The sequence below is a fragment of the Sorex araneus genome, chromosome 4, assembly GCF_027595985.1.
Source record: "Sorex araneus isolate mSorAra2 chromosome 4, mSorAra2.pri, whole genome shotgun sequence".
NCBI lineage: Eukaryota > Metazoa > Chordata > Mammalia > Eulipotyphla > Soricidae > Sorex > Sorex araneus.
In genome coordinates, this window is record NC_073305.1 from 40,404,299 (window position 1) to 40,684,725 (window position 280,427).

Genomic DNA, 280,427 nt, shown 5'->3' on the forward strand with positions numbered 1-280,427 from the left:
CCGCTGGACTAGTGTCCCGGCCTCGAAATCTGCTTTCTTGAAGTGAAACAGACAGCGCCCTCCAAATTGTCCCCGGGCTTCCTACTGCCCCGAGACGCCCCAGTGCCCTCCCCCAGCGGGGCACAGCATCGCCCAGTTTGGGAAACACTGTCTAGAGGAAAGGCTGCTCTTTGCTAGTTGGGGGTCATCCTGGGAGGCTCCCCCAGAGGGGTGACCGTGGCACAGGATCCAGCCTCCCCCCTGCCCCACCGCCAGAGGGTTTTAAACCACAGAGCTGGCGCTCAGAGACCATGAAGTCCAGTCAGGGCGGCCGGACCCTTCTGGGGTCCTCCTCTCCCCAGGAACCGGGGCCCACTGCTGCCGAGTGAGCAGGACTGGGCGAGCCCGCACTCTCGGCTCTCTGCGGCCGCGGCCACGGGGGCCATCTGGGGCACAGGGACCGAGAGGTCCCCGTTGGCCTAATGTTCTTGGTGCCGAGTGACGGAGAACAGGCAGCTCTCAAAAAGACTAATATTTACTCTTCAAATGGGGGCTGGCACCGGCTATTTCCTGCTACTGGCGTCCACCTCAGCCCAGGGGACAGCCACCACAGAGGCACCGCGGGGAGAGACGCAGATGGGCCCCGGGGGGCAGCGGCATCCAGAACAAGACAATGTCTTGAGAGGGGCCCAGCGTGTCCCCGGTGGGCGTGGTGCCCACACAGCTCGCTCGTACCTTCCCAGGCGCCACTGGTCACTCTGTGAGAAAGTTCTCTGTGACCCAGGCCTGTGTCCCTGCTCTCCTTCCGCCCGCCCCTCCCTAGGGCCTCGGGACCTGTGCCGCAGACAAGCCCTCAGGGCAGTGCCCCCGACCCCCGCCACCTCCAGCCCTCCCACTGCCAGCCCCTCTGGCTTCCCTCTCCTCCCCATGGCCAGCGCGAGCTATTTCTGGGGTGAGAGAGAGGCCTGGCCTTGGGGCCCCTCTGTCCCCCGCAGCTGTGTGTCCTGAGAGCCAGTGAGCCCAGCGCCTCATATGGGAAAGCGGCGCCGCCAGGAAACTGCTGGTCAGAGCGTCTGGATCTGGGAAGGAGAGTCCCCAGTGGCCCAGCTGCCTCATTCCCACCCCCTCTCCCCTCCAGGGTCCCCTCCTGGCTCGCTCTCTGCTCCCCCAGCCCCCAAGGGGTCCACGAGCCCTCCCTGACCCACACAGCCCCTTACGTCTGCAGGAGCCCTCCCACACCTGCCAGAGCACTAGGACCCCCAAGGGGAGGCCTTGGCAGCCCCACTGGGTCCCGTCGGGCCCGGGAGGCCCCAGGACAGTGTCAGGGCCTCTATATGTACATCCCCTTTCTCCCAGGGCTCTCAGGCCCCCGTGCTGAACCTAGCAAGGCCTCCCCCACTTTGGGGAGGGGGAGGCTCCACCCATCTTAGCTACATGCTTCAGAGATCGCTCCTGACGGGGCTCAGGGGACCCTGTGTGGTACCAGGTTGGCCACGTGCATGGCAAGCGCCTTAATCCCGTGACTGTCTCTCCAGCCCAAAGTCTCTTTAAAGGCCTTTCTCCAGTTAAGGCCACATTCGGAGGTACTGGGGGTTCCGTCCTATGAGTTTCGGCGGGGCAGAGCTCAGCCCGGGATCCTCAAATTGCCCCCGAAGGTGGCCGCATTTCCACACACTCCTGCGAACACATGGGCGGGCAGGATCCAGCTGAGATTGGCCAGATCCAGCTAAGTTTGCTATCCCATAAGCCGGTGACACTTCAACATTCTTTGTCAATGCATTCTCATGTGTTTAATAATTTTAAACATCTTCTCATACTAGTTTGGGTGGTGAGGGTGGCTTCCTCTTCCACAAACGTCTCCCTTTTCCGACGTCAGCAGCTGGCTGGCCGGCTCACATATCCATCCTTCATTGGTTCCAGATGTTGTATCTTCCCTCCATTTTGTATTGTATTGGGGCCACCACCCCCCAGCCATGCTCAGGGCCTGGCTCTGTGCTCAGGGATCACTCCTGCCCATGCTCGGGGGCCATATGCAGTGCCAGGGATCGGACCCAGGTCAGTCGCGTGCAAGACTAGAGAGAGCCTTGCCCGCTGTCCTCTCTGAGGCCCCTCTTCTACCATTCTTTATTCTTCCCCCTCTGATTTGAACGCTGCTGGATTCACCAGGGACCCAGGGGGAGCTGAGTGGCTCACAGCCCCTGCCGGGCTAGTGCCAGACCGTGAGCAACGAACGTTCCTGCTGGGGCTGTATGTACTGAGCACCCGCCCGTCAGCTCTGCCGTCTGCGACCCCCAGGAGTAAGCCGCAAGCCCATCACAGCAACCTCAACAGAGGGCATGGGCTGGAGGGGCACGTGCATTTCATCAGTCATTTTGCCTTAAGGATTATTCTGGGACTTTTTTTTTTTTTTTAGATTCCCATGTGTTTTGTTTTGTTTATTTAACTTTTTCCCTTCCCTTTTATAATTGTTGCAATGATGGGAGTTGACGGGGTCATTCAGTTGTGCTGCTCACATATGCTTGGTTTGGGGCATGCTGAAAAATCATATACACGGTTCTAACGTCAGAATAGTCAATGTTAAATGTTAATATTAAATATTAAATCACCACGAGAGCACTTGGTCTATGGGTTGCAACCAGGAATCCAACTCACGGTCTTACGCCTGCAAGGGAGATGTTCTACCTTGAAGCTATCCCTCGGTCACTGCAGGGACAATATCGTTTTTATTTGGGGGCCACACACAGAGGTGTTCAGGTATCACCCCTGGTTCTGTACTCTGGATTCACTCCTGGTAGGGCTCAGGGGACCATGCCCTGGGCTCAGGGGTGCCAGGGATCGAACCCCGGGCAGTACATGCCAGGCAACCATCCTATGAGCAACACCATCTTGCTGGCCCATGGGAGTTTCATTTTCCAGCCCAGCCTAAAGGGCACTAGCAATGAATCATTCCGTTTGTGCCTTGCACCAGCCCTTGCTCAACTTCCCAGGGGGGTCCTGGCTCCGTCACCAGCCCTGCTCACCAAGCCTCGGAGTTCTCATCTGCCCCGGGGACCCTTTAGGGGGTAGGAGTCAAAAAAGAAAGGTAGCGATTCTTTGCAGGGAGTATAGGTAAGCACCGTCCCCAGCACAGAGACGGGGCCTGAGCTCCCATCACTGGCTCCCGGGGACTCACTTGCACACCTGAGCTCAAGCAAGGGGTCGGAACAAGAGGGTGTGGGAAGACTCCTCGAGTCCGCGTCAACAAACTCACTTGTTTATTTTGGAAGTCTCGGCCCTCCTCCAAACGGTTTCCACTCAGAGCGGGGGACGGAGAGAAGCCCGCAGTGTGTATTCCCCAATGTGCTCCGAGAGAGCCCCAGTGGGGAAAGGCTGGGCCTTCTGCTTCCTTTCTGGGAATTGTATCAGCTGTGAGAGGAACGGCTTCTTCTAAAGGGCACAGTCCCTGGGCTGGGAACCCAAAGCCATGAGTGGCAGCGGCGTGCCTCCTGGTGGCTGTGTCATTACAGGCTGGTCCTTCGAAATGAAGACTCCTGCGAGACAGTGTCTGTGCTGGGGCCCTTTGTGTGGGACATGAGAGAGATGTGCCCCGCTGGATTACTGCTGGATTTCTCCGGGGTCCTTCCTTCCCTGCCGAGTCTGAGGACCTGCACCCAACTCTAGCCGAGCTCTTCTCTGTCCAGAGCTTTCTGTGTCGGAGGCCCCAAATCTCATCTCCCTCAACTCCCACATCGTGCCAGGCCCACGTCACCCCGCAAAGGAAGGGGACTCCTCACTGCTCATTCCCCTACAGACACAAACACACGCGGAGTCATAAAGACCTTAGATTTATTCCCCTCTTCCACAGCCACCTGGTTTCAACTGCATATACACAGTATATAAACAGCTATACAACATTCTTCATAACAGACGTTATTAACAGACAGTTTTGCTTTTACTACTGGTGTGAAAGTTTGTTAAAACCTTACTCAAAATAGATCTTTGTGAGTACATGAAAATGGTAAAAAGTTTGTGTGACACAGACAAGCAAACTTCCAAAATGAAGAGGTGATGTTAAGTGGTTCAACCCTGGCTAAACACACCTCATCTTTTACACTTGGTAGAAAATTAAATCCTTAAGTCCATTACACAAAAATAGAATCCTGGGGTAGGGTGGGGTGGGGGGGGCTGGAGGGGGCATCAATGGTATGAATCGTTTATTAAATCATATTTCTGAAGCAACCCCAGAATCATATGCAGGTTAAAGAAGATCCCATGTTTCAAGCACAGGTCGGGGGAGCAGAACAGATTCAATCATTTTACCCTAAATAAAAGGCGCTTGTGGGTGACAGCTCGGCCCTCAGGACACACAGACAGGTATTCCCGTGCCCCCCCTCCCCCAGCACCCCTCCATTCTCAGGTTTTTACCAGGGAGCTCTTGTCCGCAGGTTCCCTACCAATGAGGTTCCCTGGCAGCCGAATCTGACAACATTCACCCCAACCAGAAGAGGGTTCCCTCCTCTGGGTCAGGGACAGACCTTGAAGGTTGGTGACAGTTGCGAAAGCAAATTCCCTGCTCCTGCTTGGGGGAGCCTCGGGGTGCCAGGGCTCTGTGCTGGGCTGGGCAGGAGCAGCCCCGGGGAGGGAGCCAGGAGGCTTCACCTGTCTGGAGCGCAGAAAGGGACAGTTTACCGGTCAGGATCAGAAAATGCCCTCTGCTTGCTGGCCAGGTATCTGATGCATGCCGAACCCCCAGCAAAGTCCTCCTTTCGCACCAAGCCACAGGGTGTGCCCAGGACTCAGGCTCCCCCAACAGCTTCAGGGGGTGGAGGGAGTTGATGGTCATCCCTTCCCAAATAAGGATACTCGAGACTAGCTGGGCAGAGGCTGGCCCGATCTGGAGGGGACTCCTGCCCCGCTGCCCAGTGTGCCTCGTTCTCGCCTGATCTCAGCACCTCCTCGGGGAACGGCACGGGAGTCCAAAGGTCTGCAAGGGTGCAGCAGACCCAGGCCCAGCCCGCAGCCCAGCTTCCCCCGCCCCAGAACAGCAGCTGTGCGCAGCCCCACGGGCCTGTCGTGGCATCACTGTGACCCTAAGCAGGGCTGTCGACCAACCTGCTGCAGTCATGTCATCTGCCCCCTCAGAAGCTCCTGCACCTGCACCTCCTGGGAGTGACTCCAGAGATGAAGAGTGGGGGGCCCTCGAAGAACGGGGAGCTTGGGGCGGGGATGACCAAGGGTCTTCAATGCAGCCTTCACCCTCGTCTTCACAGAACTCTGAAGGGCTGAGTCTTGATGTGGGATGCCTGTCACCAGAGCCCCCTACAACAGGGGTCTGTGTCTGCTACGAAACCCCAGGTGAGTTCACTGAGTATGTGTGTGGGGGGAGGCGGGGGGTATGCAGACAGCAGCTAACAACAGTGCTGGCACACGGGGAGCCCCCAGGGGAGGGAGGTGTCACCAGCGGCAAGGGAACAGCTTTAGGGCCTCCTGGACAACAGCGGGGAGCTAAACCCAGGCCTGACCCCTGTCAGCAACCTGAGCCTGGACAGAAATCTGGCACCAACTCTCCAGAAGGTTCTGCCCATCGTTCGGGGAGCTGAGGCCTCCCTCAGCAGGATCCTGGTTCGACGGCGTCTACATGGGCTTCTCTTGCACGGTTTGTCTACAGCATCTCTTCCCTTTGGTTTGCCAGGGAAAATCTCAAACCCTGTGCCGCTCTCAACACACGAAAAGACCATGCTGGGCCAAGTGTGGGGAATATCTCCACGCGAGGCTCGGCATCAGGGAAACATTCCCAGGAATGCTTCCGGGATTGTTCCTCACTGTGTGCAGAACGTGGGTGGCCGGTGCAGACCCACAGAGGGGGGACCGGGAGCTACGTGGTGACACCGGGAAGAACATGATTCTCCTGTAGGGGCTCCCCATAAATTACTACACTCTTGTGCTTCTGACTTAGGAAGATCTGCCTCCACTTTTTGACTTCCCGTTGTCTTTTACCAACTATTCAAAATGATCCCCTTTAGAAAGCCTGAACACGCACTGGCTGGGTATCCAGGAAAGGATGACACTGAAAAATCCACAGGCAGACACCTGTGAAATGCAGTGGGCGGTGTCCTTCGGCCTTTTCACACCAGAGGACCCGCACCGCTCCACGGCCCAGCAGTTACAACCAAGGTGGCAGACACCAGTGGTCTTCAGCCTTCTGACACCCACGGGCGAGCAGTGGTGTGCAGACCAGGGGCTGAAGAACACTGCCACGGAGGACAGCGCTGCTGATAAAACTTACAAAGCCAGATATTGTGCTTGGCTAAAAATAGAAAAATCTATTGTATGAAAATAAAATTACCATGGCAACATTTTTCCAACACAGCACTCAGTCACATGAACTTGTCTGTTTTTTTTCCAAAGTGATACCAAGGTAGCAAGATGACAGACAAAACCCCAGCAGTAGTAATCAAGCATGAATGAACTCCCTAAAATGCAATTATATGATATACTTTTTCCTAACTACTCGAGAGCTCTTGCAATGGTTTTCAACTTTCAAACATGATCGAGGGAGCATCCTTTTGATTAAAATCAAATAATGCGACTCAAAGTATCCCATGCAGTTGTGGTCAAACTATCCAAATTCCAGACGTCTACCAAGAATGAGCAGAAGAGCAAACTCCTGAAATGGCCTCCTTCGAGGTCCTGGAAAATCAGGGCCAAAGCCTAGTGGAGACCTCCAGGACCTTATTCAGATCTGCAGCTTAGAAAGTTGGGATCAATCAACATTTTGACAATGAGAAATGGTAAAGTAACTTTTGTGGGTATGTGGCTAATTATATCTTCATAAAACTTTAAAAAAGTTAACACCTACTTAACTCTCATTAAAAAAAAATGAGACTCCTGATCTCATTAAGATAACTGGGAATGCTATAAAGGCGAAGTTAATTTGGACTCTCTTCTGGGAATAGGTTCACAGGGTCAAGTGCTCATCAGTGAAACCACAGGCATTTGGCTCCAGGCACCCTGGAGCTTCCGGGAGCGCCTCACAGTGAGTCTACACCATTTGCCCATGGATTCACCCACGCCAGCTTGCAGCCACCTGCAATTCTCATGTCTGCTCATGCCTCAGCCTCCAATTCTCCAGCCATGGCAATTTGGTTCCCTTTTAAAATAGTCAAAGGTACCCTGCAAATAAATATGAAACATTTCTGTGCCACAGAGTTCCTGCCACCATGACATACAAATTAAATACTCGGCTCTCTTACCCTGTATCTCATCATAAGTTTGTCCTTTCCCTAAACGAAGGAAAGGCCAATCGATATCCAAAATACATTGCAATCTTTTGCCAAAGGTTATCATACAGGACCCAAGTTATCAAAAAAGTGTAAACAATGTAAACAAAACTTACCTAGCTCCTATTTACGAACCGTATTCTTATGTTTTGGATTTACCCTGAACTGGCCCTCTAAAAACACTGAGTCACATTACAGATTGCAAAGCGGCTACAAGATTTCAAAGAGGCTTCCTGGAAACAACTGCCAGTGACTAAAACTAGGCTTCTTGAATCTAGTGGTTTATTGCGTCATTGGATGTCAAAGACCAGAATAATTCCATTCTGGTCTCTCAACAGTGCTCCTTCTGATCGAGCCCCTACATTCGGCTGTCCAAAGTGAACGTGCTGAGCCAGAGAGTCAGGTTCTGCAGCAACGGCTCGGCACAAAACTGGGACAGGGTATCTGGCAGCCCCCAGTTCTTCCCCTGAGCCTGGCTCCACACCCCAATTCTCCGTTCCTCCGTTTGGGCCGGTCAAAAAGAACTTCAAGATGGAAAGGGCGAGATGATGCCGTGGCTCAGGCGGGACATCCCAGGCAATCCTTATGGGGACACAGAAGGGCCCACCAGGCCCACGCCGCCCGCCTCACACACCACAGTCGGACTGCTTCTCCTGAAGCTGCCTGGTCAGTATCTGGTAGGAGGACAGGAAGGCCACGCCCACGTGGAAGAGGATCTGCCAGATGTTCCGCAGCCCGTGCAGGTACATGTTGCCCAGGCAAATGGAGAGCAGCAGCAGAAGCACCTTCTGAGTCCTTGCGGGACTGTAGAAGAGGTACAGGTAACACTGAAATGACACGAGAGATGCACGTGCAATCAGAGACGGTGACAGGGCCCCCCGGTCAGCGTCAGGAGTCACCGCCCACCCTGGCCGCTGCTGTGCGGGGAAGGTCCTTTCCCACCCATTCGTTCCTCACACTGGAGTCTTACAGTGACGCTCGGATGCCCGGGGCCCACGGCTGGGACTCCCAGGATAATCACCGGGCAAGGACGAAGAGTGGTAAACAGAGAAGGAAAGCAAAAGGCAAGTCCCGAGAGGAGTTGGCACCCCACGCTCCTGGAAGAAGTCGAAGAGACAGAGATGGAGATGTCAAAGCTGTGGGCGACAGAGGAGGAAAGGATGTGGGTGGGCGTGAGGAGCCAGACGGGGCGAGCCTAACTAGACTGACCGCCCTCAGTGGGACTTCCTCCTGCTGCAGCCTCAGCAGGCCAGCAAGCTCTCGTGAGAGGCGGCGCTTGCACCCGTTGGGGTTTTTGTCCTGAGTTACAACAACATAAGGGCTGTCTCCCAGACATCTACCTTCAAAACACGGCTGTGTCGGGGAAGGGTTGCGCTGCAGGGAGGGAGAGTGGGCTTTATTTTGAGGGGGCCACTCTGGAGTGACAGAAGGTACAAAAAGCTTTTCAATTTGGTGTTTGAAAAACAATGCACTGGGCTGGAAAGAAGGTTTGGGCACACTTTGCCTCGTAGGCGGCCAACTCTGATTCAATCTCTGGCACGGCATATGGTTCTCCAAGGACTGCCAGCAGTGACCCCTGAGCACAGACTCAGGAGTAAGCACTGAGCATTGCCCAAAGGTGGCTCTAACTCACACACCAAGACAGAAAAACAAACAAAAACCCACATTTTCTTTTTTTTTTTTTTGAAGTAAACAGATTTTATTTGGAGTTTTTTTGGGAAGGAGGAAGGGATAAGTGGGAGAGAGGAGAGTAAGAGTAACGCGCTCAAGAGAGAACTCGGGCTTCTCCAAGGGTGGAGAGAGCCCCTACACACATCCTAGCACTAGACACGAAAGCATGAAAGTACACATCTCAAGAGGGGAGACGCAGGCGACACATGTGCTCGGCCATGTGGGCACAAGCAGCACATGGGCTCAGGCAGCATATGGGCAAAACCCCCCATTTCCCAAGCACAGAGCACACCAGCAAGGCCTGGGCCCCTGCTGGAAGGAGAGAGTTCTCCGTCAAAGGCGTGCACGAACCAAGTCAAAACGCGGCCGGGGGGAATGGAGGTGGGACCCCGGGAACACTAGAGCCCTGAAATGCCACAGGGATTACTGGCCAGCACCCAAAGGCAACACCCAAGGTTGTGGAGACTTGTTGTCTGAGAAAGAAATACATTTCCAGTCTAGAGTTATCAAATGATTTTTACACAGCCATGGAACTCCTCAAAGAATATGCCATTCTGGAATGTATACGAGAGAGACAGGAGGTGCCCTCAGAACAGAATTTTTAATTAAAAGAAACAATTGGAGGGGGCGGAGAGACAGTACAGGGGTCAGGGAGCTTGCCTGGCATGTGGCCTATGCCCATTCCATCCCTGACACAGCAAGTGGTCCCCTGGGCACTGCTAGGAGTAACCTAATGAGCACAGAGCCAGGAGTAGCCCGCGCTACTGCAGGGTAGAAATCAAAACACGCTCCCCCTCAGAAAGGAAAAGAAGAAAGTACTGAGACCCTAGCTTATGTGGAATACCAGGAAAGAGAACTTGAATCAGGTTTTTACTCAAATTAACTGTCTTTAGAAAATCTGAAAGTTCCTTCTGTAATCCTGCCTCTTAAATAGAAGGTTTACTTAAAAATAACTAAATTATAATAATTGGGGTCCCAGGTTAAATCTTACAACTTTTTCCCTTTTCTTTTCTTGTTTTTGCTTTTTGGGTCACACCTGGTAATGCACAGGGGTTACTCCTGGGTCTGCACTCAGGAATCACCCCTGGCGGTGCTCAGGGGACCATATGGGATGCTGGAAATCGAACCTGGGTCGGCCGCGTGCAAGGCAAATGCCCTACCCACTGTGCTACTGCTCCAGCCCCCAAATCTTACAACTTTTATTTCATTTCCTAAAGGCAGAATTGAATCCAGTGATAATTTAAGACAAAATTTTAGGGACTGGGGATGAGGCTCAGTGATATGAGTGCATGCCTCACGTGTGTGAAGCCCTGAGCTCAACCACCCTACACATGTACCCAGGACATATCCAGTCCCGTGTTTTAAAACAAAATAGTTGCAGGTGTGATTTCTGCAGGACATTTCTGTACCTGAACCGCCCTGATGACAGGAGACAGACTATACACTGCCAGGCCCATCTGCAATCTCACATTCTCATTCCTGACTCCTGCTCTGAATGCAGCAGAGGCCCCGGGACCCTGAGCAAGCGCTTCCCCACTTTTCAAGCCCAAGTCTGTCCTCTGTAAAGGAGAGGACTGGGCAGGACAGACCTTGCACTGGGATCTGGTGTTGCCTGTGATTTGTTTTTTAAATTTTGTTGTTGTTATTTGCTTTGTCTATTGCCTTGAGATTTTAAACCAAGGTCCTCCTAGAATAGAAATAAGACTTAGAAAGTTATTGATGACTCTAAATGAAAAATAAATAAAGCCACAGATTTGAGTGATTTCCTCCAAAATATCAACAGAGGTGGGGGGAGGGAGAGAGAGAGAGAGAGAGAGAGAGAGAGAGAGGGAGAGGGAGAGGAAGAGAGGGGGAGGGAGAGAGGGAGAGAGGAGGGAGGGAAAGGGAGAGAGAGGCCCCTGTAGTGCTTGTCATAGAGGCAGTGTGGGTGGGCAGGAGGAAGGGCCACTGGTGACACTGGTGGTAGGAAATGTACACTGGTGAAGGGATGGGTGTTGGAACAGTATATGACTAAAACCCAATCATGAACAATCTTGTACAACTGTATAACTCACTGTGATTCAATTAAAAAAAAAATTTTTTTTTTAAAGAAAATCAACATTTCACCCACCTGGAAAATGCAGGCTACAAAGGGAATGAAAAAGGCCAGAATATTTTTAATTTCCTCCTGGGCAACCTAAAGCAAAGAGGAGAAAAAAAAAAAAAAAGAGGATGAAGGGAGATACTATGACACAGAGAAATTTATTCCTCATTCAGTCTGGTGTGGCTGAGAGCAAAATCCCCCGGGGTAAGACACGTGGGCCACAAAAGTCCCCGGCACACAAGGGCCAGAGGAAGTATTGGCTCACAGCCACTTTCAATGTTCTGGAGACCTGTGAGCCCTCGTGTCCCCACACATCTGTGCTAACTCCTCAACCCAGGATGTGGGCCCACCCACGCCCACCCAACGCGACAAGCCTATCAAAACCCTCCCCACCTGCAGATTTTCCTAATCCCTCCTATCTGTCGGTGCTTCAAACTCCTAAACAATGTCACCACACCACACTCTCTGGGGGCTTCATTACCCCAAGACATTTAATTAACCATCATGAGAGCTGGACACCTGTTCCAGCAGACAAACTCACAAGCTAAGTACCTGCATAGGAGTAACCAGGAGGTAGAAGGCACAGCAGACAGCGGCCAGGAGGCAGAGAGGCCTCTGACCTCTGACCCCTGACCTCTCATGCCCTCTCACTGCTCTGACAGCACAAGTGAAAAGCAATATCTGGGCTGGGCATGTGATTCAGCGGGAGAGCACTTGCCTTCCATGTGAGTCCTGGGACTCAGTCCACGGCACCACAAAAACAAACAAAAAAACAATCTGTTTATGCTTATACTGATGCTATGCTCTTAGAAAGATGTTTTAAATGTTTTTTTTTTTTTCTTATAGGGAAGCAGCCATTTCATTTATTTATTTATTGCTTTTTGGGTCACACCCAGCAATGCACAGGGATTACTCCTGGCCCTGCACTCAGGAATTACTCCTGGCAGTGCTCAGAGGACCATATGGGATGCTGGGAATCAAACCCAGGTCGGCCGCGTGCAAGGCAAACGCCCTACCCGCTGTGCTATCGCTCCAGCCCCCTGTTTTAAATGTTTTTAAAAAATTAAAAAACAGGTTTTATGGGACCAGAGAGATAGCACAGCGGGTAGGCCGCTTGCCTTGCACGCAGCTGACTCCGATTCAATCCCTGGCATCCTATATGGTCCCCCGAGGACCACCAGGGATAATTTCTGAGAGCGGATCGAGGAATGAACCCTAAGCACTGAAACAGAAATCTGCTTTGAGATGAAGAGTGTGGCAAGCCAGTTGCTGGTGATACAGCTCTTTGACAAAGACAAAGGTGCGACACACATGTAAGAACCAGGGACTAGAACACAACCATCCCTGGGAAAAAGAGTCTGATCCTTGAGGCAAGGAGATAGTACAGGAATTGAGTCTCCCTTGCATATGGCTGACCTCTCATCAATATCCCTGGTACCACACATGGTCCCCAGTGTACAGAGCCAGAAGTAAGCCCTGAGCACTGCTGGATGTGACTCAAACCCTCCACCTTCCCAACTCCCCCTGCCTGACCCTCCCCAAAACAGAAGAGAGAAATTAAAAAAAAAAAAAAAGAAAAGAAAAGAAAAAAAGAATCTGATCCTTAAAGTCTGAGATGAAACTTTGGTTCTGAATGATCAACCTGCCCTGGAGTGACTCCTGGGGTCCTAAGGGGTGAGCTGATGTCCTTAGAACAAGCCATTGGCTCCTTATCAACATCTCAGCAGGCCCTTATGGGTTCTTAGAACCACAGGTACAAATGAGTAAGTTTCATATTTTTTCAACTTAAAACAAAGAATAAAAATCGAAAATAAAATTTTAATTTAAGAATCTATTTTGGGGGCTGGAGTGGTAGGGCATAGTGGGTAGGGCGTTTGCCTTGCACGCGGCCGACCCGGGTTCGATTCTCAGCATCCCATATGGTCTCCCAGCACCACCAGGAATAATTCCTGAGTGCAGAGCCAGGAGTGACCTAAAAAGCAAAAAAAAAAAAAAAAAAAAAAAAAGAACCTCTATTTTGGTGGGGCGGAGGAGCATGGTGCCTCCAGCAGTCCTGAGGGGACCACGTGGCAGTAGGAACCAAACCCTGGCCTCACAGGCGAGTATGCTCTCCAGCCCTTCACTTCATCTCCTGGGTCCTTGCTTTTCTTTTTTCTATTTCATTTGGCGGCTACACCTGGCTGTGCTCAGGGCTTACTCCTGGCTCTGTGCTCAGGGATCAGTCTTGGTGGACTCAGGAGACCAGGAATGCCTGAGATGGAATCCAGGTCAGACACGTGCAAGGCAAGCATCCTCCCTGCTGTACTCTCTCCGGCCCCTCCCTATGTATTTTTTAAAGTGTAAAATCTTAGTACCCAGAAAAAAGCCTTAGAAAAAAAATAGATCATCATCAGTTTCTTCCAGCATGGGTCCCTCCACTGTAACCGAAGGAAAAAAAGTATGTATGGCGGAGCTGGGGGGAGGGGGGTTGGGGCGAGTAGGACCGGGGTACCTGTACAGAATGTTCCGCAAGGTGAATTCCACGAACAAGATTCAGAGCCGCACACATGATGTTGAGGACCAAGGAAAGGATGCCCAGGGCGGTCACGGGTTCCAGTCGGAAGTTAGGAGCTTCCCAGTGAAAAAAAGAAAGAAGTGTCTAGTGGAAGTGATTTCTCTCTGAGAGAAATGAAGTAGAGATAGGAACTAGACCCCACTAATGACAGGCTCATTACATGAAGCACAACAACTACAAACATTAATTTACAAAAGCCACTGTGGTTAGGGGGGGCCGGGGAGGACAGGCGAGAAATCAAGGACAGAAACGGATCTGGGAACCGAGGCGGACCTCTCGCCCAGCACAGCCCCTTCCTTCCCAGAGCGAGGCTGGGTTTCCACGGCCTTCGTTTCCTTTCTCCCAGAGCTTCTCAGCCAGGGGCACCGAGGCTCCCCGGCAGACATCTGGGACTATCTAGGGACAATCTGCGTCGTCACAGCTGGAGACAGGGTGCTACTGTCATCTAGTGGGTAAAGGCCATGAATGCATCTAAACATTCTACAGAGCTCAACAGAGCCCGGACCCCCCAACCCAACCCGCCCCCCCAAAGTATACAGCCAAATGCAAATGTCAACAGGGCTTAGGCTGAGAAATCTGATTGAAAGCAAGTTATGTTTCCTCTGTAAAGTGGCTGTCAGGTTCCAAAGATATTCCTGTTACACACTTCAACCCTCTGCTAGCAAATGCTCTCCCCTTCTCCCCCCTCCTTTTTTTTTCAGAGGAGGGGGCTTCAAAGCGATGCTCAGGGGGCCCAGGGAACACTCCTGTTAATTCTTGGTCGGCAACATGCAGGAGGCCAGGGGGTGCCAGGGAGCACACCAGGGTCAGCACTGCCCTAACCTTGCACTTATCTTCCGGGACCCTCTACTTTTTTTTTTTTCTGACAAGGAGATTGCTCATGGTGACATGTGCTTCTAAAGCAATTTGCAGCAAATGCGACTGTTTTGTTCTGAACCAATTAGGAAGGGGAGGGACACACTGACTAAGCTATGGCGACCTCTGGAACTCTAGTTAGAGCAGTGATCATTCTCTCCCTGCAGATAACTGCTGGACTTGACTTTGCTTCCATGCAGCTAAATGGCCTCCCTTCCATTTCATTCTCTTGCTAGACTTTTAAAAATCTTATTTCATTTTTCAGTGTGGGGAACTGAACCTGGGTCCTTGGCACGCCAGGTGAGCGTGCCCTATAGCTAGGTCACATCCCCGGCCCCTGTATAAATTTTTTTTTAATCATCCTTTCTCGTCCTTACAATTTCTCACACACACATGCACACACACATACACAGGATATCTAGTCACTACACAACTGAGGACTATTATTAGTGTGTTAGAGTCTCCAGTGAGAGATTCAGGCTCCTGTTAGAACAGAACATGCTACCTGTCAAAATTCTAGTGTCAGGGTTACAGGGTGAGTCAAATGGTAAAATGTCCTAGAAAGATGGGCAAGTTGACAGTTTCTGGATGTGCTTCTCTTTGTCTAAGTGTTTAAGAAAACAAAACATAACATAGCAAAGTTACCCTTGTCTTCAGATATGGCAAAGGAGAAGTTTGGGGTTCAATTTCCCAGTCTTCCATCTACAAAAGTTAAGTTTATTCCCAGCATAAATTACAACAACTTGCTGGCACAGAAACAAATCCAAGAATTTTCTCATTGAAACAGATAAAAACAAAAGGAAAAATAAAAATAAAAAAAAGTTAATGTTTTTCACACTTCTAAGGAAAAATTTTGGGATTATTTTTAGCAGATTATACATAACACAAAATACAAAATAAATTATATAAAATCTGCCTTTGGGGCAGGCTTGGGTAGTGGTGGGAAAATTCAAAATAATGGTGGTGGGAAGGCGTAATGGTTGTGGCATTGGTGTTGAAATATTGAATGTAATAAATTATTGTGAACAACTTTATAAAAATAAAAAACAATTTTTAAAATGTGAACATTTTTAATACACCTGTTTTTAATTCAAGCAATGAGTTTAGTAAATAAGGGAACAAAATAATTAGATGGTTACAGTGTAAATAGCTCTTTCAGGAAGGACTCAAAGTTTACACCATTACAGAATTTTGAGCATATAAATATTCACTGTAATTAAAAACTGGTTTAGTTGTAGGTAGTTGTAAACAAGCAAAACAAACAAACAAAAAATCATGCTTGGTTATGGACACTGAGCGGCTGGTGGCACTACGGCCAGTCTAACTCTCGGAGTGCCGAGGCACTGTGGACACTTCTCTTTCCAAAAACCCACAGAGAGAGAAGGATGCCCTCAGGCCAGAAATCAAGGCTGCAGAGGCCCCTTCCACTCCCCATCGCCCACCTCTCCCTCCCTCAACAGGACAGGGGGCCCTCGGCGGAGATGTGCAATGCTTCCCCAAGTTGATAGGAAGAGATAAAAATTTGATCTCAAAGAAGCAGACAAATTTAATTTTAGAGATAATATATAAATAAAACAAAAAAAAACACAAAAATAAAAAAAACGAGAGATAAGACGGCTAGACAGGAGAGAAGAACATATACGCAACAGTACTGTTCCACAAGGGCCCTCCAGCAAAAGAGAATGAATCTCCTTTTCAAAATTTAAATTTGCCGACTTCACCCTGGTTAAGAAAACAATCTGCCAAGTCACTCTTGTCCTGAATTTCATCATAAGTGTCACCGTCCCTCTGATAACGTGCTATCATTAGGATTAAAGATTTTACAACCACCGCTGGCAACAGTGTCAGTTTCTAGGCAGACATCCTCACATCTCCCACAGATCGGCCTCTCTCCCACCCCACCGACAAACACCTTCCTAGTAGACATAAACGGCATAAACAACCATAAACAGGAGGGACCTGCAGGCCACTTACCAGGCTCCAAGTGCACCTTTGTGTGGCCGTTCATCATCCCATTGGGGACAGCTGTGTCCTCCAGCATGAGACGTGCCGGTGGCTGGCACCTGAGCTCCTCCTGGATCTGCTCTAAGCTGCTCCCTAGCTGAGTGAGACTGATGTAGTTAAAATGCTTCTTCACTCTCTGAATGATGCTGTCTGCCAAGGAAAAAAAAAAAAAAGCAGGGAGAGAAAGAGAGAGAAAGTCAAGATGAGTGCTCCACCAGGATGGGTACCCTAAGACGTTATGATGAGCAAAGTGCCTTTCCCATCTCTGGGCAAGCTAAATGGCAGCCGGACCCTGAAAGGTGTCAAGCTGCACACAAGGTCAAAGGATCGCAACACAACCACTACTAGTTTCTCTTCAAAGCAGAGTAATTAAAATGTGATGGTTCTCAGGGATTGGGATGTGGCTCAAGTGGTAGAGCATCTGCTTTGCATGTGTGAGGCTCTGGGTGAGATCTGCAGCACTGGGGGGCTGTGGGGGCTGTGGGGGCTGGGGAGATGCGAGGGGTTGGAGTCAGAGAGATAGGACGAGACATAAGACACTAACGCACTAGTGCACCAGCTCTTGCCTGGCATGTGCCCACTTCAGCTGACTCAGGTTCCATCTCCAACACAATATATGGTCCCTTGAGTGTTGCCAGGGTTCACTCCTGAGCACAGGGCTATGAATAGCTCCAGAGTACCGGATCCAGAAAAAAGAAAAACAAAAAGGCAAGTGGGCCAGGGATGCAGCTCAGTGATAGAGCACTTGCCTTGCATGTGTGAGGCAAATTTTAATCATTGGCACCTTAAACAAAAGAAAGAAAATGAAGGGCAGGGGTGGGGAGGAGAGAAGAGGGGAGAAGGAAGGAGAGAAGGAAGGAAGGAAGGAAGGAAGGAAGGAAGGAAGGAAGGAAGGAAGGAAGGAAGGAAGGAAGGAAGGAAGGAAGGAAGGAAGGGAGGGAGGGAGGGAGGGAGGGAGGGAGGGAGAGAGAAAAATGGAGCTGAAGAGAAAGGTAAAATGCTTGCCTTGCATGCAGCCGATGGGGGTTCGATCCCTGGTGCTCTCTATGGTTGCCGCAGCCCACGAGGTGTGATCCCTGAGCACAGAGTCAGGAGCAAGCCCTGAGCAGTGCTGGGTGTTATACACACACACACAAAGGAAGACAAAAGAAAAGAAAAGGCAAGAAAAAAAAAACAGGCAAAAAGAGAAAAAGGAACAAAGAACAGGAAGGAAGGGAGCAGTTACACAGGAGCAGGCATTCACCAACAGGGAAATGATGCCATAACGTCACCATTTCTGCGGCCACAGCACTCTGGACCTTGTCAGAACCTCAGTGATAAGGTAGTCAGAGAACAGGGACTTGAGACTGAAACCCTGAGTAACTCATAGCCTTTCTTTGACCTTCCAATTTAATTGAGAAATCAGTGACATGCAGCAGTGTGTATGCATAAAGTACACAGCATGCTAGTAATGACCATCATTCTTTGGGAAACGTTTACCACTCCAACATTCATCACCTCAAGGGGCAGGGAAAACATGCTCTTTTCTTTGCAATGAGGACTTTCAGGATTCATTCTCTCAGTGGCTCTCAACAAAGCACACAGCAGTGACAACTACAGTTACCAGGTTGCCCGGTATGTCCCCGGGCTTCTGTCTTATGACTGAGAGTCAGTGCCCCTGACCACAGATGATTTCTCAGCTTGCAACTATTATTCTTTTAATTACTTTTTGTTTTGTTTAATTTAGGGCCACATCCAGTAAAATGCTCAGGGTGTGTTACTCCTGGTTATGAGCTGAGGAATTACTCCTACTGGTGCTCAGGGGGTCATATGGGATGCTGGGGATTGAACCCAAGTCAGCTGCGTGCAAGGTAAGCACCCTAACCACCGAACTATCTCCCCAGACCCAGAACAATTATTCTTAAATAGATCATTGCAAAAAAAAAAAAAAAAACTAGCTTGCGAGGGGAAGAAGTACAAATATGAATGCACTACATCAGCTTGAACTAAGTTTTAAAGTTATTAACCTTAATGATTTGACCTGTGTGGGTATTAATCTATTCCTGAGTTGGAGCAAGTGTTCTTTTGTTCCGTTTTGTTTTCAGGCCACACCCAGGGGTGCAGGGGGACCATACACTGCCAGGATTCAAATCAGCACCACAGCTGCAGCAGCCTGCCAGGCAAGTGCCTGAGCCTGGGCACCATGTCTCTGGCCCTTGAAAAAGTCTTCCAAGTGGAGTTTTGTGCACGGTGGTAAGACACAATCCTGGAGAAGGCTCTGATTGGTGGGATTTTAGTTCCACTCTCTTCTCAGCAGTCAGCAGAAGTGATGCTCAAGGGTGGGGAAGGGCTTCCTATCAGGTAGGGCTGCCCGCGTCAGAAGGAAGGCCCAGAGAGCAGACAGGAGGAGCAGGAAGACTGCCTGTCCATCAGCTCCAAAGCCACTGGTGGCCCCCTGAGGCCACACCCGCTGAGACAGGCTGAGAGCAGGACTGGCTAAGGGCCTCGCAGGGTGACTGCAGGAAACTCTAGGCAACAGAGGAGCTAGAGCCATAATCTAAGACAAGTTTGGGTGACACTCTGTTTCTGAAGCTAGAATTTTGATTTATGATTATGTATCCCTAGAAAGTTCCAGTAATTGGAGAGAACAAATTTAAGCAGTTATTAAACGCGATTTCAATAATGTAACACAAATAGCATTGAGTTGTGACCTTATACAATAATATCAAGATCTGTAAACTTCTACTACAATTCAAATAAAAGCATTTCTATTAAGAAGAAGAAAATAGGGGTTCAAGACCATGATCCCAGAGGCCCACTAACTACTTTCAGAACCCAGCAGCTTCTTGCAGAAATGCCTCTAGACTGTGAACTAAGCTATGGCACCATGTTGCCCTGGGAGGGGAAAGGTTCTCTCTCTGGGCCTTTCCTTTCGGTGGTGCCGTGGTGACCACCATCTTTTAGAGCCCAGGAAACAGAGGTACGAGCTTGCCATGACTTCTGACAGAAATTTCTCTGAACTTAATTACTAAAATACCAGAAATCCAAAACTGCATGGTCTCCTATGCTCTTCATACTCAGGAATGGAAGACAAATTATCAAATGATGCCTTTTCAGCAGGTCTGATTGTTGGGGGAAAATTCCAAATAATAATACTGAGTTTTCCCTATGGCTGGTGGACTGCTTCATGAGCAGAGGGGGGAAGGCAGATGGAATAGAGAAGGGATCACTAAGAAAATGATGGCTGGAGGAACCAGTTGGGATGGGAGATGCATGCTGAAAGTAGATAACGGACCAAACATGATGATCTCTCAGTGTCTCTGTTGCAAGCCATAATGCCCCAAAGTAGAGAGAGATTATGGGGAATATTGTCTGCCATGGAGGCAGGGGGAGGGTGGGAAAGTGGGGAGGTGTACCCAGGATATTGGTGGTGGGGAATGTGCACTGGTGGAGGGATGGGTGTTTGATCATCGTGTGATTGTAACCCAAACATGAAAGCTTGTAACTATCTCACGGTGATTCAATAAAATTTTTTAAATTAATTAAAAAAAAATAGAAAATGGGGGCTCAAGACCTACTAGGCTCAGGCAGTGCACCAAAGGAAACCCCAGTACCACAGGCTAAAGAGGGTGCTGAGCCCATACCAGTGGGCCAGCTGCAAGGCCACGAGGGGTGGGAGGGCATGAGTAGGTGCGGCCAGAAAGCCTACGTGACCTCCAGACGCCACCTTGTGCCTGCCCCTCCCTCATTCAGGAGCATGGCAGGGGGGCTGGAGGCTCTCACAGAGGCCCAGAGAATGCACCCCACCCCCGCACCATCTCTACTCTCCTTCTCCCACGGGCTCTAAACGAATCCCATGTGAGAATGCAGTATGCAGTCCAGCTGTGAGGCTGTGCTCTGCAACCCCTGGGCCTTCATCAGGCATCCCCGCAGCACCCCAGAAAGGACCCCCCCCTTCCAGAGCCAGGCTTCTCAAGCCTCAGAGTGAAGGACCCCTCGTCTTCCCTTACTTCCCAACTGTAGCAGGCTGGTAGCACTGACAAAATGGAATATAAAACAAGTATAAGAATGTACAAATTGTGCAAATTTCTGGGGTCGGAGAGATGGTATAGTAGGTAGCACTTGCCTTGCATGTGGTGGATAGGGTTTGATCCATGGTATCCCATAGGGTCCCCTGAGAACAGAGCTAGGAGTGACCCCTGAGCATTGCCAACTGCTGCTCCAAAAAAGACTTTAAAAATAATAATAAAAATAATAACAATAACCTTGGGGGATGAGAGGGTAAGTGGGGGTGTTTCCTTCATTAAATAGACATACTACATTTAAAAAAAAAATGGGGCCGGAGCAATAGTAGAGGGGGTAGTGCATTCGCCTTGCACATGGCTGACCCAGGTTCAATTCCCGGCATCCCATACGGTCCCCCGAGCACCACCAGGAGTAACTCCTGAGTGCAGAGCCAGAAAGAACCCCAAGCATTGCCAGGTGTGACTCAAAAAGAAAAAAGAAATGAATATATACATCTCATTGACAGTAAGAATTTCTATTCATTTGTTCTCCTGGGGGTTTTGTTTTTTACTTACCTCATGACGGAAAAATTAGTTCAAGTGTTAACCTTCGAGCAGCGCCAGAGAGGGGCGGCAAAACGTCCTTAAAGTGACTAAGGGTAAATATTCGAGGCTCAGAGGCCTCAGAGTCCCTGCAGGCACAGAGTGGCCACAGACACCACGGAGAGCAGTGTGTGACTGCTCCACACTCTCTCCACAAAAACAGGAGCCACTATTAAGCTCGAGCTTCCCGGGCCATTTCAATGGCTGTGAAATCTGACAGTTCCAGACTGTCACACATTACACCTCCTCCTCTGGGTTTTCCCTGATGGTCAGAGCCAAACCTAAACTGTTAGTTCCACGCACACGGGAGGGAGAGAGGGAAAGAGGGAGAGAAGGAGAGAGGAAGAGGGGAGAGAGAGAGAGAGAGGGAGGGAGAGAGAAATAAACAAGAGAGAGGGCTTACCAAACTCGAGAAAGGCGTATGGCCTGGTGGCCAGGCCGATGCGGGCACGGTCGTAGGAAGTCGTGAATTCGCACCACAAGGTCTCCAGGAAGCAGAAAGCCATGGCTGCCGGGCACTGGCGGGAGCAGATAGCCATGCAGGCCACATCCCCCAGAGAAGAGACACTGGAACGAAAGAACGACACTCCCATGACCAGGGAGGACACCCACACGGCCTCCCCCACACCCACACAGAGCCCGGGCTCCGCTGCACGCTGGCTAGGCTGGGACCGCCCTGGGAGCTGTCATCTGCGCACAGGCCCTCTGCCTGGGATGGGGTCTTCCTGCGGCTCCTCTGAAACAGACAGCAGGGTCTGCCCCGAGAGCGTGGGCTCCCTCTGATTCACGCACGAGGGATGCACGCGCCATCGGGGACATACATGGAGCCGCCACCTCTCTTCCTCCTCAGAAGAAGATTTTCTTCTGTTGCCGACATCAGTAGATTTTCTAAAGTTAAATCATTCTGGCATCCTGAAATAAAACCCTTCCGGGTTGTGAGATGATACATATTCAAATGCACAGCAGTGCTCCATTCCGTTTCCTAATGTTTTATTTAGGACTTTTGTGGCTGTGCAAAAAATAAAAAAGGCTGGCCTGTGATTTCCCTATTGGCAGGGCCTCCGCCTGCTTTGGGGACTGGGATTATTCTGGTTTCATAAAACAAATGTGGGGCTTTTCATCCTCTGCAGCTCCTTTTTTAGAGCATCGCGCTAGTATTTTAAGTCCTGAGGGCTCTGGTTCCACCATGCCTCCTGAGTCCCACTGTCAGTTTTTGCTGAGGACCCAGCAGTGGCAGGGGGCTCCTTTACTTCAGGGCTCCCTCGGTGCCGAAGATGCAGCGGACCAATGTGCAGGGTGGTTCTGCCTGTCCTTCGGCCACTACCACAGAAGGGTCACCAGTCTGGAACCAATATTGATATGTAAACCTCAGCCTGGCAATTCCAGGTTGGGGGAAATCTAAATTCAAACTCTGGCCCCATAGGAGGCACAGGAGAAAGGTTTCAACATCCTGACAAAAGCTTGTTTTCCTCTCATCCTAAGCCAAGAAAATATGAGTTATCCCTCTATACCGGGAAGACTGTTTCTCACTCATCACTCAGGCTGTCACCTTACAGGACGGACTCATTCCCTTGGGACCAGAGAGACAGAATAGTGGGAAGGGTGTCTGCCTTGCAAGCAGCTGACCTGGGTTTAATACCCAGCTCCATACAGTTCCCCAAGCCCACCAAGAGTGATCCAGAGCCAAGGATAAAACCCTGAACACCACTGGGCGTGACTCCTCCCTCTCAAAAGAAAAAAAAAATGATATGTGAGCAGAGCTTAGGGACTGGCTGCCTGCATTCAAATCCTGGTCTACTCCTTACTAACAATATAATCCTTAAGTAAGTGAACCTTGCTTCCTACTCTGCAAAGCAGGTAAAACTATTATTTCCGACCTCAGAGGCCACCTAGCATTTAATTTTTTTTTTTCTTTTTGGGTCCCACCCGGTGATGCACAGGGGTTACTCCTGGCTCTGCACTCAGGAATTACTCCTGGCAGTGCTCAGGAGACCACATGGGATGCTGAGAATCGAACCCGGGTCGGCCATGTGCAAGGCAAACGCCCTACCTGCACTATTGCTCCAGTCCCCCACCTGGCATTTAAAACAGTCCCCTCAGCATATAGAAGGTATTAACTATTTTAACTCTAAATTATTGTGCCTGCTTGGTTCCAAATTCCATTGGAACATTTTCTCAACATCATAGTCATTTATGGCTTTTTTTCCTTTTGGTTTTCAGATATTCCTGGCTCTGTGCACAGGGATCACTCCTGGTGATGCTCAGGGAAACACAGGTGGTATTAGGGTCATATGTGTGCACAGCAAGAGCCTTACTTGCTAAACTATCTCTGACTCCTGTGTATTTTGTTCGTTCCCTCATTAGACTCTACTTCCTTGAGGAGGCTTTACTTGTGTTCATTTTTTTTCATTCTCTTGCTCTTGTCACAAAACAAAAAAATATTTTCATTCTGCTTTAAACCTTGAACGGCTACCAGAGAGGTAGTATAGGGGCTAAGGCACTTGCTTTGCACACAGCTGACCCCAGTTCAATCCCTAGCACCACATATGGTCCCGGAGTGCCAAAGGTCACTCCTGAGCACGGGGCCAAGAACAATGCCCAGCACTGCCGAATGTTACCCAACACTCCGACCCCCTCACCCCCTCAAATAAAAGCAAAAACTGAAAGCAAGAATTCTAAGTTATGGAGCTGAAGTAACAGTACAGCAGGTAAGGCACTTGCTTTACATGTGGCTGACCCAGGTTCCAACCTGAAAACCACATATGGTCAGTCCCCAGAGCACTATCAGGAGAGATCCCTGACAGAGCCAGAGGAAGCCCTGAGCACCACTGGGTACGGCCCTGAAACCAAAACAAGAAAAAAAAAAAAAAGAATTGTAAGTCAGGGGCTGGGGCTGGGACTCAAGTGCAGAGCATGTGTTTCACAGGGCAAGGCCCTGGGTTCAGTGAAGCCCTACATCCTGCATACTGCCATCGCCCCACAGGGTTTTGTCCTAGTGGTCCTGGAGCCAGTCTGAGCTCTGCCAGGAGTGGGCCCCACCACATTGGGGAAAAAAATTTTTTTTAATTATGTCTTTTTTTTTTTCACTCTCTTGGCTTCTCACCTCCTGACCTTCTCCTACATTTTCATTTATTTCCTTCCTCCTTACCCTTGTACCACCCTCATACTCCATGCAGCAAAAACTGTCAAACTAAAGGCATATAAAATACTGGTTGAGGGGCCAGAGAAACAGGACAGTGGGTAAGTGCCTTCCCGGCAGCCGGCCCAGGTTCAATCCCTGGCACCACACATACCATCCCGGGCACTGCCCGGAGTAATGCCTGAACACAGCCCGGAGTCAGTCCTGAGCACCGCCACGTGCCGGCCAGAAACAAGACAAATAAGAAAATAAAACCTGGCTGAACCGGATTTCCCGGCGCTCACGGCTCTCCAGCAGAAGGGCGGCAGTTGGGGCAGCGGTGCTTCAGCTCCTGCGAACCCACCACAGACACGCCCAGCTGTTTCACAGCCTGACCACGGGGCGACCCACGCCACGTGACCTCGATGTGCAGTCAGAGCCCCACGCTGCTCTGAGGGGCCGGCCACGCGCACGTGCCTGCTGTGCTTACTGAATGGTGAAGTGCAGGCCTTCCGCAGAGCCTCGTCCTGGGTACTGGGCCAGTCGCGCCGCTGTGATCTTGAGCCGTCTCCTGCACTCCAGGAACTCCTGGGTGTGGTAGAAGTCAGTGGAGGCGGACAGGGCCAGCCCATCTCTCACCCTGACCACACAGGCGAAAAGGATCATGGACATGGTCCGCAGGAGAAGTCATGAGGACACCTGGGGAGAGCAAGGTCAAGGTCACCGTGTCAGAGGCCAGACGCTGGAGCCACAGGCGTGCTGCTGAGGGGACCGCCTGGCCTGCCCGCACCCCACCACAACAGCACAGGCCTCTTTCATTACCGTTCCCTGCCCTCATTTCTGCCCCCCATTTTTAGAGAGACAGGACAGCAGGTAGTTACGCCTGCCTTGCACGTGGCCCACTCAGGTTGGATCCCTGGCACCCCATATGGTCTCCTGGACCCCACTAGGACTGATCCCTGAGTGCAGAGCCAGGAGTGAGCCCTGAGCACAGCCAAGGTGGGACCCAAAGACAAAAAGGAACCAAAAAAAAAAAAAACCATTTTCCTCCCTTTCCCAGACCTCCAAATCACCTTCACATGAAATCGCTTTTCCAATCCTCTCTACTGAAGGGCCGGGGCCTGGGGGTGTAGGGGGGGGCGGGGGTCAAAGGGCTGGAGAACAGGCTTTGCATACAGGAACCCCAGGCTCCATCCCCAGCACTTCACAGTGCCCTCAGCACTGCCGGGAGTGGCCCGAGAGCACTACACTGGGAGTAGCCCAGGCCCCACCAGGTGGGACCAAAACAAAATGAGATTTGGGAGGGGGAAAGGTAGAGCAGGGCCAGAAGGACTCTCAGAGCAATGGCAATCACAGTGGGTGACACGGCCCCCAAAGAGACAGGGAGGGAGGGTCGGAGTGATGCACAGAGGGTAGGGTGTTCACCTTGCATGGCTCACTGGCCGGCACCCCAAATGGTCCTCTGAGCCTACCAGGAGTGATCCCTGCTTGCAGAACCCTGACCACCGCCAAGTGTGGCCCCAAAACTAAGGAAAAAAAGGGGTGGGAGGGTTGGACACCATAGGATAGGAATAGGGGTAAATGCCAAACACCTTAGCTGCCTTTTCCTCCCCTGCCCAGGGGTAGGGAGGGAAGGCAGTGAGCAGCGTCTGAGCGTCTAACCGAAGGCTGACAGCAGAGGGAGCAGAAGACCAGATGGGACGGAGAGAAGAGTAGTATGTCCTCCTGCATTTCTGAACCGCTGACAGGGAGCCAGGCTTTGGTAGAACCGAGTGCCTACAGATGGCTGAAGGGAGTCATTCGGCAAATCACTATACAGTGCAATATTAAATATTTGACCAGGAGCGCCATTATGAGAAACTAAAGGAAATTCACAGAAGTCCCTCAGGGGGCCTTGGAGAATCTGGCAAAATGGCTTTCGGGGCAGAAAAGGCCCTGGGTCAGGGCTGTGGTTGGGCGAACGTGATAATCGCTACACTACGGAAACGGTGAGTCAGTGCTGTGGAGGAGGCTGCCAGGGTTTAACCTCAGGGCTGACAGGGAAGAGGCCACCACAGCTGAAGGGGGACTCCAGGCTCCCACCCATGGTGGTAGGCCCCCTATCCAACAGGACGCTAACATCAGTCTCTAGAGTGGACTCGCCTTCCGAGGAACCTGACAGCCGTAACCCTACTCTGGCATCTGGATGGCCGTGAGCAGCAGCAAAGGGCGCCTCCCACAATGCAAACGGCTCTTCCCTCCACGCCCTTGCACATGCTTCTCCGACATCCACCGAGCCTCAGGTCCCGGTGTCCAAATCCACAGCCAGGACTGTCCAACTGCACTGCTGGCCACGGAGCTTTCCCCGCCCCATCCAACAGAAAGTAGTTCTCTGACCTGAAACGTTCAACAAATCTGCTGCCTCTTTTTCTCTTTTAGTCTGATTTATCAGTCTAGATAAACTTAGGTTCCATAAGTTTAAGTTCTAAGAATGAAGACCTTATCTGGCATGGATAAATGAACATTCCCATTTTATGCATGTAGGAACAGCAGTGGTATATAAAACATAGGCACAGGCACACAAACACACACACACACACACACACACACACACACACGCGCGCGCGCGCGCGCGCGCCAAAAGCTAAAAACAAGTTTACTGGTCAACAGACCAGGCAAAGTGCAACTGTCCCATTTCACCACACTTTGCATTGAAGAGTGAAAATGTGAAAAATCCCAGGATAAAAACCCCTCAACAAACAAAATTTCTAGGATCTCAGGACCATTGGCATGACCAGAGTGAATGCCAGGTCTGTGGACTGTACCCCAAACTGCCTGAGACCTTTGATCTCAGAAAGGACCCAGAGGCTGAGTGTGTATCTTCTTCTTTTTTTTGTTTTTTTTTTTTCCCCTTGGAGGAGGGCTTGTAGGGTGGGGAGGTTGGATCACATCCAGAGAGAGGTACTCAAGACTTGCTCCTAGCTCACAGCTTACTCCTGGCTCTGTGCACAGGGATCACTCCTGGCAGAGGTCAGAGGACCATATGGAATGCTGAGGATCAAACTCAGGTCAGCCCCAAGCAAGTTAAGCACCTTCCCCGCTGTTCTATGACTCCAGCCCAGAATGTGTAATCTTCTATGCTCTAGAAGCCACATGAGAGTCGGCTGCTCCAGCCTGAGAAAGTCAGATGCTATCACACCATCACACCAATTTCTGCAGGAAGCTTTTATCACAGTCCAGAGTGCCATGAACTTCTATCATATATATACCTTGGAAAATAGGAGGCAGTTTCAGGATAAACAGGATAAACTAACATATATCTTGGCTCAGGCCTATGGTTCTTCCGGCCATTTAGAAGGTAAAAGGCAACTGCTGCCATGATGTGGGAGACGTCTAAGAGTTTTCCTCTAGCAGTTCCTTGAGAACAAAAACAGGGGAAATATATTTACTGCGTCTGCAAGTATTTCCTGCAAGACAGAATGTAAACAGGTTGTTCCATTCTAACTGACCAGACTTACAAACGCATGTAGCCTGATGGCTTTAGGGCCCTGCTTGAACGTTTGAGAATATTGGAATTATTTAAGTTACAAACAATATTTTAAGGAGTCATAGGGCATAAGTCTGATGGGAAATAAAATAAAACTATAAAATGTCTTAGGATCTGAACAACAAATTTACTTTCTATCTTGAGGACAGTGTAATATCAGTGAATGGAAGTGATGAGCACTGTGTGTGTAGAGAAGTGTTTAAGGACACTTTTAGGGAGGCGGTGATGTAGTACAGCGAGTAAATGCGTTGCACATGGCCAACCTGGGTTCTACCCCCAAGACCATATATAGTCCCCTAGACTCACCAGGAGTGATCCCTGAGGCAGGAGTAAGCCCAGAGCACAATCAGATTTAATCCCAAAACCAAAAGAAACCCTAAAATTTAATAAAAAGGAAAAAAGGAATACTTAAAGAGCTGGAGAATTGCGGAGAGACAGTACAGCCAGTAAGGTGCTTGCCTTGCAAGTGGCTGACCCTGGTTTGAAACCTAGCACTAAGGATGGTCCCCTGAGCATAGCCAGATGGGGCCCAAAAAACCAAACCAGGTAACACAATAAAGATGTGTCTAACAACACTGTTACGAAATTAAAAAAAAAAAAAAGAATTAAAGAACTTCAACAAGAGCCATAATCAACATATAAAGACATAGCTGTGGTTGCAGGGATGGGAGGGAGTCGGGGAGAGACAAGGAACCAGTGAGAATGAAACAGATACCATGGGAGTCAGAGACAGGACAGAAATCTCTCAGGGGAACCAAAACCCACTTCCATTTCAGGGTGCTGAGGAAACCGTACCCTCTTTTCAGGGCTAGAAGTTTGCATTTATCCACCAGTCACCCCCACCATCACCCCCTCGCCCCTTATTGCTGACTTCAGGGACCTTTAACTAGGTGCCAGGTATTGTGTTAAACCAACGGAAAGCAGTGACCTTTCCAGGTGATGGCACTGCTAAGAACCAGTTCTGCTGCTCTAAGGGACTGAAGTCCCTCCGGGCTCTCGACTCCAGCTGCTTCATTCTTCTGTGATCAAGCCTCCCTCTCCTCAAATAGCATGCAAGACAGATAAAGCCTCGTTGGGTTGTTGTTGCCGTCGCTGTTTTCCCCAGTTCTGCCCATGCAGTTACTAGTGCTACAGAACAGTGCAAGCCGGACGCATTTTTAGGTATATTCATGCCCAAATGGAGGTGCCACCGTGATGACCTTGTTCGAGGCGGTGCGTGTGAAGCGCAGCAGCTGGCTGAGGGCTCCAGCAGCTGTGGACGAGTCTGAGCGGCCACAACACCCTCGCGCATTGTTTCCATGGGACGTTTCTGTTCCTAAGTTTTAATACGAACAGAAGAGGCTCATCTTTGTCTGCTCAGGCAGCCTGGGAAGGGCTCTGTGCACTGTAGGCGTTTAACGACGGTGAAGTCAGGTCTTACACAATTATCAGAGGGTGGAACCCAGCAAGAGATCGGACTGATCCTCAAAGAGGAATACACTGGGGACTTTTTCTGGAAAAGTGGATTTAGGCACTTTTCTTCCTACAACAACTACTACAACTGACACTAAGGCGGCAAGTATGAACTAAGCAAACTATCCGGAGAGGTGGAGGGGAGGCGGCAGCAAGCTGGCTAGGGACCCTGGGGTCAGAGGTCCAACAAGGCCGTGTTTGTTCCATTTTCTTCTTACCTCCCATATCCAGTGTTGGTGCTGGAGAAGCTGGCAAGCCAAAAACACCAACAGGGACACCACCACCACCACAAGAACCGGGCCCTCTCCAGACAAAGAACCGGGAACAGGTGAGCCGGCACACCATAGTAAGAAAATAAAAACAAACGCCAGATAGCACCCTCTGCTAGGGGAAAGGAAGTGCTTCCCCAACTCCCCACCCAGTGGCGTAGTACATGAAAGGGCCCGCAGAGAGCGACAGGTGCCAAGTGGCATCCACCAGTGAGCCCCTCCAAGTGAGTTGTGGGGAGCCAGAAGTCCCATCTCTGCCCAACTAGAACCAGCAACCCTGACACCACAAGTCACACAAAAAACCTGAAGCCCCACCTGACGGGGGAAGGTTCAAAAAGGGCAACTAGAAATTCATGTAAAGCCCCCCTGCAAAAATTAACACGATCCAGAACTCCACAAGAAAATGCCCCAAACATCCAGATTTTAATCAGAAATCACCTGTCGTGCTAAAACTGACAAAAACCTCAACTTGCATGAGAGACAATCATGCAAGACAATCATGATAGTAACACCAGCATGACAGAGATGTCAGGATTCTCTGACACACTTTAACACAGTCATCGTAAAAAGGTTCCAATGACCAACTACACACTTCAAACAAATAAAAAGAGTCTCAACAAAAAAAAATTTAATGAAAATATAGTTCCCCATGGGCTGAAGCGATAGCACAGCGGTTGGGCTTTCGCCTTTCATGCGGCCAACCCGTGTTCGATTCTTCCGCCCCTCTCGGAGAGCCCAGCAAGCTATCGAGAGTATGGAGCCCGCACGGCAGAGCCTGGCAAGCTACCCGTGCGTATTGGATATGCCAAAAACAGTAACAATAAGTCTCTCAATGAGAGACGTTACTGGTGCCCGCTCGAACAAATCGATGAGCAACAGGATGACAGTGACAGTGGCAGTGATAGTTCCCCATGCGGGCGAGATACTCTCAGTAGCTTGCCAGGCTCTCCGAGAGGGGTGGAGGAATCGAACCCGGGTCAGCGCATGCAAGGCAAACGCCCTACCCGCTGCGCTATCACTCCAGTCCGCACGGCAGAGCCCGGCAAGCTACCTGTGGTGTATTCGATATGCCAAAAATAGTAACAACAAGTCTCACGATGGAGACATTACTGGTGCCTGCTAGAGCAAATCGATGAGCAAAGGGATGACAGTGACAGTGATACTTCCCCAAAACCCTCCAAGAACCTAATTTCACAGCATAAGCAAGTGGGACTCATTCCAGGATTCAAGGATGGCATAGGGCATTTGCCTTGCATGAAGCTGACCCAGATTCCATCCTTGGCATCCCATATGGTCTCCTGAGCATTGCCAGGAGTGATCCTGAGTGCAGATCTAAGAGTAACCCCTGAGCATTATTGGGTATGGTCAAAAAAAAACAATTAAAAAAGAAAAAGGCATGTTGATCAGAAATAAAGAAATAAAACCTATTTTCAGATGATGTCATTATCTACATGGGGAATCCTTACATATCTTAAAAAAAAAATCAAAAACAGGTCCCAGAACTAAGGATTTCAACAAAGTTGCAGAACATAAAACAGACATCACTGTCACTGTCACTGTCATTCCGTTGCTCATCAATTTGCTCAAGCGGGCACCAGTAATGTCTCCATCGTGAGACTTGTTACTGTTTTTTGGCATATCAAATACGCCATGGGTAGCTTGCCAGGCTCTGCCGTGCAAGCGGAATACTCTCAGTAGCTTGCTGGGCTCTCCGAGAGGGGCAGAAGGAATAGAACCTGGGTCGGCCACATGCAAGGTGAACACCCTATCTGCTGTGCTATTGCTTCAGCCCAAAATAGACAAATAGAAATTAATTGTAGGATTTGGAGAAATAAAGCAATGGCTTACAGCACCTGCCTTGAAAGCATATGGTCATGAATCCAAACCCCTGTGTCCCATGTGCACCAAGAATAATCCTGGCATCGCTATGATTTTGACCCCTAGTACCACAAGCAATTTCTGGCTGTGGCTCAGTCACAAGTGTGCAAGCACCACATGGTCCCTTGAGTACCACCACAAGCAACCTCTGAGTACCACCTGGTATGGCCCCAAACCCAAAAATAAAAATATGAGTCAGAGAGATAGTTCAGTGGATTAGAGTGCATGCTTCACCTGTAGAGACCTAGATTCAATTTCCAGCACTATATGGTCCCCTGAGCATGGCCACAAGTGACGCCTGTGACTATATTTGTTTTAAAATAACAGTGGAGGGGAAAGCATTAACCTAAGGTCTTTTTACAACACTTACATTATGCGCTCATACTTGCTTTTTGTGTTTAAATGTCATTTTGAAATATCTCCACTAATAAAACCATCTTTTTTTTGCTAATTAAGCACAGTTCTGCTGATTTATGCATGAATGGTGAAGGACATATTTTATAAATGCCGCCTCACAATTACATGACATTTCTAAAATGAAAGGTCTGGAATAAATTTGGAATGAACTCAATGAATCTCAATATTCATTAGAAATGAAAGCTGTCTGTAGATAACTAGTGTTAAACTTAAGCAGGAAAGCAATGGTATGAATTTGGAAGATCGTGCCACCAAGAGAGAGCAGTATTGGTTACACAGACACTAAGATCGTCTCAGAGTGCTCACACCGAGTACTCCTGTGAGTCTGCCTTCCAGGCCTTACCAGCAACTTCCACAGTCCAGGGGACCAAAACCTTGTTCCATGCCAGGCACATTATAAAGTACTCACTAAAAACTAAGCAGCGAAATGAATGAACCTTATTTTTGCTTCCAGAAACAAGTAATACAGTTCCCAATATCCCCAATATCCTTTGCCGTTGTCATTGTCTTCTGTTGTTTTGGTTTGGGGATCATACCCGGTAATGCTCAGGGGTTACTCCTGGCTCTGTGCTCATTTCTGGCGGTACTTGGGGGACAACATGGGGTGCCAGAGATCCAACCTGGGTCAGCCATGTGCAAGGCAAGCACCTACCCATTGTTGCTCCATTGTCTATGTTCTGAATATTTTTTTGGAATGCAATAAATCTTGGAAAGGGAAAAAGTTATATAGATGGTATTTAGTTTCTAGTAAGTAGAAATTAAAGGTAGTAATTGCATGAAAAAAAACCTTAGTAACTACTAGATTTCATTAAAACCATACTTTAATCCCTGTTTCCCAAATCCTCTTCTCAGATCTATAAACTGCTCATCTATTTATAAACTGCTCATGTCATAGATTATCCCTGTGCTACCAACTAAAGGCCAATGTGTCTAGCTAAAGGCCACTGTTTTGTGATTTTCTTCTCTCCCTTTTACCTTAAACCATATCCCAAAACCCCACCATAGGAGCTGGGGAGATAGCACAGCAGTTAAGGCATTTACCTTGTATGGACCCTGACTTGGTTCGATTCCCAGCACCGAATATGGTCCGCTACATCCTGGCATGAGTAATCCCTGAACACAGAGACAGAAGTACGCCCTGAACATCACCAGGTATGATCCAAAAAACAAAACAAAACAAAACCCTACCACATATAACCCTCCTCTTCCTTCAAAAGAGAAGGAAAGAAAACAAACAAGATTAAATTGCCAAATCTTGCAAAAGAGTAATTTAAACAGGCAAAATAAGTTGCTTTTGACAGACAAACATTCAAACACGTGTCATAAGACATGCTGCTCACTCAAATACAGAAGACAAAAACGGATGATGTCATCTTTACTGGATTCACCTTCAGCCACAGGACGTAAGAGCTGGCTCCTAAGGTTCCCTTGGGGATGGGGTGGGGAAGAGGGCAGAATTCAACTCTGTCACTTGTTAGGAACTAAGAAGAACAGAAGCTGAAATTCATTAACAACTAATATTACAGGCTAGGCACAGTAGTGATATTTTAACATTTGTTAATAATTAATATTCCTATTTATAAGGTAGGCACAATCTACAATTAACAGGTGGAAAATTAGCTTAAGGCTCAAGTGGTAGAACCAGGACTCAAACCCAAACTTCTATACTTCAAATATTCAAAAGCCTTTGATCTTTCCATTATTCTCTCAATCCTTGTTATAACAATTACCAACTTAAATAATTCTTTTGTTTCTCTTAAACAATTCTTCCTCCTAGAGGACTAATACTCAAAACTAATCAGAGGCAGGTAAACAGAAGCAGCCCTGACCCAGAGCCACACTTGAACATCTGCTTCTTTCTCACAGAATTACTTTGAATAAGCCAGTTTTCCTCCCTGACATCATTTGTATTTACCTCTTTGGTCGCTTAAAAGGACAAAACATATCCAGACCATATCCAAAATATCCCCTACATAGTAAGCACAAACGTTAAGAACTGTAACAACACTGCCCAAAACGTCTTTTCCAGAGCTATATCTTAGTATGTCAATTTAACTCATTAAGCAACATTAAGCCACTTTCGCTTTGCTTTACTAAAAAGTATCCTTCTCATGACTAACTCCTTTCTTCTAAAATTCAATGAGGATTTATCTACCCATCATCCTTTGAACCCTAGGTTTTGATTTCGTTTTTGTACTTTTCCTGATTACGATATAAGTCTCACCGACTACTTTTCAAAGTTGGGAATATTCTATTGTGGTTTTGAGTTTCACACTCCTAATTTTTTTTTTAACCCTCCGGCTCTGGAAGTCCCGGCGTAAAACTAGAATACAGACTAAAAAAATGTGCACCCGCTGCTACCCCCGGGTTGTTCAGAAAAGCTGGTCCCGTGCACTATTGGGTGAACCAAGTCCATCAAAGCGGCAGGCTACGGAGAGTTCGCTATTAGAACTGAGTAACAGTTTGACGTGGTCCTTAAAACAAACGCCCCCTCTTAGGCTGGGCCACACCCCGTCTCCTCCCACCGGGGGAGCCCGCGGGGCGCGCAGCTGTCAGCCGGAGGTTCCCGCGGCACGCGCGCCCCGCGCCCGGGGCGCAGCCACGGAGGAGGGGGGCACCCAGGACGCCGGCCAAGCCCACCGAGCTCCGTGGGACCCGGCCGGGACTGAGGGCGGAGCGGACCCGGAGCCTCCACCCCCAGGCCCGCCCTGCGCCACACCCAGCCCCTCGAGCGCTCAGCTAACGGACGGCGCAGCGCCCGGCCCGGCCCGCCCTCACCTGGCCCCGACGGCGGCTCCGGGGAATCGCCGCCCGCCCGCCGCGCCACCGAGCCACGGGCACCCCCCGCCGCCGCCGTAACCTGAGCCCACCCGGCTCGGGGGGCAGCCGGCCCTGGCCTCGCGGCAGCCGGGTGCAGGTAGGCGACGGTGCGCACGCGCGAACCTCGGGGTTTCATTGGCTGCTGCTAAGCAACACCCGCACCCAAACCGACCAATCCTGGCGTGCTCCCGCCGCCGGGTCCCCGGCCCAGTGGCGAAAGGGACGATTCTTAAAGGTAAGCGGCGCGGGCGCTCGGGTGTCCCAAGTACGCGCGTCCCAGCTTTCTCCCCCACCTCCCGGCTCTCACCCGCGTAGCTCTGAGGTCCGAGTCTGTATATTCCCACGCCCGGGAGTACGAGGAGTGCGTCGCACGTCTCAGCTCGATGCCAGCCAGTGTTGAGACGGGACTGACTGACGTGCGGAGACGGGGAGGCTCCTCGTGACGGCGCGACACACCCGGGGCGTGTGTGGTCCGGTCCGCGCGGCTGGGCGGGAGACCCGAGATAGGCAAACCAAAGAGCAAAGCCTCCTGCCAGCCTGGATGAGGTGGCAAAGTCCGACCCTGAACGGAAGCACCCCGGGCCGGGGGAGATGGTGGGGGGGAAAGGAAGGGAGGACGATGTGGGGGGGAGTGCCGAGGCGCCCCGCAGATTTTGAGCATCAACTGTGTGCCAGGCACTGGGAGTTAAAGAGATTTAACTCCCTTTAAAAATGGTTAGAGGGAGGAGGGGATGTAGTACAAAGGGCTAGTGTGCATACTACGCATTTGGGAGGTCTGAGGTTCAGTCTTCAGCAACACATGGTCCCTTGAGCACCGTACAGAGCACCCCGGCCCCTCCATCCCAAAGGGCTAAACAAAACAACAGGAAGAAAACCCAAGTAAAGAGGAGTCAGAGTCGAAGAGCACCCATCCAACTAATGGCCCTGTGTGCTTTTTCTGAGAGGTGCAAGATTTGTGAGGGAATTTTCGGGAACGGGGTTGACGCTCCCTAGAGGAGGAATCCATGAGAAATTCTGACACTAGCTGGGAAGTTGCTAAGCAAAGGAGGAAAGAAAGGTGCTTCAGAGGACCGGGATTACAACAGGTACTAGAATAATGTGGGGCTAAAGTCCCTTTATCAGCACAGCACACTTTAGTTTTAAGGGGGGGGGGGGGGGGAATCCAGACTGACAAATGAACAAAAGGGTGTTATTTGAGGGCTTTTTTTTTTTGTAGTCATTTTGCTTTAAATCCTAGTTTCCAAGATCCATTCTACATTAAATGAGAACTTACCATATAAACAACTGGAGGTAGGAAAGAGAGGATGGAGGGTATAAAAAAAAATAATAAAAAAAGAGTTCCTCACCTGAGAGAGTGGACCTCAAAAGACTTAAAGGGAAAAAGCGAACAAACAAAACAAAATTCTCTGTGGAAGGGCTGCTGGACTTTGTGGTTGATGATGGGGCCATAAGGCTATGCTCAAAGCTTACTCCTGACTCTGCACTCAAGGGTCACTCCTGGTGAGGCTCAGGTGACCACTGAACTCCATGCATGCAAGGCAAGTGCTTTACCTGCTGTATTATCTCTCTGACCCCATAGCAGGGCTTCTTTAAAGGAATGCAAAAACAAAACCCAGGCAAAGAGCGATGAGGATTTAGTGCTTTTGTGTTTTGCTGTTGTTGCCATTTTGGAGACATATAGCAGTGCTCGGGGGATATTTCTTGTTCTGTGCTCAGGGGACCATATGTGGTGCTGGAGATTTGAATCAGAATTAGCCACATGCAAGGCAAGTGCCTTAGTTCCTGTAATATCTGTGTGGTCTGGGATTTAAAGTTTTAAAGGTGCAATATATCCATTGGACAAGATCACTAAATTCTGGAAGTAGATGGTGGTAAGGGTTGCACAACAATGTGAATGGACTAAATACCACAAAATGACACAATTACAATTGATCAAAGGGTTAGAGAGGGGCTGGAGCAATAGCTCAGCGGGGAGGGCGTTTGCCTTGCATGCAGCCAACCCGGGTTCGATTCCCAGCATCCCATATGGTCCCCCTCGCACCGCCAGGGGTGATTCCTGAGTGAAGAGCCAGGAGTGACCCCTGTGCATCGCCGAGTGTGACCCAAAAAAGCAAAAAAAAAAAAAAAAAGGGTTAGAGAGATAGTACAGGGGTAAGGCACTGGGGTAACCCACTTGCCTTGCTTCCAGCTGACCCTAGTTTGATCCCTGGCACCAAAAATGACCCCTCAGCATCATCATGAGCTGATGCCTGAGCACAGCTAAGAGTAAGCCTTGTGTCTCCCCAAATTATCAAAATCGAAAACTTTTCATATGTATATATACATATATATGTGCATATATATGTACATATATATAAAACAAAGGATATTGCTCAAATGGTAGAGTAGCTTTGAGACTTAGTCTGGCATGTGAGTGCACACAGCATTAAATATACAGCTGCAGTTCAGTATAAAGGTCTGCACTGGACTTAGACTCTTGAAATTTGTCATTACTTAGAGGAAAAGTAAACCAGTTTTACAAAGCTAAGCAGAGGAAAATGACAAAAGGAAAACAAAAGAGATTTGTATTGAGTCCAGTGGCCTCTGGGGATCCAGGCATTCCCTCCCACACTAATGTCTAATCCTTCCTACGCTCACTCAGAGTTGGACTAAATGACAAGAACTCATGAGGCTGGGTCATATAAGGCACAAAGAAGAGAAGGGAAGAAACAGGAGGTTGGGTTGGTCATGGATATTAAAACCCATGCAGCGTGTGTGCCAGTGAAGGGGCTAGGATTCCTTCTTGGTGCATTCACACAGGTAAATGAAAGCCTGATCCCACCCCAGTGACAAAATACAAAGCTCTGACCTAGACAGAGTTGGGGGATTCAGGAATTGGCACTAGTTCCACAGGACCCCAAAGCTTTCAGATGAGGAGCCTTGGGGGTTTGGAACATACAATGTGAATGCTTTAAAACAGATAGGGTCTCGGGGCTGGAGCAATAGCACAGCGGGTAGGGCATTTGCCTTGCACGTGGCCGACCCGGGTTCGATTCCCAGCATCCAATATGGTCCCCTGAGCACCGCCAGGGGTGATTCCTGAGTGCAGAGCCAGGAGTAACCTCTGTGCATCGCTGGGTGTGACCCAAAAAGCAAAAAAAAAAAAAAAGACAGATAGGGTCTAAACAGGATCTCACTGGTATAAGGGCATCACAGTGGACTGGACAGCAGTGAGGGAGATGCAGTCCCCAGAGCTTTCCTCTCCAGCCAGTGTACTACAGAAGCCTGTCCCAGACTAATATTTCCTAAAGTAGACAGTTTGGCCACTGGAATGATCCAGGTGAGGGCTATAGTCAGGTGTAATTGGAGGGAGTTGGTACTTTCTGTTTGTTTGCTTATAGATTTCCAGAGAGGTATCCATGATTCTGTCTTGGTTTTGTTTTTTGTTTTTTGCCCACATCTGACTGTACTTAGGACCTACTCTTGGCTCTGTGCTCAGTGATCACTCCTAGCCAACTTCGGAAGGGTCCTGATGCAGCACAGACATGTTGTCCTACTTCTCTCACTCTGGAGACCCCCCTGGGAAATGGATGAACATTGTCTCCTTACAAAGTTGCATTGAGAGGTGTGAAAGGAGAGTGCCACAAGACAGATGACCCTGACCAGTATCACAGTCACTGGTCAGGGAAATGAAGCTCAAGGAGGAAGAATTGCCCCCAAGCCCATTTTGAATGATAAAGCTGTAAGATCACCCACCTAAGTGAAGTGATCACTGTTCACTCCGTGTTTCATGGAAAACTAACCTGTTCCCACATCCATTGTGGATGGGCTGCACAAGGAGGAAGACAACCAGCAGTCACTATGTAACCCAGGTTAGGAAGCCAGGCTTCCCTTCTGGCAGCAAACTGTCTCTGCAGGATGATGCAGTGTGGGCTAATAGTAGAGAGTTCTAAAACCAGACTGCCTGTGTTCAGGTACTGGTTTTGCCCTTAGTAGCTATTGGGCGGGTTACTTAGTTTGTTTGTTTGTTTCAGGGTGGGAGGGGGGTGGGTCTGGCCACACCTAGCTCAGGGGTTACTCCTGACTCTGCATTCATAGATCTCTCCTGGAGGCCTCCGGGACCAAATGGGGTGCCAGGATCTGAAGTGGGGCCAGCTGCTACAAACAAGGCAAGCGCTGTCCCACTGTTCTCGTGTTCTCTCTCTCTCTCTCTCTCTCTCTCTCTCTCTCTCTCTCTCTCTCTCTCTCTCTCTCTCTCTCTCTCTCTCTCTGTGGCCCTCGTTTGTTTAACTGTAAAATAGAGAATGGTGACTTTTAGGATTGTAAACCTCATAAACAGTATTATTCCCTAAAGGACAAATAGGTAATATGTGAGTTTTTTCCCTAAGCAAAACTGATTATCTGTCTTCCTTGGTCCTGCAGGATTTGGCTTGGCAATGCCCAGGGTTCCGACCCCACACACGGGCATGGACACACCCGAGTGCTGTCAAAGGAGACCTGAAGCCAGATATCTGGGCTCCAGTTTCGATTACCGCTTTACGCAGGGCCACGAGCCCCAGCAGGAATACCATACCCACGGCCTGAAAAGGCGGGACCGTCCTGGCGCCAGCCACGCCCCCAAGGTTACGTTCCGGGTTGCGCAAGCGCAAAGGGTCCCCTGCATCCTAGAGGCGGGGCCGGTAAAGGACGCCGAGTTTAGCGCTTGCGCGCCCAATCGCAAAGGACGTTCCTCCTGTGCCCCGCCCTATAGGCTGAGGATCCAATCAGCGCCGAGCATGTAGGCACCACCTACCGTGGGTTGCCGAGGCGGGGGTGCGTCTCGCTGCAGCTGCTGGGCTCCGGACGTGGCGCCCTGGGGCCCAAGGGGACAGAGGCTGGGCTCTTTCCTGGCTTCCCGGGATGTCGGTGGCCTTCGTACCGGACTGGATGAGAGGCAAAGCGGAAGTCAACCAGGAGACTATCCAGCGGGTGAGTGCCAGCGCGGGCGGAGAGGCGACCCTTGGTCGATATCCCGGAGGACTGGCAGGGTGCAGGAAGCCTCCTGGCACGAACAGCAACCTAGCTTAGAGCCAGATGAGTGCAGGTGTTGACTGGTGTGAGTTTGTAGAGTGACGGGCGGGAAGTCTGCAAAGACGCTGGAACTGGGTAGCCTGACTGTCTTGCTGTGCTCCCTGTCGCCTAGACATCGCAGTGCATTGACCCTTTGTTTGATCTTGCAGCTCCTGGAAGAGAATGACCAGCTGATCCGCTGTATTGTGGAGTATCAGAACAAGGGACGGGCGAATGAGTGCGTTCAGTAAGTTCCTTCCCCTGACGAGTGAGAGGAAGCCAGTATGGTGATGCAGCTGTCTGGATCTAAGAGTGATGGATCCCAGTGGAGGCTCAGAGGGTTTACTTACCTGCCTTTCCCATGCCTGCCAATGCGTTGTGAAACCTCGTTAAACACTTAAATTCTGTGTAGTATAAAAGACTGAACCGAGTATCTCTGGGAGTAGCCCAAGGCCCCTGAGCAGGGTTTTGGGAGAGCGAAAAAACAGTTCAACTACGCCATTGCCAAGCCATGTCAGCTTATACTGGGATGGATTAAACTAGTATCTAGTAACTAGTGGTTAAACTAGGATGGGAGAACAGTGATTGCTCTCGTTATAAGCCCTGAAAGGTCTTATAAGTAAAGGGATCAGGTTATCTGTCTGAGTACCCTCCCATGTATAGTTTGTAGTCAGTCTGTAACACAAAGACCAATAGAAGATTTCCAAGTTAAGTCAACCATAGATACCGCACAGTAAATTAATATGCTTTCTAGCCATATGCAAAAATAGAGAATGAGACATTCCCTTTTCTATATGTGGTCCAGGAATTATGCTCCCTTTATTATAGAAGAATATTTATTTTATTGTACCAAAGACTTGTTTAAGGAGTGGAGAGCTAGCTCACAGGGCTGAATTGCATGCCTTCTATGGACTAGGCTCTGGGTTGGGGTCCTCACACCTCATGCCTCACCCTCAGCACCCCTGGGATGACCAGGCTGACCCTCACCACTGTTGGTATGGGAGAACCCTCTTGCCAGTCACTGGAGTAGTCCCTTGTCCCCTGAACTTGGTTGAGAACCTCCCCACCAAGGTTTTTGGCTTTTTTAAAATCAGTTTACCGATAATCTTTCTCCTCGGTAGAATAGAGATAGCCATCTTTTAGCCCTGATATTTGGTAATTTGACTTGAACATTTAAAAATTTTTATTCCAGAGGCTGGAGCAATAGCACAGCAGGTAGGGCATTTGCCTTGCACGTGGCCGACCCGGGTTTGATTCCTAGCATCCCATATGGTTCCCTGAGCACCGCCAGGAGTAATTCCTGAGTGCATGAGCCAGGAGTAACCCCTGTGCATTGCCAGGTGTAACCCAAAAAGGAAAAAAAAAATTTTTATTCCAGTTTATCATAAGCATCATCATTTTTCCACATGGAAAATATTTGTAACATTTGGTGCAATTTAACTGTGAGCTAGTGGGGCTTCTCTCACAGATCATGGTTCTGAATCCCTACTCCAGTTCACCTTCCTGAGTTCGAATCCCTGTTCTATCAGGACAGACTCTGGACTTCCACACGCAGACTAGGCACTCCAGCCCTTTGAGTCCTCTTCCTCGTTCTCATCTTTTTTTAAAGTTTGTTCAGCAATTAGTAAAGAACAGATTCTAACAGATTCTGGAGAGATAGTACAGAGATAAGGCACTGGGGTCAGAGAGATCATATGGCAGGCAGGGTGCTTATCTTGCATATAGCAGATCTGGGTTCCATCCCCATTACTTCATATGGTCTCCTGAACCCCACCAGGAGTGATCCTTGAGCACAGAGCCCGGAGTAAACCCGGAGCACCACCAGGTGTGGCCCAAAAACAAACACACAAAAGGGATAAGGCACTTGCCCTGCAAGTGGTAGCAGTAATCCAGACTTGGTTCAAAGGGAGAACCACATACAGTTCCCTGAGCACTGTCAGAGATTAGTCCAGAACACAAGGCCAAAAACAGCCCCTGGGCACCACCGAGTATGGCCCAAAAACAAACAAACAAAAGTCTGCTCAACAAATATGAGTAATACTAAGTACCAGACGGTTTCAACTATTGGAAAAGCATTACCCAAGTAGGTAAAGCTTTGTTCTCACTGAGCTTACTATATAAACTAGAATTTAGAGCAGTAGTTTCCACGTTCATTTGGCCTCTTAACTCCTTTGGGGGGAATTGGAGGGGAAGGCTAGGGTGTATATAAAAATAAGAATTTTTAAAAAATAATTGTGCTAGTCCTCCCCACCCTCCAACAGAGCATGCCAGATTGCACCCGAGGCTTCTTTCACCCCAGTGGGGACAGTGTCACCCACTCTGGGAAAGAATGACCTAGAGGGGGAATCCTACAATTAGACACACAAGTGCTTGTGATAAAAATAAACCTGGATAAGAGGACAGAGAGTTTCTGTTTTATGCAACATTATCTCTAGTGTGAGTTCTGAGTAATGCCTGTGAGTGATGTCTGAGGTGAAGGGGAGAGAGACAGAGAATTGGGCACTACAAGTGTTAGTGGGAAAGCTCCCAACAGTCACTACAAGGAGACCAGTGTGGCCATAATTCACTGGGTGAAGAGAAACTGTTAAGAGATGAAATCAGGTGACCAGAGGCACTGATCATGAGAAAGGCTCAGCTTTATTCATGAGATGGAAGACCAGAGGGTTTGAAATAGAAGTAAGGCATGGTCTTGACTTACATTGTACAGTCTTCACTCAAACTGCTTTACAGGGGTGCTGGGAAACCATTTAGAACGCTACTTCTTTTTTTGTTTTTATTTTTCTTTTGGGCTGGAGCGATAGCACAGCGGTTGGGCTTTTGCCTTTCATGAAGCCGACCCGAGTTCGATTCTTCCGCCCCTCTCGGAGAGCCCAGCAAGCTACCGAGAGTATCAAGCCCTCGGAGAGTATCGAGCCCTCGAGGCAGAGCCTGGCAAGCTACCCGTGCATATTGGATTTGCCAAAAACTGTAACAATAAGTCTCTCAATGAGAGACGTTACTGGTGCCTGCTCGAACAAATCGATGAGCAACGGGATGACAGTGACAGTGATTTTTCTTTGTGAGTTACACCTGGAGATGCACAGAGGTTACTCCTGGCTCTGCACTAAGGAATTACTCCTGGTGGTGCTCAGGGGACCTTATGGGATGCTGGCGATCGAACCCAGGTTGGCTGAGTGCAAAGCAAATGCCCTACCCATTGTACTATCACTCCAGCCCCAGAACACTATTTCAATATAGTTGGCCCAGTCAGAAGTGTTGACTTGACTTCAAGAGATATCTCTGGAAGTAATTAGTAGGGAACAGATTCTATTCTAGACTTATTGACCTCAAGTGTTCTTTATCTATTTTTTTGGGGGGGTCACACCTGGCGATGCTCAGGTGTCACTCCTGGCTCTGCACTCAGGAATTACTCCTGGCGTTGCTCAGGGGACCATATGGGATGCTGGGAATCGAACCTGGGTCGGCCGCATGCAAGGCAAATGCCCTACCCGCTGTGCTTTCGCTCCAGCCCCAACCTCAAGTGTTAAACAAGAAGGTTGATGGCTCTGAACCAAGCTCCTATTATCAGTTGATAGCACTGAACCAACCATTCCTCTAGAATGAATCTTTTTCCTCTAGTTCACCATACCTGTTCACTAAAAATCAATTTTGCCTATTTTCTCACCATTAGGTACCAGCACGTGTTACATAGAAACCTCATTTATTTGGCTACCATTGCAGATGCCAGCCCAGCCAGCACAGCAAAAGCTATGGAATAATGTTCCAGTTGACAGCTGTGAGAAGTCATGGAATGCAATCCAGTTCCTATGAAGTGGAGATAGGATCTTTACCAATCAGCTGTGTCAGATACACATGAAACCTCTGTGGCTCGTTTTAAAATGTGAAGAACGCTACATATTGTTAACATAAATATTTATTTTAACAACTAAGCATATTCTGTCCCAAGTTGACTCTGGGTGTCCTCTTTCCTGAAATGGGGTGTTTGAATAATGGATGTCAAGAGCATCTTTAAGAACACCTATTTTTTGTTTCCCCCTGAAGAGGAGACTGACAGGGATTGGGTACCCAGCAGAAAGTGACAGGACTCGGCTAAGACTTCAGAGCCTTGTGACCATGCCTCTGCCAGCCAGCTGTAGTGCCTGACCCCCGACGTCTCTTGCGGGTTGCTTTCAAATAAAGTTTGTCTTCCCACAAAACATTGCTAATGAGATACAGAACTGTTCATTATTAGTATTTGTGACATGTTTATTTAAATAACTTATGGGTTGGAAAAACTACATAGGGCTGGATAGATAGTTCAGAAGGCTAGAGTGCGTGCTTTGTATGTGGGAGATTTGATCCCTGACACGCATTTCAAGGTCCCCTGAACACTGTAGGGTGTGGCCCAAAAACTCATAATGGTGTGTGAGAGATAAACCAAAATACTGGAACCCATGCTCTGTGTGCAGGAGGCCAGGATTGATCTCTAGTATCTTATGGCCCCCTGAGCAACTGTCAAGAGTGAACAAAAATATATATAATAGTTGTATTTCACTGCACAATTGTTGAAGATTTTATGCCAGACGTTTTTGCAGAAAAAGTGCGGTGCTGGGTCCAAAGAGATAGTACAGGGTTAAGGCTCTTGCCTTGCATACACTTGGCCAATTCCCAGCAGCAGAGAGGGGTCCCCTGAGCACTTCTAGGAGTTAGCTTTGAGGATAGAAACATAAGCTATTGAGAACTGCCAGGTGTGACAAAAAAAAAAAAATATATATATATATATAGTGAAGTGCAATCATTATGTGAGACTTTTAAAAAGTTCTGGTAGTTAATTATTTTTGGCAGGGAGACCGCACCTAGTGATGCTCAAGGGTTACTCCTGGCTCTGGGCTCAAAGGTCACTCCTGGCAGTGCTCTGGGGACCATATGGGATACTATGGATTGAAGGTCAGCAATGTGCAAGATAAGTGCCCTACCCACTGTGCCGGTATTTAAAGCAAAGTGGGTTGATATGCAGGGAAACATGGTAAAATGAAAATTATAGATCAGAGAGATAGTATAGGGTTAAAGTGCTTGCCTTGTACAATGCAGACCCTGTTTCAATTCCTGGCACTGTGCATGGTTTAAGCACTACCAGGCGTAAGCCCTGAACACAGCTGGGTGTGACCACAAGAACAAAATAAGGAACAAGACCAGGGAAATGCTTCAAAAAAGACATCCAATAACCCCACTTTTGATCCATATACTGCATGTTCTTCCCAACCACCACAAAAATGAGACCCAAAAAAATCAACGGAAAAGATATAGAGGTCCTACTGGTGCCAGAGAGTATAGAAGGTAAAATACTTAAGCACTTGGATGCAACCAGCCCTAGCTCAGGCCCTAGTACAGCTTATGGTCCCCTGAGCACCACCAGGGGCTACTCTGAGTATCTCAGGTGTTGACCACTGTCCCAAATGTTCTTGGGACCATTTCCTGGCAAACTAGTATATCATAGAGGATACTTCAGCCTCCAGATCATATGTACATACTGAGAATAACCACCGAAAGCAGAGCCGGAGGCAAGGCCTTGGGTTTAGGTAACATCTTCAAGATGTTCTCCCCAAACTGGATAAAAGTGGGAGTGAGAGTGACAGGTGTGTACTGAAGTCACTGGGCAATGACATTGCAGGGATCTCAGAACTGTGCAGGTTTCAGAAGTGGTCACCTGAGAGATACTGGTTAGGGGTTATCTGCAAGGGAATCAGGTTCCCCTGATTAGCAATAAAGTTTGTGGCTGGCTGGGCTCCCAGATGTGAAAGGTGGAAGGAAACAGAGGTGCAGAACAGACCCCTGGGTCAAGCCTCTGCCACACCATGTGAGTCTAGACTTGTTCATATCGTCTACTGCTCCTATCTGAGGGTCAAGGGTCAGTGGCAGCCCCTGAGACTGCAGTCCTGAGAAGTCTGCTCCCTAAGCAAAACCCGTGACTTATGACAGTGCAATGCTACTTCTTGGCCTAGAGGATAAAGCCTAGCTCACTCCCAGTGAGGCGTTTGTGACCTACTATGCCCCCCTCGCTTTGCCTCTTAGGAGAGTGTGTTTCCTTCTGCTTTCAGGGGCCTCTGAGAAAAAGAGAGGCTTAAGTCAGAGTCTAACTGTGGAGAAGCACAGGCAGGCCAGCCAGCTGAACCCCGGGGACCCCCAGCCACCTCTTCTTAGCTGACTCAGAGACAACCTAAAGCACAAATAGCTGCCCACCACCCTCTTAAATGACCTAGAATTCTAGTGGTAAAAGGTGATCTTACAAAGGCATAGACCAAGACTCAATCTACCACACTTCCTTCACAATGGATCTCTGGCTTCCATACCAAGGTTCCAAGCAGTCGGTAAGTTCTCCCATTCAGGGTCTATTTAGATTCCCTCAGCTACACAGGGTCTTAGCCTCCTCGTGGTTTTCCAAGCCTGCTTCTCAAGATTTGCAACTGTGGTCACTTGTCATCATAGTCTCCGGGGATGAGGCTATGGCAGCTAAAACAAAGAAACCAGACAGCTAAAATATTAAGCTATTTTCTCACTTCCTAGTTGAGGATTTGTGACAGTTGAGGCTGACTTTTGGAAACTCCATGTGGCAGTATTGCTAAGGAGGAAATAAGGTCATGTGACCTTGATCTGCAATAAATTTATATTACTGAAGATAAGTTGAATGTATCCCCTATACTGGATCCATATCTCATTTGATTGTTCCTCTCTGCCTCACACATCCTTTTTTTCCACTCAATTATCTTAACAAATACTACCTTAAGAAGAGGGGCTGCTTGGGGGGCTGGATCAGTAGCACAGCCGGTAGGGCATTTCCCTTGGATGCGGCCAACCCGGGTTCAATTCCCAGCATCCCATATGGTCCCCGAGCACCGCCAGGAGTAATTCCTGAGTGAAGAGTCAGGAGTAGCCCCTGTGTATCGCCAGATGTGATCCAAAAAGTGAAAAAAAAAAAAAAAAGAAGAGGGGCTGCTTGGGCCAGAGTGATAGAATAGTGAGTAGAGCGTTTTCCTTGCATACCAGCCAACCCATCACAGGGCGTGACCCAAAAATCAAAAACACAAACAAACAAAAAGAGGGGTTGGAGGCAAATAGAGTGCCTATCTTGCATGTAGCCAACCCAGATTTGGTCCTCAGCTATCCACATGATCCTCTGAGCCCACCAGGAATGATTCCTGAAAGCAGAACCAAGAGTGAGTCTTGAGCATTGGCCCAAAAAAAGGCCTGGCCTAAAAAAAGAGGTTAATGTGTCACCTATGTTTCCAATGCAAATTTCATAGATTCCTTTGAAATCTAGATGCTCTCTTCAGATGCTAGTGTTGTGGGTGGGAAATTAGGAGTAGGGTCCCTGGGTGGGTGGCTTATGTGAAGTGGGGAAAAGAGAGACAGCCCCGCTTGAGAAGGGGGTTTATTGCTTCCCTCTCTACCCACTGATGAGGGTCTTCTCTGAGCACTTGCACAGTATCCCGATGAGATGTTAAACTACACCTGGATTCCACTTGTGCTGCAGGCTGTGGGAAATTATCCCTGCCTCCTGATTTCTCAGGGAGCTGCAGAACCAGACTGCAAGGAGAAACTGCTCTTTGCAGGAAAGAAAGTCCTAAATCCTAACCAGACTTTGCAGGTCAGTAATTTACCTTCCCTCACACATAAGAATTTCAGGAGGAGACAAAGAATAGAGAAGTAAAATAACTTTATTTGGGAAGTAAAGGAGAGAAAGAGACATGTGTGCTCAAGAGAGAACACACATATTTCTACAGAGTAGAAAGCACACAAAAGTACACACCCCAAGCAGAGTTGCGGGCAGATGTGGGCCAAAGAGGCTGAGAGTAAACAAGTCCACATCTCAGGGGGAAATACAGACAGATGCACACATTTTCCTCTGCCAAGTTGATGTACAGAGGGAAAGGTGCATGCTTGCCCTTTCTGGGAAAGATGCCCACCTCTTCGCCTGAAACATGGGCTTTCTTACTTTGTGTGCATTCCCCATCTTGCAACTCACTACAGCTCTATTTAGGATGTGTTCTTGACTCTTTCCGCTCTGGAGAAGTCCACACTCTCTCTTCAGTGAAAAACTCTTTCTCTCCCCTCATTTCCCAAATAAGTGTACTTTACTATTTGTCTCCTTGCTGAAGTTGCTTTCTGTGAGAGGAAAGTGATATTCCTGGAAAACCCGAGCAGAGTTTAGAATTGATTTTCCTTTCCCACAAAGAGCAATTCCTGGAGCTGGAGTGATAGCACAGCAGGTAGGGCATTTGCCATGCACATGGTCGACCCCGGTTCGATTCCCAGCATCCCATATGGTCCCCTGAGTACCGCCAAGAGTAATTCCTGAGTGCTTGAGCCAGGAGTGTGACCCACCCAAAAAGAAAAAAAAAAGAGCAATTCCTTATTCCAGCCTGAGTCCACAGCTACCTAAGAACATGGGTGCTGGGGACCAGTTCCCATGCAGAGCACGGGAACTTGAGACACAATTTGACAGCTGCCTCGAGGGGCTAGTGAGACACTGACTCCTAGCAGACTCTCATCAGTCTGAAACTTCCTCAGGCACTTCCACAGGTCCCTGAGTAGCCAAGGTGGGTAGAGAGGGCAGCCTCCCTTTTCAGTCTGCCACATCTCGCCTCCCCACTTCACATAAGTCACATGCAACAATTTGTTATGTAATTGTTGATTTAAAAAAATCTCAATCTTCTGTGGGGGCTGAGGATAGTAGTACAGCGGGTAAGGCACTTGCCTTGCACACAGTCAACCCAGGTTTGATTCCCAGAATCCCATACAGTCTTCCAGACCTGCTAGGAGTGATCTCCAAGTACAGAGCCAGAAGTAACCCCTGAGCATCGCTGAGTCTGGCCAAAAACACAAACAAAAAATATCTACTAGCATGTTCTGACCTCCCCAACAGCTACAATGAAAAAGACAAATAATGTCCCTACTCTTAGGAAAACTTTATTTTTGTGTCAGCATAATCTGCCTTTATGGGAGACAGATAATAAAATATGTAATCAAGAAATGTTCATGTGATAATAAGTGCTCTGCTGAGAATTACAATGGGGCGATGTACTAAAGTGTGTCTGTGTGAAGAATTTAGATTACGGGGAGTAAGGGATGACCTACCTGAGGAGGTAGCACTCCAACTAAGAAAGGGACATCAAGAAACCAGATGTGCACACTAAGGAAACTAGAAGTACAGACAGAAGCAAGAACTCTTATGCAAAGACCCCTCATTCCAGCTGCTATTTTTTTTAACTCTAGAGTTCATTAATAGAGCTGTAGTCACCTATGTGGTCATCAATTGAGTTAAAAACTTAGTATTTATGGGCCAGGGAGATGATTCAACAGGCTGAGCACAGGCTGTGCATGTGGGAGACCCAGGTTCAATTCCTGCCACCACATGGTCTCCCAAGCACTGCCAGGTATGGTCCACAAATAGAAACAAAAACAAATACAAAAAGCAGCTGCTTTAAGTTTTTTTTCTTTTCGGGTTACACCCAGCGATGCTCAGGGGTCACTCCTGGCTCTGCACTCAGGAATTACCCCTGGCCATGCTCAGGGGACCATATGGGATGCTGGCAATCAAACCTGGGTCAGCTGCGTGCAAGGCAAACGCCCTACCCGCTGTGCTACCACTCCAGCCCCTTTTTTTTTTAATTTTAAGGAGGCCTTTACTCTTCCTTGGTTCAGTCCCTGTACTTGGATGCACAGAGAGGAGGAGGGACACTAGGTCATGCTTTCAGGAAGCTTCTAGTCTAGCAAAAAAAAAAAAAAGGTCATTCTCAGGTGTGTCTAAGGGATGGAACGCACCAGAGTTGCCTGAAAAATTGTCCTGTTACAGTAGATAGAAGGTTCAGGAAGATTGCTCTGTAGTTGAAAACCTGCCTCACAAGCAGGCGGGGAGAGGATAGCTGGAATAAAGAAGGGATCACTAAGAAAATGATAGTTGGAGGAATTGGTCAGGATGGGAGATGTGTGCCAAAAGTAAATAAAGGACCAAACATGATAACCTCTCAGTATCTGCATTACAAACCATAATTCCCAAAAGTAAAGAGACAGTATGGGGAATATTGTCTGCCATGGAGGCAGGGGGAGGGTGGGAAAGGTGGGGGATATTGGGGATATTGGTGGTGAGGAATATGCACTGGTGGAGGGATGGGTGTTTGGTTATCGTGTGATTGTAATTCAGACGTGAAAACTTGTAACTATATCTCAGGGTGAATCAATAAAATTAAAAAATGTAAGAAAAAAAGAAAAATTGTCCTGTTATTGAGGCTGCAGAGATTCTATGTCAAAATGATCAAGTCCCACTTAGATTTCATAGAAAAAGTCTCTGCTTTTCAATTTCAGGAATTCAAGAGCATTCAGGACTCTCTTTTTTGTCTAAAACAAAAATAAAAGTGACCAATTGTAGCAGATGCTATCCACATCTAGCTCTCATTCATTAAACTTTGGTCCAGTTATCACAGGTTTAGGTTTTTATGGTCCAACCAACTCCCAATACTCCATACCAGTATCCCTAATCTTTGTTTTAGAGCCACACCAGGCAGTGCACAGGGATTACTCCTGGTTTTGCGCTCAGGGATCACTCCTGGTGGGGCGCAGGGGACCACATAAGGTGTGATGGATCAAACCTGGATTGACCACATGCAAACCAAATGTTCTACCTGCTGCACAATCTCTCCAGCCCTTCTCATTTTTTATTCCCTCTCTTCTGGCGACTATTCATTGTTGTTACAATAAGTGGAAGTTGCACACCTCCCTGGCAGTGATGCTCACGTGGTGATTTTTATTTATTGTTGGCTGTGGTGCTTCTAGGGGTTGCACATCAGCTTACAGTGTTCACACATTTGGCTGCAGTGCTCAAGAAGCTTTGAACACCTTTACATGTGGTGCTTGCACACGTGCTGGCCAGGGTCCACACTTTTAGTTAATATGCAGTTATAACTATAGTGCTTGCCCAGGGGTGACAGGATTGGGGGGCTTCCGAGGTACTCAGGTGTGCCTGCAGAAGTCATACTACCTGGATGAGGTGCTCACACATCTTTTCAGTTGTGCTTACACACATCTGGTTGTAGTGATGCCAGAAATTGTTTGCAGCACCGGGAATCAGACAGCAGAAATCTGCTTAGCCCCTACAGAGCAGATCAGAAAAATCTAGGGCTTACCATCCTGGAAATAGCTCCTACCCAATAATGATTCAGGACTTGTATTAATATCTCCGTTCCCTCACCCCTGCATGGGGACAATTCTGAGCTGTTTTTTCCACACACGTTGCCAGAGTTTCTCGGAAAGATTAAGCCTCAATCATCCACTGTGTAAACTAGTTTAACAGCATCCTTCATTGACTACCTTCCTTGTTTTCTTTCCCATTCTTGAATGAAGTTTTTGGGGACCACTTCCAAAATAAGCAGTTTGCACCCAAATCATTGTCTCAGCATCTTGTGAGGGAAAGTGAAACAGGATAATACCAGTTGTCTAATGCATTACCCTTGGCAGGTAGACCGGGATGAATTGACTCAGTCAATATAAATGCTATCAGCAACAGGCAGAAGAAAAAAAAAATTTAACCATTAAATTATTTTTATCTTTTTAAAAAATTATTTTTATTTTTATTTTTTTGCCACCTGCAAAAACTAGTATCCAGAGGATTAGGAATGCATCTGAACACAAGGGTTCAAACTCTCAGTCTTTCACCTGCAATATAGACTCTTTGCCCTGTCCCCCTTCTTGCCCCATTTCACTCTTTCGTTTTTGTTTTGGGGCCACTCTCAGCAGTGCTCAGGGTTTACTCCTGGTTCTACTGAGCAGTAATTCCTGGCAGGCTTGAGGGATTTTATGGAGTGCCAGGGATCGAACTCATTTTGGTAGTGTGCAAATGCCCTACACTCTGTCTCCTCATTTCACTTCTTTCAAACCTGTAAATGTTTACTGTCATACTGTGAACAAAATAAGACCCAAGAACATTGGAGCTTCTAGATTTAGTCTCTGTTGATATGAAACTCGGCAGATTGTTTTTTTTTTTTTTTTTTGCTTTTTGGGTCACACCCGGCGATGCACAGGGGTCACTCCTGGCTCATGCACTCAGGAATCACCCCTGGCGGTGCTCAGGGGACCATATGGGATGCTGGGATTCGAACCCGGGTCGGCCGCGTGCAAGGCAAACGCCCTACCCGCTGTGCTATCACTCCAGCCCCGAAACTCGGCAGATTGTTGCTCTGAATGAGATACTGTACTTTCAGGGAGTTAAAACTGGCCATTTCTCTAGGACTACCATATCTCTAATGGCATGGAAATGCCAATGGAAAATTGCCCTTTACACATGTGGCTCAGTGGCACACAGTCTAGAAACTAAATAATCCTGATTTTTAAATGTATTATAAAGCTTCAAGAGTCAAAACACTGTGCCAACTGATGTCCATTAGGATGATGGATTATGAAAAACAATAAGAAGCAAAAACTAGCACGTGTTAGCAAAGTATGGAGAAAGGGGAATGATTATGTACATTTGGTGAGAATATAAAATAGTGTAATCACTTGGAATAAGCAAAGAGGCAGCTCCTCAAAAATATATATATATATAATAAGTACATATCCCAGTAATTCCACTTCTACTCTACATCCAAAAGAACAGATATAAGGTCTCAGAAAAGTAGGTACACTTGGATTCATAATAGCTTTACTTGCACAGCAGGTAGGGCATTTGCCTTGCACGTGGCTGACCCAGGTTCAATTCCTCTGTCCCTCTCAGAGAGCCTGGCAAGCTACCAAAAGTATCCCACCCACAGGGCAGAGTCTGACAAGCTACCCGTGGCATATTCGATATGCCAAAAACAGTAACAACAAGTCTCACAATGGAGACATTACTGGTGCCCGCTCAAGCAAATCGATGAACAACGGGAAGACAGTGTTACAGTGATAAGGTGCACAGTAACCAAAAATAGAAAGTCTAAGTGAATATAAAGTGATCACTGTCACTGTCACTGTCATCTCATTGCTCATCGATTTGCTCAAGTAAGAAGAGGAAGGAATGATTGACATGGCAACTTTCATGTTCTGTATATTTGTTCACAATTTAAAAAAAATAATTTTTTGGCCACACCCAGTGGTGCTCAGGCTTTACTCCTGGCTGGCTCAGGGACCATTTGGGGTGCCTGGGACTGATCCCTGCAAGACAAGCATCCTACCTGCTGTACTATCTCTAACCGCTGTACTGCCAAGAACTATTTCAAAAATAAACTGGTGTGGCATTGGAATAAGAGATACATAGACTGGAGCTGGAGGGATAGCACAGCGGGTCGGGCCTTTGCCTTGCACACAGCCGACCTGGGTTCATTCCCAGCATCCCATATGGTCCCCCAGCACAGCCAGGAGTAATTCCTGAGTGCATGAGCCAGTAGTAACCCTTGTGCATCGCCGGGTGTGACCCAAAAAGAAAAAAAAAAAGATATGTAGATTAATGGAACAAAATAGAGTTCAGAAATAGACCTACACAAAGCCAAAGTAATTCAATGGATTGCTTTGAGTAATCCATTGAGTCTTTCAACAAATGATGGTGCAACTACTGCATATCCCTTCAAGGTTTAGGGGCTCAGGAGGTGGGGGTGGAGAATGAACCTCAAGTTCTGACACCATCAAGAAAAAATCCAATCACTCTTAAATTTACACGTAAATGGCAAGACCACAAACTTCTAGAAAAATCAAGAAAATCTCCATGATGATGGGCAGGTAGCAGTGGGGGTAAGAGGATGTTAGCAACACCTGGTGGTGCTGGCGGGGGAAGCGGCGGGGGGCGGGACCGAGTGTGGTGCTGGAACTGGGTCAGCTGCGTGCACAGCACAGCGCCTAGGCAGTAGACAGCTCCCCTGCACCATCTCTTGGGTCAGCTGAATCGCGTCACTTGCACACGGCTGCGCCCCCAGCCGCAAAGAGCAAGCATCCGGGAGGACCCGGAGGTGCGCCCCGCAGCTCTCGAAGCCCGCGAGCGGAGCCGCGCGGGCTAGGGCGCAGGCGCCGGTTGACAGCCCCGGAGACGCGGCCCACGGAGGCGGGGCCCGGAGCTCCGGCTCAGGTGAGCGAGAGCCAGACTGGAGGCTCCGGCGCTCCCGGACACGCCCCCGCGGCGCCCCTGGTCTCACCCCCCCACACCCCCGCCCTCGCCGGGGCGAGGATCTCGCGGTGTTTGTCCAGGCTCTCGCGGGATTTAGCGTGGCACTGGGAGGCCGGGCGCCGAGGGGCGGCGGCGGCGGCGGCGGCGGCAGCGGTGACTGAGGGGGGCGGCGGCGGCGGGGCGGCAGCGGTGGTCCGTTAGTGGCGTTGGGCGCCGGCCGCGGTGGCCGCGCTTTCTCCTCGGCGCTCGGGGAGCTGCTCGGGCTGGAGGCCAGCCAGGTGAGGCGCTCGCCCGCCTGGGCAGCCGGGCAGGGACCCCCGGGGGCGGGTGGGCGGCCCCCCTCCCCCGGCTCTCCGTCCCGGCCTCCCTCCCGGCGCCGCCCCCGCCCCGGCTCCCGCCCTGACCGCTCTCCTCCCCCTCTCCCCCCAGCTCTTGCCGCCGCCCGGGTCGCGATGGGGGCGCAGGACCGGCCGCAGTGCCACTTCGACATCGAGATCAACCGGGAACCGGGTGAGCGGGGCCGTGGGGGGGGGCGCGCGCCGGGGGCCCGGGCGGGCCTTGGGGGGCGGGGGGCGCGCCACTCCCCCCCGGCTCGGAACCCGGGCCTGGTCCCTCCCCGAACCCCGCCTACCCCTCGGCCGCGGGATCCTCCGGTGCCTGGCCCCTGACGAAAAGAAGAGAAGAAAGCGGGGCGCAGTTCTTCCCGCGCCTCCTAGGGGTCTCGGGCCGGGGGGCGCGCACGCTGCTCAGGGCCCTGCCCCTGCGGCGTGGGCCCCCGCGTACTTATCTCCTGACGGCCCGTGGCCGGCGGGGCCCGGGCTTTGGCCGCACCGTTCCGCCCCGTCGTCCCTCCCCGGCGGGACTCGGTCGGTCCCGGGGCCGTGACTCGACGGGCCGATCCCGGGAGCGCGCGCGGCGCAGGTAGCCGCGAGGGAAGACGAGCCTTTCGTGGGTCGGGCTAGGCTGGGAATAAAAGTTGGGTTTGCGCCTTCCTTCCTTCCTTCCTTCCTTCCTTCCTTCCTTCCTTCCTTCCTTCCTTCCTTCCTTCCTTCCCCTCCCTCCCTCCCTCCCTCCCTCCCTCCCTCCCCCCCCCCCAAGTTCTGACAGAAGACAGGTGAGGGGTGTTTGTGCTGCATCTGCTTGGGCACTTCAGCGATGGAGCAGTGAAGAACACAAAGGCCTTGTCGTTTGTTGCCCTGTTGAGAGAAAACTAGCAGTAGAGGGGAAATGCAGCAGTGGTGTGCAGGAGGGGGTACTGTTTTCGTGTGTGTGTGTGTGTGTGTGTGTGTGTGAGAGAGAGAGAGAGAGAGAGGGAGAGAGAGAGAGAGAGAGAGAGAGAGAGAGAGAGAGAGAGAGAGAGAGAGAGAGAGAGAGAGAGACATCGCTGGGCTGGTGATACTCAGGGCTTTCTCCTGGTCAGAGAGAGAGAAAGAGAAAGTGTCTGTATCTGTCATTGCTGGTGGTGCTCAGGGCTTTTTCCTGGTCCTCTTGAGAGAGAGAGAGAGAGAGAGAGAGAGAGAGAGAGAGAGAGAGATCGCTGGTGGTGCTCTCCTGGTCCTCTTTAGAGATTTTGTGTGTGTGTGTGATCTCTGGTAGAGCTCAGGGCTTTCTCCTGGTCCTCTTGAGAGATTTTTTGTGTGTGTGTGTGTGTGTGTGTGTGTGTGTGTGTGTGTGTGTGATCGCTGGTGGGCTCAGGGCTTTCTCCTGGTCCTTTTGAGAGAGAGAACGTGTGTGTGTCTTTCTAGCTGTCTGTCATCGGTGGTGGTGCTTAGGACCTTCTCCTGGTTCTTTGGTCAGGGATCACTCCTGGCTGTGCACTGGGGAGCTGTGTGTGATGGAGGGAATTGAACCCGGCTAGGCCATATAGGGCTTTACTGCTAAATTCTCTCTGGTTACTAGAGGGGTCAGGAGAGGTCACTTTGAGAACGCTATAAAGCCAGTGTATGAAGGAGATAAGGTGAGAGGTTTGGATGCCTTTGAGAAGAGCATTTCTGCTCTATTTTTGTTTGTTTGTGGGTACACCTGGCAGTGCTCAGGGCTTTCTTCTGTCTTGGCACTCAGGGTTCAACCTGGCTGACTCTAGGAACCATTTGTAGTGCCTGGGATCAACACATGTGAAGCAAGTGTTGTGAAGCAACCTTATGCACTATGACTCCAGTGGAGAAGAGTGTTTCTGATAGACAGAATTAAAATAAAGGTTGTGGGGCTGGAGCGATAGCACAGCGGGTAGGGCGTTTGCCTTGCACGCGACCGACCCGGGTTCGATTCCCAGCATCCCATATGGTCCCCTGAGCACCGCCAGGGATAATTCCTGAGTGCAGAGCCAGAAGTAACCCCTGTGCAGAGCCAGGTGTGACCCAAAAAGCCAAAATAAAATAAAATAAAATAAAGGTTGTGGGAAGGGAGTCCAGGCTGCAGCCCTGGATGGCTGGGGAGGGGAGAGGCCAGCAGGCAGTGTCTTATAGGCTGTACCAGGGATGTAGGACTCAGGAAGATATTAGGTTTTGAGCAAAGCAATTATGTGATCCTACCAATTTTGTTAAAATCTTTTAATCTTTTGTAATTTAATAGATTATAATCTAGTATGTTGAATCCTTTCTTCAGACCAGCAGTTTATTATTATTATTTGTTTTTGAACTAAACTGGGCATGCTTAGCAGTTACTCCTGGCTCTGCACTCATTAATTACTCCTGGCTTGGCTTGTGGCACCATATGGGGTTGCCTGGGGATCGAATCTGGGCTGACCACCTCCAAGGTAAGAGCTGTACCTGCTGTACTATCTCTCCAGACCCTATTATTATTTTTTCCTTGCCTTGTATTGTGCCAATACGATTCAATCCTAGGCACCCCATAGGGTTTCCCTCACCCCCAGCACCACCAGGAGTAATCCTTGAGCTCAGAGCCAGGAATAAGCTCTGAGCAGTACAGACTGTAGCCCCAGCACAATCCTTCCCCCAGTAAAAATAGCAGACTTCTGAAAAGTAAAGCAAAAGAGTAAAGCAAACGAGTTACATATGTACCCAAGTAAACTACTTTTTTTCTCGTACATGTTTATCCTAGAATTCAAGTAACCTTTATTGTGAGTAGTCTCCACATGTGCTTGATAAGGGTTAAATGATTTTCAATACCCAACATACAAAGTAATTTCTTAGAAATTCTGGTATAAGTGACTAGCACTCTTGAGAACATTGAGTTATATTTAAAACAAGGAACACTTGTATTGTTCTAAGTTGGGAATTGGCAATTTCACATGATTCAATCTCTTGTAGGACTTTCAGTCTGTTTTCTAGTTGGAAAATACTTGATTTTTATATAACTTTTAAGGGCCATTGTGAGGCCCTTAAAAGTGAGGTGTGTCCTGCTTTTAGAATTTAACCTTTAGTTCGTTTATCATTGAGTATATAAACAATTATTACTCTCAACTTATATAGTTAATAATTCACTTGATTAAATGTAAGTGGTTATCTATTTACATTGATGAGCAAAAATCCCTTAAGAGGGACCATGTAGTCTATATTATGAGTGAACAGAAATATTAATAAAAATTGAGATGAATACCACACAGTATGTATTTTGTTTGTTTGGGGGCCACATCTGGTTGTACACAGGGTCTGCGCCCAGGGGTCACTCCTGGCAAAACTCAGAGGACCATATGTGTGTGGGGAGATTGAACCCAGATTGTCTGCGTGCAAGGCAAACGTCCTACGTACATTGTATGTGCATATACTGACATATATACTATCTGTCCAGCCCCATATCGCCCTACTTTTTATATGCACTAAGAAAAAAACTCATTCATTTGTAATATTCACTTTATTACAGTGGCCTTGACCTACAGTATCATGTGTGTAAGCCATGCCTGTTTAGCAATTTTTCTCTTTAGGTTTGATAAGATAGTTTCATTTGAAATAACTCCAGAACTGTTCTTTTTAAATTTTAGAAAGTTTTATCCAATATTTTTGTTTCTTTTAAGTCACATTGTTATTTATTCTGGAGTGAATTTGTGATTTTTAAGAAATTAGCTTAGCGTTTCTAATGTTAAATTTATGTGATAAGAATTTATGTAATTACTAATTTAATGTCTTTTTATTTCTGATAATGATGATTTGTTCCTTTTACCTTGTTAGGTTGTTAACTTGAAACTTTGCTGGTATGAAAATGAAATGCTGGGGCTGGAGCGATAGCACAGCGGGTGGGGCATTTGCCTTGCACGCGGCCGACCCGAGTTCGAATCCCAGCATCCCATATGGTCCCCTGAGCACCGCCAGGGGTAATTCCTGAGTGCAGAGCCAGGAGTAACCCCTGTGCATCGCCAGGTGTGACCCAAAAAACCAAAAAAAAAAAAAAAGAAAAAAAAAAAAAAAAGAAAATGAAATGCTATGTATCTCCCTGAATGTGAGGAAATCCTCAAATTGCGTGCGTCCACTGATTTTAATATTGTTCATTTTCTTTTTTTAAGTTTTTTATTTTATAAAGAAGTATATAGACCCCAGTCCCTCCCTCAAAGCTGAACCGAAATAATATATTTTGTATTGTTTGTTATGAAAAACCGCTGAAAATGCTCCAAAAAAGTTTCCTTAGAGGAAAGAGTGTGAAGATTGTTGTATTTCACCCAGAGGCCATTAAGTCCTTCTATAAGAGATCACTAACATGTTGTTAAAGGTTGAGTCTTGTGTGGATATATATACATATATATGTAAAATTCCCTCTAAGATTGGTTGCCTTTTACTTTGAACCCCATCAGATGTGGTGTGGTACTCTTGGAATATGGGTGGTGTGTGGTATGAAGCATCATTTGCGGCTATGTGGTCTAGAAATAGGTTCACTCAAGTGTGGAGAGTGGCAGTGAGTATGGTGGGGTTAAGTTCTGAAGGTTTTCTGCTACCAGGGCTGGATCTCTTGGAGCAGGGAGGGGTATCACCCTGTGGGGCACCCGGAATGAAATAGCCTGGCTCGGGGTTGGGCAGCATGGTTATGGTGTCATGTTTAAAATTCTTCTGTTGAAATCAATGTATTTTTGTTTTTTCAGTGACTACTCTAGAGAATCCAGATTATCTACTTTGATTTTTCAGTTGAGCCTGTCATTTCTTAAGGCTCATTAAGCTTGGTGATCTGTGCAACTTTCCCATCAGATTTTCTGTGATTCTATTGGGCTGACAGTACTATGTAATTTGGAAGTATGCAGCAGCTGCATGGTCCAGGAGCCATAGATCTAGAACAATTTGGTGGCTTAGCAGTTTTGATGAGGTTCAATTGTAGAGTTGGGCTCTTTCTCTGTTGGAGAGTGTCAGGGGTGACACAGGCTGCTGTGCCTTCAGGCAGAAAGAGGAATTGCTTTCCCCTCTTCTTAGACAACCCCAGAGTTCTCAGCCTCACCAGTCTATCTGGGAAGATTTGGTGGAAACCCACAGATAGTTATTAACTTCATACATTTACATAGATAATATACTTTGATTTATACTTCTATATTTTATTTTTGTCATTTGGTCAATATATATATATATATATATATATATATATATATATTTAAAAAGAGTAGCATTTTTTATTCTCCCAGTACAAAATCCAGTCTGGCATCAGGCAATACATTCAGCTCTCTAGTCTCTATGATTTTGATAACTTATTTTTTGTTTTATAATTTTGACATTTTAGAGGAATGTTGCCCCCTACCCCCCAACCACCTTTATTTCGGTGTACTGAACTTAACCACTGAGCTGTATTCAAATTCCCCAGCACAACTAGTAGTAAGACCTGAGCACCTCTGGGTGTGGTCCCTCCTTCACTCCAAAAGCAAACAGACAAAAAAATCAGCATATATGTTTACTGCTTAAGATTCACATGCATCCAAGAAATTAAAAATACACTTGTAGTAAATTAAATATTGTGATGTGTTTATATGTGATACCGAAAAATTAGTCCTGAGAGTTAGATAGTGCTTGAGTACTACTTATGGCCATGGGTAGGCTACTTGTATAAATTTGTAATGTGAAATGGAAATAATAGTTTGCAGTTATATCCTAAAGTGCTTCTAGAGGTCGCAGGTATGTAGTATGACCAGATTTGTTCAATGCTTCTTCTGTTCCAGTCTCTCACCCTGAGTTATATAAGTTCAGTGGACTGAACTATTTAAATGATATCTTTTTTATACTGACAAATGGGACTGCAGTATAATAGTGCCTACATAATAATTAGAATAATTAATATAACCACCTGTATTATAGATTGTATTTTTATAGCATGAATTTACTCTGATGTACTGGATTAATTAAATAGGACCACGATTTTAATTAGCATACTTACGGTGTTATAATACAGTCAGATAACAAGGAGGGGAACTAGTGGTGTGAGAGAAGGAAGGGCAGTTGAACCAGTACTGCTATTCAGTTTTGGTCCTTATAGTAGTTTATAGCAAAAAAAAAAAAAAAGGATTATCCTAATGATAGTGTCATTTGTCTAATGACAGTAGGTATGATCAGTTATAGGATTTGTAAATGACTTTTAGGTTAAAATGAGCTTTCTCTGCTCTTAAAGAATTATTTCTGGGCTAGAGAGATAGCACAGGGATTAAGGTTCTTACCTGGTGTGCAGCTGACCCATATTTGATTCCCCATGTCACATATAGTCCCAGAACACCACTAGGAGTGATTCCTTGAGATTCCTGAGCATAGCCAGCTGTCTGTGGTTCAAACTCCTTCAGTCTCCCCCACTGCCCCCACCCCCCAAAAAAAACACCAGAAAAGAAAAAAGAACTGTTCCTGTTGTACCCTGTAATCCTGTTTAACCACTCCATTTTCCTAGGAAAAAGACTGTTTTGTTGTGAGTGGGGGGTTGGGCAACACCCAGAATGCTGAGATTTGCTCCTGGTTCTGTGCTCACTTCAAACTCAGGGAACCATATGGGGTGCTGGAGGATCAAATCTGGGTTGGCCACATCTCTACAGCTCTGTTTTGAGGGTTTATTTTTTTTGTTCCACACCCACCAGTGCTTAGGACTCACTTTTGCTCTGCACTCAGGGATCACTTCTGGTGGTGTTCTGGGGACCTTATGTAGTGTCAGGGGTCAAATCAAATATGAATCTACCATGTGTACAGCAAGCACCTTATCTACTATACTGTTTCTCCAGCCCTAGTTCTGAATTTTTGCTTGTACTGCCTACAAGATACCCGTGTTTGTTGGTTGATGTGTTATAGGAAACTTTATTATAGGACTTACTCCTGGCTTTGCACTCAGAGATTATTCCTGGTAAGGCTTCGGGAACCTTATGGGGTGCCAGGGATCAAACTCAGGTCAGCTGTGTTCCAGAAAAAATGCCTTACCTACTGTATTATCTCTCCAGCCTTCCTGACAGACACCGTCACTGTCACTGTCATCCCATTGCTCATCGATTTGTTCAAGCAGGCACCAGTAACGGCTGCATTGTAAGACTTGTTACTGTTTTTTGGCATATTGAATATGCCACGGGTAGCTTGCCAGGCTCTGCCGTGTGGGCACTAACAGACACCAGATGTTGAAAAACTATGGTTTGGTTCATAAGCTTTATTCAAGCTACTCTTGATTGTTATGTGTCATGTGATATTTCATTTCGTAGATCCATGTTTTAAAATTTAGTTTGGTGGGAATTAAAAGTTCATCTTATAGGTAGAAATAATCTTTTCTCGTTTTTCTGGCCTTTTTTTTTTTAAGATTCTTCAGTGCATATAGACATTTTAAATTAAGAAAGCATTCTAAGCCTTTGTCATGCCTTGAAAAACTGGTTTATCTTTTTCTTTTTCTCCCACTGGTTTTAAAATTATTTCTCTAAATTTGGCAGTGTTTGAGTCTTACACGATAATATTGAGGCTGGAACAATTTGGCTTTGCTCTATTTTTTTTCTTTTGTTCTTAACATACTACTAGAGACCAGAAAAAGCCTTTGAGAATCTTTCCCCCGTAAGATTGAGAAATCAATCTTCAATAGAAGTTTTTTCTTTTTCATAGTTAGGGGTAAAAAAATTACTGATAACTATTGGTTTCTTGACGTTGCACCACTTAGAGGGCTTGCAGCTTCTGTTCATATGTATAGGAAAAACTGAAAACATTTGAAACTTCAACCAGCTTTCTTCTTACATATTTTTTTCTTTTTTTGTTTTGGTGATAGACCCAGAGCTTCACATATAGGAGGCTTGTACTCTTATCACTGAATCAACATCCCTAGGCTGCATAGATTTAAAAAATAAAAAGAATATTGAAGTTAATATAGTCCTAACTAAAAGAAAAGCCTAAGTTTTTATTTTGATTACGTCTTACATCCTAGAAAAATAACCGTCTTGGAGGAATCCAAAGACCTAAGTATGTTCATCTAAGTCTGCAAAACTTAGTGATCTTAAACTTAACCTTCACCTAATCATTTCCCAGGGTTTTATGAGAATTAATGAAAAAAACACACTGGAAAATTGTTTTTATAAAATATAAAGAGTGGTTATTTCATGTTACTGATACTAATTGTGGGTTTTGTGTGTGTGTGTGTGTTTTGGGTCACAGACGAAGCTCAGAGGTTACTCACTCCTGGCTCTGCACTCAGGGATTACTTCTGGTGGTGCTCGGGAGAACATCTGGGATGCCAGGGATTGAACCTGGGCTGGCTGTGTGCAAGGCAAACACCCTCCCTGCTATACTATTGCTTTGGCCTCACTAATTGCATTTTTAAAAATTCTGAATTGTCCCATAAATCATGCTGTTTCCCCTTTAATTTCCTTTATCTTTTTTTTTTTTCATTTGTTAGAAAGATCGACTAGAAGGATTTTTTTATTTGTTTTTGTTTTGGGAGCACAGCTGGGTTTGCTCAAGGATTACTCCTGGATCTGTGCTTAGGAATTACTCTTGGCAGTGCTCCAGGAATTGGACCTGGGTCGACTGCATGCAAGGCAAACTCCCCACCCACTGCACTTTCACTTCTGCCTAACAAGTTTTGAAATTGTTTATTAGGTTTGACTTCATTAAAACTTCACCTGAGTTCCTAACTGGGTAGTTTGAAATGTACTGATTCATGGCCTTGTAAATAAGCCTCAGTCATGCAGAACTTGGTACCACTTACCTGTATAGCACTGTCACTATAGCGCTGTCATTCATTGTTCATCGATTTGCTCAAGCGGGCACCAGAAACGTCTCCATTGTGAGACTTGTTACTGTTTTTGGCATATTGAATACACCACGGGTAGCTTGCCAGGCTCTGCCGTGAGGGCAGATACTCTCAGTAGCTTGCTGAGCTCTCTGAGGGGGACAGAAGAATCGAACCCAGGTCAGCCGAGTGCAAGGCAAACGCCCTACCTGCTGTGCTATTGCTCCAGACCATTTACCTGTATATTGTTACTTTAATTCTAATCATCATTATAGTTTGGGTAAGAGTGAGTATAAGCTGAAGCCCTATTTTTCTCTCCCACTAGTTACATCTCTCTGAATGTATATTACTTCAAATAAAAAATATCCGACTGGGGAACTTTAAAAAAAAAAATACTGTGGGCCACAGAGATAGTACAGGGACTAATGTACCTGCCTTGTAGGCAGCTGGCCCTATTCAAACAACACCTAGAACGACCCCTGTTGGTAGTCTCCCTAAAAAAAAAAAAAAAAAAAAAAGTCGAAAAAGCTACAGGTAAAAATGTTGGCACAGGAAACTCTTCTTATAGGACATCATTATTTACCTTTTGTCCCTTAAGGATGTCTGTTATGCAGTATCTTTGTTTCATCCTCAAAGGAACTGACTTACGTAGCTAGGAAGAAATTAAAATATTTTAGTGGTTACTAAATATATATATATATATATATATATTTTTTTTTTTTTTTGCTTTTTGGGTCACACCTGGCGATGCACAGGGGTTACTCCTGGCTCTGCACTCAGGAATCACCCCTGGCCGTGCTCAGGGGACCATATGGGATGCTGGGATTTGAACCCGGGTTGGCCGAGTGCAAGGCAAACGCCCTACCCGCTGTGCTATCTCTCCAGCCCCGGTTACTAAATATTTTTAAGTACTAATTTTTTTTTTTTTAGTATTTTTATTTATTTATTTATTTTAAAACTTTTTATTAAATCACCATGTGGAAAGTTACAAAGTTCTCAGGTTTATATGTCAGTTATACAATATTCAAACACCCATCCCTTCACCAGTGCCCACCACCAGAAACCCCAGTATACCCCCCGCCCCACCCCCTACCCCCTACTGTATAACTAATGAATTTCACTTCATTTTTTCTTTACCTTGATTACATTCCATAATTCAGCACAAAACTCACTATAGTTGTTGGAGTTTCCAACCAAGAGAGACAGACCTACTACATTTGATAATTAGTTTTTCATTGCTGGAAATGAAGAGATATGTAGCCCCACTGTTACAAGTACATAACTCTCTCTCTCTCTCTCTCTCTTTTTTTTTTCCTTTTTCCTTTTCCCTTTTTTTTTTCTTTTTCCCCCTCATCCCCCTTCCCGCGCCTCATAGTATGGTGTACGCCACGCCGCGTCGGCCAGCGTGGGGCTTTTGCTTAGTTCACAGTCCAGAGAGGTGGCTGCTACATTAAAAACCTTCAGTATTTCAACAAAAACTTACTGTTATTATTTGGAGTTTCCCCCCTAAGTCAGACCTGTTCAAAAGGAACCGTCTCACATTGCTGACAATTACAAATGTTAAGTCTCGCGGACGCTGCCGCGTCTGCGTGGTTTTGGATTTCTGTATAAAGTCCAGGGAAAATTCTGCCAGAAATTACATAGCCCAGCTCACAGTCCCAGTGCATTGCTGTAAGAAGTCTCTGAATTCAAAGTCTTTAGGCGCAGAGGGTCCGATTGGCGCTCAGCGGCTCCGGATTTATCTGGGCCGAGGGCGTGCCGGTTACGCCCCCTTAAGTACTAAATTTTTAAGTACTAAAATCTTTCAGTACTTAAAGTTAGTGATTAATATTTCCTAATGGTAAGTCATATCATTTGGTATCTGTACTGAATTCTTAATTCTTGGTTAGTTTTTATTTATAATTCCCTTTGGGTAAATAGAATGTTTATAATAGAAAATATTTTGTTGGGGCGGGAGCAATAGTATTGTGGGTAGGTCACTTACCTTGCACACAGCTGATCTGATTTGATCCCCAGTGTACCTTAAGGTCCTCTGAACCCACCAAAAGTGAATCCTGAGCACAGAGTCAGGAGTAAATATTCAGCACCACCAGATGTGGTCAGGAAAAAAAAAGGTTTTGTAGGAGGGAAATGTGACTCAGAAGAGTGATTTTTAAATTAAAACCTCATTTCTTTATTGAGCCTTTAAAGTCAAAACTATTTTATAATAATTTTATTTACCTTTTGCCCTCTTTCCAGATGTTACATAATATATACTATGTAATGGTGTTACTTTTTTGACAGCTGATGGAATGTGTACTTTTATATTGTTTTCAAATTTTCTGAGTTTTAGGGGCCATTAAACAGTGGATAAGGGTACATACCTATGTATATAGGATACATACAGTACTTCAGTGGGTTTGCCTTGCATGTGCCTGACCTCGGTACAATCCTTGGCATCCCATATGGTCCCCAGAAGTGAGAACCACCACATGTGAGCACTGCCAGGAGTAATTACCAGGTGCAAAGCCAAGAGTAACCCCTGAGCATTGCTGGTGTAGCCCCAAAACGAAACAATTTCTGAGTTTTAATATATGGCATAGAATAGTAGATGCAGTTCACTTTTCTCCTTTTTCTGTACTTGGGCCACAACTGGTGGAGCTGAGGGTTTACTCCTGGCTCTGTGCTCAGGGATTACTCATAGGGGACTATATGGGATGACAGGGATGGAACTGGGGTGGGTCTCATGCAAGGCAAACGCCCTGCCTGCTGTACTATTTTTCTGGTCCCACGGTTCACATTTTTAGAGTAATTATCGTTAAGTGTTTAAGGGAGTCTTCAGGCAAAAATGTGTGTGGAGCACTTCTGTGATATAGTTAAATAGAATCTCAGACTTCTTTTTCATTTACTTTGTACTGTACGGGAGGTTGGTTTTTGGGGATCATAATGTATTTTTCTACTCTCAAGTAACAAAGTGTGTTTTAGTACTGGATGCTACAAGAAGTGTAGTTGTTACTAGTTGTTCAGTTGTTACTTGGTTAAATTCTTTTCTAATGAATCTTTTCCAAAATGTAAATGAGTTATAAAGATGGACTTGGCACGGTAGGTTTATTCCGGTAACTTTATTCTGTTTTTCTAATTCTATTCTATTTATTCTGTTTATCCTATCTAAAATTGTGGCAAATGAATTGACTTGCTTATCTTTTTGTTTTTTCTGTGTTTTGTTTCAGTTGGCCGTATAATGTTTCAACTCTTCTCAGACATATGTCCAAAAACATGCAAAAACTTCCTTTGCCTATGCTCAGGTAAATGAATTTTTTCTTGTGAGAAGTCATGACATAGTCTTAATAACTTTCTTATTAATAAAGTAGGTATTCATTTCCTTAGAAGGAAACAGCCCCTAAGGGGCTGGGGATGTAGCTGAGTGGTAGAGCATTTGCCTTGCATGTTTAAATCCCTGTATTCTGTTTTAATCACAGTAGAAACAAAAAAAAAAAAAACAGTAACACTGAGATGAGTTTAGCAAATAAAATATTGCTTTCAGCACTCATGGTGGGATTAGTGCTAGAACATAGTATGTCTAAAACCCAACTATAAATAGCTTTGTAAATCCTGGGACTGTGGCTACATTTTTCTTTTAAGTTTCAAGTACGAAGAACAAGTAAAAAATTTTAGATTTATATTTAGATACATACATACATATATAATCTTTGCAACAACTCTGCATAGTTTTATTGGAATGATGATAATCATTTTCTAATCGTCTCTGATAGCACTTACAGTCTATACAACACAGTTTAACATTTATATGATGCTTTTTATTTGGGGTTATATAAGTGTGTGTAGGGGTGTGTATGTAGGAACTTGATACAGAATTAATTGGATAGTAATTTTCATAAAAGGATATGTTTCTAGCCAAACTTTGTTTTTTCCCCCTCAGGAGAGAAAGGCCTTGGGAAAACAACTGGGAAGAAGTTATGTTATAAAGGCTCTACATTCCATCGTGTGGTTAAAAACTTTATGATCCAGGGTGGGGACTTCAGTGAAGGTAGAGCTAACAGTTGTTATATTCGTATAACTCAGTTATTGGGTTTTAGTGTCTAATTGTAATTGACAATCTTACAATTAATTGTAGTATTCAATTGTAAATATTATTTCCCTTTTAGTATAATATAAGAATAATTGCTGGTTAAAAGATCGTTGTCGAACACATATTTTAAAAGCACTTAATTTTTTTTGTCTTATTTATTTTGTTTTTGGGCCACACCAAGGCTCAGGGCTTATTCCTAGCTCTGTGCTCAGGGATCTCTCCTGGTGGTGCATAAGGGAACTATGTGTGGTTTTGGGAATTGAACCGGGATCAGCTGTGTGCAAGGCAGGTGTCTTATCCTTGTGCTGTCTCTATGGCCCTTTTATATTGTTTTCATACAGCTCTCATACTACAGTTGCTTGGTGAATTTCCTTACAATGAATACCAAAACACTGATTATTTTTATTCTTACAGAATTTTGTTGTTTGCTTACTGTTTGAATCAAATGTTACAAGAGATCATTTTGAAGATAGTATTTTTTTATGGTAGGTTTTACTAAAAATGAAGATAAGGCCGGAGAAATAGTACAGGAGCTAAGTCGTTGCATGCAGGTGACCCCGGTCAATCCTCCAGCACAGCTGGGGTAGGTATAGTAATCCCCAGCACTGCAGGGCCTAAGCAGCACCACATCCTCAGACCCTGTTGGCCAAGAGTTATATGGAAGAGGCCTGTGGCCCTCCTTTGCATGACTTAGGAAGTCTCCCTCTTCTTCTCCACCTCCCAAATAAAGTGAGCTTAGATTCTTAAAATGTTAATTATCTGCAAACATTACAAGCTGTCAAGTTCCTTTAGCAAATAAATCATAAACATAATTTATATGTTAATTTTGAGTTTAATGTAGCTCATTATTTGCAGGTAATGGAAAAGGTGGAGAATCAATTTATGGTGGATATTTTAAAGGTAAGGTTTAATCTTTTGTGGTCTTTCATTTCAGTTCTGATATTAAAGCAAGAATGGTCATATACTTTTAATGAGAAGAGGTTACTTATAGTTCACTTTTGCATGAAACTAATGCTGCATGAAAATACTTTATTTGCATGAACTTGGGGATAAACTATATTGTAATGTATAACTTAATTTACAAGATTAATTAAGGCTAACTTTATGGTTAAACATGACTTTCAGCATGGAGGTTAGGCAACTATATACATGAAAACTCCTATCTTCCTGCCTAAAACTGTCAACATATTCTTTTGTTTATAGAGAATGTGGTCTTTTGCAAAATGAAAAGGTAAGAGAACAAAGCTCAGTAACACAAACTCCAATTCTGTTCCCTTGCACCCTTTCTAATAAATTTTTAGACAGTCTGGGTCAGGTTGTGGCTGGATTTCTATGTTGCTTGAAGACTTGGAAAATTCTGTATACTACTTCATACGTATTTCTGAATCTTTTTCTTTTCTCAATGGGTTATTAGTTCCATGTTAGAGAAAAGAATGTGTTGTGTTTTTTTTTCCTTAAAGCAATTTCATTGAATAAAAGTTGGTATTTCTTCCTTTCTCAAAGGTTTGTATGTTTTCTTTTGCATAATAGAATTACATGATTGTTTTTTATTCCTACATTAGTAGTATTTGCATAAATCTTAACTATTACACTTGCCCCAAAAAGCCTTAGAAAAGTCAGTTGCAGAGATTTATAATGGGATCCGATATTACTAGGTTTTAATGCCTTGATAGCTTCAGTGTTATAATAGTCTTTTATATTTCTTTTGGGGAAAATGGATTACTACTGTTTTTCAGAAGCCTGTTCCCAAGGTAATCATTTAAAAATTTTTTTTATATGTTTCTGTTTGTTCTAAAGAAAAATTTGTTTGTATCTTGTTAAAAGGAAACTTAAATTGATTTTCAAGATAATTCTTTTGGAATGAAAATTATTTCTAAGTGAGTTTTATGGCAGTTTTTGTTTTGAAGTAGTAAGCAGCAACTTTTTTGCTGTTAACAATTTGAAATTAATGCTGAGTTTACTTTATATGATTGTTTCTGGTGGCAGATACTTATGTAACTTAAAATTATATTTTGCCATTGGAATTTTTGTTTTTACAGGACTTCTTTCTTAGATAATTTTGTTATCAGACTGATGAGAAAGTCTACTTCAATTAAATTTTTTTGCTCTCAGAGTCTAGCATCAATTTAATTGAGTAATTTGCCACATAAAAATTAGGCACCGGGATTATTAAACTTCTTCCATGTATTCATTTCATTAGGGAAGATAATTGGAGATATTTGAGAAAATGAGTTTTGCTATAGGGACTTTACTAAAATTTCTGTTTTCCCTGAAAGTTAAGAAGTTTACCAGTTAGCCAAAATATGTTGCTTCTAAAAGTGACTGTTCTAAGGCTGTTTGTATAAAGGATTAAAATATATGTTCTTTTCCTCAAGGCTTTAAGTAGTATTTTGGTCTTTTTATGCTTTTGTTACTTGATTAGTTAAAAATATTTATTCTAAACATTCAGTCAAGTATCAGTACTGACCAGAAGAGGAATTTCATCTTTTACTTTCTGTTTATTACTATGAACATTACACTTTCAGAATAACTTATAATTGGAGACTGACGAGTTTGTGTTTTCTTCAAACAGATGAAAACTTTATTCTCAAACATGACAGAGCGTTCCTTTTGTCAATGGCAAATCGAGGGAAACATACCAATGGTTCCCAGTTTTTCATGTGAGTAGGCATAATTCAGAGATGAGCTTTTCTTAAACAGAGAAGCGCTGTTCATGAGAAAGATTAAACTAGTTTAATCTTAAACTAGTTTTAATACTAGAATTTCATCAACTTGAGTTTCATTATTCATTTCTTATGTTACAGTAACTGGTAAGCTTAATACCACCTCAGTGTTCAGCATATATCCTGGATTTAAAGAATGGCACTTAAAGGTTTAACTTGAAGGTGTACATTATTTTCATGTTCTGTTATCATCTTAAGAAATTAACTTTGACCAAATTTGGGGGCTTATTTTACCAAAGCTAGATTGGGACATGAGCTATTGATGAACATTAAAAAATTATTGATAGACTTAGATGAGATGTATCCTTAGCATGAACAACAGTTGATTTGAGTAAATCTTTGTGTAGTTGCTTTTTCTCTCACCGGATCTCTTTGAGCAAATTTGAGAGATTACAGTATTTTCTGGTGCTATATTAAGATAGGCAATATACTATATGGGAAACATTTTTAAAACCTTGTGAGATCTCTATGCAAAATTGAATCAACTGTTGTTGCTGTCATTTCCACCACAGCTTATAAAGATTATTACTCAGGGAAACTTCAGAATGTTAACTTTTTTAAAAAAAAATCTTTTCATGTACATTCATGCACAACAAAAATTTTTAATTCTAAAAAAAAATTTTTAAATTCTGAAAACCTTTTATTGCATATTTATTTAAAACTTCTCCAAAATCTTCATAATCCTGTGATTTTAAGATAAATAAATTAGATGAAGTTTAAGGCTTTTTGATCGGAATTAAGTCTATTGTTGTGCTATGTTGGTTGAAGTAATATTTTGTTCATGGTTTATCAAAAAAAGGTTTTTTAAAGGTCATCTTTCTGAATGGATGAGTATGAATGGCGCTTTCCTGTCTTTAAAGGAGTAACATATTCATAGAAAATCTCACGTTTTAAATTTGACTGAAAATAGATTTCCTACATGATCTGATAAAGTTCAGATAAGGGGCATTTTCTTCCTAAGGAATGTCCTAAAAATGGAAAGCTGGTAGATAATTATAATGCTTGGAGTTGTGTGGGGTAAAAAGAAGACCTAAAACAATTGTTTCTTTATCTTATTGGATTTCACAGAATATTATTATGCTTATTTATTAGAATATTTTTCTATTCTTAATCTTCTTAAAAGACTGAGAGAATTAGAGAGAGACATTTTGAATTTTTTCTTAGGAGTAATTTAATACAAAGGTTATTTACTTTTGATTCACGTTTGCCACTTCCATTTTTAAGCTTATCTGAACTATAAACATAATTATTGATTCATTGGTCAAGAAGCTACCATCTGAGGGCTCTAAAATTTCTTTCAGATTTCCTTTTTCGTATCAGTACATTTAAATTTTTATTTTATTGGAAAGCGGCAGTTTCTTCTCATTGTTGCATAATTGAACTTGTTTATAAAATGTTAGAGTTAAAAACAGATATATCAGAATATATTAATTAAAATCCAATTATTTCAGATTCTCTATTTTAAAATTTAGAGTATCTTGTTTCTGTGTTAGTCTTTGATTAAGTTTTTTCTGGGACTTGACACAAATTAAATCCATTGTTATTTTCTGTGAAGCTTTATTTTACTTTGGGACTGCTGTTTTGACAAGAAATGTCGATTTTTATTTATTTATTTATTTAAAATTTGGGGTCATGGCCATCCGTACTTAAGCCTTACTCTTGGCTCTGTGCTCAGAAATAACTTTGGCAAGGCTCCAGGAACCATGCGTGGTATCAGGGATCTAACCCTACTTGGCCGTATGTAAGCAGATGTCATAAAATCTTGGCCCTAAGATTGTTTTAGCATAAACTAATTGGGTTTAAAAAAAAAAACTTGGGAATTGTCATAATTACCTAATTCAGAGATCACACTAGAAACCAACTATGAATTTGTGATTGAAAAACAATTTTTATACTTCTGGAAAGAGGTTTTTTGCTGTTGATTTTTGTGTTTGGGGGGCTATATCTTGCGTTTCTTGGGGGCTGGCGGGGGAGTGGGGAATGTGAGGTGCCAGGGATTGAACCCAGATCAGTTGCATGCAAGATATGTAATGTATGTAATGCAACTCATGTACTGTGTAAGACTCTGGCCTCAACTTCCAGGAGTTTGTTAACAGCAATCTAGAAAGTAACTATATATTTTTGCACATTAAAAAACCCAGATTATTTTTTTCTTTAAAGCTTTTGTGCATTTGCTTTTAAGTGCTGGCCCAAAGTACCATTTCCCATTTGTTAAAGGATAAAATTAAACCAGTATCCATATTTACAAACCAGCATTTCCCTGTTTTTTTTAGGAATGATAAGCAAGATAGAAATGGAATTCATAAAAGAAAAATCTGTGAAAACTGCTTTGTAAACGTAGGGTATTTGGAATTAGGTTATTATTATTTTTCAGTGTGATGTATTATCTTCTAGTCGCATAAATGACCAGAGATAATACTGCATAAAGGTAAGGTTATGTGGTTGGGTGACTGTGCCTTTTACCCTCTTACCACATTTATATCACCTCTGAGCAATAGTCTGGAATCTGAAAAAGGGTAGTGGAAAAATGATCAAATGTCAAGAACTGGGTCCTCTTTTATAGGCTTCATGAGAACTTAAGCTATATCCCTGCAGATTTGTATTTCTAGTTTGCATTATAAATCTGTTGTCTCTGCAGTTCCTTAACAAGAAGCTTGGTGTTAATAGTGCATTTAGTGTAAATTTAGTGCTATTAGGGTATTTGTAAAAAGGGTTTTTCTAGGATTCTTATGCTTTACGTTAAGTATGGTCTTTGTTACTTTCACATTTAAAACCTCCCCTTCCTAAGGCACACATTATTATTGTTAACTAATTTTATTTATATTATACTATTTCCTTTTGGGGAGTGAGAAAATTGGGGTGCCAATCAGATTTTTTTTTCTAATCAAGCTCTTTGTAGTTTTTCCAGTAGCTTTCATGTCTGCTACTAGTCATAGTGATTTTGCTTTGGGTACCTACCTAGAAGAAAACTGATTTCTTTTTGGAATAATACTGCTCAAGAAAAGTGAAAGAAGTAATAGATGTGGCACTGTTGCTATGAATCACTGGAGAAAAGTGTTTTTTTCATGTTAAGAAATTCAGAAACCTGTGCCCTAAGTAGTAGTTAAGGTAGTTTGCCATTTTTATTATTATTATTATTATTATTATTATTATTCAAGCTAAAGACTAGGAAGAAATGGTGATAAAAGCTATTGATAGTAGGCTAGGAAGAAATGATGATAAAAGCTATTGATGGTAAATCCTAGAGAATAAAAGGATATCTAGACCAACCTTTCTGATAATAGAAGTAAGGAATAGGGGCTGGAGTGATAGCACAGCGGGTAGGGCGTTTGCCTTGCACGCGGCCAACCCGGGTTCGAATCCCATATGGTCCCCTGAGCACCGCCAGGGGTAATTCCTGAGTGCAGAGCCAGGAGTAACCCCTGTGCATCGCCAGGTGTGACCCAAAAAGCAAAAAAAAAAAAAAAAGTAAGGAATAAAATTAAAACAATATAAAGCTCAGGTTATGCTTTTTATATAACATGGAAGAAGCTAAAAGCTATATAATCTTACTATTCTTCTCAAATTTTTTTTCAGTAAGTATTAGAAGTCTCAAGCATTAATATAAAATAATGATTTTGGGGAAACTTATTTTCCCTTGACTGATAGTGATATGTACTCTATTCTGGCTCTAATTTACATTGTCCTTATATATATCAAAAAGATTAAGAAGGTATTACATCAGGTAATTTTAAAAGATTAGGTCACTAATTTAGCTTTGCATTAAATATCTTTTCTGGGTTAGAGCGTTAACTTAGATACCAGGAGCTATTACTTCTAGTTTTGTTTGCTATTCACTTTGCATTTTGTTTTTCAAACAGCTATTATTTGGGGCTGGCGCGGTAGTACAGCGGGTAGGGCATTTGCCTTGCATGCAGCCGACCCGGGTTCTACTCCCAACATCCCATATGGTCCCCTGAGCACCACCAGGAGTAATTCCTGAGTGCAAAGCCAGGAGTAACCCCTGTGCATCGCCAGGTGTGACCCAAAAAGCAAAAAAAAAAAAAAAAACCTAAAAAAACCAGCTATTATTTTCACACCAATAATTTGGAATAATTTGGTGTGAAAATGTGTATATAAAGGAAAGAAAGTGTTTGATTCCAGATTTCTTGAATTTATGGAGTGATTGCTATGAAAACATCGCTATGCCTTAAAGGAAATAGTTATAATTCCCCAGTATCAAAAGTTATGCAGAGAACCTCTGGACTTAGCGGTGGTCTTCTCATTAGCTTCTATGAGAGCATTGGTATTAGAAAAAAATATAGTGGTCACACTTTAAGCTGAATCAGCACAACTGAACTAATCCAGGAGAAAGGCCTCCAGAATTTTGGAGTACAGTTTCTGTCAGTGGTCACTGTCAGAGGATATGTTAATTAAACTTTTTTTAAAAAATCACTGTCACAGGGCTGGAGCCATAGCATAGTGGATAGGGCATTTGCCTTGCACGCGGCCGACCCGGGTTCGATTCCCAGCATCCCATATGGTCCCCTTGAGCACCGCCAGGAGTAATTCCTGAGTGCATAAGCCAGGAGTAACCCCTGTGCATTGCTGGGTGTGACCCAAAAAGCAAAAAAAAAAAAAATTGTAAAAAAATAATTACCGTGATCGTGTTGCTCATCAATTTGCTCAAGCGGGCACTAGTAACATCTCCATTGTGAGACTTGTTACTGTTTTTGGTATATTGAATACACCACGGGTAGCTTGCCAGGCTCTGCCGTGTGGGCTCGATACTCTCGATACTTGCCAGTGTCTCTGAGAGGGAGTAAAAGAGACTATACTTTTTAAAAAAAATATTGATGAAAAATAAAACTTTAACCAAAATTCTTTTTATATTTTAAGTTATAAATAGAATAATGCGAGGAACAAATAAGATGCTCTAGAGTATATAAGAATCAGACTTCTGAACCTGAGAGGAAAGAGTATCATTTCAGAGTAGTGGAGTTATAGTTGCCGCTACAAGGGACAAGGGGAGTTGATGGGAAATTTCCTTTAAAGTGGCTTATAAAAAATTTGGTAGACATTTTGGTAGTAAATGCAGATTTTGGTAGAATTGCTTATTTTCCTCCATATATTAGTGAATCTGTGTAAGAAGAACTGTTAGTGTTAGTAACCTGAGAATTTCTAGTTATTTATTCCTTTTAGATATAACTTCACATATTAATCTAAGATTTTTCACTAAGAGGTGCATGAAAATTAACCATAAACCAAGTAATTTCATTAAGTGTTATTCTTAACTTCCAGTCTTAATATTATTTAAGTGTTTATATCCCATATGTATTTGCAAGAAATCTTGTATCTAGCAGTGGTTCCTCTACATTATGTTAAACAATAGTGCTGGATTTTCAAAAGTCCTTATACTTTTGGCATTATTTTAGATAGTACAGCACTATAATATGGCTTGGTATAGTTTCCATTGTTCTCATAGACTTTGTTATTCTCCAATTTGGTACCTCTTCCATAATGGTTTAAGGGGTAACATTTTTTAAAATTTGCATGTTAGAGACCATATTAGACTGAAATAAGTTTTATTTTTTTCCTTCTTCCTTACTGTTTCTACTTAGAGTCACTTTTTCACAGCAGTAGTTGAAACTTCATATTATTTGAAACATTTTATTTTTAACTAATTCACATATGCCTTTACAAGAAATCAAACTTATTTTTAAATATCTCAAGGTTAAATATGTTTAAAATCCCTCCATAAAGAATTTTATCTGTTGTGTATAATGTAGTATCTAGACCGAGTATGCAAACTTTAATAGAATAAAATTGGTCAATGTATTTTCTTTAAAAAAAATTTTTAACAGGAAAGGAAAATCAGACTTAGAAAAAGAAAGAACACATTTTGACCAAGGTTTGACACAATAAACTGATAATTTCATCTCTCACCTTTTAAGTTTAACATTTTGCTGTATTTGCTTTAGTTCTGTCTGTCTCTCTCTCAAAAAATTTTCAACATTTTGTATTTTTTTACTTCAGATCTTTCTCACTCTGTTTATTTTTGGGTGTATGTGGTTTTGGGGATCAAGCACCCATACTTGCAAAAGCATACACTCTACCATTGAGCTATTATATGTTGCAGCCCTGGTCTTTTTGGTCTTTTTTTTTTGAAGATCTCTATGATCCTAGTTATATTGCCTTATTATTGTTTTCTATGACTTAAAAATTACAGAGTATGTGTAATAGCAACAAGCTAATTACTGTCTAGCTTTTTTCAATACTTATCTGGTGTGATATGGGATCCCAACATCCATTCCCCCAATGTTTTACAAATGTAGAGGCATGAAGTATTTATCTGAAGTTAGTGAAAAAACAAAACTAAAAAGTCCTTTCAAATTATCTTTTTAATTCTTTTAATTCATTATATTGAAACTTTTGTTTTCCGTGGGTAGCTCCTGGACATTTTATGCATGTATTCAGGATATGTTATTCTTGAGAAAGTTGATTTAGCTAGTTCCTAGGATTTATGAAAGGAAATGTAATGTTTTGTTAATAATTGTTATTCACACACTATATTAAAGATCTGAGAAGATCCCCACATCAACCACAACAAGGCTTTTCTTAAGCATAATTCATCTCTACATACATACTCTGTGTGAAAGAAAATTTAGAGCCCTCCGTTTTCAAAAGCTTTCTTGCTTTGCATAAACTTGAAAATATTTATTTTCAAAAGTTATATTGATATTAGAACATTCAGTCTTGTCTAAAAGTGTATTACAATTTATTTCTTGCCATTTTTGTGTAAAATTTACAGAAAGAGTGTTACACCGTGCGCTCCAAAGGTAATGTCTCATTACTCTAAGGCTCTCTTTTTCTTTCTTTGCCTTTATCTCTTTAATGTGTATTGAAACATTTTAAGAAAACTTTTTGCTTGATCTGTATGGCAGCAGTACATGTAAAACAAATGTGTTTTGTTGTTTGTGATTAAATCTGGGGAAGATTAATTTCAGTGGCTTGTTTCCACTAAGTTTATATATATATGTGTGTGTCTGTATATATATGTATATATATTTGGGGGTGGAGGGCCTGTATTGAATATTTAATGGTTTTAGATCTCATTTCAGCATAGAACTGTTAATTTCTGTGAAGGTAGAAAGTGTAGTAATGGTATAAAAATGTAGGTTGTGTGAATAATGATGACATTTTTCAGTTTTGAATATTTAAATAGTTTTAATGAATCTTGGCTCATACATGTTACAATAAATTGAGCAATGGGAAAAACTGGGAAATTATTGTTCGTGTGACAAGAGAAAATGAAAATCTTGGAAATATTGAATGTTTTATAATTTGAAATGTGGTTCTTCCTTTAGGTATGTGTTCATAAGCATATATAAATTTACAAATTCATTATAGTTTCTGGCTTTCTTAAGGTAATAAGTATTGGCATGGTAGTAAAACATGTCACTTGAGTGAGTTTTTAAATGACTATATAGTTCTAAAAGATCATTACAATTAGAGTTGGTGAGTAACAACCTGAGCATATCATTTACCCCTCTCCCTTTTGTAACCACATTTGGCAGTGTCTTCTCACCATGTCTGGTGTTTGTCCAGAGCTAGTGAGTCTTCTTTATATTGGGATAGGTACTGCTGGGTGAAATACTAGGTTGGGCCTCCTATATGCGGGGCATGTGCTCAGTTTGTTGAGCTATCTCTCCTTTTCATATTCTTGATATGTGGCTTAACTCAATTAAAATATAAATATTACTGCATTCTGAATTGCAGATATTAAACTTAATTTTTTTCACACCAGTTTAGGCATAATTGGACAGCTAAGATTTGTTCTTGAAAGAATTACTGTCTAAATTTGTTTTCTTCATTATTGGAATTAAGAACCAAGTGTGTTCTGCAGCTTCAACTGAAAATAAAACTTAGCTATATTTCATCTTCAGTTGAGTCTCAGCTACTATGTTGCTGCATCACTGCAGTTAACTAGAATATTATTATTATTATTTCTTTTTTTGGGCCATACCCTCAATGTTCAGGACTTTCTCCTGGCTCTGCACTCTGCAGTCACTCCTGGCAGGCTCAAGTAACCAAGTGGGATGCCGAGGATTGATTCAAGTCAACTGTGTGCAAGGCAAACGTTCTACCCACTGTGCTGTTGCCCTGGCCCCAGAATGTTGTAGTCATCATTTGCTCCAAAGGTTTGCGATCAGTTGTTTTAGCCAACGTAGCAAATAAAGCAGCCCTTTATGTTTGTTTTTTTTTTTTGCTTTTTGGGTCACACCCGGCGATGCTCAGGGGTTACTCCTGGCTCTGCACTCAGGAATTACTCCTGGCGGTGCTCGGGGGACCATATGGGATGCTGGGAATCGAACCCGGGTCGGCCGCATGCAAGGCAAATGCCCTACCCGCTTTGCTATTGCTCCAGCCCCCAGGCCTTTATGTTTTAAAGAAAAATTATGTTGGCCTTTTCTAATACCTGAAGATTTGAAAATTACAAGAAAAGAGATCAACAAAGGAAGGAGTATATCTAATCAGTAAACTTACAAGAATAGATCAACAAAGGAAGTAGTGTATCTAATCAATAAACTATTTCACTGCTGCATACATATTTTAGATCTCAACATGGCAGAATGTGTTTACTATGAAATTTTTAACCTTTTTATATCTTTACAGTGGATTATTATATAGCTTATATACTAATTTATTCTTCTTTTCTGTGCTTTGGCAAAGTTTTATAGTTATGGAAAGCACCTTTCTAAAAGCTACTGTCCAGAGTAATTTCTGATTTCTAGTTTGACTTAGTTTGCCCCACTAGTTTGCTTGTGTTTCTCTCCTCCCCACTTTTCTTTCCGTCTTCTCTTTGTATCCTCCTCCTCCCCACCTCTCCTCTCCTCTTTCCTGCCTCTTTTTGACTTTCATTATTATTACTTTGATTGAATGACCACTTCTCAGTCTTCTCCAGAAAATTTAAGACTTGTGTGTTTATTTTTGTGTTACCAACAATCAAACCTAGACCTACCACATGCAAGGAAAGAGCCCTACTACTTAGTGATAATCTCTGCCCCTGAAATTAGTGCTTTTAAAGTTCCAAATTCCTCTTGAAATTTGAAACTTTTAAAATTGATATTCAAATTATTTAAAATTAAATTTTAACCTGTATGTCTTGGTTTGGTTTTGGCGTTTTTTTTTTTTTGGGGGGGGGGTCATCAATACCTAGCAGTGCTCAGGGCTTATTCCTGGTTCTGTACTCAGAGATCACTCCTGGCAGCATCAGAGGACTATATGTAGTGCTAATGCAAGGCAAGCACCCAGCCTGCAGTACTATCTCTCCGCCCCCTAAGATTAGTTCTTCTTTGTTTGTTTTGCTTTGTTCTGGGGTCACACCTAGCGATGCTCAGCGGTTACTCCTGGCACTGCTTTGGAAACTATATGGGATGCCCGGGATTGAACCTTAGTTGGCACGTGTAAGACAAATGTCCTACCCTCTGTACTATTGTTCCGGCCCCTTAAAAATTAAATCTTAAACTCTTACAGAACTGAGTATTGTGATGTGTTACAATTCTTGTAGGATCAGGACTTTCAGCATTGTTGTAAAGATTAAAAATTGTATTTTATTGACCTACATGTCTTAGAATTGTCATAAAAAATAAGATGGGAACTTCTAATGCAATCAACTGCTTTAACATGACCTAATACCCAGTGTGACCTTTCTCTCAAATATGTGTTGCTCATCCTTAAAACTAAGATGTTGGTGGTATGTACTTCTCAGTCCGAATTGCTACTTTAGGTTTATTTTTCCACACAATTCACATAGTGCCAGAATCTGTGAAAATGCAATGGGAAAACCACCTTGGGTTATCTTGGTCAACTATGTTCCTGTAGGCTAGGTACCCAAGATTGACTCTTTGCCTATTTGTAATGTACAAGAAGCCTTGTAGGTATTTTCTGGGATATGGAATTTTAAAATATCTATAACAGTATTTCCACTTTCCACTATTATTTTGCTGTAAGTAAGTATTGGCAGATTGAAGGTTTGCTCCCTATTTCGTTCTCAGAATAGCTGCAGGAACTTTAATCTTAGATACTAAAAAGGGGCAGGAAGTTCTGAAAAAGAACTCATGAAGCCTACTTCCATCTACCTACCTTAAAGATGAATACTGACTCAGTGTGAGAAGTATCAAGTAGAAGAAATTAGTTGCTTTATGGTGTTTGTCATCCTTTTCTTTCTGTAGGGCAAATAATAGGTTCTTTTTTAATATATACTTATACTGCATACTTAAAATATGTTTGTTTCATATTGGGGAAGTTATGATTTTGTGTTATATTCTTGAGGAACTAAAATACATATAAAATAGCTATTACTCTTAAGGTTTTTAAATTTAGATATGTATCATGTTTAACTTTTCCCTATCTTTTTATCTTTACCTCTTTGTTTTCTACATGTTGTGCTTTTAAACCCTTCTGCTCTATTCACCTGAACACCTGGTTTCTGCCACCTTCTTTGTGTTGATGTTTATTGTACAGTACCACGAAACCTGCTCCGCACTTGGATGGGTAAGAGTTATCTGTTTACTACCTTGTGGGGAGGATGACTGGGTGGCTGCTCCCAAGACATGTACCATGGGTGAGCCCTCAAGGTGGCACTCTTGATTCCTGAGTTAAGCTCTCATTGTCATGCTCTTTCTAAAGGATCAAATGCAGTACTTTTTGTGTGTGTGTGCCACACCTAGTAGTGCTCAGGACTTAATCTGACTCTTCACTCAGGGATTACTCCTGCCAGGGCTGGAGAGAACCATATATGGTACCAGAGATCAAACCCAAGTCTGCCTCGTGCAGGCAGACCATACCTACCTGCTATACCATAGTTGTGGTCTTGAATACAGTACATTTCTTTGTCTCTTTTTCCTTCCTTTTTTTAGTTTTTGGGTCACACTCACACCCAGTGGGGCAGCTCTCAGTTTTGTGCTCCAGGGTCACTCCTAGCAATGCTCAGGGGCCATAAGCAATATGAGGGATTGACTGGAGTTGGCTACGTGTAAGGCAGGTCCCTTAACCCCTGTACTATCTGTCTGGCCCCAAATGTAGTAGTTTTAGCACCCCCTAGCTCTCATTTCACTAATGAGATATTTACCTAAATCCTTATATAGTCTTTTTGTTTGTTTGTTTAATTTTGGGGCCACACACATTGGTCATCAGGGCTTACTCCTAAATCTGTTTGGGGTTCGGGGAACCATATGGTGGTGCTGGTGATCAAATCCAAGTTGGCTGTGTGCAGAGCAAGTGCTCTACCTACTATCTCTCTGACCCCATCAATGGGCTTAACTGTTCAATCTTGAGTGACCCACTCTATACGGATGATTTCTTGAGTATTGAATACCATGTTACTGACTCTGCTGTAAATTACTTTCAGACTGTAATTTTAAAGACAGCAAACTAAGGCCCAGTTTGAGATATTTTTTGTCTTTTATAAAGCAGATTACCAGTTCTACTTCCCTTTTAGTTGCTTTACACATCAAGCACTGCCTTTTTCTCATGCCTGTTGATGTGTTTTTTTATAACATTTGTTTTAATTATTGCTCGCCACCTATCAGTAAGCCAATTCTTCCTTGAATTTGTATTGTGACAGGGTGCATGTTGTCTTTGGACTAGTTATTTCTGGTTTTGAAGTAATTGAACAAATTGAAAATCTGAAAACTGATGCTGCAAGTAGACCATATGCAGATGTGAGAGTTATCGACTGTGGAGTACTTGCCACAAAATCAACAAAAGATGGTAAGAGTTTTTGCGGGGTAGAGGAAATGAGGGGACTTATATGCAATGCCAGGGATTGAACTCAGGTCAGGTACTTGCAAGACTAGTGCGTTGCATGCTGTATACTATCTTCTGGCCCAGCAGCCAAAACTTTTTGCAGACTGGCAAGAAATTTCTGTGGCCTGCAACCAGTGTGCACTTGAGTGGCTGAAAACCACTGCTTTTGTATCATATGTTGTATCCATTCTGTCAGCAAATCTTACCAGACTTTAACCTTTTTTTTCTTAATTGGTCCAAATTAAGTATCTCTTACCTGGATTATAATAGTAGCCTCAAAACTATTCACTTTGCCTCTGTCCTTTCTCCTTTATTAACTTTTCTTAATACTTATTGTCTCCTAATTGATTTCTTAGCTTACATATTAACAGTCTCCTTCACAGGAACCAGAGTGATCTTTAAGGGCTGCTTCTTTTTCTGTTGTTGGGGGTTTTGGGCTGTGTCCTGTGATGTTGGGACTATTATTAACTTTGTCCTCAAGAATGACCCCTGGTGGTGCTCATAGTACCATATGTGGTGCTGGATTGAACCCAAATCATTGCATGCAAGACAAGCACTTTACCTCCTATACTTTCTCTGGCCCAAGGGCTGTCTTCTCGTGGATGCTCAGGAAACTATTCCAGTGGTTCTCCAGGGCTATGCTGTACCTGGGTTAAGGTGCCAGGGATCTAACCCAGGGCTGCATACAAAGCATAAACATTCAAGGACTTTGTGTTGGCAGTTCCTTCTGTCTAGATCACTCTTTATTCACATATCTGTATGGCCTGCTTCCTTCAGATTTCAATTTGACTTAAACTAACTCTAGCTCCTCCTTATTCCCTTTACACTGCCTTATTTTCTTTTTGTTTTAGTACTTACCATTGTCATTTTATGCATGTATCGCCTATTTTTCTTACCTCATCCAGACTTAATGAGGGAAAGGGTTTTGTTACCATTGTCTCTAGAAAATAGCATTATCAACTTGAAAAAGGCATATTTACATTGTTTTTAATTAGTTCTACATAAAGCATGTTTTACAACCATTTTTTAACTTGGAAAAGTATTCACTGAAATCCAATACCAATAATTCTGCTCATATCTATTAAAAGTGTTTGAGAAGAAAAGGAAGAAACCAACTCATTCAGAAGACTTGGACTCCTCTTCTGACTCATCATCCTCTTTGGAATCATCTTCAGAAAGTGAAATTGAGCACGAGAGAAGCAGAAAAAGGAAACATAAGAGGAGACCAAAAGTTAAATATTCTAAAAAGAGACGAAAGGAAGCAAGCAGCTCAGAGGAGCTAAGAAATAAACATACAACAAGCCCAAGGGGGTAAATACAAAGCTCCTGCATAATTGTACTTAAAAAACAAACACTGGAGGCTAGAGAGTTAGCATAGGGGTAAAGGCACTTGCCTTGTATGTGCTGACCCCAGTTCCATCCCAAGCACCTCCAGGAGTGTGCCCTGAATACAGAGCCAGGAGTAGCCACCAAGCACTGCCTGTGTGGCCCCCAAGCCAAACAAACACCAGAAAAGTAGTCCAAAAGGCTGAGCACATGGTTTGTAGGTCGAGGCCCTCGTTTGATCTCTAGTACCACATGGTCCCCCTGAGCACTAACTTCCGCGTAGCCATTCAATACTGACCAATGTGGTCCCTGAAAATTAACATGTGGGAATGAGGATTGTATGTATAAACCCAGTTTTACAACCCATTGTTGAAATTGGAAGCATTTTGGGGAATTTCATCTGGTAAATGTTATAGGGATAACACAGCCATATCAAAGATTTATGTGTTTTCAGGTAAAAATAATATGTGAAATTCTTTTTTTTTTTCTTTTTTTTGGGGGGGGGGTCATTTGGGTCACACCTGGCGATGCACAGGGGTTACTCCTGGCTCTGCACTCTGGAATTACTCCTGGCGGTGCTCAGGGGATCATATGGGATGCTGGGATTCAAACCCGGGTTGGCCGCGTGCAAGGCAAACGCCCGACCCGCTATGCTATCACTCCAGCCCCCAATATGTGAAATTCTTAAAAGATTAAAATGTAGGCTCATTTGACTATTTTTATACTGGAGTTTTATTTCATGATTTTACTTTACTTAAAACTGGATCAATATTTTGGGGCTGGAGAGATAGCACAGCGGGTAGGGCGTTTGCCTTGCACGCGGCCGACCCGGGTTCAAATCCCAGCATCCCATATGGTCCCCTGAGCATGGCCAGGGGTAATTCCTGAGTGCAGAGCCAGGAGTAACCCCTGTGCATCGCCAGGTGTGACCCAAAAAAAAAAAAAACTGGATCAATATTTTGAGAAAATTCTATAAACTTTAAAGTGAGATTTGTAAGTTATTTGAAATTTGATGGGGACAGAGATAGGGGGGCTACACCTGGAGGCAGTCAGGGCGTAGTCCTGGCTCTGAGCTCAGGGATCACTCCCAGCAGTGTTTGGGAGGTCATATGGGTGCCGGGGATTGAACCCATGTTGACCTTGTGCAAGGAAGTGCCCTACCCACTATACTATCTCTCTAGGCCCAGTAGTTGTTTTTTTTCTTTTTGGGTCACAACTGGCAATGTACAGGACTTATTCCTGGTTACTCCTGACTCTGCACTCAATAATTAGTCCTAGCGGTGCTCAGGGGACCATATGGGATGCTGAGAATTGAACTCGGGTTGGCCACGTGCAAGGCAGTGCCCTACCCGCTGTGCTGTCGCTCCAGCCCCCTAGGCCCAGTAATTTCTTGTTTTTAAAGAGGTACCAGGAGTTGAACCCAGAGCTTCACATATGCAAGGCATATTCTCTGTTCTGAACCACATCTTTACGCCCCCTATTTTGTTACTATTTTAATGTATAATTTTATATGCTTTTTGTTATGAAATGCAGACATTACAAATTATAGTTGGTTATTTGGCTTATTCTCATGTCATCCTAAAAGGAGTGATACCAATGAAAAAAAGTCAGTTGATTCAAATGCTAAACGGGAGAAGCCTGTAGTTCGCCCAGAAGAGATTCCTCCAGTGCCTGAGAACCGATTTTTACTGAGGAGAGACATGCCTCATGTCACAGTGGAGCCTGAACCGTAAGTAAGACCATTGATTTACATGTTTTCACTATTGAATGATGATCTGGCAACTCACTGCTGTTTCACACTTCTTGAGGATGAACTTAAGAGTACTTTGAAAGATACTTTTGGCAATAAATTCAAGAATGTCATGTACACTACCTTACCTTTTCAGAATTTACATTCTGTAAGTAGGGAAAGGGACTTAGGCAACTTGGTCAGGGAAACATTTTTGTGGGAGTTCTGGAAAGATACAATTCATTTCATTAAATAGTGAGATTTGGGGTGTCATAACAGACATTTAGAAGACTTGGGTTCCTAGTCTAATTCCTCACCCTCTTCAGATTCATCTTCAGAAAGTTAAATTGAATACAAGAGAAGTAAAAAAAGAAACATAAGAGGAGACCAATCAAATGATAAAACATTTCCAATTTGATTATTGCACAGTTTAATTTCCTGGTGTCTGGGAGTTTAATTTGGTATCATAAATATGTTGCATTTGGGTTGGAGAGATAGTACAGCAGGTAGGGTGCATGCCTTGCACACAGTCGATCCAGGTTTGATCCCTAGTTTCCCATGTGGTCCCCCGAGCACTGCATAGAATAAATCATAAGTGTAGAGCCAGGAATAACCCCTGAGGTGTGGCCTAAACACACACACAAAAAAAGAAATAGCTTTTGTTAACTTAGTAATACCCTCTCTACATTGGAAAAGCTAATATGGCTTTTTAAGTTTGGTATAAAGAAACTACCTATTGTTTGATGCATACTGGACAAGTTTTAAAATTATTAAAAGACATGTTGTGTGAACAGAAATATGATTAGTGTAATTGATAAGTTTCCTGTGATGAGTTTTATCAGATAAGAGTTTATGGAAATGTTGAAATCAGGTCTCTTCATAAGATTATCATTTAATTCAGCAAATGTTCTTAAAACCTGGTATTGTCTCAATTTAAAAAATATATTAATATGAAATGGTGGGCTAGGGATATCAGCGCAAGACCTTTGGTTCCAGAAACTGCTTGCAGACACTCTACTAGACTATCAACTAAGCCAGAGCCCCACTCCGGCTGATGACGGGAAATAACCATCCTCTTCGGTTTTTTTCCCTTTGTCAGACAGCGTGGCGATTACTAAACAGGCGTGAACTCGGTGGCGCGGGGCAAGGGGGAAAAAGAAAAGTTATGTAACAAACAGCAGGACTTAATATCTCTATATTCTTAGTAATGGAGAACTATCAAATGCCTCATTGGCAATAGGACTGTCTTTTTCTTTTTGGGGGGAAACCCCAGCAACGGTAGTAAGTTGTGTGTTGAAACATGGAATGTAATCGAGATAAGCGCGAATGAAGTGAAACTTATCACGTACAAGGGTGGGGACTAGGGAGGTGGGAGGGGGCGGCAGATATACTGGGGGGGGGTTGGTGATGGAAGATGGGCACTGGTGAAGGGAAGGGTGTTTGAATATTGTATAACTGACATAATCCTGAGAACTTTGTAACCCTCCACTTGGTGATTCAATAAAAAAAATAAATAAATAAATAAATAAAAGAAATGGTGGGCTAGGGAGATAAAGGTGTGGAGTACATGCTTTGCAGGGCCAGGAGTGTTCCTGCGAAGAGTAAACCTTATGCACTGCTGGGTATTTGAAAAAAACAAAACAAAACAAAAAACTATTTCCTACGTATCACATACAAAACTTAGCTTTTTTTATTTTCTAAATAGGGGCCACATTCAGCAGTGCAATGGAGTCATGCCACAGTAAGCTTTGCAGATCACTGCTAAGCATGTGCACTTCTTGGTCTTTATTCCTGGCTTTGAAGTTTTTTTGGGAGGGGGATAAGGATTGGGTCATACTCAGCTATAACTCAGAGCTTACTTCTGACTCTACTCAGGGATCATTCCTGGCAGTGCTTAAGGAATATATGGGGTGCTGGGGATCCAACCGGGGTCAGCTGTGTGAAAGGCAGGTACCTTAACTCCTTCACTATTTCCCTGGTCCCGGGTCATGAATTCTTATATTGACACCAAGAACACAAGTCACAACAAGAGACAATTCAATAATTGAGCAAAGAACTCTGTTCTCTGAGAAAGATACACAAATGATTATTAAGTACTGCATCACTGTATCACTGTCATCCTGTTGTTCATCAGTTTGCTCAAGCGGGCACCAGTAAATGTCCCTTATTGTGAGACTTGTTACTGTTTTTTGTCATATCGAATACTTGTTACTGTTTTTGGCATATTGAATATGCCACGGGTAGCTTGCCAGGCTCTGCCGTGCAGGATAAGGGAAAAATGCTTAACATCAGTAATTATTAGGGAAATGCAAGTGAAAACCCCAGTGAGATACTTGTCATCTACTATAAGTTAAAAAATAATGTGAATGAGGATGTGGAGAATTGGAATCTTTAGACATTGCTGATGTGTGAAAACTCTGTAACTATTATGGAAGAACAGTTTGGTGATTCTTCAAAAAGTTGAATATAGGTTTGCCATGTAACCCAGCAATTCAACTCCAAGTTGTATATTCAAAGGAACTGAAAATAGAAACTCAAATAGTATTTGTATATTAGTGTTCATTGCAGCATGACTCATAGTAGTAAAAAGGTGGAAACAATTCTAATGATAATAGCTGAATGATATGTTGTAGACATAGAATGGAAGGTTGTTCAGCCATAAATTAGTTTTCCTAAGACTTAGGGAATGTAGGAAGATGGGAGAGTTAACTTTAATAGAATTCTGGTTTGGAATGATAAAGTTTTCTGTGAGTATAATGCTTAATAAGTTGTATTCTGGAATAAAAAGTGAGTTCTGAACTCAAGATAGTTTAAGGAACTAGAACTTTGCATGCCAGATTCGATCCCTGGCACCATGTAGTTCCTTGAGAACTGCCAGGTGTGACTGGGTTGTATTATTTTTAAGGCCAATTTTTATTTAATTTTATTTTAAAAAAATAATATGTAAGGGGCTGGAGCGATAGCACAGTGGGTCGGGCGTTTGCCTTGCACGAGGCCAACCCGGGTTCTACTCCCAGCATCCCATAAGGTCCCCTGAGCACCGCCAGGGGTGATTCCTGAGTGCATGAGCCAGAGTGACCCCTGTGCATCTCCGGGTGTGGCCCAAAAAGCAAAAAAATAATAATAATAATAATATGTAAGTATTTTTGTTGACAGAATATATGGCAGAATAGTAAGTACTCAGCAAAAGTTTTCCTATAAGACTGTATCTGTCACAAAAACGATACTCTTAGTATTATCCAAAAAAAGAGCAGTTTTAGAACACCGAAGGAAGTGTTGCTTATAGTATAATAAGGGAGACAAAGTATATAAAATTAAAGGGGAGAATACCATGCCAGGATCCCCATGCGTCAGCATGTGCTCTGCCTCCTTGAACTATATCCTCAGCTTCCAAACCAAACATTTTTTATAAAATTGTGATTTTTATAAAATTGCGCTAGATTCAGGAATACATAAAGATTTGTTTGGCATATCACCACAGACAAGAGCCAAACAAAGGATTTTGTTAAAAATTTCTACTAGATACTTGATACTAGAATTTTGTATTTCTACCCAGTTGAGTTATGCTTTTTTCCCTCCAAGTTTTGGCGTTTAAAGGAATTACTAGGTTATGTGAAGTGTCTCATTTAGTAAAAGTATGGTATTTATTTATTCTTTTGATATATATATATATATATATAAATTTAATTATTGACTCATTGTGAGAGCAGTCACAAAGCTTTTGGGTATAAGTCTCAGTCAAACAGTGATGAAACGCCCATCCCTTCACCAGTGCACATTTTCCACCACCAATAACCCCAGCATAGCCCCCTATTCCACACCCTCCCCTACCTGTGTGGCAGATGATTTCCATATTACTCTCTTTCTACTTTGATTACATTCAATATTTTGACACCAGACCCACCATTATTATTTGGAATTTTACCCCAATACTCAGGTCTGCCAAAAAGGCAACATTAGACAATTTGTTTTCTATTGCTGATTATGTATAGCATATGATGCCATGTGGCCACAACAATGGCGAGGTGATTTTAGAATTCTGAAATTTTAATAATTAAATCTGGAGGGATTTCTGCCAGAAGCTGCTGGGTTCTGAGATTTGTTTCTGAGTCTCTGGGATCATGTCCATTAAGCAGTTTGATCAGTATAGCCTGAGGGCCCATTCGTGGGCAGTGACTCAGGGTCTCTTTTGGGTGCGGGAGGAAAGGGCTGGCTCCACACATCCCATGAGGCCCCGAATGTCTCATCATTGATGGTGCATACCTGACTGTCCATAGAAATATGATATTTAGATTAAGTGTCTTGTATTATGGGGCATAAATTCTGCATTTATACATTAAGAAAATTGCCTATGACTTGCTTATTTTTCCTTCTCCCCCCCGCCCAGGAAGATTCCTGATGCTGTACCTATCGCAAATGATCAAAAACCATCTGTATCAAAGTCTGGTCGGAAGATCAAAGGAAGGGGTACAATTGTATGTAAGACTTTCCATTTTGAGAGCCCTCTTAAGCAGTGTTCAAAAAGTACAGGAGTGCCCACGTTCCGGGGAAAGGTCAACTCAGAGAAGCGATCACCAACTACATTGTAGTCGAAGGCCATGTGGGGGAGAAGGGAGTTGCGGGCTGAATGAGGGCTAGAGACTGAGCACAGCGGCCACTCAACACCTTTATTGCAAACCACAACAGCTAATTAGAGAGAGAAAACAGAAGGGAATGCCTTGCCACAGTGGCAGGGTGGGGTGGGGGGGAGATGGGATTGGGGAGGGTGGGAGGGACACTGGGTTTACGGGTGGTGGAGAACGGGCACTGGTGAAGGGATGGGTTCCAAACTTTGTATGAGGGAAGTATAAGCACAAAAGTGTATAAATCTGTAACTGTACCCTCATGGTGATTCTCTAATTAAAAATAAATAAATTAAAAAAAAAAAAAAAAAAAAAAAAAAGTACAGGAGTGCCATCAGTGGTTCTCTGCCAGTTGGCTAGCAGTTTAATGCTTGGTTCTATGTCCCAGGGTTACCCTTGCCACCTCAGACGTACTGGAGGTCTTCAGGGCTGTAGCCAATGTTAATAGGAATGTACTCAAACCACTGTACTACCTCCCAGTCTAAGAGTTTCCTTAATTTAAATTACTCATCTAAACTGAACTGGTTTTTAACCTGTAAGCCACATCCTTTTTAATGTATAAGCAAAACCTTAACTTTAATTTTAGATATAATCCAAACTTTGTTCAAGTTGTCTTCTCCAGAGTTATGGGAAGATAAAAGTTTACCTGCTGTGTTTGAAGTGGATTAAGGATGAAATGGACTTGAGTATATTGAAAAATCTTTTGGGGGGCCTAAGGGATGTGAACCACACCTGGTGATGGTGCTCAGGGGCTACTCCTGGCTCTGTGCTCAGGGGTCACTCCTGGTGTTGCTTGAGAACCATATGCAGTGCTGGGAATCAAACCAGGGCCAGCCCACATGCAAGGCAAGTGCCTCAATAATCCCTGTACTGTCTTATCTGTTGAGAAATACTAATATGGTGAATAATGTAGATTAATGAATATAACCATTAGGATTCAAAGAGGAAACTCATGTCTAATTATAGATGGATCTCAACCTTTCCCCTATATTTTAGTCTTGTATGTTAAAAATTACTTCATACCTTTCTTATGTACCTCATTATTGCTTTTGAGTGGGGCTTGAGGTTGGGTTTTATATCGAACTGTCCTATATTAGGCCATAATGAGAAGTCTTTTTAAATACTTATTTCTATCTTTGTTTTTAAAGCGTTATCACACACCTCCAAGATCAAGATCTTGTTCTGAATCAGATGATGATGATAGCAGTGAAACTCCTCCTCACTGGAAAGAAGAAATGCAAAGATTAAGAGCATATAGACCACCTAGTGGAGAAAAGTGGAGTAAAGGAGATAAGTAAGAAAAAACATTTAAGAAAAAAAAAAGTTACTTTTTTTTTTATAATTAGGGAAAGGAGTGATTGGGGAGTTATTGGGAATCAAACCCAAGGTCTCATGTACATGACGATTTGTGCTCTGCCAACTGGGCTGTATCCGATGCTCTCATTGTCTAATACCTGACTTCAGGCAGTAACTTCTTCAGAAGTCTCATCTCATTCCCTAGTGATACCTCAGAGTGTAATAGCTTTCAGAAATGTGGCTGGCTCCAGATGAGCTAGGGGATAATATACCAGTGGGATCCTATAAAATTACATGGTTGAATTCTTTTTTTCCCTCTCTGAGTGTCCAGCAGAAAGGCTTGAAATTGGATAAAGGAGGGGAAAGGGTGCATTTGCTTTGTGAAAGTGGTTTATCCATAGTGATACAGAGAATTCTCAAATTTGAGTCATGAGATTTTAAAGCCTGAGTGAACTTTACTCTCAATTTTTATAATCATTATTTTTATCTAACTTTAGGGAAGAAGTAATGGTTACTTAATGAGGCTGAGGTTAAAAATGGTAGTCATGCTAAGTAACAAGAAAAAGAGGCTTCTTTTAAAGTTGAGTTAGTTGGTCTGTACCTGCGTAGAATCAACAGAATTGTTGAGGGATTTGACATACCTCTCAGAAATTCTTCTTGGAAATAAAGATGATCATCATAACCTGTTACCTACTTGTGATAGTTGGTTTGATTCTCAGAACCATTTCCCTGTCATTTGAAATTATTTGCCTACTGATTGTGAGTGATTCTGTTGCTGTCAGTGTGTCTTTTCTTAAAAAGAAAAGGTCAAGACCTTACTCTTTTTTTTTTTTTTTTTTTTTGCTTTTTGGGTCACACCTGGCAATGCACAGGGGTTACTCCTGGCTCTGCACTCAGGAATCACCCCTGGCGGTGTTCAGGGTACCATATGGGATGCTGGGAATCGAACCTGGGTCAGCCACGTGCAAGGCAGATGCCCTACCCGCTGTGCTATTGCCCCAGCCCCACCCTTTACTCTTTTATTTATCCTTTTTACAGAGGCTTCTGGTGCTGATGGAGTTAGTACTTTTTTTATAACTAGATTTTTTCAGTGTGTTTGTATTGATAACAAATACATTGTCTTTTTTATTGTATGTTTAAGGCATTGAAACATGCATATAAATAATTACATAATAAATTCTTCTCTTTAGATTAAGTGACCCCTGTTCAAGCCGCTGGGATGAAAGAAGTTTGTCCCAGAGATCCAGATCATGGTCTTATAATGGATATTATTCTGATCTTAGTACAGCAAGACATTCTGATGGTCACCATAAAAAACGCAGAAAAGAGAAAAAAGTTAAACATAAAAAGAAAGCTAAAAAGCAAAAACATTGCCGAAGACACAAACAGACTAAAAAGAGAAGGATTGTTGTACCCTCCGACATAGTATCCTCAAAATCATCCACCCGACGAATGAAATCTTCTTGTGATAGGGGAAGGAGATCTTGTTCTTCCTCATTATCTTCTCATCATTCATCTAAGAGGGACTGGTCTAAATCTGATAAGGATGACCAGAGCTCTTCAACCCATTCCAGCAGAGAATCCTGTAGATCAAAATCTCACTCCCAGTCTTATTCTAGAGGAAGTTCAAGATCAAGGACTCCCTCAAAATCTCCATCACATTCTCGAAGTAGATCAAAGTCCAGATCTAGTTCCAAGTCAGGGCGCCAAAGGACAGCATCAAAATCGCCAAGAAGAACAACCTCTCAGTTAAGTGAAAATAAACCAGTTAAAACAGAACCTTTAAGAGCAACAGTGCCACAAAATGAAAATGCCATAGCACAACCAGTGGTGGCAGAAAATATTCCTGTAATACCACTGAGTGATAGCCCCCCTCCTTCGAGGTGGAAGCCTGGACAAAAGCCCTGGAAACCCTCTTACGAGCGAATCCAGGAGATGAAAGCTAAAACAACCCATTTGTTGCCCATTCAAAGCAATTACAGCTTAGCAAATATTAAAGAGACTAGTAGTTCATCATCCTACCATAAAAGAGAAAAAAATTCAGAGAGTGATCGAAGTGCTTATTCAAAGTACAGTGATAGAAGTTCAGAAAGTTCAGGAAGGTCAAGAAGCAGATCTTCTAGGAATAGGTCTTACTTTAGATCTTACAGAAGGGCTCGAAGTCTGGCTAGTTCCCATTCAAGGTCTAGATCACCCTCATCCAGATCTCATTCACGAAATAAATACAGCAATCATTCACAGTGTAGCGGATCATCCTCATACTCTTCTGACAGCAGTGATGATGGAAGACGAACCAAAAGAAAGTTTAGATCCAGTGGGAAAAAAAATAGCGTATCAAATAAAAAGCATAGCAGTAGCTCTGAGAAGACACTTAGCAGAAAATACAGAGGCAGAGATAAGTCTTCAGGTCAAAGAAAGTATAGTGAGAGCAGATCATCTTTAGATTATTCTTCAGACAGTGAACAGCCAACTGTTCAGTCAACCCACAAAAAAGAGAAACATATCCAAATGGAAATGAAAAACAAAGAGAAAAAGAGGGATGAAGAGAAATGCAAGTCTGAAAGAGAACATCATTCAAAAAAGAGAAGTGTAAGAGAGAATCTTTCCGATCGCTTTAGAAATGGCAGTAAGACCAAAAAGAAGAATTATGCTGGGAGTAAATGGGACTCTGAATCAAATTCAGAACGAGATTTTACTAAGAACAGTAAAAATAATTCCCGACCATCTTCTGACAAGGAAGAAGGTGAAGCTTCAACAGATTCTGAGTCAGAGCTTCTTGAAATTCGCATCAAAACTAAGCCCACTACAAAGTCTTCAGCAAATGCGTCATTGTCTGATGGTAATTATGCTTGGAAGTCAAGCAAACAGCAGTCTTCAACTTCTGATTCTGATGGGTCCTATTCCAATTCAGAAAACAGAGGAGGAAAACCACGGAGGCACAAGCATGGGTCAAAGGAAAATCCTAAAAAGGAACACATCAAAAAAATGAAAGAGAAGTTGAAAGGGAAAAAAGACAAAAAGCATAAGGCTCCAAAAAGAAAACAGACATTTCATTGGCAGCCTCCACTAGAATTTGGTGAAGAAGAAGAGGAGGAAATTGATGAGAAGCAAGTTACTCAAGAATCAAAAGAGAAAAAACATGTTTCTGAAAACAGTGAAACCATAAAAGAAAATATTCCAAGAACAGAGGCTCCATGCGAAGACAGCAACCTTTCAGATACACACAATGCAATAGCTATTTCATCAGATACTGAGCAGCCTGTGAAAGATGATTGTAAACCCAGCATTTCTTCCACAGCTATAAACACTGAGGAAAGTGTCACCATTTGTACCCCAAACATTCAACACATTGAAGAAGGTGTCCCTAGTGGAGTGGAAGATGTGCTTCAAACAGATGACAACATGGAAATTTGTACTCCTGACAGGAGTTCCCCAGCAAAGGTAGAGGGGGCTTTCCCTCTTGGAAATTCAAGACCTGACACCATGGATGTAAGCATTGTTCTAAAGCAGGATGTACAAACAGAACATCCTGATGCAGGGCAGATAGTAGAAGAGAGCAGCAAGTCTGAAAACATAACAGCAGTTGAAGTGGAAAAACAGGACAACAGCTCTGTTAGCTTGTCCAGTGCTGGTGAGAGCACTTCGAACAAGGAGGGGACTGAGAAGAGTCAGGTCAGCCTCACGGATAACAAATGGAAGCCCCTACAGGGGGTGGGGAACTTGGTGACCCCAGCTGCCACAGCGTTCAGCACTATGGAAGTTAAGGCATTGACTACTGCGTCTGAACTGAAACCGCAGGGCTTGAGGATAGAAATTAAAAGCAAAAATAAAGTCCGCCCTGGCTCTCTGTTTGATGAAGTAAGAAAGACGGCACGTTTAAACCGGAGACCAAGAAATCAGGAAAGTTCAAGTGATGAGCAGACACCTAGTCGGGATGGTGATAGCCAGTCCCGGAGTCCAAGCAGGTCTCGGAGTAAATCTGAAACCAAATCAAGACACAGAACAAGATCTGTCTCCTATAGTCCCTCCAGGAGTCGATCTCGAAGTTCTACGTCGTCTTACCGGTGAGCAGTAATTTTCTCCTCCCAGCCCACCCCCACTTCCTACCCTGCAGGAGATTCTGTTATTGTTTAACCTGGAATAACATCAGAGTTGGAAACATCACTATTTCCAAACAACTGGAAGGGGAGTCAAAAGTCTCGTGCTTTCTGACTCAGAGAGCCAGTTGAGGACATGGGGAGTGGCAATTTCTGGGGAAGAAATTTGGGCTCAGTGCAGAAAAACTATTTCTATTGATTTCCATTCTCTGGCAGTAAAAATCAGTTGCCATAGATATCGAGTTTATTCTTAAAGGTGTGAGGCTGTTCTTCTGCCTGTTACCTATTTCCTTAGAAGAGAATCCTCAGTTTACACAGTGTAGAGGGGTTTCAGGTGAGACCTTAATCCTCTCTTTTTGAAGGTGAAGGTCACAGAGGTCCAAGACATATGTCTCATTTATACTCAGTTGAAAGATGGACCAGAGTGATAGTATAGTAAGTACGACACTTGTCCTTGCACACAGCTGACCCAGGTTCGATTCCCCTGCATCCCATATCATATCTTAAGCAGACAGAGAGCCGGGGTTAACCCTGAGCACTGTTAGGTGGGGCATTCTCGCCCCCCCCCACCCCCATCTCAAAAAACGGTGGAATATGATCATTTTCAGAAGTTTTGTTTTTCAAATTGCATCTAACTTTTATAAGAATAGACTATATTGGTGCAGAGAAGAGGAATTTTTTTTTTTAAATAACATTTTGGTGGCAGAAGGTAAGTGGGGCTGGAGAAATAGTATAGCAATCGCCTTGCAGTTGGCAAGCAAAATTGGAGCCCTAGCACCAGCGATGGTCCCCGGAGCCTGCCAGAGTGACCCCTGAGCACAGCCAGGAATAAGCCCTGCACACTGCCTGGGATGCCCTCCCTCTTCAAAAAAAGAAGTTAATAAGTAATTTGTGTAATTTTTTTTTCCATTGTAACTATTTCATGGTTATGCTGCTCACTCTGCCCTTCCTCACCTTCCTTCTTCTCTTTCCCCCTGGCCCCCACTGCCAGCCTCCTCCTCTCTTCCACTACCACCGCCCTCCTCCTTCTTCTCCTTCTCTTCCTCTCCCCTGCCCCATTCCTGAGCAATCCTGCATGCTCACCATCTGTTAGTGATGCATTCTGCTCATTTCCATTCCTACCTGCTTCCTATAAATGAAGAGTGTGCAGTATAAAGTTGGTAAGAAATTGACTTTAAGCTGTGTGACTGATAGTAGACTGAGGTGATTGATTACCTCTGCCTCCCGGTTATGGTTACACACCTGGACCTTAACTTCCCCACTAGACACACTACGAACTCTCTGAAGTCAGGGACTGGGTCTTACTCATTCATCGATTACCTCAAAGGTTCTGCTCTACAGTTGACTTTTCAGTAAATGACTGCAGTCTTCCTAGAATATAATGTATTTGCTGTCTTATAGATAAACTGGAAGTAGATAATGTCTTCTGAACTGTTGACTCCATATTGAATACAACCTACAGAGATATTACATAAATAGATTTTTTTTTACAAAAATTCTTTACATAGGAGGGGGCTGGAGCAATAGCACAGCGGGTAGGGTCTCTGCCTTGCACGAGGCCAACCTGGGTTCCATTCCCAGCATCCCATATGGTCCCCTGAGCACTGCCAGGAGTAATTCCTGAGTGCAAAGTCAGGAGTAACCCCTGTGCATTGCCAGTTGTGACCCAAAAAGAAAAAAAAAAATTCTTTACATAGATATAAAGTTGGGAGAGAAAGGTGAAGAACCAAGTGAATTCAAGGGATCAGAATTATGTTTTATAAAACACTAGTTATAAAAATAAAACATTATTAAACAAAACAAAGGGGATGATGAGAGATAGCCCAGGGGCCAGGGTGTGGTGTGTGTCTGGTGATGCTGGTGTTCTCTGAACCCCAGGGCTTGAGCAGCACTGTCCTCTTCAGGCCCTGGCACAGAACTGTCTCATCCACGTTGGCCATGTGTCACAAGAAGTTGCCTCTGGACCTCCCTTAAGCATTGCTTGGGAGATCCCCTCAATCACCCCCAAATAGAGAACTTGGGTAGCTATCATCTAGCTTGACAAGCAGCCTCCTTCACATAGCCGCTATGTGTGTTTGCAACCGGCCCTGCTTATCACAATAATATCAAAGTGAAAGAAGGAGGCGGGGATAAAAATTAAGGTAAAGTTAGTATGGGGCCAGAGCAATAGTAGGGTGCTTGACTTGCTAGAGACCAACCCAGATTCGATCCCTGGCAGTCCACATGGTCTCCTTAAAAACTGGCGGGAATGGTCCCTGAGCACCTCTGGGTTTGGCCCTAAAACCAAAATAAATAAAGTTACTATGTCAAAATAAAGTTACTAATGAGTTCTTTGTGGCATATTCAATATGCCAAATACAGTAACAATGATGGGTCTCATTCCCCTGACCCTGAAAGAGCCTCCAATGAGGCACCACTGGGAAGAAAGAGTAAAGAGAGGCTACTAAAATCTCAGGGCTAGGATGAATGGAGATGTTTCTGGCGCCCACTCGAGCAAATGATGATCAACGGGATGACAGTGACAGTGATACAGTGATATTGTTTCATAAAATCCATGCAGACAACACAGCAGAGCTTTGTTGTACCTGATAGCCTACCCTATACAACCCTGCTTTTGCTCTGGTATACTTAGCATTCTTCTTCACTTTTACTTATTTTTAAATTTTATTTAACACTGGTTTACAACGTTGTTCGTAATATGGCTGTTCGGACATTCAGTGTTGCAAAACAAATTCCACTACCAGTGTGACCTTCCCTCCACCATTGTCACTAGTTTCACACTCAACCCCGCCCAAGCCTGCCTCCATGACAGGCACAGAATAATTTATTTTATATTTCTTGTTAGGATAAAATGATAGATGGAATTATCAAAAAAGATTTTAGTAAAAGAAAGTGTGAAAATTCTTATATCTTACAATGGAGTTATTAAAATCATTGTCTGAGGATTTACTGAGCTATCTGTTGCTAGTTGAGCCCGTGTGTGTGTGTGTGTGTGTGTGTGTGTGTGTGTGTGTGTGTGTGTGTGTGTGTATGAGCGTAGTTGGCTTCTTCCCCATCTAATTCGGTATGCTCCTACTTGGCTATCGTATCGTGGAATTGGAGGTATTATATGTAACCAGGTACTCCAGGAGCTCCAGAATCTGTAGAACTGGGGTGATTCTCAGCTTGCCCCGCTCCCAGTTCCAGCTGAAGACTGTTGTACCTCTGACTTTTTTCAGTGTCTCTTCTGAGATTAATTATGAAGTTGGGCTTTTTTTTTTCCTTTTTGGGTCACACCTGGTGATGCACAGAGGTTACTCCTGGTGCTGCTCTCAGGAATTACTCCTAGCGATGCTCAGGGGACCATATGGGATGCTGGGAATCGAACTTGGGTTGGCCGCGTGCAAGGCAAATGCCCTACCCGCTGTGCTTTTGCTCCAGCCCCTGAAGTTGGGCTTTTTACATGCTAGAGACTATGGGATGTGGGTGTGGCTTCTGCAGTTTCTTTCATTACGAGAGGAGGGGTGGTATAGGTGGGTCCCCACTCTGAGAAGATCCCAGAGTTTTCATCCTGGAAACCTGTATACCTGGGTGTTACATTAGCTCACATCTCTTCAGAGATTAGTCATAAAGCAGTGAAGTTGGGCCATTTATATGTTGGGGGCTGGGGCTGCTGGGGCTGCAGCAGGGTGGGGACTCTACCCACCTTCTCTGGGTACAAGACTGGTGTACCTGTGAGTTTCATCGGGTTGGCTTGGCATCTCTTAGGAGATTAGTTCTTCACTTTTTTAAACTTACATGTTTTGCCAATGGAGCGATAGTATAGCAGAGAAGGCGTTTGCCTTGCATACGACTGACCCAGCTTCGAATGCTGGTGCCCCATATGGTCCCCCAAGCCTGACAGTAGTAATTCCTGAATACAGAGGCAGGAGTAAGCCCTAAGCACATCCGGGTGTGACCAAAAATAATAAAGTTACATGTTTTATTATTTGAAGTCCCTATCTATAAGCATATATGAGTTTATGTATCTCCTACATATAGCTCTAGATCTGATAAATATTTATGTCTCTATAACTGTTCTACATTTTATGTTCCAAAGATATACTTTTGTAGTTTATTTATTTTCCTACTTTAGAATTTAGGGGAGAGGGCAGACTTGGCCTACTCCCAGTGGTGCTGATTCCAAATGTGGTGCTAAGGACCGACAGAGTTGGTTACATGTAGTGCAGAGGCCTTAATCTCTGTACTGTCTCTCCTGCTTTAGAATATTTCAGTGTGGATCTATGCTTTTAACATTTCCCATGTCTTCCCTTTGCTGTTCCTGTCATGGTTGCAGTGCTCATACATTTTTTCATTGCTGCAGGGGCTGCACACCAGTTGGGGTCCTCGCCAGGACTTACACAATTGTGGTGTACCAGAAGTCCATGCACTTTTTTAAGAATTGAACTTGCTGCCTTCTGCCTGGAAGGGAGGCAAGCACTACCACTTAGCCATTTGTGGGCCCTTGCTTTAATTTTTATAAAATTCATTTGACTGTAAATGGACAAGGAGATGATTTTCCCTTGTATTATTACTAATAGGACTCCTTACCACTGTACCTGTACCAGCTTTTTCTGATTCTTTATTCCATTCTGTTCAATTTAAAGCCTCATTAGCTGTCACTGTTGTGCACTGTGAGGATTCCACAAAACCCTTGTAAGCCTTCTTGCGTTCTCAGTGTCCTCCCTTACCAGCACTTGATTTTAACCTCACACTAAATGAATATAATTTGATATTTACTCTATTACTCATAGATCCAGAAGCTACTCCAGGAGTCGGAGCAGAGGATGGTACAGCAGAGGCCGCACAAGAAGCCGGAGCAGCTCCTATCGCAGTTACAAAAGTCATAGGTGAGCTTGTGACTCCTGCCCTATTCTGTCCTTCCTGCTTTTCAAGCTTTGTACATGTTGAGCAGAGTAGCTGTTGAGAAGAATCCTGTTATTGATGAATATCCAACTGTTGTGATTTTCCATCTTTTTCAAAGAGCTGTTGAATTCCTTTTTTTCTGTTCCTGTTTGGTTTTGGAGTTTTTGGTGGGGACACACCTGGTGGTGCTCAAGGCTCTACACTCAGGGATCATTCCTGACGAAAATGAATAAAGATGCTGGGTTTCATTGTGTTTTCTTCTTGATGGGCAAATAAATGTCCCTGGCATGGCATCTTTTGCTCTGACCATGTGATGTTCCCTCTTTATTTTAAAATTATTTATTTATTTGACTTTTTGGATCACACCTGGCAATGCACAAGGGTAACTCCTGGCTCTGCACTTAGGAGTTACTCCCAGCGGTGCTTGGGGAACCACATGGGATGCCGGGGATCGAATCCCGGTTGGATGCTTGCAAGGCAAACGCCCTCCCCACTGGACTATCGCTCTGGCCCTGATGTTCCCTCTTATGATTAATTTTAGGACGTCCAGCAGGAGCAGATCAAGGAGCAGCTCATATGATGTCCACAGTCGATCAAGGTATGGCCAGCTATGGGGGCGGAATTGAAAGACCTTGTTTTAGGAGACCCTTAGTTTTCGTTTAAAAAAAAAAGTTCTCCTTTATTGAGTGTCTCAAATGCATTTATTTATCTCAAAACACACTTTCTAAATGAGGTCTTTCGACAGATTTGCCTGTTGGCCTTCTGTATGTCAGTGTCAAAAGTGAGTGATCTTGGGCATCAAATTATATCGCAGATGTTTTTTGAATACAGCTGCCTGTTCAAAATCATAAGACTTAGGGGCCGGACCAATAGCACAGTGGATAGGGCATTTACTGCTAACCCAGATTCGATCTCAGCACTGCCTATGGTTCCTTGAGCCCTGCTAAGAGTATAGAGCCAAGAGTAAGCCCTGAGAACTGCCAGATGTGGTCTCCACCCCCAAAAAAATAAACCATAAGATTTAGTATATGTACTGCTGAAGTGAGCATGTAAAGCTACCATAATTGGGGGTGGGGAGGTGATATCCTTGTCAGTGCTCAGGGGTTCTTCCTAGCTCTCCACTCCAGGTGGTGCTTAGGGGACCATTTTCAGTGCTGGGGATCGAACTAGGGTCAGCTGCATGCAAGTCAAATAACCTTAGCCTCTGGACAATCTTTTCAGTAGATTTAATCAAAACTAACTTGGTCTTAAATTTTGTGATGATCTTTTAATGCAAAAAATAAATGAGCTTTTGCTGTTTGATTTGGGACAGTTAAATGTTTTCAAAAAGCAGTGCTTTGCTAAGTGTATCCTCATACTGTGTCCTAAACCAGATATCCAAGATCCTAGAAAGAAATGGAATATATTTTATGGGAAATTATAGTATGTGTTGGGGATGGAGAGATAATACAGAGGGCAGGGCACTTTCCTTGCATACAGCTGACCCGGGTTTAATTCTCAGACCATATGGTCTAAGGTCTCCTGAGCTCCTCCAGAAGTGATTACTGAGTTCATAGCCAAGAGTAAATTCTGTTCTCAGCCAGGTGTAGCCCAAAAACAAAAAAGAAGAAAATTTAGTATGTGTTGTTACTGTTAAAGCAGGTCCTACACTTATGATAGCTACTACAGCAGAAGTCGGAGTCGGAGTAGAAGCCAGAGGAGTGACAGTTACCACCGAGGCAGAAGTTACAATAGGCGGTCCAGGTGGGTCTTTCTGTTTTTTGTTTGTTTGTTTGTTTGGTTGGTTTTTTTGGGGGTTTTTTTTTGGCTTTTTGGGTCACACCTGGCGATGCACAGCGGTTACTTCTGGCTCTGCACTCAGGAATTACCCCTGGCCATGCTCAGGGAACCATATGGGATGCTGGGATTTGAACCTGGGTCGGCCGCGTGCAAGGCAAACGCCCTACCCGCTGTGCTGTCTCTCCAGCCCCTGGGTCTTTCTGTTTTGGAGCACTGTAAGTTACTTTGGGTACATGACCAAATGGTGATTGGCTATTTTGGGAGGAGAAAACATAATCCAAAGACAAATATTCATGCTTCCTTGAATTTAGCAACCAACATGTAGCTGTTAGTAGTGGCTCTTGTCTTAAGAGTTGTCAGGTAAAAAAAAAAAAAAAAAAAAAAAAAAGAGTTGTCAGGTAATGTTGGTTGGTTATTAGTAATGTTTGTTTCTACAATGGAGTTTTGGGAGCTGCTTCCAGCTCTGCTTGAGAATTCACTCTGGCAGTGCTCAGGGCATTGGGCAGTGCCAGAAATGGACCCTTAGCCTCCACATACAAAGCATGCTTTGTATGCACTGAGCCCATTGAGGTATTTCCAGTTCTGAAATTAACTTTTATATACTCACATAGCCGTAGATAAACATTTCTTCGGAATGAAGTGAGGCTACCTAAACATGTAATGATCTGTAAATGGGGCTAGTTACTAGAACTAGAAAAGCCAATTTATCGGGTTTTTTTTCCACTTAATAAGAGATAATGCATATTAAAATGTCATAATAATTTGTTGCAGCAGCAGAATTGAGGTTTATGAAAGACCTTCATAGTTTAACATTAAAGAATGCTTTAACATAAACATATTTTATAGAACATATGTTGACTAGAACTTAAAAGGCTTTGGGATTTGTTTGGTTTTTGTTTGTTTGTTTGTTTTTTGGTTTGGCAGTGCTAGGGATCCAGCCCAAGGTTTCACATATGAGATGTGTTCTATTGCTAAACCACACTTGGGTCCTTGAACTGAAAAATCTCTTTCATGGCTTTGTATTATATCATCCTTTCCTAGTTGGTGCTTTATTTTTTTTTATTTTATTTTTTATTGAATCACCATATGGAGAGTTACAAAGCATTCAGGCTTAAGTCTCAGTTATACAATGGGCGAACACCCATCCCTTCACCAGTGCGTATATTCCACCACCAAGAACCCCAGTATTCCTCCCGTCCATCCCCCACCCCCCGCTGCCTGTGTAGCTGATAATTTTCACTTTGCTTTCTCTTTACTTTGATTACATTCAGTATTTCCACAAAAAACTCACTATTATTGTTTGGAGTTTCCCCCCAAAATCAGACCTGCTGTAAAGGAAGCATTTGATAATTTGTTTTCCATTGCTGAGAATGAAGAGATGTGAGGTTGCTAGCGCGGCCGCACGGTTTTGGATTTCTGTGTTTTAGTAACTAAGTCCAGGGAAATTTCTGCCAGAAATTACATCATTGCAAGCTCATACCTCTCTGTAGTGGTCCTTATGAGGTGGCGGTCACCACGCCTTTCCCCCCTGGAAAGGAAAAGCCGAGAGAGGAAAACCTTTCCCCTCCTGGGGCGGCATGAGGCCGTGGCTTAGTTCACAGTCTAGAGACATTTCTGCAAGAAGCTGCTGGTACCAAAAGTAGTTTAGCTGGCCTCTGGGATCATGGTCATCCAGAAACATGCGGCCACTCATGTGGCCACTCAGGTCACATCTCGGCAGAGAGCCTGGTTGGTGCTTTTTATGTTACACTTCTCCCATCTACTGCAACTACGAAAATCGTTATAGATGGTCAACATGATCTGGCATGACCTAGGTACTTCCTTGTTTGAAACTGGTCAAGGGATTGGAGAGATAGAACAACAGGCTGGGCATTTGCCTTGCACACAACCAACCCAGGTTCAATCCCCAGCACTCCATATGGTTCCCCGAGGACCACCAGGCATCATCTCTCTCTGAGTGCAGAGTCAGGTTTGTAAACCCTGGACATTAGCTTGGCTTGGTCCTAAAAACAAAACAGGACTCCCCACTGCCCTTAAATGTGCTAGAACCCATTATCTCAACTCTCTTGCCTCTTGTAATAGCCAATTGCCACATAGTGTCAGATTTCTTTGTACCCTTCCCCTCCAGAAGCCCTGAGATGGTGACCTAAGGTTGCTGTGCACCTCTATAGTAGCCTTTGTTTATCTGAGTCTCATATAACCCTTAACTTATTTTATCCCACCCTTCTATACGGTTCTGGAGCCCACATAAATGAGTTGAGTCTATTTTAGCTTTTGTTTTTGTTTTGTCACAAAGTGACTGGCTCAGCAGTAAAGTAATTCGCTTTGTCTGTATGAGGCTCTGGGTTCAATTTTTGGCATCACTGAAAAAACAAAAAAACAAACCCAATTTGCATTAGTGAACTTCTGTTATTGAGGACAGTAACCAGGTCCCCTTACCTCACTTACCCCAGTGGTACTGTCCATGTGTTAACCTTTCATTGGGCCCACCTTCATTTTTATTTTTATGTATGTAATGAAACTTTTTTATTTATTTACTTTTGGCTTTTTGAGTCACACCCAGCGATGCACAGGGGTTCCTCCTGGCTCTGCACTCAGAAATTACTCCTGGCAGAGCTCAGGGGACCATACTGGATGCTGGGGATCAAACCGAGGTTGGCTGCATGCAAGGCAACCAACCCTTCCCACTGTACTGTTACCCCAGCCTTTATAATGAAACTTTTTTAAACAAAACTTTGGGCCAGAGAAATAGTACACAAGGTAAGGTGCTTGCTTGCCTTGCATGCCACTATCCCTGGCTCAATCCCAGCACCGCTTATGGTTCCCCAGAGCACTGCCAGAAGGGACTCCTGAGCAGAGATGAAGGGGTTAGCCCTGAGCACAGCCAGGTATAGCCATAAAACAAAAAACATTCTGCACCTTTTCCCCTTTCTTCCTCAGTCAAGTTTTTTTTTTTTTTTAGTTTTTTATTAGAGAATCACTGTGATGTACAGTTACAAACTTACAAACTTTTGTGTTTGCATTTCACTCATACAGTGATCATTTACCCATCCCTCCACCAGTGCCCATTCATGTCAAGGTTATTATTGATGTCCATTTAGATAATATGAGGAATCATTCCACTCATTTGCATGAGTAGATTTAAAGTAATATCCCAAATTGTGATATTTCTTTATTTTATCTTAATCTTTATATTAGAACCATTTTTCACTTAAAACATCTTTGTAAAGTCTACAGTACTGCCAGTCAGCACCTCATTCATCCACTATTGAACTAAGTGCTACACTTTCAAGGCACTCAGATTAAAAAAAGAACAGTGGGACTGGAGCGATAGCACAGCGGGTAGGGCATTTGCCTTGCACTCGGCTAACCCGGGTTCGATTCCCAGCATCCCATGTGTCCCCCCCCCCCAGCACCACCAGGAGTAATTCCAGAGTACATGAGCCAGGAGTAACCCCTGAGCATCGCTGGGTGTGATCCAAAAAGCAAAAATAAATAAATATATATATATATAATATAAATACATAAAGAACAGTGTGAGTAATTAATAATTAAATGCTAAGAAGGTGTATTTGTAATTATATTCTTGTGTATTTGTAATTATGAATGCTATACAATCTCTAAGGACCTAATATTTTGTATTTTCTTATTATATAGGAGTTGTAGATCTTATGGCTCTGACAGTGAAAGTGACCGAAGTTATTCTCATCACCGGAGCCCCAGTGAAAGCAGCAGATACAGTTGAAAATGCCCCCTCTTTTTGATACAAATCATATCTTATTTGTAAATATCTGGTAACTTAAAAGTTTAAGAAATTTAATGGCAGTCTGTTGTTCTATTTCAGTATTAGATATGAACTTTAGAAATAGATGCTTAATTGTTCTTTTATATATGTGCAGAATTTAAAATACAGATGTCTCCTAGAAATATTTTTATGCCACTCTTCATTCTCATTAGCCAACTATGGAAATTAATTTCATTTTCTTGAATCAAGAAATCATGAAATTTTAAGTGTATTTTGCAGTATTGGTTTAGATATTCAACAAATTTCTTAGAAGATAGATTCTTCTGTTTTTTTTTTAATTTTCTTTCATATTTTAGTGTATATGCTGCCAAGTATAAAACCATGAAGGAGAATTGTTAAAGGTGGCCAAATGTTTATATGCCAGTTCTAAGGAGTTTTATACATAATGTGCTCTTAAAAACAAACCACCCAAAATTAGGACTGATGGAGCCCAAAGTATCGAGCAGTGGCTCTGGGGTCCTTATTCATTCTTTACTTTTTTGTTGTGCCAGAGGATCAGGAAAGTGGTTTTCGTGTAGTCTACTGACACTTCAGGCCTAGTGGGCAAGTTAAGAATAAATCAGCCTTAACTATACCTGTTCAGTCTCTTAGGACCTAACGTTTTATGATACTTTGTAATAAATACTCCCAGAAGTTTCAGTTGTAGAAAAATGATTCTATTCTAGTTCATGTTTTGGTGCTGGGTACTTTTTGGTGCCTCTTTAAGCGTTGTTCCTTTGTGCTATATATTTGAATCTCACAGGAGAGGAAGAGGATTTTTTTTTTTTTTTTTTTTTGCTTTTTGGGTCACACCTGGCGATGCACAGGGGTTACTCCTGGCTCTGCACTCAGGAATTACCCCTGGCGGTGCTCAGGGGACCATATGGGATGCTGGGATTTGAACCCGGGTCGGCCGCGTGCAAGGCAAACGCCTACCCGCTGTGCTATCTCTCCAGCCCCAGGATTTTTTTTTTTTAACCCACTGGCACTGAACATAGTATTCTAAGTTGTATTTCCTGTGACTATTCAGAGGGCTGTTCTTGAACACAAGTGTGGACTGGGTCCCCGGAGCAGCCAGTACTGGCCGGAGGGTAGGGAAGAGAGTTGTGTGGCCACTAGATCTGTTGCACAGAACCAGTGCATGTGCATCTGGAAAACTAAATGACAGACTTCAAAAGCAACACCAAAAATCTAACTGCCACCATCCTGGAGACATTTTGCAGGGCTTCCTTTTCACGTCTAGTGAGATTGCTACCACAGCAGCTGAACTGTTCTAAGCACCAGCAGCTTGTTTTTCTTGTTTCTGCTGTGATGCAATAAAGCCATGCCAAGAATCGACCCAGGATAACAGACAGAACTGGGGTGAAGGGGACTGCATAAATCACACATTGCCACAGTTGGAGGGGATTCCTTCAAAACTAATTTACCTGTAAAAACCTGTGTTATTAAAAAAAAAAAAAAACATTTCCCCCTCCCCCCAAGTGTACTTAATCACCTTAGTGCCAGTCTAACCCAGTTATGCAGAAGAAATTCCTATTGAATGTTTGATGTAGAGCTCTGTGCTACCCTCTCCCAGGCAAAAGAACACTCAACTGGAGGGAGCTGATACCCTTGATGAATGAAGGGGTGACTTTCAGTGTTTTAACCATCACCCGTAGGTTGTTCACACACAGGGTTGTTACCTAACTGATAGCAGTACATTAGACATCACAAGACTTGAATCAGAGAAACTTATTTGATAGTGAATACAAAACTGTATAATTTATATGACTAGATTTTTATAAGTTGTCACAACGGAGGATATTGCTTTAATAGAGCTTAGTTCGGAAAAACCCTACTCGGAACCCAACTGAAACTGCCAAATCTGATTAGGTTAAATAAAATTACTCTTGAGCAGTGTAGTTTTCTGATGCTGTATAACAGAGTACCCCAGACTTAACATCATAAAACAACACCCGTTTCAGGGGTCCAGAAGAAATAGTATATGGGTAGGGTACCTGCCTTGCATCAGGTTTGATCCCCAGCGCCCTAAATGTTCTCCCAAGCCCCACCAGGAGTGAGTGATCCTGAGTGCAGAGCCAGGAGTAAACCCTGACCACTGACAGATGTGGCCCCAAAACCGAGCAACAATATCCATTTCTGAAGCTCCCGGGTGGTTCTGAAGCTCATGAGTCCAGCCTGCTGAGGGAAGACTCATCTCCAGGTCCTCAGTGGAAACAAGAGTCAGCAGGGTAGCAACCCTTTGGGGAGGCTCAGGGGAAGAATTTGCTTTTGGGTTCTTTGAGGTTGGCAGAATTCAGTCCCTTGCTGACCCTCAGACACAACTCTCTCAACTCCTCCGGACTGCACACATTTTCTGTGTCCCTTCTTTCTCAAACCAGCAGTGGCCCAGGGATTCCTCATGATTCAGATATCTCTGCCTTTCTCCTGTAAGAGTTCACATAAATAGATCAAGCCCACCAAGAAAATCGCTGTTCAGATGACCCATGGCCATCTAACATATTAGTACAGGAGTGATTTATTCACAGATTCTTGGGATTAAGGCATGGAATGGGAAGAGGAGCGTCTAGAACTTTCTGCCACAGGCTGTAACTTTGCCCATTTGTCTGTGGGTGAAGTTCTGTCCTCAGAGGATGGCCCTTAGAATTCTCCTTTGTTTTCTCCATGGAAGAGAACAGCCCTCAAGTACAGCCTTCAACCCGTGTGCTTGCTGAATGAACTGCAGAAACAGCTTTTCTCCCTAAAGGGGATTGTTCTGTATTTTAAGTTATTTTTAATAAAACTGAATTATGTATTGTGCTTCTCAACAGAAAATGCATCACTGGACTTTTTGTAATGTCCCATTTACTGCATATGAAACCTGATACAGCTGGTGTTGTTCAGAACTTGTAAGAAAATTCTTTTGTACATACTGTCTATGTCTAATTTGTATATACTTCATTTTAATTTCCCTAAAACTTGAAAAGGGAACCTTGTAAAATTAAAATATATATACTTAATCTAAGACTGCATCTCTGCATGTTTCATCTTTCATCACTTATCCAGATGTCAAATAATCTTTCAGAAGTGGACATGAAAACATTGACTCTCTTTGCTGACCCATCCAGTGGATTGACTTCCTCTCTTTGCAACTCATTTTCATCTTCTAGCTAAGTGGTGGTTTTAGATGTGGAGATTGGCAGAAGGTGGAAATAGAATTTCACACAGAGGTGCTCACTTGCCCAGTGTTGATGGTGCTGGTCCTTGCCCTGCCATGGACAGGACAGATGACTGCTAAGGAAGAAAGAGGTCCTGCCCCCAAGACCAGCACATTTTCCTGCTTGCTCACCAGGCACATGGCACTCAATCTCAGAGAGACATTTTTAGGATCCACGTGAGAATTTTACAGGGCAAGCACAGTTAGCTTTTTTTCTTCCTAGAACTCAGAAGAATTTGTGTTTTCTTGGTGAACACAACATAACTTCTCACAGACTTGCAGGTGGTTTTCAAGTGAATGAACAGCGAGACTCCCAAGTTTAGGCAGTTCCTGAAATTAGTCAAATCTGGATGCATTAAGTCTTTGTTGTAGGGAAATCCCAGGTTTCCTTCTGGGTCTTATTTTTTGAGTGAGCTTCATTCAGGCTGTCTCCCAGATAATCTTGAGCAGCTAGGGAGGAACTGGCCCGGGAGTGCAAGGTTTCAGCTGAATCAGCTGGGCAGGAAGAAACAGGAGCATGCACACAGGGGGGCCTTGCTGGAAGGGAAAGGAAACTGTGCTTAGTAAACTTGCAAACTGGCTAGGGGAGGGTCTGGAAGCCACGTGGCCTCCAATGACAGGTATTCAGGAAGGAATGAGCTGTCTTCTGCCAGGACCAGAGGTGAGGAAGAGTGCTGAGTGACTGCTCAGCAGGCTGAAGGTGGTGGATGGCCAGTGGAGGGGTTTGAGGGAAAAGCACTGGTTGTACTGGACAAGGCCCCTGATCTCTGATGACAGGTAGCACCTGAGGAGCGAGACTATTTTTTGTTTTGGGGCCACACCTGGCAGTGCTGAGGGGTTACTCCTGACTCTGCATTCAGGGAATCATGCCTGGTGGTTGTCAGGGGACCATATCGAATATCAGGGATTGAACCCAGGTCAGCTACGTGCAAGGCAAGCACTCTCTCCCCTGTAGTATCTCTCCAGCAGCCTCTTCTGTTTTCTTGAGAGGTTTTAGTACAGGGTGGAAGCAGTGCTCCCTTGTCCCTGCCTTCCCTCATCCCTGTGTATCAGAAAGTCTTAAATGGGGCTGTGCCCATCTCAGGGCAAGTACTTCTGCCTCTGGAGATCTCAGACCCATCATGAACCATCTGTTCCCATCAAGCTCCAGTTACCCAAACAGGCAAAGTGTAGGGCCCAGACCAGCATGGGGAGGGTTCCGTTTCAGCCGAGAGGTCAAAGTAAAACGAGGAGTGACCTGGATTCTGCACTGGACCCCGAACCTCTGCTCATTTAGCCAGGCCTGGTTCCACTCAAGCTCCAAGAGGCTGCATATGACTGGTGCAACCAGGAATGCAGACCAGGCTAGGGATGAGTTGGCCTGCCGGGGGTCCACTGGGGATAGGGATTTGGGCTGCACGTCAGCCACTGGGCACCCAGGGCTTCCTGCAACTAACCACTGTAAGGACAGATTTCCAGAGAACGGCTGTGAAGGATTCCCACTGACCTAATTTGACTCTTGTTTGATTGCCATGGTATTAGGTCTGGTACAGTCCTTCAGGGTTTGGAACCAGAGCCAAACTGCCCGGGTTCTAGTACTGCCCCGCCCCGCCTCTAGGTGGGTACCTCGAGATCAATTGGCTTGGTCTTTATGATTCAGCTCATCATCGGAAAAACGGATTTTAGCGTCTCCTAGAACTGGTTGGGATTAAGTGCCTACTGGAGAGCCTGCATCAGTGTCTTGGGGTATTAACTTCTGGGCTTGTCTCCAGGAAGGGGGAAGATGTCCCACATGGAGGGCCAGGCTCCCTTGAACCACTGGGTGGGAGAGGATCCTGGAGACTGCTAGGAAAGCTCTGAATGCCAAGGCCGTGACGCGGATGCTGAGGAAACAGGGAGGTCTGCTGGTTTGCATTAGTGCTGTGTGCCCCCCCCCACCACCTCCCCAACAGCTGTAATCTGTTAGTTCAGTGGAGGCAGGACCTCCCCCTACCCTACAGCCATAGATCTGTGCCCACCACCCTGCATTGTCATTTCTGTTCCCCTTTTTCCCCCCATCTCAGCCACAGCAGCTCCACCCTTGCAGACCCCTCGAGCACACCAGCCCTGCAGTGCACGCAGGCACCACACCCACGGCCTGGCAGGCCAGGCTCTGCACCACAGGCCTGGACTCCGCTTTGCAGGCTGAGAAAGGGAGAATCTGGTTGTGCACAGACACAAGGCCTGGGCTGTTTGTTCCCGACGTAGAAAGATCGAGTTGCGTTGTCCATGTTCTCTCTCCGAGAAAGGTGGGTCTGTTTCCCCACCCTCTGGAAGAATCTAAGGGCTCGCTGTGGAAAAGGACGTGGTGAATTGCCCTTCAAGGCAGAGACAGGGCACCACTGACCTTGCTGATCCCCAACCCCCAGTGCCAGGTCACTGCGCTCTGCCTGGGACACACAATCCTAGCTTGGAATTCCTCCTTCCCAGTAATGCAGTCCTACCCGAACCCCTCCACGAAGCCTGCTTTAGTCCTGAGGGGCAGCTTTCCGGGCCAGGCCACGACAGCAGGGCTCACCTCCATCCAGTCCTCCCCGCCCCCCCCCCCCCGACCCCACCACTCCCACCTGGCTTTCACTGCAGCAGTCTGGCCTAGTTCACTGCTGGTGTTAAGCTATCTCCTGCCCCCTGGTCTCTGCCTGGACTCCCTTTCCTTTGCTTTAGATACCAACTTAGAAGTTTCCTCTCTGTGCAGTCCCCTCTGAGCACCAGACTGTACTCCGCAAACAGCGCCATCCTGCTGGGTGGGGTGGGGCATGGCTCTGTAGCATCTGAGAGAGCTGAGATTCTGCCCCTGCACCTGGGCCAGAGGAGAGAGGAGTGGGCAACACAAGGGAATCCAGGGACATCAGCTCCCCAGACTCGTCTCATCCAAACTTTGCTGAACTACCACTGTCCCAATCAATCCTGGTCACGCCAGCCACACCCCCTGCCAAGCCCTGGCTAGGGTCCCAGGCAGCCCTCTCTGCCAGGCTCCTCCCAGCCCGTGGGAGAGACGGAGGGGGCTCGCTCCCAGCCTCTTCCTTGGCTCCTGAGGGTCGCTTCTGGCTGTGGGATCTGCCCTGCGCTAGGCCTCCTGGTCCTTATCTGACCACTGGGTATGCAAGCCCTGCCCACCACCTCGAAGGCCCGCTGCAGGACCCACAGTGAGATGAGGAAGTGGGTTGGGACGGGAGAAGAGGAAGAGGCGGGCGGCACTGCCGCGGTGACTGGTTTGACAGGCATGCCGGCTGCCTGGGCCAGGCCTCAGCCTGTGGCCCCTGGGAGCTAAGCCAATACCCACCATGGCCACACGAGTGCAAAAAGTCTGCAGCGGCTCCCTCCGGGGGTGCATTCCCACCCATGGACCTTCCTCTGCTCCCTCACCCCACCCAATGGGTTCTGTGCATGCCTCCCTCCTGCTCCCCCTGCTTTGGTCTGCCCCATCTTTGCCCCTGAGATGTTCTCTCTGGCTCCGAGATGGTCTTGAGGATCTCCCCGTCTTTACCTGACAGATGACCAGACTCGATAACGGGGCCTGCCTTGGGTCTTGGCCTCCACTTCCTCCCAGGCCATGCTGAGCACATCCTGGAATCCTGCCCACTAGTGAATGAGGTGGCAAACCTCAGGGTGCTGCTACATGGGGCATGAGCTGGAGTGCAATCCTGAGCTCCTGAGCTCTGTGTGTGTGTGTGTGTGTGTGTGTGTGTGTGTGTGTGTGTGTGTGTGTGTGTGTGTGGTGGTGGTGGTGGTGGTGGTTAGCGTTGGGGGATCCGAGTGGTCCTGCCAGGGTGGGGCAAGTGAGTGACCAAAGGTGGGAGCTGACACAGCAAGGAGTGTGCTGGGGGCCTAGAAAGGCATCCCAAGACGGTCCCACTACCCACGGGGGGCCCTTCACCACCACCCCCACCGGCCCTGCCAGGCCCAGCATGTCGTGGTCCCCACCCGACTGACTGCTCAGCCTGGCAGTTTCTTTGCAGCCTCCTGCCAGCCCAGCCAGCCCCCTGCCCCCACCAGTGTCCATGCCAGAGCAGCATTCCGCAGGCCTGGCTGCATCTCCCCAGCAGAGACCCAGCCGGCGCCTCCCCGGCAGCAGTCGGGTCACCAAGCCGGGCCTCGGGCCCCTACGGCTCCGGCCTCGCTGCTCCTGGTCCCTTGAAACTGGGCGTCCGGGTTGTGGCATCTGGCGCCCCGCAGCGCCGCCAGGTAGGCACGGCTCCCTCGGAAGCGGGCAGCCCGAGGGAGGGGAGGTACACGGGGGCCCCGGCTGCTTGCAGATCCCACTCACCCTCCAGTCGGGTGGTGAGCGCAGCTGGGGTCCGAGGGTTCGGTCCCAGAGCCTGGGGTCGCTCAGGGATCCCAGCAGGTGCAAGGAAGCCCGTTCTGCAGCTGCTTGAGGAGGGGGTGTGTGTACGGTGGGGGTGCTGGGGCTGGTGCCCAGGGCGCCCGGGGCTCCCATCTCAGGGGGTCGCCGCCGCTGCCGCTGCCGCGGGAGGACACCCGGGTTCGACTCCCGGCGAACCGGGCCTCCCTCGGCTGGCACCCGAGCCGGGGCCGCGACCGACCAGAGTAGGCGCGGGGGGTGCGGGCGGCCCGCGCGCGGCGCCCCCCACGCGTGTCCGCGCCTCCCGCCGGCGCGCAGGGCGGCCTGGCCCTTTAAGCGTCCAGACGGCGGCCCCAGCTGACGCGCGGGCTCCAATCGGCGCCCCGCGCCCCCCGCCCGCCCGCCCGCCGCGCCCGAGGCTCCGGGGCCGCAGCTGCTCGGCGGCCGCACTCGCCGGCCCAGCGCCTCCGCCCGCCCGCGCCCCCGGGGGCCATGGTCGCGGGGCCGAGCGCGGGGGCGGCCCCCAGCGCGGCGCTTCATGGAGCGGCCCCGGCCCGGCCGCCGGGGGCAGCGCGATCCCGCGGGGCCCTGTGAGCCCCCAGCGCCGCGGCACCATGGTACGCAAGGCCCGCCTGTCCCCCCGCTTATCCGCCCACCTGCCTGCCGCTCGCGCACCCCCCCCCACCCGGAGACCCCCAGGCACCCCCCTCAACCCCCGTGGCGCTTCTCCGCCGCCCCGGCGGGGAGGAAGGGGTTAAATTCCTGGGGTGGGGGCGCGCGCCTTGCGGTCTGGCGGGGCACGGCCGCGGGGGGCGCTTCCCCGAGCCCCGGACGGACGGACGCGCGGCGCCGCCCTCCGCCGGGGTGACGGGCTTGGGGGCGGGGGCTGGAGGGGGTGGCCGGGGGGCGAGCTCCGATTCCCGCCTGGGCCTTGGGCCACGTGGGCGCTGGAGCCGCCCAGCGCCCAGCCTCGGGATTCGCGGGGGGCGCCTGGGCCCAGCGGGGTGGGGGCGAGGCTCGCAATCTGGGTTCGAACTCCTGTGTGACCTTGGGCCGGTCCCCCGCCCTCTCTGGGCCCGTTTCCCTGGGAAGGAGGGCGGGCCCGGTGTGTGTGGGAGGGGGTTGGGGAGGAGGAGGCTGACACAGACCACCCCCCATCCCCACTCCCAAAGGAGGAGCCTGCACCCCGGACCCCTCCTCACTCCCCAGAGCTGGGAGCATCCTGAGGGGCTGGAGGGTGCTGATGGACGCCCAGAGCTTCTAACAGGGGGCCAGCAGGTGCCCTGGGCACTTAGCCCCCACCCCCACACCCCCGCTGCAGCATGGTTTGGGGGAACGTTTGCAGCCAGGAGCCCCCTGACCCCCCATCTCCTGGCCTGAAACAGGAGTGCCTGACCACTGTCCTGGGCCTCCAGGCCTGGACACAGGAGTGGGGGGAATGACTGCAGGGTGGGGATCGGGCACAGCTGGTGGGCCCTGCTCGGGGGCGGGGGCGCTGGGGAGGGCAGCTGTGCACTGGGAGGGACATCTGGATGCCCCCTTGGCAGGAAATCCAGGCAGGTTGTGAAGGTCTCAGACCCCAGAGGGCATGGCTGGGGGGAGGGTACCCTCTTTCACATGGACTCTTCAAGGGGGGCACCAGCCTCAGCCCAGGCCTCACCTTGCCCTGACAGGTGAGCACCAAGGGCGTTGCCTGAAGGGGGAGCAGAACTCTGAGTGGGCTCCCCCAACAGGCCTCTTTATTCCGGCCCCTCCTCTGCCCCCCCTGGTCCCTGCCACTCCTCCGTGCCCCACATGACACCCCAGTCCTCCCTGCCCTGGAGGTGGGATGGGGGGGTCAGCAGAGCAGCTCCTGGGGTCCGGGGCTCTCTGAGAGAAACCACGGAAGCCAGCCTTGGGCTGCTGAGCCATCTGCACTCTTGGGGGGTCCCCCAGCTCTGTACCTCAGTGTCCCAGTCTGAGCACTAGCGTTTGGTCCCAAGGATGAATCAAAATGAGTCAGGGGAGAGGGGCGGGGACTTGGCCCCCCTCCCCTGTTGGATGGGCCAGCAGCATGGAGACAGGGACGGATGGGGCACGTCTTGGGGGGTGGGTTGGGGGAAGGAGGCCTGCAGGTGGCAGAACAAGACTAAGATGTTGACCCCGGGGAACGGAGGGCATCCTGGCCTGCATGGGGCCGAGAGCAGCCGTGGGTGAGGCCCTGGGCAGGTCTGGAAGCAGGTGGTGCCAAGGGCCACTTGAAGGGTCATCCTGAGGCCTGCATTCTCTCTCACCTGCCTGGAAAGTCAAGCACAGACAAAGACCCCAACTCTCCTGCCCGGTCTGGCCCTACCCTCTGCTGCTGCCCCCCAGCTGGCACGTCCGAGTAGGCAGTGAATGGACTGAATCGGGCCCCCAGGGTAACTCCCGGGGGCTCCAGGGAGATTCTTGGGGGAGAGGAAGGAGCTGGTGGTCTGTGGCAGTGGACAAGGAGCCCCTTGGCTGTAGGGGGCCTGAGCAGCGCCAATGCCTGGAGCCCGTAGGGCAGTTGGCGGCCCACAGTGGGGAGGCCGCTGTGGAGGAACCAGGGATGATTAGATCAGCCCCTACTACAGCCAACCCCCAGGCTGGGCCTCCCTGAGGCCCCTGTGGTCTTGCTACCTCTCGGCCAGACATTCCCGTCTGGACCCCTAGCAAGAAAGCCATCTGCGGGCATCCTGCCTCCAAGCATGAGGTGACACAGCTGTGTCTTCCCGTGTCCTCAGAACCGCCCCCCTGCCCCGGGGGAGTTACTGAGGTGACGGGGCGTGTGCCTGCTTCTGTGTGTCCATGCGTGCCTGTGCATGCATGTGGCCTGGCCCGAGCTCTGACGAGCAGTGAAGGGGTTGGTGCTTCCCCAGCCTTCTGCAGCAGGGAGCCGGCCAGCGTGGGCAGAAGCTCCGAGCCCGGGATCCTCTCAGAGGCGTCCCCCTCTGCAGCCTGGCCCTTGGGGGCCACTGCCCGTGGGGGGAGGGGGCTGTTCTAGGTGCTGCCCTTAAATAAATGCCCCAGAGAGAGTAAGTGAGCTTGACTCCCTCAGCCTTCGGGTACTGGGCCCTGCAAGCTTGGTTCCTTTGTGAGCAAGTCCTAGGGGCTCCAGAAATGCTGCCCACGTCCCTTCTTGGGAAACCCACCACCGGATCCCCAGGTTTAGGGGATCAGGAGACTTCCGGCGGCTCCCAAGGAGCCCTCCTGTGCTGACACACCGGGAGCCATCTGGTGGTGGCAACACCTGCGGGGAGGTGACTGTAGCTGGGGGTCGTGGCAGGTACTGCCCCTGGACCCTGCCCAGGAAGACCCTCGTTGTAGCCCCGGAAGTTCCGAAGCTACACAACTAACCACGAGGTTCTCCCAAGCCCTTGCCGGGATCCCCTCCCCTTCTGTGATGACTTTTCACAGGAGCAAGCGGGGGGGGGGGGTCCCGCCACATAACCCCCAACCCACCCACCGTGGGCCTCAGGAGGTCCCTGTTGGCGTGTGCACTTCTAGGGGCCCAAATCCCCCTCTCGGTCCACGTGCTTGCGGGCGCCCCACCCAGCCCCACCCCGGGCCTGGCCCTTGACCTCTCCCGTCCCCTCTGCCCTGCAGTTGCTGGTTGAGAAGACAACCGACTCTCCGGCGGCCGAGTTCTCGCTGGTGGAGGACGTGGCGCTGCACTTCGCCTGCTTGATGGGCCGCCTGAATGAGCAGCGCCTCTTCCAGCCCGACCTCTGCGACGTGGACCTGGTGCTGGTGCCCCAGCGCAGCGTCTTCCCGGCCCACAAGGGCGTGCTGGCCGCCTACAGCCAGTTCTTCCACTCGCTCTTCACCCAGAACAAGCAGCTGCAGCGCGTGGAGCTGTCCCTGGAGGCGCTGGCCCCCGGCGGCCTGCAGCAGATCCTCAACTTCATCTACACGTCCAAGCTGCTGGTCAACGCCGCCAACGTGCACGAGGTGCTGAGCGCCGCCTCGCTGCTGCAGATGGCCGACATCGCCGCCTCCTGCCAGGAGCTGCTGGACGCCCGCTCCCTGGGCCCCCCGGGCCCCGGCACGGTGGCCCTGGCCCAGCCGGCCGCCAGCTGCACCCCGGCCACACCACCCTACTACTGTGACATCAAGCAGGAGGCCGATACCCCGGGGCTGCCGAAGATCTTCGCTCGCGAGGGCCCCGACCCCTACTCGGTGCGCGTGGAGGACGGAGCTGGCACCACTGGGGGCTCTGGGCCTGCCCCCGTCGCGCCCACCCAGCCCTTCTTCAAGGAGGAGAAAGAAGGGGCTGCGGATGAGGCGGCCGGTGCCCCTGGCAGCCTGTGCAAGCTGGAGACGGGGGAGGAGCCGGAGGAAGAGCTGGGAGACTCGGGCACCTACAGCCGCCGGGAGCAGTCCCAGATCATCGTGGAGGTGAACCTCAACAACCAGACGCTGCACGTGTCCACGGGCCCGGAGGGGAAGCCGGGCCCTGCCACGGGCCCAGCCACCATGGTGCTGGGCCAGGAGGAGGGGCTGCAGAGACACTCGGAGGAGGACGAGGAGGAGGACAACGAGGAAGAGGAGGAAGAGGAGGAAGAGGAAGAGGAGGAAGGTGGTGGCAGTGGAGGGGAGGAGGAGGAGGAGGAAGAGGAAGAGGGTGGCAGTCAGGGAGAGGAGGAAGAGGAAGGTGAGGAAGGACAGAGTGAGCAGGAGGAGGAAGAGGAGGAGGAAGAGGAAGGGCACAGCGACCAGGATCAAGAGAGCTCAGAGGAGGAGGAAGAGGAGGAAGAGGGGGAGGCGGGGGCCAGGCAGGGCCCCGGGGGCCGCAGGGGCGGCCGAGCAGACCCCCCTCCCCACAGTCGCATGGCCACCCGGTCCCGTGAGAATGCCCGGAGCCGGGGGGCCCCTGAACCCGAGGAGGCAGGGCGGAGGGGTGGGAAGCGGTCCAAGCCGCCCCCAGGAGGGGCCGCCACCGCCTCTGCCCGCGGGACCCCGGCTGCCGCCGACGGACTCGGGGCCAAGGTGAAGCTGGAGGAGAAGCAGCATCACCCGTGCCAGAAGTGCCCCCGCGTGTTCAACAACCGCTGGTACCTGGAGAAGCACATGAACGTGACCCACAGCCGCATGCAGATCTGCGACCAGTGCGGGAAGCGCTTCCTGCTGGAGAGCGAGCTGCTGCTGCACCGGCAGACGGACTGCGAGCGCAACATCCAGGTGGGCCGCGCCCCGGGCTCCGAGGCCCCTGCCGTGGAGAGCGTCCTGGGGGAGGGGGTAACCGGGGCCTGAGCCCGTAGGCGCAGCCCTGGCGCTCGCTCGTGGCCAGGGCGGCCCCGTTGGGGGCGAGAGGCGCGCTGTAGGCCAGGTGAGCCGGTTCCAGTGCCCCCGCAGAGCAGCTTCCCAGGCTGAGCGCAAAAGGGTCGCCCAGAGGGGGGCGCCCTTTCCTACCCGCAGTAAAGGCTGAATGAAGCGGAGGAGGGGGGACCGGAAGTGAAAATTGGGAAGAACTGGCGTGGCCCAGGCCGCGCTGAGGACTTGGGGGAGAGGGGTGGGGGTGCTTCCAGGTCTCGAACCAGCCTGTCTGTGTCCACCTGGGGCCTGGGGGTGGGGCAGGCCAGGGCTGCTAGGCAGAGATTCATTTTTCCAGGGGCCCAGGGGCGTGAAGGGCAGGTAGGTGGATGCTAATTGCCTGCGTTAAGTGCTAATTGCAGGTGGAGAAAGTCTGCCCCAGGGGCTTCCCCAGCCCCGCCCTACCCCACCCCGGTGCACCAGTTTCCACCTGCCTGCCTGCCGCCTGCCCTGCCACACCTGTGCCCCTTCCCATGTGGACCCTCACCCTGGCCCTCCACTTGTGTATTCAAGTGGTGAGTGGACGAGGCCAGGAAAGAGGAGGGGGGTCCATGCGCCCCCTCGCCCCACCCCCACTCCGCCCCAGCCGTTTCCACCCCTCTTTTAATGAACCTGCCATCACCGCCCCAGCCAGAGCAGCAGCAGAGATACCCTGGGCCAGCGAGGCGCTGCCCCACGGACGCGGCAGGGGGTTCTCCCCGCTGCTGTGCTCCCGTTCGTTCCCCAGCAGCACAGAGGACCCTAGTTGAGTTTGGGCGAGGGAGGCAGGCGGGGGTGTGTCCAGTGAGTGGGCAGACTCCGGGCGCGGGTCTAAAGCTCTCCCTCTCGCTCCCCGCAGTGTGTGACCTGCGGCAAAGCTTTTAAGAAGCTCTGGTCCCTCCACGAACACAACAAGATCGTGCACGGCTACGCCGAGAAGAAGTTCTCGTGTGAGATCTGCGAGAAGAAGTTCTACACCATGGCGCATGTGCGCAAGCACATGGTCGGTGAGTCCCGCCAGGGCGCGCCCGTGAGCACGGGAGGGGGGATGGGCAGCACTGATTGGCTGAGGGCCCTCCCTGGGGGCGGGGCAGGTTTCCCCCCAGAGTGCAGGCTGGCCCTTGCCCACTAGGCAGTGCGCTGCTGTGTGGGGCCGTGTGCCCCAGGGAGAGGAGCGCCTTTACCTGATCGATATAGCGTCCTAGAGACCCGGCCTCCAGAGCGTGAGGACAGCCCAGCCTGGGACTCTTCCTCACCCCCTGGCCCTGCCAGAGCGCAGGCTTCCCAGATGTAGGCCTCTGCCTTCTCTGAGTGCGCCCCTCCCCCAGGGTCACCCCTCCCCATTGCAAGAAGGCCCCTCCTAAAGGCGCCTGGGGCCCCACCAATGCCAGTGTCCAGGCAACCTGTCTTCCTTGCCAGCCCAGAGCCTGGGCTCAAGTCAGGGAATTCAATTCCTGGCCAGACCCAGGCCCCTTATGATACTGGCCAGTGCCCTGTCTAGTGTAAACTGGTGGGAGCTGCTCCTCCCGGCATTAACCCAGAGGTGTGTGTGGGGGGTGGGGGGGTGCCTTCCTGGACTTGAGTGTCCTTGCTTAGAGCTCTGAGGAAGTCCTGCCCATCTTCTGTTGATTCCTCCCAGATTTTTCTGGAAGACTCTGGGCACTCAGTAATCCCTCTGGATTGCTTAGTGCCCCAGGCCGCCACAGCTGGACCTAGAGCTCAGGGCGCTGAGTTCACACACCAGCCAATGCTCAGGCTTCCTTCCTGCCTCAGGATGGGGGGGAGGGTGTGTGTTTGTGTGTGTACCAGGGGACCCTCCTGGCTGTACACTCAGGAATCACTCTTGGTGGTACTCAGGGGACCACATGGGATGTTGGGGTTGAGAACAGGTCCCCCATGTGCAAGGCAGGCACCCTACCCGCTGTCTTGTCTCCTTTTATGGAAAAGGCTGTTGAAGTCTCCAGAGGCCAAACAAACCAGTAGTTGGGCCAGGGTTTGAACTGAGGCCAATCCCACTGGGGACCCCTGAAGTACTGGGGGTGAAGCCTTATTTCTCTTGGCCAAAGGCTAAAAAGCACAGGGACCCTCATTCTTTTTTTTTTAATTAGTGAGTCACTGTGAGGGTACAGTTACAGATTCACACATTTTCGTACTTGTTTTTCCCTCATGCAATGTTCGAGAGCCCATCCCTCCACCAGTGTCCATTCTCCACCACCAATGAACCCAGTATCCCTCCCACCCCCCAATCCCATCCCCCTCACCCAACCCCACCCCGCCTCTGTGGCAGGACATTCCAATTTGTTCTCTCTCTCTCCTTTTGGGGGACCCTCATTCTTGAAGAGCCAGACTTCCGTGCAGAGAGGGGCACTTCCCCAGAGGGACCAGGAGGCAGGCAGGCTCCAGGGTCGGTGGGGGCTGGGAGGCGACCCAGTGCCTGGGGGAAGGATTGCCTGGGAGTTGTGACAGCCGTTGGGGGACTGGAGCGATAGCATAGCGGGTAGGGTATTTGCCTTGCACGCAGCCACACCTGGGTTTGATTCCCTGCATCCCATATGGTCCTGAACACCACCAGGAGTAATTCCTGAGTGCATGAGCCAGGAGTAACCACTGTGCATCGCCGGGTGTGACCCAAAAAGAAAAAAAAAAAGTTGTGACAGCTGTGGTGACTGCCTTGTAGCCCACACTAAGGACATGCCCTTCACCTGTGAGACCTGCGGGAAGTCCTTCAAGCGCAGCATGTCTCTCAAGGTGCACTCGCTGCAGCACTCGGGGGAGAAGCCTTTCCGGTGTGAGGTGAGTACCCCAAACCCCACTCCCAGACCACCCTGGGCATTTCGGTGGGGGTTGTCAGGGACACAGCTGCTTAAGGTAGATAGAGCACAGTGTTCCCAAACACTGTGGGGTCATACCCGTCTCCTCCCCCGAGCCTGGCACACCTAGCTGGCCCTGTCCATTGAGGCTGGGCCGTCTAGGGGCTGCAGCCCGGGCCAGGGGCAGGAGCAGGCTGTCTGGAGAGCTCGAGGGAGAAGGGTCTCAGGTGGGCTGGGGAGCTGCCGGAGGCACTGGGGTCTTCCAACGGGCAAGAAAGGTGAGGGGGCCTGGGACCTTCAGCACAGGACCTTCCCTTTGGCTCTTCGGCCTTTCCCTGCTTTGCGACGCCCCTTCCCACCTAGGCCTTGCATGCCCCGTCTGTACCCACACACTGCCCTCCCCAGGGGCACCTCCTTGCTCAGAAGGGCATGAGAAAGAGAGGGAATGAGTGATCCCATGTGTGTCCCTCCTGCACCGCCCCCAGAACTGCAACGAACGTTTCCAGTACAAGTACCAGCTGCGCTCCCACATGAGCATCCACATCGGCCACAAGCAGTTCATGTGCCAGTGGTGCGGCAAGGACTTCAACATGAAGCAGTACTTCGACGAGCACATGAAGACCCACACAGGTAGCAAGGGCCCTGCCTCCCTTCCCCCCGCCAGGGACTCCAGAGTACCCTAAGGGCAATGCTGGTGTGGCATAGCCCAGGGAGGGGAGGATCAGTATGTCTGCGCTGTGTGCACATGCACACTTACATGTGCACACACACATGCATATACACGGTATGCACACATGCATGGGCACCCATGTGCAGACACACACATGCATGGATGTGTGTGCACATGCCCACATGTACATGTGCACACACACATGTGCACAGGCATACGCACCTGCACCGTGTGCACAAACACACACGTGCACGGCGGTACACGCAATGCACATACACAGCGCTCAGCCGGTGCATGGCTGGGGCAGAGTGGGCGACCCCTGACGCCCCACCCGCTTCCGCCCTGCAGGGGAGAAGCCGTACATCTGCGAGATCTGCGGCAAGAGCTTCACGAGCCGGCCCAACATGAAGCGGCACCGGCGCACGCACACCGGCGAGAAGCCGTACCCCTGCGACGTGTGCGGCCAGCGCTTCCGCTTCTCCAACATGCTCAAGGCCCACAAGGAGAAGTGCTTCCGGGTCACGCACCCCCTGGCCGCCGACGGCACCCCCGCGGCCCCGGGCCTGGCCCCCGCGCAGCCCTCGGCCCTGCCGCTGCTCGCGGGGCTGCCCCCCACCCTGCCGCCGCAGCCCCACCTGCCGCCGCCCCCGCCGCTCTTCCCCACCGCCGCCCCCGGGGCGGCCCCCGCGGGCGGTAGGCTGGGCGCCAACTAACTGCAGACCCCCCCGCACCCCGAGCCTCCCTGCAGGGCGTGCACCTGCCGCCCCCCACCTCCAGAGCCAGCTGGACACGCGACCCTGGGGGGCAGGCACCCCGTGCCCATGGAGACCACCGCACTCCCAAGTGCCCCCTTTCCAGTGACTCCTGGAAGCCTTCGCTCTGGGGTGGGGGAGCTGGTTTTTTCGTTTGAAGTGGAACTTTGCAGCACCCCTCTCCAGGTGAGAGGGGTGCACAGGAAGGGAGGGGGTCACTGGAGGGGGGCTCTGAGTCCCAGCCAGCTTCTCCTCCCCACCTCCCCATGCCGCCAAATGTACCCCTCATTATGGGGGTTCAGGAAGACTTTGGGGTGCCAGCCCCCTTTGGAGGAGGTGGGGAGCCATTCTGAGGGTAGTGGACATGGAGGCGGGGGCTTGAGAGTGGACACCGTCTGGTGGAGAGAGGGGCAGGCAGGGGCTGGACCCCAGGAACTAGCTTTCCCCCTTTCACCCCCTGCCCCTGTCCGGCGCCACCTGTACCAGGCAGAGCCGAGGGGCCCGCCATGCCCTTGGGTGGGGGGAGGTGGCCACCGGAAATTCCAGCTTCTGCAGTCAAGGACCCCCAGCCCCGCAGGTGATGGCCCCAGGGGCAGGGTCCTGGGCAATGGTGTGAAGGGTCTATGGTGCTATCAGGAGGGCAGGAGGTGAGGCTGCCGTTCCCCGGGCCTGCAGCGCTCCCGGCCTTTCCCCAGCTGCCCACGTGGCCCGGCCAGCAGGGCACGTGTGCCCATGTTTGTCTCCACTCCCAAGGGCAGCACCGGGCCTCATCCTTCGGCCGGATCACTAACCACCCAAGCTGGCGTCCAGCGTCCTGAGCCCTCCTGGCCTCTTGCATGGGCAGGCGGGCCCCCCGCCAGAAAGAGGTTCTTGCATTTCAGGCCCCAGGGGCCAGGTGGGGGCGGCGCTTGCCCCTGTGAGGCCAGCACTCACAGGACAATTTTTTTTTTTTTGGTTGCCATTTAAACGTCTTTACTCCTGCCTTCACATTGGGGAGGAAGGTTCCATAAGCTACGTTTCCTAGGTAAGCTCTTTCCTAGCGTGTTCATACAGTTTTGTTTGTTACACTCTCTGCACCTTAAACCTCCACGACCACCCCCCCACCGCCACCACCTTCGCAGCATGGCTGGAGGGGGGGAGAGGCCCAAGTCCAAGGGAGTCAGTTGGTTGGGGCCAGGGGGGGAATCAGGCCCTGCCAGCCTCAGGGCTGATGGGGGGTCAGCACCCCCGACCTTGTGAGGCCCAGGGCTCCAGGGTGGGGGCTGGGAACATTTTAATCATCAATAAACGAAGCACTTTATTCTGTACAGATGTGGGCAGGCCCCAGGAGCCCAAATGATTTGAGGGTGGACAGTCCAGCAGTCCGCACAACCCGGCTCGTCCCATGGGCTCGGAGGGGCAGTGCCCTGGCCCAGCGGAGTTTGGGGCTGCGGCATCCAAGCCAGAGCCTGGCTCCTCAGGCCGCCCCCTCGGGTGGGGGAAGGAAGGCCCACCCACCTGTCTCCCCTCCCCCACCACAGCGGGCTGACTCCAGCCTCAGGGGGTCAGGCCTGGGCCTCCCAGCCTCTTGCTTTCCTGCGACTCTTTCCCTCTCCCACACCCCTTGATCTCTGGGCTTCCACGATGTCCTCAGGGTCCCCCCCCTCCTGCCCCTCAGTGCTCCCCCACCCTCCACCCCCAACCCCCTTGCTATTTCTAACCTCTGGTCCAGTGCCTGGCGGCTCTTCAGAGCTGGCTCACGTTTTCAAAAAAAAAAACAAAACAAAAAACAAAAAAAAAAAAGTTGGTCTCTCCCCCCCACCCCCACCCCCAGCCATGGACTGTAATTCTGGGGTCCCGATGGGCTCCCCAAGCCCGTCGCTGACCCCAAGGTCTATTCGTTGTCACCGGCTAGCTTACCCAGCAGCTATAGCAAGCCTGGGGGCCCAGGTGTGTCAGGCTGTGCTGACAAGGGAGACCAGAGGTGGGCTGGGGGGGGGCTGGTGGGGAAACCTGTGCCAGGACTTGGGGGCCCTGTTCTTGCTAACGTCCCCACGGAGGGCGGGGAGGAGGGATGGAGGCAGCAGGCTGGGTACTGGTGGAAACGGTCCCTGTAGCTGAAGTGGGCATGGCTGGCCGTCTCCTAGAACTGTCCCCACGGGGCCGGGCCCACGTCCCTGGTGCTAACAGCTCACCCCTCTGGGCCAGTGCTGACGGGAACTTCTTTCAGGCCGGACCACAGGTCTGAAGCAATAATGGAACCTCGGCAGTGCCAGTAGGGGGCGGGGTTCTCGTTTTACCAGCTTTCACATTTCCTTTTTATTTTTGAAACAAACCAACAAGCACCTGGAGTTTGGAGTGAGGGGTCTGGGGGAGGGGGTGGGGGTTGAAATCCCTCCACATCCCAGGGGTGGGGAGGTGCAGAGCTTGGCCTCATGGCCTCCCACTGGCCATCTCGGGGGGTGATGGTGGGCTTTCTCCTTCCTTCTGGACTTCCCAGCCCACTTGGTCAGTCTTCAGGGCCTGAACCTGAACTCCCCCCGCACCCCCCCACCCCCAGCTCTCCCTGGGCTCCTGGGTCCGGACCAGCTGGGGGAGGGGAAGAGGGAGGGGAGGAGGGCGAATGGGCCGCAAGTCCAGTGGCCGCGGTGTGGGAGCAGGGAGTGGCCCACAGCAGGGCAGGGAAGCTGTGCCCGGGCATGTGGATCCTTCATGTGTGGTCACGTGTGGCCACCCCCTCCCCACCCCCCAGCGCGCTGAGTGTGTGGGGAGCAGCAGGAGCGCGAGTGAGGAGGAGGAGAGGGAAGAATAAATTCAGTACAACTGTCCCCTGGCCTGGCCTCTTCTTTCCTCCGCCTGCTGTGGAGTGGTGTTGGGTCCGAGTGCCGGGGAAGAGCTGTCCAGCTCAGCCTCTGGGCCCGGGACACACGGAGAGTCCGGCTTCCTCCCTGAGGCCCGGGCCTGGCAGGACACCCAGCTGCAGAAGCGGGAGGCCAGGACAGAGATGCACCCCCACACCAGTGCGGGGGTGCAGAAGGCGGTTGGAGAAGGGGAGGTCCTGGGGCACTCAAGGCAGAAGCCCCCCCCTCCCCCCGCGCCCCGGAAAGTCCCTGCAGATGTGGTTTTCCAGGAGCAACAGGCCCGGCTCTCCAGGCACCCCAGGCCAGCAGGGACCACCAGCCCTTCCTGGTGCCCAGCGCTGGGGAGGGGAGGGCGTGAGTACGCAAGAGGCTGGCCTCGTGTAAAGCCTCAGAGGGTCGAGGGGAGCCTGCAGGAGGCAGGTGGCAGTGATGCCGGGCGCCCTCGGGTCACGGCCTCTCGGGAGGAAGCGGGCAGCTCCTGGCAGGGACCGAGGAGCACAGGCCGGGTGGAACAGGGCAGCTGAGGCCCCTCTGCCACACGGACACAGAGAAAGCGCTGAGGCGGCACGGCCAGACAGGAGGGACATGGCCGTCCCTCACAGCCCCACCCCTTTGGGAAACTGGGGTTCACCCAAGCCACCTTGCAGATGAGGCTCCCAGGGCATGGCTGCTCCCTGGTCAAGTGGAAGGTTCTGCTGGTCCCTCTGCTCTGGGGCCCTCCCACAGCTGCCCTCTGCAGCCTCACCCAGTCTCACTCCGCCCCAGGGCCTCGGGGGCACCTGGCACACCAGGTAAGGAAGCGGGGCCATGGGCTGGGGGCACCAAGACCGTTTTCTCCCACACTCACTCCCCCGCCCCCCAGCTTGGCTCTGTGGGCCTGGGCAGCTCATGGCCACCCTGGCCTGGAGCAGCGGCAGGGCGGGGCGGGCCTGCTGGAGACAGCCGGGGCTGCGGGAGGTGAGAGGGAGACGCTGCTGGCTCAGCGCTGTCCTGAGAACTCTGCCCGGCTTGTGCGGCTTGCCAGAGCTTTGGCGAGTAAGCGGTGGCAGGCCGCGTTCTGCCGCAGTGACAGGACACCTCGGGCTTCCGTGGCTCGACCCACCTGCAGTGGCTCTGGGCTGCGGCCTCGCCCAGAGCAGAGTCGCGCTGACCTCCCTCTGCCGACAGGTTCTCTCGTGTCGGGAGTGCCATGCAGTCCCCCCTCGCGCCACAACCTTCTCAGGCAGTCGCGCACCCAAGGGAGACGGGACATGGCTCATGCGGGACCAGAAGCGTGGGCGCCAGCACTGGAACCCAAGTCTACTTCCGAAGCCCCTGACGAAGCCATTTTCCCATGTTCACTCCTGCCCTGCTCCCGGAGCCGGCCGCTCAGGGGCTCCACACAGCCGGGTGGTGGGTGGCGCGAACCGGGGCTGCTGCTTCCAAGTGACAAGCCCCCCTCTCGCTGCTTCTGTCCCCACCCCCAGCTCTCTGCAGAGGGTGTTAATTAAATCTCCACTGAGCCTATGATTCAGGCTCTGGGAGACTTGCTCCAGGGGATGTGTGGCAGCCAGCCCAGCTGACAATGATGATGCTGAAGATGATGGACAAGATGCTGTCTGCACTGCCTCCCCACCCCCCGCCACCCCCAACCCAAAGCAGACTGCTCCTCTGCCATCGTCACCCCCAAAACACTGTTGCCTGCTCTCTTGCTCTTTTTTTTTCCTGGGTGCATCTCAAGGGCAGGTTCAGGGCACACACCTGTCACCTCGCCCCAAGGGAGGTTGGGAAAGTCAGTGACATTTCCTGCTGGAGGCAGGTGGGCCTCTCCCAGTCAGAAAGAGGCTGCTCAGTGCTGGCAAATACCCAGCCTCGCCCTTCCCTGCCCCACTGACACACGAAGAACAAAAGGCCTTCACAACGTCCTTCACGCGAAGAACGAGTTCCTCCCCCGCCCACCACCACCACCAAAAGAGATAATGTCATTTCTCACCATCAACCGTATCCAGCCCCCAGCCCGACCCTGTGGGGACAGCTGCTGGGGTTCAGCTGTGCTCCGGTCTCCGTGTTCTGACACGGACAGGTGAGAGTAAGCGGAGTCAGCACCAACCGAATCCTCCACAAAACTGAAGGGAAGGGAAGAGCCAAAGCATGAGGGAGAGGCGGGAAGGGAGTCCCCTCCGAATCAGAAACAGGGTGTGAGGCCAAGATGGCCCTGGGACCCCAGATAGTGCCCTGGGAAGTTACTGGAATGCATGGAAGGACGCTCAAGTCTGTAGTGATGGACTTGGGGGAACCCACGGGGAGACTGTGGGTGCAGACATTTTTCCTTCCATTTTCTCCCCTTCCATTTTCTACTAGAGGTAAAATTCTCATCACATAAAGTCATCTTTAAGTGACTGTTAATGACATTAAACATTAAAGTGGAGTGTGGCGTGCCCACAAGGAGGTGTCACCACCACCTCTAATTCCCCCCAAATCTCATCACCTTAAAAAGAAACCTCATAACCATTAAGCAGTTGCTCCTCATTCCCCTTCTGCTGCCTCTGGAAACCGTGCATCTATGTGGTCTCTGTGGATTTAACCTATCTAAGGAGTTCACAGAAGTAGGGTCACACAATATTCTATCTTGGCCAGAGTGATAGGACGGTAAGTAGGTTGTTTGCCTTACACATGGCCGACCTGGGGTTCAGTCCCCAGCATCCCAGATGGTCCCCTGAGAACTGCCAGGAGTAATTCCAGAGTAGAGCCAAGAATAACTCCTGAGCATTGCCAGGGTGTGGTCAGTCCCCTAAAAATGTTCTACTTTGTGCCTATCTTTTCTCAGGGTATGAACTGGGAGGCTCATCCTTATGGTAACATATGTCATTGTTCTGTGTACTATTACTCCATTTCTCTTTATGGCTAAAGAGTATATCCACTTTTTTTTTTAATTTAAAGTTCTTTTTCTTTTTGGGTCACACCCAGCGATGCACAGGAGTTACTCCTGGCTCTGCACTCAGGAATTACCCCCTGGAAGTGCTCAGGGGACCATATGGGATGATGGAAATCGAACCCAGGTCAGCCGCGTGCAAGGCAAACGCCCTACCCGCTGTGCTATTTCTCCCCATATCCCACTGTTTTTAATATCTCGATCTGGAACAAGAGGAATCACCCTCAAAGAGTCCAGGTTCCTGACAGGCCACTTCCTGCCTCTCCTGCCTGACAGCACGCACATTTCTCCTTAAAAGCCAGGATCTGTCACCGAGCTCTGACTCCTTTTTCGCTTCTTCTTCCAGAAGCAGGGAGCTCCGAATCGAATAGCAAAAACTCTAAGACACAAGAAAACAAGTTCTGTGAGCAGACTGTTGGTTATGGGAGAGCGGAAGTCACTTTCCACCCTCCCCCCACAAATTATGGTCCTGGGACCCAGGCATCCTGAGAGAACCCCCACAATATACTGTGCATAGTCTGAGGGTGCTCTGCCTGATGTGGGAGACCCCCCCAACTTTCGCAAAGCAGTGTCTGGCTCTGCCAGAACCGATCCTCCCCCGGATAGCGTCATCTTCCTCTAGCACCAGCTGTCCCGGGTGGTAGGTGAGATCAGCCTATGCTCTGAGTACCAACCCAATGCCACACATTATTTTCTATCGAATTCTTGGGGGAATTAACTAATATTGATTGATTGATTGGTTTTGGGGCCACACCTGGTGATGCTCAGGTGTGGCTCTGCACTCAGAGATCACTCTTGGTATGCTGGGCGGGGGGGTGCCAGGGATCAAAGCAGGGACAGTCATACAGTCATGTGCATGGCAAGTGTCCTACCTGCTGTACCATCTCTCTGGCCCCATGAGATTATCTAGTTTTTAAAATTAAAGTTAAACTTGAACACACTTGGGGCTGGAGCAATAGCACAGCGGGTAGGGCGTTTGCCTTGCACGCGGCCGACCCGGGTTTGATTCCCAGCATCCCATATGGTCCCCCGAGCACCACCAGGAGTAATTCCTGAGTGCATGAGCCAGGAGTAACCCCTGTGCATCGCCGGGTGTGACCCAAAAAGCAAAAAAAAAAAACTTGAACACACTTTTTTCCTCTTTGTTTTTTGGGGGGATCTACCTGGCAGTGCTTTCCTGGTTCTGTGCTCAGGTGTGGCCTCTGGCAGTGCTCAGAGGACAGTATGTGGCCCCAGGGCTTTGAACCAGGATTGCAGTTGCGACATTGCATATAAAGCATGTGCCTCACCTCCTGTACAATCTCTCTAGCTTTCCACTTTCCCCTTCTTCTAGGGGCCTCCCTAGTTGCTTAGTTACTACCAGTGACCCCCCAAAAAGGGGGGGGGATGTGGGGAAGTGGCTCAAGTGGTAGAGCACATGCCTTGTAAATAAGGCCCTGAATTTGGCCCTGCAATGCATACCTCTGAGCACCACTGAGAGTGGCCCTAGTGGCTCCTAACCAACCTTCTGGTATGGCCTTGGTCATCCCTAAGTTCAGTCATGGTGATCCTGAGCACCAAGGAGGAACAACAACAGCAAAACCACCAAACTCCCCAAACTGCAGTTCCCTGCATCTGTCTTTCATCTCTCAACAGGCAACAAGTTCCAATTCAATTTGCATTTTGTGGATTTCATGCCAGTGAAAGCCCACCTCTATTTCCTCCCCTCCACCTTAGGCATCAGCTATTGATTTATTTTTATACGCTATCATATGTATAAACATATGGTTTCCCTTCCCCTCTCTCCCGCTATGGTTATATTATCATTTAGGGTTATAGTAATCGTCCCTGTATATATTATATGAGAATGGAATTGCTGGAATCAACTGAGGAGTAGAATAAGTGATGCTTACATTTCTTTTCTTATTTTTTTTTTGGGGGGCACATCTGGTGGTGTTATGGCTTACTCCCGACTCGATGCTCAGGAATCACTCCTGCAGTGCTCAGGAGGCCATATGGGATGCCAGAGATTGATCACATGCAAGGCAAAGGCCCTACCCACACTATACTATGTTGCTCTGGCCCCTACATTTCTTGTATAACTTTTTTTTTTGATTTTTGGGTCACACCTGGCAATGCACAGGGGTCGCTCCTGGCTCTGCACTCAGGAATTACCTCGAGGGGTGCTCAGAGGACCATATGGGATGCTGGAAATCAAACCTGGGTCGGCCGCGTGCAAGGCAAATGCCCTACCCTCTGTGCTATTGCTCCAGCCCCACTTTTATAACTTTTATCTCTTAAAAAATCAATTACTTGAGTTTCTGTGTATTATGTCCCCAAACTCTAGGCCATCTGTGTAATTCTCCTCCCAGCAGGTGGAGATGCAGTAGGCCCTTGGTTGGTGTCATCTTCCAGAGCCCTCACTTGAATCTGAATGTCTACTCTCCAGCCCTCATCCTGTGATCTCTCTCCCTCATCCTCATGGATTCCCCTCCCCTATTTCTTATATGAATCTTCTATTTCCCTGGAGTCTCTATCTTCCGTATTCTGGGTGTGCTCCTTCACTGTGGTGCAGCACCTCTCTCAAGAGCTTCCCAATGAGGGGCTTAGGGGCACAGGGAAATCTGTGGCCAGGCCTGATGTGACTGGGCCTTATTAGGAAGATGACAAATCTGGTGGTCAACAAGACTGTGGCCACAGTTACCAAGCTGACCACAGGTATGACAATTAGCCAGTAATAAAACCCATGAGCAGTGGTCCTGATGTGCAGAAAACTGGAACCATCTCCCACAGAGAGTCTGGAAAAGCTAATTAACACACTACACCAGGATACAGTGCTACTCTTTTTGAGATTGTCTTCCCCAATCTTCATGGCAGAAATGGTAATTCATTGATGTTTATTTGTTTTTTTTTTTTGGGTCACACCCGGCGATGCACAGGGGTTACTCCTGGCTCTGCACTCAGGAATCACCCCTGGCCGTGCTCAGGGGACCATATGGGATGCTGGGATTTGAACCCGGGTCGGCCGCGTGCAAGGCAAACGCCCTACCTGCTGTGCTATCGATCCAGCCCCAATTCATTGATGTTTAATATCTCCGTATGTCTTACCTAATTCTAAAATTTACCTTCTCCTTATTACCACTTCAATGAATTGGGAGGGGAGGGTAGAAACTCTGGGGATGGAACCCAAGTAGACCATCATATATGGGAGGTTTGTATCACTAAGCTATATCCCTAGTCCCTGAAGATTTTTTTTTTTTTTGGATCACACCTGGCAATGCACAGGGGTCATTCCTGGTTCATGCACTCAGGAATCATCCCTGGCGGCGCTCAGGGGACCATATGGGATGCTGGGATTCGAACCCGGGTCGGCTGCGTGCAAGGCAAACGCCCTACCCGCTGTGCTATCGCTCCAGCCCCGTCCCTGAAGATTTTTATCATTCTAATATTGCACGAGAATAGTTTGTCTGGGTATAGAATTCCAGGTTGGGTAAATTTTCCCTAAGACTTGTGGTTTTTTTTTTCTTTTTGGTGATGCACAGGGGTTACTCCTGGCTTTGCACTCAGGAATTACTCCTGGCGGTGCTCAGGGGACCATATGGGATGCTGGGAATCGAACCCGGGTTGGCTGCGTGAAAGGCAAATGCCCTACCCGCTGTACCATTGTTCCAGCCCCAATTTTTCCCTTAGACTTTTAGTTGCCAGAAATTTTTGTTTCTGTGGAGAATCCCAATGCCATTTAGGTCCCACATCCTATGTGTATGTACAGTTTTTTTTTTTTCTGTCTGGAGTTCAGGTCTTTTTTTTATCTTGGGTATTGTGAAACTACACAACAATGTACTTGGGCTGTAGGCTTTTTCCTGATCCATTGAGCTGTATTCTTGGCAAATTTCCTTCAGTTTGGGGAGGAGAGCACAAGGATTAAGGTGCTTGCTTTACGTGCGGCCAACTCAGGTTTGGTCCCCACACTGCCAGGTGTGGCCTAGACTTCCACCCCCACCTTTTCTCTTTTGTGTTTCATTCTTACAAATGTCATAATGGCATGATTTTGCATGTTTTTTTTGGGGGGGGGTGGTGCATCTTGTTTGGTATTTGCTCAGCTTCTTAAATTTGTAGCTTTGTATTTTTTTCATTAAATTTTGTAAATTTTCAATCATCATTTATTCAGTTACTCTTTAAGTCCTACTTTCTTTTCTTTCTCCTCTTCTTCTGGGCTTGTTATGATACAAACATTCCACTATGAGCTACTGTCTCATGGGCCTGAGATGCGGTTCTCTGCTCCTCCCCACTTTGCTGTCTTTCTCTCTCTCTCTCTCTCTCTCTCTCTCTCTCTCTCTCTCTCTCTCTCTCTCTCTCTCTCTCTCTCTCTCTCTCTCTATCTCTGTTGTTCTGATTGGCTAAATACAATTCATTAACACTGATTTTATACTCTGACTTCTTTTCTTTCCCCCTGAAACGATCTAGCAAGATCCAGCAAACTCATTTCTTTGTTCTTTCCTTCCTCCCACTCCCCTTTCCCCAGGATGACAAATGGAAGAGCCAGGACTGCCCTCAGCATCGGGAGTGGTGTTGGGCTTGTCTAAATACTCCTTAAAGAACCCAACAGCAGGCTGGGAGAGAAGCTAAAACGGTAGAACACACGGCTAGCATGCTTAAGGCCCTGAGATGGATCTCCATTTTCCTGTTATTTTATTTTCCAGTTTGATAATTCCCATCTGGTTTCTTACATATAATTTATATTTCTCATCAAATATTCTATTTATTCGTTTTAAAAAATCATTCCTTATAGGGTATCCCAAACAGTAGAGGGTAGTCCACATTAGTGTATGAATTCCTGGTCTCTGCTTGAGGAATAGAACTTTAAGTCACTGATCCATCATCCAGGTCCAAGAGATTTTCTATTTAAAAAATTTGTTTCGGGGGCTGGAGCAATAGCACAGCGGGTAGGGCATTTGCCTTACACGCGGCTGACCGGGTTCAATTCCCAGCATCCCATATGGTCCCCTGAGCACCGCCAGGAGTGATTCCTGAGTGCAGAGCCAGGAGTAACCCCTTTGCATCGCCGGGTGTGACCCGAAAAGCAAAAAATAAATAATTAAAAAATTTGTTTCAAGAGAATTTGTCACAATTCTTGAAATACTCTTATGGTGGCTGCTTTCAAGTTCTTTCAAGATGAGTTTAACATCAGATGCATCTTGGTGTTGACATCGGTCGATCCTCTCCACACTCAGGTTGTGGCTTTCTGGTTCTGGTGATGGAGGATCTTTTAGTGCATCCTTGGTATTTTGCTATGAGGTTAAAAACTCTGGATTCTGCTTGGTCCTTTCCTTGTAAAAGTCCATGGCCCTATTTAAGTTTACCAAGCAGGTGCTAACCTGCTATGGTATGCTGGGTTTCCAATGACAAATTACAGATTTTTTCCAGTGTTATTTTCATCCTCTCAGTCTATTTGGTGTTGCTGGCGCGTCCATTTGTTTCTCTTCTTCCTCCTGCGGCTGCTGTTGTGTTGCCTGAAAGATAGAAGAGAGTTCCCCAGGCCAGGTCTCCCAGTGTCTTTGGCTGGGAAGGGGGAAAGAGAGGCCAGAGGTGGCAAAGAAAATGCTTTCCCTGGTAGCTTGAGCCAGTGGGCACCTGATTAATGCCCTTGCTGCAGCTCTCTGTTGGCCTGGTGTTGTCACAGGAATTCCGCTTCCATCTGCAAAAGGAAGGAGCCTACTTGAGCTACCTTCTGTTGCCAGGCTGGGGTCAGGAAAAGCCAAGGCTGGGTTGTCTTCTGTTGGATGGGACAGAATAAACCATCCTGGTGCTGACTTGCTCCTTTGTCCTTTCCTTCCTCCCACTCCCCTTTCCCAGGATGACAAATGGAAAAGCCAGGATTGCCCTCAGCACGGGGAGAGGGAGGTTTTGGGTTTGTCTAAATGCTTCTTACAGGGTCCAACAGCGGGGCTGGAGAGAGAGCTAACGTGGTAGAACACAGGGTGCGTGTGCTCAAGGCCCTGAGACGGATCTCCATCTTGGCAGGGCTTGGCCTCCTTTATACCTCTATAAATATATTTTCTAAAAGGTGTTTGCCTATTTGCTGGCCATCTAAATTTCAATTTCTGTAGAATGGGAGAAATAACACCTACCTTATAATACTGGTGTGAAAATTAAGTGAGTAAAATTAAAAGTCTTCTTTTAATTTTAACTTCTTATAACTTCTTTTAACTTCAGTGAGATCACATTTTCTCTGAATTCAACTAAAAGCTGTGAGGTCATGCTTTTTCCATCTCATGCCTGTACACACATCCGATCACTAGGCAGCTACAAAGATTGAGAGGGGGTGCTGTGGGGATGTGGGCAGAGATAAAAGGAATTAATCATGAATTCATGAACTGATACTTGAACTGGGATGATGGGTACATGAAGGTAAACGTTATTCTCTTTACTTCTGTATATCTTTATAATTATAATTTTTGAAGAAAAGTGACTCCCAAGTTCATGAAGAACAGCCCAGATTTGTACACTGTCCAACAGGACCCACATTGACTTCCAGGCCCTTCTCTTGCTTGCCTCCTTCACTGCCCTCACCCTGCTGTCCGTCTCACTTTTCCTAGAATCTTCTAATTGCTCTCCTTCCTCAGGGCATTTACTCAAGCTGTTCCTGTAAGTTTCTCTCTTTCTTTCCTTCCTTCCTTCCTTCTTTCTTTCTTTCTTTCTTTCTTTCTTTCTTTCTTTCTTTCTTTCTTTCTTTCTTTCTTTCTTTCTTTCTTTCTTTCTTTCTTTCTTTCTTTCTTTCTTTCTTTCTTTCTCTCTCTCTCCCTCCCTCCCTCCCTCCCTCCCTCCCTCCCTCCTCTCTCTCTCTCTCTCTCTCTTTCTTTCTTTCTTTCTTTCTTTCTTTCTTTCTTTCTTTCTTTCTTTCTTTCTTTCTTTCTTTCATTCTTTCTTTTTTTCTTTTTTCATCACACTCAGCGATGCTCAGAGGTTACTCCTGGCCCTGCACTCAGAAATTACTCCTGGCAATGCTGGGGGACCATATGGAATGTGGGGATCAAACCCGGGTCGGCCGCATGCAAGGCAAACGCCCTCCCTGCTGTACCATCGCTCCGGCCCCTGGAAGTTTCTTTTTCCAGGCTTTGGAAAGTCATCTTGTCAGGGACTACATTAGATGCCATCTTTGCCTGCTACTTCTCTCCCCCTTCCCTGGTATTTATCATCATAGCAGTTATCGCTGCCCTGCGTCATTATTTATTTGCTATTATCTGTCCCCACCCCATCTGAACATAGGCTTCAACAGACAGGATATTTTTGTTTGTTTTGGAAGCAAACCCAGCAGTGTTCAAGGGCCACACCTACCTCTGTGCTCAGGGGTCACACACATGGTGTCAGGGTTCGAACCAATGTCACAGCCACAGCTGCATCCTGGCCAAACGCCTTAACCTTCATATCATCTCTCTGGCCCAAGACAAGATATCTTTGTCTCATATTCACTGCGGAACCCGCAGCAGCGACAACAGTGCGTAGCAGGTTCTCGATGAATGGAGAAGATATTTCACATATGAATATTCGAGTGGAATAGCCACACAGGGATAGAGCACATGGAGAATTATCATCGTCTAAAAATATACCACTGAGTCATCTTATAAATATAAATTAATTGTTCACTCAGTACCTTCTGTCCCGAGCTTTGGGAAGTAAGTCTGTGATCCACGGATACTTTTTATTAATTTGTGGGAGGCAGTAAGGAGGGTGTGTGTGGGGGGGGGGCGGGGGTCCTGCAGTGTGAGGTGTGCAAGGCTGCTTTGTCTGGCCGAGTCATTAGCTACCCATGTCACTCGGCCTGTCAAGTCAGCCTCTCAGAGCTGGGTCTCCTCATTGGCAGTGCAGGACAGAGGTGCCCCGTAGCCAGGGCACTGCCACTGATGCTCTCCGGTGTGCTTTGTCCTTTCTGCTAGACTTAAGGACTCTCCAGGCCTGCCCAGGGACTGGGTCCTGCTCCACTCTGCTGGGGACCAGGGGAAAGTGAGCAACGGTCAAATGCACTGCTCAGGGGGAAAGGAGGTGACACTGTTGAGGGCACAGAACAGGAGGTGACACAGTCCTGGTCCAACCTGAGGTCCCCTCTCCAATCCCCTTATCTTCCGAGCCTGAGGTTATAAACCAATGACTCAGAGGGATGATGGGAGAATGCCCCAGAGATACTTGCACCAGTGTCCTGTGGGCTAAATTTAACCCACAGCTGCAGCCTCCAACACTTAGGGAACAAGTTAATCTTGGTGGCCCCAGCTGATGTGCGTGCATGGAAGCAGAGAGGAGGGTCAGGAGTCCAGAGCACGGTGGGCATCAGGACGGGCTGTCCTGTGCCTCTACCATGAGTCCTCAAATGGGGCACACAGTGTTACGCAGGCTCAAGCCAAGCTTAGTAGGAACCAAGAAAATGGAGTAAAAGCAAAGTTAAAAACAAAGCACTTTGAGTGCTACTCCTTGAAAGCTTGGATCAGGATTATCACTCAGAGACAATGTTAACATTGGTGGTTTAGACACCTCTTATGGAAGATAGCACATAGCAGAGTAGCAAAAAGCAGAATCCCCGGAAAGCTACTTGTCTGACACCCTCCAATATTGAAGCCACGAGATGGGGTGCTCCCATCCTCTGTACAGAACCTCCTTGCTTCGGAGTCTCAGCAGAATTGAGCGCAGGCCCTCTGCGTCTAGCTCTTTCACCTTCTCTGTGCAGGAAGGAAACGGAGGCTTGTCAGGAGGAAAATAAGCCTGTCCTGTCCAGGAAAGCAGAGTCCCTAGGGTGTCTTTGGGTTTTCTTGCGGTCCATGGGAATTCTCAGAGCTGCCGCTGAAAGAAGTAAATGACCTCCTATTAAGCCTGGGACTATGGGTTCCCAACTGGTGAGACAGACAGAGACACTAACTGGATAATGCAAAGCGGTAGGAGTTTTATTTCAGTATACTGGAGTCAACTATCTCACCCACAGAGTGGTCTTCTTTTTTTTTTTTTTGGTCAGACCTGGTGATGCACAGGGGTTACTTTTGGTTTTACACTCAGGAATCACCCCTGGCAGTGCTTGGGGGACCATATGGGATGCTGGGAATCGAACCCTGGTCGGCTGTGTGCAAGGCAAACGCCCTACCCGCTGTACTATTGCTCCAGCCCCACAGAGTGGTCTCTTGATAGCAACCCCGACTTCAGGCAGTAAGCAGTTAATATAGGGTTTGATTACATAAGCAGTACATGCCTCATTGTTTCAGAAAGAATAACTTTGTTTGATAACTTACTTAGTTATCAAACAAAGGTGTTTTGGCAAGTGTCTAGGGTAACAGTGGTCAGGCAATAGTTAAACAATAGTTTCTACTTGTAGTTTATGTAACCATGTGCTACTCATTCTTTTAGGGTTACCAAAAAGCAGTTTCTGGGCGTTGTGAGAATTGGTTGATTGAGCCCACTTGCTGAGCCCAGGAACTTTCCCTGGTGGATTCAGGTTGGCTAGTTACGCATTGTTTCATTGCTGGGAAACTGAGACAGTTCTAGTTCCCATAACTGAACCTGAGGCCTAGCTGATTTAGCTGAGTTGTGCTGCCTGTCATGGCGTCACTTTCGCCCTTACACTCTCATGGTAAAGGTGGGGTAACAAGGTCCCCAAAGAGTGAATTCACTGAGCAGGAAACCCATGTAATTGGTACGGTGGTGGTGGCAGGGGGTGGAATGCGGGTGCTGAGGCTATTTCAGGGAGGAAGGGAGCAGACTGGGCAGAAAGGCCTGGAAGGTTTGAAGCAAGGGAGAAACTGGAACAGAGACCCCAATACTTCCTGTTTTTGGACTCATGGTCAGAGCTTGGGTCATTTCTATCCCTCAGGGGCACTGTCTGACCAAGGAATCCACAGTCCAAGTCACATTTTACTAGATCATACTGGCACTTGCACCTGGCTGACCCGAGTTTGATCCCCGGCACTACGGTGTGCCCAGAGCACTGCCAGGAGTGACCCCCTAAAGCACAGGGCCAGGAGTAAGACCTGAACACATCTGGGTGTGGCCAATCCTCCATCCCAAAATGAGGCAGCGAGCACTCATCTATTTGGATGAGACACCCCTTTCCCCTGAGTCCTCAGGGCTGAGTCAAGGCTGGTCTGAGAGGGGGCCTCTGCCCAGCTGTCTGTCCCTGCGGCTGCGTCATGCGCCATGCGCAGCAGGCCAGGCAGCTCGCCTTACAGGGCCGGGCTTTCCTCTATATATAGGCCCGCGAGGACAGCTGCGCAGACTGGGCGCGGCTCACAGGACAGCGGGGCAGTTCGGAAGGAGAAGAGCACCCGGGTAAGGTCGCGGCATCCCCGGCCACCCACCATGGCACTGGGCTTGGAACAGGCGGAGGAGCAGCGGTTGTACCAGCAGACGCTCCTGCAGGACGGACTCAAGGACATGCTGGACCACGGCAAGTTCCTGGACTGCGTGGTGCGGGTCGGGGAGCGCGAGTTCCCATGCCACCGCCTGGTGCTGGCGGCCTGCAGCCCCTTCTTCCGCGCGCGTTTCCTGGCCGAGCCAGAGGGCTCGGGGGAGCTGCGCCTGGAGGAGGTGTCCCCGGACGTGGTGGCCCAGGTGCTGCACTACCTGTACACGTCGGAGATCTCGCTGGACGAGGCGAGCGTGCAGGATCTGTTCGCCGCCGCGCACCGCTTCCAGATCCCGTCCATCTTCACCATCTGCGTGTCCTTCCTCCAGAAGCGCCTGTGCCTCTCTAACTGCCTGGCCGTCTTCCGCCTGGGCCTCCTGCTGGACTGCGCGCGCCTCGCCGTGGCCGCCCGCGACTTCATCTGCGCGCGCTTTGCGCTCGTGGCGCGCGACGCCGACTTCCTCGGGCTCTCGGCCGACGAGCTCATCGCCATCATCTCCAGCGACGGGCTCAACGTGGAGAAGGAGGAGGCGGTGTTCGAGGCGGTGATGAAGTGGGCGGGCAGCGGCGACGCCGAGGCGCAGGCCGAGCGCCAGCGCTCGCTGCCCACGGTCTTCGAGAGCGTGCGCTGCCGCCTGCTGCCGCGCGCCTTCCTGGAGAGCCGCGTGGAGCGCCACCCTCTCGTGCGCGCCCAGCCCGAGCTGCTGCGCAAGCTCCAGATGGTGAAGGACGCGCACGACGGCCGCCTCACGGTGCTGCGCAAGAAGAAGAAGGAGCCGAGCAAGGGGGGAGCCAGCGCCAAGGCGGCGGACAAGGGCCCCGACGCCGCCAAGGCAGAGGATAAGAAGGAAGAGGAGGAGGAGGAGGAGCGCATCCTCCCGGGCATTCTCAACGACACTCTGCGCTTTGGCATGTTCCTGCAGGACCTCATCTTGATGATCAATGAGGAGGGCACCGTGGCTTATGATCCGGCAGCCAATGAATGCTACTGTGCCTCGCTTTCCACCCAGATCCCCAAGAACCATGTCAGCCTGACAACCAAGGAGAATCAGGTGTTCGTGGCTGGGGGCCTCTTCTACAACGATGACAACAAAGAGGACCCCATGAGTGCTTACTTCCTGCAGGTGCCTGGCTAGCTCTGGGAGTGGTGCTGGGTTCTGGGTAATGCAGACCCCGGTGTCTGCTGCTGAGGGTTGGCTAGTGGTTAGATCAGAGTAAGATGGGGAGTGGAAGAGGGTAGCAGATACTATAGACTGAAGGCAGATGGAGGCAGCTGACAGTGGTGCTCTCATTTCATCGGAATAGTAGCTCTGGGAGGGAGAGGGCTTTGCAGGAGGCCCTGGCCCTATGTAGGAGCTGGGCAGGTACTGAGAGTAGGAGGAACAGGGTCAGTGAGATGACCTGGGCAGGGGAGGGCGGGCTGCAGACTTAAGGGGTGAATGGCTGGGCTGCATCTGGAAGTTTCCTAGGCAGTGAGTGGGCAGGGAACCATAGGCAGGCAGCCTCACTCACTGGGGGCATGGCCGGGGGCTCCAGTGGACCTCTTCCTCAGAGGCTCCACGTCTGCGCTTAGCGCCCCAATCATCAGCTGAGCCCCAGATGATGCTCCTGGGGGAGGTCGGGCAGGGAGGGTCTGTAAGCCTGAGCAGTGGCTGACTGGACGCCTGACTCGCAGTTTGATCACCTGGACTCAGAGTGGCTGGGGATGCCGCCGCTGCCCTCGCCGCGCTGCCTCTTTGGCCTGGGAGAGGCTCTCAACTCCATCTACGTGGTGGGCGGCCGAGAGCTCAAGGAAGGCGAACTCAGTCTGGACTCAGTCATGTGCTATGACCGGCAGTGAGTGCGCTGGGGGCGGGGCCAATCCCAGGAGAGAGACCAGCCCCGCAGATGGGGCCAATTGGGGGAGGGGGCGTGGTCAGATATGGGGGCGGGGCGGGACCAGCTCAGGGGCGGGGCCAGTCCCAGGTGGGGCCAATCGGGGGCGGGGAAGGCGGGACCAGACTGGGGCATGTCGGATCTGGGGGCGGGGCCATTCCCAGGGGCAGGGCATGATGTGGGAGCTGAGCCAGAACCCTGGGACAGGGCAGAAGTGGAGGTTCCGGGGCTGGGAAGTAGAGTGGGGGCAAGTTACTAAGCGCTTTGGGAGCCCCCTGAATAAATGTTGGGTGGATGGGAGGAGGCAAGGCCTGGGACTGACCGTGTGCTGGAGCCAGACACTCTCCCCACTGTCATCCCCTCCAGGTCTTTCAAATGGGGCGAATCGGACCCGCTGCCTTACGCCGTGTACGGCCACGCGGTGATCTCGCATATGGACCTAGTCTATGTCCTTGGGGGCAAAGGCAGCAACAGGTGAGGAGTGAGCACAGCCGGAGGGTGGAAGGTGGGACTGGGAGCAGAGGGGGCCCAGGGTGGACCCTGGCGGGGCTGGGGCCTGGGAAGGCCCAGCTGGTCACTGACCTTCACCCACCCTCTCCCTGCCCATCGCCTCTCCCCTCCCCCCCAGGAAATGCCTGAACAAGATGTGTGTCTATGACCCGAAGAAGTTCGAGTGGAAGGAGCTCGCGCCTATGCAGACTGCCCGCTCACTCTTTGGGGCCACCATCCATGATGGCCGCATATTCGTGGTTGCTGGGGTCACAGACACAGGACTGACCAGTTCCGCAGAGGTGTACAGCATCACAGACAACAAGTACGGCCCTGTGTCCTAGGCGTCTTTCTGGTCAAGGACTGCCAGGCTGGGCTGGAGGAGCCTGGCTCTGGGGCTCCAGAACTGGGTCTGCCCTGGTGGGACCAGAGCCCCTGTCCTGGGAGGGGGGTGAGGAAGCCGCTTTGCAGGCTCTGGGGACTCGGTGGGGGCAGAGTGGCCCAGGATTAGAGCAGGAGAGAAGTGGGCAGTGCCGGTTCTTTCTTCTGACTTGGACGGGGCACTGGCCTAGCCCTAGGGCATCAGCAGGGAACCAGACAGAGGTTGCCAGGCTTCGGGGATGAGAAACAGAAAAGTGAGCTGGCACAGCAGCTGCTGGGAGGAAGATGCTCCAGGCCAAGGAAAGTGGGTGCCAAGGCAGTAGGGGAGAGAACTTCAGTGCCATGGGGGAGAGGCTTTGCCTAGGATGACTGAAGGGAGGCAAATGGAGGGAGGCGGTGAAGGGAGGTGAAGTGAAGGGAGGTGAGTAGAGGGAGGTGAGTGGAGAGAGGTGAGTGGAGGGGAGTGGAGGGGAGGTAAGTAGAGGGCAGGGGAGAGGAGGGAGGCAAGCCCCCATGTGTGTTTGGCTTAGATGCCTCATGGAAGCAGACTTTGAGAATGGAGTAGAGATTTCCCAGGAGGCAGGGGGGCAGCTGAATAGCAAATAGTGCAGGTGGTCTGGAAACAGGGGTTCATGGCAGTGGAGAAGGGGTCAGGAAGTGATGGCCAAGTGAAGGGGGAGGCAGGGGTGGGACCCGAGACCAGTGGGAGGGGTTGGGACACAGGAGGCTGTGTTGGCATTGGGCTTTCAGAGGTGGGGTGAGGGGCCACTTGCACCTCTCGTCACCTCCTCACCCTCTTCCCTTCCCCTCCAGGTGGACGCCCTTTGAGGCCTTCCCGCAGGAGCGAAGCTCGCTCAGCCTAGTCAGCCTCGCGGGCACACTCTACGCCATTGGGGGCTTTGCCACTCTGGAGACAGAGTCCGGGGAGCTGGTCCCCACGGAGCTCAATGACATCTGGAGGTGAGAGGGGCCAGAAGGACGAGCAGAATCCTGGGCCAGGCTGATGCCCTCCTGCACTGTGGCTGGGCAGTCAGGCCCCTGGCAGGCACTTGGTGGGCAGAGCCGATCCCTGCCAGAAGCCCCCTCACCAGGGCCAGGGCTCTCCGGGGGAAGCTGGGGTTGGCACACGTGGTGCCTGGTCTCACTGTGGAACATGCTAAATATGCCCCTTGGGAGCTACCCCAGCTGAGATAACAGACTCCTAAGAAACAGACCCCAGGGAGGAGAGGAGACTCAAGAGACTGCCTGCCCCCGCTTCCCCGGGCTAAGAATGACGGCACCTCCCATGCCTCTGAGCCGTTGCTTTCCATGCTTCTCCTGGGGGTCAGAGAAGAAGTCTGGGTGCCCGGGACCTCTTCTCTTGTCCCTGTTGCTTTTCTAAGCAGTGACCAGGGACCCGGGGGTGGGGTGGGGAGAGGGGATCGTGGCATGCTGGGGGACCGGGGGACATTCCCAGAGGGGGCCCGGCTTCAGGCAGTGCAGGATGGTACCCACATGTTCTGTGGAAGTAGAACCCTCATCCCCCCGCCCCCCGAGCTGACCCCACACCTCAGAGATGGACTGGCTCGGGGTGTCACTCTCTAGCCTGGGCCTGCTGCCCACTCTGGGCTGACCTGGGCCCCCGTGCACCCCCGCAGGTATAACGAGGAGGAGAAGAAGTGGGAGGGCGTCCTGCGGGAGATCGCCTACGCCGCGGGTGCCACCTTCCTCCCGGTGCGCCTCAACGTGCTTCGGCTCACTAAAATGTGAGGCCCACGGGGCCTGTGCCGGCCACCACGCCCCCCACTCCCGCCCGGGCAGCACAGTGGCAGTGGCCAGAGCCAGCCTGGATCCTGTCGTCGGACCTGAGGGGACCGGCCTCGGCGATGAGAAGCCTCAGCGCTCTCCAGGGTCCCCTCAGTCATCGTGAACCGAACCAGAGGGGCACGTCTGCACCCAGCCACCGGGCACTGGTCAGTCAGTCCCACCTGCACAGGACTGTGTCTCCGACTCGGACTGGAGTGTCCCTCCCACAACACACTGGACCGCGTGGGGGAGACTTTCCAAAGAATAAAGGGCCTTCCGGGCAGCAGTCAGGGTCTGGCATCGGGATCCCAGGAACTCGGCTGGGTTGGGGGTTCAGGGAGTCAGCAGTAGGCTCGTGGGTCAGCAGACTCTACTTCCCAAGGCATAGGACTCTACCACTCAACTCAAGCCAGGGACCCCCACTCTACTTCCCCAAGCTCTGCCTGCCCCATGCATGCCCCCCCTCCCCGAGCCCCTCACCTCCAGCCGTGTGCCCAGCAGGGTCAGAGGGGACAGACAGCAACAGCAAGGGGTGGTAGAAAAGTCTTTTATTCTCCGCAGTCTGGATCTGAGCCCACCACCCCACCCCCAACCCCGGAGCCGAGCATGCACCCCTCCCTCCCCGCTGCACCCTCATTCCGGCTTCTCTTTGTCCTGCCTCTCCTCCTCCAGGGCCAGGGTTCGCTCCCGCTCCTTCACCAGCTGGACCCCACAGTAGGTGACAAACAGGACCGCCAGGGTGGTCTGGGGGAAGCCTGTGTGGGAGCCGGTTGTGAGGCGAGGGTGGGCACCCCTCTTCTTCTCTCCCCACCTGTCTCACCCCTCCCTGCTGCACCAAGGGAGGGGAGGACACGTTTCAGGGGGTCACGCACAGTCCTTGAGGTGGATGCCTGGCAGCCTCGGGGGTCCCCCGCCCCCACCCGCTGCTCCTAACCTGTGAGGAGTAAGCGGCGGGCCACCAGCTCGGTGAACTCGAGGCTGTTCAGGCTTACAAGGTTGTACATGATGATGGCCCAGAAGTTGATGGCCCCGAAGAAGGCCCGGATCCTGCGGGACATCTGCTCCGACAGCGTGGCCTGGAGAGGGGGTGGGTGGGGGGAGAGAGCCAGGGCCCGGAGAAGGAGGACGGGGTTGAACACAGGTGTTTGGCCGCATGGCCCCTGGGGTCTGTAGCTCCGCCCAGAGTCCTCAGAGGCTCTGCTAAGCTCTCCCTCCCTGGTTTTGGTTTTGGTTATTTGGGCCACGCCTGGTAGAGCGCCAGGCTTACTCCTGGCTCTGTGCTCAGGGAGCACTCCTGGTGGGCTCAGGAGACCCTGAGAAGGTCAGATAGTCTCAGAGCAAGTGATGGTTTGACTTGCAGGATGTGAGTGGTGAGAAAGTTCTAGGAGCCTCCGGAGCAGGAAACCCCCACCTCCCGGCAACCCCCCCACCCCCACCAACCTCACCCTTTCCTGCTCACCTCAATTCGTGCCAGGGGCCCCCACTCTGCCAGCTTCAGCACCCAGAGCTCAAAGTTGAGGCCAAAGCAGTTCAGGAGTGACCACAGGTAGACGATGTCACAAGGCCCGAGCCACAGAGTGGTGACGGCGAAGGTGGCCACAGAGGCCACCAGCTCTGGGATCACTTCAGAGTGCTCCCCACCGATGTAGTCGTAGACGTACCTGTGGGGAAGGGCAGGGAGAGAGGGAGTGGGGGTGGCCCTAGTCTTCGACCCACCTGAGCTGAGCTTCCATTCCCTGCCTGGTGAGTTCCTCTAGATTCCACAGCTGAAATGCGTGCTGCCGAGCCAAGGGTGACTCTCCCCCGTCTCTTTCTCTGACCCCTGCTTCTCCCTCTTTCCATACGCTTCCCTCCACGACCAAGCCCCGCATCCATGCCTGCACCTGCTTGGCGCCCGACTCAGTGAGTGACTGTGCCCTCCACGTGGCTGTAGGCCAGGAGCCCAGGTGCCACCCTGGTTTCTCAGCCGCCCTCTCCTCCCACGCCCAACCAGCGAATGCCGCTGGCCCCACTGCATCCCGATGGCTGCTCACCGCCTCCGCTCCCCCCATCCTGGTCCAGACCATCAGCTCTCAGAGTGCTCAGAGAGTGCCTCTGATGTGGCCTCCCTCCCTCCATCTTTGTCCCCCTGCGGTTCGCTCAGCATAGGGCAGCTGGAGGCATCTCTTGAGGCTGTGACCTCAGTGAAATTCCCCTGCCATAACTGTCATGACAGTGTAGAAACGCCTCCTGCTTACAAGGGCTGCTCTGAGATGGTGACCGGTTACCATCTGGTTCTGCCTCCGACCCGGAGACCCTCACAGCCTGTGCCTGGCCTTTCTGTCCTTCAGTCCTGGCAGATTTCCATCATTGAGCTTGCTTTCTGGGGAGTCCTCTTCCCCAGATCTCCTCAAATCTCTGGACAAATATCAGTGCGCACAGGCCTGCCTGGTGCCTCTAATCAAGTTATCCTGCCATCAGCTTCCTTTCCATGACACCTTCCAGTTTTCTGTAATGACCCATTATCTCCGTTTTTCCCCGCTAGCCTATAAGTTCCCTAAGTCTGGGTCTTTGCCATGCTTGCTGCCATGTCCCCAGTGCCTGGAGCCATGCCTGGGCACAGAGTAGGTGTTCAATAAATAATTGTTAAACCAATTCAAGGAACCATGAGTGATGAGTCTCCATCCTCAATCTCACATCCAATGGCTTCTCCACCCCAACTTCATCACCACTGAAACTTCACTGCTCTGTCGTTACTCCTCCCCATGCCTTGCTCCTGATTTGGACCCTGCACCAGCTCTGCCTCTCACTGAAGTTTCTATCTTCACCACAAGCAATGACACTGTCACTGTCACCGTCATCCCGTTGCTCACCGATTTGTTTGAGTGGGCACAAGTAACGTCTCTCATTGAGAGACTTATTGTTACTGTTTTTGGCATATCCAATACGCCACGGGTAGCTTGCCAGCTCTCCAAGAGGGGTGGAGGAATCGAACACCAGCCCGTCTGGCGGCCGTGCTATCCTCCAGCCCAGCAATGACACACTGTTACAAATACACTGTTACTCGCCTCTATCCCTCATCGTTCCCCTCCCAGCCAGCGAGGAGAGCGAGGATACCCACTATCTCCTCACAGGAACCCACTGAGCCCCACTGGGCCATCCCCCAGCTCTACACCCTAAGGACCCCGCCTGCTGACTCCAGTGCCTGGTCAGTTTTTCTCCCGCCCACCATGTTCTGCAGTAGCCACAGCCCAGGGCTCCCCTCTGAAGAGTGAGGGTGTGGCTGGGGCATCAGGGCAGAGGGAGGACACAGTGCTGCTCCCGACCCTGTGTCCACGGCTGGTAACCTTGTTCCTCCAGGGGAACTCCGAAGCCTGCAGGCAGAGCCACCCCGACCCCTAACTTCTCACACTCACTGCCCCTCCATCTGTGTCTGTCCACACTCGCTGCTCCACCCTCTGCGTCTGTCCACACTCACTGCCCCTCCATCTGTGTCTGTCCACACTCGCTGCTCCACCCTCTGCGTCTGTCCACACTCGCTGCTCCACCCTCTGCGTCTGTCCACACTCGCTGCTCCACCCTCTGCGTCTGTCCACACTCACTGCCCCATCCTCTGCGTCTGTCCACGCTCACTGACCCATCCTCTGCGTCTGTCCACACTCGCTGCTCCACCCTCTGTGTCTGTCCACACTCACTGCCCCATCCTCTGCGTCTGTCCACGCTCATTGACCCATCCTCTGCGTCTGTCCACACTCGCTGCTCCACCCTCTGTGTCTGTCCACACTCACTGCCCCTCCATCTGTGTCTGTCCACACTCGCTGCTCCACCCTCTGCGTCTGTCCACACTCACTGCCCCTCCATCTGTGTCTGTCCACACTCGCTGCTCCACCCTCTGCGTCTGTCCACACTCACTGCCCCTCCATCTGTGTCTGTCCACACTCGCTGCTCCACCCTCTGCGTCTGTCCACACTCGCTGCTCCACCCTCTGCGTCTGTCCACACTCGCTGCTCCACCCTCTGCGTCTGTCCACACTCACTGCCCCATCCTCTGCGTCTGTCCACGCTCACTGACCCATCCTCTGCGTCTGTCCACACTCGCTGCTCCACCCTCTGTGTCTGTCCACACTCACTGCCCCATCCTCTGCGTCTGTCCACGCTCATTGACCCATCCTCTGCGTCTGTCCACACTCGCTGCTCCACCCTCTGTGTCTGTCCACACTCACTGCCCCTCCATCTGTGTCTGTCCACACTCACTGCTCCACCCTCTGCGTCTGTCCACACTCGCTGCTCCACCCTCTGCGTCTGTCCACACTCACTGCCCCATCCTCTGCGTCTGTCCACACTCACTGCCCCTCCATCTGTGTCTGTCCACACTCGCTGCTCCACCCTCTGCGTCTGTCCACACTCACTGCCCCTCCATCTGTGTCTGTCCACACTCGCTGCTCCACCCTCTGTGTCTGTCCACACTCGCTGCTCCACCCTCTGCGTCTGTCCACACTCGCTGCTCCACCCTCTGCGTCTGTCCACACTCACTGCCCCATCCTCTGCGTCTGTCCACGCTCACTGACCCATCCTCTGCGTCTGTCCACGCTCACTGACCCATCCTCTGCGTCTGTCCACGCTCACTGACCCATCCTCTGCGTCTGTCCACGCTCACTGACCCATCCTCTGCGTCTGTCCACGCTCACTGACCCATCCTCTGCGTCTGTCCACGCTCACTGACCCATCCTCTGCGTCTGTCCACACTCGCTGCTCCACCCTCTGTGTCTGTCCACACTCACTGCCCCTCCATCTGTGTCTGTCCACGCTCGCTGACCCACCCTCTGCTGACCCACCCTCTGCGTCTGTCCACTCTCTCCGTCCTCACCCTCTGGGTGCACCCTGCAGCCTCCTCCACCTGCAGTCAGCTCTGTCACACGGCTCTCACCCCCCACCGCCCCCTCCTCAGGGACTTCACTCACTATCTATTCAGCACCACCAGCTTCTTGATCTCTCGGTGCTCTCAGCACCCGAGACTATGCCTCCACATCTCCTGTCCTTGCGCCGTGTCCCTCCACCTTTCTCAACAGAACCGACTCCTTCAGGAGCTTCCCATGGGGACGGGGGTTGCTCCGGGGTTGCTCAAGTTTTCCTCTCAGCTCTGGAGCCCGGCCTCTCCGTGGGAAGCCCAAAGCCCTCCAGCCCCCGAGCTCAGCCCTGCTCTCCTGAACCCCCAGCCGCGCTCAGGCCAAGACCAACCTCCGAAACTCCCCAAGGTGCCGGGCCCCTGGCCTAACTTCTTCTCCTACTCCTCTGACCTATCCCTGCTGGTGACTTCTCTGCTCTTTGGTCAGTTACGCAGCCTTTACAGGCCCCGTCTGGGTGGTCCCTTTTCACTCGACTCTCCTCGGCTCATTCCCATGTCCAAGGCCTAAACCATCCTCTGCTCTCTGATGCCATCAGCCCCACAGAACCCTCGAACCTCAGCCTCCACCTGGACGTCCCCCAGATTCCAATGAGGCAGTTCCTGCACCCAGACCTCCCCAACGCTGGGGGTCTTCCACCCTCGCCCCCCTGACCCAGCCTTGAAGGGCTGTGTCTCTCCTCAAAGCAGTATTTTCCTGCTCCCAACGGTGGGCCTCTCGCTCTCCCCACCATCCCTCCCCCTACCCCCACCCCAGAGACCTCTGCCCCGCCCTCCTCCAGCTCTGGGCCACCTGGGAAAATGTGAACTAGCCCTGGCACTGCTGTTTGGTCACTGGCCAGCGTGGGTGCCACCGTCCCCCACCCTCACTCACTTGCAAAGCCAGTCATTGATGCCGCGATCGAAGTGCCTAGAGTGGAAAGAGCAGATGGGGTGAGTCAGCAGGAGCGGGACGGGGGGGGGGGGGGGCGGGCCTGGCCCTGGACTGGGCAAGGCGGTCCAGGGGACACTCACGTTTCGGAGAAGAGGTAGAGCGCCGTGATGCACTTGGGAGCCTGCGGCGGGTCCAGGTGGTCCAGGCGCGCTACCGTGTTGACCACGCCGAAGAGGACGGCCGCTTTCACCCAGTCATACACCAGGTTTGAGTAGGCCAGGCCAGCTGGGGACAGGGCCAGGTCACTGCCCGCCTCTTCCTCCCCAAGCCCCGAATTCCAGGCACAGTCGAGTATACCACCCCGCCCCCAGGAACTGCAGCCACCACCTCGGACACTGGGACATCCCCCTTCCTGCACCCCCGCTCCCGAGATTCTCCCCACTCGGAGCTGGGTTTGGGAACTCAGGCCTAGTGCAGGTGGATTGTTCTGTGGGGTACCCCGCTCTCGGGACAGGGCTCACCCCACGTTCCAGACATTTCCAAGAATAAGTCCTTGCCTCACCTGGGACTTATTCTTGGAATAAGTCCAGCTGGGCCCCCAGTTGTGTGTTTGTGAGGGGGAGGTCGTAGAGGAGGGAGGGTCTTTCTGACCCGGGAGCCCTGCCCTGGTCCCTGTCCTGGGCCCAGCCTACACCCACCGAGGGCACTGTCGGGGAGGCGGTTGGCGAACTTGAGGTCGCTGGGGATGGTGAGGATGTAGAAGAAGTGGAAGAAGATGTCCACGGCCACGATGGACACCACGCTGAGGCCCGCCTGTGCCCTGATGCGCCACAGCTCACCCTCGCGCCTCACCGGCTCCACCTGGCTCACCTGGGGGAGGCCGGGGTCTGAGGGGGGAGACGAACCCAGCCAGAGATGCCTGTCTGAGGGAGGAGGTAGGTTCCTGGCAGCTGGAGCAGAGGGTGGAGACACACAGCAGTGTCTCCGCAGGGGTGCTCTGTGGGAACCTCTGCTTCCAGAGCCTGGTTTGGGAGGGAGGGGAGTCCTGTCTGAAGGAGGAGGCACGGTGCCATCCTCTGATCCCTGTCTGAGAGTGGAGGTAAGGCCGCCTCCTGGGGTCGGCGGAGGGAGGGACTCGGGCCCAAGCAGGGGCGCCCAACCCACCCGGGCGGAGGCCCTGCGTGGACGGGGAGCCCGCCCTCACCTGGGCATGGAAGCGGTCGAAGGTCATGATGGGCCCGAAGAAGAAGAAGGGCAGGTAGAAGTTGTACTTGAGCAGGTCGGCCAGGGAGTAGCGGTGCCCCGGGCGGGCGCAGCTCTCCAGCGCGAAGCTGGTGCAGCGCAGCACCGAGAAGCAGCCGCCGCCGTGGAACAGCACCTCTTGGAGATCAAAAGTGCCCGTTACAAACCCGCTCTGGAGGGAGAGAACAGGCCACTGGCTCACCAGGTGCCCCCGTCCCGGGAACCAGCCGCCTCCCTCCCTGCCCCGCACCCCCACCGCGCACAGAGATGATCCCCGTGTGTGTGTGTATGTGTGTGTGTGTGTGTATGTGTGTGTGTGTGTTGGGAGCGTGTCAAGGAAACGCGTGGGGAGCAGCTTGGGGAGTCTAGGGTCTGGGGCCTGTCCCAGTGCCCTCCCCCTTTGCCGGGCCCCGAAACACACCTGCCAGGAGATGAGGGGGTCCATCTTGAAGGAGGCGAGGCCGGCCAGGCCGACACCAAGACAGAGCCAGGACTGGCCCGAGAGGGAGGCCACGTAGAGGCCCAGGCAGTGGCCGAGCAGCAGCAGCAGGTACCAGGGGCCCATGGTGCCCAGCACGGCCAAGGCCCCGTACACGGCATACATCCAGGAGCGGAGCTGCGGGCGAGAGCGCGCCCCTGAGTGCCCCGCACACAGCGGGGGACCCTAGGCCGGCTGCGGCAGCGTGGCCAGGGGCAGCAGGGGGCGGGGGTCTGCCTCACCTGGGGGGCGACCATCGTGCAGAGCTTGGCAAACAGCACGTGTCCCGAGAGGGCGAAGACGATGACATTGCGGAAGGAGGTAAACCACATCACCCACTCGAAGTCCGCCACGTCCTGGGGTGGCCCAGGAGGAGGGGGCAGGTGAGTGGGGGCAGGAGGGGACGGGCTGCTCCGGGGCCCCAGCATCCCCCAGAACCCACGTTCTTATTCATGACTTGGGGGAGGCCTCACCTTCCCTCTGAGGGAAGTCCAGGCAGGAAGGTGGGGAGGATGCGGCCTTGGCCCACACTCAGCCCTGTCTGCCCGAAGGCCCCCCACGGCTGTGCTGTCCCGCCTCAGGCTTCATTCCCTGCAGGGCCGAGGGTGGACCCGGCGTGGCTCAGGAAGACCCAGGAGGGACCAGCTCATTGGGCACAGGAGCTGCTGCTCAGGCCCGAGACCCTCCCCGAGGCCAGCCTCTCTTCAAGGGGACCACCCACTCAAGGCCAGCAGGGAAAGGCTGATGGTGGGGACAGAGCAGGGGCGTGGGTGAGCGAGGGGACTGGGTGCGTGGCACCTACCATCTTCCGGCCAATGTACTCCCAGCCGGGCCGCACGGACTCCCGGAAGGTCTTCCTATGGGCCCCATCTGCAAACAGAGCAGGCCTCGGGGAGGGCATGCACACGTGCATGGACACACAGGCACAGACACACATGTGCAGACACACAGGGGTGCACGGACACACGCGTGCATGGAAACATGTGCCGTGGAGGGGAGTGGGGCGGGTGTCCCTCTGTCTCTCTGTCGCTCTGCCTCTCGGCCTCTGCTTTCCCCTGGGTTTTGCTGGGCGTCTTGGCCGGGCCTCTGACTGCCTTCCGAGTCTGTGTGTCTGTCTCTGCCTCCTCCCTCTGAGCCTGCACGTCCAGTCTCGGGCCTGCCTCTGCATCTGTGTCCCCTCCTGACGGCGCCCGCTCTGTGAGGGCCTAGCGTACAGTCCGGTCTGTGCTTGCACGCGTCTGGCCTTGCCGGCTGAGCAGGCCAGGCAGGACAGCTGCATCCCTGCATCCTCACGCAAGAGCCCCCGCCGCACCCCCGCACCCGCGCCCCTGGGCCCCTGCTGTTACCTTGCGAGGCCTCCAGCAGGCCCTGGCTGGCATAGGCCAGTGCCCCGCTCAGCACCAGGGAGTACAGGCCCAGCTCCGCCACGGGCAATGCTGTCCTGACGCCCATAGCCTGGACGGGTGGGGGGAGACAGTGGGTGAGGAGAGGCCCGCCCGAGGGAGAGGGCGCCCACCCGGGAGAGAGGTGGGCTCCTGCCCCTTGGATGTGCTGCCGCCTCTCCTCCATTTGCCTCCTCCCAGCTCTCCCGGTCCTTGGTGCCCCATCCCCGGCGCGACCCAGTGTTGTAAAGCCTCTTTGCCCTCAGCCCGCCTTGCTCGCCTCATTTTCTCCTCCTACCTTGCGGGGTCACCAGTGTCCACCCTCCCTGAAAACTGCCCATGCCAAGGCTCCGGCCGGCCTTGGAGCGGAGACACCCCGTCTCCGGATCCAGGGCCTCAGGGTGGGCGTTGGATCCAGCCTGTCGCTGGCACCAGGTTCCTGGCCCCTCCCGAGCCACGCCTCCTTCCCGGCTCCCGAGTTCCTACCTGCTGCCTCTGCACCAGCCTCCACGTGTCTCCTCCAGCCCCTCACTGGCCAGGCCTGCCACGTTCCTGTCCCCACCGGCCTGCGCCCTCTACTCTCTGTGTCAGGCTCTGGACACTGGCTGGAGGTGGTTGAGGGGGGCCCAGCAGGGGCCCAGGGAGGGTGTTGGCCAGTGTCCAAGGTGCTGGCCAGTAGCAGGCTTAGCATAGGCGTGGCCAGTGCCTTCTGCCACGACCTGGCTGCTCTCCTGCACGTCCCTAGGCCCCAGCTAGCCCCTGTCCTGCTCCAGCCTGGCCCCATGAAAATCAAAATGAAATGTCCTGAATAGAGGAAGGAATTTTGTCTAAGTGCCCTCTGGCCCGGGGCAGGAAGTGACTGGCATTGCCTTATCTCCATCTCACACCACCCTCCCCCCCCACCCCTGCCACCACCACCGATATTGCTTGCTAGCACACAACCAGCTTTTCTGGACCCTCACCCCATGGTCAGTGTTCTCCCCGTTTAACTGATGAGGGGGTCACAGACCAGAGAGGGACAGTGAGCTGTCAAGGTCACACAGCAAACCTGACACAAGAGCAAGTGTTTGCAGGGAGATCCCAGGCCCAGAAAAAATTGTCGGGTGCACCTGACCAAGCTCCGGCTGCCAGGCTGACCCCTGCATCGCCGGCCCCGGGGCCACCATGCCGTAGCACCCCGGTGGGGGGAGGGAGGCCCAGGGATCGGGTTAATGGAGCAGGAGCTTGAAACCGGAGCGCAGTGAGGAGCCCGTGAAACAGCTTTGTCAGCTGCCTCCCACTCGCCACTTTCCAATTTTAGCTCCTCAGGGCCGGTGCGGGGTGTCCCCAGCGAGCCTTCGCTGAGCCGGGCTCGGGCTGGCCCCCAACCCAGGACCCCTCCTGTGAGACCCCCGGCACGGCCCAGACTGTGGGCACTGGGTGCTTCCAGGGTCCACCTGTGTGGCGCCCACCTGGGGTCAAGCCCACTTTGGCGCCTGAGGCCTAGGAGCGGGGGCCGGGGCAGGGCCCTGTGGGTCTCGCCCCCCGGGCGGCCGCAGCCCCTGCTGGCACTGACCTTGAGGAGGCTGTGAGGGACCCTGGCACTCTGCCCACCTCGGGGCTCCGGGGTCCTGCGTTCGACCGTGTGTCCGTGCGACCGGCTGGGCTCTGGGCTACGGTGGGGTGTGTCCAGCTCTGGGGTCCCCACCCCCTCGAGGCTTTGAGCGGTGAGTGGTGACAGCAGGAGGGGGAGGAGGGCGGGAGGAGGTGGCCAGAGCCGAGCGGAGCTGCAGAGTGGAGCGGAGCCGAGCGCTGCAGTGCTGTTGGCCCCGGAGCTGCAGGAGGATCCTGGCAGCTGGGGGAGGGTGGCGGAGGGGGGGCAGAGGCAGGGCTCACATGGGGACACCTGGGCTTCCCGTTCCCGAGTGTCCCCCGTCCACGGGGCCGGTGCTTCCCTCACACTGCTGCTTGAGCGTCCCCTCCTCCAGGAAGCCTACCAGGGTGCCTACTGGCTTATCCAGGCTGGTGAGCCCTGCTTCTACCCCACACATGCACACTCACATACATACACACGCTCATACACATGCACACTCTTGCACAACAGGCACGTTCGCACACTCACATAGGCACATTCACACATATGCAAACCCACACAGGCACACCCACACATGCGCACTCACACACAGGCACACTCACACATATGCACACACACAGACACACACAGGCACACTCACACATATGCACACACACAGACACACACAGGCACACTCATACATATGCACACACACAGGCACACTCACACATGCACACTCACACAGACACACTCACACACAGGCACACTCACACAGGCACACTCACACACAGGCACACTCACACAGGCACACTCACGTATGCACACTCACACACAGGCACAGGCACACTCTCATACAGGTACACTCACACACATGCACAGTCACACAGAGGCACACTCGCACAGAGGCACACTAACACATAGGCACACTCACATAGGCACACCCATACAGTCACTCTCACACACAGGCATACCTACACAGGCAAACTCACACAGACAAATTCACACACAGGCACACTCACACACAGGCATCCCCCCACCCACAGACACACTCACACACAGGCACACTCACACAGGCACACTCACATACAGGCACAATCACATAGGCAAACTCACACAGGCACACTCACACAGACACCCACACAAGTACTCCCACACATGCAGACACACACATACAGACACATGCACACAGGCATATTTGCATACACACACACACACACACACACACACACACACACACACACACACACCCTGGATGCTCAGCTCCTTGAACTCGAGCCAACAGTTGGCCTCAGTCCCTGAGTGCTGACTGAGGCAGACCCCCGGGCCACGTCATCTTGGCCAGTGTTGGCTGGCCAGGCACTGGCACGGGGTGGGGGGCTGAGATGCTTAGTTGGATTGGAAGTGCCATGAGATGTGGCTGAGGGGGTCCCGGCATTCCAGCCCCATCCCATAGGGAACTGCCCTGGGAAGGGGGGCTGGCAGGCTCAGTGAGGCGGGGTGGGCCCTCAGAGTGGCTGGCATCCTCCCGAGGATGGCGGGCCCCCAACCAATGGGGACTCCTCCGGGGACAGCAGTGGCGGGACAGTTATGGGGAAGGCCCTGTGAGGGAACAGCTCGGACCGTCCCCGGGATGCGCCCCTCAGTGTCTGGGGCTGCTGATGTACTTGTGCCGTGTCAAGGGGATGCTCGTGTATTGGCAAGGGGCCAGGGCCTCTGGGATTGGAGAAGTGGGGTGACAGGACACCCCGCTGAGCCCAGCCCCCGCTATCCACTCAGCCAAGGAGAGGGGAGGAGGTCTCCTTACCAGCAGGGGCGCTTCTGGCTTCCCACACAGCCTGCAGGCAACACGCTCCCTGGACTGAGCACAGGTCGGCGGGCTGGGAGGAGGCAGCTCAGTGCCCTCCCAGCAGTGCCCAGCACCAGGAGTGTCCAGCACCAACAGCATCCTGCACCTGCCCAGCACAGTCCACACATGGCAGCCCTGTCGCTACCTCCGGGGCCCTGAGGAGGAAGCTCGGGCACGATGACGAGCGAGCAGAGCAGGCTGGGGGAGTCTGCAGTGGACACCAGGGGCAGCCAGGCCTGAGAAGGGTCCATACTACTAGGGACCAGGGGGTCCTCCTGAAACAGGGGACTCCTGAGCAGAGCACAGAGGTTGAGTCAAGGTTCTTGAGAGGAGAAGGAAGCTCATGATGGGAGCCAGGGGTGTTTCTAGAGCTGGATGTTTGACTTTTGAAAATGTTTCCAGGGGTCAGAGTGATAGTACAACAGGTAGGGCGCCTGCCTCGCGTGTGGCGGACCAGGTTGGATGCCTGGCGCCACATGTGTCCCCTGAGCACTGCCAGCCCTGGCTATAAGTTCAGCCAAGTGCAGCGTGTAGAGCCAGGAGGGGTCCTTGAGCACCACTGGGTATGACCCAGAAAGCATAAAGCTTTTAAAAGGAGTTTCCACGCCCCCTAGAAAAGAGGTTGGGGCTGGAGAGATAACACAGGGGGTAGGGTGTTTGCCTTGCACACAGCCGACCCAGGTTCGATTCCCAGCTTCCCATATGGTCCCCTGAGCACTGCCAGGAGTAATTCCTGAGTGCAGAGCCAGGAGTAACCCCTTTACCCCTGTGCATCGCCAGGTGTGACCCAAAGAGAAAATAAAAAAAGAAAAGGGGTTCCTGTTTCTCTCCCCTCCCTGCTTGATAGAAAGGAAAATAGTGTGCGAAGAGGCTGAGGGAGGCCCCTGCAGACCCCTTTGTAAGTGCTCACTCCTGCCCTGCTTCTGAGCTCTTGGGACCCTCTGACAGCTCCCTTCACGATGAAGGCCCGGCTTGCTTGGAGAGGGGCAGTGGGAGCACACGGGCCTTCAGTCCTGAGCCCAGGGGCAGGACCATCCATGCCCATGTTCATGGGAGACGCCCACAGCGGGAGGTTGCAGGGAGCTGAGGAGAAGGGTGGTGGCAGGACGGAGGGGAGCATTCAGGAAGCCTGGGGGTTGGGGTGTGGGGGGCAGGGGGGGACTGGGGCTGGCTGGCCCAGAGCTTGGTTGTATGGTGTGTGTGTGTGTGTGTGTGTGTGTGTGTGTGTGTGTGTGCTGGGACTTGGGGATAGCTGACCTAGGAGTTAGTCTGAGTGTGTGTATGTATGTGTGTGTATGTGTGTGTGTGTGCATGTGCACTAGGATGTGGGGCTGGCTGGCCTAGGAGTTTGTCTAAGCGTGCGTGCATGTGTGTGTGTGGGGGGGGGGTGAGTGCGCACGCACTAGGATGGCCTAGGAGTTGGTCTAAGTGTGTGTGTGTGTGTGTGTGTGTGTGTGTGTGTGTGTGTGTGAGTGTGCACGTGCGCGTGTGCTGAGACATGGGGCTGGCTGTTCTAGGGGTTGGGAGGTTGTCCGGGGGTAGGGGTGGCATCTAACAAGACTATCCCAGAAGGCCGGGGACAGGAAGCTGAGGGGGCTAAGACCAGCACCTGGACTGGGGCTCAGCTGCAAGGGCTGCTGGGAAAGACACGGCGGGGAGGAGAGTGGGTCTGTCTGAGGCCCTGCTCTGCTCTCACTTCACAGATGCCTGAGCAGTGCAGAGGACATTTCCTGTGTGTGTATCACCACACTGGCTGGTGTGACTGTGTGCTGTGTGGCAAGTGCGTGCTGTGTACATGGTGGGTGTGGTGTATATGTGGGTGCTGTGTGCAGTGTGTGTGTGTGTGTGTGTGTGTGTGTGTGAGTGCGCACATGCGCGCATGCGTGCTCTGGCAAGGCTCCAGGACTGAAGGAGAAGCAATGTCAGAGGAGAAGGGTGGGCAGAGACTTCTCTGCGGGCCGGCCATGGGTTCTGGTTCTGACCACTGAATGTCGGGGGCCCAGAGAGTGACCCCTCCTGCAGGCCACCCTGCCCTGGGCTCTTGGGAGCACGGGAGGGACCCCGCAGGGAGTATGTGTGGGGCGTGAGTGGGCCGGCTCAGCTGTGCGCCCAGCCCTAGCCCAGGGGACAGTGGACGAGCTCCACCCATGGCTCAACCAGGTCTCACCTGTCAGTGCTGGAACCTGAGCACCTGGACAGCAGAGCTGCTTGGGGTGTGGCCAGGGAGACTCACGTGAGGCCCCCACCAGCGGCCTCTCCTTTTGCCCTTGACTCCTGACACCCCCACCCAGGGCCTTGGTGTCCTCTGACGAGGGCCAGTCCCGTCCACCTGCAGACCCAGACCGCCCACCTGAGGGCTGGGGGTGCTGCTCACAGGGGCTGCTTGCAACCTGCCTGCCTGGCTCAAAGCTTGCAGGGGGCCCCTACTTGGCCTCTTCCATAGCAAATCCTGTTCCCAGAAGCTCCTGGGCCTCCCCTCCCCCTCCCCACCCCCACCTCGGGGACTGCTGAAGGGCAGATGGTCCCCCCAGATCTGGGCAGAGCGCCTGGGAGCCGCAGCAGGGAAGGTGGGAGGTGCCGAGGGGCTGCCTTCTGCCTGTGCATGGGGGCCCCTTCCCTCTCCCTCCCCACCCCACCCACTGCATGGGGTCCTGCTGGGAGCCCCCAGCAGAGGAGAGGCTGCCTGGGGCTTCCCGGGGATCAGGGACCTGAAAAGGGGCCTCGCCACCCCCATGCCGGGGGCAGTGGCTGCTGAGCTGACCGTGTCACACTAAGAGCTCACCATGTCCCCTGGTGCGCTTGACCCTTTTCCCGGGGGCACTTTTAACTGCTGGTTCTCGGAAGGGTCCGGGGGTGTGGGGTGACCTGGTCTAAGCTGGGGTGCTGACCCTGGCACACAACTCCACAGCAGCTCTCGGGGCTGCCAGGGGACTCTGCAGGTGGAAATGCGCCCCCCCAACCCTGGCTGGCCTGCACGACGCGTGTGCACCGGACGCGTACGCGGGAGTCACTCTGAGGCTCTTCGGGTCTCTCATCTGCCACACGGCCCTTGCACAGACACGAGGAGTGTCCAGGCTCTTCTCTGGCGCCTGCACTGCCCTGGGGCTGATGTGTGTGAGTGCCAGCATCTGCGTGCAGCTCTGTGGGGGCCTGTGCGTGCTCGGGGTGTCTGGGGCTGGGGTGAGCGGCAGTGGGCGGCCCCCGGAGCCTCAGGCCACATGGTGACAGCGGTGGTAGTGCGGGAGGGGGGAAATCTGGTTGGCGGCAGCCCTGCCTGCACACTCAGCTCTGGGTATAGTCAGAAGGGAGTTTTCTGCCTCAAGACCCTCCTGCCCGGAGCCCTGGCACTGGCCACCTCTGCCACCCACCGGCCAGTGCCCACCAGCTGCAGCCACAGAAGCCACGGGAGGTGCCTCCACAGCAGCGAGCCAGGGCTGTGTGGGAGCTGAGGACCAAGGCTCGTGGAGTGAACCTCAGTCTCTGCCTCTGTCGCCCGGCCGGTGAGAGGGCCCTGTGCACAGGCTCCTTACAGCAGAGTCCATGGGCCGTGGTGATCGTGAGAAAAATCATTATTATTATTACAGGTGGGTGGGTCTGTCTCTGAGGAACGGGGGGCTGGCAGGGGGCAGGGAGCGAGGAGGCCCCGAGTCTGCCGAGGGTGGTGGGTGTGAGCACCGAGGGAGTGTGGGGGGAATGGGAGGCTGGGAACCCCAAGGGTGCTCCCAGCCCCAGCACCGAGGGCTCGCCTGTGCATGTGGCACGTGTGTGTGGCACGCAGGCCCCCGCGGGCCCGGGGGCAGGGCAGTGAGCAGCTGTGCGAGGGTCTCCTCAGTCCAGGCCCGCCTCGGGGGTCTCCCCCTGGGGTCCGTCCTGGCCCGAGATATGCGCTTCAGTCACCCTGGAGGAGCCTCGTCCCGGAGAAGGGGCACAGATGGAGTCCTGGGGGCCTCGGCCTCAGGCTAGCGCTTGTCCACCTTCTGCTGCCGCAGGGCCTGCAGGAAGACCCCTTTCACCTGGCCCAGGGTCTCGTGGTACATGCGGATGTCCTCCTCCTTCCCCTGCAGGGCGCTGCCCAGGGCCGCCCTCAGCATCTCGTTCTCCTCCACCTGGATGGCCAGCCTGGGGGACGGGAGCAAGGCTCAGCGTGCAGAGCCGGCGGGGCCCATGTGTGGGGGCAGGGGCGGCCCGCAGGGAGCTCTGAGGCTCCGTCCCCTCCCCCCACGGGCCCTTGGAACACCACCATGCGGGGCTCCTCTCTGGGACCTGGGTAGCCCCCCAGTGCTGGCTGTCTCGAGCGTAAGTCCTGGGTGGGAAGCTCCCCCTCCTTCCTGTCCAGTGACGACATCTGCCTGCGGGGGGGCCAGGCGGGCACTCAGCAGTCTGGAGCAATGCCTGGAAGGCACAGGGCCGGGCTCTGACCTCTGGCACCGCTGGGCACCCTCGGTGGCCCTGGTACTGCTGGGGAGGCCTCCTCTCTCAAGTAACAAACATCACAGAAAACAGAATCCAGAGGGTTGAACTGTGCACTTCTCAACCAGGGGCTGGATGGGCCCCTGTGGACCCTTCTGTGGGCACCAAGGGGGCCGCAGGGGAAAAGCATGTAAACAGGTTGTGGGGGGGGGTTGGGGGGAGAGTCATGGCACAAGACCAGGTGGCCAACTAGTAGGATGGAGACAAAGTTGGAAGGGGCCAGGGTCGGGGGAAGAGAGTGGGGCGGGGGGCTGGAGCCATAGCACAGTGGGTAGGGCGTTTGCCTTGCACACGGTCGACCCGGACTTGATTCCCAGCATTCCATATGGTCCCCTGAGCACCGCCAGGAGTAATTCCTGAGTGCAGAGCCAGGAGTAACCCCTGTGCATCGCCGGGTGTGACCCAAAAAAGCAAAAAAATTAGAGAGTGAGGCGGCCGTCTAGCTCAGAGAAACTTCTCTTGGGACTAGCTGGTGTCCCCTCCCTCTGAGATCTGCTGGGCGGCAGCACTGGAACCCAGGTCCTGAAGACCCCAGGGGAATGTGCTGTGTCTGTCCCGGGCACTGGCGGGGGGACAGACGGACAGACAGACAGGCGTACAAGGGTGGGAGCGCACCTGGTGGTCAGCTCCTCCAGCTGGGACTCCACGGGCAGCCCGGAGAGCTGGGCCAGCGAGGACTCCTTCCTCTCACTCCCACCTGAGTCACGTCTGCTGCTAGAGGGGGGCTGACCTGCGTGGGGGAGCAGAGGCCATGTTCTGTCACGAGGCGACCGTGTCCGTGTCCAAACTCCTCGCCCCGCCCCGCCCCGCCTGCTCCCTCTGCACCCTGGCTCTCTTTCTCTCTCTCTCTCTCTCTCTCTCTCTCTCTCTCTCTCTCTCACACACACACACACACACACACACACACACACGCACGCACGCAGAGCTCTAAAGGCTGCCGTGGGGTCCGTGTGCATTAGGGCCGAGTGGAGGGAGCCCCCGGCCAGCTCTCTGCCCTGCTCATGGTTTCATCCCATCCCATCTCCGAGCCTGGCTGCAGGACCTTGGCTCTCACTTCTGCCCCAGACACCGCAGGCTGCACCCCCTGCTCACACCACCCTCCCAGCTCAGGTATCCAGTGTCCTCTCCCTGTCACCCCCAGAGACAACAGTGGCTCTCAGCTCCTCGGCACCCCCTCTGACCTGTCCTGGTTTCCTGCCTTTCTCTGCCCTGCAGGTAAAACTGCCACAAAGGACCCAATCTCCCTGGCCTGGTGCTCTGTCCCCCCGAGAGGGACAGTGCTCTTCTCGAGTCACAGAGGCCACATGGACATGGCAGCTCTGCCCTGGCCCTGTGACTGCAAGAACCAGGTGACACACTCAGCCATGCCCAGGCCTCAGTGCTTGGGACCCGGCCGCCCACAGGACGGTTCTCAGAAGCTCCCAGAAGCCTTCGGGCCCTGGTGGGAGAGGCCAGAAAGGCACGGCCCCCCGCTGGGCCCACTCTGGCACACCCTTCGGAGCTGCGAACAAAGGGCCGAGTGTCCTCGCTGGGGCGGGGGTGGTCCTGTGTGTGCCAGTGGCAGGCAGCACTTCTGCCAAGGAGCCCCGACGGGCTGGGCTGGGGACGCCAGGAGGGGGCAGACCTGGCCTGTCCCCGCCTGGAGTCAGCGGCCCCGGAGCCCGTCTGTCCCCACAGTCTGCACCCCGAGAGCCGTGGGGTCAGAGCCCTGGGACGTGCCTGCTCCCCCACAGCCGGGAGTGGTGCAGGAGCGGCCGGTGGGACGAAAGCAGAGTGGCACTGCTGGCCTCAGGGTTGGACCCCGAGAAGCTACAGCGCCCAGCCTGGTCCTGGTGGCCATCCTAAAGCAAGAACGGGGCGCTTTGGGTGGGGGTGGGTGGGTGTGGAGCAGAGAGTAGGGCTGGGGCCCAAGGCCATGGAAAGAGCGTGTTCGAGCCCCAGGGCAGAGGGCCCGTCCCCTCCGGCCAGTTGCTACGGCTCCGGTCTCCCCAGCAGCTCAGAGGCTGAGGGCAGAGGGCCGGGCTGGGCTGGGGGCCTCGGCCCTCTTCTCTCTGCTCAGGGCTCCCTTGGCCAAGTGTTCTGGGGCTCCTACTTCTAACCAGGGGGCCCTGGGTGGAGGCCACCCATGCGGCAGGCCGGGGGTGGGGCGCTCCCCCTCGAAGGCATCTGTGGCTCCCGACATCCTCCCCGGGGCCCGGGGCAGCCCCCACCTGTCCTGCTCCGGGGGGCGGCTCTCTGGGGCGCCGCTGTCCTCGCGGGCTCCAGGCGCATCTTCTCCAGGTGCTGCTCCAGCACCACCGACCGCTGCCGCTCCTCCTGCAGCTGCCGCTCCGACTCCAGCAGCCTGTGGTTGCTCTCCTCCACCCTGGGGAAGGGAGACGGCGGCTGCCACGGGTCCCCGAGGCAGGGACAGCCCCCACCCGCCTGCTGGGGGTCCCGGTGGCAGGGCGGGGAGGCTCACTCCCTAGCTGGATGCGGGGTGGGGGGGGGCGTGCGTCTGAAGAACCCCCTGGTTCTCACCATAGCTGAACATGAACCCAGCAGCTCTGACTCATTCCTCCCACTTCCCGCTCACCTGAACCAACGGTTTTTCCCACCTTTCAGCGATGTCTCTCTGCATACTTAGGGCCGAGTTTCTAAGGCATGTGTACTGTCTGGTTTTATTTGCGGGGGAGAAGGGGGCTATTTGGGTCACACCTGGCGATGCACAGGGGTTACTCCTGGCTCTGCACTCAGGAATTACTCCTGGCGGTACTTGGGGGACCATATGGGATGCTGGACATCAAACCCGGGTCGGCCGCGTGCAAGGAAAATACCCTACCCGCTGTATTATATCCCTCCAGCCCCAGGTGTACTGCTCTTTTTAAAGGGTTAAACATAATCTTTTGGTTTCCTGCCCTGTCCCTAGGAGGGCTCCATTTCCGTTTTGTACCTTCCCTCAGGATCATATAGAACCACCTCATGGGGGCTGGGGAGAGGGTGCAATGAGCTGGAGCACGTGGGAGCCCTGCGCTTGGTCCTAGATGCCACATGGGCCCCCAGCATCACCTGCAGTGAACCCCCATTTCTGCCTGGGAATAGCCCCCAGCACCTCCAAGTGTGGCCAACAAGAAACAACCAAAAGTCAAATAATAAAAAAAAAACAACCTGAAAAACCCCAGAGTCACGTCTCCATCCCTGATGCATTTATGTTACCTTTGGGGAGACTGAATGAACGTGAGGTGGTTAATTCATTCTCTGCGGCTGCTGGAACAAATGACCATAATCCTAGCAGCTTAAAACGACCCAAGCTGGTGAGCACACAGTTCTGAGAGGCTGCCGCTCAGCGGGCACTGCGGGTCGCTCTGCTCCAGTCTTGAGGCCCAAAGGTTGGCTGCCCCGCACTGGCTGGAGATACGGGGACAGAAACTGTTTTGGGGCGCCTTCAGGTTGAAGAATCCAATTCCCAGTGAAGGACCGAGGGCGTGTTCTGCTTCTAGCTGTCGACAGGATGATTCTAGCTGTCGACGGGATGTGAGGCTCCATCCTCACAGCCAGCCACATACCCTGGTCCTGCACTGAAGGTCTGACTTCTGTCAAATCTCTCTCTCTCTCTCTGAGGTGTTCTGGCATTTCCCCACTGGAGGAATTTCTCTACTCAAGTGATTAGACTGAGCCTGTCTGAGAATCCAGGATAATCTTCCACTTTTAGTGTTCATACACATAACTTCACCTGCAATGTCCCTTTCACCACAGGGCATACTAGTTGGGGGAATAAAGAACAGGCAATGTCCCTGTTGCCACAGACTTGGCAGAAAGAGACAGGAGAAGAAATTCTAGAACTTCGGTGAGTTTTCAGCTATGGTGTGCCCTTAAGGCAGAGCACATGCCTTGCACATGTGAGACCCTGAGTCCAATGCTCAGCCATCAAAGATAAATAAAAAGGAGAAGGAAACAGCATCAGAGAACTCTCAGTGGCAGTTTGAGGAGTTTTCAGAACGCTGAGCATGAGGGAGGCTTGTGGTGCCGGGGTCCGGCCGTGAGCACTTCTGAAGGTTTGGGAGAAGAACAAAAGCCGTTGCTGGGGGACAGATGTCTAGGCTGGGTTTCGCTGGGTTCCCTGCTCTGGGGGTCCCTGAGCTGAATGCAGGAGTCAGGCACGGCTGCCTGTTCCTCTGAGGCTCGGGACCACTTCAACTGCAGGACCAGCTTGTTGGGACAATCCAGTTCCCTTTGGTTTTGGTTGTGACTGGAGCAGTTTTCAGCGCCAATAGCTCACCTCCCCCTGCCCGAATTCTGTGTGGTCCCCTCAGCCACACAGCCGTCTGCGCCTGCAAAACTAGCCCAGGAATGCCTCTGAGTCTCCAAATTTTTTTCTTTCTTCTTCATTTTTGTTTTTGTTTTTGATTTTGGTTTCAGGGACACACCTGGCGGTGCTTAGGGCTTACTCCTAGCTCTGTGCTCAGGATCGGAGTCTGCAATTTTTGTCTCTGCTCTCCAGAGCCTGACTGGAAGGAGTCCATATGATTGTCTCGGTGCCACCCAGAGATGCTTGCTTTGGATGAAGTTAGTCACCTTAAATGTATCTGCAAAGACCACCTTACCCTCTAAGCCCGCATGACTGTGGCAGTGATATCGTGCCCAGTTCACTGGACTGCTCTGACCCAGGGGGGAGGGGAAGGAATTTGAGGCGCCATCTCTGACACAATAGCCACAGAGGAAGCATAAAGAAAAAAAAAATCCAATGGCAGTGAACCAAAATAACAAACACAACACAGTTTAGGAACACCAGAGCCATGAGATTAAACATTGGGATTAGAGTAAAAGAAAAAAGAAAAAAATCAAGTGACCTTTTCAATAGATGCCGAGGAAGCATCCTGACAAATCTATAGGCCAGTCTTGATTTTAAAAACCAGAAGCAAAATGAGAATCGAGGAGAACAACTTAACACATCAAGAGTCAATAACTCATCCATGGAGAAAGGGCAAGTAAATCAAAGTAGATTAACACAATAACATACTCTGCAGCCATAAAAAGAATATATACCAACATGGAGAGAACGTGTGCAGCAGAAGATTATGCATAATATATGACTGAATTAAAATTTTTATAACAAATTAAAAATTTAAAAACAAACACTAATGCTAATGCAATTCGACCAACGACCTGAGCGCCATGTTAGAGGCCATGCGGCAGTTATCAATTATTTGTGGTGAGGGAACGTTCACTTTCCGGCTCCATATTTTAGTCGTGCTTGCATTTCTTTCCACTTTGTATTCCATTTGTGACAGGAGAAGTACAAAGGAAGCCAAGAGCAAACACCATAAAAATGCTAAGGCAGTTTATAAATTCCAAAACTACAACAACAACAAACCTGTGGAACAATTAACTCTTGATTTCTCCCCCTTCCCCTCTGAAATGTGCCATTTCCAGCATGACACACGTCTCTGTTATTCATGTAGTTGCTCGGTCAAAAAAAACCCTCATTCTTGCCTTCTCGCTCTCTTTTTTTTTTTTCCTCCTGCATTCAGTCTCCAGTTCCTCAGGAGGAGAGCTGGCTTGCTCCCTCTCTCTCATTCCTTCACTCACGGCCTGCCCTCAGCGGCTCACCACCTCTCCAACATCTTACTATGCAAGGCCCCCTTGCTCATCTCCTTCTTCCTTTTGCTGTTCCAGAATGAACCCAGGCCCCATATATGTAGGATATTATCCTGCTCATAATTCTCTGCTGACCAGTCTCTGTCCCCAGTGCTCTTTATTTTAGATCATTAACTGGGTTAATTCAGGTCTGCCCCCATATCAGTGGCTTTGAACCCAATTCCAGCAGCTCTTCAATAGCATGTGCATGAATTATATAAAATTCTTTTTTTTTTTTGGTGGGGGCGGGGTGGCCACATTTGGTGCTCAGGCTGGGGATCAAACCCTGCTTGGCCGTATCTCTGCATGGCAAGAACCCTACTCACTGTACTCTCTCTCTGGCCCCAGCCGCGTGAAATTCTTAAATACTTTAAGCATTTTTTCCCCCTTGGTTTGCAATTGGTTTTTATTGAATTTCAAAAAAAATCACCAAACTGACCCGAGCAGCTTTAAAGTCATGAGTATTAAGCAGTCAAATAATTAATCAATGTTTTTGCTCTTATTTTCCATTTGTTTTTCTATTTGTCGATGTTTTGATGTTCACATTTTTACTTTCATGGGGATGATAACTATTGGGGTGCTGATAAAGATATTCTCCCACCCAAGAATGAGGGTGTGTTTATTTCTGTCTGGGGGTCACTCACGTCCTGGCTGTGTGGGGGAGTTCGGGTCCAGCAAAGTGGTGGTGCTGCCTGGTGGGTGGAGGTGGGGGGGCTCCAGGGCCACACCTGGGGGTGCTCAGGGACCATGCAACGCTGGGGATTGAACCCGGGACCTCCGCATGTCAGGCATGTATTTGAGCTAGCTCTCTGGCTTTAAACATACATTTTTATTGGCCTTGTGAAGAAAACATTCTAGAAGTTTACAACAGTTCCCACCCCCCACCCCCCGTGGCGAATGGGAAGCCATAGGGCGGGAAAGGAGACTTTTTGCAACCAGGAAGTATGTCAGCAATAGAAAACCGCAACAAAACTTCCAGTAGCATAAGGCAGAGCTTCAGTGCCAACAAGAGGAGAGAAGGCATCCCCACGGGCAGCAGGTGAGTTCTCTCCCAAATCTCTCCCAATCTTGGAGGCACCTGGCTGTGTGAGAAGAGGGCTGAGCCACTTGCGAGTGGTAAGCAGGGGTGGGCCTCAGGTAGGGGAAATGCACCACGCATGGGAAAGCAAAAATCCTCAGCCTGCAACTCTGCTCAGGAAATCCTAAACCAATAAATTAGCACCAAGTACTGCCCAGAGATAACCCAAACCCCAAAGGCTCCACAGAAACAAAAGCAGAATCTGTGAGGAAACTTTCACCACCTAATAACTTACAGAAGAAAGAAGGGAGAAGGAAACCACAGGAGACAAGCTCCTCAACACAAACCACACATACAGGGAGTGATTCATCCCGGGGAGGCACCAGCAGATACGATTTCGGATCCTAAGTGATAAAGATGAGAGAGCGACTTCCCGGAAACGGAATAACTTTGAAATGACTGGAGAGAGAAAGGCAAGGAATCTCTCTGAAAGAACAAATACTCCTGAGGCTGGAGCAATAGCACAGCGGGGAGGGCGTTTGCCTTGCACGCCGCCGACCCAGGTTCGATTCCCAGCACCCCATACGGTCCCCTGAGCACTGCCAGGGGGTAATTCCTGATGGCAGAGCCAGGAGTGACCAAAAAAGAAAAAAAAAAGAACAAATACTCCAGGAAATAGAATAGGTTTTACATAGAAAAGGATGCCCGGCAAGGAAAATCGTTATTAAATAGACTTTGTGGACAATGACACACAACTCAAGAGATCCAGTGAGCTGGAAAAGAGATAGACGAATTCTTCAGTGGGGCTTCAGGGGGTTTGATCCCTGGCACCACCTTGAGCTAATGGACCACAAGCCATGGCCCCCACAAACAACATATACATAGGTGAATAAACAAAATCAGGCAGGCATATAAAAAAAATTCATCCGTGACGATCACACAGGACACAGCTCTAAATATTATGAAGGTTTAGCAGTTGTAGAAGAAAGGATGTAGAGGTATAGTATATGTTGTGAGAATATTGTTCTACTTTGTAATTAGGGGGGGTGGATTTCTTGGATCATGACCCAAAGTGGCGCATGGGGGACCATATGTGGTGCCATGGATTCAAGCCAGGGTCTATCACATGCAAGACAAGTGCTGAAGCTCCTGTACCACCTCTCCATCCCCGTTCTGAGAATTTTTAGATGAAAAGAATGTGAAAAATGGGGAAGACATGATAGAGATAGATAAATCCTTGGCAATACAGAAACCGAAGTCCTCGGGTTGAAAAATAAAAAGCATACTAATTCCTCCAGAAGGAAAAGAAATAAAATACTTAGGTCTATCATTGTAAAGCTTGAAAATACTAACTACAGAAACTACTTAACTACTTCGTGTCCATGAAGCCAATAGTGAATGAAATTTTTTCTGAGCAACAGTTACTGTGAGAAGACAAGGCACTCTCAGAGCCTCCAACGCAGAGACAAATGCCCATCTCTCCAGTCGTCTGTGTCCAACTGAGCTCTCACGGGAGGGAAAGGTTTGCTCAAGGCATTGGAAACTAAGCAAAGGCACAGAAGTGCGCTTGCCTCCTGGTCTCACTGAACTAAGGGCTCTGTTTCGGGAAGGACGCATGCAGGAGGCCACAGAGAGGGAAAAGATTCTAAAACACAGGTGTAAAAATATATTGATTTAAAAAAAAAAAAGATGAACCCAGAGATTAGTTTTGGAGGACTTTTTAAAAAGTACATGAAGGGGCCAGAGAGATAGTATGGTGGGTAGCGCACTTGCCTGGCATACAATTGACCCAAATTCTATCCTCAGCAATCAAATATGGTCTCCCAAGCCCTCCTAGGAGTTATTCCCGAGCATAAGCCAGCAGTAAGCCCTGAGAGACATTAGGTATGGTCCCCAGATGTAAAACAAATAAAAAACAATAACAAAGAAAAGTGTGTGAAAGAATAAAAATATTAGAAGACAGTAATGCAAAAGGTGAGTAGTGAAAACAGAGTTCAAGCACTCTAGACAGGGCTGAAGAGATATAGGGATGAAGGCACTTGCTTTGCATGAGGCTGACCCTGGTTCAGTCCTATATGTTCTGTCAGGCACCTACATAAGTCACCCCCAAGCATAGAGCTGGGAGTAGCCCTCAACACTGCTGGGTGTGGTCCCAAATCTCCCACACCCCCTGCAAAACACTATTTCATTACTTATGATGATAATAAATCCATTTACTTTGCAGTTGATTTTGGGGAGGGTGGGGGCCACACCTGGAGGTGCTCAGTACTCCTGACTGTGTGTAGAGATTACTCTGTACAGTACTCAGGGGACCATATGTGGGCTGAGGACTGAACTGTGTTGGCTACATGCATGGCAGGTACTCTGCTCACTGTAATATCTCTCTGGCCCCTGAACTTGATGAGTTTTATGTTAAAAGTTAAGGGTTGATCACAGGCTCACATAAGGCCCTGTATTCCATCTCTGGCACCAAACAATTACTTGAACAGTAGTTACTAAAAGAATTGAAATAGAATTTATCACTTTTACACTTCTGAATTTATGCAGAAAACAAGACACTAAAGCACCATCACTGAATTTTGCAAGAAAGAAGATGAAAAAATAGAGCAAAGGAAAACCAGGGCAAATACTAACTGAGATGACCAAAATATTTCCAGATATTATCCAAAAATGTCTCTGGATGTTGGCTGTTGATGGGATTACACACACCTGAGTTCCTCTGCCGATACCTTCATGCATGAGGCCTGTCTAAACATGTGGAGAGGGGCCTCGAGCATGGCTGTAGCTAGGTTCCGGTGGTCTTTGGCCGCCGGGAGCTCTGCTTGGGGCAGGGGGGGGAAGCTGGAGCCCATCCCCTCCGAGGGGCCCCAGGGAAGACAGCCAGGCGTGTGGGCAAGAGACTCTCTGCCAACATCCAGAGACTTAAAAGCAAGCTCACAGAAGCGTGCGGCCACTTTGCGGCCACATGATATCTTATAACCTACTTCTTTCTCTGGGAGAAACTGGCAAGCTTCTGAGAGTTTCCTGCCCACATGGGACAGCCTTGCAAGCTTCCCATGTTGTATTCATATGCTAAAGCCAGTAACAAGCTGGATCTCATTCCCCTGACCCTGAAAGAGCCTCCAGTGGGACATCGTTGGGAGGGGCCGAGTTGAGAGAGACCTCTAAGATCTCAGGGAAAGGACAAATGGAGAGGTTACTAAGCCCGCTTGAGAAATCAATGATTATTGGGATTTCGTGATCGTGATCATGATCCAAAAATGAATAAAAGGAGCGATAGCACAGCAGGTAGGGTGTTTGCCTTACATGCAGCCAACCTAGGTTCGATTCCTCTGCCCCTCTCCGAGAGCCCGGCAAGCTACTGAGAGTACCTCGCCTACACAGCAGAGCCTGGCAAGCTACCCATGGTGTATTTGATACGCCAAAAACAGTAACCACGAGTCTCACAATGGAGATGTTACTGGTGCCCGCTCGAGCAAATCGATGAGGTGATGGAGTGACAGTAACAGTGAAACACAATTTCTCAGAATGAATTTACAAACAAAGCCAAAATGTATGCTTTTTTCCTTATTTTTTTTTTAAAAAAGAGATGCATTGAAAGCAGGTTCAGAGTTGGGTTCAAAGCAGGGATGTGGGTGACCTCATCCCTCCTGCCATACTTCCCGAAGCCCCTGTAGAAGTTTATACCCATGTCCCACTGCCACCACCATCCAAACTCATCTACCAGTCTTGTTCCAGATACTCATAAATAAATCTCAAAAGAGATCACCTAGCCACAAAAATTTCTAAGACACGCTGGGAGAGGGGAGACCCCATGAAGAGGAGGGCTGTGGGGAACTGAGGCACCTCTGCAGGGCTTTCGCTGAACGGGGCCAGGAGGGTCCTCGGTGGATGTGGTGTGGGGCAGAACCTTGCAGGTTAGCCATAGCATGGAGAGGGAGAAAGAGCCACGTGGTGGTGGTGGTGGCGGAGGGCGGGGTGGGGGGGGTGTCCGGGGGCCACCCGGGAGAGAAAGCCTGAGGTGTGTGTCTGCTTGCTCCACCTCCCTTGCGGCTTTTCTTTTCTTTTCTTTTTTTTTTTTTTTTTGCTTTTTGGGTCACACCCGGCAATGCTCAGGGGTTCCTCCTGGCTCTGCACTCAGGAATTACTCCTGGGGGTCCTTGGGGGACCATATGGGATGCTGGGGATCGAACGTGGGTTGGCCACATGCAGGCAAATGCCCTACCCGCTGCGCTATCGCTCCAGCCCCTCCCTCGAGGCTTTTCACACAGAGTGGGTCTGAACCCGCGCCCTCCCGGTGCCTGCGTGAGGAGAGGATGAAGGCCGGCCTCCCCAGCCTCTGCCACCCCCTCTCCTTTGCAAACTCCCGACTTTGGCCTCCTGCCTTTGCTCCCTGCTGGGGGCACCTGGAGGCTCTGGCCTGTGAGTGTGGGGGGTGGGTGGGGCGGGGGGCAGGGAAGGGCTGCGTGTGGCCTTCGAGCCTGTCCCTGGACCCAGGAGGCCTGTGTTGTGCAGGGGTTTGGGATGGGGGGAACAATTGCTCCGGAGTTCCGGCCGGGGCGACCCCGGAGCCCTCCCGGCCACTCTCCTGCCAGTGCCTTCCCCAGGCCTGCCCTTTGCTGCACTCAGCCAGAACGGGCCCCTCCTGCCAGCCATCAAAGCGCCGGGGCTGACATGTGATACGGCAGAAACTCAGCAGCCGCCTTTATAGTTCTCAGCAAGGCGGTCACATGGCCAGGCCATGTGTTTGGCCCAGGCCCCCGGCCGCTCTTGCCAAAAGGGTCACTGGAAAGAGGAGCACTGATTTATCGGACCAGGCAGCTGCCAGCAAGCCTGTGGAATGGAGAGAACCATCCCGCCTTGTCCCCAGCCCGGGCCCCCCTCTGCTCTGCAGGACTCGTGATCACCCCCCCACACACCCAGCACAGGGAGAGTCAGATTCTGCAGCCCCTCCCCCCGCCCCAAGGGCCCCGCCTGCCCCTGACAGTCTCCTCGGGTGCAGAGAGGTTGGGGTGCACCCTGGGTTATGAACGGGTTATGTCCACTCTGGGTGGACACTGTGGGGGGGCTCACATCGGGGCAGCTGCTCCGGCCTGCCGGAGGCCCCCCCCAGCCCACTCGGCCCGTGAGGACACATCCCTGGACGCCACGTGTTACCGTTTCTGCAGGACAGAGACAAACTCGGTGAGCCGGTCGCGCTCCACCTCGGTGGCCTGCCAGAGGGCCTTGAACTCTGTCACCTGTGCCTGCCAGCCTTTTTGTTCAGGGGAGCCGGAGAACCTGGGGGCCAGGGTGGGGGGCAGAGGTCATTGGAGGGGTTACCTGCTGGCCTGCACTTACCTTCGGGGTGGCGGGAGGACTTGCAGGACACTCAGGGGTCGGCGGGACGGTGGGGGAAGGGAGCGCGGCACCTGCCTCTAGCCTCACCTGGCCCGTCGCCACCAGGTGAGATGCACACGAGCACCTGGGCCCAGCCCGCCCCTGCGGGGTCTGGAATCACGTGCTCTGCTAGGGATGGTGGCTCTCGGGGGGCCGGGGGGCGCCTGTGCCTCCCCGCCAGCCTGTGTGGCCCTCTGCTTCTCCCGGCACGGCCTGGCTGCGTGACTCACAGGTTGCCAGTGGCCCTGACTGTGGTCACCACTGTGTCCCTCCTTCCCACCAGACCTACCCTGGGGCCCCTGACCTGCTGGCTGGGCCCCCCTGTGTGCTGTCCGGCCCTGGCCTTTCCTGCAGAGACCTGAGGTGGCCTTGGGTTTGCTCTTTGAGCCTGCAGGACCCACGGGAGGGTGCAGGGAGGGCCCTGCAGTGTCTGGGGGGGCTGGCAAGGTATGTGGGCGGGGGTCTGACCCACTCTGCGGTCTGGGGTGGGCTTCTTCCCCTCCCCAGACCCCCGTCCTCTGTCTGAGAATCGAAGGGTTTGTTTGAGGGGCTCTGGGGCCACTCCCCCTCAAGACCCTCACAGGCTCGTGCGTTCTTGGCAGCTCAGGCCTTGCCTCAGAGCCTGTCTGAAGCCTGCCCTGTGGGACCAGAACCCTGGCAGCGCTGTGCCCAGGAAGCCCCGTCTAGACCACCACAGTCCCCATGGGCAGGGGACAGGGTCCAGGACAGTCGGCTCCAAGGGGCGGGGCCTGCTCGGGGCTGGGGCTGAGGGGCGACTTGGGTGTGGACCCGCTGGCCCCCCGAGCTGAGGTCTGTCTGTCCCACCGTGAGTGACAGGCGTGAGGCACGTGCCCGGTGGTCCCCGTGGGCCCACTCCCCTCCCGCTCCCGTCCCTGCGCGTGCGCTGAGCCGAGTGGCCCAAGGCTGCTGGCTCCAGGGCCACAGTGGCCATGGGTGGGGCCCCGCCTGGGACATGCAGCCAGTGGGGGCTCTCATGCCCAGCGCCACACAGCGAGTCAGACTCGGCCACCACTGTCCTGCCCAGGAGTGGGCAGCAGGCCCAGGGCTGCCGGGGGCAGGGGCAGAGCTCGGAGGCAGGACAAAGCCAGCCTTTGTCTGCGGTTGGCTGGAAGGACAAAGCCGCGTTAGAGCCCTCAGGCCCGATTCTATCAACCCAGAGCAGGCAGAGAGCTGCGGGGCTATCAGTGACTCAAGGTGGGGACCCAGCTGACGCGCGTCTCCCCCTGGAGACCGTTCTGGGGGCAGGAGGCGTCAGGGAAGGCGCCGGGCTCCAGGCCCTGTCAGTTTCCCTGTTGGCTCTGAGGTAGCAAGAAGGGGCCCTAGACTACGGGTCAAGGCTCCTCCATGTCCTCAGGTGACCTGAGATGAGACGCTGACTTGGCCTGACCTCAGTTTCCCCTCCCTTTTTCTTTTTTTTTTTTTCAATGGGAGAGCAATGCCAGCTGAGCGGTCGCAGACAGGGAGGACTGCGGGGCTCAGGGTCCTGGGTCCGTACCTGGGCGAGGCCCTGTGAGGACTGGGCACGGAAGGCCACGTGAGAGAAGATTCCACCAGCATGTGGCCCAGGCTGGTCACGGAGCTGTGCGGAGGCAGAAGGGGGCGCATCAGCGCAGGTAGCCGGTGGGGTCCCTCAGGGCCTCACCTCTATGTGTGCCTGACTGGGCGGTGGGCAGGGGTGTGGAGATGCCTGACCCTCACGGCAGCCCTGGCTGGGCAGCCCGGGGGACACACTGCCTGTCTCCCCAGAACTCTTCCTTGCTCTAATCCAGGAGACACGGGAGCCTCTGACCACCCACGGGGCTCTGAGGTGTGCGGCCAGCGGCTCTGAGACCCTGGGGCCCGCACTGGCCGAGAAGACCCGGGGCCTGCGGCTCCTTCCTGTGGCTGCAAAAGGGGACAGGCGGGGCCGCATCCTGGAAGGACCAAGCCCAGCAGCTCAGGCTTCCTGTCAGAGGCCCGGAAGGAGCCTCTCTTCTGAATAATTAATACTCGCTCCCAGCCCCTGCGGCCCGCCTTCTCTTACCGAGAGGATCCCAGTCGGCTGGCGTGGTCGCCTGTGGAGGCCGGGGGCTTGCTCAGGCTGGGGTCCTCCGGGCCCTTCGGGTAGACAGGGTTGGCCTCGGGCCCACCTGGCCCCTCACCCATTCCTTTATTCCGCAGATACTGCAGGGAGCAGACACGGGTTCGATTCTTAGGGCTTTGCTCAGAGAAAGCGGGGGCGGGGCGGGGGAGCTTGGCTTGCTTTCGGGGCTGTCGGGGGCTGTGAAAGAGGCTTCTTTTCAGGAATGAAAGCGGGGCTGTTTGCCGAGGACACCCCTTGCATGATAACGAGTCCAATAATGCCTCTCTTCAGAGGGGCCGCACAGCGCCAGGACCGGGGCCGGCCAGGCAGCTGCTGCACGCAGGTCCCCAAGGGAAGTCGACGGCCTTTGACATGGCAAGATCAGAGGCTGAGGCCTCGAGGGCCCCTCTGCAGGCTGCCCTGTGACAGGTGTGACTCAGGGCAGCTGCCTGTCAGCCGCGACTCTGGGCCTCCCAGACGCGGGAGCTCGGCCAGGCTTCCCCCAGCCCGGGCCTCCCCTCACTCTTCCAGAGAGCAGCTGAGGCCCAGCTGATGGAGGAACATGAGAAAATGAACACCCTACACACATACACACACACACACACACACACACACACACACACACACACATGAAACTCACTCACACACACACTCATACAAGACACATATACATACCACACTCACACATACTCATGTACACTCATGCACATACACACATTCTCACTCTCATACACACTCAGACACACACACATTCACACTCACACAAACTCTCACATATACTCACACACATTCACACATACACTCTTACATACATACTCACACACACCACACACAGACACATACACACATTCACACTCACACATACACACCACACACACTCACAGACACATACACACTCACACATACACACTGCACACACTCACAGACACATACACACTCACATACATCACACACACTTACACACATACACACTCACATACATACTCTCACATACACCCATACACATACCACACACACTCACACACAGATACACACACGTTCACATAAGACATACACTCACATACACACCATACTCACACACACATACACTCACACATCCTCACATACACTCATACACACTCACACACACTCACAGACACACACTCTTTCACATACACACTCACACACCACACACATATACTCAGACACATATACACACAGACTCACATACACACACACTCCCACACACATACACACACACACATTTGAAGCAGCCAGGCCACATCAGGGGCTGTAAGGTCAGTGTGAGCCCAAACAACATGACGGGCCTAGAGCCACAGCACAGCAGGGAGGGCATCTGCCTTGCATGTGGTCAGCTCGGGTTCGATCCCTGGCATTCCTTACGGTCCCCCTAGCACTGCCAGGAATAGTTTCTGAGTGCAGAGCCAGGAGCAAGCCCTAAGCACTGCTGGGTGTGGCCCCCAAACGGAAAACAACATGAGGTGTCCCCTCGCCTGCCCTTCCTGAGAGAACAGTGACGCTCGCGCCCTGCCATCTGGTTGCATCTGACAGCAGGACGCGTCCTGTTTCCTTGTCCCCATTCCTTCTGTCGTCATGGTGGCAGGGAAGGGTCAGGTGAGCTGGGCGTTATGCACATGTGGTAGCGTCTCGAGGGCTGCGCGCAGCGTGTGGGGTGCAGCTGTGCCGGGGACTGAACCGGGAGCCTCATACTTGCCTGGCAGGTGCCCTAGCCTGAGCCACAGCAGCCTCGGCCCTGCTATGTGCTGGGAGCCTGGACAGTGGCCAGCTGCAGATGGCGGAATGTTCCAGACAGCCCCGCTGCACTCCCCAGTGAGCGCAGGCCGGGACTCCGGGTGGGAGTTGGCAAGCTGAGACCCTCACACACTGTCGCACATCTGGGGGTTGTGGGAGGGAGCTGGACAAACCAGCAGCAGCAGCCTGGGGAGGAGAGGAGGGCTTGGGGGCGGCTCTTGGGGGGTGCCCTGTCACTGGCTGATGGTCAGGGATCCCATCTCCCTAGATGCCCCCAACTCCCCCTGCCCCTCCTGGGAGGAGCAATGGCCTCCCAGAGCCCAGCGTGTGGGGCAGGGAGGGGCTCTGCAGAGAGGTGCTGCGGGACTGCAGCTTTCCTTCTGGCAACCGTGAGTGTGAAGGCTGGCACAGTGGCCACCACGTTGGGCCAGGAGGCTAAAGACCTGTGGGAGCGTGAGTGGGAGAGCTGGCTGGCCCGGCGCCCTTGAGGCCAGGAGTGAGACTGTGGGAAATGGGGAGCCAAGGACGGGTTTCGGGCTGAGCAGGTACAGGCCCTCAGGTGTGTGCCCAAAGGGTGCGGAAAGGATGTGGCTAGAGGAGGGGCGCCGGGAGGAGCTGCCGGCCGAGGGGAGCCTGGGAGGAAGGGGCGCAGCCCTGAGCAAAGGCAGGCGGGGAGAAGCCGCTGAGATCTCTGGCCACCGCCAGGAGGCGCCGCGCTCACCTGCGTGCTGAGCTGCCCGATCTCCAGCTCCAGCTGCCGCACCTTGGCCTCCCGCTCGGCCACCATGGCCTGCAGCTGGGCCACCAGGCTGCTGCTGCGCTGCGCCTCGCTGTTGAGCTGCTGGTCCAGGCGCTGCTGGGACACGCGCGACTTCTCCTCCTGCAGGCTCAGGCTGCCCAGGATCTCCTGCAGCTGCTTCAGCTGGTCCTGCGGGGCGAGGGTCGGCCGTGGGCCCCGGGCCGGGCGAGGCAAGGAGGACCCTGCCGGGCGGCCCCTGGAGAAGCAGGAGCAGCACCTCCTGCCTGCTTGGAGGGGGCAGGGCTAGGGGCCCGCCCAGGTGACCCACCACACACTTCTCCTGTCCTCAGATCCCCCTCCCTGAGACTGGGCTCAGGGGACGGTGGGGGGTAGTGGGGAGGCATTCGGGTGGAATGAAACTGCCCAGCTGGGCGAGGGGGTCCCTCAGCACCCCACTAAAGCATCTCCCCTCCCCACAGAGATGGCCCAGAGAAGGACCTGGGGCAGCAGGGAGCAGAATGCGGGGGATGAGGCCCAGAGAGCCCACGGCCCAGAACCCATGACGGGCACGAGGCTGGTCTGCAGCTCTCAGCACCACCCCTTGGTAACAAAGGTCAGAGGCAGACAGGGGCCTCGGCGGAGGTCATCAGAGAGACCGCCCTGGCCAGGGCCACACAGAGAGGTACCGAGGCCGGTGTTATGCCCGGCCCGCCATCTCGCCTGGACGAAGAGGCTGCCTGAAGCAGCCTCGGCTCCCTCATGCACCCAGCCGAGCCAGGCAGGACCACCCCACCTCAGAAGGCTGCAGCATGCCTCAGGCCCTGGGGGGAAGGTGTCAGGCTGGATCTGAGGAGAGCGGCGAGACCGTGCCCACTGTGGAGGGGTCTCCCATCAGATAATCGGGGCTTGGATACAGTGTTTCTTTCTTCTTCTTTTTTTTTTTTTTTTGCTTTTTGGGTCACACCCGGCGATACACAGGGGTTACTCCTGGCTCATGCACTCAGGAATTACTCCTGGCGGTGCTCGGGGCACCATATGGGATGCTGGAAATTGAACCCGGGTCGGTCATGTGCAAGGCAAACGCCCTACCTGCTGTGCTATTGCTCCAGCCCCGGAGTATGGTGTTTCTAATGGGGCCTCACTTCCCGACTCTGACATGGAATTGGAGCATTGCTGTCTTGGTATCTGAGCATCAGAAACTGTGCCCCGAGAGCCTGCAGGGGGCGCTCCCGGCTCGCACGGGACAGCACTGGCACTTAATGAAAAATAACTTGGGGTACTCCCAGCTCCCTTCCCCTCATCCGCTTCTTTCCCCTTTGGGGGGGCCCCCAGACCCAGCAGCCTGTGGCCCCGATGTGCCCCGGGGAGCCTTAGGCCCGGCTCTGGGCCCTGGAGTGGGGTTCTGGGCCCCGGGCACAGGTGCCTGGGAGGCTGGGTGGCTGGGTGGGTGGTGGGGCCCATCCTCGGGCCGTACCATGAGGGCGTCGATGAGCTCGTCGTCGTGCCTGCCCTTCTCCGCCAGTGTCCCCATCTGACTCTTGAGTGTCTTCACCTCTCCGGCCAGCACCTTGTTACGAGACTTCACGGCCTCCAGCTTCCTCCTCGTCTCCTCCAGCTCTCTCTGCAGGGCGTCCCGCTCCCCTGCCAGTTTCTGCCAACGGAAAGTGCAGTGGCACGGGGGTGGGGGTGGAGTGGGGGAGTCCCGGGGCTATCCCACGCGTGCCAGAGAGAGTCCCGGGTGGGAGGACACTGAGGTCCCATGGGGGGGGGGGTGTGAGGCCCGAGCAGAGAAACGGCCCCTCCTGCGCTCACACAAGCCCGACCCGGGGTGGCACTGAGCAGGAGACAGGGCCTGGCCAGTCCCGGGGTGTCCTCGTGAGAGGGCAGCTATCTCCCCGCGCCCCCCTCCAGGGAAGAGAGAAGAACCCTACGGGGCTGGGGGTGGGGCAGCATTGAGCGGGGCTCTCCCTGGCAGGGGGCTGGGAGGGGGGGCTTCACCCTGACACTCGTGTCTCCCCCGCCTCCCTTGGCTGCGCTCTGCCTCCATCCCTCGCCGGTTCCTGGGCGCCTGCGATGAGCCCGGCATCCCTGAAGCCGTGAGAGACACGCCCTCTCCTGCAATCCTGCATCTCTCCTCCTCTCCCTCTCACCGGCCGCCCCTGACCTTTCCTCCTGGGCCTGACTGTCTCGGTGCAGGGCTGTGGTCATGCTGCCCCCGGAACCTGGCACCTGCCTCCCCCCACCCCCACCCCCCCACCCAGCTGTGGCCCCAGGCCTGATGAGACTGTCCCTTCACAAGGGAAAACCTCCAGGCATTTCTCTGCCTCCAGCACCCTGTGCCCCTCTCCCACAATGACCCCCACCCCCTGCCTCCCCCCACCCCACCCCCTCATGGAGATGCGCGGGGAAGTGGGAATGTGCCTGAGGCCGGGCCCTCCGAGCTCAGGGCCTGCTGCTTCGCAGTGTCTGGGTTCCGGAAGCAGGGCTGGGTGCTGAGGGGCTGCTGTGCACACGGCACCTCCACCTGCTCCTCAGGCCCTGGCGGGGCCGGCTGACTGCCCCCTAGACCTAGGGGAGGCGCCTCAGGCACCCTGCACCCTGCACCTCAGGCACCGCTCTGCCCCAGGCTGGGGAACATGCAAGTCTGGGTCGGAACCAAGAGGCTCTCTGTCAGGGGAGGGGCTGGAGGACAGAGGCTAGGACGATGGGCTGCTCGCACGGGACAGAGAGAGCTCAACTCTGCCTGGGAAAAAGGGGCACCAGCCAAGTCCCCCCAGGTTCTGACACCGTCTGCGCCCGACGCTCGTGTGCCTCGAAATCAAAGCTTCTTGGCCTGCGGTCACCGCCCTACCAGGGGCTGTCATGCCACGGCGTGCAGGGCGGTGAGGAGACTGGCCACGGTGCCGGCATGGTGAATGTGTCAGGGCCGGAGACAAGCTCAAAATCAGCCGCAGTGTGAGACCAGGGTGCCCCAGGCCGCGCCCGCCCGGCCGGGCTGTGCTTCTTGGGTGGACGGGGTCAGGAGAACGGGGCTGGAGTGACAGTCCAGCGAGGAGGGCGCTGGCATGGCAGGTGCTGGCCCGGCTCCAACCTCCGGCATCACATACGCTTCCCTGAGCACTGCCACGAGTGATGTCTGAGCACAGTCGGGATTAAGCTCCGAGCATTGCCGGGTGCAGCCCAAATACCACCACAGCCACCCTCCGAGAAAAAAAGAGTAAAAACAAAAGGATCGGGAGTGGAGAGAGTTTAGGACGCCCTGCCGGGGCCGGCACACTCATCCCCTCTGTGCGAATTTGGTCCCGACATGCACAGTCGTTCAGCCAGCTGCCGGCCCCTCACTTCCCCTGGCCGGGGCCCCTCCTGCCATGGGTGCCCTGTGGCCCCTCCTTCCACAAGGTCACTTCCAGGCCCAGAGTCTCCGTGTGGTCAGTGAGGGGCCATCCAGAGTCCCTCCCGGGGAGGACCTGGCGGCCCAGAGCCAGCCGTGGAGACAGGATGTGAGGTGCACAGGCGCATCCTGCCTGCCTGTCAGGGGTCTCGGGCCCCGCTGACCTCCCGCTGTAGGCTTTACCTCCCAGCCTTCCTGTTTCTCCTTCTCCAGTGCTCGGATCCGCAGCAGGTTTTTCTCCTGCGCCGACAGCTTCCGGGTGTCGGGGTAGAGCGACAGCACCTCACTCTCCGTCCCCGCGGACCGGCTCCGGGTCTGTCCCAGCTGCTTCTCCAGCTCGCGGACCTAAGGTGGGGACGCAAGGCTCAGGTTCCCCAGGGGATGCCCTGAAGACCCACCTGAGCGGGCGACTCCGAGGGCCCCCGCCCCTGGGGAGGGGACGGGAGTCGGGAGGGGTCTGAGATGGCACTGAGGGGCCGGGAGGACAGAGGCGAGGGGCAGCTTGGAGCCCAGACGGCCCCTAGTCTCGGAGGGGCCTCGGGGCACACCCCTGGTTCTGGGGAGGGGAAGGACGGTAGGTGCGGGCAGAGGAGCAGCTGGACAGACTCCCCGAGCAGGGCTGGAGGCAGGGTCAGGCCGCAGGTTGCTGCCGTGTCGCTGTGTGCACCACGGACCTTCCAGCAGGGACGCTGCTCTGGCGAATGGCCGAGGGGGACAGGCCGGACACTGCTCTGGGGACTTGGTATCGGAGCCCACAGGAGCGAGGGGCGTCCCCTCCACCCCACGCAGCTTGGGGTGACTTTGGTTCAAAATGCCCAGAAGGGTTCCGGGATCAGTCTTTTATTTATTACTTTTTTAAAAAATTCTATTCTGAATGTTAATTTTATTATTTTGTTATTATTTTTCCCCTTTGATTCATCGTGAGATAGTTACAAAGCTTTCATGTTTGAGCTTCAGTCATATAATCATCAAACACCCACCCCTTCACCAGTACACATTTTCCACCACCAAAATCCCCAGTATTGCTGACCTCCCCACCCCCGTTCCTAGCCTTCCCCTGCCTGTGTTGAGCTTATACAGCTGAGCCGGGGGTGGTTTGTGGGTGTGTCGCCCACATATCTAATTTCTGGCCATTTAATTTCTTGGTGAACTTGGTTTCAAGTTGTTGGGGTCCAGCCAAAGGCACAACAGCAATGTGGGGGTATCAGGAAGCCTGAAGGCACCATCTGGCTGCTGATGCACTCGCCCCACAGGTACACGTTGACCTGATGGCGGCACCACAGCCCCTCTTTTATTTATTTTTATTTGTTTTAGTTTGGGGGGCCACACCTGGCGATGCTCAGGGCTAACTCCTGACTCTACACTCAGGAATCACTCCTAGTGTTGCCAGCAGATCATAGGGGGTGGCAGGGATCAAACCTGGGTGGGCAAGGCAAGGCAAGTGCCCTACCTGTTGTTCTATCTCTCTGCCCCCACTTTTCTTTTTTTTGTTTCTGGAGCCATACCAGGCTATTTTCAGAGCTTACTTCTAGCTCAGTGCTCAGGAACTACTCCTGGAAGAGTTTGGGGGGCCTTATGCGATACAGGAAACTGAACTGAGGTTGACTGAGTGCAAGGCAAGGCTGTACTCCCTGCCCCATCTCTCCAGCCTCTATTTTAATTTACTGTTGTTGTTGTTGTTATTATTATTATTATTAAGATTGGGACCATGTGAATCCTGAGGGTGCAGGGGGTGAGTCACTCCTGGAAGAGCTCGGCCCGGGGAAGGCTGGTTTGGGGGTGTTGGTGCTGCTGGGGGCCAGCTGGGCTCTACCTGGTGGTACTTGTGGGAACTACAGGGAGGAATGACCTCAGGGTCTGTGCATGCTAGACATGCTGCTCCACCACCTGAACATCTTAAACAACTGGCACAGGTGATTTTTAGGACCAGGCAACCTGAAGGGTCCTGAGGTGGCCCTGGGAAGCCTCAGCTCGGAGTCAGCACCCATGGGCTCCGAGGCAAAGGCCCTGGCGCCACTCCTCAGAGCGACAGCTTTACTGGCAACCTGCTTGTTAACTTAAAAAAAAAAAAATCTTTTTTTTTTTTTAGGAACCTGCATCCACTGCAGGTGGGAATGTTGTCAGCCTCTGTGGAAAACAGGCTGAGGATACTCAGTGAGCTCAGAACCGAGCTTCCATAGGACCCAGCAATTCCACTCTGTGCATCTATCCTCAGGACAGAAGAATGTTCATTCAAAAGGACGTATGCGGGACTGGAGCACAGTGGGTAGGGCGTTTACCTTCCACGCGGCCGACCTGGCTTTGATTCCCAGCATTCCGTATGGTCCCCCAAGAGCCAGGAGTAACCCCTGTGCATGGTCGGGTGTGACCCCCCACCCCAAAAAGAAGAAGAACGTATGCACACCACTCTTCATTGCAGAATTCAGTACAATAGCTAAGAGTTGGAATCAACCCAGATGTCCAACAATAGATCAGTGGTTTGTGAAGATGTGGTATATACACACAATGGAATACTACACAGCTGTAAGGAGTGATAAAACCATGCAATTCACAGAAACATGGATGGAACTAGGAGGCATCATGTTAAATGAAGTAAGTCAGAAGCAGGATAAACAGGATGCTATCACTCAAAGGTGGTATTGCGAAAAACTGGAGGAGGAAATGCAAAGGTTTAAGTGTGTGTGTGTGTGTGTGTGTGTGTGTGTGTGTGATGCCCTGTTCAATCTTTTCCAGAGTACAGGGAGGAGAAAGAAAGAAAGTGGAGGGGAGAGGGGGAAGACAGATGGGAAGCAATGGTCTGGGAGGGGAATGAGGCACAAAGGTGGTGTTAAGGAATGATAGAACCGAATATCCAAACCACACTGAAATCAAGAGACCCAAACCCTAACAAGCAAACTCGGAGAGGTGTCTGTCACGGGGGCAGACTGGAGGGGTCTTGGTTTGGGAGGGAACCTGGGCACCTTGGTGGGGGGGGAAGGAGACACTGGCGGTGGGTTTGATGCTGCAATATTCTCTGTCTAAAACTCAACCATGAGTTACTTTGTAAATCACAGTGCTTTGATAAAATAAAATAAAAGACAAATAAATTTTAAAATACTAATTTTTGGAGGGGGCTTCCCGTGCAGCTGTCAGGAGACTGGGCTTACAACTTTTGAAGGGTCTCAGGACCACACTTGGTGCTTTCATCCGGGGACCACAGAATGCTAGGAATCAAGCCATGAGGCATGAGCCTCACCCCCTGTACTTGAACTTCTCCAGCCCTAACCCACACAGTGGAGCAGACAAGGTGAACCGCCAGAACTGGGGGCTTACTTCACCGGGCTCCTAGCAGAGGGCAGAGGCTAGCTTTACAGGCAGCACGCACCAGCGCCCTCATGTGGCCACTATGTGGAAGGTCCCCTTCAACCTGAAACAAGGCAGGATTACTTTTTCATCTTTTGTTCCTTCTGGGCGCTCCACTCAGGGGGGCTGGGGGGCTAGCTCCCGCTCAGAGCTCAGGGGTCACTCCTGGCAAGGCTCAGGGGAACCCTGCAGTGATGGACACCAAATATGGGCAAAGCATATGTCCCAGCCCTTGGAACTGTCTCCCTGGCCCCATTTTTCATCATTTATATAAGTCAACAACAATCACCGTGGTTACTGATATGTTGAGGGGTTACTGTGGCCAGACACTGTAGTGGGCACTTTACAAATGTTATTTGAATTCATCCCTCAAACACCCGTTAAAGCAGGTATAATCAGCCCCACTTTATATGAGGAGTCTGAAGCAGTTCCAGCGCCCACATTGAGGCCTCACACAAACTCTTTGCCCGCCCAGGTCACACACTGGCCAGGAATCACAATTTGAGGGAGGCTTTTTGCCTTTGCACTGGTCTCAATAACCCAGCAGGAGAAGAGAACAAGTGCTCAGCTGGTCCCCTGAGCACTGCCAGGAGTATTTCCTGAGTGCAAAGGCAGGAATAAGCCTTGAGCATGACTGGAGGGTGCACGGTCCAAAATCCAACAAACAGACAAAAACAAAAACAAAAATCACCCACTCAGGAGTCCTAACGTCAAGTCTCTGAAGAGGAAGGATGGAGGTATGCTTGGCCAACAGTGAGGGGCACGCGCCCACTCACCCCTTTCTTGGCTTGAAGGCCAACAGAGAAACCCACTAGAGTCAGCCTTCATACGGGTGTTTCTGCCACGCCAGGGACCCTACAGCGTTTCACTCCTGGGGTCTCCCAACAACCATGCAGGGCAGGTCCTGTCATCAGCCTGCAAGCAGATGAGGAAGCCAGAGGCCCCGGAGGAAGGCTGGGACTGCAGCCAGGCAGCATATGACTCTGTTTCTAGGGATGCTCTGAAATGCTTAGAACATAACGAGGGAGATGAGGGCCGGAGAGATGGCTCAATGGGCAGACAAGGCCTGAGGGACGGAGAGAGGTTCAGGTTTGATCCCCAGTCCCAGACAGTCCCCTGAGCTCAGTCCCCATCAGTGCTTGGGGGTTATTCTTGGCTCTGCACTCAGGAAATACTCCTGCCAGTGCTTGGGGGACCAGCTGGGGACTTGTTCTCTTCTCCTGCTGGGTTCTTTTTTTTTTTTTTCTTTTTGGGTCACACCAGGCGATGCACAGGGGTTACTTCTGGCTCATGTACTCAGGAGTTACTCCTGGTGGTGCTCAAGGGGACCATATGGGATGCTGGGAATCGAACGCAGGTTGGCTGCATGCAAGGCAAACACCCTCCCCGCAGTGCTATTGCTCCAGCCCATCCTGCTGGGTTCTTGAAGCCAAGCTCAAAGGTGGAAAAAAGCCCCCATCCCCAAATTGTGATTCCCAGTGTGTGACCTGGGCGGGTGAAGAGTTTGTGTGAGGCCTCCGTGGTGGCAGCCGTGGGTGCCGGAACTGCTTCTGACTCCTCACCTGTAAAGTGGGGCTGATTATAGCTGCCTCTGCCTCAGTCCCCAAACACTGAGCAAGGAGTGGTCCCTGAACCCCTGGGTGTGGCCCCAAAACCAGAAGAAAGAGAGAGACAAGGCTGGGGCTTTAGTAGGTGACTCAGAGACGTGAAGCATCTGGACCAAACTAGAGAGTGCCTCTGGGATGCCAGGCACCAGCTCGGGGCATCAGGGTGACGCGCCTGGAGTGAAGCTAAGCCTGAGCACTGGTCTCGAGCCAGGGCCTGGCGCCTGGTAAGCATTACATAAAAGCTCGTCCGTGAAAGCACAAATGAAAACCAGGCCTGTTGGGGGAGATAACAAAGCAACAGTGTGTTCTGCGGTACCTCAAGGCCTGCTAGAGGCCTCTGGGGGGCTCCCTGGGGGCTCCGTGTCCCCGAGGAGGGTCATCTGCAGCTCTGCTCTGTCGGGCACAGGGCTCTGGCGAGCTCTCACCTTGCTCTGCAGAACCAGGATCTGCTGTGCCCGGCCCCTCCAGGTGCCTGGCGAGGATAGAAGCTGCTGCACATTCACGTCCTCCCCCACCTCGCTGGCCAGAACCTGAAAAGAGCCAGGCAGGACCCTCTGTCAGGGTGGCCGGCTGAGGGGGAAAGCCCCCACCCCAGCATCCTGGCATTTCCCAGAGATGCTTCCAGCAGCCCCGGAGGAGCTGACAGCGCCCAGGGGCAGGGCTTGACCCCCCCACCCCCCCTCGCCCTGGGAAATGTGCTGGCGGCCAAGCTGACCGCAGCTGCTTCCTGGTTGGCCTGGGGAAGGGCCCTACCCAGGGCAGCCGCCCTCTGGGGAAAGGCCCTCTTGGAGCACAGCCAGGGGGAGGGTCCTCGGTGCCGGCCGGCCGGCTGGGACAGGCTAGATCTGGAAGGGTCCTGCTCTGTGGCTGTGGAAGGGCTGCGGGCGCGCAGGCTTGGGCCCTGGCGGCCTGTCACGGAAACCCGAGCTCCGTGCCGGGCTCCAGGGCTGGTCTCCACAATAGAACACTGTTTGGGAAATCTTTTGGCTGGTCTGCGTGGTTCTAGCAGGGAAAGACAAATGCCAGAGAATTCTCTATGTAAATAAAAATAAATAAGCACCCCGCGGGGCCTGTGTCCCGGTTCAGAGTTTTTCCCTTTGAAAGGGCCTTTAATCCCCCAGACCCGGTGCCAGTGCCCCGGGCAGTGGGGGTGCTGGGGGTGCTGAGGCAGGGGGTGGGGGGAGGGGGTGGTCAGGCCCTGGGCGGAGGCCAGGCCCGAGGTGGCTTTCAGAGCAGAGACCTTGGATGTGGCAGGGGGTGCTCACTGCGCAGGAAAGCCGAAGGGGCTCTCCCGAGGGGACAGTGCTGTCCTCTGCTGCCCAAGGCTGGGCCAATGGGCGCAGGGACCAGGGCCCCCTGGTGGCGGCGGGGCTGCCCCGCCAGCTCCGCAAATGGGGGTGTGTTGCGGGCTGGAGACCGGCTCTGGAGCTGGAGCATGGGCACACCCCCAGTCTCCCCTCGGCCCCTCTGCACCCCACCGGCTGCCCCCAACCCTGGCCCCGCCCACCCGGGGATTTCCCCCCCCACACACCCCCACCCCCGGCCCCGACCCTGCGCCACCTTCTGCGCCATGCGGAGCTCCTGCTTCACAGACTGCAGCTGGTTGCGGAGCTCACTCATCTTCAGGTTGGCCGCCGTCAGCCTGTCCTGCAGGACCTTGATCACGGGGGCCTCGGGCTGGTGGGGGGAAGAGGACGGGCGGGACAGCGCTCCAGCGGGGCCTGCCCAACCCCCGGGGAGAAGGTCCCACCCAGGCTCCCTCCTGGGGCTCCCCGGGCTGAGGCAAGGGTGCGTTTCCATGCCCGGCCACCTGAGGAACCGCGGCAGCCCTGGAAAGCGCTGTCTGCCAGGACGCGGGGCTGCCTGGGGTCAGTTTTGTTTCTGTGTCTTCAGTAGGTTTTGTTCCTGAGATTCGTGGGTGGGAGGGCATGAGAGGGACTCGCAGTCGGCTGGAACCGTCCAGGAATGGTCCAGGAATGGTAAATGTCGGGAACATCAGGGAGGGAAGAACTTTCCCCTCAGGGGCAGGACTCTCCGGGGGTCCATGGTCAATGAGGAAGAGGACGGGCGGGACAGGGCTGCTGCTGGTGAGGCAGGGGGCTGGGCTCTGGGGAAGTGTGTCTGTGCGTCTGTGTGTCTGTGCATCTGTGTGTCTGTGTGTGTGTGGGGGGGAGAGCCCCTGCTCGTCCCTCAGTGGGCAAGGCAAGGGCTTCTGGGAACAAGAGTGAGGCACAGTGAGGCACAGATACAGAGGGGAGGTGGGGCGGGAGAGACGGTTCGGCGGGTAGGGTGTTTGCCTTGCACGCGGTCCACCTAGGTTTGATCCCTGCTTTCTCAGATGGTCTCCGGACAGGAGGGAGGATGGCTGACAGCAGAGCCAGGAGCAAGCCCTGAGCACCTCTGAGTGAGACCCCAAAACGAAAACAAAATCTCCAAGAGTGGGGTGTGGGGCGTTCTGTGGGTGCAGAGGCACCGCAGTGAAACCCCCTGGCTACAGAAGACTGAGCTGGACCGCGGTCCCACAGCCCTGGCCTTAGCTGTCCTGCGTCCCTTCAGCACCCCCAGGGGGCGGAGCCCCGGGCCAGGCGGGAGCAGACAGGAGCACAGATCCGCTTTCCCACCTGCCCCCCCTTCTCTGCTGCTGCGCCCCCTGCCTGTCACCCCTTATCCCTTGGGAGCGTCGCCACCCCGCCCCCTGCCCCAGTGGGAGTCTCGGGGTGGATGAGACCTGCTCGGACCCTGAGCAGGAGATCGCAGACTGGAACTGGGTCTTCCAGCTCTGGCCAAGTCTTTGCCTGTGAAGTGGGGTGTGCCCCACCAGCCTCCAGGGTGCCCCCCCCCGTGGGGACAGGCTAACGCAGATTCGGGGTGCTGTCTTGGGGCGTGGGCTGACAGCAGCCCTGCTGGCGAGAGCCTCTGTGGGCAGCAGGCTGACTGAGGGCCCGGCCCTGCCCTCCCCGCCTGGCAGCTGCCCCCACCCCCCGTCCCCACCCCCTTCCTTCCAGCCAGCCATGCCCGGGGGCTGGGCTGAGCTGTTTTTCCTTTGAGAAAGGATGAGAAGAAGAAGCAAGTTCATCCAGGCCTCTGAGGCCCCTGTGGGGGGCACTGGGCCACTCCCCCGGGTGTCTGTAGCCTGTGGGGCCTGAGTGGATGTAGGTGGGTGCCCGCAGTCCTCTACAAGGGAGGCGTGCTTTGGTGTTCCCGGGGGTCCAAAGTTCCCCGCGAATGGGTGGTCCTGATGAGCTGGGCCCCAGCCCAGTGGTGTCCTCTGGTCCCTCAGAGGCTGCCCTGAATCTCCCTGACCAGCTCCCAACTCCCCCTCCCTGGCTTTGTGTGTGTGTGTGTGTGTGTGTGTGTGTGTGTGTGTGTGTGTGCGCTTTCATTCTCCTTTCCCTGTCATGGGCTCTAGGGCACACACTAGCGAACAGGGGCCTGCAGGGCTCCCCGCGGGAAGACACCCCAGCCTGGCGCCCCCGTGGGCAGGGCCCTGCCTGGATCTCCGGTCCAAGGGCTCAGCGCATCCTCTGGGGGTCAGCACGAGCGGCTGCCTGCCCATCCAGAGAAACTTGAGTCAGGGCCTCCGGGGACTGCACGCTCGGAGTGACCCCTGGAGCCAGGACAGCCCCTGCCCCTGCAAGGCCCAGGTGAACTTGCTGAAGAGCCCCTGCAAGGGCTGAGCCCCTGTGGGCCCACACCGCCCCACGACCTAGCACTGAGGGGACAGTCATTGGCTGGCACTGGCCACACCGGGAGCACTGAACAGGGGTCCTGGGGCCAGTCTCCTGCTTGTTTGCTGTTTGGGCCTTTCTGTTTTTTGTTTTTTTTTTTTCTTTTGCTGATGGGACAGTCACTGGCCTCAGTCACCACTTCCTCCTTCTGAGGTGCTGCCAGCGGGAGGGGGCCTGCAGAGAGGTGGGCGCGGGCCCTGGAGAGAGGCTCCCGCACTCGTGCCCGCACTCGGCCCACGCGGAAGGGAGTCCATACCAAGATCCTGTCTCCCAGCTGGGCCTTCGGAGACTTGCCACCCTTCGCTGGCGACTTGGCTGGAACCATCTGCAGCTGGAAAGGCAAACCGGGTCTCAACGTTCCACTCTGGGGCACTCCCAGTGTGGGGGCTGCCCCTGGGCACCAGGTTACGGATGGGGGGAAGGCTGTCCTCCGTGCGAGGGACCTTTCGTGGACGGGCTCTCCGCTGTAAGCCACACGGGTAGGGGTAGGTTTGACCCTGAGCGACCAACCCGGGGCTGCCATGCACACTGCAGAGGGGCCTGGGGGCCCGAGTATGCACGGCCGCCTTGCACGTGGCGAGGAATGGAACCAGGGGCTTTGTGTTAGGGACGAGGGGACAGCCCTGTGCTGTGGATAACGCTGCCCCAGTGCTCACCGCCCGGGGGGTCACACCCATCCCTGGATATAGCCACCTTGACCCCCCCTCAGTTGTTCCTCACAGCAGGACCGTCCTCCTGTCTGCCAGAGCGGGACAGGGCTGCCCACCCCATCCCTGACCTGTTTTGCCCGCCTCAGCCACAGTGGCCTTCGCCCTCACTCAGGGCCTTGGCTCCTGCTGGGCACGGAAGCCCTGGCCGCACTTTCCGAGTCTGACTTCTTCCCCCGCCCCCAACAAGCCCACCCCAGCCCTCAGAGGCCCCGAGGACAAGGCCCGGGCTGAACTTGCTCCCGGGCTGGCCCAGAGCCCGAGGTGGTTCTCCAAGCACATGTTTAGAATAAAGCCCCCACTCAGAGCCTGAGCAAAGACGGAGGAAGGTTCCGGAGACAGGGGTCTTGGACGTCACGTGCCCGCCCGCGCCTCTGTGAGACTCAGCCCCGTCTGCTGTTTCAGGAGAGGCCACGTTCGCACCCACTCGCAATGAGCCGTTCCCACAGGACCAACCGCTGGGAGGGGCTCCTGCTCAGCTGGGGGGTCTCTGGGGTCAGCTGGGGGAGGGGGACAGCAGAGAACAGGAGGGATAAGGGAGACCCACTAGTGGTCTCTCACAGACAAACGGTGTACGTGGGAACGTGCCTGTAGGGGCAGGCCTTTTCTCTCGAGTCCTGGCTGGAGCTGCTCCGGGAAGGGAGATAAGGCAAGGAGTCACTTGTCACAATGGTGACAAATAGAGTCACAAAAAGCGCCAGGTACTATTCTGAGTACGCCTTAAAATGAACAAAGTTTGGGGCTGGAGTGATAGCACAGCAGGTAGGGCATTTGCCTTGCATGTGGCTGACCTGGGTTCGATTCCCAGCATCCCATATGGTCCCCTAAGCACCTCCAGGAGTAATTCCTGAGTACATGAGCCAGGAGTAACCCCTGTGCAACGTCAGGTGTGACCCCCCCCCAAAAAAAAAAAACACAAAGTTCACTCTCCTCTGCCACTACGCAAATCTCCCAGGGTCTCAGCGGGGAATACCCATGTTAACTGTTGTGGGGCAGATAGAGGGAACCGAGGCACAGAAAACATACAATTTGCTCAAAGCCGTGAGCAGGTGAGGGACGGGTCTGAGACACTCACCCGGGCAGCGGGGCTCCAAGGCCCAGTCCTTACCCTCGGGGGAAGGGTCTCTCTCTGAGTGGCCCCTGCGACCCCTCTGGGGAAGTGAGACAGACAGAGGCACTTGCCGCAAACCCTGATCTGCGGGGCCCTTCGGAAGGACCCAGAGCACCTAAGCGTGGCTCCCCAGGCCCCAGGGGTCCCTGCAGTGTCGGGCATGCCCTCGGCCCCTCACTTCCCGCTCCAGCTCCTGGATGCGATGGTTCAGCTGCTTCACTCTGCTCTTGGCGCCCTCGGATTCGGCCATCAGCATCCTGTTCCGTTTGGACAGTTCCACGATTTTGGTGGCGATCACATCCCCAGCAACACCGGCCGTCCCTGGAAGGATGGGAACCAGTGAAGGGCTTCGCTCACCCCACGCCCGCCGAGCAGGAAGTCCCGGGGGCCATCCCAGAACGGAAAGGCCAGGGCCCATTCTTGACACGGGGTCTCTGGAAGACTCCTGGGACAACTGACTCCTTGCCCCGTCTACCTTCCTGGAGCAGCCATGCCTGGGGGTCAGAAATGGCCTGGGCCCTCTCCCTGGCTGCAACACCAGTATCTGCAACACAAGTGTTGAGCAGAGCACCAAGTTGTGAGAGTCTCTGCTGGCCCACTGAGCACGTGACAGGCATCAAGGAGCCCCTGCACAGCCCAGCTGGGCTGTCTCGATGCTCTGTTCTTCCTCTGCCCTGTGTGGGGCTCCTCCCCTCCCCACCTCCTTCCCTCATTTCCAGGCCCCCAGGAACCAGATGGCCACAGCTGACCCTGGGCTCTGAGCGCTGGAGCATAACGCCCACCCTGCCCCGCAGACCCCATGGCAGCTGGGCCAGCTCCAGGGCAGCGACCCCTGGAGAGGGTCACCTGTGAAAGCAAATCTGTCCTCTTCTATTTTCTTTCTGAGGTGCTTGATTTCAAAGTCCCGTTCCTTCAGCAGCTTATAGAGCCGTCCGTTCTCATCCGCTGTTTCCCTGAGCTGATCTCGAAGCTGTTGAATCTCGTCTTCAAACACCCTGGAAAGTGAAGGCAAGGCCGAATCACAGGGATGAAGGGGGCAGGGCTGGGCTGAGGCCCCAGAAAAGGTACTGGGAAATACGGACGAGTCTGCACAAAGCAACAACAGGAGACTTGCAACTGTAAACAAAGTAGAGCACCCAGCAGGGACATGTGTTTGTGCGCACAGCAAGGGAAAGGAGAAAGGTTGAAATGTGTTTGCGAAGTTTACACCAGCAGTGATGCAAACTCCCCCGCTCTGAGAATCCAGGCTCCTTCCAAGAATCCATGGATTATGCATTGAAATGCACTCACCAGGGGTCACGGAGCTGGGCTCAGGCAGTTCCACTGAGTGGACACTATACCAACCACGTTACTTTCATGGGAATTGGTTAACCTTAGGAATCAATACTAAAAAGGTGACACGAAAAAAAAATTAAAAACTCAAACACATCATACGATTTAAACTGAAACAAACAAACAACAAAAAATGAAACCCATTCCAAACCAGAGAGATAGGTCAGTGGGTAGGGCATTTGCCTTGCATGTGGCTGATAGCTGGGTTCAATCCCCAGAATCCCATAGGGTCCCCCCGAGCATTGCCAGGAGTAATTCCTAAGTGCAGAGCCAGGAATAATTCCTGAGCATCGCTGGATATGGCCAAAAAAAATAATGAAATGAAATAAAATGAGACAAACAAAACACATATTCATAAATGATTTGGGGGCTAAGAGGAAATCAGAACAGGAGGATTTAGAATGCATGAAACATGTATTTTTATGAAACAATGCATTGCTTCAGGAAACCAGAGAGGAGGCTGCTTTTGCACACGGTGAGCTGCCTTGCAAGGCCCTTTTCTGTACTTAAGATCATGAGAGACACATGACGGGGGATCCATGATCTCTTTTCTGTTCAACACAAAGTCCTGTGCTGAGCCCCCAGATACAGCTGCTCAGAAAAGTTACAGCAGTTTAGGTAACAACAATTACTAGTTAACTGCTATTACTGTTGTCGCTATTATTGTTATTATTGCATCAGTAAGTCACGTTTCCATCAATTCTAGTTGCTCTGATTTGAGCAAAGGTCTCTGGGAACTAGGTCTGGGGTTAACTTAGGGTAAATATGTAGAAGCCATGTGAATTTCTTCAACCATCAAGGAAGCTTAATTTTTTTCCCCTACAATTAGCTGCTTGCTTTTTTTTTTTAGAAGAACATTTTGAAAATTGACAAACCATATGAAGTAGAATTCAGAGATGGAGAAAACAGATTCTGGGTGAAACAAGCAAAGAGACAGCCCAGCTGGTGTGATATTTAACTAGAATGACCAGCAGAGAATTTTATATCAATACCTCCCTGCCTCGATAGCCTACATAAAGGAAGGCGTATCTGGGCAGCATCACCCAATTGAGAGAAAAAGGGGGAAGTGACTGGCCACCTTCCCCTCTTTCACTGACAGTAACAAAGCCAGGACCGCCCCCCACCCCCAGAGCTTCCGGCAGCGGGCGTCCCTACGTGTGGTTCAGTGATGGGAACAGGGGAACAATCCTGGTGAAAGGGACGCAGCGGCCCCCTGTGAGCACGGGAGCTGGCCAGCCAGTGCCTTGGGAACCCGGACACGCGGCCATGCGCCCGGGAGAGTCCAGACCTGCGTTTCTTTACCTCTGCTGGAAGCTGCTGAGTGAACTCTGCTCCCTGGCTTGGAGGACGCTGAGGCCGGCAGACACCCCCGGGGGCTCCTTCTCGTCCTCCACGATGCTTCTGAGGTTCAGCTCCTTGTCCCTCCGCTTCTCCATCTGCCTCTGTAGCCTTCTCTGCTGCATCTCCTGCATGGCCTGGAACTGCAGCCGCAGAGTGTCCTGCGCCGTCTCGTCCGTCGCCATCATATTCTGGGGGGTCGGGACAGGGTGGGGGACGAGAAGCCTGAGTTGAGCCTGACTCCACAAAGTGTGGCCACATTGTCAGTGCTGGGGCTCCCTGCTTCGGCGTGCATGCGTGTCCGGGTGGAATCTCACTTTCCCTTCCCATTTTCCCTTCCTCTATATGACTCTGCATCATCTGACACATCCGACACAGTATGCGTCTGTCTGTCACTTGTCCCGCCTGTCCCTCTCCTTCCCTGCCAGTCCCCATCCCTGCAGCAGGCTCTGTCAGAGCCCAGTGGGGAGCAGGAATGAGAAAATAATTAATCGGTGAATAACTGACACGGGGCTCTGTTCCCTGACTCTCCCACACCAGCTGCTGCCACTCTAAACATCCACTGGCCTGGCCCTCCCGGCTCACAGTCCACCCTCCCTGGCCGGGGCCTTGTTCTCTGAGCACACTGCACTGCCTGATACGCCCTTCAGTAGACGCTTCTTAGCCACAAATAAACAAGTCTGCAGGCATTAAAGGCTTTGAGGGACTTGGCCGCAACCTGCCCTCCCAGCCCATTCTCCCTCCGTAACACCAAGGTCCAGCCAATCATTTCAACTTGCTCCTTTGTCCCGACACTTGCGGGTTCTCCCAGGCCTGGCATGTGCAGCAGGTCCACTCCGGACCCTCTAGAGAGAGTCATCCCCTGCCCCCCGCCCCCGCACATGTTGCTGCTCCACCCATACCTTTCCAGTCTATCTCCAACCGATTCCCCGGGTCTTGTGGAAGTGTGTGGAGGGGGGGTGAGGGTACGACAGCATTCTAGAGTCAATCTATTCTCAGTGGTTCTTCTTTTTATTTATATATATATTTATTTATTTTTCGGTCACACCAGTAGTGTTCAGAGCTTACTCCTGGCTCTGCAACTCAGGGATCACTCCTGGAGGGGCTCGGGGACCACAGAGGGTGCCAGGGATGAAACTCAACACAGCCCTGTGCAAAGCAGATGCCCTACCCACTGCTCTGGGCGCCTTTCAGTAGTTTTTCAAAAAATATATCGAGGGCAGGGGCTGGAGTGATAGCACAGCGGGTAGGGCATTTGCCTTGAACGCGGCCGACCCGGGTTTGAATCCCAGCATCCCATATGGTCCCCTGAGCATTGCCAGGGAAAACTCCTGAGTGCATGAGCCAGGAGTGACCCCTGTGCATTGCCGGGTGTGACCCAAAAATCAAAAGAAAAAAAAGTATATATATATATACATATACATATATATATACATATATATATATATATATGGGGCTGGAGTGATAGCACAGCGGGTAGGGCATTTGCCTTGCATGCGGCTGACGCAGGTTCGAATCCCAGCATCCCATATGGTCCCCTGAGCACCGCCAGGAGTAATTCCTGAGTGCAGAGCCAGGAGTAACCTCTGTGCATCGCTGGGTGTGACCCAAAATAAAAAATATATATATATATATACATATATGCATATGTATATATATTTATACACGTGCATCTATAAAAACAGGTTTACAAAGTTATTGATAGTTGAGTTTTATACATTTATTCAACAACAATCCTACCACCAGTGTCGACTTCCCTCCACTACTGCTCCCATACTTCACCCCTCTCTCCATCCTCCACCCCATCCCCCACCCACCCCACCCACCATCTTACACAGTACAAAGTTTGGTGGCTGCAGCTTAGATCTCAGGTTTTCAGTGTTATTGTATCTGTGCTTGGATAAACCGCCTCAATATCCAGCATCCAGCGAAACCATCTAAAACCACCCATGTCCACCCCACCCCGGGAGAACCCAGTCACATTTCCTTCTCAGTGGAGACCGGGACTGAGTGGTCTGTGCTGCCCAGGTGACTATATGGCACCTGCAGGCACCGAACCTGCAGCCTGGCCTGAGAGGAGCTTAGTGAGTCCTGCACGTTCCCAGAAAGCTTCGTCCCTTGGCCTCCTCCTCGGCAACGACCTCTAAGCTGTTAGAATATCCCTGACTTTTAAGAGAGGGACAGACACAGAAAGACTGCACTCATCTGTGGAATATTAAGGAACAGAATGGGAGACTAACACCCAAGAATAGTAGAGATAAGTACCAGGGGGTTTGCTCCACGGCTTGGAAGCCGGCCTCACATGCTGGAGGAAAAGGCAGCTCAGACAGAGAAGGGAACACCAGGTAAAGTGTGGATGGAGGGCCCGTTTGGGATAGGAGATGCGTACTGAAATCAGACTATAGATCAAACACGATGGCCACTCAATACCTCTACTGCAAACCACAACACCCAAAAGGAGAGAGAGAACAAAAGGGAATGCCCTGCCACAGAGGTGGGGTGTGTGTTGGGGGGAATGGAGTGAGGGGGTGGGAGGGATACTGGGATCATCAGTGGTGGAGAATGGGCACTGGTGGAGGGATGGATACTCAGCATTGTATGACTGAAACACAAGCACGAAAGTTTGTAAGTCTATAACTGTACCTCACGGTGATTCACTAATAAAAAATTGAAAAAAAAAAAAAAGAATATCCCTGACTCGAGTCTCTCTTTACCCGGGTTAATGGGGCCACTCCAGAAAGCCTATGCCAAAAAAAAGTGACTTCACAAGGAAGACCTTGGGTCCCTCTCTTCTCCCCTTTGCCCTGTGGTTTGACCATAGGAGGGGTGGGAGACACACAGGCATCAGCCATGCACTGTGATTAAATCCCCACTGCGCACGCAAGCACACACACACACACATACACACACACACACACACACATACACACACCAGGAAGACTTGGGGAGCTTCTCTGCCAGTGATCTTCTGAACACCACTATGTGCTTTTGCGAGAGAAGAGGACACTCACGTCCCAGTGAGGAGGAAGGACACGGGAAGGTGGGCCTGGTGGTGACTGGACTCTGCCCAGTGTGCCGCCGCCCTGGCTGGCCGGAGTCTGAACCTGGGGGAACTGCACCTGAGGGCTATTCCGAGCACTCCACGAGCTTCCCTCAAGCAACTGCAGCTCTTTCCTGGGGCCCCCATGCTGCAGGAAGGCCTGGACGCTCTACTGAATGTACAACAGTCACAGCCAAGTCCCCGCCAGAGAGTGTCCCCAAAGACGGGGTACCCGGGCACCTCCGGGAACTAATAATCCAACTCCAGGCTTTAAGTTCAGGCTAAGAACCAGATAGTAAATATTCCAGCTTTGTCGACCATCTGGCTTCTGCTGCCACCGGTGGAGTGGAAAGAAGCCACAGACAGCAGCTGACTGAGTGGGCACGCCCGTGTTCCAATAAACCTTTATTTTAAAGGAGGTGAATCTAGACAGACCCTTTAGTTTGAGGACTCGGAATTTCACTTGAAATGGTGCTCAGTGGTTGAAGAGAACCCCAGCCTAACACTAGGAAATGCAACTTGCACAATTTCAACGTGAGTTTATTGGAGGTGGGGAGAGAGCTCAGGCGACAGAGCATGTGCCCCACACATGCGGGCGCAGAGCCAGACCCCCAGCAGCAGATGGCCTGCTGAATGCCATCGGATGTTGCCCTGTAGTCCTGGTGGTCCCCAGGCCAAACACTGTCAGGTGGGGTCACTCTACAAGGTGTCTTTAGGCTATTTTATCCCGTGGTTCCTCTAGGAAGGGACGAGCATTTCCACATTTGGCTGCACTGGAGCGTGGAGGAAGGGCTCGGGGTCATCAAGGGGGGCCGGCAGTGATGGGAAAGGCACCTTGGAGGCTGAGAGCGCCGGGAAAGCAGGGAGCCGGGCGCTCTGACGCCTGCTGGTCGGGCTCCTAGGAGAGGCGCAGGCCCCCTTCAGCAGGAGGAGCAGTGGGGGGCAGAAGCACCTGTGAAGGGCACCCAAAGGAAGCCGTGCCCAGCCTGGGGGCACTGCGGACACAGAATGGCAGTGCTGCCCCCCCTTCCTAGTGGGCTCCCTGCCGCCCTTCCTGCTCCACACCTGGCAGCACTTTGATGATGCTGGAGACCCACAGCAGGAAGAAGAGACCAAGCTGGCTGCTTCTGCCCGCACAGCTGCAGGGTGACTGCAGACAGCAAGGTCGAACGCCCCTCCTGCTGCCCGTTCTGGCCCCTGCTGACCCCTGACTCTCCCTGCTCCACCCCTTGCCCCGCCTCACCAGGTCTCCTCTGCTCTCTGTCTCAGTTACCTGCTTCCCAGCCTCTCTTCCTCCAGCCCACACTGCACAGACCCTCTAAGACCGTCCTCGGCGGAACCCTTCCTTCCAGGACGCGCCGACGACCCATGGGCAGCCTTGCCTCCACAGGCATTTCTGTGTGGGTCCTACCTTCAGAGTGTGCCAAGAGCAGTAGAGATAAGGACCAGGAGGATTACTCCACAGCTTAGAAGCCAGCCTCGAATGCTGGCGGAAAAGGCAGCTCAGGTAGAGAAGGGACCAGCAAGTAAAGGGTGCTAGGAGGGCCCGTTCAGGATGGGAGACGCAGGCTGAAAGTAGACTATAGACCGAACATGATGGCCACTTAATACCTCTACTGCAAACCACAACACCCAAAAGGAGAGAGAGAGAGAGAGAGAGAGACAGACAGACAGACAGACAGACAGACAGACAGACAGACAGACAGAGACAGAATGCAAAGAAGGGAATGCCCTGCCACAGAGGTGAGATGGGGTGGAGGGGATGGGGTGTGGGTGGTGGGAGGGATACTACTGGGATCATCAGTGGTGGAAAATGGGGCACTGGTGGAGGGATGGGTACTCAAGCATTGTATGACTGAAACGCAAGCATGAAAGGTTGTGAGTCTGTAACTACCTCATGGTGATTCACTAATAAAAAATTTTAAAAAAAAATTCAGGGTGTGAATGTGTTGCCTGGCCCTCAAGCATCTGTGGAGTGCAGGGAGATCCTGGGTCCCAGCTACTTCTTCAGAAGGGACACTGGGTTAGGCGGTGCCTGGGTCCTGTTGCCCACAGGGCCAGAGGCTGCCCCCTGGATGGGAATGTTCTTTTCACTAGGCCACTGTCCCTTCCTTTTGCACTGGGCCTATTGGCTGGTTGCCTGTTGTCATGCCCAGTATTGCTGGTCTTCCTTCCCTCCTCTCCCTGCTGGACTCAGCCCCTTCCTTGGGCGGTGGAGGGGTGGGGGAGGGGGGCAGGTGTTTGGATTCAAATAGCTGAGGATCATTGCAACTGCTTGCCTTCCTCCCAGAGGCCTCTCTCTCCCCTTTTCAGAGCACCACCCCCCTCCCTCCCCCTTTAGCATTTTGGATTCCCCTGGGTAATCTGCAGATTGCTAGAATTGCTAGAACATCCCCTGCCGTGGTCAAGAAAGTTACTTAAAGGTATCATCATGCAAAGCAATCTCTTTCTCTGGTCCTGCTTGATCTCTCTGGGCCCTACGAGGATTCTTAAGGACAGGAAACTTTTGGTTGCCAATATCTGGCGCAGGATAGCTTTCATTAGGGGACAGAGCATAGTACTACAGGGAGGGAACTGGCCTTTTACGCAGCCAACCAGGGTTTGATTCCATCCATCCATATGGTCTCTTGTGCACCAGGAATGACTTCTGAGCACAGAGCCAGGAGTAACCCCTGAGCTTTGCTGGGTGTGGCTGCCAAAACCAAATCAAAACAAAACAGAATATCTTTCATTAATATTCGAATGAATGGGGCTGGAGCAATAGCACAGCGGGTAGGGTGTTTGCCTTACACGCGGCAGACCCGGGTTCAGTTCCCAGCATCCCATATGGTCCCCTGAGCACCACCAGGGGTAATTCCTGAGTGCAGAGCCAGGAGTGAACCCTGTGCATCGCCAGGTGGGACCCAAAAAGAAAGAAAAAAAAAACAAATATTCGAATGAATGAATGAATGTAGGCTATGTCCAAGGATGAAAGGATGAACGAATGAGGAAAGGACCAGATAAATGATGAGAGTCATTTGTAAAGCCTTCTTCCTTCTCGACTGCGAATGTGGGCCTGAGGTGGCTGGAGATCGGAGGCCCTGAATGCCCACCGGCGCCCGCTCCGTTTCCTCGTCTCCTCGTGTGTGAGGCGGGTGCACAGCTGCTGCAGGGATTGCGTGAACCCATGCCTGGCACGCGAGTGCACCTTTGGTTCAGCTCTTGGTCTTTCTCTCATTAGATGAGATGGGGTGTCACCAGCCCTCTCCAGACTGAGATGCCAACAGAAGGCAAGATACCTGCAGTCCCACTGGGCCGGGCACATGAGCACGCTGATGGGGCCCTGTGTCTCTGTGAAGCTTCCCTTGTGAGTGTAATGAGGAACTAGTGTAAGGGTGAAACTGATGCCATGGCAGGCACAGAAATCAGCCAAATCAGCAAAATCGGGTAGGCCTCAGGTTCAGTTCCTGGGACTGAAATAGATGCAGTTTCCCAGCAATGAAACAATGTGTAACTAGCCAACCTGAGCCAGCCTAGGAAGTTCCTGGCCCAATAAATGGGCTCAGTCAATAATTATGCCCCAGTTAAAATGCCCCAGAAATTATCTCTTGTTAACCCTAAGGAATGAGTAGCTTATGTAATCATAAGCCTTGTTACTTACTGTTACTGGAAACTATTTAACTGTTGCCTGATCACTATTGCCATAGTGCTTGTTTCCTATATAAAGGGCTTGTGATTTGTAGTCCTGGTTCTTGTCAAGACTTCACTGTGTTGGGGCTGGAGCAATAGCACAGTGGGTAGGGCATTTGCCTTGCACGTGGCCAACCTGGGTTCGATTCCCAGCATTCCATATGGTCGCCTGCGTACTTCCAGGAGTAATTCCTGAGTGCAGAGCCAGGAGTAACCCCTGTGCATCGCCGGGTGTGACCCAAAAAGCAAAAAAATAAAATAAAATAAAAAAAGACTTCACTGTGTTAGATGAGACTAGGACCCTAGCTCGAGCTAGCAATAAAGTGCCTTTGCTTTTGCATTATCATGTGTGGACTCGGTCTCTCTGTGACTGGGGATCTGAAACTCGAACTTAACACCAGGTCTGAGATCAAGGGGTGAAGGTTTCGAAGAGGTGGACAGGGGAGCCCTGCAGAAGCCTGTAGGGACACAGAGGGTTTTCCTGCCAAAAGGGCACCTGCAGAAAACATGATGAGGGTAGGGAACAGAAAGGGTGGGCATGGCCCGAGGGCAGGGCAGAGGGCTGGGGGGGACCTGGAGAGGAGGAGAATGGGAAGGTCTTCTCTGACCTCCATCCTGCAGTACTGACATTCTGTGATGCTAGAGGCAAGGGTCTAGGTGGCCCAATCATTCAGGGAAGATATGTGGTCCCAAGCCAAGGCTGTGGGGCTGGGACAGGGTGAGGGGAGACACTGGTGTTTAGTGGGAGGGGTCTGGTGGGCAGGGAAAGCACAGATGTGGGTGTGGGGGTGGAGGGGTGGGCGCCTGGGGAGTTTGGATTGGAGTGGCTGGGGAGATGGTGGGGTTGGTCAAGGAGCACTGGACGGGTTGGGAGTCCCTGACACTTATGTAACAATGTGTCAGGCAGCCTGAGGACTAAGTGGGTCTGGGGCCCTGTAAGCAGCCTGGCCATGCGCCTCAGGTGCTGAGTGTGGCAGTAGAGAGAGGAGTGTGGGGAGAGGGTGCAGGGTGGGAAGACGGAGGGCGGAAGAGACGGCTAGGAGCAGACAGGTGAGGGATGTCACTGAGCAGACGGTGTGAAGACAGATGTGTGGGTCTGAGCAAAGGCAAGGCAGAGCACGGACTGGGCCAGAGGCCTGGGGCAGGAATGAGGTTAGGGGTGTGGGAGGACCGGCCCAGGCCCTTTGAGCAGGTCACCTGAGCACACTCTCCCCATCTTCCCAGGTAACTCAGTTAGTTGCCTGTCAGGGCTCACCCTTGACCCAGAACATGGCTCTCCATGGCCAGGCTGAGGTCCAGGAACTGGAAAGGAAACTTTCGCTTATTAAAACCATGTATTCATGAAATCAGTCGAACAAACAAATAAACAAACAAAGAAAACCCTCCACATAGTCATAACGTTAAAGTGAGACTTTTTCAAAGTGTTCTTGGGTGCCTCCTCTCTGATTCCCAACGACTCCGTGACACTGTGACGGACATCCACTCCAATGTACTTTCAGCTGGGGGGTCCAGATGACTGAAGGAAACCTGCCCCTTTCCATGTATGTGCTGAAGGAAGAAACTGTCACTTTCTAGCACGTGTGCACAGCCGGGGCTGAATTACCATCTGGGCCACCAATGAACGAACAAAGATCACAGGAGCAATTGTGACCCTAGAACCAACAGTACTAGTGGGGCGCAACTGAGGGTCATTGGCTCATGAAACAATCCCTCGGAAAAGATTTGTAGGCATGGCACAGAGCGCTACAGATGGATCTCTGTCCTTACGCAATACTTAGTGTGGTGGAGGTGACAGATTTTGCTCAAATGAGCATATATATATATATATATATATATATATATATATATATATATATATATAGGGCTGGAGCGATGGTACAGTGGGTAGGCGCTTGCCTTGTACTCAGCCAACCCAGGTTCAATACCCTGCATCCCGTATACCCTCCAAGCACCACCAGGAGTGATCCCTGAGTGTAGAGTCAGCAGTAATCTCTAAGTACAGCTGGATGTGGCCCCCAAATAAAATATATATAATAATAAGCATGAAACATCCTTGTGGGTGTGTGGGTGCTAGAGCAATAGGACAGTGGGTAGGGCATTTGCCTTGCATGCCAGCCCCTAGACTACCTTCTTAAGCCAAAGAGAAAGCAGCCCATTGAAGCAAAGCTCCTGGACACTCCATCCCTCCTTGGGGCATGATGCCACCCTGGGAAACACTGCCCTAGACCAAGGATGGCTGTGTCTTACTCAGGTCATTCCCTAACTCATTCCCCTGCATCTGCCCTGGCCCTATCCCACACACTGTGCTGAACAAATCAATCAACCCTCTGTGTGTTAACACGAGCCAGACTTCCTGACCCATCTTTCATTATGATGGAAGCTTCAGTACTTACAGCTCTTCCGTTCTGCTTTGGAGCTATACTCAGCAGGGTTGGGGTTATTCCTGGCTCAGTGCTCAGAAAACTCTGAGGTACTGGCCACTGAACCCTGACCTCCTACATGCAAACTATAGTTTGCAGCTGTCCTTGGAGCAGTCTGCCCACCCCTAAAAGTCACAGTCTTATATACTGGCTGCTCCTTTCCCTGGAATATTATAAGTATTCACAGTCATTCCCTGTCCTAGATTGCAGGTCTTCTTAAAATACATCCTCTCAGGGAGACAACCGCTGGTCCCTTTCTTTAATACTCCAGTCCCTCCCCTGACTCCCATCCTACAAGCACCTGCGACCCCCACCCTCATTCACTTTTTCCCATTGCACTCTGCATCATTATCTTCTCCCACTAGTCTGTAGATAAGTTATTAGGTAAGTACATGCATTTTAATACATTTAATTTAAATCTCTTCTACAAACAGGGTACAGCACTGGGCACACAGTAGGTGACCAGTAAATATTTCTGGAACAAATGAATGAATCACGTCCAAACATCCTTGGAGCATGCTGCTGTATCTCTGTGAACAGATGAGTCACAAGTCATTGTAACAAAGGCTTTAACCTTTATCTCTAAAAAAAACCCCTCTCAACACGGGTGCTCTCTAGGTATGGTGCTCTGGGGCATGACCAAGGTCCTGTCACTTGCTCTAGATGTAGGCAGAATTAGCAGAAGGACAGAGGGCCACAGTAAGGCTGAAAAGAACATCCAACATGCAGAGTTTAGAAACTGTGTCACACAGCCTCATAACAAGAAATGAAAGGGAACAAACAGAAAATCGATAACTGGAAATGAGTGGAGCTTAGATCCAGCAGTGACCTGAGGTCACAAACTGCTGAAGAACTGAAGAGACAGGTGAAGACAGAAGCATGCCCTGGAGCAGAAGCCTCGGTGTGAGGTTTGCAGCTAGTGCCAGGGAAAACATTTGCAACTGTAACTGATGAATTGTTGGACACTAGATTGCATTATTAGCTGGAGAGTTTAAAAACTGCAGGTGGTTTAGACCTAAGCAAGTGCTCCCATGAGGGAGTGGATTTTATTTCTGCGGCACTACCAGATGGTCCTGTGAAGATCAGAGGCCAGTCACCTGCTACTTCTGACAGCAGAAGAGCAAAACTCATTCGTGTAGATTAGAAAGGTAAGACCAAAAAACCCAGAATCTCCTAAAGAAAGGACAATCATACCACAAAACTAACCCAACCCTGGAAATACTAAGAACCGATAGCTAAGGTTGCAAGACACTAGATTAATATATAGCAGCCAATTACTTCTCTACACACCAAAAATGAGAGACTAGGGGCTGAAGTGATAGTACAGTGGGTAGGGCGTTTGCCTTCCATGAGGCCGACCCGGGTTCGATCCCTAGCATCCCCATATGGTCCCCCAAGTACTGCTAAGAGTAATTCCTGAGTGCAGAGCCAGGAGTAACCCCTGAGCATTGCCAGGTGTGACCCAAAAAGAAAAAAAAAAAGGACTTTCCCCTTCTACATCTCCTACATCTACTTCTAAAAAAATAAATAATAATCTCGGGCTGGAGTGATAGCTCAGCGGGTAGGGCATTTGCCTTCCACGCGGCTGACCCGGGTTCGATTCCCAGCATCCTATATGGTCCCCTGAGCACCGCCAGGCGTAATTCCTGAGTGCATGAGCCAGAAGTTACCCCTGTGCATTGCCGGGTGTGATCCAAAAATAATAAGAAAATAATCTCGTTGCTCATCGATTTGCTCGAGCGGGCACCAGTAACATCTCCATTGTGAAACTTGTTACTGTTTTTGGCCACGGTTAGCTTGCCAGCTCTGCTGTGTGGGTGAGATACTCTCGGCAGCTTGCTGGGCTCTCCAAGAGGGACGGAGGAATAGAACCCAGATCGGCCGTGTGCAAAGCAAACACCCTACTTGCTGTGCTATTGCTCCAGCTTACATTCTATAAAAGGAAAAATCACAGTATTATTTTGATATTTAAAATAATAGAACTCCTTTCAATCTTAGAACTACAGATTTTAGCACCCACTGAGGCTAAGAGCCTATTATTCCTGGCGGTATGTTCTGGATTTCCTCCCTGCTGTGTCCAGGTAGATGTGCTAACAGGGACGGACACCAGGTGCCCACCATTCAAGTCACATGCTTGGTCCAAGAATCCCACCGGCATAATAATATTTATTCTGAACAAGCAAATCTTTCCAGCTCTCTTTTAATCAATGATCCTGTTGCACTATCAAAATGTGATAATACTGAATCCCAAAGCTGGGGTTTGAGTTTTGAAATCAAACAGAAAAAAAATAATAATGAGACTGAAATATAAAATTTGAGATCAGGAAGATGGCTCCAAGAGTTATAGCGCAGGCTTTGAATGTGGGAGGCCCAGGTTTGATCCCCAGCACTTGCATACACAACCCCCCACTCCACCACCACTGGGAAAAAACCCCAAGGACAGAGCCAGGACTAGACCCTGAGCATTGCCAGGTTTGACCCAAAACCAATAAATAATTATTTTAAATGCAACATCAAAATACTCAAAATTCTCTAAATATCTTAAATAGAATTACCATGCAATCCAGCATACAAAGAATACAAAGCCATGAATTTGAAGAGATGCTTGCACCTCCATGTTCACCACAGCATTATTCACTTAGTCAAGAATTGGAAACAGGGCTGGAGCAATAGCACAGCAGGTAGGGCGTTTGCCTTGCACGCGGCCGACCCGGGTTCGATTCCCAGCATCCCATATGGTCCCCTGAGCACCGTCAGAGGTGGTTCCTGAGTGCAGAGCCAGGAGTAACCCCTGTGCATCGCCAGGTGTGACCCAAAAAAACAAAAAAAAAAAAAAAGAAGAATTGGAAACAACATAAGAGCTCATCAGTAGTTGAGCCTATAAAGATGTGGTCCCTGGGGCTGGAGCAATAGCACAGTGGGTAGGGAGCTTGCCTTTCATGCCACTGATCTGGTTTTGATTCTAGCACCCCATAAGGTCCCTAGAGCCCTGACAGGAGTGATCCCTGAACACAAAGCCAGGAGTAAGCCCTGAGCATCCCCAGGTATGACCCCAAATGTTATCCATCATATATATATATATGTATATACATATATATATATATACAGAGAGAGAGAGAGGAGAGAGAGAGAGAGAGAGAGAGAGAGAGGCCCTTTCAAGACTGCTTCTCAACAATATGCACACATGCACTTTTCCCCTGACTTGTTAATTTTCTTCACTGAAAATTGAAGGGGCTTGGTGGACTATAAGGAGTCCTGGGGATCAGACCCAGGTTGGCCCCATGCAAGACAAGTGCCCTGCACAAGTACTATCTCTCAGGCCTCATACTGTATTGTTATATGATATTCTGGAGAAGAAAAATCCACAGTGACAGTTAAAAGGTCTGTGGTTATCGGGGTGGGAGCGGGTTGAGAAGATGGGAGCACACAGGATTTTCAGGGTTAGTAAAAATATTTGGTAGGACACCAGGATAGGGGCTCCACTTCATGATACATTTATCCAGACCCAAATAACGCACGACAGCGACAGCGCCCCTCCTGCAAAATGTGGATTTGGGGAATTATGATGTGGCAAGAGGGGCTCCTCAGCTGTGATGAACTGGCCACGCTAGTGGCGGATGTTGGTAGGAGCGAGGCTGAGCGTGTGTAGTGCGGAGTAACCAGTACGCTATTCTTTCCTCTTAATCTTGTTGTGCGCTTTGTCTTTTTTTTTGCTATGAATTATACAACTTGAAAACCGCTCTAAAAGAAATAAAGGGGCTGGAGTGATAGCACAGCGGGTAGGGCGTTTGCCTTGCACGCAGCCGACCCGAGCTCGATTCCCAGCATCCCATATGGTCCCCCAGCACCGCCAGGAGTAATTCCTGAGTGCAGAGCCAGGAGTAGTCCTGTGCAATGCCGGGTGTGATTCCTCCCCCCCTCCAAAAAAAAGAAAAGAAATAAAGCTCCAGGTCTTGGGGAGGAAGGGGCTGTTCCGGAGGTGGATACCGCCTGGCGCGTGGTTCCCGCTCAGTACCCCGAGCGGGGCGCGAGCGGGCTCCTGGCAGCGGCCAGAAGAGGGCGTCGCTCAGAAGAAACCGAGTCACTCCGACAGTAGTTGGTGACTCCGGCGGGTGACCCACCCCGCTGCGCCTAACGAAGCTCTGCACCGCGCGCCGGGCTGCTGCGGGCGGAGGTCCGGAGCTGGAGGGGGGCGAGTGCTCCCGCCCCGGCGTGCAGAGGGCGTCCGGCGGGGGGCCAGCGCTCCGGCCAGCGGCCAGCGAGTGCGCTCCAGCTCCGGGCCGGAACCCCCGGCGGCCGGCCCTCCCGCCCTTCCCCGCACTTACAGCGGTCACTCTGCTCCTCCCTTCTACGGCCGCCGCGGCTCCGTCACTCCTGCTGGACGCCGGCACGCGCTGCCTTAGCAACCGTCACCAGGGAAACCGGCCACGCCGGCCTCGTGACGTCATCGCCTGACTACGGGGGCCGGGAGGCTGGCAAGTGATGTAGAGGCAGAAGGCTCAGTCGGAGGCACTGTGGAAGCCGGGTGGCGCGCTGGGAGGGAGGGTGGCTACAGTCACTATTATGTTCAGCAGGGCTACATGGGGGTGAGCTAAGGGAGCTTTCAAATATTTATTCAGGGCTTTGTTATTTTTAAATAGTTCATGCTCCCCCCCCCCTCATAACACATTTATCCTAGAGACAGGCACCTAACCATACTTTGCGAGACCACTCTATAGAAACATAATACGGACAGTGAGGGTCGGCTATAGCTCAGCAGAACGTGTGAGGTTCTTGGTCAGATCCGGGCATTGCAAAAACAAAACCTGGTAGAATATTGACAATTTCCCAATCTACCTACTTTATGCAGATTAAAAAAAAAACTGTTACCAGTATAGATTTTTTAAAAATATTTATTAATTTTTGTACGTTTATGTATATTTTTGTCCAGTGTTAAGTTTCATCTATATCACAGTCAGGATACTGTAATCACAAGGATTCTTTTGGTTGGGCTTTTATAACCACGCCTTCCTCCCTCTGCCTCCCTCCCTCCCCAAGTCCTGGTAACAACTACTTTGTTCCGCCAAATGTCATTTCAAAATTGCTAAATACATGAATTAACATATGCCACATAACCTATTCATCCAAGTTTTGTGTATTCTTTTATTATTGTTGTTAGTTTTTAAGTAGGTCACACCTGGCAGTACTCAGGGCCTACTTATGACTTTGTATCTCTCCTGTCAGGCTGGAGGGACCATATGGGAATCAAACCTAGGTTGGCCACATGGAAGGCAAGAATCCTATCTGCTCTTCTTTGACATTATCTAAGTCACAAATCTCAACTTCCTTCTTAAAGTAACAAGATATCAGCCTTACTACCAAGGCTCAGATACCAAGATAATCAAAGAGGTCATGAAAAGTACTTTTGCAAACCTGACATGCTCTTCAGTTGCCATGTGTTATTACAGAGTTAGCTGTTTTGCCTCAGAATGAAGCTAGCTTTACTGTAGCATACAACTGGAGCGATAGCACAGTGGGTAAGGTGTTTGCCTCGCACGCAGCCAACCCAGGTTCGATTCCTCTGCCCCTCTCGGAGAGCCTGGCAAGCTACCGAGAGTATCTCGCACACATGGCAGAGCTGGCAAGCTACCCGTGGCATATTCGATATGCCAAAAACAGTAACAAGTCTCACTATGGAGACGTTACTGGTGCCCGCTCAAGCAAACAGATGAACAATGGGACTACGAAGACAGTGACAGTGACAGTGACAGTAGCATACAATTAGGCTCTACTGAGCTTTCTCCATTTCTGAACTCTCCACCTGCAGTCAATTTTGCAATCCAAATCTGATTTGGTTAAATATGCCAAGTGTCAGGCTGGAGCAATAGCACAGCAGGAAAGGCGTTTGCCTTGCACGCAGCCGACCCGGGTTTGATTCCCAGCACCCCGTATGGTCCCCTGAGCACTGCTAGGAGTAATCCCTGAGTGCAGAGCCAGGAGTAACCCCTGTGCATTGCCAGGTGTGACCCAAAAAGAAAAAAAAATATGCCAAGTGTCTCCTGATACCAGTTGTGATTGACATGTAAACTGGAAGACTAAGCCACTAGTTTGAAGTAGTGGACTATGGTGCATATACATAGTACCTCTCTTCTCAGAATCAAATGATCATGAAGGCAACAGTGAGAAAGATGTTAACACAAAAGCACAGACAGACTGCCTTAAAATATTTTTGGTTAGGCTTTATTAAATACATTTCACAACTGAGAGTTGGCCACATTAAAAAAATATTGCTCATTTTCTACAAGTTCAAGTTCTTTCTTGCTGGAAGGTTCTGAATGCAACAGTTCTCTCCAACTCACTGTGGACATGGCCTTTCTTTGTTGGCCACTATCCTTCCAGACTTTCCTCAGTACATTTTGTTTTTAGCTTCATACCATTGTGGTTACAGTCATTTTGGTTATAGTTCCTATTTGTACATACAGTGATCTCATTGTATGTTAATTTTATTAGAAAACTTAATGTTCTGCCAAGATTCATGTCTTTAGTTCCAAGGACCTCTCTGTGATGGTTTTTATCCTGACTCTTTTCCAAACCTTCAGCACAGGATGATATATTTTATATTGAACACCCGCCCCCCTCCCACCTCTCCATTTCTCTCATATTTCTCAATTTCGCTCTTGGCTCATGTCAAGGTTTTTCAAAACACTAGGATGAGTCGCCTCATCTCAGTGATGGATACCGGTTCTTGCCCTGTTGATGAAGTCCCCAGTGGCTTGTGTATTTGTTAGTTTTAAATTCACCATTCCCATAGTAAAGAACCCTTTGTAAGTAGAACTCTTTTTGGCGAGCTGCAGAGGCCCACACCCAATAGTATTCAACACTCCTGATCCTGTGCTCAGGGATTACTCCTGGCAGTTTCAAGGAATCACATGTAGTGCCAGGGATCAAGCCCAGGTCAGCCGTGTGCAAGGCAAACACCTACTCGCTGTACTATTGTTTCACAGTAAGTAAAGATCTCTTAAGCTTTCTTCTTATAAAGGCCTAAACAAATATTGACTAGGGACTTTGCATGTGAAATATATGATAAAGTAATTATAGTTAGTATGACTGAATTTGGAACCTAGTTTGAGAGTGTTTATATAAGGAAATGAAGGAAAGGGTAGAACAGGCTCTCTTGAATAGGCATTACTTTTTATACCTGCCTTCCCTTCCATCACAGACTCTACATATAACGAAGGGGCTCAAAGTCTGAATTTGAGTCCTACTTCCTATTTTTCAGTGATAGGTATGATCTTGAGTAAATTATACTTACCTCACTGCTAAAGTTAAGAACACAGTTAACTTGCTAAGAAACTTTTGTAAGCAAGTAATGCAATAGCTTTATTTTTACATACAACACTGCTCACTTAAATTTATTTTTGAGCTTCTGTTTAGGTTTAAAATATAGCACTATGATGATGCTTAAATTATACAAATCCTCTTCCATAAGGAGATAGTGGGCTCACATTTTATTTCATTTTTTGGGAACACAACTGGTAATACACAGGAGACTGGGTGGTACTGGGGATCAAACCTGGGCCTCTCTCATGCTTTTCCTGTGGTCAGTCTGTTCAGCCATCTCTCTGGCCCCATGGACACAGAGTTAAAAAATATTTAAGGGCAGGGCTGGAGTGATAGCACAGCGGGTAGGGTGTTTGCCTTGCACGAGGCTGACCTGGGCTTGACTCCCAGCATCCCATATGGTCCCCTGAGCACCACCAGGGGTGGTTCCTTAGTGCAGAGCCAGGAGTGACCCCTGTGCATCACCGGGTGTGACCCAAAAAGCAAACAAAATAATAATAAAAAATATTTTAGGGCCAGAGAGATAGTACAGGGGATATGGTACTATTCTTGGATACAGCTGACCCAGGATTGATCTATCTGTGTTCAATTCCCAGCACCACATAGTGTCCCCTGAACACTACCAGGAGTGATTCCTCACAACAGAGCCAAGAGCTCCTGAGCACCACTGAATAAGGTGCCACCCTCCCCAACACTACCCCCCCAAAAAAAAAATACTTAAACAAGGCTCCCGAGAAGATACATTTTATATTTTATTATATAAAAATACTTGACTGTTTCACAGACCAAAAAAACAGGTTAGCAGAAATTCGTGCTGGAAACCCAGAGCCATCCAAACATTAAAGTTATTAATACTAGTATATTGTATTATCAGCATTATAAGGGAAAGAAGACTAATCAAACAGTTGCTTTTGGCTGTTGTTCCCCTGGTACCTCCTTTCCCTTTGAGGAATTAGTCTTACAAGAAGGCAGTAGTAGAGGATCATTCTCTATAAAAGTTAAGAACACTATTTCCCAACCTCCCCCAAACCCTCTGGACACAAGCAATGGGGCTGGGAGACTATTTCTGACTGCTCCAGTGCCCAATACAGTCCTAGAATGAAGACAAATCTAAGTGTTAGAGTGAATATTTAATTCTAAGTCCTTGAGAGAAGACAATTCTAAGGCCATCACAAAACACTCGAGTTTATTACCACAACTATGATAGTACAGCAGAGGAAGCAGGAAGGTGCTTAATGAATCTTCAACAGAATCATCACCACGGTAGCTCATTAAGCGCTGACAGGATAGAGGGAAATCTTTGATACTGCCCCCAAATGCACAACATGGAAATGACTCATCAACTTACTGATGCAAAAGAATGAAGCAGATTTATGGCAGTGGAAAGGAGACCAGTCTGGAAATCTTTACCCAGTGTGTCTCCAACTCTATTTTCAACACTCCTCCTCCCCCTTTTCTTACTTAAAACTCTACTGTATATATGCAAGAAGGTGTACATATATAGTAGAGTTTCTTCTCTAATTTGTTCAGTTAAACAGTCTGGAAAAGTTTTACAGCACCTTCTATACAACAAAGCACTGCACAAAGTACAATAGAGCATGCATTAAAATTTCACACTAGGGCAAGATTTGGAAAAAATGACAGATTTGTGGTAACCTAGTTTTTTTTTCTTTCCAAAAGTAGATTTTGGGTTGGGTCTTTAAGATGTGCTCTTCACTGACTATGGGCAAGGGAACATTCAGAAAGGAGTAGAGCATGAAGGTGTTGGGGCAGTGGTGAGCAAAAGGCTTTGGTATTTGGTCCACATACTCCAAAGTGATACTGTGGGAGCTAAATTGCATGCAAGGGAAGTGAAGGATTTAGGTTTAAAAACAGGATTCTGGGGCCAGAGAGATAGTACAGTGGGCGGGAAACTTGCCTTGCATACGGCTGACTTGTATGCAATCCCCAGCACCCCATATGATCCTCTGACTTCCACGAGGAGGGATCCCTGAGCGCAGTCCCAGGAGCTTATGCCAAGAGCATAAATGGGTGTAGCCCCAAAATTAAAATTACATTGGGGGAAAAAAAAGAAAAAGGAGCTAGAGCGATAGCACAGTGGGTAGGATGCCTGCTTTGCACGTGGCCGACACAGGTTCAATTCCCAGCATCCCATATAGTCCCCCAAGCACTACCAGGAGTAACTCCTGAGTGCAGAGCCAGGAATAACCCCTGAGCATTGCTGGGTGTGACCCAAAAAACAAAATTAAAAAAAAAAAAAAAAAAAAGACCAAACTTAGAGGACCTGTTCTCAGTTCCTCAATGGGACCAATGATTAGGCGTTGGCCTCCACTTTAGAATCATTCCCCATTACTGAAACTTAGAGGTAAACATCCAACCTCTGTCATGCTGAAGACAAATTATTTCTTTTACCTCATTTCAGTGGCTAAGGTGAAAATAACCTCTAATAATAAAGGCCAGGAGCATGAGAAATACTTGTTCTTCTACCACTTTATATCAGGTAAACCATTCTGAGAAAATGGCAATCCAGTCAGTCCTGGGGCACACCTGGTTTCCTTTCTCACTTCCCCACTCCATCTTAAGAGCTTACACACACTGTGTAACAGATTCCACTAAGTGAATTAGAGTAACTTTAAAAATTCCTCTTGTGAATTCAGCTTTCTTCCTCATTCTACTAGATGCTGGGATAAGAGTATAGATTTATATGTTCTTCATGGAAATTTCCAGTTTCTTAAACTGTCTCAGCAATATTTCCTCATCTGTGAGGAAGTCTAATCTAGTTTCTCAAACACTGGGCTTGACCCTATATGGGATCACATAACTGAATGTGACAAGTGTAAAAAACTCTGCAACACTGAAAGATTTCTGAGCATGCAAGGACCAAAAAGTTATTAAAAATCAACTATAGGGGCCAGGATGATAGTACAGTGGGTACGGTGTTTGCCTTGCATGCAGCCGACCCAGGTTTGATCTCCAGCATCCCATATGGTCCCCCAAGCACAGGAGTAATTTCTGAATGCAGAGTCAGGAGTAGCCCTGAGCATTGCTGGGTGTGACCCAAAAGAGCAAAGCAAAATAAATAAATAATAAACTATAATGAATCCAAAGTGTATCTGGTAGCACATTCCTGTTCTTCATCTCTTGGGCAAAAAAAGGGTTAAGGGAGAAAAAAAAATTCAAGAAGTCTGGTTTAGGGGCCAGGGAGAGAAGACAGCACTTTGAGTAAGACACTTGTCTTTTACAAAGCCTGGTTGAGTCCCTGGCACAATATATGTGGTTCCCCAAATACCACCGAAAACCACTGGGCGTGGCCCAAAAACAAATGCAATAGTAAATTAAAACTAATCTCAAAACTAAAATTCTGGCTGATACAAACGACTCTACTTCTGAGGGAATTCTACCAAGTCTGAAGTCAAATTCTAGCCTTAACCACCAGATGTCCCTGTCGCAATGGACTGTACTTCTGAGGAAATTCTAGCAGTGCGAAGTCAAATTCTAGCTCTCACCACCAGATGTCACTCTTGCTCAAAAACTAGAAATAGTAACTTTGGACCATATGTTTACACATATAAAATATAAACCAACCTGGGGCTGGAGCGATAGCACAGAGGGTAGGGCATTTGCCTTGCATGCGGCCGACCCGGGTTCGTTTCCAGGCATCCCATATGGTCCCCCGAGCACTGTCAGGAGTAATTCCTGAGTGCAGAGCCAGGAGTAACCCCTGAGCATCGCCAGGTATGACCCTATATATATATATATATATATATATATATATATATATATATACCAACTTATTCTGATGTTCTTAATATTGAACACTCATGATCCAGGTATCAGTGCCAGGAACCATGAATGAAAAAGAACATACCCTCAAGACTAATGGGAAAGAGAAGTCTAATGGGAAGAAAAGTCTGAGAGGAATCATATACAAATATTCCAAAAACATACCATATTAAGGCTGGAGTGATAGTACAGAGGGTAGGGTGTTTGCCTTGCACATAGCCAACCCAGGTTTTATTGCCAGCACTATATATGATCCCCTGAACATCACCAGGAGTGACCCCTGTGCGGAATCAGGTGTAATGGCAGTCAGACAGATCAGTCATGGCACAAAAACTGAAACCAAATAAAACCCAAAATACTCATTCTCTACCCTGGACTGTATCTTAACTTGGATATGTATTCTTGGCTTCTGCCCTTTTGGAGAAGCCCATATTCTCTCTTGAATACCTATCTTTCTCTTGCCACATTATTTCTCTAAATATCTTTAAATACTTATTTTTAAACACTATCTTGCTTCACTAAAGGAAAAACAAAAGATACTAAGAGTACTAGGTGAAAATAAAAAATGCCATCCCCTGAAGCACTGTGTTCAACAGGGATGCTTTCGTTGTGGTGCTTGCACAGATTCTCAGTGGATTACACTCCTTTAGCTCTGGGACTTGCACACACATTCTAGTTGTATAGCTCACCAGGGGTCGCTGTGGTGCTCACATGTGACATGAGGTACTGCGCAGTGTATGTGGAACACAGTAACTGACAAGAGAAGGTGGCTAGGTAGATAGTTTTTGACTGTAGTTTGTACCAAGGTACAAAATGTTCTTTTTCCATTTTTGAAAATGTATTTTTATGGCATTCTGAGGATTATTTTTTCCCAATTAAAAAACAAAAGCAAGATATGACATGTTCACTTTAATAATATTACATTTGCCATGTATCACCATGGAATGTAAAATGAGGTTAGAAAAGAATTTCACAAGTTCAGTAAAACATTCTGTTGTATAACAAAATCTGCCTAAATGTCTGACCAAACCAGCCTGCTCATCAATCATCATTTCTATTTTAGGTAGTTTAACATTTATAATTATTACAGAGAAAATAAACAGAATGCACACATTAAGAAGTACCAAGTTACCTTTGTTTTAGCTCTTAAAATACCTATTTTTTATTTCAAAATAATATTTAAAAATTATTCTAGTAACAGCAGCAAAAATAAAATTCTGCAATTATAAAGAATTCAACTGAACTGCAGAATGTTACACTCATGTTTAACAAGTATAGGTGTGATTTTGAAATAAGTATTTAACAGTTCTGTTATTAGCTTTGTAGGTTTGGTTTAACATATACACACATTTTGAATTATGGGGAGACATATGTTTTCATTTTCATGCATTGTTCTTAAAGAGCCAGCCAGTCCTTAACACTGAAGTATTCAAAGAGTACATAAATCAAGAAGGAAAAAGTAACATAACCAAGGTTAATAGGACTCCTATATTTCATAGAAAGCATGTGATAGGCTGCAGCAACCTGGAGTATTTCTAAATTAGGACTGCTGTCTTTAGAACTGATTTCAACAAAAAAATTTAAGAAGATGTACATTTTACCATCAAATGCATTTGAATGACACATTTCTTTTGTGTTAACCTGACTCCCCTGAATGAACTTGTCACCAGTAATTTTATCAACAGGCAAATCAAGCCTGCAAGAAAGGAAGCCAATATTCAAATTATTATGTTACTGTCTGATTCAAATAATTTACTTTTGCCATAAAAATATAACCTCAATATGAGATATCTAACTAAAACAATTACCACCAAGACCAAAACAGCATTTCTTCTTCTAAGGTTTACGTTTTACCCAATATTCCTGATACATGGAATAGCCCATACCTAAAAAATAGAAAGAAAAAAAGAATGCTTATTAATCATTTAAATCTTTTCTTCAATATTATGAAAACAATTTATAAGAGCTAAGAGTAGGACCATTGCTAACAAGAAATATTGACCCTAGGATGATTTGCCTTCAGTGTACCTCAAGTCTAGTATGACTAGCTCAGACGACTAAAATATTTAGAAGATAACCAACACCACACAATTTTAGTAGTTACTTTTGCTACATATTACCAGATTAAGTCAACAAAGTCCCATATTTAAAAACTCAATTGGGGCGGACTGAGCGATAAGTATAGGCGCTTGCTTTGAATACAATTAACCCTGGGTCTATACAGGCACCACATATGGTCCCGTAGGCACTGGTGGGTGAGCTCAAAAAGAAATAAACTCATACTGTACCACAGTTCTAACCATTTTTGCATGTCTAGAATCTTCAATGAAATTATAAACTCATTGAAAAGAGTCTTCCTTCTTTTCCCCTCCTGTATATCCCAAGCAGTGCTCAGGGGGCCTGAGTGTCACTTCCAGGTCTATGGTTCAATGCTAGCAGTCCAGCAGACCATCCCAGGATTCCTTGAGGACCTCCAGGGTTATACTTGGTGATCCTAGGTCCCTTCACACACCAAGATACACCCTTGACCCTTGTCCACTATTTGAATTTTTATTAATCCAGTTGTGTTTTTTTTTTTTTCGCTTTTTGGGTCACACCCGGCAATGCACAGGGGTCACTCCTGGTTCATGCACTCAGGAATTACTCCTGGCGGTGCTCGGGGGACCATATGGGATGCTGGGATTCGAACCCGGGTCGGCCACGTGCAAGGCAAACGCCCTACCCGCTATGCTATCACTCCAGCCCCTATTAATTCAGTTTTTACATGGAAAGAGAATATATAACAGATCTTGAAACTCCTCAAAATCACTTAAAAGTTTCTATCCTGTTTGCAAAGGAAAATATTAACTGGGAATAACAAATGTGAAAATGTCTTGTAGGAACCTACCAAGAGTCATTGCTCCAACAACAAAGCCTTGAGCAGCAACACGCATATGGATCAGGTGAACCGACATTTTAGTATTTCCTCTATTCTTCAATTTGTACAATCCATAGGCAACAATCGCTGCAAAACCCGCCATGCCTGTAAAACAAATAGTCTCAAATAAATATTACATGGGCAAAGGTAGGTAATCAAGATGATTTATCAGGGCTGGAGCAATAGCACAGTGGGTAGGGCGTTTTGCCTTCCACATGGCCAACCCGGGTTTGATTCCTAGCATCCCATATGGTCCCCTGAGCACCGCCAGGGGTGATTCCTGACTGTAGAGCCAGGAGTAACCCCTGTGCATCGCCCGGTGTGAGCCAGAAAGAAAAACAACAAAAAAAGATTTATCATTAATTGTTCTTATAAAAATGCTAATATTAAAACATTAGTTAGCCTACACAACAATCTGAGTTTTTTATTTGCCTCAACCCTGAACAATCCATAATTGGGAGCAAATAGTAGAGCCCCATAGTAAATTGCTGGGTTGTTTTTTTTTTTAATTGGGGGTGGGGGAGTGGAAGCACCAGCAGTGCTCAGGGGCTTACTCTGGGCAGCATTTGGGAAACCATATGTGGTGCCAGGGATCTAACTGGGGTTAATCACAGCAAGGTACCTTACTCCCTATACTAACTCTTTGGCCAGCTTAAGATTTTCTTTTAATTGTGGGTTTGTGGATTCCGTATATAAATTCACTTAAAAGAGTACCAGGAAGACTAGAGAGCTTAATGGGTTGAATGCACGTTTTGTATGTAGAACAGGGCCCGCTACCTTCCCAAACCTGAGAGTGTTCTGAAAACCCAATAACAGTGCAGGGAACTCTTAGTCCAACTTGGTTGAATGAAGGAACTTAATATAGCAGAGTCTGTATTATTTTGTAACTGTGAGGTTTTTTTAAACAGCTTTTTTGAGTGCTATGAGTTCTCTGAGCAAAGCATGGAGACAGGATGGTCTTGGTAGTCTCCCAAACATTCACTGAAATAAGATCAACATATAAAAATACTGGAAAAATGTTTTCAGAAAGTGCTTGATAAATGACTGACCACTTTTGAATTAAAGTTTACATTAGTTCCATTTTAGATCACGGAAGTCAAACTTACCAATGGGGACAAATGGTGCCTCTTTAGCTTTGCGAATAAGTTTAGATCCCTGACCTTCATCATACGAAGAAATAGAAATATCCGGGTTGGTCGACATTGTGGTCGAAGTCTCTCCCTGAAAGAAAATGTCCATGAGTTTCTACAACTGAGACCATCTAGAGCAATGTTTCCCAAAAGAGCTGATACTATGGAGGGGAGTGAGCGGCTGTGCTGAATGACTGTGGGGGGTAGGAGGAGAGTAGCAGTAGTTGCAGATGCGACTAGGAGTCCCTTTTCATTTGTAACTTAAAGGTAGAGAGATGCTGAATGACTGTTTTATGGAAAAGAGGGTGGTAGACCATGTAAGTTTGGGATCTCACAGCTTAGAGTGTTAAAAGACAGCCTATACTTAAATCTTATTTTCACAAAGACTGAGAATATTATGTTTATATGACAATTATTTGAATCACTCACAAAGTATTTGTTCTCTTTATTGATCCTTCATGTATTTAATTCCTTTTCTTCTGATGCCAGGAACTGAATCCAAGAACTCATACCTACTACCAATTCCCTTTTTAATTCCATCACATTGTTAAAACAATTAAAAAATTAATTGAAGCCATTTTATCCATTAAAATATATAGGCTATGAATTTTTGGCTATTTTCATCCTTAATCAAATTGAACCATTTTAATTATTCAAATCAAACCACCACTTCTTTTTGCCTCTTTAATACCATGTCAGAAATCATACAAATATTTTTTTCTTTTTTGGGTCCACACCTAGTTGTGCTCAGGGATCACTTCTGGCAGGTTCTGGAGACTATATGGGGTATTTGGGATGGACTGGGATCAGCAATGTGCAAGGCAAAACCCCTATCTGTTGAACTATGCTGCTGACCCCTCATTGTGCACTTTTTTTGAGGATAAAGACTTTATATAAAACATTGCTAAAAATGCTTCTATTTAAAAACATAATAAACGTTCAGTTGAACATAAAATAGACTTTGGATATCTTCTAAATGTCTGATCTAGTTTCCTTTACATTTCTCCTAGACCCTTAAAACTCCCTCTTAAAATTCTCTACCTTCTTTTACTATATATAAATTTTTAAAATAGTATTTAAAAAATTGAACTAGCTTGATAATTCTATGAATAAAAGTGGCAGAGAATAAAAGTAATTTCCATTATCATAGGGACCAAAGATCCCATTTTCCCTTCAGTTATCTTTTATTTATTTTACTTTTCTGGTTTTTTGAGCCACATCCAGGGGTGCTCAGGGGTTACTCCTGGCTCTACACTCAGAAATCAATCCTGGGGCTGCAGTGATAGCACAGCAGGTAAGGTGTTTCCCTTGCATGCGGCTGACCAAGGTTCAACTCGGGTTCGGATCCCATATGGTCCCCTGAGCACCGCCAGGGGTATTCCTGAGTGCAGAGCCAGGAGTAACCCCTGAGCATTGCCGGGTGTGACCCAAAAAGAAAAAAAAAAAATCAATCCTGGGGGTGCTTAGAGGACCATATGGGATGTTGGGGAATTGAACCCAGGGCAACCACCAGACCCTCTGTGCTATCGCTCCAGCCCCTCTTTCAGTTATCTTCACACAGTAAATCAACAGGTGTTTTACCACAATGAGGCCATAACAAATCCATTTTCACCTTAGTCACAGTTACTATGTGTACACACACACACATACACTCATTCTGCATTGAGCTGATTTGAACTGCCTGCTAACTTTATTCAGAGATAAAATGAAAGAAGTCACAGTATGTAAGTACATATGTCTCTGATTAGTGTTAATTACAGTAACTCAAGTCACTATCCATAGAAACCCACTCAGAGCAGCCACACGCCAGGTGGGCTGGGACCCCATCCACAGTACTGCTCCACCAGAGCTCACCCCTAGACCAGGGATTGGTCCCACCTGATAGTCTGTCCTCTAAACATAAGTCACTTACACATAAGAAGGCCCAATTTCGTTTTTCTCTCTCTCTTAAATATGTATCTTACTCCCTTAGATAATAGCTCCACATTTTTCTAATAAGGGGTATTAGCAGCAATGGCCCGCAAATAAAACTCAACTCTAGAGAGGCTTTGTGCTTCATTTGAAAAGTGTAGTCATCCCTCCAAGACCCCAACCCTGTTATAGCAAGAGTATAATTCTGTCACCTGATAGAACAAAACCTTAATCCAGACAATTTGTGCAGTATTGGTGAGATGGGTGAAAATGTCCTTTTATAACTAGACTTCATTACTTCTAAGGGAATAAACTCCCACTTGCTGAGCTTTTTGTAATACAAGGTTCAATAAGCTCCAGGTTCAAGACAGTCACTATGTATTTGAAGAAATAGAGCATAAACAAGGAAATAATAATGGTTATTATACAACAAAGACAATGAGAACTGAATTTAGAGAGTGATACCTTACACTTGATACTTGATCATAACTAAAATTCTCAAAATCCTATCTGTTTTATCACAAATTCCTTCACCTCCCTTCCAACCACATGGTCTAATCACCTTTTGGGGAGTGAGGGAAGACCAGGGTTCAAGCACAGGGCATGACTCACACTGGCAAGGCAAGTGTTCTACAGCTGAGTTACTATAACCCAACCCAGTTAAAATTCATAAGGGGCTGGAGAGGTGGTACAGTGAGTAAGCCACCTTGCATGTAGCTGACTTGGGTTAGATCCCCTGCACTGCATATGGTTCCTGAGCACAGAACCAGGAGTAACCCCTAAGCATACCCAGATGTGGCACCTAGCCACCTCCACAAATAAACAAAACTTTTAGAGATACTCTCTATACTTTTTCAAGTTTTTGCACAAAACTCCTATTCTGGGGCTGGAGCGATAACACTGCGGGTAGTGCGTTTGCCTTGCACGAGGCTGACCCGGGTTCGATTCCCAGCATCCCATATGGTGCCCCGAGCACCGCCAGGATAATTCCTGAGTGCATGAGCCAGGAGTAACCCCTGTGTCTCACCGGGTGTGACCCAAAAAGAAAAAAAAAATAACTCCTATTCTTTTTCTGTTTGTGGGCCACTCCCGGCAATGCTCAGGGTTAAGTCCGGACTCTGCACTCAGGAATTACTCTCAGCAGTGCTCAGAGGACCATATGGGATTTAGGGGAATCAGAAAGCAGGTAGGCCCACAAGGGTAAGCCCACAAGCGCCCAGCCCAAGGCACCCTATTCTTATTTTAACTGAACTCCTCTAGAAAGGCTTTGCTAAATACTTTTTTTGTTATGCAATCTACTAAATTGGGCCTGTACTTTTTCTTTAAATGTGTTTTGCTTCTCATGCTAGAATTGTTTCTTTTGGGTCCAGTGTTCAGGAATCACTCCTGGAGGTGCTGGGGGACCCTTATGCAAGGTAAGCACACATTACCCACTGCATTATCTCTCCAGCCTCTTCTGCTAGAATCATTTAAGTCAGGGGTTGCAACTACCTTGCTTGCATTTCCACTGCCTGGCATGATGCCTTGCATGTAAAAGCATACCACAAAATATCTGCTAAACACATTAAAAACATATACAAAACCTCAATTTTTCAATTAAAATTATCCTCAGGTATCACTGTCATCCCATTGCTCATCGATTTGCTCGAGTGGGCACCAGTAACGTCTCCATTGTGAGACTTCTTGTTACTGTTTTTGGCATACAGAATACGCATCAGGGAGCTTGCAAGGCTCTGCGGTGTGGGCGGGATACTGTCTCTCAGTAGCTTGCCGGTCTCTGAGAGGGATGGAGGAATCAAACCCAGGTCGGCCACATGCAAGGCAGCCGCCCTACCCGCTGAGCTATGGCTCCAGCCCATCCTCAGGTAGTTTATAAATATTTTGTAAAACAATTATATATATGTATATATACATTTATATATATTTGTCAAATATATATGTAAATATATATATATATTTGTGGACTGGAGCGATAGCACAGCGGGTAGGGCGCTTGCCTTGCATTCGGCCAACCTGGGTTCGATTCCTCCATCCTTCTCCCGGCAAGCTACTGAGAGTATCCCATCCGCACAGCAGCACCTGGCAAGCTCATGTCATATTTGATATGCCAAAAACAGTAACAACAAGTGTCATAATGGAGATGTTACTGGTGCCCACTCAAGCAAATTGAACAACGGGATGACAGTGCTACATATATATTTGTAGAAAGGCCACCAGTATCTACGTTTCTTTTCAAATTCTTATATTGTATTTAATGAAGAAATAATAACCAAAGTCTTGGTTCCTTGTAATCATGAAATGAAATTATTACACGCCTCACTTCTTAGCAGATATAAACATGTTTTCTTCCTTTGCCATAATTCCTAATCTTAAGAGATCATCTATTTGGAAATTGTCTTTAAAAGCAAGAAAGTTGGGGACACTCCATTCTGGAGCTGCTGAATCCCATCTGAGGTGCATCATGTCTTTACCTCATAATACTTTCTCTCCCCTCTCATGTTTCTTTACTAAATTGTACTTCATTAAAACAAAGTTGGACGTTTTTCATGAATTTCACATCTGCATCAGTAAAATTCTGATCTCTCAACAATCCTCAGAGGACTTCTCAGGTTAAATCTGAGTGAGGGAAGCCATAGGGTCATTATTTGCTCTAATTTTTAAAAAATTTATTAATTTTTGTTTTTTGGGTTACACCTGGAGATGCAGAGGGGTTATTCCTGGCTCGTGCACTCAGCAATTACCCCTGGTGGTGTTCGGGAACCATATGGGATGCTGGGAATCAAACCCGGGTCGGCCATGTGCAAGGCAAATGCCCTATCCGATGTGCTATCACTTGAGCCCACATTATTTGCTTTAAATGACTAACATAGCTCAAGCAATTAGAAGACACACCCAACACGAGGACCTAAGGCTGATTTCAGTAACTACATAGCAGAGCTACACCAGCTCGTCTACCACCACCTCCAGAAGTGGCCCCTATGAAAATAAAGTGATGGAGCTGGAGAGAGTACAGAGGGACGCAGCCAATCCTAGGATCTTACCACATATGGTCCTTTTGAGTTCTATCTGGAGACAGAACTCCAGAACCAGGAGCAAGAGCCAGAAGCAAGCCCCGGGCACCTGAATATGATCCCCCAAGCAAAACCAAATACAGTGACTAATGATAATCTCTTATCCAGAACAATTGACAATACACCCCGAGATCAGCAAGTCGAATGATGCTTTTATATAACGTGAAAAAAATATTTGCATCTATTAACAGTATTTCTATCTGAACTGTGAAAAACATTAATACCCCAGATCTAGCCCAGTGGCAGAGCACAGATACCAGGCCCAGCTCAATCCCGGGTACTGTCCCAAGGCACCACGATTTGGAATCCCTGGTGCCACAAGCAAACGTGCATCCCTGCAAAACCGCGCGGGAGCGCCATAACCAAGTGTTAACATTCCCCTTTTACAGACACCCTTCCCCACCCTCCCCCCCCCACCCAGTCCTCCCCGCCCAATAAGAGGGAGACAGGAAGAGGAATCGATTTCTAAAATACGTTCATCATACCAAAAATGCAGTGCATTTCTGGGTATGACCGAGAGATTTTCTCTCCCTCCAGTAACTTAACTCACCTAAAACAATTTCTACCGCGACTAGAAAACTATCTTTTCAGTAGCAGAACGTCTAGATTTCCCGTCATCATCTTTCATCTCTCACCCCGGGGAACTGACTCAGCTCTCCATCCCAAAGCCGAAGACGTGCAAAGAAGCACCTACAACCCAATATTGAAAACCCATGTGGAAACCACGGATTATTTCGTCACCTTTTTAAGGCCACACTGAAGACACTCCCACCACGCCGGGGAAGCTGGACCAGGCCCAGTGGAAAGGCTGCTGCCCCGAACCGGAGATGTGACACGGGAGGCTCTTGGGAACCTGCCCTTTGGGGCCCCCTGGTGCCGCCTCAAACAACGCGGGGCTGGGGGGAGGGGGAGCCCAAATCCCCTCAGCATCCACCAGCCGGGCTTGTTTACACACGGCGGCCAGGGCCCCACCCCGAGGTTCCTACGCAGCCGGCGCGGAGCCGGGCACCTGGACCGGGTGGTCAGCACCACCTCCCTTCTCTGCAATCCCGCTGCTCGGAACCAGAACCCGGGTTTCCAGAGAGGAGCCCCCCACGCCGATGCGTGCGTGCGTGCGAGGGTGGACACCCGGCGAGCGCGTCCGGCCCGGGAGCAGCGACGAACCCAGCCAGCCTCAGACCCGTCGGGCCGGCGAGGCCCCAGGCGCCGCTGCCCGCACTGCTCCTCCGGGGTGGGGGGAACGCACGGTCGCCAGACCCTTGGGTGGCGCTGCGCCCCACGCTAAACCCACACTTAGCGTCTCCTCATCCCGAACCGGGGGGCGCATTTTTTTTTTTTTGGAGGGGGCTGTGGTAAGAATTTAGCGCCGTGACGGGCGCGGCCTCGCGCTCCCTCTTTGCCCGGCGCAACCTTTCTCGCTCCCGGCCGGTGTGACCTTGGCGCACTCGGCTGCCGGCGGCCCGCCCCCGACCCTCTCCCCAGCACCCCGGGGGGCCGCGCTCACGGGCCCCGCCCACGCGCGGGGGGTTCCCGGCCCCTCGAGGTGGGGCTCGGTCCCCCCCTCCCCGTCCTTCTCGGGGTCCCCCCTCCCCCGCCCAATTCCTCGGGGACTCCACCCGCTCGGTCAAGTTTCACGCCGCCGCTCGCTCCGGCTCCGTCTCCTCAGAGACTCTGTACCCCCCCAACAGCCGCCAGGTGACCCTGACCCTCCAGGACGGGCCCGCACCCCGCTCGCCCCCTTCCCCCGACGCGCGGCCCCCAACCCTCTCCAGCCGCTCTGGGTCGGGCCCAGAGTTACCCAGCCGCTTCCCGTCACGTGATGGGGCCACCCGCGTTCGCACTCGCCTCTCTCTCACCTCGCGCGTCCCGAGCTCTACCAGACACCCCAAAGCCCGGACGCCGCTGCCGGCTTGTGTGGCCCCCTGCCCGCCTCCTCGGCCCGACCCGGCTTCCTCTCGTCCCGCCTCTGGCCGGCCCCGACCAATCAGGAGTCAGCGGCCGGGCCGGCGAGGGGAGCCGGCCGGAGTCCGTCCCGGGTGTTGCGTGCGCGTACGTGGTGGGCGGGGCGTCCCCGAGCGGGTCCCGGATTGGCTGGGGTGACAGGTAAGGCGCGGTGGCTCCGCGTCAACGCTCACGTCGGGATCTCGTCAGCAGCTGGAAGCCCAGAGTCCGGGGTTCGTGCGAGGACACGCCACCTGGACGCTGGCCCGACGGCCCCGCGAACGCCGTGTCCCGAGCGCGAGCCGGGGAGGGAGTCCGACCCCGCGGGCCTGGAGGGGGACGCTGCCGGCGCGCCGGGAGCGTGGTCGTGCTCGCGGGAGCGCAGACGGGCGGAGGGTGCCCGAGCGCGCGGTCCTTCCCTCACGCCTGAGACGCCCCCTCTCCGGAGCTTACTGCAACAGGACCTTGAGCGGTGTCTTCACCCAGACCCGGTGATAAAAATCACTGAGAAAAAACGTGGCCCAGGTCTCCCGTGACAGTGACCCCGGCCAGAGAGCCCTTAGTGTGTTTGAAGAATAATCAGTAACTGGGAAGTTAACGCCAGGGTGCACGACCGTGACACGACGGTGCTGTGCGTCTGTACCTCATAGAACCATAAGACGAGGCAAGTTGCCCACGGCTCTAGCCTAAAGATCGAAATAGGCGTCGCGGGCTCAGGATTTTAAGAGAAAAAATTTGGGGGGACCCAGGTTCAATTCCCAGCATCCCATATGGATGGTCCCCTGGGCACCACCAGGATTAACTCTTGAGTGCAGAGCCAAGAGTAACCCTGTGCATTGCCAGGTGTGACCCAAAAAGCAAAAAAAAAAAAAAATTGGGGGGGAGGTGGGGTGGGTGTTCTGGGGGTCGACCCTAGGGCCGCCAATGCAAGGCTTGTGCTCTACTGCTGAGCCACACCCGCCGCCCCCCACCCCGCCCCGCCTTCGGCTCAGGATTTGGAGTTCACTTTGGAATCACGTAGTAAACGTTCCCGCTGCTTGTATGTGTGATCGAGTTATTTGTTGTTGGGTCACTCCCCGTTGGTCATCGGGGAGTTGGTTATCTGCTTTCTGGCGGGGTCCGGTGCCCCAGATAGAACTGGGATGGGCAAGGCAAACACCCTACTAGCCCCCAGAAACCCCAGATTTGGATGCCGTGGCTTTCCACCCCTCGAAGGCACCCATTTTTTTCTGGTTCTCAAAGGATCTCCTTGAAATCTTGTTTGTGAGCTCAGCTGACACTTAATTTTGTTAGATGAAGAAAAGCCAAAACAGATGCAGTAACCAGAGGGCCTAAATAAGGATAATCAATGACTCTCTCTGGGTAATGAAATTATAAAGGAGCTTGAGTCTGAGAATAACAAAGATGAATGACCAAAGAATGTGACCCAAGCATGTTTCCCAAGAGACCGTATATAAATCTTAAAAGTTATTTAACGAATATCCACAAAGATATGGGGTCAGGCGTACTTAAGGCTTTCCCTAGGTTGGCATATATTAGCCATGACATGTATTAGCCATGACCTTGGCCTTTACTTCTCAAAATGTCACTTTTTCTAATAAAACTGATTGCAATAATGCTTGTTCTCTGTTTATAATGAAATTTCTTTCTGAAAACTCCCTTGGAAAGTGCTGGCCGCGCTTTAAAATTAAAAATGTAGTTAAACATCTAATCTTGGGAGATGAGGTGGGGAGTATGACCTAACCTACAGAACATTGTAATTTAGGCTCATGAATCTTAAACATGGTCAGAACACTTAAATTCTGTAGTTGGGCAAAGCCATCTAATATGAAGCCTACTTTATAATGATTGTGCTGAAATTTTCGTGTAAGTTATTGACTATCATACCGAAAAGGAAAAACCTGGTGAATTCTTTCTTTGGGCATGGCCCACCCAGGTTCAATCTGTGGCACTTATAAACAACTCCATGATACTTCTGGCTCTGCCCTCAGGAATTAATCTTGGTGGTGCTTGGGGACCATATGGGATACCAGGGATCAAACCCAGATCAGTTGTGTGCAAGGCAAGCAACCTACTGCTGTACTCTCTCTCCAGCTTCTCTGTGGGTTCTTACTGTGATTTGTGACTGACTGGGAGAGTCAGAGAGTATTATATCACTAGCCCAGGAAGATATCATAACATGATGATTATGAGTACAATATTGTAAAATTTTAAAAAATAAGATGAAACTGGACTGGAGCGATAGCACAGCAGTTGGGCGTTCGCCTTTCACGAGGCCAACCCGTGTTCAATTCCTGCGCCCCTCTCGGAGAGCCTGGCAAGCTACTGAGAGTATGGAGCCCACACGGCAGAGCCTGGCAAGCTACCTGTGCGTATTGGATATGCCAAAAACAGTAACAATAAGTCTCTCAATGAGAGACATTACTGGTGCCCGCTCAAACAAATCGATGAGCAACGGGATGACAGTGACAGTGAAGATGAAACTCAGAAGTGAGGGAATACATGTAGTGATGGTTAGTGAGGAAATTCATGTAATTGCTGGCATTGCTTTAAAATTTCCTATCATGGGATATACATGATAACCTTTTGTATCTGTATTGCAAACTCTACTGTCCAAAAGGGGAGAGAGAGAAAGAGAGAAGAGAGAGGGAGAGAGAGAGAAAGAGAGAGAGAGAGAGGAGAGAAGGAGAAAGTGCCTGTCATAGAGGTGGGTGGTAGGTGGTGGGAGGGAAATTGGGGACATTGGTGGTGGGAAATGTACACTGGTGAAGGGATGGGTGTTGGGACATTATATGACTGAAACCTAATCATGAACAATCTTTTAACCGTGTATCTCACTGTGATTCAATTAAAAATAAATAAAAATGTGAAAAATATAAAATTCCCAATGCCATGTAGTAATTCTGCAACTATAAAACAAGGACTTCAAAACTACGATAAGCTGATATCTAAAGTAAAATAATATGGGGCTGGAGTGATAACAGAGAGGGTAGGGTGTTTGCCTTGCAAGTGGCCAACCCGGGTTCGATTCCCAGCATCCCATATGGTCCCCTGAGCACCACCAGGGGTAATTCCTGAGTGCAGAGCCAGAAGTAACCCCTGTGCATTGCCGGGTGTGACCCACAAAGAAAAAAAAAGTAAAATAATGAAATGTCCTGTTCAGAAATAAGCAGGCCCTTTCCTAAAGGAAATTGAGCAATAAGGAGATAGGTTTATTTAATGAATTACTATTGGATACCGTGATTGGTGCAAGGAAACTAGAAACTTTGACTCCATTACACAGATACTTTAACAAGCAGTTATATTGACTAAAAAGGAAACCTTTTGGGCTGGAGTGATAGCACAGCGAGTAGGGCGTTTGCCTTGCACGCGGCCGACCCGGGTTCGATTACCAGTATCCCATATGGTCCCCTGAGCACTGCCAAGAGTAATTCTTGAGTGCAAAGCCAGGAGTAACCCCTGTGCATTGCCAGGTGTGACCCAAAAAAAGCAAATAAATAAATAAAGTAAAATAAAAATTTTAAAAATAATAATAATAAAAATAAATAAAAAGGAAACCTTTTATATATAATTGAACTCTTAATATTAAAAATATAAACTTGGGGCCGGAGCGATAGCACAGCAGGTAGGGCGTTTGCCTTGCACGCGGCCGACCCGGGTTCGATCCCCGGCATCCCATATGGTCCCCCAAGCACCGCCAGGAGTAATTCCTGAGTGCAAAGCCAGGAGTAACCCCTGAGCATCGCTGGGTGTGACCCAAAAAGCAAAAAAAAAAATAAAAATAAAAAAATAAAAATAATAAAATAAAAATATAAACAAAGGTTTAGATAAATTCTGTGATTAAACCTATGTAAATAAAGAAATTTAGGTATGTTCTTTCCTACGGTTACAATTTGTGGAAGATGCACACTTGTTCTTCTCCCTCTTCCCCCTAATATCTCACCTGAGGCTGTCATTAGACACTGCCCTCTAGGAAGAGTTCCTCTACCCTTTAGAAAGAATTGTTCTAAAATGGAAGCACAAAACTCTCTCAGAGGGGAAAATGGCACCACATCTTAAATTTTGTGTGAGAGGCAATATAACATTATTTCATACCACAGACTCTGAAGTTTGCTACTACTAACTGTGTGGTACTAGGCAAATAATCACTTTGGTGCCTCAGTTTCTTCACTTGCCCAACAGTAGGACCCACCTGATAGTACTCTTTGTAGAATTAAATGTTATGTTGGGGAATATCTGACACATTGTAAATAGTATATAATTATATTTGTGGGCATCAATGCATTCCTTCAGGTCTAATTTACCTAACTTATAAAAACAATTTCATTTGCATCTGTACTTTATTTTTTTTCTTTTTGCCACACCAGGCTTTGCTCTTACTCCTGGCTCTGCTGTCATGAATGACTCCTCCTGGCAGGGATCTGGGAACCATATGTGGTACCTGAAATTGAACCTGGGTCAACCGTGTGCAAGGCAAGCACCATACACACTGTACTATTGCTCTGTCCTATATGATTTACATTTTTTAGTGTATTGGTTATATAGGATCTAAGTATATACTTTAAGTATAAGATGATCTCAACCAGTTACTTCAGAAAAGCAGCAAGGAACTCATGCGCACCTTTTATTTCTTTATTTCTTTGTTTTTGATTTTTTTGGTCACACTCAGCTGTGCTCAGGGCTTACTACTGTTTCAGCACTCAAGGTTCACTCCTTGTGGGCTTGGGAGACAATCTGGGGTGCTGGGGACTAACCCAGGTTGCCCACATGCAAGGCAAGTGCCCTACCCTCTGTACTATTGCTCCCCTCTTCATCTCTTTAGTTATAGTCTACTATTTCATAATATTGTTTCAATCAATCACACAAAAATTTTTCCCATTAGAAACCAAAGTAGCTGTACTATTGGTGTATATATGCAATGATGCTTTAGTGAATATAATCATTGCACTTTAATATTTTAGTCTTTAATAGATTATTCCATGGACATATGTTGTTATTCCTGTTTGGAGTACACACTTTTCTCAGTAAGTACCAAGGAGGGCATAAAAACATAAGAATATGGTATGGAGCTGGGAAGATATTACAGAGGGTAGGGCACTTGTCTTGCATGTGGCTGACCCTTGTTCTACCTCTGGCATCCCATATGGTCCCTGTGCCCACCAGTTGTGATCTCTGAATGCAGAACCAGGAAAAAGCCCTGAGCACAGGCAGATGTGATTCCAAACCAAAATACAAATAAATAACTGCTGTTTGATTGGCTCCTTGAGTTTCTCAATAAGTGAGTTTCGTGTCTCCAGCTGAATTTCAATACGAGGGCTGCCGTAGCTTGGCAGGTCAGTGGGCTTCTGTTGCTTCTTAATGTCTGGATTGCCCACCATTTACCTTTCAGAAATTTGCTCTCTTCCCCGTGGCCTTGGACGCTGATGGACTCTGCTTCCTCTACTCTGTGTCTTCCCAACAACGATTTAGGGTTATTTTTACAGTCTACTGAATCTCCGAGAATAAGCACCACTTTTCAAGGCACTGCCACACTCAATGGCACTACAAATAGCTTTTTATTGACTGCTCTCCAGGCTCTCCAGACCACTTTACCTTCATGCTGACTTCCAGGCACCATCTGCTTGTATTGATGGCTTAATGAATTGAGGGTTCATAAATGTAGCTGACATCTAAATTAGATCCAAATCACAGCAAGGACAGGGTAATTGTCTCCTTTGCTAGAGATGGATGGACAATTACTTTCATAACTCCGGAGAAAAATCAATTATGCTAACAGATACTTTGCCTAAATAGGGGGACCTGAGTGGTTCTCCCTGTGCATATGCTTTTGCTCAGGGACAGGAACCTGCTTGCCCTGCTAAGAGGAAACCAGCAGAGAAAGATGATCTGCCTGCCTCAAGATCTTCAGGGAATCAGCCATCAAGTCGAAGCTATTAAAGTCCTGATACTCTGCTTTATGAGGATATTAAGTTTTTCTAGAATTATGAGGGGGCCTGAGAGATAAAGAATACAGGGGGTAAGGGGCTTACATTGCATGCAGATGACCCAGGTGCCACTCCTGGAACTGCATGGTCCCCTAAGCTTTACCAGGAGTGACCTCTGAGCACAAAGCTGGAGTAGCCTTGGAACACTACCAGGTGTGGCCTAGTCCCCACCATGTCCTCTCAAAATTGGGTATAAGCATAATTTTTTTTAAAAAAGTGGTAATCATGGCCTGTTGCCAAGTGTAACATGGCTGATTAGAGGGAATCAAGGCAATGAAAGTGTACTATCCAGCGTGTGATTTTTCTGTGAAGTAGACAGGGTAGGGACTGGAGAGATGGTACAATGGATAGGGTGCTTGCCTTGCAATGGCTAACCAGCATTCAATCCCTGGCACTTCATATGACCCCCTTAGCCCCTCTAAGGGTGATTCCTAAGCTCAGAGCCAGGAGTAAGCCCTGAGCACTGCCAAGTGTAGCCCAAAAGACAAAAGAAGTGGGGGACAGGCTATTCTTCAAAGATAATTCATCAATAATCTTAAGACTTGTTATCACTTTTAGCTAATATGCTCTTATAGTTTACTGGGATCTGGAATCCTCTTGTGTCAAGGGTGGGAAAATGAATTGTTTCTATCCTCTTGAAGCCAGACCAGGAGGAATTAAAAGCTGGATTCACAATTAAAACCATCAAATGCCTCTGGGCCTGGCTGTGGAGAATGCAAAGAATGCTTTCCTTATCTTATCCTTTTCCCTCCTCCCTCCCCCCCACCAAATCTATAAAGGTTGATTACCTATAGGCTGAATCTTTTTGCCCCAGAGGGCCAATCTGCTTGGGGAATTACTGATTACCCTGGCAACAACCAGTCTATAAAACAAGCCCTTTTTAAAAGTGGGCTTTCCTGTTCTCTTAAATAAAATGCTTCTTTATGACAGCTTCATGGATATGGCATAACTTTAATTTGCATATGCATTTCTTTGGTCCTAGTGAACTGGAGAACTGTGCATACATTTGTGGTGCATTTGGATCTGCTATTTTGTGAAACAGACATAAGGTCTCACGTCTTTTGCTCATTACAGTAAAAAATTAAACTTTCTAATTCAAAGGAATATATACACATAGCAAAAATAAAAGCGAACATTTGTAATGAAAGCAAAAATAAAACAAAATGCTTCTTGTGGGCAAGTAGGCATTATGGGGCTCCAGGGTGGTGTCTGCCATCTTCGATTGAGCCTACTGATTTGTTGCTAATAGAGTCTCCCAACCCTGTTCGCTCTGGGGATTGAACCCAGGGCCTCATACATGTAACAAAAGTGCTCTATTAAAAAAGCTAGTGCTCTCAGTGGCCACTCAACACCTTTATTGCAAACCACAACAGCTAATTTGAGAGAGAGAACAGAAGGGAATGCCCTGCCACAGTGGCAGGGCGGGGTGGGGGGAGATGGGATCAGGGAGGGTGGGAGGGATGCTGGGTTTATTGGTGGTGGAGAATGGGCACTGGTGAAGGGATGGGTTCCCGAACTTTATATGAGGGAAGCATAAGCACAAAAGTGTATAAATCTGTAAATGTGCCCTCATGGTGATTCACGAATTAAAAATAAATAAATTAATTTAAAAAAAATTAAAAAAATAAATAAGCTAGTGCTCTATTTAGTGGGGCATGAACGCCTTTAACATACATAGCTGATGTATGTTGTGTACAGAATCCTTGCCCATAGTTGCTGTGCTTTTAAGTAGACGTAACATTTCTTATTATTCTATTCTATAGACTTAAAATTTCTTATTATTCTTTTTTCTTTTTTTTTTTGCTTTTTGGGTCACAACCCAGCGATGCTCAGGGGTTACTCCTGGCTTTACACTCAGGAATTACTCCTGGCGGTGCTTGGGGGACCATATGGGGTGCCGGGGATTGAACCCAGGTCGGCCGCGTGCAAGGCAAACGCCCTACCTGCTCTGCTATCGCTCCAGCCCCCAAAATTTCTTATTATTCTTATTAATAAAAATTCTTATTATTCTATGGGCTGGAGCGATAGCACAGCAGGTAGGGCATTTGCCTTGCACGCGGCCAACCTGGGGTTTGATTCCTCCATCCCTCTCGGAGAGCCTGGCAAGCTACCAAGAGTATCCTGCCCACAGAGCCTGGCAAGCTACCCATGGCATATTTGCTATGCCAAAAACAGTAACAGGAAGTCTCACAATGGAGATGTTACTGGTGCTTGCTCGAGCAAATCGATGAGCAACAGGATGACAGTGATACAGTGATACAGTGCTCTATTTAGTGGCGGGTACTGGGGGACCACACATGGCTGTGCTCAGTGCTGACTTCAGACTCTACACTCAGGGATAACTCAGGAGACCATGTGGTGCCAGGGATTGAACCCGGGTCAGCTGCATGCAAGATAAGTGCCCTGCCTGCTCTAATACCTCTTGGCCCTATAAGTGCTCTATTGTGAACCACATTTCTAGCAATTCCTCGCCCCCAGCGTATTGCTAATAAGAGCTCTTTCTCTATCGGCCACCTTGGATTTGTTTTCTTTGTGTTTTTCTCCATTTATTAGCAGTGCTTGTTCTCTAGATTATTGTGCCTGCCCCGAGTGACAGTGGAACAAGACCTTCTCAGTTATACTTTCCCTTCCCTGCTTACAACAGGAGCAAGTAGAAACATGGAGCATCCCAACCTTCTGCACAGCACTAACACATGCGTGCCCAGTGCCTACCATTCCCAAGTGACACAGCTATGCACTTGACACATTACTGTATCTCTGAGGATCATCAAAATTAGTTCTACCAAGTAATACTATTATCAGCACTATATACAGGGCAAGTAGTGTTAAATAACATGATTAAGTAATTTGCTTGGGTTTCCATAAAGGCAGAAGTAAGATTTCAGCCCAGACCTGTTTAGCTCATGCTTTTCTAAATGCTCCATTGCCTTGCTATATTTTGTTTTTCCTCCCTGTGCCTATTCTCTCTGACCTTTCATTTCCCCATCAGAATTCTTACCAATCACAACTTTCCATTTGAAATAGCTATCTTTGGATCTATCTAGCTATCTTCACATATACTGTCACCCATGTGCTCACAAACACATGCATTTACATGTATCTATATTCATAGATAGATATAGATATTTATAGATAAAGATATAAATAAAATGACATATCCTTCAAATGTTAGTGGTGATCTTATCCGAGTAGTATCATAATTTGATTTTTTTTTTTTTTTGCTTTTTGGGTCACACCTGGCAATGCACAAGGGTCCCTCCTGGCTCTGCACTCAGGAATAACTCCTGGGGGTGCTCGGGGGACCATGTGGGATGCTGGGAATCATACCCGGATCGGCTGCGTGTAAGGCAAACACCCTACCCGCTGTGCTATCGCTCCAGCCCTCAAACATACTTTTTGAGACCTTTTACATCCTTTCAAGTTCATATCTCTGTAAGTAAAATCTTTCCTGATAACCAAGCCTTATTTTTTGAAGCATATTCCCTTTCTTCACTACTGTGTCTTTTTTAAGTCATTCCTGACATTGCGTGTTTTACTTTTCTGTGTAACCTCAATTTCCCAGGGTTAACCTGCCAGAAGAGGGGAAGTTGGGATGGCAATGAAAATGGTAAGAGAGTAGTTGCTCTCACCAGCCCCGTTGTGAACACTGGGACTTCCCTGCTGTAGGCACAGGAGCCCAGCTTCTGTCTCCTGTCTCTGTGGTCTTGGCTGCATCTCCTCCACATGACATATGCCAGATGCTGTTGTCACGCTCAAGTGTTTGTGAATGATGTTGGCCTCTCTCCTATCACTTGGTCCTGGACAGGGCCCCGTTATTATACCAAGATGTGGTTCAGGTTGTGCCTCTGCTTTCCTTTACTTGAGTGAAGTTGGAAAGAGCTTTCTCCTCCCCCTCACCCAGATTGTACTTTTTATCTTATCCTTTCTACCCCCCATTGTTTCCTTAACTTCTGATAAAACCTATTATATGGGGACTGGGGAGATAGCACCGGAGGTAAGGCTATTAGCCTCATAAACAACTGACTCCTGTTCCATTCCTTTTTTTTTTTTCTTTTTGGGTCACACCCGGGCGATGCACAGGGGTACTCCTAGCTCTGTACTCAGTAATTACTCCTGGTGGTGCTGGGGGGACCATATGGAATGCTGGGAATTGAACCCGGGTCAGCCGTGTGCAAGGCAAATGCCCTACCCGCTGTGCTATTGCTCTAACCCCTCCTGTTCCATTCCTGACACTGTATATGTTTTCCGGAACATTAGAATAACCCTTTAGTTCTGAACCAGGAATAGCCCCTGAACATGCTGTGACTCTCAGTCCCACCCCACCCTGTGACCCATTCCATATGTATTATATGAATGGCCAGGATTATAGCTCAACTGTGGTATTGCTTTCTTCACAAATCATTCTGTCTAAGCTTTGCTGCTATGAGTTTCTTTTGTGTACAGATTATGTCTGAGTTGCTTCTCCGTATTTCTGAAACTTCCAGTAAAAACTATTTTTAGAGCATGTGTCTGTTTAACAGAGAAATAAATTTGTGGTTACTGAACCAGGATTAAATGGAGGACGAGAAGAAGAAAGAGAGCATTTGGCCTGTAGAAGACCTAGTTAAAAGGACCAGGGGCTGGAGGAGCATAAAGGGGTTAAGGTACTTGACTTGTACGTAGCCAACCCTATTCAATCTGAGGCACTATATATGGTCCCCAGAATACTACCCGGGTGACCCCTGAGCACAGAGCCAGGAGCAGCCCCTGAGCATCCCTGGATGTGGTCTAAAAACAAAACCAAAAAATGAGATGAGAGCAGAGAGGGCTCAACTGACTAAGCACATGTTTTATATGCTAGGGGCTTGGGGTTGAGCCTTGGCACCACATGATCCCCTTACTATCATTAGGGGTGACCTCTAGCACAGAGCTAAGAGTAGCCTTCAAGCATTGCTGGCGGGTGCCCCAAAACCAAACCACCACCACCACCACCACCACCACCACCAAGACAAAATGTCCATGTGAGAATCTCAATACAGGATCTACCAAGTGCCAAGACGAAGACTCTAGTCAAGGGGTTTTGGTTCATTCAGCTTGTCTCCCTCTCCATGCCTGAGACTCACAGGGTTATAAGGTTCGTAAGCTGATTTCCTGCCATCAGTTCAGCAACCTCTAGCAGCTGGTCATGCAGCCTTGCCTGGACACTTTTGTACACATAGAAAAGCCCCAATAATCCCCACTCATGACTTGAAGATATTTGCCAACTTCAGGGAGGGAGGAAGAAGTTGATTTGCTTTTTAACTACCTGTCCTTTCTTTTCTCCACTAAAGGGACTAGAAGCCTGAAAGCATATGTATAAAGTCAGGAGAGTGGGAAGAGCTTTGATCATAAGCTTTAATGCTAGTGGAATGTGTCAAAGAATACTTATACTGCAGCTGGATATCGGGTAGGGAATATCATCAGATCAAGTTCACTCTATGAGAGTCATTTCTAGAGAAACCAAAAGGAATTATTTCCTGAGGCTTATTCTATCACCCATCATTATGTGAAAATGTTCTGGGAAGATCTGAGATGTGGGCTTTGGCAAGGTGAGTTCATTCCATGTACCACTTAGACTTTTTACTCTAATGCAGGGTAAAGATGATCACTTCTGGGAGCAGCTCAAGGCTATTCCTGGAGTTTTCCTGTAGGGGTACAGTGTTACAAAAAAGGACCTCCAATCAGCGTGTAAAGAAACTCTTTTTTTTTTTCTTTTGCTTTTTGGGTCACACCCGGCGATGCACAGGGGTTACTCGTGGTTCTGCACTTAGGAATCACTCCTGGCGGTGCTCAGAGGACCATATGGGATGCTGGGATTCAAACCTGGGTCGGCCGTGTGCAAGGCAAACGCCCGACCTGCTGTGCTATTCCTCCAGCCCCAAGAAACTCTTTAGTAAACTGAAAATTGATTTGTTTTTTTTTTTCAGTCCATTATATAATCATTCACCACAGCAGAGCCTGGCAAACTACCATGGCGTATTCGATATGCCAAAAACAGTAACAACTAGTCTCAGAATGGAGAAGTTTCTGGTGCCCATTCGAACACATTGATGAACAAATTGATGAACAACGGGACAATAGTGCTACAGTACTACTACTGAGCCAGACTGACAGTGCTACAGCGCTATATAATCATTACATGGTTTAATTGTTTGTCTCATGACTTAAAAGACAAACAGAACAGCAAAGTACTCACCAATCGCACAAGGATATACATTTGTCTTCTTGAGCACTGCAAGCGGTGAGCCTAGAATTCTCAGTGCCAAGATCAGGGAAGCCTGCCTCCTGTACCTGACTGATGAGGCCTGTCCCCACTTTAATGAGTGGAGGTGGGATTCCTGTGAAGAGAGGTCTGGTTTCTGTCTCTGCTTTTTGTTCATTACCACTCTCAGGGCAGCCTGATGCCTGTCCTGCTTTTTACTGTATTACACCACCCTGAGATGTAATGTATCACCTTGTCAGATGCAACCCTGCGGCTCCTCTCACCAGACACAAGTGCAGACCATTCTTCAGCCTTAGAATGAGCGTTTATAAATGTGGTCTGAACTTTGGCCATTAGTTCAGCCTTTGGAGACCATTCCACGGAGCCTGTTGGAGCTAACTAAACTCGGTGACTTTGATTCTCCCTCACGCTAAGAAGTCTATAATCTCAGTATACTATCGGTTTGTGTCAATAAACCTTTTAAAAAGGATCTGTGCCCTTTCTATAACCTATGGATGAGGAGGACTACTCATCCTTGTCCTTGAAAGAGTTACACTTAAGAGTTGGGATTTGGGGGCTGAAGAGCTAGTACAGCATATAAGGTTCTGGCCTTGCACGTGGTCAACCTGGATTTAGTCCCTGGCATCCATGAACCCTCCCACCCTCAGAAGTGATTCCTGAGTGTAGAGCCAGGAGTAACCCCTGAGCATCGCTGGTATAACCCCAAACTAAAACAAATCAAACAAAAAGAGTGTTTTTTTTAAGTTTCATATATTTGTTAATTATTGTAACCCCCAACATAATATGTCAAATTGTTTCTCTACGTTTGGAGGGGAAATACTTCCTAGTTAAGTAGAAAATTGTGCAATGGCTTCTGTAAGACCTTCCATTTTAGTAGCTTTATAAGTGGAACATTTTATTTAGAAGTCTGAACCTTTTTTTTGTTTGTCATAATCTACATTCACTATGAAAACTTGAAGTGCTCATTTTGATGTAGGCAGGTAGATAGAGAAAGGCCCTTGGCAATGAAAATTTAGATTTAACAGAGTCTCTGGGAAGGAGACTCTTAAGACTTGCAGATTCGGGGCTGGAGTGATAGCACAGAGGGCAGGGCGTTTGCCTTGCATGCGGCCGACCCAGGTTCGATTCCCAGCATCCCATATGGTCCCCTGAGCATGGCCAGGGGTAATTCCTGAGTGCAGAGCCAGGAATGACCCCTGAGCATTGCTGGATGGGACCCAAAAAGCAAAAAAAAAAAAAAAAAAAAAAAAAGACTTGCAGATTCAAGAAAACAAAAGACCCCAGAGGAAACCATCAGCAGACCCTGAGGATAATGGACCCCTCCCCAGGAGGTTCCCCAAAGAAGGTCATCACCACTCCCAGCCTCCTTGGTAACCTTAGCAACAAAATTTTACTTGGAAAGAAACCCCATGTGGGTGGGGGCAGGTTGAAGCAACCCTATAAAAGACACCTTGAACAAAGGAAGGGCATGCATATGCTGCTTGAGCCCATGTGCTGCTTGCACCCGCGTGGCTGAGCACATGTGTCGCCCGCATCTCCCCTCTTGAGATGTGTACTTTCATACTTTTGTGTCTAAAGCTCGGTTATGTGTAGGAGCCCACGTTCTTTCTTGAGCGTGTTACCCCTGCTCTTTTTTCTTTTCCGCTTATCCCTTCATCCTTCCCTAAAAACCCTCTAAAATAAAATCTGTTATTTCACTGCTTGTCTACTCCTGAAATTGTTTTCCGAGAGTGAGACAAGAACCCAGTAATCCTGGGTCCCGGGTGTTAGAGGCGATTGGAGAGAAAGTGACCGTCTTTCTCCTCCCCGCTTCACGTAAGTCACCCGTGGGGCCCACAGACATCAATTTGAACCCAGTTTGTTCCAGGGCTCTGGGTTATTCTTTCTCTCCCAACTCACGTCGGGTTGAGCCATACCAGGCAGGTAATACACAGTGCTGTACTAGTACCTCCAGTTTCAATAAAGAGGGTGACCCAGTTCCAGTGCTTCTTATCCTGGCTGAAGAGCTGGCAGAGCATGGTTGCTACAGAGGCCTCAAACTGGGAAGGAGAGGAGGCAAATGCACTGAAATACAGTAACTGCAGACTAAATGGGTGGCCTCTTTTATTACAGTCCTCTTGGTCTTAATTATTGACAGTCAGTCAGAACTCTCCTGAGCACAATACCCCAAATAATATCTTAAATGGAGAATCAGAGAAGGGACAGAATGTCTCCTGGTGGCTAACATACTGGAGCCTTGGTGCAGACAGAGAGATGGGAGGCCTCCTGCAGAATATGTATTGGGAAAAATTCTGTCCTTAAACCAGCCCAAAGGCATAAAGGTCTTTGAGACACAGAACCTATCTGTGGAGCCCAGCCCGGAAACCATTGAGATGCAGAATTCCAGGACAAAAGCAAGGCTGGACCTCCTGGGAGGAGAGGCGGCACCACTGGAACAAAGGTCACCCTAGACTATCAAAAAAGGGGCAGGAGGCCTGGAGCTATAGCACAGTAGATAGGGTATTTGCCTTGCATGTGGCTAACCCGGGTTTGATTCCCAGCATCCCATATGGTCCCCTGAGCACCTCTAGGAGTAATTCCTGAATGCAGGGCCAGGAGTAACCCCTGAGCATTGTATGACCCAAAAAGAGGGAAAAAAAAGGGGGGGGGCAGGAGAGATAATACCAACACTACCACTGCCAGAAGTATCCCAGAGCACCGCTGTGGTGGCCCCAAAACAACATATATATATTATATAATATTATATATGTGTATATATACACATAGATATGTATATGTATATATACATATATATATGTAGATCATCAACAGCTCTAAAGTCAGCCCCTTGCAACATTCTAGTAAAGGACTTTGGGGGCAGTTTGGGAAAAGTGTATATAAACTAACTTGGCAGAAGCAAAGTGCATGCATCTTTTCCTGAGAGGTGTACTTTCTTATTTTGGGGTGCATTTCCTCATCTGGAGAAGTGGCCACATCCGCCTGAGATCCTTACTCCATGTATTCTCTATCTAGGACAATCACTGCAGGTCTTCTGGGGATGTGCTCTGCTTTCCGCTCTGGAGAAGTTGTGTTCTCTTGTGACCATGTATCACTTCTTCACTTTCACTTTTTCTCCCCTTATTTTACAAATTAATTTGTTTTACTTCATTACTGTCTCTCTCTGTAATTCTGTTCTGTGAGTAGAAAGTGACAGACCAGGAAATCCCGGGTAAGAATTTAGGACTGACTTTCCTTTCCCACGAAGAACAATTCCTCACTGGAGCCCAGGTTCACAGCTTTCTGAGAAACTGAAAGTCAGGGGCCATTTCCCACAAGGAGCAGAACAAATGGAACCCAGGTGTGGTTTGACAGCCACCTCTCCAGGTGGTGAGATGCAAAGACTGTAGCTTGCAAGTACTCATTGCAGACCCTCAATATTCTTATATTTTTCCAGGCACTTCCCTGGGTGACTGAGGTGGGTAGAGAGAAAAGCAGCAGACCTCCCTTCTCAAAGGGGCCACCTTTCTCTTTCTCATACTACGTAGGTGTTCCATGTCTTTCTTGAGCCAAGATCACATCTCCCACTGGCCACAGCAGGATGGAAGAACGAAGGACTCTTGGAGGAATAGAAGGAAAGACAAGTTGAGAGTCACAGAGGTTGGGCTGAGTGGCACTGTAGCACTGTTGTCTCATTGTTCATCGAGTTGCTCAAGCAGGCACCAGTAACTTCTCCATTGTGAGACTTGTTAATGTTACTGTTTTGGGCATATCGAATACACCACAGGTAGCTGGCCATGTGTGTTAGATACTGTTGGTAGCTTGCTGGGCTCTCCGACAGGGATGGAGGAATCAAACCTGGGTTGGCCGTGTGCAAGGCAAATGCCCTACCTGCTGTGCTATCGCTCCAGTCCTGGGCTGAGTAAGATAACAATATTGACCTGAGCACAGAGTACTCAGAAGTCTGCAGGTCTGGGCTTTGGGAGAGTGAGGCACAGGAGAACTGACCTCCAGGTGTCCACATAGGTGTGTCAGGACTCCAATGAGTTCAAACAAGATTAGCTCCGTAGGTACCTATAAATCACCCACATGACTCTGCTAGGGGCACAAAGGTAATGGCTAAGGTCCATCTCTGACTAATCAGAAATTCTCTTCCTAAGGAGCTCAGGGGGAAAATGGGAGTGACATTCTAGGAATGACAGACCAGCAATTTAGAGTGGTCCAGGCTGAGTCACCCTCCCACAGGCAAACACTAGGTCAAGGTCACTTGCCCCTGGCGCTCAATCTCTTCATTTCCCCAATCTTGGTTCTGTCAACCCTTTCATCCTTGACAGGGTATAGGACTTCGACCCAGGGCCTTGAGACAGAATTTATAGACCTGAACCCTGTGGGTGAAAAGAGATGAGGGAGCAGTCTTTATTCCTCCAATTTACTATGAATTGGGATTAGGAGAAGGGTATCTTGCCTGTCCCCCCCTGAGTTCTGTCTTCTGCCATCTGGCTTGTGTACTCTCACTGTTGAGATAACTCAGGGGCAAAAAAGGACACAGACCTGGATGTGACCTGGAGCAGCAGGAAGAGTTTAGGGGCAAAAGTTCATCTTCCATGACCCTATTTGAAAAAAAAAATTGTATTCAGACCACATATCTAAAATGCAAACTTTGAACTAACTATCACTGTCACCCTTTAATAGATCTTCATTTATTTATTTATTTTTTCTTTTTGGGTCACACCTATCGATGCACAGGGGTTACTCCTGGCTTTGCACTCATGAATCACCCCTGACAGTGCTCAGGGGACCATATGGGATGCTTGGAATCGAACCCGGGTTGGCCGCGTGCCAGGCAAACGCTCTACCCGCTGTGCTATTGCTCCAGCCCCTTTAATAGTTCTTCAATATCAGGCCTCCTTTTAAAATTTTGTTTTCAGTATCCCCTTTATATTTTATTTTATTTTTTGCAGTTAAAACTTTAAAAAATAATTAAAGAACTATGATTTACAAAGTTATTGGTAGTTGAGTTTTAGGCATATAATATTTTGGGCATCCTATCCAGCGGTACTCAGAGGCTACTCCTGGCTCAGTGCTTGCGGGTGGCTCCTGATGAGACTACGGGGGCCATGCAGTGCTGGGGATCAAACCAGGCCTCCTGCATGTAAAGCATATACTCAGCCTATTGAGCTCTCTCTCCCATGCCAAGATCTTGGTTTGTTTTGTTCTGTTTGGATTTTTGGTTTGGGGGCACTGGGTTTACTACTGGCTCTACACTCAGGAATCACTCCTCAGAGTGCCTAGGGGACCATATGTGATGCCAGGTATTGAACCCAAATCAGCCGTGTGCAGAGCTAATGCCCTTTCATCTAAGCTATCAGGCCCCAAGATCTTGTTTTTAAGCTGTGTTGGTGCCTAGTGCCCTCACCTCCCAATCATCTGAGTCAACAAGAGAAAGAATAACAGCTCTGAGGAGAAGAGAGGAGCTATATGGGACAAAATAGGTGCCCCCCCATGCCATCCGTTAATGCCTTGCTTTTTTAAATTTCTTTTTAATGCCTTACTTTTGACTTCCCTTCTTTGCCACTCACTGCTAGGGATGCTATGTCTAAGTTCTGTCCCAGGGCTGTTTTTCTTTTGAGAGAAGGAATGTCTCTTCAGCCAAGAAACCTCAAGCAAACTTGCCGTTGACTGACTGTTCTACCTTCTTGACTCAGCCCCTCTGAATCAGGCATGAGCCATTGCCCTTGACTAAATAAACGCTTTTTGGTACTCTCTCTAGTGCAGGGAGAGTGCTCCAATCTCCCTCATGTCTGTTCATTTGAAGCTTTTTGTTGTTGTTATTTGTTTGGAACCATGCCCAGACATGGAAATGGTTTCATTTACTTAGATGGATTTCATTTATTTAATATATATTTTGAGAGATAGAACTTTGGGGCTTCACACATGCAAAGCAAGTGATCTGCTGATGTGCTACATCCTGGGTTAGGCTGCCTGTGTTATTTTAACACTTTGCCTTTTTTTTTTTTTTTGCTTTTTGGGTCACACCCGGTGATACACAGGGGTTATTCCTGGCTCTGTACTCAAGGATTACTCCTGGTGGTGCTCGGAAGACCATATGGGATGCTGGGAATCAAACCCGGGTCAGCCACGTGCAAGACAAACGCCCTACCAGTTGTGATATAGCTCCAGCCCCTAACAGTTGGCTTTTTATAGCCTCCACCAATATGGGCAGCCCCTGGTCCTTGGATACCTCATTCTTCTCCCTGCTCATCAAAGCCAGTATCCTTACTCAGGGCATACTTAGATGAAGGAGCAGTTAAAAGTACTAGGTATGGGGCCAGAGAGAGAGAGACAGAGAGAGAGAGACAGAGACAGAGAGAGACAGAGAAAGAGACAGAGAGGCAGAGAGAGAGAGAGAGAGAGAGAGAGAGAGAGAGAGAGAGAGAGTACAGTGATGAATAGGGCACTTGCTTTATACGTGGCTCACCTGGATTGAATCCCTGGCACCCCACATGGGCCTCCGAGCCTTGACAGAAGTGAGTCCTGAGCACAGAGCCAGGAGTAAACACTGAGCACAGCCGGGAGTGGCCTCAAAACAAAACAAACAAGCAAAGGAAAAAGCTAGGCATGCTCCAAGTTTTCTAGTCTAGGGGCTTTTCACTCTGCACTGCCTTTCTCTTAGGAGCCTTTGGATGTCACCCACTGGGTCTAAGTTATGCTTGTTCTCTAGCTAGCCTGAAGCGACCCCTACTGGACGACAGATGCCACAACACTACAGTCAGAAGAACACTCCCATACTTGCATTTTGGGAGTGCAATGGGAATAATGGGGGAGAAGACAGACTGTATCTAAACTCACACCAGCGTCCTCATCTTATGGCACCTGTTTCCAACATTTGAAAATGTTGCAAATTATATATCTGAGAAACCACAAATACAAACCACATATGCCTTCTAACTCCCAAGGCAATGGTAACACCAAATAAAATTTAGAGCCAGGGGTGGAACTCGCAGTTTTCATATACAAAACACGTGCTCAACTGGTTGAGTCAACTGTCTGGCCTCTCAGCTGTCTTTAAATTATTTCTATTTTTCTTTGTTTGCTTTTTGGGTCACACGGGGATGCACAGGGGTCACTCCTGGCTCTGCACTCAGGAATTACCCCTGGCGGTGCTGGGAATCGAACCCAGGTCGGCCGCGTGCAAGGCAAATGCCCTACTCACTGTGCTATTGCTCCAGTCCTAAATTATTTATAAAGGGTACCATATGGTCCCCGAGGACTGCTGAAATGAGCATTGTGCCAGGAGTGGTACCCAAGTACCACCAGATGTGACATGCCCCCACCCCACTTCTAATTCAGACCCTCAAAAAAATGGGGCTGGAGTGATAGCACAGCGGGTAGGGCATTTGCCTTGCACGCGGCCGACCCGGGTTCGATTCCCAGCATCCCATATGGTCCCCTGAGCAGCGCCAGGGGTAATTCCTGAGTGCAGAGCCAGGAGTGACCCCTGTGCACCGCCAGGTGTGACCCAAAAAGAAAAGAAAAAGCTGAATAAAGAAAATAAAGAAGCTGAATCTGTGTAGAGAGGTCAGGTAAATAACCTCAGGACTAGCATGGAAACCACTAGGCTTATAGTTCGGGATTTTTTTTTTTTTTTTTTTTTTTTGCTTTTTGGGTCATACCTGGCGATGCACAGGGGTTACTCCTGGCTCTGCACTCAGGAATTACTCCTGGCGGTGCTCAGGGGACCATATGGGATGCTGGGAATTGAACCCGGGTCGGCCGCGTGCAAGGCAAACGCTCTACCCGCTGTGCTATTGCTCCAGCCCCTATAGTTCGGGATTTTTGACTCTTGCCTTGCTTACCAACACCACCACTCACAGCTTCCTAGGGGCAAGATCCTTCCTCCTCCAAATGTCTTTACTGCCATGATCACAGTTGTTGGAATGCAACCAGTTTTGGTGTCTTCTCTGATTTTTCTCCAATTGCTGCATTTTCTACCTTTGGGTCACGGTGTGCTGGACCCTATGCAAGTTTCTCCTTATGTACGTTTAGACCCTCTGTCCGTTCTAAAGACTAGTCAAGGTCCACTGTCACTTCCCACCCCACCCTGTCCCCTGACATAGCATGTGCATTGGCCAGATGTTTTGGAATGGAAAAACAGCTCTCATCATTCCATAAACTTCATGCAGTTTATCCTGAAAAGTGAACCCTGCCTTAGCAGAAATCCTTAATGTCTGGCACTATGCACAGAAAGCAGGCCCCTCCTTCTATAGCTTCAGCATCTAATTGGATGAAAGCTATGACTTCTTTCAAAATGCACTGAACATGTCCCCTTTTAACAGCCTCCTGAAGTTTGCTAATTTATAAAGGTCTATCGATCTTTGGTCTAAATAGCAAACTGAAATGATGAAGTGTCTAGAAGAAAACGTAGGAGAAAAAAAAATCTTTGTGACTTTAAGTAAGTCAAGATTTCTATAATAAGATACAAAATCCCACACTCTATAAAGGAAAAGGTTGCAGTTAATCAAAATTAAGAATACCTGCTTTGCAAAAGATGCTAAGACAATGAAAACAAAAGTCACAGATTTGGAGAAAATGTTGCAAATTATATATCTGAGAAAAGACTTGCATCAGGATACAGAAAGAACTCTCTAAACTCCCCAGTAGGAGAAACAAATAGCTCATTAAAAAAAAGAAGCAGGAGCTGGAGGGATAGCACAGTGGATAGGGCTTTTGCCTTGCATGTGGCCAACCCAGGTTCGATTCCCAGCATCCCATATGGTTCCCTGAACACCGCCAGGAGTGATTCCTGAGTGCAGAGCCAGGAGCAACCCCTGTGCATCACCAGGTGTGACCCAAAATGCAAAAAAAAAAAAAAAAAAAAAGCAGGAAAAATATTTGAAAAGATATTTCTCCAAAGAAGACATAGATGATAAGAAAGTTTGTGAAAACGTGATCAATATTCAGTAAGTATTCAATAAGAAAAAAGTGAATTAAAACCACAATGAAGTACTCTTCCCTACTTACTAGAACGGGTCACTGATTCTCTTATGTTTTGCTGCTGGATATAAAAATGGTACCACCATCCAGGGAAAACCATTTAGCAGCCTTCTGACACAGTGAAACATAGGCTTATCTTACAACTGGTAATTCCATTTGTAGGTATTTGCTCACATGAGGATACCTACGTCTCACAGAAAACCTGAGCAGTAATGTATAAAGCAACAAAATACTGGAGATGTCACAAATACTGGAGATGTCCCTCCATTGTGGAGTGTGCAAACTAACTGTGGTATATGCCTAATTCTTGCTGGAAGGAATGTGATTCTGTATAGTCACACTGAGAAACTCATTAGCTTCATTTACTGAAGCTAAACACAGAACCCACAACTGCACTCCTATGACATACCTAATAGAAAGGGCTTATCTGAGCATGCTCATGGCTGCTCCACTTACAATAATTCTGCAGTCAAGTCTGACTCTATTTTTGATGTCTGACCACCGACAGCTTTTGAACCTCTGCGCCCTTTTCTCCTTTCACTATATACCTGAGCACGCTGATACAAAAGCCCAATCGTTGGGCTGGAGCGATAGCACAGCGGGTGGGGCATTTGCCTTACATGCAGTCGACCCGAGTTTGATTCCCAGCATCCCATATGGTCCCCCGAGCACCACCAGGAGTAATTCCTGAGTGCATGAGCCAGGAGTAACCCCTGTGCATTGCTTAGTGTGACCCAAAAAGAAGAAAAAAAGCCCAATGGGAGGTCATGTTGGAGAGAAGAGCTTCATAGGTTGAGTTTATTCTTGGTATCCATTGTCCCCTGAGTACGACAGGGAGTAATCTCAGCACAGAGCTGGAAGCAGCCCACAACCGCTGCTGGACGTGGCTGAAAAGCCCCCTCCAAGGCTTCCCTCCCCACCCCAAAAGAAAAGCAGATCAAGCAGTTTCTTGAACTTCATTCCTTCTGTTGAAAGTTCAATTCCTGTAAACTCTGGGAGAAGGTCACTACCATTATCATCTCCTGCCCTGCTGGAAGAGTAAGAGTCACTTACCATTTTTGCAGACAGACAGACTGACTTGAGTGTAGGCCCTGCTGTCCCAAGATAGCCTGGCCATCTTTAGAGCTCTCTTCTTGGGTGTGTTCAACAATTCTCTCAAACTCTGAATCACTTTGGGTCGAGTAGAGGCGTGGATTCTACCTCCCATGGAGCAACCACAAAACAAACCCTGAGCTGGAAACCTATCACATACAGAGGCAATGAGTAAGTGGACAAATAGAATTTATTACATATTCACCCAAGGGACACTAGAGCAATGAGAATAATCTCACAAACATAATGTTGAAAGGAAAAAAATCAAACACAAAAAGGAATATATTATAAGTAACATTTTTTTTTTTTTGCTTTTTGGGTCACACCTGGCGATGCACAGGGGTTACTCCTGGCTCTGCACCCAGGAATTACCCCTGGCAGCGCTCAGGGGACCATATGGAATGCTGGGATTCGAACCCAGGTCGGCCACGTGCAAGGCAAACGCCCTACCCACTGTGCTATTGCTCCAGCCCTATAAGTAACATTTTTTTTTAGCAAGATAGCTTATTGTTTTTCCATTTGGAAGTTTATTTAAATACCATTGTGTTACAAAGTTGTTCATAATACAGTTGTTTCAGGTGCTCAATATTCTAACACCAATCCCACCACCAATGTGGCCTTCCCTCCGCCGAAGTCCCCAGATACCCACCCCAGCCTCCCCCCCTTAGCAGGCACAAAATAACTTACATTATATTGTTTGTTGTGTGGGTGGGATACTCTCCGTAGTTTCCCAGGCTCTCTGAGAGGGACAGAGGAATACATCTCATAATGGTGTTACTAAAGTCATTGTCTGTAGGATAACATTGGTTTGCCTTTCCTCCCTGGCGGCAGGGAGCTTGAGTTTGTTGATTGCTCCCCCAACCTGCCAATTACCTTTGCTTCCTGATCAGACTCTGCTCTCTTCTCCTTAATGTCCTTTGCATGGTTAGTTACTTCAGAGCAATTACTTTTCATATGCATACAGGAAGACAAGCCTGTAACTTGGGAGTTAATTGACTCCAGATAATATTACCTCCTGGACATCTGCTCTCTTGACTTAAGCCTCAGTTTCTCTTAGTTCCTAGATCTCCAAAAGCAGGGTCCTGGTGAGGGACTGGATAGACCCAGGGCAAGCGGTGAGCTAGCTACCCTGGCATAGAAAGGGGCCTGGCCAAACTGCCGTAATGCTTAACTATAAGTCAAGAGCTTATAACTATAAGTTTAAATTTTGTCATAATCGAAAAAGTAATACCCTGCTAGGGTTAAAAATAATTAACCCGGACTGAGCACTGTAGTGTGAGTCTGTGGCGAGATGTCCCCAGGAGAGTCTTCCTATAGGCTTAAAAGTGTCTATTACTGTGTCCATACAGAATACTATATTAAGAAATAGAATTGTCACTGTCACTGTCATCCCGTTGATCATCAATTTTCTTGAGCGGGCGCCAGTAACGTCTCCATTTGTCCTAGCTTTGAGATTTTAGCAGCCTCTCTTGACTAGTTCTTCCCAGCAATGCTGCATTGGAGGCTCTTTCAGGTTAAGGGGAATGAGACCCATTCATTGTTACTGTATTTGGCATATCGAATACACCATGGAGAGCTTGCCAGGCTCTGCCGTGTGGGCAGGATGCTCTTGGTATCTTGTCAGGTTCTCTGAGAGGGAGAACTAGGCTGTAAGAGGTTTCATAGTCTCTGGATCTTGGCCGTTGATGGGATAACACGGCACTGGGGGCAGTTTGTGGGTGTGGCTGCTAAGCTACTGTAAAATGGGGGATCTGGGTGGAGGAGGCCCAGTCCCGATCTGAGCAGGCTTGGAGATCTCAGCCCTGGGTCCCAAACACCTGGGTTCCTCTGCCTGTTCCTTCATACGTGAGGCTCTTCTGAACATGTGGAGAGTGGCCTTGAGCATGGCTGTGGCTGGGTTCCAGAGGTCTTTGGCTGCCGGGGCTTTGATTGGGGCGGGGAAGGAAACCCGCCTGGCTCCAAGGGTTCCCAGTGAAGACACCCAGACGCCAGGGCAAGAGACCCTGTGTTGCTCTGCATAGAATTAAAGATGTTAATTGAGTTTCTGGTCTAAGGAGAGGAGAAACACACCGTAAGTGCTGTTTTGCCCTTGTGGGAAAACTTGAAAAACGTGTTGATTGTGCTTCCTGTGCAGAGGCTGGTTGGGGAGGCTGGTGAGAGAACAGACAGAGGGCTGCTCCAGGAGACTAAAGAGAGAGAGTGGCTGCCGGATCGGAGAGAGTGCGGCACAGAAAGTGGCTGTGCGGACTGAAGAAGGAGTTGTGAATCGAGTTAGAGAGAGAGTTGGAGAGAGCTAGGAGAGAGTTGGAGAGAGTTGGAGAGAGTTGGGGGTGAGATGGAGAAAGAGTTGTGAGAGTTGTGGAGAGAGTTTGGGAGAGACGAGAGTTGGAATAAACAGCAACTGATTATCAACCAGCTTAGACTTCATTCCTCTTTTGTCCACCCAAGGCAGCAGTTGATTCGGGTGGCGAAGCAGTCCGAGAGCACCGAACGTGGGTGGCGAGAGGCGCCCGGAGAGCTCGGGAACATCCTTTAATGTGTAATCCCTCACAGCTCAGCCCAAGCGCAAAGGTGTTTACACAGCTCCCGCGTTAAGGAGTTTACACAATTGTCTGAGGATTTGCTGAGCTGTTAGGTGCTAGCCGAGCCTTGTGTGTTATTGTTCTCACTCATTGAGCTTAGTGGTCTTCTATGCAACTTTCCCATCTAACTTTGGGGATGTCACACAGCCATGCATGTGGCCCTGCACTCCAGCGGCTGTGGCACTAAGATGATTCAGCAGCATTGTGTCTTGGGCCTACCAGGTTTGGCTCAGCTGTGGCAGATCAGTTGTGGGATTTTGCCCTTTGGATGCAAGAGGAAGCAGATGTGGGTGGGTGGAACCCTGGGCCCTCCAATAGGGTGGGGACTCGGCCTGTCCCATCCTGAAAAAGCTCCAGTGACCTGAGTTCAGTGACTGAACCTACCAGGTTCAGCTCAGCTGCAGCTTCTCTTCCGTAAGATAGTTTTTATTGAAATTGATTTAGAAAGATGTGAAGAAAGAGTAAGAGAGAATACAGGCTTCCCCAGAGTGGAAACATGCAAGCAAAGAAACAGAAAGAAACAAGCAAGGGAGATGCATGTTCAAGGATGAACACTGGCTTGAAGAGCAAGTCTATACATGGCTCCATTTGTTGTTATTTTCTTTGTGTGTGTGTGTGTGTGTGTGTGTGTGTATGTGGTTCTGTTTTGGGGCCACACTTGACAATGTTCAGGAACTAAACCCCTGGGTTTCAGTTCCAGTCTTTTTTTTTTTTTTCTTTTTGGGTCACACCCAGCGATGCTCAGGGGTTACTCCTGGCTTTGCACTCAGGAATTACTTCTGGCAGTGCTTGGGGGACCATATGGGATGCCGGGGATCGAACCCGGGTCAGCCGCGTGCAAGGCAAATGCCCTACCCGCTGTGCTATCGCTCCGGCCCCTCAGTTCCAGTCTTTTGAGCTATCAACCAAGCTCCAAAACTAAGTTTTAAAACAAACAAAAGTTGCCTATGGTATTAAATGTCAGGATAGTCACCACCATGATTAGTCTCTTTTCTGTATGTCAGACTCAGAGAAGCTAAGGGAGAAAATGCAGGGGCCCGGTGAATGTTTGACGGATTAAGATGAGAAGCAGCCCCACCTAGTGGATAAAAATGTGGAAATGCATCATGTCCTGACCTAAAAGCCTATTTGCCTCTCCTGGGAGCCCGCTAGAGTGTCTGCAGTGCTGGGAGTGAGGTGCAGATTCTGGGCTCAGAAATGGGATATTCTGTGTCTAAGAAGAGAACAAACTAAGACTTTATGTTCTGATGCAGGAAGCGGGGCTCAGCAAGGCCTGGCGGAGAAAGGTCTTCTCTGGTAGGAGAGGTAGGAAGCTTCCCAAGGCTCCCCACAGAGGGTTCCCTAATCCCAGGAAGTCAAAGTTGTGTGTAGACATTGCCTTTACTCAAGTGGCAGGTGCCAGTCTAGTAAGGGAGGTGGGAATTCTACTTCTACAGGTGAGGGGACTGAGGCACAGGTAACTTGATTTTAAGTGCCTTTAAGAACTGAAGTTTGAGCTCAGGCCTGTTTGGCTCCAAACCCAATTCCGAACCAGAGTTCTTCATGTGGGGTTTTTACTCCCTCTTTCTTGCTCGTCCCTTGACAATCTGATGAAGCCTGTGGACCCTTCTTAGAACAATGTTTTCTTTATATTTGGGCTTTGGTGTATACCTGGAAGTACTCAAGGGCCACTCCTGTCTCATGGCAATGTTATTTATTTTTTCCCTTTTTAAACACTTTATAAAGTAGTTCACAATATTTGGTTACATTAAATATTCAAACACCAATCCCACCAGCATTACATCTTCCCACCACCATATTTCTATCCCGAACCCCAACCCAAATCCCAACCCTTGCCCCAAAGCACAACTGAAATAATATATTTTATATTGTTTGTTATGAAAAACCGCTGAAAATGCTACAAAAAAAAAGTTTCCTCAGAGGAAAGGGTGTGAAAACTGTTGTATCTCACCCCGGGGACCATTAAGCCCTTCTATAAGAGATCACTAACATGTTGTTAAAGGTTGAGGCTTGTGTGCATATATATATATATGTTTATGTGTGTGTATGTGTAAAAATATTTCCCTCTAAGGGGCCTAAGTGGTAGTACAGTGGGTAGGGCATTTATTTGCCTTGCACACAGCTGACCGTCTTTCGATCCCTGGCATCCCATATGGTCCCCTGAGCACCGCCAGGAGTAATTCCTGAGTGCAGAGCCAGGAATAGCCCCTGAGCATCGCTGAGTGTGACCGAAATGCAAAAAAAGAAAAAAATAATTTCCCTCTAAGATTGGTTGCCTTCTACTTTAAACCCCATCAGATGTGGTGCAGTACTCTTGGTGTGGGGTGGTGTGAGATGTGAGTTGTTGCGCAGTCCAGAAATACATTCATTTCTGGGTGAGCCTCGGCCAGAGAATGTGAAGAGTGGCCATGAGCATGGCTGTGGTTGAGTTCTGGAGGTTTTCAGCTACCAGGGCTGGGTCCCTTGGGGCTGGGTGGGGTCTCACCCGCCTGTCTCCGGGTGGCCCCAAATGAGACAGTCATGGCAATGTTTAATGGACCATTCACAACTGGGGACTGAAACCAGACTTCCGCATGCAAGGGATGGTCTCTAGTCCCTTGAGCTATCTTCTGGGCTTAGAATAATATTTTTGTTTTCTGTTTTTGCTGCACCCTGGCTGTGCCCAGGACTTTCTCCTGACTCAGTGCTCAGGGATCACTCCTGGAAGGATCTGGGGGAGTCTATGGGGTGCTGGGGATCAGATCCAGTTTCATGCAATGCAAGTGCCTTATCTGCTGTAAAAATCTTCCCTGCCTTAGGATATTGTTTAACAATGCATTTTAAAGAAATTGTATGATTATAAATCTTTTAAAACTTTTTAAGAAATTCCAGTCTTATTAAAATAGAGATTTTAAGATGTTTTCTACTGTGGCATGGTATGTGCTATGTATGTGGTTTTTAACTGATGCTTTAAATAGAAGATGTAGTGGTGAGTCTAAAAGTCGCCAGAGTTGCAGCCAATGATGAGCGTAAATATTCTGAGATGTCTGCTACAACAGCGGTGTGCAATGAGACTGTGGAGGATTTTATTGGTGACTGTCCTGGGTGATTGAAAATAAGTACTGGTTTCCATCAGAGGGTAGTGTAACTCAAGTCACTTCCTGCCTTGTATACACTTCCTGCCTCCTAGGCCTGTGTACTTTGGAGATCAGCGTGCTTCACGTTAATCTTCTCTCTGTGTCCATTGCCTCTGCCTCAAGTGTCCTTCTCCTGAAATTTTCTAGGACTTCTTGGGAAACCAAGCTGTGAATGGGTAAGTCCCAAAGATTTTTTTTTTTTTTTTTTTTTGCTTTTTGGGTCACTCCTGGCTCATGCACTCAGAAATTACTCCTGGCAGTGCTCAGGGGACCATATGGGATGCTGGGAATTGAACGCGGGTCAGCCATGTGCAAGGCAAATGCCCTACCCACTGTGCTACCGCTCCAGCCCTAAGTCCCAAAGATTGTTGGGTATTCGTTAAACAAGAAAGATTCCAGGGTCCAGGAGACACTGGAGACCTCTGATACATTAGTGGGGCTGTTGGATCCAGTGATTCTCAGAGAATAAGATGCTGCCTTCTCTCCCACAGGGGCTTCCATCCTCCAGGATTTAGGCATAGCCTAAACTTTTGGTATGCCCCAAATATTCCCCCCAAGCCTCAAGCAAGTAGTGGTAATATTTCCAGGGTTAGTAAGATTAGCCTTCAGATGAGTGAGTTAAGAAGTGTGTTATGATTGTCAGGTAGGATAATCCCTACCTGTTTCTCTTTTCAGAGGGCAGATAGAACATGATGATTGGAGCTTGCATGATTTGTGATTAACATCTCTGTGTGATTAGGGCTCAAAACACCCTAATTGCTCTTTTCTGATTTGCTCGAGCAGGCACCAGTAACATCTCCTTTGTGAGACTTGTCCTGAAAAAAAAAAAAGTGTTTTGGAAATAGATGGGTTGGCTGGGCAGTCTAAGGAAGTGTCCTGTGTGAGGGGGGGTTGGGCAGCTCATGCAACTCAAAGTGGGCAGCGACAGGTAGCGGATGGGCACAAGGGCTCCGTGGGCAGACAAGCTGGTTTAAGACCTGATTCCATAGCTTCCGAAGAAGGGGCAGGTCTGCCAGTTTTTTAATATCTCAGTTTTGTTTTCTCCTTTTAGAATGGACTGACCCTATCACTTTGGAAGTTTGGTGCAAAGATTCAAGGAATTTCAGTGCTGGATGATGATGATGATCTGTTGGTCATTGGAGAGAGGGACAGGCAGAAGGAGGAAGGATTCCTAGGTTTTGGGGAAAATTGGAGCTCTAGAGGGTTTTTTTTTTTTGCAGGGGGGTGGGCACACCTGGCTATATGCAGGGCTTACTCCTGGCTCTGTGCTCAGGGATCACTTCTGGTGAGCTCCAAAGACTATATGCGGTGCCAAGTTCAAACCTGGGTCAGCCACATGCATGGCAAGTTCCCTATCTATTGCACTATCTCTTTGGCTCCATGGAGCTCTAATAGGGACTGGATCTAGTGGGATGAACTAGGGAGGGCCACTAGCTCCATGACTGAAGGCATAAGACAAAATGTATATATCATAGTTCTGTTTTTGTTTTATTTTGCATTGGTGAATATCCAATCCGATTATTAGATATTACTCTATTGTTCCATTACAAAGTGAGAGTGGGTATTTACGTTGGAAAAAGTGGTGAGCTTATTTAGAGAAATGATACAGTAATCAGTAGCATTGGTATGATGAGGATGTGGTCGCATGGTGGGACTACCTGGTTTGGATGAAAGGATCATTGCATGAGGGCACCAGAATCATCTTTATGAAATTTCAGAGGGTCTTATTTTAGCTCCACAACCCTGGATGGGACCCAGAGCAGATGACAGATTAATGATATTTGGGAAAAGTCCAGAAAATACTGTCCACACCCTTTCATTTCTGCGTAACTCAAGGGCAAAGTGCTAAACTGCAGGCCACCCCTTAGAAGAAGGTTATGAAATCAGCTCATAGATCATGTCCAGCATTAAAAAAATAACGTTCAGAACAGAATTGGAAAAAAAACAGAGTGTTCTGTTGGTAGTAGAGAGAATGCTTGCGTTTTGAAATTTGGGCAGTGGACTTCCAGGTACAACGCACTTCCTGCTGTGAATTACAGGCAGCCGAATCCACTTAGCTGGAAATAGGTGTGGCTCCTAGCATAAGTTCTGCCCACTCTCTCTTTGGTCTGATGAGGTGGGAGGCCCCCTTACACTAAGAGGCATGGAAGTAGATGTATTCGGCAGATGGCATGGCTAGGACGTTTCAGGACTCTTAAGTTCTGAAATAGCCAACAAGTTCTCAAGCTTGCTTATAGGCCCAGAATTATTCACTTTCGAGGACTGAGCTCTCTAGAAGGGAGAACTAGGATCAGGCCAGGCAGACCTGACTAAACACTTCAGTCTCTCCTCCCTGACTTCATTCCATGTTTGCAGATTTTTTCACCACACCCAATGCCTCTGCTTCCAAACATCCATCACTTTTCCAGTTACAGCATTTTCTTATCTCTCTCCATTTCCTCATGTTGTGGTGTTCTTCCCGCTGTGATAAGTGGTATCTGGGTGGAGTACACTTGTCCCTGAGCAGCCTCTCTGCTGTCTAGGTGGTCCTGGGGTTTCCAATGAGAGGCCAACACCTTGCCAGTCACATTGGTCTGTGCATCCACCTTCAGCTGTGAAATAGTGCAGCAGTGAATTCCCAGGATGTAAAACTAAGATGTGATTCAAGGAAGATGGTTACTCTGTCACTCACCCTAAAGTATCACAGAAATCATAACAGAGGCTTAATTTCTATGGACACAGTAACTGAGGCCAATAAGATTCCAAGTGATGCCAGCATAGGGTCAGAGAAGGCTGGACGCCTGTCTAGAGAGAAGCTCCAGCGGGCACAAAGGCTGGGATAAGAACACTAGGTGGAACATCAAAAGCCTAAAGCTCTTCCACTTGACAATGCCGTAGCAAGAGACTCTAACCTACATTAAACAAACAAACAAACAAACAAACAACAAACAAACAAACAAGCAAACCCTACCCTAAGTAGGGATATTGGGAGCAAGCCTATAAAACCAAGTTTGCAAAGGCAAGCAGGGACTTCCCCATTCTGAGAGTCACCTGTATCTCAACCTGGGGTGTGTAATTTCCTTTCTTTCACTTTTTGGGGTACTCTTGGCTCTCTCTGCTCTGGAGAAGCTTGTGTTATTTATCAAACACATGATTCTCTTTCCCTCCTCACAATCTCTAAATAAAACTATTTACTTCACCATTTGTCTCCTTCTGACATTGTTTCCTGTTAGGAAAAGTGACTGACCCATAAAGTTACTGACCTGTGCAGGAGCAGGAGTTAGGACTGATTTTCGTTTTCCTGCAAAGTGCAATTCCTCACTCTAGCCCAAGTTCCACGGCTCCCTGAGAAGCCATGGGGCAGGGATTCATTCCCATGCCGTGCAAATCAAGTGACTCTCACATACCATCTAAGGATTGCTGAATGGAGCTGGTGAGACTCAAGCATCCAAACCTCACAGGTGGTCATGGTTGGCTTTCTTAGTACTGACCCTCCCAGGCAAAGTAACGCTCAGTAATAGGTCTCTCCACACCAACAGGTCTGCTAGGTAGTTGAGTCCCTCATCTGCTTATGTCTGTGTGAGGCTAGTGTGAGGGATGGAGCTTCCTGTGGCCTGGCTCACTTTGGACTCTGTCACTGTCACTGTTACTGTCATCCCATTGCTCATCGATTTGCTCTAGGGGGCACCAGTAATATCTCATTGTGAGACTTACTGTTACTGTTTTTGGCATATCGAATACACCACGGTTAGCTTGCCAGGCTCTGCCGTGCAGGCGAGATACTCTCGATAGCTTGCCAGGCTCTCCAAGAGGGGTGGAGGAATTGAACACAGGTCGGCTGCGTGCAAGGCGAACGCTCTACCACTGTGCTATTGCTCCAGCCCACCTTGGACTCATCAGGGGTGATTGAATTTGTATGGCCCCTTTTGTTCTTAATCTTTCTTTTCTCTAATATTTTTCTTTTCTCTAATATTTTTTCTCTAACATTTGATCACAGAGGATACTGGTCAGAGGGACACAGTGGAGCCCTAAGAGACAGGGGTGCCCAGCAGAGGCTCAGGGAGGCCCACAAGGGCCCATTGAGGCCAGGAGGTGAGATAAGTCTTGCTATATTGATTTTACTGACCTGGTGGGCTTGGGGACCTGGTGAGCTAGGTGGGGAGTGGGCCGCTGTGGGAGGGGAGCATGGGGTACAAAGAGCACAGAGCATGATCTGATTGTTCTCGTAAAAAACTTTCCTATACAAAACTGGATCAATCAAGCTGGAGATTTTTCACTGGGGATGAAGTTGAGTCACTTCAAAATCTGGCTGTCTGAGTAAATGAAATTCTGTATGGGTAAACATGGATTAACATTTCAAAATGCCTCACTCCTCTAAGACCACTGCCCCACCCACCTACCACTTTCTCTCAAAACTGTTGTAATAGAGCTGGACCTAGATCACTTCACATATGTCTGTGAAATGAGTGTACCACTATATATATATATTTTTTTTAATTATTTAAATTTATTTATTTTTTAATTAGTGAGTCACAGTGAGGGTACAGTTACAGATTCACACATTTTCGTGCTTGTTTTTCCTTCATGCAATGTTTCAGAGCCCATCCCTCCACCAGTGTCTATTCTCCACCACCAATGAACCCAGTATCTCTCCCACCCCCGCAATCCCATCTCCCCCACCCCACCCCACCTCTGTGGCGGGGCATTCCACTTTGATATCTCTCTCTCCTTTTGGGTGTTGTGGTTTGCAATAAGGGTATTGAGTGGTCATCCTGTTCAGTCTCTAGTCTACTTTCAGCATGCATCTCCCTTCCTGCGCAGGATCTCCAATCATATATTACTTGGTGTTCCCTTCTCTATCTCGGTACCACTATATTTTAACACATCGATTATGTGCTAAATAAAATTATGTGTTAATAAGATTTCTGTACTTTAGAATAATTTTCTTCTTATTTTAGAACCCAGTTTTCTTGGGAGAATCACAGATATATTGCGTTTGCATTGTACATGCATTTGCAAGAATGAGAACTAGTATGAGAGCTTATGTATCTTTTTTACCCAGATTTCCCAAATTATAGTTTCGTCTCACAACCAGGTAAACACTCTCTATGTAGTTGCCCAAAGCAATTCAGATTTCACTCACTACTTGCATCTATGGGTAGACTTCACTCATGTGTATGTGTGTGTTCGAGTAAATTTAGATCTCTGTATTAATTGATGCAGAGAAAATACATCAACACAAGGACCCCTTCAATTGTATATTTTCCCCTTTCTGGGAACCCCAGATTGTGGGGCTGTCAGAATCACCTCCCCAGCATGCATGCACACAAACGACAGGAAATTAAGCATAAGACCTTCCTTCCCCTGTTTGTCCCAGAAACTTCCTACGATACTCTGGGCCCTTCTTGTTAGAGTTCTAGAATAGCAGGACTGTCCAGATCTCCTCAGTTCAGAGGGTTGAACCCATGACCTGTGCTTACTGAGCAAGGGCTATAATCCATCTTCTTGGCTGTGCTTTTTTTTTTCTTTTTTGGGTCACACCCAGCGATACTCAGGGGTTACTCCTGGCTCTGCACTCAGGGATTACTCCTGGCGGTGCTTGGAGGACCATATGGGATGCCAGGGATTGAACCCGGATCAGCTGCACACAAGGTAAATGCTCTACCCGCTGTGCTATCACTCTAGCTCTGGCTGTGCTTTTATGGCCAGATACTTTCCTCCCTCTTTTCCCTAAATTCTGGCTTCCATTTATCTGTTTTTCATCCACCTCTATAATTTTGTCATTTAATGGAACCCTTTTGAGGTTTACAGACTTTTAACAGTATGCAAGTGCATGAGATTACTTTGTTCCCATAAGTAGGTAATTTTTTTTCTTTTGGGGTCACATCTGGTGATGCACAGGGGTTACTCCTGGCTCTTCCCTGGTGGTGCTCCGGGGACCACATGGGATGCTGGGAATTGAGCCCCGGTCTGCCCCATTGCAAGGCAAAGGCCCTACCCGCTGTGCTATCACTCCAGCCCCCATAAGTAAGTAAATGTTTGAGATTACTTTGTTTTCATTCTGCATGATTCTCTTATGATCTATGCAAATACCTATGTGGTGTAGATAATAGCTTTTTCTCTTTTATTCCTGGACATGTTCCATGTGAGACAGGTACCCAGTTTAAGTATCTGCCTACTGAAAGACATTTGAGTCATTTCCAATTCTAATCTATAATAATTTTTAAAATGCATTTGTTTTATGGTTTTTTTTTTTTTGCTTTTTGGGTCACACCTGGCTATGCACAGGGGTTACTCCTGGCTCTGCACTCAGGAATTACCCCTGGCCGTGCTCAGGGGACCATATGGGATGCTGGGATTTGAACCCGGGTCGGCCGCGTGCAAGGCAAACGCCCTACCCGCTGTGCTATCTCTTCAGCCCCTGTTTTATGTTTTTTAAACATTATTCTGAGAGGGGAGTCCAAGGTTTGGCTTGAGGGATCCATGAGCACAAAAAAAGTACCGTTCTAAGAAGAAGAAAGCACTCTCTCTCTCTTTTTTTTAAATTTATTTATTTTTAATTAGTGAACCACCGTGAGGGTACAGTTACAGATTTATACACTTTTTTTTTTTTTTAGCTTTTTGGGTCACACCTGGCGATGCACAGGGGTTACTTCTGGCTCTGCACTCAGGAATCACTCCTGGCGGTGCTCAGGGGACCATATGGGATGCTGGGAATCGAACTCGGGTCGGCCGCGTGCAAGGCAAACACCCTACCCGCTGTGCTATCGCTCCAGCCCCAAGATTTATACACTTTTGTGCTTATGCTTCCCTCATACAAAGTTCGGAAACCCATCCCTTCACCAGTGCCCATTCTCCATCACTAGTAAACCCAGCATCCCTCCCACCCTCCCCAATCCCATCTCCCCCCACCCCACCCTGCCACTGTGGCAGGGCATTCCCTCTGTTCTCTCTCTCTAATTAGCTGTTGAGGTTTGCAATAAAGGTGTTGAGTGGCCACTGGAAAGCACTCTCTCTTATCCCTCTATCCGGACTGAGGGGGGTGGGGATGGAACATGGGAGTGGTGGGGGTCACCTGGAACTTCTGCTACGTCTTCTGTGCTCTTGCTAATGAGTCACATGTGGGAGTTTGAAGAGACAAAGTAGAGTACCAAGGCTGTGCCCCTCACCAGACTCACCTCATTGGGACAGGATTCAGTTGATAAGGGGTGGACTGAGCTGGGAGGGGACCGGAGAGTTCCAGTAAACAGAGACCCAGAACAGGAAGAAATGTGACAGCATCAGCCCCTGGGAGTTGCAGCAGAGGCTGGAGGTCAGCTCATTAAAGCCAGCTGCGCTATACCTGACCTCATCTATTGAGAATATTCTCGGAGTCAGAGTCAGGATTTCCATGGTGGATGAGCACTCAACTTTTCCTGCCCTAGAAATAGTGAAATAGCTCCCTGTCGGGGGACTGAAAGTGCAGCGAACACTGCCCCCCAACTCCCCATGTTGCTGTGTCATCGGGCCGAGTGTGCTGGGCTGGAAATAGTCACGTGGAGCTATCAGGAGAAATACGTTACAGCAAAGTTTGGGGTACACAAAAACTCAAAAGATAGACCAGAGGTATCCAGATGCCATTGTCAACCATTAAGAAATGAGCTGGGGGCTGGAGCGATAGCACAGCAGGTAGGGTGTTTGCCTTGCACGCGGCCGACCCGGGTTCTAATCCCAGCATCCCATATGGTCCCCTGAGCACCGCCAGGGGTAATTCCTGAGTGCAGAGCCAGGAGTAACCCCTGTGCATCGCCGGGTGTGACTCAAAAACCAAAAAAAAAAAAAAAAAAAGAAATGAGCTGGTGTGGTCACTGAGTGGCTAGGGCTGCCTCCTACAAGAAAAGCAACAAGAAGATGGATCATGCTGGTACTGGACTGATAGCACATTGGGTATCACAGAGTGATAGCACAGTAATAGCACGATCCCCAGTTTCAATCCCGAGCACCCCAGAAGGTCTCCCGAGCACTGCCAGGAGTGCTCTGAGTCAAGAGCCAGGAGAGACCCCTGAGTCGCTGAGTATTGTTGGGTATAGTCCAAGCCCCTCCCCCACCAAAAAAAAAAAAAGAAAAAGAAAAGATGTGTTGTACTTCGCAAGGGGTGAGAAGCCTCAGATGCTGTTCAACCTGAGTGTGGCCAGCCCCTAAACTTGTGTCTATAGGAAGTACGTGGAGAAGGGAGTTAAGCCACACCCCAACGATATAATCAGACAAGCTCAGACTGGTAGTAATTTGACATAGACGGTGAATAACCGGCTTCTTCAATAGGCAAGTTGCAAAGGAAAACAAAAGAACAGTGACAGAGAGAGACTGAGAGAGAACCTATGATTTAAGAAGGCTGAATGAAGGTGGATGTCGGTCTTGACTGGGATCCTGATGGAACCAAGGGATACAGGGAAAAAGGAAAAATTTGGGCGAATGGTGATTGGGCCTTTCCTCCCTCCTCCCTCCCTCCCTCCCTCCCTCCCTCCCTCCCTCCCTCCCTCCCTCCCTCCTTCCTTCCTTCCTTCCTTCCTTCCTTCCTTCCTTCCTTCCTTCCTTCCTTCCTTCCTTCCTTCCTTCCTTCCTTCTTTTTTTTTAGTGAATCAAGATAGTTTTAGCACTGTAGCACTGTCATCCTGTTGCTCATCGATTTGCTTGAGTGGGCACCAGTAACGTCTCCATTGTAAGACTTCTTGTTTCTGTTTTTGGCATATTGAGTATGCCACGGGAGCTTGCCAGGCTCTGCCATGCGGGTGGGATACTATCGGTAGCTTGTTGGGCTCTCTGAGAGGGATGGAGGAATCAAACCCGGGTCAGCTGCATGCAAGGCAAACGCCCTACCTGCTGTGCTATCACTCCAGCCAAGATAGTTTTAATTAGGTCCATCCTAATCCCTGCTGGCTAGCCAGTGGCCTGAGGGTTCGCTTGTAGACCAGAGCACCCTGGACACCCACCCAGGAAGACCGGGCTGCTGTGCCCTGGCCTGGGGGTGAGTTTCTGGACATCGGGGAACAGGGCCTCTGGGGTCCAGTGGGAGCTGGCGCCATCCATGTGCCCCAGGAATGCTGGGGGCCTACTCTGGACTTGGTGGATTCGAGGAGCCAGTCTCCAGGGTAGAAAGTTGGGGAGGTGGCAGAGGGGGAGTGGGGGGGGTAGGGCACTGCCCTGTGGAGGAAGTGGCTCAGCTCCACTCCTCTCCCCAGAAAATAATAAAAAAAAAAGATAGTTTTAATTGAATAATTTTTTTTAGAAAGACATGAGGGGAGAGAAAGAGAGAAGTGTGTGTTTACGAGTGAACACAGGCTTCTCCATAATAGAAAAACCAGACCAAACAAGCAAAGAATCACAGAGATAAGAAAGCAAGATACAAGTTCAAGGGAGATTAAGGGCTTGAAGAGCAAGTCAGTAAATCTTGTTTTAATACAAATCGGCCCTAAATTAGCAGGACCTTTCTGGAAAACAAATGGATATCTGCTGAGGATTTTGATAAGAAATACAAAGACCCAGTTTTCCAATAAAAAGCCCACAGAAGGGGCTGGAGCGATAGCACAGCGGGTAGGGTGTTTGCTTTGAATGCAGCCGACCTGGGTTCGATTCCCAGCATCCCATCTGGTCCCCCGAGCACTGCCAGGAGTAATTCCTGAGTGCATGAACCAGGAGTAACCCCTGTACTTTGCTGGGTGTGACCCAAAAAGCAATAAATAAATAAATAAGTAAAATAAAGTGACTTAAACCAAAAAAGAAAGCCCACAGAAATTTTACTTAGTCCTATGCTAAGTTCTTCCCTGGCTAGGAGTTTCTTTCTCTTCTACTTTACAATAAATTCTTCTGTTTATAACTATCTGAGCATATTTATTGTTCAATAGTTTCATTCTTTGAAAATTCTTAAGGAGCTGGGAGCCAGGAGTGAACATAGACCTGCAGTCAATCACTGGCCCTGCATCAATGTAATATCTGATCCTCACTCCAGGTAGTGATAGAAGATGCTGGAGGGTCGGAGAACACTCGGAAACATTGGCCACTGGTGCTAACTGTTGAGCTGATAACTACTGAACTATTATCACATGGGCTCTTCTACTATTGTGACATTTCTGTTTTTCAGCGCTGGGGACAGAAACCGTGCTCTGACACATGCCAGGCATGTGCTCTCCCACTGAGCCACGTCTCTGGCATTTAGGACTGTTATTTGCAAATTGCCACAAGAAACAATTTAAGAATACATTTTGCTGAGTCAGAAAGAGAGAGACAGACATAGAAAGATTGCACTCATCTATGGTATATAGAATAACAGAGTGGGAGACTAACACCCAAGAACTGTAGAAATAAGTACCAGGAGGTTGACCCCATGGCTTCGAGGCTGGCCTCACGTTCCGGGGAAAGGTCAACTCAGAGAAGCGATCACCAACTACATTGCAGTCGAAGGCCATGTGGGGGAAGGGAGTTGCGGGCTGAATGAGGGCTAGAGACTGAGCACAGCGGCCACTCAACACCTTTATTGCAAACCACAACAGCTAATTAGAGAGAGAAAACAGAAGGGAATGCCTTGCCACAGTGGCAGGGTGGGGTGGGGGGGAGATGGGATTGGGGAGGGTGGGAGGGACACTGGGTTTACGGGTGGTGGAGAATGGGCACTGGTGAAGGGATGGGTTCCCAAACTTTGTATGAGGGAAGTATAAGCACAAAAGTGTATAAATCTGTAACTGTACCCTCACGGTGATTCTCTAATTAAAAATAAATAAATTAAAAAAAAAATACATTTTGGGTGGAAACATCTGGATTTGGAAAGGAGGTGCAGCCAGATGAGAAGGATGCCGGATGAATGTGGAGGGAAGGGTGCACAGGGAAAGGAAACTGAGTCTTAGGGGGCAGAAAGAGCCATTAAAGGCTCACAAATTCATTTCAGCCTCGGCTGAAGAGAGAAACAGGTGTTTTGGAAATGTTTGGAAAATGTAATGGCACCTTTCATTATAACAATAGATATGTTTAAAAATGATGGGGAGCCAGAGAGATAGGACAGCGGGTAGGGTGTTTGCCTTGCACACAACTGATCGAGTTCAATTCCCGGCATCCCATGTGGTCCCCTGAGAATTCCAGGAGTGATCTCTGAGCACAGAGCCAGGAGTAAGCCCTGAACACCACTGGGTGTGACTCAACCATCCCCCAATCTCCTCAATAAAGGATTAAAAATAAAATTTCATTGTGTTAGGAGGATGTCAGAATATAATTTTATTTGGGGGCTTGGAGGCTTCACACACAAGCCTGCTGAGCTGACCCCCTTGGCCCTGAGACACATGTTAATTGCATGCTAACGTGCGCCCCATTGCTGCATGCTGGCTGCTGGCTCCAGGGCTTCCGCTCGCTCAGAACCACTGTCCTGGCACCTCACACAGAAGGCACACAAGTGGGGTCCCCAGGCTCCTCCTGAAGCCTGCCTGGGCTGCTCCACTGTCCTTGTTCAGGTTCTTCTGCAGCAACACAATTATCTCCTTCCTCTGCCCTCAGCAGCACCCCTCACCCACTGGAGAGTGTGCTGGTGGCGAACACTCCTTCTGCCCAAGAGCATTACAGAGCCCCCTCCTCTTCTCGGCCACTCTCTGGGCAGCGGAGCAAATTAAGTCGGGAAAATGCTGGGCAGGAGGTTGGTGGGAGTGGCTCCTGGGCAAGGTGCTGGGGAGTGTCTGATGTGTTTCGGAAGGCAGAGGAGACGGGATGACAACAGTGGAAGGAAGGAAAGGGTTACCTGGCGGGGCCACCCTTCCTGCAGCTCTGACTTCCCTGACAGAATCTGTCCATTCCAGGAAAGAGCTTAGTTCTTTGCTGGGGAGGTGCTTCCAAGAATTCCAGGGAAACTGGGTTCCCCATACACCCTCACAATCTGTCCGGCACACCAGGCAGGACTTTGATGTGGCAAACTGGAAGAACCCGCTCAATCGGAAGCAGATGGGCTGGGCTATTTCAAAAGAGGATGAACAACAAAAATTAGTAATGGAATAAATCTTTTTTTTTTTCTTTTGAGGTCACACCCAGCGATGCACAGGGGTTACTTCTGGCTCATGCACTCAGGAATCACTTCTGGCGGTGCTCAGGGGACCATATGGAATGCTGGGATTCGAACCTAGGTCGGCCATGTGCAAAGCAAATGCCCTACCCGCTGTGCTATTGCTCCAGCACCAGTAATGGAATAAATCTTAATTCCCATGGGTCCATGCTGACATAAATCAATAAGGACATGAACAAAGAGAATGGCCAAGTCTTTATTTTCTTTCCTCTTTCTCTCTTCTTTGGTTTTGGGCCATACCTGGTAGTGCTCAGGGGACAATGTGTTACCAAGAATTAAATCTGGGGTTCACTACCATAGGCAAAGCATGCACTCCTGCCCCTGAGCAATCTCCCCAGTCCTAACCACACACCTGCTCCCCCTGCCCTAGTTTATTTTTTGGACCACACCCAGTGGCGCTCAGGTCATACTCCTGTCTCTGTGCTCAGGAATCACTGCTGTTGAGATCAGGGAACCACAAGTGTTGTCAGCTGTGTGCAAGGCAAGCACTTTATCTGTTGTACTATCTCTCCAGCCCCTCAGCCCAAACTCTTCCTTACAGCTAAGTTACAATTAATAAATTCAGATAGAATGATGGATGTAGAAAATTACTTTTGGCAAACATTGTAACAATAATTATCAGAAATATCAGAAATATGCAATGCATATATATATATATAGAAAGAATGAGAGAGGGATGGAGGAAGAGAGATAGAGAAAGAAAAAGAGAGAGAGAGAGAAAGAGAGAGAGAGAGAGAGAGAGAATAGTGCCTGCCATAGAGGGGGTGGTTGTGGGAGGGAAACTCAGGACATTGGTGGTGGGAAATGTACTCTGGTAAAGGGAAGAGTGATGTAATGTTGAATGACTGAAAACCAATAATAAACAACTTTGTAACTGTGTATCTCATGGTGATTAAATAAGAATAAAAGAAAATAGGGCTGGAGAGATAGCACAGCGGGTAGGGCGTTTGCCTTGCACGCGGCCGACCCGGGTTCAAATCCCAGCATCCCATATGGTCCCCTGAGCACGGCCAGGGGTAGTTCCTGAGTGCAGAGCCAGGAGTGGCCCCTGTGCGTCGCCGGGTGTGACCCAAAAAGCAAAAAAAAAAAAAAAAAAAAAAAAGAATAAAAGAAAATAGAAGAGTTAATGATATTGTTGGATAGTAAAAAAATCATTGGCAATGGAACCTAAAAATAGTGCACAAAAGTATACCAAGAAACAGAATATTTGTAGAGTTTTCTTTTTTTTTAATTTTATTGAATCACTGTGAGATAGTTACAAGCTTTCATGTTTGGGTTACAATCACACGATGATCAAACACCCATCTCCCCACTAGTGCACATTCCCCACCACCAATATCCCTGGTATACCCCCCTTTCTCACCCTCCCCCTGCCTCCATGGCAGACTATTCCCCATACTCTCTCTACTTTTGGGCATTATGGCTTGCAACACAGACACTGAGAAGTCATCATGTTTAGTCCATTATCTACTTTCGGCATGCATCTCCCATCCCGACTGATTCCTCCAGCCATCATTTTCTTAATGATCCCTTCTCTATTCCATCTGCCTTCTCCCCTCCACTCATGAAGCAGGATTCCATCTATGGGGCAATCCTCATAACCCTTGCATATTTGTAGAGTTTTAAAGTCCCTCCCTAAAGGTTCTCCCTGGTAACAGGAATCAACAGTAATTGGAAAAACCTGGCAGACACCTCCATTTCAAGGGATTAAAATTAACAATGTCTGGGATGAGATTCTGGGAAGGACACCACATGTGCAGTGACCTACCCCAGACACATAATTCTACTTACCTATGCAGAAGCATCAGATGGAAAGTTAGATACACTTGACACTCTCTTTAACTCCATCAAGATCACAAAGGACAAGTGTGAAAAATTACAAAGACGAGCGTGAGCGTGGGAGGGGGTGATGGCGGGAGGGGGTGGTGATGTGTGTGTTGTGTTGTTCTCGGGCTCTTGGGGTGGGCAGTTCTCTCTCGCACATGCCGCTTGCACTTGGTGCTCTCGAGCCGCTCTGTGTGGACCGGATCGGGATGGCTCCTCCTTGTGCTCTGCTTCTGTGTGTGCCGCTGTGCTCTCTTCTGTCTGTCTCTCTATCTCTGTCTCTGTCTCTGTAATCTCTCCTCTGGTCTCTCCCGACCTCTCTCTGTCTCTGCTTCTGTGTCTTCTCTCTTGCTTCTGTATCATCTCTCCACTTTGCCTCTTCTCCTTGCTTCTGTCTTACCTCTGCCCTTCTGTCTTGACTCTGCCCGCTTCTGTGTCTTCTCTGTATCTTCTGCCTGCTTCTCCTACAGTCTTAGTTTATATAGCAATCACATAGGGCAGTAACACAACGGTGGATTGAACATTAACAAATCAACAGAGGGGTAAGACCACTCCTCCAAGAGATTAACAAAAATCTCATCTAAGAAGATTACTCCAGATTACTAGGAGATCCGTTCAAGGGTGGGGTCCAACAAGGGTGTGTCAGGTTGTGTCCCTTTTTTCCTTTTCAGCTAGTAATTCACTTAAATAGTTATAGTAAATTTACTTCTAATACTTCTAGCAATGTCATTCTGTATGAGCACAGTAAGGGATATATCAGACTTAAAGTTTGGTTCTTCCTGAGGACATTCACTATGTATTCCAGACCACAGTCCTCAGGCCAGGTTAGTCTTCCTAACCCCAGTGGGGTCCTGGTCTCATTGTTACTTTTGGACCATGACAGCATTTGTCTATGACCATGTTCTCAACTTATAGTTGAGTATTGTGGCGCTTTGGCCTCGCCCATTTCGATGCCAGGGTAGCTCACAGCTTGCCCTGGGTCCATTCTGTTCCTCATCGGGACCCTGCTTTTGGGGTGCTAGAAACTAAGGGCAACTGAGTAGAGAAAGCAGATGCCCAGGAGTAAATATTATTGGAGTCAATCAGCTCCCAAGTTACAAAGCATAATATTAACTGTCTTCCTGTGTCCATACAGAAAGGCCATTGCTCTAAGGTAAACTAAGTTCCCTGTGGCAAGGCTGAAAGGACAAACCCAATGTTAACCTATAGACAAGACTGAACAACTATTCCAGGGTAAAGAGACTAAGGAGACAGCACAACCAAATGACCCCTGGGACTCTGCGACAGGTCCTGGGCTGGAGAGACGACATAGTGGGACAGCTGGTGGCATTCAAATAAGGATTATAGATTAATAAATAGTATTGGGCAACTGTTAATTGCAACACAATAATTGTACTGTGGTTTTCCAAGATGTTTTCCAAGATTTGGGGAAGCTGGGTGACAAGGTCTATGGGAATTCTTTGCAAGTCGGAAACATTATTTAGTTTAATTTATTTTGTGGACAAAAAATTATTTTTGTCCACATCTGGTAGTGCTCAGGGCCTACTCTTGTTTCTGCGTTCAAGGATCACTCCTGGTGTGTTTGCGGGGACTATATGTGAGGCCAGGATTGAACCAGAATCAGCTGTGTGAAGGCACCAGTAACGTGTCCATTGTGAGACTTGTTGTTACTGTTTTTGGCATATTGAATATGCCATGAGTAGCTTACCAGGCTCTGCTGTGCGGGCGGGATACTCTCGGTAGCTTGTCGGGCTCTCTGAGAGGGACAAAAGAATCGAACCTGGGTGGGCTGCGTGCAAGGCAAACACCCTACCCGCTGTGCTATTGCTCCAATTATATAATTCAAGTATAAAATTTAAATGTCTTACCTCTTGGCATTCAGTATAATCACACTTAATATCAATTGTAATATTTATAACTATTTCCAAAGATAACTATAAAAATAATACCGACAGCAGTAAGAGTAACTTACCTTTTTAGCATGGTGTTTGTTCATTCACTGATTGTAAATTTAGAAGAATTTTTTTTTAATGTCAAGATGAAAATGGCCATTTCATTTTACAGAAATAACCACTATCCCCTATTTGTATGTGTATTCATTTGTTCTTTTTTCCCCGAGAATAAGGTGATAATAGAATGTGGCTGGATCAGACTTGATAAAGGGGCAAAGTGATAGGCATCGTAAATAGCCCGCCAGCCTCTGTTTTATTTATTTATTTATTTATTATTTATTTTTTTATTTATTTATTATTTATTTTTTTATTGAATCACCAAGTGGAGGGTTACAAAGTTCTCGGGATTATGTCAGTTATACAATATTCAAACACCCTTCCCTTTACCAGTGCCCATCTTCCATCACCAACCCCCCCAGTATATCTGCCGCCCCCTCCCACCTCCCTAGTCCCCACCCTTGTACGTGATAAGTTTCACTTCATTCGCGCTTATCTCGATTACATTCCATGTTTCAACACACAACTCACTACCGTTGCTGGGGTTTCCCCCCAAAAAGAAAAAGACAGTCCTATTGCCAATGAGGCATTTGATAGTTCTCCATTACTAAGAATATAGAGATATTAAGTCCTGCTGTTTGTTACATAACTTTTCTTTTTCCCCCTTGCCCCGCGCCACCGAGTTCACGCCTGTTTAGTAATCGCCACGCTGTCTGACAAAGGGAAAAAAAAACGAAGAGGATGGTTATTTCCCGTCATCAGCCGGCGTGGGGCTCTGGCTTAGTTGATAGTCTAGTAGAGTGTCTGCAAGCAGTTTCTGGAACCAAAGGTCTTGCGCTGATATCGGCTCCGGCTCGAGATACCACCAGCGTCCCGCTGGTCCATGTACCTAATTTTTCCCCTTATTTCCCATTCCCACGCCACCAGGTCTGTTTGCTTAATGGACATCACACTATGTTTGGCACCACACCATGTTTCTTCCCGAGAAAGAAGGATATTTCTTCTCAGCCGGCGTGGGGATATAGCTTAGTTCAGTCAGAGAGATGGCTACCATTTTGATTGCCTTCAATATTTCAACAAAATACTTACTGTTCTTGTTAGGATCACCCACAAAAGTCCGACCCATTAAGAAGGAACCATTACATATTGCTGATACTAAGATGACATTAGGTTTTGGGTTTCTGTCTAAAGTCCAGGGAAAAAGTTGAAGGAGAGAGAGAGAGATTTCCGCATGGGGGACCTGGCGGAAACTCTCAAGTCACATACTGCAGGTTGCTGGTGGGCTGCTGGTGTCCCAAGCAGCTTCCTCCTCTTCGTCAGTCATTCTGGGGGTGCGGGCGCGGAGAAATGGGAAAGCCCACGTGGCTGCACTCTCTTTAAGTGTCCGATGTGGGCGGACCGGTACTTCCCCGCCCTCGATCCCCCGCCAGCCGCGTCGCGCGTTTGGGTGCGTCTCTCCATTTTGTGCTCAGAGAAGTGGGGTAGATGCTGTGCTGTGCCCCGGAGAAGTTGAGGGAAAGAGAGAGAGATTAAAGAAAAAAAAAAAGAGAAACGCCGGTCCCCCGCTCGGGGGACCTGGCGGAAACTCTCAAGTCACATACTGCAGGTTGCTGGTGGGCTGCTGGTGTCCCAAGCAGCTTCCTCCTCTTCGTCAGTCATTCTGGGGGTGCGGGCGCGGAGAAATGGGAAAGCCCACGTGCCAGCCTCTGTTTTAATACTCTGCATGTCCAGGCTCAACAGGGTAGAAAGCACTCCTGCTCACCTCCCTGGGCACAAAGGTATAAAAAAGTGTGTGTGTGTGTGTGTGTGTGTGTGTGTGTGTGTGTGTGTGTGTGTGTGTTGGTGGGTGGCTCTGCATTCAGGAATTACCCCTGGCAGTACTCAGGGGACCATATGGGATGCTGGAATTCGAACCTGGGTTGGCCGCGTGCAAGGCAAACGCTCTACCCGCTGTGCTATCGCTCCAGCCCCTCTCAGTCTCTTTTCTACTGTGCATTTCCCATGGGGTCTGTATGCTTTTGCCATCAGGGAGAACATAGGCTTAAAAAAAGGACAGAGGAGAGGGATGGGAGAGAGACCAGTCAGGAACGTGGTCATGACCTCCAGGGTCAGTTCTGCCTGGTAGGGTGTCCAGGTGCTTCCTATGACATCAGCTCAGGAAGGCAGGAGGTCGTAAAATGGACCATGTAAATGACTGCTGACTGCCATCCTCCATTCTGGGCTAGACTGCACCAGGACTCCACATGCGATGCTGCCGGGGATGGACCTTGAAGAGGACAGCTGCGCTAAGTGTGAGAAAGGGGGCCCTTTGTGTGTTTCGGGGTGTGGGCTCTAGAGCTGACTGCAGGAAACTCGTGGGGAGAGTACATTTGCTGTGTGTCCTTGAGCATGTTACTGCCCTCTCTGAGCCTTGGCTTCTCGTTCGTCAATTGGGAACAACCATAGTCCTTGTCTCAGAAGGTTGTTGTGAGGAGTGAAGATCATTGATATAGACAAAACTCGGTGGCCACAGATATAGTATTGTGGGGAGGGCACTTGCCTTGCATGCAGCTGACCCAAGTTCAATCTCTGGCATCTGGCATTGGATGCCAAGTCTGCCAGGAGTTATTCCTGAGCCAGGAGTAAGCCCCAAGATTGGCCAAATGTAGCTCTCAGATAAACAAGAGCCCAAAACAAGATATTAATACGTACAAAACTGGGTGAAGGAGACCCCCACTGACGCATCATTTTCCCTGTGAGGTAATATGGCTTAGGGAACAAGAGCCTGGTCTCTGTCTAAAGTGTTGTCGCTGAGCTTCTGGAGAACAGTCGGTGCTGCCCTCCAGCCTTCACCCGAGGGACATGATAGAAGGTGTGGCATGATAGAACTCTGGGCTCCTGCCTGCTATAGTGCCAGTTAAGTGCGGCTGGAATTTAGTCAAAGTGAAATGAGTCATTGATCAGGAAGCTGAGGTGTAGTTTTATCACCTGGAAGTGAAGGAGCTTTTGAGGTCCTTTGCAGACTGGCTGGGGTCAGGGCGGGGCTGTGGTGCCTCTCACTGCACAGCTGAGGCGTCTCTCACTGCACAGCTGAGGCGTCTCTCACTGCACAGCTGAGGCGTAGAGCTCAAGGCAGACAGAGACCTGGTCTTGGACAGCCTCTGTCCACTGGAATGTGTTGCTTCAGGGGACCATCTGCCTCCTTAAAGTGGGGATATTTGCACTCAGCCTGAAAGAGAATTCATTTGTCTTTTTAACTGAGAGTAGCAAGTGATCATGAATAAGACTGAATATATTTTTTTTCTTTTGGGGGTCACACCCAGTGATGCACGGGGGTCACTCCTGACTCTGCACTTAGGAATTACCCCTGGTGCTGCTCAGGGGAGCATATGGGATGCTGGGAATTGAACCCGGGTCAGCCTCGTGCAAGGCAAATGCCCTACCCACTGTACTATCGCTCCAGCTCCAGAATGAATAATTTTGCAATCTGAAATTGTATCAGCACCTGACTAGTTTAGGATTAGTATCTTGTCCTAAAATGGGTTTCTCCTTTGTTTTCTACTAATCATTGTGGAGAAAATACATCCTACTGTCTTCATCCTGAAACAGGTATCGCCATTATTTTCTCCACCAATCATTCTGGAGAAAATAAACCCTATAATATGCAACAATTTAGTTTTAGAGGAAGTCAGAAAAGAAATCTGTTTTGGCCGAGCTAGAGTGATAGTACAGTAAGTTAAGCACTTGCCTTATATGCCGTTAACATGGGTTTAATTCCTGGCACTCCCCATAGTCCCCCCAAGCACAGAGCCAGAAATAATCCCTGAGCACCAGCGGGTGTGGCCCAACCCCTGTTCCCACCTTCCTCCCCCTCAAAACAACAACAACAACAACAACAACAACAACAACTACTACTACTACTACTACTACTACTACTACTACTACTACTACTACTACTTTTTCCCCTTTGGGCTAGGGGAGAGAGAGAGACAGAGAGAGAACTCTGGGTTTCAAATCTGTCCTTGACTATTCACTTACTCTGTGATCAAGTTTTCTTTATATTTTTTATTTTAATTTATTTATGTTTTTATTTTAGGCATCGTAGTTTAAAATGGTGTGGTTTCAAGAATAGTAGAAATAAGTACCAGGAGGTTGTCACCATGGCTTGGAGGCTGTTCTCTCATTCTGGGCAACTCAGAGAAGGGAACACAAAGTAAAATGTGGTTGTTGGTCATGTGGGGGAAAGATGATGCGGGCCGAATATAGACTAGAGACAACACAATGGCCACTCAACCCCTTTATTGCAAACCACAACACCTAATCAGAGAGAGAGAACAAAAGGGAATACCCTGCCATAGTGGCAGTGTGGGGTGGGGGGAGACGGGACTGGGGAGGGGGGGAGGGATATTGGGTTTACTGGTGGTGGAGAATGGGCACTGGTGAAGGGATGGGTTATCAAACTTTGTAAGGGAGAAACATGAGCACAAAAATGTATAAATCTGTAACTGTACCCTCACGTTGACTCACTAATTAAAAATAAACTATTAATTTAAAAAATTAAATAAATAAAACCCTAAAGGTAATGTAAAAAAAATTAAAAAAATGGTCAAAAAATAAAATTTTAACTCAAAAAAAAAAAGTACTCTAAAAAAATAAATAAATAAAATGATTGTGTTGTGAATTTCACACACAACACAATCCAGCACTACTCCCAACCCCAGGGTTTCACTCCCCCCACCATTGCCCCAGCATCTCCCCCAGTCTAATTCCTCCCACCCCAGCTTCCTGCTGAAAACCAGTTCTTGGTTTCTGTTGCTTCTGAACATTTGTTGTACCCCTACTTTGTTTCTTTACATCTCACATATGAGAGATCTTCTGTGTTTATCTCTTTCCTCCTAATTTCTTTTTTTTTTCTTAGCTTTTTGGGGTCACACCGGGCAATGCTCGGGGGTTACTCCTGGCTCTCCACTCAGGAATTCCTCCTGGCGGTGCTTGGGGGACCATATGGGATGCTGGGAATCGAACCCATGTTGGCTGCGTGCAAGGCAGATGCCCTACCCGCTGTGCTATTGCTCCAGCCCCCTGACTAATTTCTTTTCTCAGCATGATGTTCTCCAGATCCATTCATCTACCAGCAAATTGTGTGATTTTATTTTTCTTTTCAGCCAAATAGTATTCCATTGTATATATGAACCAGAGTTACTTTATTCGTCATTTGTTCTCAGATACAGATTGCTTCCAGATTTTGCTAATTTTGAACAGTGCTTCAGTGAACATAGGAGTGCAAATATCTTTTCCGAATAGGTATTCTCTGAATGTCTCTTTGGGACATTTTCTGAATGTCTCTTGGGGGAGATGCCAAGAAGTGGAGTTGCTGGCTCACATGGAAGCTCAATTTCCAGTTTTTTTGAAAAGTGTCCATATTGTTTTCTAAAAAGGTTGGATCAGCTGACATTTTCACCAGGGGTGGATGAGGGTCCCTTTTTCTTTTTTTTTTTCCTTTTGGGTCACACCCAGCGATGCACAGAGGTTACTCCTGGCTCTGCACTCTAGGAGTTACCCCTGGCGGTGCTCAGGGGACCATATGGGATGCTGGGAATCCAACCCGGGTGCAAGGCAAATGCCCTACCCGCTTCACTCCAGCCCCCAAGGGTCCCTTTTCTACCCACATCCCCGTCAACACTGATCGTTTTTGTTCTTTTTGATGTGTACCAGTCTCATGGGTGTGAGATGATGAGATGATATCTCATTGTTGTTTTGAATTGCATTTCCCTGATGGTAAGTAATGCGTAGAGTTTTTTCATATTACCTCTAACCATCTGTATATCTTCTTTGAAGAAGTTTCTATTCATTCCTCCCACCCCAGCCTAGTTTCGATGGGGTTCATTGATTTTTCTCTTGTAAAATTCTACTAGGGCTTTATATATCTTGGGTATCAACCTTATCAGATGAGTGGTGGGAAAGTATTCTCACGTGTGTGTGTGTGTGTGTGTGTGTGTGTGTGTGTGTGGTGTGTGTTTATTCTGAGCCTCATTTCTTTTGCAGAGCAGAAACTTCTTAGTGTGATATAGTCCTGTTTGTTTATCTTTGCTTCTGTTTGGTCAATGGTGTTAAATCGTTTAAGTTATCTTTAGTTTCAATGTCAGGTAGTGTTCTACCTCTGTTTTCTTTGATAAATTTATGGATTCAGATTTGGTACCAAGGTCTTTAATCCATTTTATTTATTTTTAATTTTAATTTAATTTTTTTTGGCTTTTTGGGTCACACCCAGCGATGCACAGGGGTTACTTCTGGCTCTGAACTCAGGAACTACTCTTGGCGGTGCTCAGGGGACCATATGGGATGCTGGGATTCGAACCCAGGTCGGCCGAGTGCAAGGCAAACGCCCTACCCGCTGTGCTATCACTCCAGCCCCTCTTTAATCCATTTTATTTCAGTTTTGTGCATGGTGTTATTACAAGGGGTTTGCCTTCATTTTTTGGTATGTGACTGACTAATTTTCCCAACACCATTTGTTGAAGATTTCCTTGCTCCACTTCATACTTTTTGCTCCTTGATTAAAGACTAAATGTACAGCAGAGCCTGGCAAGGTACCCATGGCATAGTCAATATGGCAAAAAAAAAACAAACAAACTGTAACCAGTTTTTCCAAAGGTGACAAGAAGTCTCACAATGGAGATGTTACTGGTGCCTGCTCGAGCAAATTGGTGAACAACGGGGTGACAGTGACAGTGACAGTGATTCCTGAAGATCTGTCTCTGGACTCTCAATTCTATTCCATAAATCTGAGTTTGTCCTTATTATGCATATATCACACTGTTTTGATTACTAAAATTTTATGGCATAATTTAAAATTAGAAAAAGAGAAGCCACCTCTCTTCTTTTCCCCCCTACGTTTGCTTTGGTTACTGGGGGAGAAAGTTTATTATTTCATATGAATTTCAAGAGCATTTGATTGATGTCTTTAGAGCAGGTTGGGGAAGTCAAGAGCTACAGGATGGGAGTTCTCACTTGGTCCTTGGGTTGACTGGCCTGAAAGTTTAAGTTCAAGGGCACTGTGACGTGAGCAGGAATGTGGAATCTGCCTCCTTAGGTCTGGTCCTTCATGAATGGGCTTGCCCTGTTTGCTGGTTTGGTGACCGTGGGCTACTCTCTTCCTGCCTTTCTCCCATGAACCTCTGTTTCTTTTCTGGGTTTAGCTTCATGTACCATCAACACGTTGGTCTGGTTCCTATCTCTGGGCTCTCCCTTTACCCCTGTCTAGTCATAAATTCTGGGTCTTGATTCAAGTCCCAGTTCTGCTACTTATTGAAGGACATTGGGCAAGTTTCCTAGCCTCTCTGTGACTCATCTATAAATAAAATCAGACAATAATAGTACTTCATTTGAAGCATTATTGCAAGGATGAAATGAATTCATACATGGAAAATTCTGAGAACAGCCTGCTCCATCGTATGTAATATGGAAGTGGTGGGTGTTGTGATTATTGATGCAAGTGCATTTCGGGTTATATAAACAGTCAAATTTAATTTACGATGTTTTTTCAAACCTAGGAGGAAAAAACATTGATGACAGCAGTGTTATGTAACCAGTTTTTCCAAAGGCAAGATTATTGTCACCTGTAATCCAGGCCAGGGCACTTTCCAGAGCCGCCTCCATGGTCAGAGTGAGTCACTTTGAATCTCCTGCCTCAGTTTTCCTAGCCACCAAATGCCAGGTCCATCTCATGTGAAGCCAGGGTGGAGTCTATCCCTGGGGACAACTTCTCCACCACAACCTTCCCAAAGCAATTAGGGAGCTTCCTGGAAAGGGACCACAGGGCCACACCCCATGACATGGGCTCAGAGAAGCAGCATCCATGGAGATGACACTTGATCTTGGCTCAAGTGGGGAGAGTGGGCACTTGGTCCTGTCGTGTTCTGTGGTCACAGGCTGTTCGTGCAGGGAAAGACCTGGCTCTGGTGGAGGCAAAGCACCCACAAGAAGGAAGTGTTGACTCAGTTGGGTCCAGGGCACCAGTGAGGAGGCATAAAAACAGGCAAGGGAAAATAAGAAGAGGAAAAGGGAGGGAGAGTGGTATCTGGGTTGATTAACAGCCCATCACCAGCTGAAAGTCTCCTGAATGACTGCTCTGTGCTGGTAAGTACCAAGCCCTGGAAACCCCTGTCTAGCAGAGGTGGCCAGTGAGCCTCTAACAGTGACTCTGCTTTCAGTAGGTAGATGCTGAGGCTGAGGATTGACTGTGACAGGGCTGCAAGCCAGGGGGCTTCTGGAGTCTTCTGATCCATAGTCAGATGTGTAAAAACACAAAAAAGAAAAAGAAAGGAAGGGGCGGAGAGCACCTCACTGCACCGCGCCGGGCACTGGGCACAGGGCAGTGGTGCTGACTCTCCCGCCACCCGCGTTCGGTAGTCTCTAGCCGCTTTCCTCACCCCGGGGAGGTTGATGGCAATGATGAGGCAGGCGAAGGAAGGAACGGAGGCCAGGCTTATTGGTCTCAGTTGCAGTTTATTTCATTCCCATCTCCATTCTCCTTGGTTCTCCTCCTGCTTCTTCCTCCTCCATGCTACTTCATTCTCCTTCTCCTCTGGGTCTCGGTCTCGATCTAGCTTCTCCAGATCTGGCACTGGAGACTGGCCCTGGGACTGGCCCTGGAACTCGACAGCACTCGCTCCCAGCCCTCTCTCACAGCCACCTTAAATCCGCCCCCCCCCATCTGGGGCCGGGGGCTTATGCATAGGTGTGGTTACAATCAATAGGGGGTAAAGTTCTATCCCTTAGGGGATGCTTTCACTAGGACAGAATCTCTTTCAGCAGAACACCCACCCAAGAGCGGAATCCCCTGGGTGTGTTTCCCCTCTCTTTGTCTAACTAACATATAAGTATTCATATTATAAGTCATTTTGTACGGACATAGCAAGAGATGTATTAAGCTTATAGAATTGCTCTCTGGAGGTCACCTCAGACTACAGTGCCCAGGCCAGATTAGTCTTTCCTAGCCCCAGCAGGGTCCTAGTCTCGTTGTTGCTTTTGGATCATGGCATGACATGTCCATGACCAAGCTCTTAACATATAGTTAAGCATTAGGCACTTTGGCCAGGTCCATCTCGATGCCAGGGTAGCACATAACTCACCGCTTGCCCTGGGTCCATCCCGTCCCTCGTTGGGACCCTGCTTTTGTGGGTGCTAGGAAGTAAGGGCAGCTGAGGCTTAAGTCCAGAAAGCAGATGCCCGGGAGTGAATAATATTTGAAGCCAATGAGATCCCATGTTACCAAAGCATATTAATAAATGTCTTTCTTTGTCCATACAAAAAGGATATTGTTTTAAAGTAAACTATTCAAATGACATAAGAGAGGAGAAAGACAATATTAACTTACAATACAAGTTCACTGTTCTAGCAAGGTCTGACCTTACAGATGAACAGAGTTTGATTAGAGGAAGAGCACATAAACTGATAGAAGTGGTTACAGATAAACAAAGGAATGGGAGTGACTCAGGAGCACTTTGATGGGTGTGACTGATATACCTAAGCTTCTAGTGGCAAGGGGAGCAGGACATACCAATGTAGTCTAGAATTGTTTAGAAATTATTACCAGATAAGTCCAAACTCTGTGGTAAGGGAGAAAGGACAAACCAATGATATCCAACAGTCAGATGCATTATCCATTGTGCCACTGGCCCAACAGGTGGGCTTCTGGGAGGAGAGAATTGCCTGATGTTTTTCAGAGGGAGCTAGACCTGGTGGTATACAGGGGCTATCCCTGACTCTATGCCCAGGAATCATTCCTGAAACTGCTCAGGGCACCCACCCAGTGATGCCAGGGATCAAACCAGGGTAAACTGCAGACAAGGCCAGTGTCTTACCCCTTGTACTATTTTTCCGACCCTGGGAGGAAGGGATTTAAGTTGCATTATTATTTTTTTCTTTTTGGATCACACCCGACGATGCACAGGGGTTGCTTCTGGCTCTGCACTCAGGAATTACTCCTGGTGGTGCTTGGGGGACCATATGGGATGCTGAGAATCGAACCCGGGTCGGCTGTGTGCAAGGCAAATGCCCTTCCCGCAGTACTATTGCTCCAGCCCCTTAAGCTGCATTTTAAAAGCTATAATTTTCCTATTGTAAGGACATCAGCAACATTCCACCGAAAGCGACCTCAACTGTTATTCTGGGTTCAGATTTTGAAAGCCAGAGTGGCCTCCTGAGATCATGTTCGATCTTGCTTATTTGATCATTGGTTTCTGCTGAACTGAGGGCAGCAGGTGCTCTCAGCATGGAACATGCCAACCTTCCCTCAAAGACTCTCAAAGCTGGGATGGAGGGAGTGGGATTGCTGTGGAGGGTGGACGAGGGAAAGTGGTGGAAGACTGACAGGGAGACCATAAGGGCAGGATGCGGTTTGCAAGTTTCTGATTATGGATATTCTGAAAGGTTGAACCACCAGCTCTCAGAGATAAGGAAGAAAAGGAAATCTCCAATTTATAGTCTTTTCCTTGGTGTGAATATTTCTACCATGATCAATTTCAAGCTACCAACTTGATAGTACTAAATGCATAATTGACTGAGTCCATGATGGTTTGTCGAGTCTCCAAGCCTCAGAGGGAGCAGAACTGACTCTGGTGAGCCTGTAGGAGATGGCTCCTGCGTATTACAGATCTCCAATGGGCTCTGCCACTTATTGCTGAGGCCGCAAGTCCACACCATCAGAGGCCTAACCTATGATGGAAAGTAAAATGTCACACCCAAGAGTGTGGCTTAATAATAGCCCTATAAGTGTGAGGCCCTGGGTTCCATCCCTGACATCACAAAAACAAACAAAAACAAATTCAAATGCACTCTTTGAGGGATTGGGTCACCAGTTCTACCTTGTATCGTCAGAATCATCTAATCTTGGGCCAATCATCCGCTGGCTTGAAGCCAAGGCCTTCACCTAAGTCTCAGTTTCCTCATCTGGAGAATGGGGATCCTAATAACATAGCTTCCCAGGACTATGGAGAAGATTGCATGGGAAAATTACATGTGTGAGCTCAGCAAACATGCCTGCCTTCCTGTCTAGATTCATTTACCAATATTCTCTCTGTTTCTCTGTGTCTCTGTGTTTCTGTCTCTATCTGCCTCTTTACCCCCCCGACCCCCTCTCTGGGACCTGTTAAGATCTTCTCTGAGAGGTCTTGGGAAGTGAACTCTGAATCCTCAAAAGTAGAAATTACTCTCTAGTCAGAGACTCTTAGAGTCAAAACTGGATCAGCCCAGGCCAGCGACCTCAGGAAATCACCAAAAGGATGTTGTTGCTTCAGAGACAAGGTATGGTTTGTGTTCAGAGACAAGTTACTGCCTCTGTGCCTTGGCTTTCTGACTTGACTTTGCTCCCGTTCATCTTCATTAGCCTCCCTCACGTAGTTCTCTGGACTCCCTGAAAGTAATGCTTCAGCATTTCATCCAGGGTTCTGCCTGGTAATTCATAGTAAGATGTGAATTGTTGACACTCTCTTTCATTTCCCTTGGAGTGTTGCTGGATCAACAAATGGGTTCAGGCAACAGGAGAAAGCAGAAATGTAAAACCTTCACAGAGTGAGAGGGACATTCAGGGACAGGATAACAGAGACACAAGGGATGGGCCAGGACTATGGAACTCAAGGTTCATGGCTTAGCTGTCTCTGACTAGTCAACGTAAGCTTTGCACCTGCTGTTCCTTCTCTTTGAGCCCGAGTTTCTCCCCCCGAAGGTGGGAGGAGGTGGGCACATGCATTCTCCTGCCCTCATTCTGAGAGTTATAGAGGCTTACAGTGTTATAAGTGTACTACCATGTAAAATAGGAAGTGTACTATTACCACTGTATCACATCATTACAAGTCCTGTAACTTCAAGTAACATGAATTTGTTATCACACAGTCGTGGTGGTTAAAATTTTAAGATGGGTCAACAGGATTGAATTCCTTGCAGAGGTGCAAAGGAGAATCTATTTCTTGCTTCTAGTTTTCCAAGACTGCCTACATTTATTGTCTCATAGCTGCACTGGTTCACTTGTTTCTGCCCTCATAGTATCTCTGGTGTCTTATTCATATCTTTGTACATTCCTGTCCACCTCTTACAAGAAAACTGTTGATTATATTGGACCTTTTATTTATTTATTTGGGGTGTGTGTCTCTGTGTGTTTGGACCATACCTAGCATGCTCATGACTTACTTGAACTCAGGAATCATTCCTGGCAGTGCTCAGGGGCTATGGGATACCGAGGGCCAAACCCAGTTTGGCTGCATGTAAGGCAAGCTCCATACCCACTGTACTGTTATTCTGGCTCCATCTTATAGCCTAGTTCTCCCTCTTGGAGAACCTGGCAAGCTACCGAGAGCTTCCTGCCTGCATGGGAGAGTCTGGCAAGTTCCCCATCGCATATTCATATGCCAAATACAGTAACAATGATGGGTCTCACTCTCCTGACCCTGAAAGACCTCTAATGTGGCATCGTTGGGAAGGACGAGTAAAGAGAGGCTGCTAAAATCTCAGGGCTAGGACAAGTGGAGACATTACTGGGTCTGCTTGAGCAAGTCGAGGATCAACATGATGATAGTGATAGTGATAGTAATATTAATAGATCTGATAGATGGATAATAATCTAGGATACTCTTCCCATCTCAAGATCCTTAATCATGTCTGTGAAATTCCATTTGGTATTAGTATAATCTCTGGGGCGGCTAGAGAAGCCCTGGTGGCTCTCCCCCTCACCACATGGGGTTCGGCCACTCCCCCACCTGGGGCGGCTCAGGCCATGGGCAGGTGAAGGAGGAGATGAGGGCCAAGCTGGTTGATGATCACGAATCACGAATCACGAAATCCCCGTTAATAGTCGATTTCTCGAGCAGGCTCAGTAACCTCTCCATTCGTCCTTTCCCTGAAATCTTAGAGGTCTCGGCTTGGCCCTTGCAAAGATGTTGCACTGGAGGCTCTTTCAGGGTCAGGGGAATGAGATCCAGCTTGTTACTGGATTTAGCATATGAATACACCATGGGAAGCTTGCAAGGTTGTCCCATGTGGGCAGGAAACTCTCAGAAGCTTGCCAGTTTCTCCCAGAGGGAGAAGTAGGCTACAAG

At 49.2% G+C, this 280,427-nt stretch overlaps 8 protein-coding genes, 2 long non-coding RNA genes and 2 other non-coding genes across 30 annotated transcripts; 7 read left to right on the top strand and 5 right to left on the bottom strand.

The window, feature by feature from the left end:
* Positions 1-3,787: 3,787 nt before the first annotated feature.
* On the bottom strand, positions 3,788-34,891 carry SEC22C (SEC22 homolog C, vesicle trafficking protein). 5 transcript variants are annotated; one of them, XM_055134579.1, is made up of 10 exons: positions 34,430-34,558; positions 32,992-33,078; positions 32,693-32,764; positions 27,358-27,505; positions 24,600-24,808; positions 21,395-21,558; positions 16,376-16,555; positions 13,484-13,602; positions 11,020-11,085; positions 3,788-8,065 (listed from the first exon to the last, which is right to left on the bottom strand). In XM_055134579.1, exons 5-10 carry the CDS (start codon positions 24,779-24,781, stop codon positions 7,865-7,867), a joined length of 912 nt encoding a protein of 303 aa, XP_054990554.1. In that variant the 5' UTR covers positions 24,782-24,808; positions 27,358-27,505; positions 32,693-32,764; positions 32,992-33,078; positions 34,430-34,558; the 3' UTR covers positions 3,788-7,864. The 5 variants fall into 5 exon arrangements, with proteins under 5 accessions (XP_054990554.1, XP_054990555.1, XP_054990556.1 ...); XM_055134580.1 differs by lacking the exon at positions 27,358-27,505; XM_055134581.1 differs by lacking the exons at positions 27,358-27,505; positions 32,693-32,764; positions 32,992-33,078; positions 34,430-34,558 and adding an exon at positions 34,779-34,891.
* Positions 34,575-46,462, top strand: SS18L2 (SS18 like 2). Its single transcript, XM_004614542.2, has 4 exons — positions 34,575-34,706; positions 38,873-39,418; positions 39,670-39,746; positions 43,170-46,462. Exons 2-4 carry the CDS (start codon positions 39,350-39,352, stop codon positions 43,255-43,257), a joined length of 234 nt encoding a protein of 77 aa, XP_004614599.1. The 5' UTR covers positions 34,575-34,706; positions 38,873-39,349; the 3' UTR covers positions 43,258-46,462.
* A 7,250-nt stretch (positions 46,463-53,712) lies between these two features.
* On the top strand, positions 53,713-105,578 carry NKTR (natural killer cell triggering receptor). Of its 7 annotated transcripts, none has more exons than XM_055134717.1 (17): positions 53,713-53,878; positions 54,030-54,110; positions 65,906-65,980; positions 66,616-66,723; positions 67,621-67,665; positions 69,338-69,425; positions 79,995-80,024; positions 81,097-81,242; positions 82,367-82,589; positions 84,190-84,333; positions 88,721-88,808; positions 90,104-90,249; positions 91,442-94,315; positions 99,121-99,216; positions 99,774-99,830; positions 100,871-100,975; positions 104,669-105,578. In XM_055134717.1, exons 2-17 carry the CDS (start codon positions 54,053-54,055, stop codon positions 104,754-104,756), a joined length of 4,371 nt encoding a protein of 1,456 aa, XP_054990692.1. In that variant the 5' UTR covers positions 53,713-53,878; positions 54,030-54,052; the 3' UTR covers positions 104,757-105,578. The 7 variants fall into 7 exon arrangements, with proteins under 7 accessions (XP_054990692.1, XP_054990693.1, XP_054990697.1 ...); XM_055134718.1 differs by having other exon boundaries at positions 100,874-100,975; XM_055134720.1 differs by lacking the exons at positions 53,713-53,878; positions 54,030-54,110; positions 65,906-65,980 and adding an exon at positions 67,969-67,996 and having other exon boundaries at positions 66,674-66,723.
* Positions 105,579-106,243: 665 nt separating this feature from the next.
* LOC129404189 (uncharacterized) lies at positions 106,244-112,472 on the bottom strand. Its single transcript, XR_008629745.1, has 2 exons — positions 112,277-112,472; positions 106,244-108,528 (listed from the first exon to the last, which is right to left on the bottom strand). It is a non-coding gene; the product is annotated as an uncharacterized LOC129404189 (long non-coding RNA).
* Positions 112,175-124,643, top strand: ZBTB47 (zinc finger and BTB domain containing 47). 2 transcript variants are annotated; one of them, XM_055134641.1, is made up of 6 exons: positions 112,175-112,194; positions 115,919-117,493; positions 118,464-118,611; positions 120,282-120,397; positions 120,900-121,044; positions 121,433-124,643. In XM_055134641.1, the coding sequence occupies exons 2-6, from the start codon at positions 116,000-116,002 to the stop codon at positions 121,795-121,797; spliced, it is 2,268 nt and encodes a 755-aa protein (XP_054990616.1). In that variant the 5' UTR covers positions 112,175-112,194; positions 115,919-115,999; the 3' UTR covers positions 121,798-124,643. The 2 variants fall into 2 exon arrangements, with proteins under 2 accessions (XP_054990616.1, XP_054990615.1); XM_055134640.1 differs by lacking the exon at positions 112,175-112,194 and adding an exon at positions 112,739-112,929.
* Positions 124,644-137,832: 13,189 nt separating this feature from the next.
* Positions 137,833-143,071, top strand: KLHL40 (kelch like family member 40). The gene is made up of 6 exons (XM_004614540.2): positions 137,833-139,068; positions 139,620-139,780; positions 140,186-140,293; positions 140,448-140,633; positions 141,503-141,649; positions 142,327-143,071. Exons 1-6 carry the CDS (start codon positions 137,899-137,901, stop codon positions 142,436-142,438), a joined length of 1,884 nt encoding a protein of 627 aa, XP_004614597.2. The 5' UTR covers positions 137,833-137,898; the 3' UTR covers positions 142,439-143,071.
* Positions 143,072-143,075: 4 nt separating this feature from the next.
* Positions 143,076-153,250, bottom strand: HHATL (hedgehog acyltransferase like). Of its 4 annotated transcripts, XM_004614539.2 has the most exons (12): positions 152,887-153,250; positions 151,296-151,404; positions 150,752-150,819; positions 150,192-150,305; positions 149,893-150,087; positions 149,434-149,643; positions 148,928-149,099; positions 148,370-148,514; positions 148,230-148,265; positions 143,934-144,135; positions 143,409-143,550; positions 143,076-143,229 (listed from the first exon to the last, which is right to left on the bottom strand). In XM_004614539.2, the coding sequence occupies exons 2-12, from the start codon at positions 151,399-151,401 to the stop codon at positions 143,108-143,110; spliced, it is 1,512 nt and encodes a 503-aa protein (XP_004614596.2). In that variant the 5' UTR covers positions 151,402-151,404; positions 152,887-153,250; the 3' UTR covers positions 143,076-143,107. The 4 variants fall into 4 exon arrangements, with proteins under 4 accessions (XP_004614596.2, XP_054992929.1, XP_054992927.1 ...); XM_055136954.1 differs by lacking the exon at positions 151,296-151,404 and having other exon boundaries at positions 148,928-149,116; positions 149,434-149,609; positions 152,887-153,019; XM_055136952.1 differs by lacking the exon at positions 151,296-151,404 and having other exon boundaries at positions 152,887-153,019.
* Positions 153,251-158,266: 5,016 nt separating this feature from the next.
* On the bottom strand, positions 158,267-205,870 carry CCDC13 (coiled-coil domain containing 13). 3 transcript variants are annotated; one of them, XM_055137246.1, is made up of 16 exons: positions 205,797-205,870; positions 192,307-192,533; positions 190,519-190,667; positions 189,851-189,993; positions 188,111-188,185; positions 185,687-185,803; positions 184,552-184,656; positions 179,361-179,522; positions 177,261-177,437; positions 175,769-175,975; positions 173,257-173,396; positions 172,729-172,812; positions 170,991-171,113; positions 161,410-161,564; positions 159,815-159,929; positions 158,267-158,848 (listed from the first exon to the last, which is right to left on the bottom strand). In XM_055137246.1, exons 2-16 carry the CDS (start codon positions 192,528-192,530, stop codon positions 158,689-158,691), a joined length of 2,136 nt encoding a protein of 711 aa, XP_054993221.1. In that variant the 5' UTR covers positions 192,531-192,533; positions 205,797-205,870; the 3' UTR covers positions 158,267-158,688. The 3 variants fall into 3 exon arrangements, with proteins under 3 accessions (XP_054993221.1, XP_054993222.1, XP_054993223.1); XM_055137247.1 differs by lacking the exon at positions 172,729-172,812; XM_055137248.1 differs by lacking the exons at positions 170,991-171,113; positions 172,729-172,812 and having other exon boundaries at positions 158,268-158,848.
* On the top strand, positions 170,879-181,869 carry LOC129404451 (uncharacterized). The gene is made up of 3 exons (XR_008629881.1): positions 170,879-171,017; positions 179,391-179,527; positions 181,267-181,869. It is a non-coding gene; the product is annotated as an uncharacterized LOC129404451 (long non-coding RNA).
* Positions 205,871-209,519: 3,649 nt separating the features above from the next.
* On the bottom strand, positions 209,520-223,637 carry HIGD1A (HIG1 hypoxia inducible domain family member 1A). Of its 3 annotated transcripts, none has more exons than XM_055135284.1 (4): positions 223,460-223,637; positions 216,598-216,712; positions 215,462-215,596; positions 209,520-214,460 (listed from the first exon to the last, which is right to left on the bottom strand). In XM_055135284.1, the coding sequence occupies exons 2-4, from the start codon at positions 216,692-216,694 to the stop codon at positions 214,411-214,413; spliced, it is 282 nt and encodes a 93-aa protein (XP_054991259.1). In that variant the 5' UTR covers positions 216,695-216,712; positions 223,460-223,637; the 3' UTR covers positions 209,520-214,410. The 3 variants fall into 3 exon arrangements, with proteins under 3 accessions (XP_054991259.1, XP_054991258.1, XP_054991260.1); XM_055135283.1 differs by lacking the exon at positions 223,460-223,637 and adding an exon at positions 222,345-223,043; XM_055135285.1 differs by lacking the exon at positions 223,460-223,637 and adding an exon at positions 222,154-222,284.
* A 28,528-nt stretch (positions 223,638-252,165) lies between these two features.
* On the top strand, positions 252,166-252,300 carry LOC129404626 (U8 small nucleolar RNA). The gene has a single exon (XR_008630007.1). It is a non-coding gene; the product is annotated as a U8 small nucleolar RNA (small nucleolar RNA).
* Positions 252,301-260,401: 8,101 nt separating this feature from the next.
* On the top strand, positions 260,402-260,530 carry LOC129404688 (small nucleolar RNA SNORA52). The gene has a single exon (XR_008630057.1). It is a non-coding gene; the product is annotated as a small nucleolar RNA SNORA52 (small nucleolar RNA).
* Positions 260,531-280,427: the final 19,897 nt, after the last annotated feature.

Bases quoted from the DNA above. Each gene is read 5' to 3' on its own strand.
- SEC22C (XM_055134581.1), bottom strand. From the start codon at position 24,781: ATGTCCATGATCCTTTTCGCCTGTGTGGTCAGGGTGAGAGATGGGCTG. The intron at 16,556-21,394 runs GTAAGCCCTCTC...TTTCCTTGGCAG, and splicing joins ATACGCCTTTCTCGAGTTTG to ACAGCATCATTCAGAGAGTG. The intron at 13,603-16,375 runs GTAAGTGGCCTG...TTCACTGGGAAG, and splicing joins AAAGGTGCACTTGGAGCCTG to CTCCTAACTTCCGACTGGAA.
- HIGD1A (XM_055135283.1), bottom strand. From the start codon at position 222,533: ATGCTGAGGGGATTTGGGCTCCCCCTCCCCCCAGCCCCGCGTTGTTTG. The intron at 215,597-216,597 runs GTAAGTTTGACT...TTTGTTTTACAG, and splicing joins GGCACCATTTGTCCCCATTG to GCATGGCGGGTTTTGCAGCG. The intron at 214,461-215,461 runs GTAGGTTCCTAC...TCTATTTTTTAG, and splicing joins TGTTGGAGCAATGACTCTTG to GTATGGGCTATTCCATGTAT.
- KLHL40 (XM_004614540.2), top strand. From the start codon at position 137,899: ATGGCACTGGGCTTGGAACAGGCGGAGGAGCAGCGGTTGTACCAGCAG. The intron at 139,781-140,185 runs GTGAGTGCGCTG...CATCCCCTCCAG, and splicing joins GTCATGTGCTATGACCGGCA to GTCTTTCAAATGGGGCGAAT. The intron at 140,634-141,502 runs GTACGGCCCTGT...CTTCCCCTCCAG, and splicing joins TACAGCATCACAGACAACAA to GTGGACGCCCTTTGAGGCCT.
- NKTR (XM_055134717.1), top strand. From the start codon at position 54,053: ATGGGGGCGCAGGACCGGCCGCAGTGCCACTTCGACATCGAGATCAAC. The intron at 81,243-82,366 runs GTAAGAGTTTTT...ATCTATTAAAAG, and splicing joins CACAAAATCAACAAAAGATG to TGTTTGAGAAGAAAAGGAAG. The intron at 100,976-104,668 runs GTGGGTCTTTCT...CTTATTATATAG, and splicing joins AGTTACAATAGGCGGTCCAG to GAGTTGTAGATCTTATGGCT.
- CCDC13 (XM_055137246.1), bottom strand. From the start codon at position 192,530: ATGATGGCGACGGACGAGACGGCGCAGGACACTCTGCGGCTGCAGTTC. The intron at 185,804-188,110 runs GTATGGACTCCC...TCCCCCCACCAG, and splicing joins AGCTGGGAGACAGGATCTTG to CCCGAGGCCCCCGTGATCAA. The intron at 173,397-175,768 runs GTGAGCGCGGCG...TGCTCCCTGCAG, and splicing joins TCGGGCAGCTCAGCACGCAG to TATCTGCGGAATAAAGGAAT.
- ZBTB47 (XM_055134640.1), top strand. The intron at 118,612-120,281 runs GTGAGTCCCGCC...ACTGCCTTGTAG, and splicing joins TGTGCGCAAGCACATGGTCG to CCCACACTAAGGACATGCCC. The intron at 121,045-121,432 runs GTAGCAAGGGCC...TCCGCCCTGCAG, and splicing joins GCACATGAAGACCCACACAG to GGGAGAAGCCGTACATCTGC.
- HHATL (XM_004614539.2), bottom strand. From the start codon at position 151,401: ATGGGCGTCAGGACAGCATTGCCCGTGGCGGAGCTGGGCCTGTACTCC. The intron at 149,644-149,892 runs GTGTGTTTCGGG...CTCTCCCTCCAG, and splicing joins ACCCCCTCATCTCCTGGCAG to AGCGGGTTTGTAACGGGCAC. The intron at 143,230-143,408 runs GTTAGGAGCAGC...GCTCCCACACAG, and splicing joins CCGCCGCTTACTCCTCACAG to GCTTCCCCCAGACCACCCTG.
- SS18L2 (XM_004614542.2), top strand. From the start codon at position 39,350: ATGTCGGTGGCCTTCGTACCGGACTGGATGAGAGGCAAAGCGGAAGTC. The intron at 39,419-39,669 runs GTGAGTGCCAGC...TTGATCTTGCAG, and splicing joins ACCAGGAGACTATCCAGCGG to CTCCTGGAAGAGAATGACCA. The intron at 39,747-43,169 runs GTAAGTTCCTTC...TCTCACCATTAG, and splicing joins CGGGCGAATGAGTGCGTTCA to GTACCAGCACGTGTTACATA.